At 38.7% G+C, this 216127-nt stretch overlaps 3 protein-coding genes and 1 pseudogene across 16 annotated transcripts; 3 read left to right on the forward strand and 1 right to left on the reverse strand.

Annotated features, from left to right (window-relative positions):
• The first annotated feature begins 65484 nt into the window (after positions 1-65484).
• EEIG2 (EEIG family member 2) lies at positions 65485-163576 on the forward strand. Of its 7 annotated transcripts, none has more exons than XM_079133144.1 (11): positions 65486-65996; positions 109104-109224; positions 115170-115199; positions 122843-122959; positions 128367-128413; positions 137626-137729; positions 142229-142324; positions 142463-142652; positions 142868-142995; positions 144140-144209; positions 150154-152331. In XM_079133144.1, the coding sequence occupies exons 1-11, from the start codon at positions 65860-65862 to the stop codon at positions 150218-150220; spliced, it is 1107 nt and encodes a 368-aa protein (XP_078989270.1). In that variant the 5' UTR covers positions 65486-65859; the 3' UTR covers positions 150221-152331. The 7 variants fall into 7 exon arrangements, with proteins under 7 accessions (XP_078989276.1, XP_078989274.1, XP_078989273.1 ...); XM_079133146.1 differs by lacking the exon at positions 150154-152331 and adding an exon at positions 149707-150146; XM_079133145.1 differs by having other exon boundaries at positions 65487-65996; positions 150178-152331.
• Positions 160871-198851, reverse strand: HENMT1 (HEN methyltransferase 1). Of its 3 annotated transcripts, XM_079133103.1 has the most exons (8): positions 198725-198851; positions 182703-183273; positions 177465-177593; positions 175099-175211; positions 174050-174184; positions 166090-166269; positions 165394-165571; positions 160871-163839 (listed from the first exon to the last, which is right to left on the reverse strand). In XM_079133103.1, the coding sequence occupies exons 2-8, from the start codon at positions 182901-182903 to the stop codon at positions 163414-163416; spliced, it is 1362 nt and encodes a 453-aa protein (XP_078989229.1). In that variant the 5' UTR covers positions 182904-183273; positions 198725-198851; the 3' UTR covers positions 160871-163413. The 3 variants fall into 3 exon arrangements, with proteins under 3 accessions (XP_078989229.1, XP_078989231.1, XP_078989230.1); XM_079133105.1 differs by lacking the exons at positions 182703-183273; positions 198725-198851 and adding an exon at positions 181619-181669; XM_079133104.1 differs by lacking the exons at positions 174050-174184; positions 198725-198851 and having other exon boundaries at positions 182703-183850.
• LOC306664934 lies at positions 193358-196692 on the forward strand (annotated as a pseudogene). Its single transcript has 2 exons — positions 193358-193422; positions 196177-196692. The product of its transcript is annotated as an uncharacterized misc_RNA (transcript).
• PRPF38B (pre-mRNA processing factor 38B) lies at positions 198745-206978 on the forward strand. Of its 5 annotated transcripts, XM_079132835.1 has the most exons (7): positions 199244-199329; positions 200038-200090; positions 202098-202166; positions 202437-202588; positions 202896-202956; positions 205212-205435; positions 205774-206978. In XM_079132835.1, exons 3-7 carry the CDS (start codon positions 202155-202157, stop codon positions 206627-206629), a joined length of 1305 nt encoding a protein of 434 aa, XP_078988961.1. In that variant the 5' UTR covers positions 199244-199329; positions 200038-200090; positions 202098-202154; the 3' UTR covers positions 206630-206978. The 5 variants fall into 5 exon arrangements, with proteins under 5 accessions (XP_078988960.1, XP_078988961.1, XP_078988962.1 ...); XM_079132834.1 differs by lacking the exon at positions 200038-200090 and having other exon boundaries at positions 198745-199329; XM_079132836.1 differs by lacking the exon at positions 199244-199329 and having other exon boundaries at positions 200075-200090; positions 202098-202176.
• Positions 206979-216127: the final 9149 nt, after the last annotated feature.

The following is a 216127-nucleotide window of genomic DNA, read 5'->3' on the forward strand; positions in this document are numbered from 1 at the left end:
GAGGCACCTTCTTTGACTAGTAAATGTCCAAACAAAAGGACCCATCAACCTGACTGATAGATTCATAACATAAAAGCATATGCTCTTACAAAAAGCAATAAACATATGCACTAAAGTTATACTAATGGGTTAATATTTGGGTAGTGTATTATGGTTATCTTGGGCAAGTTACCTCATCTCACTATTCATCTGTGATATGAGGAAAATAATAGACTGTGCCTCTTAAAGTCTTATGTAAAGATTAAATGAGATAATATAGGTAAAGCTCTTAGAAGAATGGTAGCAGACATGTTAATTGTAAGCTCATATCTCCTTTTTTTGTAGTTGTTGTAGATGGACAGTATACTTTTATTTTATTTATTTATTTTTTATGCAGTGCTAAGGATTGAACCCAGTGCCTCACATCTGCTAGGCAAGCACTCTGCCCCTGAGCTACAGCCCCAGCCCTACTCATAACCTTTTCAAGTTTCTATAGTTGTTACTTTTATTACTTAAAAGTCTAAAGTAAATAAATGGAAATGTACATACCTATGAGCCAACCTTTTAATAATTTTCACTGCATCTTTTTCAGAAATATTTATAGCTGTTGACTTGAAAGCCTCAATGACTTCTGCAGTATCAATCACTCCTTTAAAGAAATAAAGAAAATAAGGATCAACTGGAAAGTGTGAAAAGATACAAAGACAATAATATTTGGTGCATTATTGCAATAGTTCATAAAACATCAATATCTCAGTTATTTCTTCTATTTTCCAAGACAAAGATGAAACTAGAGAGCTTACATGATATTTCTTGTATCAATAAATACCACCACCCTCCCATGTTGCTCAAGCCAATCGTTCTAGCCTCTTTTCCTCATCCTCCACATTCAGTCATGAATATATTCTGTGCCTAGATATCTTTGCAATATCTCACAAATCATCATTTCCAGCACCACAGTTCCATTTTAACTCATATACAACTCCATGCTCCACACAAATCTAATGGTACTATTTCCCCTACTAAAAACTCTTCCATAGCTTCCCTCCTCATTATCCTTTAGGATCAAGTCAGGAAACCTTCTCAGGTCTCAAGGCCTTATAAAATCTTGCCTGTACTGCTTCACAGGCCTCGTCTTTGACTCTGCTTCCACTTGCTCTGGGTTTCTGACTCCCAGGTCTTCCCCTATTTCCTCAGATAGGACCAAAACCTCCCGGTGAGCTATTTCCTCTGCCTAGAATACACATAGCTCTTGAAACACAGTTTAGCCACCATTGCCATGTGGATCCTTATTCATGTAAAAACTTTACCAAAAGTTATAAATGTCCCTCAGATCCTTAGCTAAAGAATATAACATTCAAAGGGTACAGGTTTTCCTGGTGTTTTATGTTTTTGAAAGACAGTATTAAATAAAAACTACCATACTAAAAAATATTCCTTACAAGCATAACAGCAAAACAAATGACAGAATGAGATTTGTATAAGCTTTCCAGGAAGCAAAATATCTAATAATAAACTTTTATTAAAACATGATATATTCTTGGATATAGATGTTTACTAACTGTAGAAAACAAACCATCATCATTTGTATCCAAACTGTTAAAAGCCAATTTTAGTTTTCTCATAGTATCTCTAAGGTAGTCCATAAATGTGCAAAAGCTCAGCAGTCTGTGTGTGTCACTATCTACAGATTTTTAAATTACCTATAAGAAAGAAAAAATGATATTAGAGACAGATTTGGGCAAAGTAGATTATAATTACAGTGTTTAAACATTTGTACATTTACATCAGGTAAATTAGATATTCTACCACAATCACTAGTACCTTAGTTTTAGAATAAAATTTCTAAAACACACACAAAAATCAGAATCTTTTGAATATCAAAACTTTAAAGAATTATAGAAATTGAGGGGCTGGACATGTAACTCAGTGGTAGAGTGCTTGCTTAGCACACGAGGCACTGGGTTCAATCCCCAACCCTGCAAAAACAAAAAGAACAAAAAGAAATGAAATTGATTAGACTGCTCTTCTACCCAAGAATCATGTATTAATTCACTGTTATGGTTTAGTTACGAGATGTCCCCCAAAAGTTCATGTGTGAAACAATGCAAGGCTTTTCATAGGTGAAATGATTGAGAAGTGGAAACTAATCAGTGAATTAATCTCACTGATAGGGATTAACTGGGTGGTAACTATAGGAAGGTAGATTGTAGGAACAAGTTATGGGAGTATGCCTCTGGGGTTTATATTTTGTCCCCAGTAAGTGCATCTCTCTCTTTCTCACCCCTTCATGATTGTTCTGAGCTGCTTTCCCCCACCATACTTTCCCACCATGATGTTCTGCCTCACTCTGGACCCAGAACTATGGAACTGGCTGTCTATGAACTGAAACTGTGAGCCCAAATAAACTTTTCCTTCTTTATGTCATTCTTGTTGGGTTTTTTTGGTCATAGCAATAAAATTACTCAGTAAATGTCTAAAGCACTTCTCTAACTACTTGGAAAATAGAAATGAATCAGTCATAGTCCCTGCCCTTAAGAAGCTTATAGCTAATAAGGAAGATAGACATGTACACAAATATATAAGCAAATTGGTGAACTGATGTTCCAAAACCTCTAAGAAAACAGTGGAGAACAAAGATGTGAGTTGTAAACTCTAAAGGAGAGAGATGAATGAAGGAAATCTTCACAGGAGAGGTGACTCAAGTTAAATATTGAAAAGCAAATAACAAAAAGTGAGAAAACAAAGGTGTGTGGTATCAGAGATGTAAGAACACAGATACTAGTGTCTATTGAAATTCCTTCTCAACTTCCTTAGGCACCCATTTGTGCCTTCCTTGGAATTTCACGTCTCAGTCTCCCTTGCTGTTACGTATATATGTGTGAACAAGATCTCTTTCAGTGAAGTATGAATAAAACTAATGTGTGTCACTTCTGGGCCTGGCCAATGATATCCTCATGCTCCAGATATCCAGATTACCTCATGCTCAATTCACTTTCACCAGCTGAATGCAGAGAATGGCAGAGCCACAGGAGGGTAAAATAGTCTGGGTCCCCAAAGTATTGCAAGGTGGAAAACTTGCCCACCAAACCCAACACCCACCAAGAAGTCATGAAGAGTCTTGTATACAAAACTAAGGGGCTTATACTTTTCTTACTGATAATGTCAAACCCCTAAATAATTTCAGTCAGGAGCATGAAATAATCAAGTACTTTTCAGAAGTGTCATATGGTTGCAGTGCAGAAGTAAAGGCAAAAAGTAAGGGCAGAAAGATTTGTTATAAGATTATAACTTATTATGACTTAAGTGAGAAAGATGGTGGAGGCCAGGGCTTACTAGGATGAGATGAAGAGGGAGGAGCTAATATTATGAATCGTGCAGGACCCTGTGATTAACTGGATGTTAGGGTGAGGAAGAGGGAAGAGTCTAGAATGCCTGGGTGGTGGTACACTTCACCCATACTCCATCACAGAGGGAAGTGTAGAGACCCAGAAGATGAGGATAGCTGTCAATTTGTGAATCACTCATGCTAAAATGATAGTTTGAGCCTTGAAAAGTGATCTTGCAGGCAACTGGAGTAAGAGAAATCAGACAAAGTATAGGCCTTGCTCTGACAAAGACCTTGACTGAGAGTGGAGGAGAGAATAGGAAAAGGGAGAGGTGGGAAATCCAGGATCAAGGGAGTATCATTATTAGGAGAGAGGAAGAATTTGAAAATATAGGATAAGGAAAAGAAAGCTGGCCAGGCACCATAGAGCACACCGATAATCCCAGCAAGACTAAAGTAGGAAAATCAGCAGTTTGAAGTCAGCCTGGGGAACTTTAGTGAGACCCTGTCTCAAAATTAAAAAAAAAAAAAAGAAAGAAAGAAAAGGACTTGGAATGTAGCTCAGTGGTTGAGAGCCCCTAGGTGTAATCCTCAGCAGTGTTTAAAAAAGAGAAGAAGAGGTTTCAAGATGGCGGCCTAGAGGGTGGCTGCATTACGTGGTGCTCCAGAACTCAGGATTCAAGAGAGGAGATATTGAGACGCTTGGGACCAACTCAAAGTAGCCGGGTGACTCTCACCCCCTGGGGGGGCATCCCGGATGGGACGGGGGTCCCGGAACGCAGGAAACTTTGTGAAGTAGAACTGCCGGCGAGACGCCCCTCCCCCCGCTGGAGCGCCATAGAGGAGGCCGTTCGGCACAGCGCTGGGACTCGGAGCAGCCACTGGGGCTCCGGCGGCTGCCCGGGGGAGGAGTGGCGGGGAGAACTGTGTGGACTCAGGACACCGGGGCCTGCCCTGAGGAGGAGGAGAGGACCGTGGCCACTTGGATTCGGAGAGACTGCGCCAGAGCTGCAGGCGGTTGCCAGAGGAGAAGCTGCGCGGCGAGCTGTTTGGATTCAGAACGACGCTTCTGAACCCCGGGGCCTGCCCTGAGGACGAGGAGGAAGAGGAGCAGCCGCTTGGATTCGGGTGACTATACGGGAACTACAGGCGGTTGCCAGAGAAGGGGCTGCGTGGCGAGCTGTTTGGACCCGGACCACTTCTGAACCCCGGGGCCTGCCCGGAGGAGTAGGAGAAGGAGGAGAAGGAGCGCGGCGGGTCCTTTGGACTCGCAGTGACTGCATTAGTGCTCCAGGCGGCTGCTCAGAGGAGAAGGCGAGTGGTGAGTTGTTTGGTCTTAAAGTGACAGCTCCTGAACACAGGGGGGCTGCCTGGAGGAGAAGCGTGGTGGGACGCTTGGTCTTGAGGGGCCACACCAGAGCTCCGGGTGGTGCCCAGAGGACCCGTGCAGCGGGTCACGTGGATTCAGAGCCACTCAGAGGGACTGCTCCTGAACACCCGGGGGGTTATCTGGAGAAGGAGGAGGAACGGGGAGGGTCACTTCGACTCGGAGTGATTGATTGCCCCGGGCTACGGGTGGTTGGTGGGAGGAGGAGGCACGAAGTGAGTTTCTTGGACTCCTAGTGACCGCACCGGCATACTGGGCGGCTGTCTGGAGGAAGAGGCCTGTGGCGGGTCTCTGGGACTCAGAGCGATTGTTCGGGGCCACAGGTGGCTGCTCAGAGGAGGGGCCACGCAGCCAGGCGATTAGGTGCAGAGCAGGATCCCAGGATCTAGGAGGCTTCTGGGTGGAAGAGCCGCACAGAGACAGGCTTAGGGCGGAGCGAAGGTTCCAGGCCTGTGGGCAAATTCTCTGAGGAGGGGCAGCCTAAGGAGATTCATCTGCGAAGGGTGAGGCTCCCAGGCCCAGGAGGTAGGGCCGGGCCCCTGGAAACTTTGCAGAGGAAGGCAGCCCAGCCCAGGCAGTAGCTGTAAATTGAGGGGAACGTCTAGGAGGAAACTGACCAGCGAGACCTCCCCACCGGGTGAGTCTTCCCTGCTGGGTGAGGTTTCCCACAAGGACGGTAAAACCAGAGACTCAGGCCCAAACAGGCCTTGCCTCAGCCCACAGCCTAGGTCCCCTTTGGATGACCATTGGTCAACAAGTGGAGGCACCTCTGCCCACTAGCAGGGAATATACCCCACCTGAAGGCCACCACTCCTAGAGAGGCAGCTTCCTTGTGGAGCACCGCATTATCAACCTCCTCCAAGACTTCAGCCTACTGAAGGCTAAGAGGGGATATATATATAGAAATCTTCAGGGTAATTGTAAATCAACAGAGGAAATCTGCAATATCTCAGCGGTCCACTGATATCTGAACAACATGAGAAAACAAGGAAAGAAAATGCTGCAAACAAATCTAGATGTTACATCAATAAAACCCAATGACAGCATGGCAGAAGAAATGACAGAAAAGGAGTTCAGAATGTACATAATTAAAATGATCAGAGAAGCAAACGAGGAGATGAAAGAGCAAATGCAAGCATTGAATGATGAGATGAAAGAGCAAATGCAAGCATTGATTGATCGCACCAATCGACAGTTAAAAGAGCAAATACAGGAAGCAAAAGATCATTTCAATAAAGAGTTAGAGATATTGAAAAAAAACCAAACAGAAATCCTTGACATGAAGGAAACAATAAACCAAATTAAGAACTCCATAGAAAGCATATCCAATAGGATAGAACACCTGGAAGACAGAACCTCAGACATTGAAGACAAAATATTTAACCTTGAAAACAAAGCTGAACAAACAGAGAAGATGGTAAGAAATCATGAACAGAATCTACAAGAACTATGGGATATCATGAAAAGGCCAAATATAAGAATTATTGGGATTGAGGAAGGCCTAGAGAAACAAGCCAAAGGAATGAACAACCTATTCAATGAAATAATATCAGAAAATTTCCCAAATCTGAAGAATGAAATGGAAAATCAAGTTCAAGAGGCTTACAGGACTCCAAATACACAAAATTACAACAGACCCACACCAAGGCACATTATAATGAAAATACCTAACATACAAAATAAAGACAGAATTTTAAAGGCTGTGAGAGAAAAGAACCAAATTACATTCAGGGGGAAACCAATACGCATATCAGCAGATTTTTCAATCCAGACCCTAAAAGCTAGAAGGTCCTGGAACAACATTTTTCAAGCCCTGAAAGAAAATGGATGCCAACCAAGAATCTTATACCCAGCAAAACTTACCTTCAAATTTGACGATGAAATAAAATCCTTCCATGATAAACAAAAGCTAAAAGAATTTACAAAAAGAAAGCCAGCATTACAGAACATTCTCAACAAAATATTCCATGAGGAAGAGATGAAAAACAAAGAAGCAAATCAGCAAAGGGAGGAATTATCCTAAAGGAATTGTCAAATAAAGGAGGAAACAAGTTGTGTCAAACAAATAAATAAACAAAATTTTAAAAATGAACCAAATGACCGGGAAACCAAATCATTTCTCTATAATAACCCTGAACGTTAATGGTCTGAATTCATCAATCAAAAGACACAGACTGACAGACTGGATTAAAAAGAAAGATCCAACAATATGTTGCCTGCAAGAGACTCACCTCATAGAAAAAGATACCCATAGATTAAAGGTGAAAGGATGGGGAAAAACATACCATGCACATGGACTCAGCAAAAAAGCTGGAGTATCCATCCTCATTTCCGATAATGTGGACTTCAAGCCAAAGTTAGTCAGAAGGGATAAAGAAGGTCATTTCATACTGCTTAAGGGAAGCATAAATCAGCAAGATATAACAATCATAAACATCTATGCCCCAAACAGTGGCTCATCTATGTATGTCAAACAAATCCTTCTCAATTTCAGAAACCAAATAGACCACAACACAATAATACTAGGTGATTTTAACACGCCGCTCTCACCACTGGACAGATCTTCCAGACAAAAATTGAGCAAAGAAACCATAGATCTCAACAACACAATCAATAATTTAGACTTAACGGACATTTATAGAATATTCCATCCAACCAAGAGTGAATACACTTTCTTCTCAGCAGCACATGGATCCTTCTCTAAAATAGACCATATATTATGCCACAAAGCTAATGTTAGCAAATACAAGAAGATAGAGACACTAGCATGTATTCTATCAGATCATAATGGATTGAAGTTAGAAATAAATGAAAGAGTAAAACACAGAAACTATTCCAACATCTGGAGATTAAACAATATGCTATTATATGATGAATGGATAACAGAAGATATTAGGAAGGAAATTAAAAAATTCTTAGAGGTAAATGAGAACAAAGAAACATCATATCAAAACCTCTGGGACACTATGAAAGCAGTACTTAGAGGGAAATTTATTTCATGGAGCGCATTTAATAAAAGAAGTAAAACTCACCAAATAAACAACCTAACACTACAGCTCAAAGCCTTAGAAAAAGAAGAACAGAACAGCACCAAAAGTAGTAGAAGACAGGAAATTGTTAAACTCAGAGCTGAAATCAATGAAATTGAAACAAAAGAAACAATACAAAAAATTGACAAAATAAATAGTTGGTTCTTCGAAAAAATAAACAAAATTGATAAACCTTTAGCCACACTAACAAAGAGAAGACGAGAGAAAACCCAAATCACTAAAATTCGGAATGAACAAGGAATATCACTACAGACAGGATGGAAATACAAAACATAATTAGAAGCTATTTTGAAAATCTATACTCCAACAAAATAGAAAATTTCGAAGACATCAACAGGTTTCTAGAGACATATGAATTGCCTAAACTGAACGAGGAGGACATAAACAATTTAAATAGACCAATTTCAAGTACTGAAATAGAAGAAGTCATCAAAAGCCTACCAACAAAGAAAAGTCCGGGACCAGATGGGTTCTCAGCCGAGTTCTACAAAACCTTTAAGGAAGAGCTCATTCCAATACTTCTCAAAGTATTCCATAAAATAGAAGAGGAGGGAACCCTCCCAAACTCATTCTATGAAGCCAATATCACACTGATTCCTAAACCAGACAGAGACTCATCAAGGAAAGAAAATTTCAGACCAATATCCTTAATGAACATCGACGCAAAAATTCTCAACAAAATTTTAGCAAATCGCATACAAAAACATATTAAAAAGATAGTGCACCATGATCAAGTGGGTTTCATCCCAGGGATGCAAGGTTGGTTCAACATCAGGAAATCAATAAACGTAATTCACCATATTAATAGACTTAAAGTCAAGAATCACATGATTATTTCAATAGATGCAGAAAAAGCATTTGATAAAATACAGCACCCCTTCATGCTCAAAACACTAGAAAAAATAGGGATAGTGGGAACATTCCTTAATATTGTAAAGGCCATTTATGCTAAGCCCATGGCTAATATCATTCTAAATGGTGAAAAACTGAAAGCATTCCCCCTAAAAACTGGAACAAGGCAGGGATGCCCTCTTTCACCACTTCTATTCAACATCGTTCTTGAGACTCTGGCCAGAGCAATTAGACAAACCAAAGAAATTAAAGGGATACGAATTGGAAAAGAAGAACTCAAACTATCCCTGTTCGCTGATGACATGATTATATATTTAGAGGAACCTGGAAATTCCACCAGAAAACTCTTAGAACTCATAAGTGATTTCAGTAAAGTAGCAGGTTACAAGATCAATGCCCATAAATCCAACGCATTTTTATACATAAGTGATGAATCTTCAGAAAGAGAAATTAGGAAAACTACCCCATTCACAATAGCCTCGAAAAAAATAAAATACTTGGGAATCAATCTCACAAAAGAGGTGAAAGACCTCTACAATGAGAACTATACAACACTAAAGAAAGAAATTAAAGAACACCTTAGAAGATGGAAAGATCTTCCATGTTCTTGGATAGGAAGAATTAATATTGTCAAAATGGCCATACTACCTAAAGTGCTATACAAATTCAATGCAATTCCAATTAAAATCCCAATGACGTACCTTACAGAAATAGAGCAGGCAATTATGAAATTCATCTGGAAGAATAAGAAACCCAGAATAGCTAAAGCAATCCTTAGCAGGAAGAGTGAAACAGGGGGTATTGCAATACCAGATCTTCAACTCTACTACAAAGCAATAGTAACAAAAACGGCATGGTATTGGTACCAAAATAGAAAGGTAGATCAATGGTACAGAATAGAGGACACGGACACAAACCCAAATAAATACAATTTTCTCATACTAGACAAAGGGGCCAAAAATATGCAATGGAGAAAAGATAGCCTCTTCAACAAATGGTGCTGGGAGAATTGGAAATCCATATGCAACAGAATGAAACTAAACCCATATCTCTCACCATGCACGAAACTAAACTCAAAATGGATTAAGGACCTCGGAATCAGACCAGAGACCCTGCAGATTATAGAAGAAAAAGTAGGTCCAAATCTTCATCTTGTTGGTCTAGGACCAGACTTCCTTAACAGGACTCCCATAGCACAAGAAATAAAAGCTAGAATCAACCACTGGGATAGATTCAAACTAAAAAGCTTTCTCTCAGCAAAGGAAACTATCAGCAATGCGAAGAAAGAGCCTACAGAGTGGGAGAATATCTTTGCCAATCATACTTCAGATAGAGCACTAATCTCCAGAATCTATAAAGAACTCAAAAAACTCTACTCCAAGAATTCAAACAGTCCAGTCAACAAATGGGCTAAGGAAATGAATAGACACTTAGACACTTCACAGAAGAAGATCTACAAGCAATCAACAAACATATGGAAAAATGTTCAACATCTCTAGTAATAAGAGAAATGCAAATCAAAACCACCCTAAGGTTCCATCTCACCCCAATTAGAATGGCGATTATCAAGAATACAAGCAACAACAGGTGTTGGCGAGGATGTGGGGAGAAAGGTACACTCATACACTGCTGGTGGGGCTGCAAATTAGTGCAGCCACTATGGAAAGCAGTGTGGAGATTCCTTAGAAAACTTGGAATGGAACCACCATTTGACCCAGCTATCCCACTCCTTGGCCTATACCCAAAGGACTTAAAATCTGCATACTACAGAAATACAGCCACATCAATGTTCATAGCTGCTCAATTCACAATAGCCAGACTGTGGAACCAACCTAGATGCCCTTCAATTGATGAGTGGATAAAGAAACTGTGGTATATATATACTATGGAATATTACTCAGCCATAAAGAATGATAAAATTATGACATTTGCAGGCAAATGGATGAAATTGGAGAATATCATGCTAAGTGAGATAAGCCAATCTCAAAAAGCCAAAGGACGAATGATATCGCTAATAAGTGGAGGTTGACACATAATGGGGGGGAGGGAAGGGTTAGAGTTAGGGTTAGGGAGGGGGGCAAGTATGGAGGAAGGAACTACTGTATAGAGGGTAAAGAGGGGTGGGAGGGGTGGGGGGAAGGGGGAAAAAATAACAGAATGAATCAAACAACATTGCTCTATGTAAATTTATGATTACACAAATGGTATGCCTTTACGCCATGTACAAACAGAGAAACAACATGTATCCCATTTGTTTACAATTAAAAAAAAAAAAAAAAAAAAAAAAAGAGAAGAAGAAGAAGCATTTAAAAAGAAAGAAAGTTGTACCTTTCTTCTTTTAAAGAAGATAAGAGGACATGAGGTCAAGAAGAACCAACCTTGAAAAGGAGAAGAAACACTTCACGCCTGAGACTAAAGAAAAGAAAATGAGCATGGGCACAAATAAACGTAAGCTAATACTTGATATATTTAATATATTGAAGTTAATTGACTGCTTAAAGCTCAGTAGGCAATTTTAAGCATTTTCCATGTGTTTGCTCATTAATCATCAAAATAATCCTAAGAGGTAAGTACCATTATTGTTCCCATTTTACAACTGAGGAAACTATGAGAGGACCAAAATTTTATGTTGGCCACCTTCATTTAGCCAGTGAAGGAAGTGGCATGTTCATCTATTGGCAGGGAGGAGCAAGGAACACTAGAGGTTTGCAGTTGAGATATAAGTCCCGCTATCTCAACCTCAACACTATTAACATTTGGGATCAGGTAATTCTTTGTTGCTTTGTGCACTATGGCATATTTAGCAGCATTCCTGGCCCTTTGCACACACATGTACATGCACACACACAGGATCTTCAAAAATGTCAAAAAAATATGCCAAATGTCCCTGGGGAACCAAGTCATCCCTGAGGTAGAGGTACAGAAGACAACTGACTCTGGACAGTCTGTCAAAGATGAGAGGAACCATCTCTTACTGAAAAGAGAAATGATATCATAAGATTCTGGGGCTAAATTCAGATGAGAAGAATAATATCACCAGTTTGGGGGGGTTATATTACTATTGTTACTTGTTTGTTTTGATTTGTATAATGAAAGGTGAATGCAGAAAAAATTTTTAAAAACTTGGACACATAGAATCCAGTATAACCAATGCATACTATTATCAAGACTGCCATGTGTGGTTGGATAGACCTCATGGAACAAACCATCAATTTCCAGAACTAAAATGTGATATAGATTGTTCATACTATGTAATTATCTCATTTCTCTGGTGTGCACTTTGTAAATCCAAAGAATGATACATTTAAGATCTCCCATGTGCTTGGATAGGCAGAATAAATATTGTCAAAATGGCCATACTACCAAAAGTGCTATACAGATTCAATGCAATTCCAATTAAAATCCCAATGACGTACCTCACAGAAATAGAGCAAGCAATTATGAAATTCATCTGGAAGAATAAGAAACACAGAATAACTAAAGCAATCCTCAGCAGAAAGAGCGAAGCAGGGGGTATCGCAATACCAGATCTTCAACTCTACTACAAAGCAATAGTAACAAAAATGGCATGGTATTGGTACCAAAATAGGTAGATCAATGGTACAGAATAGAGGACATGGACATAAACCCAAATAAATACAATTTTCTCATACTAGACAAAAGTGCCAAAAATATGCAATGGAGAAATAGCCTCTTCAACAAATGGTGCTGGGAAAACTGGAAAACCATATACAACAGAATGAAACTAAACCCCTGTCTCTCACCCTGCACAAAACTCAACTCAAAATGGATCAAGGACCTTGAAATCAGACCAGAGACCCTACATCTTATAGAAGAAAAAGTAGGTCCAAATCTTCAACATGTCAGCTTAGGATCAGACTTCCTTAACAGGACTCCCATAGCACAAGAAATAAAAGCAAGAATCAACAACTGGGATAGATTCTAACTAAAAAGCTTTCTCTCAGCAAAGGAAACTATCAGCAATGCGAAGAGAGAGCCTACAGAGTGGGAGAAAATCTGCCACTCATACTACAGATAGAGCGCTAATTTCCAGAATATATAAAGAACTCAAAAAACTCTACACCAAGAATACAAATAATCCAATCAACAAATGGGCTAAGGAAATGAACAGACACTTCACAGAAGATGTACAAGCAATCAACAGATATATGAAAAAATGTTCAACATCTCCAGTAATAAGAGAAATGCAAATCAAAACTACCCTAAGATTCCATCTCACCCCAATTAGAATGGCGATTATCAAGAACACAAGCAACATAGGTGTTGGAGAGGATGTGGGGAGAAAGGTACACTCATACATTGCTGGTGGGGTTGCAAATTAGTGCAGCCACTCTGGAAAGCAGTATGGAGATTCCTCAGAAAGCTTGGAATGGACCCACCATTTGACCCAGTTATCCCACACCTTGGCCTATACCCAAAGGACTTAAAATCAGCATACTAGGGGCTGTGGTCGTGGTTCAGTGGTAGGATGCTTGCCTGGCATATGTGAGGCCCTGGGTTCGATCCTCAGCACCACATTAAAAAATAAATTTTAAAAAATCAGCATACTACAGAGATACAGCCACATCAATGTTCATTGCAGCTCAATTCACCATAGCCAGATTGTGGAACCAACCTAGATGTCCTTCAATTGATGAATGGATAAAGAAACTGTGGCATACATATATACAATGGAATAGTACTCCACCATAAAGAATGATAAAATTATGTCATTTGCAGGCAAGTGGATGAAATTGGAGAATATCATGCTAAGTGAGATAAGCCAATCTCAAAAAACCAAAGGACGAATGATCTCGCTGATAAGCGGATGATGACATAACATATAATGGGGGGTGGGAGGGGTTAGCGTTAGGGTTAGGTTTAGGCTTAGGGTTAGGGAGGGGGGCAAGAATGGAGGAAGGAAGGACTGTATAGAGGGAAAAGAGGGGTGAGTGGGGTAGGGGGTAAGGGGGAAAAAATGGCAGAATGAATCAAACAACATTGCCCTGTGTAAATTTATGATCACACGAATGGTACTCCTTTACTCCATGTACAGAGAATCAAAATGTATCCCATTTGTTTACAATAAAAATAAATAAAAATAAATAAATAAATAAAATTGACATTACCGTGCTAACATGTTTTTCTGGACTCAGAAACCCTTGCCTTCATAGCCATCCTTTAATTCAAGCCTGCCAGGTAGAAATTTATTAAACATTATTTCTTTTCTCTTTCTGAATTTGTTTCTTAACCAGAAAAAAAGATTTTTACAAAATCTATAGTCAGAGTCCTTTTTTAAACATATGTGCACCCCCACAAACCCTCCCATGCTGCTGATTGGGCCATGTAGTCTCTTAGATAAGCTTCAAGTAAAACAAAGTTTGGTTACTTCTTTTTTACTCTAGTGAGTCAATTGGTTAAATACTCAGCTATAGAAATGAGGAGCCTCTGAAAATACAGTAGTAATTGTCATTTGTTTATGCCAATTCTGTACCATAGTGTACAGTATAGTATTACAGTATATTAAAGTATAGATATGTCTTCAGTGTATGGTTGAGCTGAAAATTGTGGTTGTAATTAATGCCCCCTCCCTACATCAGCCAAATGGCGATTGCACACTGGAAAGCCCCAAGACTTGCAACTCCTGTGCAGGTGAGCAGGCCACATTTTCCAAGCTAGGATGCCCTTGAGAGCAGCTCTTGACTGAACCGTCATCAGCCGCCAAGGGGGACCCTCAACTGGCTTACTTGGTGAGGATGGGGAGGGGTGTTAATGTTGCCTTTTATATATTTGGGTGGTGTGGGCCCCACTCAGGTAAAACAATAGTTTACCATTTATTTCACCAAAGCAGCTTACTAATAGTAAATTAATTTGCACGGCCCAGTCATTTGAACAAAGCCACTCACACGGAAAGAATATCTGAGCCCCAGAGAAGAGCTGGGAAGGACTGAGGGACCTCAAGCTGCCTACCCCAGCCACCGCGGCCCACCTTGCTGTCCTGGATCAGAGACTCCCATGACTTGCAGGCCTTTCCGCAGTTCCACGATGTCCACCCTCTGGTACCAAAAACAGTCCAGCTTCAGGAAGAGTTCTTCAAAAACGGAGTCGGTTTCATCGTAGTCATGCCTGGACACAGCGGGCAGCCGAAAGCCCCATACCCAGTGCAGTATGGTGGCAGCGCACCAAAAAGCCTGAGAAAGTAGGAAAGCCCCAGGCGCAAAACTGGGTAGCCCGGGCCAGAGGGTCTCTGCAGCTCAGCACCAACCCGCAGTGCTGGCAGGGCAAGAGCCTGCGCCCCCGTCCATCCCGCATCCTCCAGTGATCCGATCTGCTTCTGCAGGTCTCAGCTGGGGATCACTTTTTCCCCCTGGTTATGTTTAGCTGGAGAGGCCCAGACAATTTCCATTCTGCCACTAAATTGGCTGAGGGTAGTCCCGTGGTCGTGAGTGTTTATGAGGTGGTTGTCTGTTTCAGTTGTGCTTAAAATCAAGGTTATTTGATCAGCTTCCCGGTGATCCTCCCTGGCCAAGGAAGAAATATATATATGCACATGTATATCAAAGTCCTAATGTTGTTTTCTCCCTTGGACAAATATATGTTACATATTACATACATATACATATATATGTGCATATATATGTATATAAAACAACGTCCTAATGTGGTGTGTGTGTGTGTGTGTAAGGGAGAAAATTAACTTCCTGATGTTTAACATGAATTGACAATTGTGGAGAATGGTGACAGAGGATGGGAAAGCAGTAACTGAGATTGGGGGTCTCTGATGACCTCATGGCTGTTGTAAGGAAAACTGCAGGTCAGCTCGGGACCGCAGCAGTTCCAGCCCTTCCAGCGGAACTGGCGCTCCATACGCTGTCTCAGTTGCGGCTCAATAATAGCTCCCAGAAATCCACAGACTGACACAGGGCCTCACGCAAGAGACTTTATTATGCAGACGACTAGCGTGTCTGCTCTGGGGTTGAAAAGAAGGGAAAAGAGAAAGATGGCGTGGATGCTTCTCCCAGATATTGGAATCTCCGGGCTGGAAGGAACCAATAGCGGAGGAGAATACTTGCAAGCTGACTGATGAACCAATAGCTAGCTAGCATGTTCAGACTGAAGAGCTAGGACATAACGTGGGAAGCAGGAAATGGCTATAGGGTAGGCGGAAATTCCTGTAATGTAAGAGGCGGGCAGAACATAGACTGACAAGTGGTTGGGAGGCGGGGAAAATTGCTGCACCTGAAAGGGCGGAGTATCGGCTTTGTATTATAGCTGTGGCATGCCTGGTGCCTGGGAATGTTTCTGTACAAGAACACAGGATGCTTAGCCGCTGTGGCAGTGCCCTGCATGAGGAGGCTCTGTGCAAGAATCCTATCAGCTCTGACTTTGATCTCAGGCATATAAGCTTCTGGGAAGGAATTCTTATGCTAGACAACTACAATGTTTTACCAACTCAGCTTCTGCGGTTCTTGCCCACTTTACAGTAACTTTTAATAATGGACTTTCTTGAGAGCTACACAAAGCTACTAACATTGCACTTTGCAACTGCGGAAAAGCTACATACATGTACTAGTTTCTGTAACTTTCCTGAATACAAAGAATAATGGTTGCATAGTCTTTAAACTGATAATGAGACATATATAAAGATTGCTGGCATAACTCGTTAGCTCTGCATCACAATCAGAGAGCAAAGCTCCACTTGATCCCAGCTTAATCTTCAAAATCTGTGTTTGTGGATCTTTATTTTCAAATCCCTCTTTACCCCCTCACCAGAACCAAGAGTTTGGCTGGCGATGGACGTGGCATTCAGATATGTTGATCACAATAATGAAAAGCTGACTAACACAGGGAAAAATTTAGAAATCTATAATCACAGCAGCCACAGGGAGCCAACAAAAGCTCTGTGTGAGCCAAAGAACAACTCAGCTACACATCCACACAAAGGAGACCAGCACCAAATACCAGGAACCTGCTGATCCAACCAGCATCCTCTAAGGATGTGCACAGGTCATTTGCCCCAATGCAACAAAAGTCACATCAGTTCTGAATGCTCTCTTAGGAACAGCATTAGCAAGCAATCATTTTCTAAGAGGAAGTAAATACTTTTCAAAGGGGCTAATTGGGTTGCTTATCTAAGTTTTCAAATTATTAATTTTCTTTTTTCTTTTCTTCCTTTTTGCCATTATTCAAAAGTTGGGACTTAGGAGAAAGGCCAGTTTATAAAAAACAAGTACATTTTCTGTACATGTCAAAATTTTAGTTTCTGCTAAAATTTAGGAGCATTTGTCCTATGAATATTATTCTGGGCCCATGTTTTAAATCCTCTCCCTGTGAACTGATATTGCTGAATATTTCCTTGTGATCTCTAGAGATATTGGGTCAACAAGACTGAAGGTTGTGGTAGCCAACCTTTTAATAGCAGAGCAGATGTATAAAAAAGAACCCCAGTTTGGAAGCTGGGTGCAGTGGCACACCTGTATACAAGCTACTCAGGAGTCTGAGGGAGGAGGATCCCAAGTCAAGTCCAGTCTATGCCACCTAATGAGACACTGTCTCAAAGAATAAAAAGGGCCCACCTGAGCACCACACCGGGGTCGGTCATCATCGTGCACCAAGCCAGCAGATGAATCAGCCTGCCTGCATCATGGAGCTAGCCAGAGGGTGAGCCAGCACGCCAGACCCCCACACCAAGGTAGGGTGCCATTGCTGAGCCTGCCTCCCTGCCCCGTCTACTGCTGAGGGACACTGCAATTGCCTCTGTGCTGACTCAGCACACCTCGCTGGGGCTCCCCAACCTCTTTATAGGCTGGTGCAGGCATTTTGAGTTATTCCTAAGGGCATGGCCATCATCATTGGAAGGGCAGCTCCCTTCCTCAGACACCTACAGGAGACTAAAGGACCTTTGACAGGACCCAGGAGTCAAGAAGGGGAGGTATTGAGAGACTCGGAACCAACTCAGAGCCACCAGGTGAGTCCCTCCCACTGGGCGGGCTCCCCGGATGGGGCAGTAGTCCTGAAACGCAGGGAACTTCGTGGAGTAGAGTGGCCCAGTGAGACTCCCCCACTGGAGCCGTGAACCCAGTCAACCAGGAGCATTGCAGAGGAGGGCCACACAGCGAGAGGCTTAAACGCAGAGTGAGGGTCCAAGGCCCAGGCGGTAGCTCCTGTCCTCAGGGAACGTAGCAGAGGAGGGCCATCAGCGAGGGAGTCCCTCGCAGGACCAGGCTCCCCAGCCCAGGTGGTAGGTCAGGACCCCTGGGAATGTCACATAGGAGGGCTGCCCAGTCCAGGTGGTAGTTCTGGACAGAAAGGAACTTCTCGGAGGAGAGCTGCCCAGCAAAACATCCCCATCAGTTAAGTCTTCCCCGCTGGGCAAGGCTTTCCCACCAGAGACACAAGCCCAGATCAGATGTGCCCCAGTCTGCAGTCTAGTCCCCCTTTGGCTGACCATCAGTCAAAAGTGGAGGTGCCTCTGCCCACTGACAGGGAATATACCCCACCTGAAGGCCATCACCCCTAGAGGGGCAGCTTCCTTGTGGAGTACTGCATTATCAAGTTCCTCCAAGACTTCAAAAATCATTAACCTATGTCTGTAGGATCAAAATTGTGAGCTCAAAAATACAGCATTTAAGAAAAACAAAGTCCTAGAAGAAAAATGATAATGGTTATTAATTAAAGCATGAGAAAACGAGAAGGAGAGAAAAGTTGAAAGCGAGAAAAGTATTCTGAGTTGTAGCCCAGGAGAAATTTAAAATGGACACTTTTTTTTTCTTGGGTTTGAAACTGGTCTCCTACTGCGCCTTTCTTCATTTACATTTCAATGTAACCCTTGACTGAGATCTGAATCTGAAAGGGGCTAATATGTTCTAGCAGAAACTTGATGCTTAAGTCCTTTTAATTTCTTGAGCCTGCAGGGAGAGCTAAGAATCGAGAAAGAAAAGATTTGAAAATAAGGAATCAGCCAAGAGAATGTGTTCAGGTTTTAGTTCCTCCGCGCCAGCCACCTCCCGTAAAGGAGCTAGAACGTGTGTAGGAGACCGCATGGTGGGGGGACTTGGTGGGCTGAATGGAGGAGCAGAAGGAGAAACAGAATGAGGCAAAGGAGAGGAATGAACAGGAGCTTCTGCAGTAGGAGACCTGTAAGGACGACTCATCAGCTGGATTAAACTCAGAAGAGAAAGGATTAAAAGGGGGAGGAGAAGCCAAGAGAATGTGTTAGGTTTAGCAAGAAAGAAAGGAAAAACACGAAGGGGAAAAGTCCCTTTCCATTCACCAGGTCACCCACATGTGTACTTAATTATAACTAGTATAATTAGGCATATAATTATACCTAGTACAAAGCTAGAATTTAGGGTGTCATAAATAGACCATTCTGACTTACTATCTAAAGGACAATTTAGCTCTAATTCAGGGAACAGGTAAAGGGGTTTGAGATGATTTAATAAACATCTCGGGGGTGAGTTTGCTGGGCTGGATGTCCTGGATCCCATGGTAAACTGAGACCCACCTGGCTAGTGATTAGTGGCGTCCCAAGAACCACAGTGCCAGGCAACAAGAGGTTAGTACAGAGGTTTGGTCGTCACCAATACCAGTGTCTAACCAGGCATTAGCCGAGAGAATTTGAAGACCTGGCCAGGATTTCAAGCGAGAGGAAAAAATGTAAAAGAGCCTCAAACCCTGAGAATCTCAGCACCATAAAATCAGGAATCCACCCAGCAACTAGGACCAGCTATGGGGACCAAGGAGGTACCCCCACACCTCGGCAGTCTTGAGAGCACCGGATTTACAGAGGGGGCCGCGGCGGCAGAGGCAACCACGGGACTGGCCGCTTCTCAGATCAGCGAGATGTGTTTAAGTGGTCAGGGGACTGCCTAAGGGGAACTCACCAATTTTGGAGTCCGGTGTTGTATGCAGAAAACTGGGCGTCCAGGTAAATGGAGGGTGAGCCTGTATTCGCAGGCACTGGGGTTATCGGATGGGATTCCACTTGCTTAGTCAGCGAAAAACCCATCCCGGGGTTTGGCACCAGATGTTAGGGGCAGTTGTGGCTCATCGATAGCTCCCAGAAAAACACTCCACAGACACGAGATCTCACACAAGGGACTTTATTTTATGCGGACGATTCATGTCCGCCCGGGGGAAAAGAGGGGAAGAAAAGAGCCCTCCAAGACTTCAGGCTACTGAAGGCTAAGAGGTGAGTTATTGGAAATCTACAGAGACAGTATTAGTCAATACAGGAAATCTGCAATATCTCAGAGTTTCACTACTAGAGGGGTAGATACCTGAGCAATATGAGAAAACAAGGGAAGAAAATGTCCCAAACAAACCTAGATGCTATATCAGTAAAATCCAATATCAGCATGGCAGAAGAAATGTCAGAAAAGGAATTCAGAATGTACATAATTAAAATGATCAGAGAAACAAACAATAGGATGAAAGAACAAATGCAGGCTTTGCATGATCACACCACTCAACAGTTAAAAGAGCAAATACGGGAAGCAAAAGATCATTTCAATAAAGAGTTAGAGAGACTGAAAAAAAAAAACAGACAGTAATCCTTGAAATGGAGGAAACAATAAACCAAATTAAGAACTCCATAGAAAGCATAACCAATAGGATAGAACACCTGGAAGACAGAACCTCAGACATTGAAGACAATATATTTAACCTTGAAACAAAGTTGACCAAACAGAGAAGATGGTAAGAAATCATGAACAGAATCTCAAAGAATTATGGAATATCATGAAAAAGCCAAATTTAAGGATTATTGGGATTAAGAAAGGCACAGAGAAACAAACCAAAGGAATGAATAATCTATTCAATGAAATAATATCAGAAAATTTCCCAAATCTGAAGAATGAAATGGAAAATCAAGTACAAGAGACTTATAGGACTCCAAATACACAAAATTACAATAGACCCACACCAAGGCACAGTATAATGAAAATACCTAACATACAAAATAAATACTGAATTAAAGGCTGCGAGAGAAAAAAATCAAATTACATTCAGGGGGAAACCAATATGCATATCAGCAGAGGTTTTTCAATCCAGACCCTAGAGCTAGAAGGGCCTGGAACAACATTTTTCAAGCTCTGAAAGAAAATGGATGCCAACCCAGAATCTTAAACACAGCAAAACTTACCTTCAGATTTGATGATGAAAAAAAATCCTTCCATGATAAACAAAAGCTAAAAGAATTTACAAAAAGAAAGCCGGTGCTACAGAACATTCTCAGGAAAATATTCCATGAGGAAGAGATAAAAACAACAATGTAAGTCAGCAAAGGGAGGAACTACTCTAAAGGGACAACCAAATAAGGAGAAACTAGGTCGTATAAAAAAAATGAGCCAAATGACTGGGAATACAAATCATATCTCGATAATAACCCTGAATGTTAATGGCCTGAACTCATAATCAAAAGACATAGACTGACAGATTGGATTAAAAAGAAAAATTCAACAATATGCTGCCTGCAAGAGACTCATCTCATAGAAAGAGACACCCACAGACTAAAGGTGAAAGGATGGGAAAAAACACACCATGCACATGGACTCAGCAAAAAAGCCGGAGTATCCATCCTCATATCAGATAATGTGGACTTCAAGCTAAAATTATACAGAAGGGATAAAGAAGGATATTTCATACTGCTTAAGGGAAGCATAAATCAGCAAGACATAACAATCATAAATATCTATGCCCCAAATAGTGGCTCATCCATATACATCAAACAAATCCTTCTCAATTTCAGAAATCAAATAGACCACAACACAATAATACTAGGCTATTTTAACACACCTCTCTCACCACTGGACAGATCCTCCAAAAAAACTTGAACAAAGAAACCATAGATCTCAATAACACAATCAATAATTTAGACTTAATGGACATTTATAGAATATACCATCCAACAAAGAGTGAATACACTTTCTTCTCAGCAGCACATGGATCCTTCTCTAAAATAGACCATATTTTATGCCACAAAGCTAATGTTAGCAAATAAAAGAAAATAGAAATACTACTTTGTATTCTATCAGATCATGATGGATTGAAATTAGAAATAAATGACAGAATAAAAAACAGAAACTACTCCAACACCTGGAGATTAAATAATATGCTATTGTATGATGAATGGATAACAAAAGACATCAGGAGGGAAATTAAAAAATTCTTAGAAGTAAACGAGAACAAAGACACATCATATCAAAATATCTGGGACACTATGAAAGCAGTACTTAGAGGAAGATTTATTTCATGGAGTGCATTCAATAAAAGAAGAAAAAATCAACAAATAAACAACCTAACACTACAGCTCAAAGCCCTAGAAAAAGAAGAGCAGACCAACACTAAAAGTAGTAGAAGACAGGAAATAGTTAAAATCAGAGCTGAAATCAATGAAATTGAAACAAAAGAAACAATCAGAAAAATTAACAAAATAAATAGTTGGTTCTTTGAAGAAAATAAACAAAATTGATAAGCCCTTAGCCACACTAACAAAGAGAAAGAGGGAGAAAACTCAAATTACTAAAATTCGGAATGAACAAGGAAATATCACAACAGACACGAGTGAAATACAAAACATAATTAGAAGCTATTTTGAAAATCTATACTCCCACAAAATAGAAAATCTCGAAGACATCAACAGGTTTCTAGAGACATATGAATTACCTAAACTGAACCAGGAGGACATACACAATTTAAAAGGATCGTCAAAAGCCTACCAACAAAGAAAAGTCTGGGACCAGATGGGTTCTCAGCCGAGTTCTACAAAACCTTTAAAGAAGAGCTCATTCCAATACTTCTCAAAGTATTTCATGAAACAGAAGAGTAGGGAACCCTCCCAAACTCATTCTATGAAGCCAATATCACCCCAATACCTAAACCAGACAGAGACACATCGAGAGAAGAAAATTTCAGACCAATATCCTTAATGAACATCAAAACAAAAATTCTCAACAAAATCTTAGCAAATCTCATACAAAAATATATTTAAAAAACAGTGCACCATGATCAAGTGGATTTTATCCCAAGGATGCAAAGTTGGTTCAACATTCAGAAATCAATAAATGCAATTCACCATATCAACAGACTTAAAGTCAAGAATCACATGATTATTGCGATAGATGTGGAAAAAGCATTTGATAAAATACAGCATCCCTTCATGCTCAAAACACTAGGAAAAATAAGGATAGTGGGAACATTCTTTAACATTGTAAAGGCCATCTATGCTCAGCCCATGGCCAATATCATTCTAAATGGTGAAAAACTGAAAGCATTCCCCCTAAAAACTGGAACAAGGCAGGGATGCCCTCTTTCACCACTTCTATTCAACATTGTCCTCGAAACTCTAGCCAGAGCAATTAGACAGACCAAGGAAATTAAAGGGATATGAATAGGAAAAGAAGAACTCAAACTATCCCTATTTGCTGATGACATGATTATATAGAGAGAGGAACCAGGAAATTCCACCAGAAAACTTTTAGAACTCATAAGTGAATTCAGTAAAGTAGCAGGATATAAGATCAATGCTCATAAAGCTAATGCATTTTTATACATAAGTGATCAATCTTCAGAAAGAGAAGTTAGGAAAACTACCCCATTCATAATAGCATCGAAAAAAATAAAATACTTGGGAATCAATCTCACAAAAGAGGTGAAAGACCTCTACAATGAGAACTACAGAACACTAAAGAAAGAAATTAAAGAAAACCTTAGAAGATGGAAAGATCTCCCATGTTCTTGGATAGGCAGAACTAATATTGTCAAAATGGCCATACTAGCAAAAGTGCTATACAGATTCAATGCAATTCCAATTAAAATCCCAATGATGTACCTTACAGAAATAGAGCAAGCAATCATGAAATTCATCTGGAAGAATAAGAAACCCAGGATAGCAAAGCAATCCTTAGCAGGAAGAGTGAAACAGGAGGTATTGCAATACCAGAACTTCAACTATACTACAAAGCAATAGTAACAAAAACAGCATGGTTTTGGCACCAAAAGAGACAGGTAGATCAATGGTACAGAATAAAGGACACGGACACAAACCCAAATAAATACAATTTTCTCATACTAGACAAAGGTGCCAAAAATATGCAATGGAGAAAAGATAGCCTCTTCAACAAATGGTGCTGGGAAAACTGGAAATCCATATGCAACAGAATGAAATTAAACCCCTATCTCTCACCCTGCACAAAACTCAACTCAAAATGGATCAAGGACCTCGGAATCAGACCAGAGACCCTTCATCTTATAGAAGAAAAAGTAGGTCCAAACCTTCAACATGTCAGCTTAGGATCAGACTTCCTTAACAGGACTCCCACAGCACAAGAAATAAAAGCAAGAATCAATAACTGGGATAGATTCAAACTAAAAAGCTTTCTCTCAGCAATAGAAACTATCAACAAAGTGAAGAGAGAGCCTACAGAGTGGGAGAATATCTTTGCCACTCAAACTACAGATAGAGCACTAATTTCCAGAATATATAAAGAACTCAAAAAACTCTACACTAAGAATACAAATACTCCAGACCTGCTTCCTCCCCCTATGGCTAGGTGCCTGCCTGGGTTTCCCCGCTGCCTCTGCCTGTCTCCTCCAACCCCCATACCCAGCATCTGCCCGAGGCATCTGGGCCGCTGGCTCACCTCAGGAGTAACTGGCATTTAGGGTATGGATGGCTTAATTGTTCTTCTGTCCCTTAGTCTAGGGCTGCCAAGGCCGGAGAGAGGATCCAAGACAGTGGACTGGAGGGAGGCTGCATTCCTTGTCGCTCCGTAACTCCGGTTTCAAGCAGAGGATATCTGTTTCTTGGTGAGGCAGTTTTTGCTGCTTATCAATTCCCTGGTGTTTACCCCATTTGTCTGCTGTGATCACCTGCAGTCTGCCAGCATATCGACGCCTTTTTTGAGTGCAGATTGCTCACTGTCAGGCACCTATCATCCGCCATTTGCCTGCCTCTGGCCGGTCCATCACTTGCCTTACACCTTTCCATCACCCAATGCACGAGGTTCACCTCCTGATCATCTGACAAGTCAGCAAACTGATCACTGACCGCCAGTGGAGTACCAGCTCCCTGCTGTTGCCTGGAAGTTCTCTGTCACAGTACCTGCAGGTTTGATTACACGTGGCTGCCGCCATTTTGAGACAACAGCCAGGCCCCATAGGACCCCTGGCCGGACTGACTCCTCAGTCCGACCAATCACTCACTGCCTCTGGGGCCCTCACATCGACTGACTGCTCCCTGCTGCCAGGACCCCCACACCAACTGACTGCGCCCTATCACCGGGACCCCAGACTGACTGATTGCACCCGGCCTCCAGAATCCCACAACCACACCAAACACACCCGACCTCCAGGACCCCTGCCTGACCAACCGCATCCCGCCTCCAGGACCTCCAGCTGACCATGTCCACAGCCTGAGCTGCAGCTCCCCATTTGCCAACTCATTTCGAAGCCAGAGTGGCCATCTTGGATAATCCTGGAAGCCATAGCTCCGATCTTTAGGTGGGGCAAATCCCATCCTGAGACGCCTGCTGGAGGCTTGAAGCTCATTGTCAGGTACTTCTCATGCATCAGGCTACTGAACACTGGGAGGTTTCATTACTATATGACTGTTATACTGTAGATTTTCTTTTTTCTCCTTATAGAAGAATACAAATAACCCAATCAACAAATGGGCTAAGGAAATGAACAGACACTTCACAGAAGAAGATCTACAAGCAATCAACAGATATATGAAAAAATGTTCAATATCTCTAGTAATAAGAGAAATGCAAATCAAAACTACCCTAAGATTCCATCTCACCCCAATTAGAATGGTGATTATCAAGAATACAAGTAACAACAGGTGTTGGTGAGGATGTGGGGGAAAAGGTACACTCATACATTGCTGGTGGGGCTGCAAATTAGTGCAGCCACTCTGGAAAGCAGTATGGAGATTCCTCAGAAAGCTTGGAATGGACCCACCATTTGACCCAGCTATTCCACTCCTTGTCCTATACCCAAAGGACTTAAAATCAGCATACTACAGAGATACAGCCACATCAATGTTCATAGCTGCTTAATTCATAATAGCCAGATTGTGGAACCAACCTAGATGCTCCTCAATTGATGAATGGATAAAGAAACTGTGGTATATATATACAATGGAATATTACTCCACCATGAAGAATGATAAAATTATGTCATTTTCAGGCAAATGGATGAAATTGGAGAATATCATGCTAAGTGAGATAAGCCAATCTCAAAAAACCAAGCGGATCTCACTGAAAAGCGGATGATGACACATAATGGGGGGGTGGAAGGGGGCAAGAATGGGAGAAGGAGGGGAGTGTATAGAGAGAAAAGAGGGGTGAAGGTGAGGCAAAGGAAAAAATAACAGAATTAATCAAAACTATTAACCTAGGTAAATGTATGATTACACAAATGGTATGCCCCTACTTGGTGTACAAACAGAGAAACAAAATGTATCCCATTTGTTTACAATAAAAATAAATTTTAAAAAATAAAAAATAAAAAGGGCTGGGGATGTAGTACACCAGTAAAGCACTTTCCTAGCATGAATAAGGCCTGGGTTCATTTCCAGCACCACAAAAGGAGAAAGAAGAAGAAGATGAAGCCCCAGTCCTTGATAGCATCACTGAGTCAGTGACCAATTCTGAAGTCAGCTTTCACTGGGCTTCTTCAGATAGGAGATAAATTCAACCTCTGTTATTTAAACCACTTTTTATTGGGAAATCTGTCACTCACAGCTGGCAACATAGAGAAAAAGCATACCTCTTAGAATAATTATATACTGAGTTGAGTGCAATTTCCCTTCAACACACTCATCTCTCTTTGCAAGTATTCTATAAGAACCTAACAGAAAGCCTAATATATAATGGGGAGTGATGGAAAAACTTTTTGAAATAGCTGATATGTAAGCTAAGCCCAGAAAAATAAAGTATTGGCTAGTAAAAAGTGGTTAAAATTGTATTCCTTGCACTTCTAACATTCCTGAGAAGAAAAAGAAATTTGGGAAGGTCAAAGACTAAAGGAAATCTTCATGACTGGAGAATAATAAATAGTAGGAAGAATGGCACAAGTTGAGGTTAGAAATGCAAACAGGGACCAGATCATGCAGAGCATGTTAAAGATCCCAAGAGAATCATAGAGCTTTATCATCCAGATAAACTAGGTTTTGCTGTAATAACAACCCTAGAATGTCAGTGACTTACAAAGATGAATATCTCATTCATACGTGTCCATCATAGTTTAGCAGTGAGCTCTGCTCTTGGGATGTCACTGTCTTTATTCTGGGACAAATGCATCCACTATGTGGAACACTGTTACTAGCAACAATAAAAGGAACAAGAAAATGGAGAAGCAAGTTCAGTTCTTAAAGCTTCTGTCTGTGGGTGGCATGTACAATTTCTGTGCACACTGTATTAGCTAAAGTAAGCGACAGGCCCAACTTCAAGTTCTCCTGCAGGAAAGGAAATAGTAGTGAAAAATAGACATATGCCATTTTTTCCAGCAACCATTTGAGAGTTTTTAGCAGCAAGCCAAGTGTGGTGGCACATACTGTAATCCCAGCTACACAAAAGGCTGAGGCAGGAGATCTCAAGTTCAAGGCCAGCCTAGGCAACTTAGCAAGACCCTGTCTAAAAATTAAAAACTGAAAAAAAATTAAAAATTAGAGGGCATAGTTCATTAGTAGAGTGATTTCCTAGCATGTGCCAGTCTCTGGATTCAATCGCCAGTGCCTCAAAAAGAGAAAGAGAGAGACAGAGACAGACAGAGAGAGAGACAGAGAATATGATTCAATCCACAGTGTAAAATATCCCACTAACTGCTAAATGGAAAATAGAAAAAATGCAAGAGCCAGAGAAGTGAGATTAGTTAGGAGAATCTAAGAGTGGTCAGCTTGAACTAGGATAGTGGCAGATAGGAAAGGATAGGAGAGGGAGAACCAGACAGATCATGATATATTTTAAAGGTAGTATTAAAAATTACTGTGAGGGATTGGATGAAGGGAGAACATGGTACCAAAAATAACTGTCAGGTTTCTGGCATGAGACACCATATAGGTGGAATTGCCAGTCTCTGAGATTGGGGATAATAAGATCAAGAGTCCAATTTTAGACATGTTGAGTTTGAGGTGCCTATGAGTCACACAAGTGGCAAAATGACATGCACACCTCAGGAAATAGGTCTGGGATGAAAATATAAATGTGCAAGTAATTGGTGAAATTTTTAAAGTTGTAAAAAAGAGGACCCTAGACCAAGCTATGACCAATCCAAAATGTAGATATTAGATTGGAGCAACAGTACTAGCACTGTAAAGCAGTTAAGAATTCAACCTCAAATTCAATCTGAATGGACTTGAAACTGGGGCAAGTTACATAAATTCTCTTAGCCTTAGTTTCCTCATCAGAACCACTTCTGATGGAGCAATCTGTTGTGAGGATTAAGTTGAAAAAATGTTTAAACATAGAGCCCAGCACATAGAAAAGTACTTCATAAATCATAGCTAGCGTAACTTCTATTAAAGGAGAAAGAACCTTCAAAGAAGTGAGAGAAAATAAGGAAGTGTATTATTAATGAGACCATATGGAAGATTGTTTTTAGGATGAGAGAGATGCCAAAAATGCCAAATGCTACTGAAAGATCAAATAAAATGAAAATCTAGACTTTTGAATTTGCCAAAAAAATATATCAGCATTTTTTAAGCATCTTTGATGAATTGATGGGGCAGAAATCAGTTAATGAGCATTAAGGACTGGATAGATATCTACTTCATACTGTACATAAAAATAAATTTCAGGTGAAGCCCTAAATGTAAAAGGTGAAACTTTAAAATCTAGGAGACTCTTAATCTCCTAGATTTAAATTAAACCTTTTAAACCTCAGTATAGAAAATGAGTTCCAAATTCAAACATAAAAAACATAAACCGCAAAATATAAATTTGGTAAAGTTGAAAACATCCATGCATCAAAATATATCATAAAAAGTGGGGGGAAAGCCCCAAATAGAATGAAAATACAAACCTTACAACCAATTAAAAAATGTTGCTGAGAACATATAAGGAATTCTATAAATCAATAAGACAAGTAAACTAGTAAATAGGTAAAGAATAAGGACCTCAGGACCTACAATTTATTGTTTCCATATTGTCACAGTTCTCACTTCATTATGTACTCATTTCTCTCTCTTTTTTTAAATACTTTTTAGTTGTTGATAGACCTTTATTTTATTTATTTATTTTTATGTGGTGCTGAGAATCAAACCCATTCTAGGCCAGTGTTCTACCACTGAGCTACAACGCCAGCCCGTCATTTCTCTTTCCTCCCACTTAGATTTCACGATCCATCATCTTAATCAGTACCTTACACATCACTTTATTGCCTGCTCCATCTTCCATTTCTCTTACTCATTTGACAAAACCATATCCTTGAGAAAATCCAATTCATTGTATTCACTGCAACTTCACACCTGTAGCTGACTTCGGCTCTAGATACTCTTCCTTCAGTGCAAAAAAAACAGGTGCAAATTCTATTGAGAGTATATAGATATACGGTGGGAAAAAAGATATGACCTTGGGGAGAAAGGGCCCATTCAGTAGCTTCATTTCTTAAATGAAAAATGAACAACTGTGGTGAAAATAAGGATGTAAGAATGTGAAGCAGAAAGCATCAGAAGGACAGGATGTGAGGACCAGAGGTTCGAGGAAATAAGAGGCTAAAGATCATTACTGTGAAGAATGAGAAGACTATGTTACAAAAGAAACAAGATGTTTGGGCACTATGAGTACTAATTTGGGGTTTTGAATTTATAGGATATCAATTTCTGAAACTTACAGGGCATCGTGTAGCTCCAAATTGAGCACACCAGCTCTGGCACATGCCTGTAATCCCAGCAGCTTGGGAGGCTGAGGCAGGAGGACACAAGTTCAAAGCCAGCCTCAGCAATTTAGTGAGGTCATAAAGCAACTTAAGGAGACTTGGTCTCTAAATAAAAAATTTAAAAAGGGATAGGGATGTTGCTCAGTGATTAAGCGCCCCTGGATTCAATCCCTTGTACCAAAAAAAAAAAAAAAAAAAAAAAAAAAAAAACCAGAAAAGAAAGAATTGAACCCACCAATCTTATACAGTTGTAATGGATCATTATATCAGCACCTTCTGTCAGAATATCCATATGCCAGCCTCCACTTTGTTGTGGCATATAGTCATCCTAATGCACTCTCACAGAGGCTCTGCACCTTCTGGCACCACATAGTATACATGGCTGATGTATGATGGGGCTATAAGACAGAAAGAGTCAGGATTCTGATGACTATAGAAGCTATGGTATACATAGATTCATATGTGACAGAAATAAACTCAGACCTTAAGTCACCAGTATTTCAGGTTTTCTGTCTCCTACAGTTGATCTTAATTCTAACCAGCAAAAATATTCAATTAACTATTCAGAATAACATATAACCACAAAAGTACCCATGTTAAACTACAGTCAAAATATCTAAATAAAGGGTTTGAAATGGTAAGTTATATCAAAGTTAAAATAACTTTAGTATTTTTATGGAATCAATATATTTGAAATATGTTTTACTAATTTTATAAATACATATGGTAATGATATTTATAATGAGTTTTATAAATATGACAAGTGAAGACATGTGTAATTGCACAGATTGCCTCAGCAATTCGTTTACCCAACATTTATTGAGTACTATACCATGCTAAGCAGTATGTTGGCTGCTCTGGATATGAAGATAAAACAAAGGGTCCCTAATCATTCAAGAGTTCACAGAGACATAAACAGATGATTTTAGGTCTGCTAATTTCCAGTATTATTTATTTTATTTCTGAATATACGTAGTAGATTAAGCAAATGGACAAAAATATTTTTAACCTGTAGGAAAGAAATCGACGTTGGTGGGAAAAGGGCTCACAGTAATTTCTCTCTCTGAGCAGTAGAGAGCAGTAGAACATCAGAATGACAGCTTGAGCCTGCTTCTGTGGACCATGTTGTAGGCCAAATGCGTTTCCCCAGGCTCAATGACATATTTAGCTATGAATATACAAATTGCATAAATTCAGTCTGAATAAAAATACATTCATGATTTTACAAGAAGTCAAATTTTTAAAAAAATAACAATTTTAATTTATTCCTGTGGCATTTATCATTTTTAATATTTTTTCTGCATGTTATAATATCATGAAAATTCATTAATCAAGCAAATACACTGCATCAGTTTTTTATCTCATAAGTATTGCAAATCACTTCTCTCTTATTGGTATCTTCCCAAGCTAAGTTAAAAAAACCCAATGTGGGTACCAGCCGTCGGTTTTGACAGAAGAATAAAATACTTCTTCATGTTACTACATGCATCTCTTTGCAGCACAAAATTTGATAACCCTCATTTATGTCATCTCCTTTGGCTATAATTCATATAAAAATATTTATATGATCAAAGCTTTTCAAATTGCACCAAAGCATTTTATATTAAACCACAATGTATTTTCTACCAAAAAGAAAAAAAGAGGAGAAAATGGCTTTTCTTCATCATAATGTTTTGTTTAAAATTACTGTGGAAATGCTCCTCTAGGTTACTAGTGAATTAGTTAACTCTCATTTGGAAAGTTATCAGTTGGCAGTTATTTGTGGAACTTCCACGAGATGCTCAACTTATATATATTCACAGGAGATTTTTTTGAAATTTGAGTTAGGTAGTTTCCTAGAATTTCTGTAACAAATTACCAGAAACCCCATGGCTTAAAACAACAGAAAATTACTCTCTCCTAGTTCAGGAGGTAGATCAAAATTAAGGTGTTGGCAAAGTGACTTCCTCCTAGAGGCTGAGAGATTCTGTTCCTAGACCCTTTTCTAATTTCTGGTATTTGCCAGAAATCCTTGGTTCTCCTTGACTTGTAGCTGCATCACTTTAATCCTTGCCTTTATTGTAAGAGGTATTCACCTTATGTGTCTCTGTGTCTTCACTTGACCTTTTTATAAGGTCACCAATCATTGAATTTGGGGGCCCATCCTAATCAGTATAGCCTCATCTTAACTAATTACATTTGCAGAGACCTTATTTCTAAACAAGATCACGTTCTGAGGTTCCAGTGGACGTGAATTTTGCAGACTCTTTTTTCAATTCACTATAAACAGTAAGGTTATTTTGTATGTCTTCAAAGAAATCTTTAAAAGGAAGAAAAATATTTTCTCTTATATAAATGAGCACCTACCAAATGTATTATATTTAAAACAGATACATCCCGAAGCATACTCAACTGAGTCTTTTTATTTATTTTTATATTCATGTTATTTATATGTTATCTTATACGGGCTTTTCATTTTTTTTTTTTTTTTTTTTTTTTTGCGGTGCTGGGGATTGAACCCAGGGCCTTGTGCTTGCAAGGCAAGCACTTTACCAACTGAGCTATATCCCCAGCCCTATACAGGGCTTTTGAAGTATATTATAAAATAACACATTCAATATACAATATGTATAACAAAATATATGCTGCTCATTGTCAACAAATGGTGTGCATATTTTATTAACCCTGTAGAACTGATAAAAAGTAGAATCCAAAAAGTTCTATCATGTAGAAATCATGACCACATTATTACAAGGTTGAAAAAAAAAAAAACTTCTCAATTAGCCTTCCACTTAGTGTGTATTTTAATTTATGTTTACATTTATAAGCTGTGTAAGAAATAGACCAATTACTATAAAATTGTACCATACATTAAATCAAGAAAACCTCAAATAATCGCAAAGCACTCATTTCCTGACTCTTTACCCTGCACATGGTAATACCTTTAGCCAGCCCCAATTTGAGAATTGCAGCCAGTTGATACATGGAGCCAAATCCCAATCCATTTCTACCTGAATTCACATTATCTTTTTTTTAAGTTGTAGATGGACACAATATCTTTATTTTATTTGTTTATTTTTATGTGGTGCTGAGGATCAAACCTAGTACCTCACATGTGCTAGGCAAGTGCTCTACTACTGAGCTACAACCCCAGTCCTGACTTCACATTATCTTAGAGACACTTTCAGAATTCTAAGATAGAATAAAGTCAAGACTAAATAACATTAAAAAGATGATAAAGGGAAATACCATCATGCTGCTTACTGACAGGGATGTGTTCTGAGAAATGCATCCTTAGACAATGTTGTTGCATGAACATCAGAGTGCACGTACACAAACCTAGGTGGCATAGCCCACTGCACTAGTCTGTATCTTACAGCTACCACATATGAGGTTTATCTTGTTGACCAAAGCATCTGTATGCAGAACATGACTCTATAATTAATTGCACAATTCTCATTATCAGAAAAGAGGGAATGCATCCGGGTCTTGGAAAAAGTCAAGTTTTGCAGCATGAGTTGTTTGAAAAATGTCTCTCTCAGAGACAAAGATAGCAGATAACGTCTCTTTAAAATTCCTAAAATAATTGCAATAACAGGCTTAATAAGGGTACTATGTTGTTTTGCTAAAATGAAGGCCATAATGCTTAACTACAACTCAACCAAGGCAGTTATGGCTAAGGCTAAGCCAATGATTGTTCCAACTTATTTCAAGAATAGAAGTTAAAGAATTGAAAAGAGTATTCTTCAAACACATTTCAAATATCACCCTCCTACCTAGCCTTTTGGTAGGTGCAGAATGACAGACTCTACCAGTCATCCCTGATGAAAAAAAAAAAAGTTGAGAGTCTGAGCTACTAGTTCTGAGCATGCTTTAAAACAATTGGGCAGTCAGAGAAGTTACATTTTAAAAATAATGTAACCAAATCCAACCCTGGGTGAATACATGAAAACTTCCTGCAAGGAAACTTCTGGGGGCTTCAAGACCCAGCACAAGGCTTCTCCTTCCTTACCTTCTGAGGCCTAATGATAACATGGGAATAAATTCAGAACACTAAGGAAAGCAGGAGGAGAGTTGCCAGTAGAGAATTTAAAGCAAGTTCATGGAAGATGAGAACAGACCATAAGCCATCGTTTTAAGTCAGAGAGACCCAGCAGCACAAAATATGCAGGAAGTCATTTTAGTGTAGAAGAGAGTCAGTCTCCATGGCAGAAACCCACGGAAACTTCAGGCTCAGACTGCAGGTGCCTCAAAGGGCAGGGAGCAGAGAGGCTAAAATGGAAGGATTGATTGAAAGTGTGCCTAGCACATGATGGCACCAGATATCTGCTTCCTGCCTTCCTCTGCCACTTTTGAATACATGGAATACCAGCTAGCATTTGATCCCTGGCAAAAATAAAATAAGGTTTCTTCTTCCAAAAAATAGAATAAACTGAGGAGAATTAGGAATGCTCAGGATGGATGTCAGTGTCCCAAGTGAAGCCCTGTCCCTTCTTTGGAGTTCCAAACCTCTCCCTGCAAAACTAAAAAACATCAACAGTCTAACCCCCAAAGTAAGGCAACCATGGGTAAATCTGTTTATTAAAGCTGTGGTTAGCTATGTACCAAGAACTTGGGTTTCTCATTCCTTAATCTGATGCTTTTTCTGGGAAGTGACTGCCAGACCAGGCACTTCATCTTCTAGCCTCCCTCATATCCAAATGTAGTCATCTAACTACATGGAATGTGAGTAGAAGTGGTGTGTGTCACTTGCAGACCAGGGCTTTTAAGAAGGCAACTGTAGGGCTGGGAGTATAGCGCAATGGTAGAGCACATGCTAAACATTTGTGAGGCCCTGGGTATGAGAGAGAGAGGAAGCAAGTGGGGAAGAAGGGAAGGAAAGGAAGAGGGAAGGAATAAAGAAAGAAAAAGTGCCTTTTCACCTTTTCATTTACCCTCTGCCAGCCAGAAGCAGAAGGCATTAAGATCAAAGAAGATACTTGTAGCATCGGTTGAAGGAGGCTGGGTCTCTGAATCACTACATGCAGGAAAGCCACCTGCCATCAGGAACATTTGAACTATGCTGCAGTTGAGAAATAAGCATCTCTCATACAAAACCAATGAAGTTTTGAGGCTTATTTAGGTAACTAGCATTGCCATAATCAATTATCCTTCCCATGTACAATAGTAAAAAACTCCAATAGCTATCTAGAACAGTCCCATTCTTAAATATGTTGGACAACTAAAGATCACAAAAAAGAAAACAAGCAAAAAAACAAACAAATCCAAGATATACTGTTCCAAAAAGAAGAACAGAGATTATCTGCTTCTGGAATAGAAAAAAAAAACTAAAATTATTAAATTAGTATTCTTAAAGAAATTTGAAAAGGTATTGATTGCTTCCACAAAACTAGCACTGGATAATTCTACCCCTCACCCTGCCCCTGCACATACACCAAAACAAAGATACAAAAGAAGAGTCTTGTAAATTAAGCATATGATTGCTGAAATTTCTTAAATCAACTGAAAGAGCCAGGCTTTGTGGGACACACCTGCAATCCCAGGGACTCAGGAGGCTGAGACAGGAGGATCACAAGTTCCAGGCCATCTCCAGCAACTTAGCAAGACCGTGTCTTAAAATCATAAAGAGGTCTGGGTATGTTACTTAGTGGTAAAGCACCCCTGGGTTCAATCCCTAGTACCCATCCCCCAACTGAAGGGTTGAAAGACAAAGTCTAGGACTCCTTCTAGAAGGTAAATCAAAGGATTAGAAAAAGAGTTTCAGAGAAACTCTGAATAAAAAGAATAAATCTAGAAGTTCCAACATCTAGCAAAGACAATAGAGTAGAAAAAGCAAAAATAAGGAAGAATGGTAAAAATTATAGAGAGATCTCCTCCAAAGTTAAAGACATAACTATTCCTACTAAAGAGGATAAAAGTGTACCAAAAAATGACCAGGCCACATCACCATGAAATTTTGGAACACCAAATGTAAAGAGAAGGTTTTTTTTGTTTTTTTTTTTTGTTTTTTGTTTTTTGTTTTTTTTTTAACCGTGGTAAGAACACATAAGTTGAGATCTACCTTCTTGACAACCTTTTAAGTTTATGGTACAGTGTGTTAATGTTGTACATCAGATCTGCAAATGTTGTACATCAGATCTCTAGAACTTTTTTTTTTTTTTTCTAGAACTTATTTATCCTGGTTAACTGAAACTCATTTCCTCCTCCCCCAGTCCCTGGCAGCCACCATTATATTTCTGCTTTTACAAACTTGACTATGTTAGTGGAATAATGCAGAATATGTCCTTCTGTCATGAACTTATTTCACTTAGCATAATGCCCTAAAGTCTCATCTCTGCTGTCACAAATGGCAGGATTTCCTTCCTTTTATGGTCGAATAAAATCCCCATTATGTACAAACCATACTTCCTTTATCCATTCACGTCTTGATGGACATTTAGGTTGATTCCAATCTAGGCTATTGTGCATAGTGCTGCAATAAACATAGGAAAAGTAGATTTTTTTAAAGTCCCTAGAGAAGAGAAAAACATCACTTACCAAGAAATAATAATAAACTGGCATCAAACTTCTTATTAGTAATACTCTGTGCTAAAAGAGAACAGAACAATGTCTTCACAGTTCTGAGGAGGGGAAAAAGTTTGATATAGAATTTTGTGCTCTGCCAAACTATAAATCAAGGCATACAAAAGACATTTTCAGATTTGCAAGTACTCAAAAATTTCATCTCCCTTCTTTTTGTTTGTTTGCTTCTGTTGAAAATAACTTTGGATATATTCCAGAGAAGTGAGGTACAAACCACAAAGAAGAACATGTAGAATATGAGGGAGTAGAACTAGGAGTGAATTTTAATCAAAAACAATTCCAGGGTGATAGTTGTACATGGAGTTTGTTAAACAATCTAAATCAGAATAGGAAGTCAGTTGATCCCAAATACAATGTCTTCACAAACAAAAATGGAATGTGGTCTACATTAAAGATAGAATAACCATGGAAACACGTGATATCCATGATATAGTGGAAAAATCGTGTGTTTCTTCTCTCAGTAAGAATAAAAGAAAGACAAATGGAAATTCCAGGAAAGACAAACAACAAAAATTGTGTAAAATAAGTCATGATACAAATACAAAGCCAGTTAAAATACAGCATCATTTTAAGCTATTTCTGAAATGATAAAACTGAATTTATTTAATTTGAACACGAGAACATTCTTCTCCAAGGAGTCTAGAGATCATGACCTTACACCTATTGGTGCCTTGCAGGAGGCAAGTGAGGCCTACCTGGTCAGCCTTATTGAAGACACCAACCTGTGTGCTATCCATGCCAAACATGTAACAATTATGCCAAAAGACATCCAACTAGAATGTGGCATATGTGGAGAATGTGCTTAAGAATTTAGTATGATGGGAAACATTCAATTCTCAAAACAAATTTTTTTTCTTTTCTTCCTGTTATTGGTAGTTCTGAACATTTTTGTCCAGGTGGGCAAAAGGTACCTAAGTATATGATTGTGAGTGGAAAAATGGGGGACAAAAATCAGGTATTAGACGTTTTTCCATTTTGATTTGTGTGTGAAATTTTAATATAAATACAGGTATGTAAAGCTCTGATGCAAGTCAAAATGTTTCAGTGAAGGGAAAAAATAACAGAATGAATCAAACAACATTACTGTATGTGGATTTATGATTACACAAATGGTATGCCTTTGCGCCATGTACAAACAGAGAGGCAACATGTATCCCATTTGTTTAAAAAAAAAAAAAAAAAAAAAAAAAAAAAAACAAAATGTTTCAGTGAACAGGTTTCAGCAGTTCAACTTTATAACAATTATAAATAAAACTTAAATTTTTCTGGGAAAAAAAGAAAACATGAAACCTCCTGATTCAACCTCCTGAATAGCTGGGATTACAGGCATGGGCCACAGTCCTCAGAAGATAGTAACTTTTAAATTAAGAAATAAAGAAATATATGAGCAAAAACACATAATTGAATGTCTGGAGGTCATTACTAGAATGCTAAAAAGGAAAAATAATTATTTTTGCAGTGCTAGGGATTAAAAAGTGACTGCTGTTTATACATATATACAGTCATGTAGTGTGGTCCATATACACAATGATTGTCCTATAAGATTATATCTAGGGCTGGGGATATAGTTCAGTTAGAAGAGTGCTTGCCTGCACAAGGTCCTGAGTTCAATCCCCAGTGCTACCAAAGAAAAAAGATTATATCTAGTGGTTAGTGACATGGTAGTTGTCTCAGTTCATGTAAATACATACTATGGTGTTCATACAATGACAAATTGCCTAAAGACAGATTTCTCAGAACATAGCCCAACCACAGGCAATATATGAACATATGTATATTTGTTATGAGCAGAGAAACAAATTCTCATAGGATATACACCAGATTACTTGAAGATGTAACTTTTCAGGGATCCGTTTAGAGCAATACAGGGGTAAAAATCAGTATTAAAATTTTTGACCCTTTTACCCCACCGAAAAGAGAGAGATTTGCTCTGGCAAGTGGGAGTAGGAAGAAGGCAGAAAACTTGTTTTTCTGTAGAAACACTTCAGTAGCATTTTATTTTTTACCACATAAATGTGTTACTTTGTTGGAAATTGAAGAAAATAAATTTTAAAAAAGAAAAATAATAAACAGTTCTAGGTTCCATCTAGCATACACAAAAATGTATACTAGATTCCCCAAAGTACCATCACAATTGAGATGATACTGGCTTTGGAAATTTTCAAAGTTTACCAGATGATCACTAATAAAGTAAGATAACAGTAAACATTTGTTTTTAAGCATTTTAACTTCTAGATATCAACCTATAAGTATAGGATTTCAGAATGTTCCTCTATGAACCAACATAACCACTGTATGAACTCCAGGGCCTCTTTTCTTATCCACCTGTCAGCTGGTCCAACATTGGTCCAGTATTTTAGCATTTGATCTTATTTTCTCCTTCTGGATCATGTGGTTGGCTTCTCCTCTTTATGAGAATGCCAAAAGCAAGTGTAACATGCCAAGCCAAACATCTGTCACTAGGCAGCAGGAAATTTATCGGTCTTACCTAAAAGAGTGTTTTCTACGCCAGGAACACTGTAGTCATTAAGCCAAGATGAGAACCCAGCCCTGGTGGATGGTGTGGCCAGACCTCAAGGTCTCAGGAAGAACCCAGTTTCACCCCATGCTCCCAGAGACCTGGAGGGCCCAGCCTCTCCTTGTGGAGTGATGTCAAGAAAGAGAACAGGGAGGAAATTCTGATGATGAAGCGATATGCAGGTCTACAAAGAGTTCTTTGAGTCACTTTTATAGTTTCTATAAAACTCAAGGACTAAGACTAAAAATGGCCTTCTGTTGCTTATTCATGGGTCAGCCTTGGCATCTGATGCAAATGCTCTTCCATACCCTAGCCAGCCCAGAGGAATAATAAAGACAGCTTTTGTCCAGACTACAGCAAAAGAGAAATTCTGATTCTCTACCCTGATTTTAGCCCATGCAAGAAGGGAAGAAAACAACAAAAGGTTCCTGTATCTCCACAGCAGCTCTTTAGCATGGGAATGAGTGTGTTGCCCTAGTTACGAAGATTGATTTACTACAACACAGGTAAGTAACAAACCAAACTGGCCTGTGGTGCCACCTGCCTGTAATCTCAGTGACTAGAGAGGCTGAGGCAGGAGGATAGCAAGTTGGAGACCAGCCTCAGCAACTTAGTGAGACCCTGTCTCAAAAGAGAAAATGAAAAGTGCTGAGAAGGATATAGCTCAGTGGTAGAGCACTTACCTAGTATGTGTGAGGCTCTGTGTTCAATTTCCAGCACCAGGAAAAGAAGAGATAAGGAGCAGGGTAGGGGGATGACAAGCCATTTGAGGTGTTTAAGACAAGGACCAAAAACTTTGTGCATTTATGTGTGAACTTTTTGGGGGGAAAAGGCCTGAGAGCTATATTGCAGTCCCCACTAGGTAAATTTATTATGTAGTTTATTAAGTTTATAAGACATCTAACAATTACATTTTGGAAGAGGATGTTTGGAGTGTAGCATGTTGTTAGAGTGCATGATTAGCATGTAAAAGTCACTAGGTTTAGTCTCCAGTGCCAAAAGATAAAATAAAATAAACTAAAATAAAATAAAATTGGGAGAAGTTATCAAATATGACATTCATTTTAGAATTATTAATATTATGTATTTTTTTCTGACAACATTATTACCCAAGGATTGTTTGTCCCTTAAGGTCATTCTTGGTTCTTGACAGAAAAACCCTATTATCACGTAATTACCTACTGCTCCCCACAATTCTCTAAAATAGTGAGGAAATAGGTTAGAAAGGGGACTTTGTTTTAGAGTATTTTTAAAAAGTATCTTTCCCCGCAGTACTGGGGACTGAACTAGGAGCACTCTACCACTGAACCACACCCCCCCCCCCTCATTATTTTATTTTGAGATAGGGTCTTACTAAGTTGCTGAGGCTGGCCTTGAACTTGCTGTCCCCCTGCCTTAGCCTCCCTAGTCACTGATTACAGACATATGCCACTGTGCCCAACTGTTTCAAAGTACTTTAAATGTCAGGAAAACTATTCCTGTGGTGCTTAAATCTGTCTGTGCTATTTCAAAGACTAGAAACCAGGAGTATATGAAGCTTATACATGATTCCTGTCCTCCTCAATCTCAGTTCCATCTAGATGTCCAAGCAGAAGTCTGCAAGCCATTCTTTCCCTCTCCTCTCCCTTACTCTCCACATCCACTCATCCTCTACAAAGTCTTTCATTCTATAATTCTAAAATACATCGTGAACTTTTTCCCATTCTCTGGTTAAAGAGAATGGGCTGCTACAATAGTAATTTTTTAAAAATAAAGTAGCATTTTTTAAAAATAATAAAGTAGCAAATGTCTTGTAATGCTTAGTGTGGTTCAGGTACTCTTCAAAGTGCTCTGCATAGATTCACGCATTTACTCCTGTGAACAACTCTGTAAGGCATTCTAGTACATTGCCACTTGAAAATGAAAAAACTGATGCACAGAGAAGTTAAGTGACTCCCAAAACCACACAGCTAGGAAGGGGAGGAGTCAGAAATCAGCTCCTAACTGACCCATTCATGCCTACCATGTTTTAATACAATTTCCACATGAGAGTCAGTTAAAACAAGTAACTTATACAGAACTGGAAACTCCCTTAAGGTGAAAACAGAAAATACCTTAATTCTTTGCAACAGCCCCTTTGAGCCAGCTCCACAAGTCAGGTTCTTTCCTAATGCCTAGGACAAGTCCCTTGCCTTTTGTTGGTACTCTTAGTTACAAAATTTATTTTAATCATGGAGTAGTCTCATTTCAATAATAAAAATGTGCAATCCCACATTGGTTAAAACCCTGAACTTCACTACAGTTAATGCTTTCTCCCCAGCTCCCACCCAGATCTGCCTGGGCTGCGGCCTTTGTGATGAGGGTCAACCCCTCTCCTCTGGCCCTCCTCCACTTCATTCTCTCAGCTGACCTTTGGCCAGCCAAGGGTGGAGGGGCCAGTAAAGGAAGGGAGATAAGGGACAAGAATGTTCTTGTGTGACAGGCATAGATGTAATGTAGTATTGATACGCCCTGGCCCTGATAGATGTTAAAGTTCACTCTGGCTCTCAGGGCCATTTTGTAAACACCTTGGACACTCCTTGGTGGGTTTTCCTGACCATAACTACCGAAGCAGGCAAACCCTCAAATTTAACTGGACACTTACATACCCATTCCACTCCATCTTCCTTCAGCTGCTCAGTCTTAGCACATGTTTTGCTAAGGTTGCCTGGGGTAGGCAGAACATCTCTTCCATGATCCCTGTTCAAATGACCTCAGGTATACTTTCTACCAATGATTCCATACTTTGGAGCTGCCAGTGAAGGATGACAGCTATTTCCAAATAGTTCCTTACCATGGTGCCAGCAAACTGTTTACCAGGTATGTCTGTGACAGATGTAATTCAAAGGATAAAAGTCAAACTCTCCATGTATTCTCAATGAAGCCTCCCTCACTGAGCCTGAGCCTTAAGGTACACAGTCTTAAGATGGGCAGGGGAGTAAGGACCCACAGAAGTGGTCCTTGGGTTTGTTTAGTTTTTGGTGCTGGGGCTTTAACACAGGGCTTTGCATGCTGGGCACGTGCTCCACCACTGGTTCCCAGTGCCACAGAACTAGTTTTAAGCACCTCTTTTGTAATTCTCCCACTGCCGATCTGACTTGAACACTTCACTGTGGAGTGTGGGGGTAATTGAGCCATCTGTTGAAAGTGAGCCAGAAAGAGTCCCAATATAACAACCTCTTGGAACACTGATCATATTGTCTTCCCATTGCTGTTAGGATTAAATGTTAATCTTTTAATATGTTCTGAAGAGCACTGTGTCATGTGGCCCTTACCTACCATCCAGCCTTGTCTCATATTCCACAGAGGATTATCCAAGGTTCTTTCCTGGGCCCAGCCACACTGGTCTTCTTGCAGGCCCCTGGGTTCCCTCAGCTCTTTCCTACCTCAGGACTTTTCTCTCACTGCTTTATTTTTGGGGGGAAGAGGAGGATCCAGGAATTGAACTCAGGGACAATTGACCACTGAGCCACATCCCCAGCCCTATTTTGTATTTTATTTAGAGGCAGGGTCTCACTGAGTTGTTTAGAACCTCGCTTCTGCTAAGGTTGGCTTTGAACTTCCTATTCTCCTGCCTCAGCCTCTCCAGCCCCTGGGATTACAGGTGTGTGTCACCGGGCCCAGCTCTTGCACTGCTTTTTGCTTTCTCATTTTTCAGACCTCTTAAGCATGATCCCAGGTATGCAGTACTACCAATAGTTTTTATGTTTACGGCATAAACAAGGACTTTCCTGAAATATCTCCCTTCCCCCACCCTATTATTCTCATCCAAATATATTATTTTACTTTACAGCATCTATCACAGGTTATATATAGTCATAAGTTATAAATATTTGCCAAAGTGTTTCCATTTTTCTCCTACAATTGAACTTCATTTCCCAGTCTCACTTGCAGTTGGGTGCAGCCAGGTGACTGTTCTAATCAATGGAATACAGACAGGAAAAGACTGCTTCTAGGTCCAGCCTACAGAGTTCTGCCACATGTGATTCTCCATTCTCTTTTTCCATTCTACAACTTCATAGATAAGATTCCAAAGACCCAGAGGAGTATAGAAATGCAAAGGAGTAGTGGGTTAATGCTAACTGAGTGTGGCCGGGATTGTGAGGACATCAGCAACAGCCTCACCAGAAGCAAACTTTTACTGGATTAATCCATTGAGTCCCCACCCCCCATCTCTCTCTCTTTCTCTCTCTCAACTGGACATTGAACTCAGGGCTCTTTACTAACTAAGCCATATCCCCAGCCTTTTTTATTTTGAGATAGAATCTCCCTAAGGATCTCACTAGATTGCTGAAGGTCTTGCTAGATTGCCGAAACTGGCCTTGAACTTTCATGCCTCCTGCCTCAACCTCCCAAGTCCCTGGAATTAAAGGTATGCACCATGGCACCCACATGAGTGTTCTCCTTATAGAAGATTCCAGTTAATAAATTGAAGAAAGAATGATAGAGTTAGGATACCGCCATTTTAAACACTAATGAATTAATGAATCTAGACAATGATCAACAATGACTGTTAACTTGTGATGGAAAGAGGGATCTTTGAGAATAGTCACATAATACCAAGAAGACTTCATTGAGTCCTAGGGCTCTCTTTTCTATTTACATTCACTGCTAGATGATCATAATCAATCCCAGGCTTTTAGTATATCTCTACATAGATAACTTCCAAAATTTTATCTCCACCTCTGCCAATCCAGTGAAGTTCTAGATTTCTATTTCGATTTGCCTTCTCAGAGTCTCTACTTGGCTGTTTAAAAGGAATCTAAAGCATAACATGTATACAACAGAACCCTTTATTTCTTTCAAAAAGTCTCTAGTCTTCCTCTTCTGAGTTAATGGGCCTAGGTTACCCAGTGACAACCTCTTAAGGTTCCCACGTAAGAAGTTCTTCACATAACATCCAAGGTCAGTTACCCTTTTAAAAACAAATCAGGATCCAAGATGGCGGATTAGAGGGTGACTGCATCTCCAGTCACTCCAGAACCCAGGATTCAAGAAGGGGAGGCATTGAGAGACTCGAACTAAAATACAGCCATGGGGTGAGTCTCCCCCACCAGGTGAAGCTCGGCCTGAGCGGCAGGCCTGGATAGGGGCGGCTTATCAGAGTAGGGCAGGGCACCTAGAGTCTTCCCGAGGCAGCCCTGCACACTCCGGCGGTGGGCTCCTCCCACACAGCCAGCTTCTCCAGCTTCTCAGAGCAGGACCCCCAGGGAGAGCCTTTCTGCACAGAACCAGCTCCAAGTCCCAGAGCCAGCCCCGCGAGCTCCGGCCCTCAGGCAGCTTCAGGGACCAGGACAGGGCAGCTAGGGACTTCCCCAAGCAGCCCGGCCCCCTCAGGCGGGAGGCACCTTTCAAGGTTAGCTTCTCGGAGAAGACCGCCCAGTGAGAGCCTTTCTCACAGAGTCAGCCACAAGTACCCAAGCCAGCAGAGAGCTCCAACCCACAAGCAGCCTCTGGGACCAGGGCAGGGCAGCCAGAGACTTCTCCAGGCGGCCCTGCCCCCTTCGGCCGCAGGCTCTTTCAACGGGGCGATCCAAGATGGCGGACTAGAGGGTGACTGCATCTCCTGTCGCTCCAGAACCCAGGATTCAAGAAGGGGAGGCATTGAGAGACTCGGACTAAAATAGAGCCATGGGGTGAGTCTCCCCCACCGGGTGAAGCTCGGCCTGGGTGGCAGGCCTCGATAGGGGCGGCTTATCAGAGCAGGGCAGGGCAGCTAGAGTCTTCCACAGGTAGCCCTGCTCACTCCAGTGGTGGGCTCCTCCCACAGACTAGCTTCTTGGAGCAGGCCCCCCAGTGAGAGCCTTTCCGCACAGAGCAAGCTCCAATCCCTGGAACCAGTAGCGGGCTAGGGGCAGCTTTGTTCGGAAGCACTGCTTTTTCAAGTTCCTCCAAGACTTCAGGCTTCTGAAGGCTGGGAGGTGATACACTGGAAATCTACAGGGACACTATAAGCCAATAGAGGAAATCTGCAATATCACAGAGTCCCACTGACATCTGACCAATATGAGAAAACAAGGGAAGAAAATGTCACAAACAAACCTAGATACTATATCAATAAAACCCAATGACAGCACAGCAGAAGAAATGTCAGAAAGGGAGTTCAGAATGTACATAAGTAAAATAATCAGGGAAGCAAACGAGGAGATGAAAGAGCAAATGCAGGCATTGAAGGAGGAGATGAAAGAGCAAATGCAGGCATTAAATGACTACACCAATCAACAGTTAAAAGAGCAAATCCGGGAAGCAAGAGATCATTTCAATAAAGAGTTAGAGATACTGAAAAAAAAAAAAAAAAACAACAGAATTCCTTGAAATGAAGGAAACAAAAAACCAAGTTAAAAACTCCATAGAAAGCATAACCAATAGGATAGAACACCTGGAAGACAGAACCTCAGACATTGAAGACAAAATATTTAATCTTGAAAACAAAGTTGACCAAACAGAAAAGATGGTAAGAAATCATGAACAGAATCTACAAGAATTATGGGATATCATGAAAAGGCCAAATTTAAGAATTATTGGGATTAAGGAAGGCACAGAGAAACAAACCAAAGGAATGAACAATCTATTCAATGAAATAATATCAGAAAATTTCCCAAATCTGAAGAATGAAATGGAAAACCAAGTACAAGAGGCTTATAGGACTCCAAATATACAAAATTACAACAGACCCACACCAAGGCACATTATTATGAAAATACCTAACATACAAAATAAAGAAAGAATTTTAAAGGCCGCGAGAGAAAAGAATCAAATTACATTCAGGGGGAAACCAATAAAAATATCAGCAGAATTCTCAGTCTAGACCCTAAAAGCTAGAAGGGCCTGGAACAACATTTACCAAGCCCTGAAAGAAAACGGATGCCAACCAAGAATCTTATACCCAGCAAAACTTCCTTTCAGATTTGACGACGAAATAAGATCCTTCCATGATAAACAAAAGCTAAAGGAATTTACAAAAAGAAAGCCGGCATTACAGAACATTCTCAGCAAAATATTCCATGAGGAAGAGATGAAAAACAACCATGCAAATCAGCAACAGGAGCAACTAGCCTAAAGGAACAGCCAAATAAAGAAGAAACCAAATCATGTCAAAAAACAAAAATGAGTCAAATGACTGGGAATACAAATCATATTCCAATAATAACCCTGAATGTTAATGGCCTGAACTCATCAATCAAAAGACATAGACTGGCAGATTGGATTAAAAAGAAAAAATCCAACAATATGCTGCCTGCAAGAGACTCATCTCATAGAAAGAGATGCCCATAGACTAAAGGTGAAAGGATGAGAAAAAACATACCATACACACGGACACAGCAAAAAAGCTGGAGTATCCATCCTCGTTTCAGAAAATGTGGACCTCAAGCCAAAACTAGTCAGAAGGGATAAAGAAGGACATTACACACTGCTTAAGGGAAGCATAAATCAGCAAGACATGACAATCATAAATGCCTATGCCCCAAACATTGGCTCATCCATGTACGTCAAACAAATCCTTCTCAATTCCAGAAATCAAATAGACCACAACACAATAATACTAGGTGATTTTAACTCACCTCTCTCACCACTGGATAGATCTTCCAAACAAAAATTGAATAAAGGAACCACAGATCTCAATAGCACAATCAACAATTTAGACTTAACCGACTTATATAGAATATACCATCCAACAAAGAATGAATACACTTTCTTCTCAGCAGCACATGGATCCTTCTCTAAAATAGACCATGTTTTATGCCACAAAGCTACGGTTAGCAAATACAAGAAGATAGAGATACTACCTTGTACTCTATCAGATCATAATGGATTGAAATTAGAAATAAATGACAGAATAAAAAACAGAAACTTCTCCAATACCTGGAGATTAAATAATACACTATTATATGATGAATGGATAACAGAAGACATAAGGAGGGAAATAAAAAATTCTTAGAAGTAAACGAGAACAAGGATACATCATATCAAAATCTCTGGGACACTATGAAAGTAGTACTTAGAAGAAGATTTATTTCATGGGACGCATTCAACAAAAGAAGTAGAAATCAACAATAAACGACTTAACACTACAGCTCAAAGCCCTAGAAAAAGAAGAGCAGACCAACACCAAAAGTAGTAGAAGACAGGAAATAGTTAAAATCAGAGCCGAAATCAACGAAATTGAAACAAAAGAAACAATCGGAAAAATTAAGAAAATAAATAGTTGGTTCTTCGAAAAACTAAACAAATTTGATAAACCCTTAGCCACACTAACAAAGAGAAAGAGGGAGAAAACTCAAATTATTAATTCAGAATGAACAAGGAAATAGCACAACAGACAAGTGAAATACAAAACATAATTAGAAGCTATTTTGAAAATCTATACTCCAACAAAACAGAAAATTTTGAAAACATCAACAAGTTCCTAGAGACTTATGAATTACCTAAACTGAACGAGGAGGACATACACAACTTAAATAAATCAATTTCAAGCAATGAAATAGAAGAGGTCATCAAAAGCCTACCAACAAAGAAAAGTCCAGGACCAGATGGGTTCTCAGCCGAGTTGTACAAAACCTTTAAAGCAGACCTCATTCCAATACTCCTCAAAGTATTCCATGAAACAGAAGAGGAGGGAACCCTCCCAAACTCATTCTATGAAGCCAATATCACCCCAACACCTAAACCAGACAGAGACACATCGAGGAAAGAAAATTTCAGACCAATATCCTTAATGAACATCGACGAAAAATTCTCAACAAAATTTTAGCAAATTGCATACAAAAATATATTTAAAAGCTAGTGCACCACGATCAAGTGGGTTTTATTCCAGGGATGCAAGGTTGGTTCAACATCCGGAAATCAATAAATGTAATTCACCATATCAAAAGACTTAAAGTTAAGAGTCACATGGTTATTTCAATAGATGCAGAAAAAGCATTCGATAAAATACAGCATCCCTTCATGCTCAAAACACTAGAAAAAAATTGGGGTAGTGGGAACATTCCTTAACATTGTAAAGGCCATCTACCCCAAGCCCATGGCCAATATCATTCTAAGTGGTGAAAAACTGAAAGCATTCCCCCTAAATACTGGAACAAGGCAGGGATGTCCTCTTTCACCACTTCTATTCAACATTGTCCTTGAGACTCTAGCCAGAGCAATTAGACAAACCAAAGAAATTAAAGGGATACGAATTGGAAAAGAGGAACTCAAACTATCCCTGTTCGCTGATGACATGATTATATATTTAGAGGAACCTGGAAATTCCACCAGAAAACTTTTAGAACTCATAAGTGAATTCAGTAAAGTAGCAGGTTACAAGATCAATGCTCATAAATCCAACGCATTTTTATACATAAGTGATGAATCTTCAGAAAGAGAAATTAGGAAAACTACCCCATTCACAATAGCATCGAAAAAAATAAAATACTTGGGAATCAATCTCACAAAAGAGGTGAAAGACCTCTACAATGAGAACTACAGAACACTAAAGAAAGAAATTAAAGAAAACCTTAGAAGATGGAAAGATGTCCCATGTTCTTGGATAGGCAGAACTAATATTGTCAAAATGGCCATACTATCTAAAGTGCTATACAGATTCAATGCAATTCCAATTAAAATCCCAATGATGTACCTTACAGAAATAGAGCAAGTAATTATGAAATTCATCTGGAAGAATAAAAAAACCAGAATAGCTAAAGCAATCCTCAGTAGAAAGAGCAAAGCAGGGGGTATCGCAATACCAGATCTTCAACTCTACTACAAAGCAATAGTAACAAAAATGGCATGGTATTGGTACCAAAATAGGCAGGTAGATCAGTGGTACAGAATAGAGGACATGGACACAAACCCAAATAAATACAATTTTCTCATACTAGACAAGGGGCCAAAAATATGCAATGGAGAAGATAGCCTCTTCAACAAATGGTGCTGGGAAAACTGGAAAACCATATGCAACAGAATGAAATTAAACCCCTGTCTCTCACCCTGCACAAAACTCAACTCAAAATGGATCAAGGACCTCAGAATCAGACCAGAGACCCTGCATCTTATAGAAGAAAAAGTAGGTCCAAACCTTCAACATGTCAGCTTAGGATCAGACTTCCTTAACAGGACTTCTATAGCACAAGAAATAAAAGCAAGAATCAACAACTGGGATAGATTCTAACTAAAAAGCTTTCTCTCAGCAAGGGAAACTATCAGTAATGTGAAGAGAGAGCCTACAGAGTGGGAGAATATCTTTGCCACTCACACTTCAGACAGAGCACTAATTTCCAAAATCTATAAGGAACTCAAAAAACTCTACACCAAGAATACAAATAATCCAATCAACAAATGGGCTAAGGAAATGAACAGACACTTCACAGAAGATGTACAAGCAATCAACAGATATATGAAAAAATGTTCAACATCTCTAGTAATAAGAGAAATGCAAATCAAAACTACCCTAAGATTCCATCTCACCCCAATTAGAATGGCAATTATTAAGAATACAAGCAACAATAGGTGTTGGCGAGGATGTGGGGAAAAAGGTACACTCATACATTGCTGGTGGGGTTGCAAATTAGTGCAGTGTGGAGATTCCTCAGAAAACTTGGAATGGAACCACCATTTGACCCAGCTATCCCACTCCTTGGCCTATACCCAAAGGACTTAAAATCAGCATACTACAGAGATACAGCCACATCAATGTTCATTGCTGCTCAATTCACCATAGCCAGATTGTGGAACCAACCTGGATGCCCTTCAGTTGATGAATGGATAAAGAAACTGTGGCATATATGTACAATGGAATATTACTGCACCATGAAGAATGATAAAATTATGGCATTTGCAGGCAAATGGATGAAATTGGAGAATATCTTGCTAAGTGAGATAAGCCAATCTCAAAAAACTAAAGGACGAATGATCTCCCTGATAAGCAGATGAGGACATATAATGGGGGGTGGGAGGGGTTAGTGTTAGGGTTAGGGTTAGGTTTAGGGTTAGGGATAAGGAGGGTGGTAAGAATGGAGGAAGGAAGGACTGTTTAGAGGGAAAAGAGGGGTGGGGATGGTGGGGGGGAAGGGAAAAATAACAGTATGAATCAAACAACATTACCCTATGTAAATTTATGATTACACAAATGGTATGCCTTGACTCCATGTACAAATAGAGAAACAACATGTATCCCATTTGTTTACAATAATAAAAAAAAATCAGATAATGCCACAGTCTTGTTCAGAATCCTTGTATAGTCTCCTTTCACACTCAATAACATTCAAACATTTTTTCATGGCTTCCTGCTTCCTGTGTATCTCTCTGACTTCATTTTCTACCACTCTCCTGATTCTTTACTCTCCTTCTTGTTCCTTGAAGACAATAGCTCCTTCCTGCCTCGGGACCTTTGCCTCTGCTATTCCTCTGCCTGGCACACTGTTCTACCACATCTGCTCATGTCTTCGTCACTCACTTCATTCAGACATCCTAGAGAAGAATAAATTGTCCTTTCTGGACAATCTATCAAAAAATAGCACTTTAGCAGGATGCAGTGGTGCACTCCTGTAACCCCAGCAGTTTGGGAGGCTGAGGCAGGAGAATCACAAGTTCAAAATCAGCCTCAGGAACTTAGTGAGACTCTGTCTATAATAAAAAACAAAACACAAAAGGGGCTAGGAATGTAACTCAGTGGTTAAGAACCCCTGGGTTCGATCCCTGCACCCCCCCCCCGCCCAAGAAAATAGCACCTTCCCTCTTCCCACGGCCCCCACCCACTTTGACCATCTCCTTTCCATTTTACTGTTCTTCCTTGTACCTATTACTACTTGATATTACATATTTGCTTGCATGTTATGTGTATGTTTAAGCCTGTGGAAGTTCATGGGTGCAGGAATTTTGTTTGCCTTGTCCACTGCTGTTTCTTCAGTGCATAGAAGTGCTATCAATGAGTGGGAATGCAATATATATATATATTGTGTTTTTTGGGGTGGGTACTGGGGATTGAACTCAGGGGCACTCAATCACTGAGCCACATCCTCAGCCCTATTTTATATTTTATTTAAAGACAGGGTCTCACTGAGTTGCATAGTGCCTTGCTGTTTCTGAAGCTGGCTTTGAATTCGCAGTCCTCCTGCTTCATCCTCCCAAGCTGCACCACCGCACCCAGCACGATATATATGTTTGAACAAACAAATTAATTAATGAATTCTAAACAAGTGTGCATGTTTGACTCAGTTAGAGTTGTAAATCTCATTTAGCAAACCCTATATATTTCTTACTGATTGGATAACCTTAGGAGAGTTGTTTAATCTCCCTGTGCCTCGGTTTATTCATCTGTAAAAATGGAAGAAAAATGTCACCTATTTCATTGAATATGAGGCTTAAACAAAAGAATAAATGAATACTTGAAGAGCTTATTCTGAAATAATACCTAATACATAATGAGTTGCTTGCTGATATTGTTATTGTTACAGAAATCTAGACTTTCAAGGTTTAAATTGAGGAAGTGGAAGAAAGGGCCATTTTTCACATTATAAAGGACATTTGAAAATCATAACAAATTTGGAGGATTTACAAGGCAAAGGTTAAAAAAATAGCAGAGAAACTTGAAATAAAAGTATTAGAAACCTCTGCCAGTTAAAAATCAATCAGAAATAAAGACAAAAGTCTGAAAATGTAATGTAGCCATTCAAATTTAATTAACAACCAAAAAAATCAGTTTATATACAACTTTTCAGGATGACAATTGCAGTATGAGTCAAAGCACATCTGTGTCTTTAAAACAAAATGCTACAGTATCAGCAAAGGTGATGGAGTCCTTTCTTACTGTCCTTGCACCTTCTACACCACATAACCTCCATGTCCCTCTTTTACTAACAGCTTCTGTCTGGAGGCAGCAGCGTTGTTTTTGCAGTAGCCCAGGCTCATCACATTAGTGCAAAGCCAATAAACTTGACTCACAAAACGGGTTCTACAAATGAAGGTGCTTGACTAGCTAAGTGTTAACACATCAATTTTGTGTTAAAAATAAGCCAAAAATTGAAGCCAAAAAAAGGAGGGGGGGATACTTTTGATGAAATTTGCTTTGAAGCCAGTTGCTTATGCATTTATCTCTGCTTTTCTCCCTACATGTCATTTTTCTTATCATCTGCATTATTCTGATGTTTTTGCTTTGTATTAAAACCATCAGGATTCTGCTATAATATCCTTTGGTCAAACTGACTTGCCAAGCATGTAGCAGTCTTCCTGTTCCCACAAAGCAACCTCCCATCTTTTCAAGTATTTCAAAGCATGCCAAAAAAAAAAAAAAAAAAAAAAAAAAAGGAAATTGTGCTGGGTGTCTCAACATACCTTGAGCCTCAGCCCTCCTGTCCCTCCAATAGCCAGACAAAAGAAGAGCTTCTTATAAAGACAGCTCTTAAGATTTAGAGGAGAATTAAAAATCAGTGAGATTAACTATGGCACTATAAGTATACTAGTTGGGCTTACTGCATATTACTACTGTGATTTCTGATTGGAAATGCAAAACCACAGACACAGAATAAAGTACTGCTTAGGACATTTTGTGTTATAAAATGACTCAGTTGTAACAACAGACCTTCCCTACTTACTTTGTACCTTGTAAAACAATTGTTAAGCGCTCAAAATATTTTTATCTTAACCAAGTTGGAAATCTGAATACTCCTTCTTAGAAAGATTTTCAACTGAATAATTGTATTTCATTTCATGACAGTAATTGTCTATGGGCTATTTATGTTAAATTTGTTAAGCATATCAGATTTAATCTAGAAAGTCCTTCAGGTTAAGTATTCAAAGAACATGTGAGCTGAAAGCTTAAATCAAGTCCTTCCAAGGATGGACACTTTTTGTTGTTGTTAACAATAAAGATCTTTTGTGCTATTTTAAGAATCTCCTTGGCTAAAGATTTTGAATGCAGTAAGAAAATCTATAGACCTCAGACACTTGGCTAATCAGGAAGGTCAGGTTAAGGTTATAAGAGGCATTTCTCCCGTCAGTCTGAGAGCATAAATACACTTAAGTAACAAAGGAAACAGTATTAATACAAGTAAACTGGACACTCGTCATCTCAGTGCAAAAATTCAAGACATCCCTGTGCCCTTGTCATTTTCATCCTTGGCATCAGTTAAAGTGAAAAATATATAGAGATGAATAGATATATATAGATAGATGTCTAAAAATTATGTATATACTTTTTTCCAGAATGTAGCTTAAATATGTTTCTTCCTTACAATGACATATTTTTCTAATGTCAACCTAAATCTGTTTTTCCTCCTGCATACCTTAAATTTTCTTCAAGTACCCCCATCCTCTCTATCAGGAAGACTTTTAATATTGGAATCATTTTTTGTAATTCTTCCCCTTATTCCATCACCATATGCAATCAGTTGCCAGGTCCTATTGATTCTAGTTTTGCAATAACCTCTCAAGTCCCCTCCTCTCCAATCCCCCTAACTCAGAGAGATTACCTGTCCTGCTGTGATAACTACTCCTATAATTTGTCCCTGCATTTAGCCTCTCCCTAACTTAAGGCAAACACTTCTGTCAGATCAATCTTCTTAAAGAACAGCTATGATTTTTCATTCCCTTCTCAAATGCCTTACAAACTACAAAACAAAATCTAGATGCCCCAGTCTATCACTTAAAACCAGAATATGACCATGGTCTACATTCCCAATCTGTTTTTCCTCTATTTTTTCACAACTAATTTTTTTCCTTTGTTTTTAACTCTGATTCCTCTCCTCTTTAACTTCATGTTTTCCTGCCTCAGAAATGGCCTTTCCTTCCTTCTCTGCCTTTATAGATCTTAAACTTCCTTCAAGGCTCAATGTCTAGTTCAATGCCACATCCTCCACAAAGCCTTCTTTTACTTTCTGGAAGCAATTGCTCCCACTTCCGATGCACTCTGAAGGTAGTTGTGTAAATGCCTTTTTCTCAACTTTCTTCTCATTATTTTCCTACTCTCAATTCCTTGAGAAGATCCAACTCTCATTTGTTTCTATATCCTCTAGTTGGATTGCATAGAAATACCTGCATACTGAACTAAATAAAGAATAGTTGAAGATATAAACATGTGTATATCTAACAAATAAGACGCAACATCACAGCAGATTAAAGAAGACATAATCTAATACAGAAAAATCCTGGACTTAATACTATAGCGAGACACCAGTGAAAAAGAAAAAAAGCACATTAAAAGGGAATAAATATTTATGTCCAGGTAATAATGTGAAAGAATCTTTTCTAAGAAATATTTCCTCAAAGTATTTACTCTAACTAATATATTCTACTACAAAACTTGTGCATAGTTTTTAATGGACATCTCATGGGAAAGCAGGGAGCTGATATGCCAAACCTCAGTTCTTGTGTTCCCTTGAAAGAAAATTTAAAGTCAGACACCAAAAGCCATGCAAGAGAACTTTATTATAAGTAAAAGTAAAGAGAAAGTGAGGTAAAAGTAAAGTGAGGCTTAAGCAGAGAGCATTCTCAAGAGAGAGGGGTCCGTCTCTGAGCAGAGAATGACAAAGGAGACAAAGCTGTCTCCAAGTTTATTGCTGTTTGATGTTCACCAGGAGAATGGGAACCAGCTTCTGCTCTTTGCCAGTCAGTTGTTCAACTCCTCCTTCACATCGGGCAATGAAGTTTTTGACCTTAGTTGGTCTTCCCCAGAACTGTCATGATGACCATCCTATTTAGGAGGGCTTCGTCTACAAGTCAATCCCATGTTAATGTAGGCACTGGGGTCAATAGCGGGTCAGAAATTACCTTAGTGCACCTGCGCTACTAAAGGACTCTTCCTAGACAGATGGAGACACATATAGCCATATTTCCTAGTTTCACACTAATCTTAATGGACCCTGTCAAAAGTTGGTCCCATTAATCCTTTCCTCTTGATGTGTTTTCCCATTAGCTCCTTTGCTTATGTTCATTTTCTACAAATTAACTAACCCTTTGGTTTCTCATCTACTTTGGAAGTCATTTAAAGAAGACCCTAAAGTAGTTTAAACACGTGTGCATTTCACTGCTCATTGTTAGCTACTACCTAACAGACAGATCTGCCTAATTATTTCTACTTTCTTTATTATTAGTATTAAGCAATATTCCTGATTTGACCCTAGCTAGTTCAAATAACATTCAAAACACCATCAATTCTAACTATGTCCCAAATGAATACAGCACCTGGTAACATTTCCTGAAAAATAAAGTCTGTGTTTCCCTATGAACTTTTCAGATCATCCTTAAGACATCATTTGTTACCTTGTTTTGTTTCATTTAGTTTTGTTTTTTCATTTGTGCCTAGCAAAGTCTTGGTACCAAAAACAAAACAGAACAAAACAAAATCTCTCTAATGAATGAATCAATCTATCAATCAATCAATCACACAATCAATCAACAAAATGAGAATGCCTTAGTACTTGTTTCCTACTATTTTCAGGTGATAATGCTATATTCAGAAATAGAACCAATAAAGAGCTGGACAGAGAGCAGGTGCTTAGTAAATACTTGCTGAATTTAATTCATGTAATTTTAGAGCCAAAGAGGATCTTAGAGATGATTCCAGTTATCACTCTCCCTTCTATGAGTACATAATGGTTTTGAATATGTATTAGCAAAAACATTTAGTTTTTCTCCCTCCTTGAGGGCCAAGACATTTAACAACCACCTTTCCTGCCTTCACCTCATCCCATGTTAATGTAGGCACTGGGGTCAATAGCGAGTCAGAAATTACCTTAGTGCACCTGCGCTACTAAAGGACTATCTGTTGCTTGGGGGATTATAGGCATTCAAAAGTTTGCTGAGTGGTGGAGTGAGAGTGTGTAGCCCTCTGTTGTCCAATAAGCAGCCATTAGCTATGTGAGGCTATTTAATTAATTAGAATTAAGTAAAATTTCAAATTCAGATGGGAAGGATGGTAGAATGAGACAGACATTATTACCTTTACATACATGTATCATTACACTACTGGTGTGACTCAGCACCATGTACAGCCAGAGGAATGAGAAGTTATGTTCCATTTGTGTACAAAGTGTCAAAATGCATGTTACTGTCATATATAACCAATTAGAACAAATAAAAAATTTAAAAAGAGTCAAAAATTTTAAATTCAGTTCCTTTGTCACACCAGCCACATTTCAAGCGTATAATCATCACATGTGGCTAGTGACTTACTGTGTTGGACAGAGCAGAGACCAATCCCATCATTGTAGAAAGTTCTATTACACAGTGCTGGTCTAGACTATTTCCCTCACTTTGCAGAACTGAATGAGCTCAGGGAAGTTGTCACTTGTTCAAAAACAAGCCATTAGAAGCAGAACTGGGAGTAAAACTAGGAACTCCTAAATCAAACCCATCCTTGTTAAGTTACAGCTGATTCATTTCAGAATTCTGATTATGTGTAACCTTAATTTAGAGCTCCAGGGATATTATAGGAAACATGGTCTTTGTCTTATGATTGTTATAGAAGTTATTTGCATTTTAGTTGATCAATTTGCATGTTTTATAAAAATATATAGCAGGTACAAAATGTGTCTAGGAGTTCTTGTACTTCTGGTATATGAGGAGAAAATGATGCTAACTTTCAAAATGCTTTCAATGTGTTTGGCAAAACAAAATATAATATTCTGGTTTTTGGGCCAATTTAATTAGAAAATTCATTCATAGAATGGTTTCTGGTTTTAAAGAATGTTTTTTGTTTTGGTTTCTTTTAATGTATTCCTAAGTTTACTAATTTGTAAAACTCGGCTGGATCTTAAACAACAAATGAATACAGTTTGTTATGACTTGAAATTCAAAGTTGGTTTGATTTTGAAAAGATTTTCTCGGCTTCTATGGAGAGCACCAGTTATTTTTTTAAACACTTTTAGAGAAAGAGTCTCATTTTCTACACCTTCCGTGATGTGTTTGTTTATGAAATTACTATTTAGTGTTCTCTGGAAAGACAAATCCAGTTCAGCCTGACAGGACAGGAAAAGATTATAGAGGTGACAAAGCAACTGTTCCTGATCATTCTTGCAGCTTCTCTAACATTAGACTATCAAGAAGGTTAGGAAAGGAAGGACCAAATAGGAGTTTGGGGATTTCCCACATGCTATCCACTTAGAACACACTTGTTCAGCTAAAGATCACTCTTGATCCACTCTAGTTATGTTCTAACTAGAAAGAAGTTCTTCAATAAATATTCTAGTTTCTTTTTCTTTTTTTAATTAGAGCTTTATGGTTATACATAGTAGTTGGGTTCATCCTGAAAAATTCACATGATTTTGTTTTGCTTTTTATTCTAGGAATTGAACCCAGAGGCACTTTACCACTGAGCTACATCCCCAGTCCTTTTTATTTTTTTATTTCACTCTCCCTAAGTTGCTTAGGGCCTTGCTAAATTTTCCAGGCTGACCTCAAACTTGTGATCCTCCTGCTTCAGCCTCCCGACTTGCTGGGATTACAGGTGTGCACCACCATATCTGACTAACATTGTAGTTTCTAATAGAAAATTATAGAATCTAGTATTTGGTTTTTTTTAAACTACAAAGGCAATTTTCCATCTTTCCATAGAAATTTGAACATAGGTTAAACAAAAAGAACTAATGATGCAAGAGATCAAGTATTAGCATTAAAAGATAACTCAGAAAGGTTCTTCACTTGAAAGCCTTTATTCTTCGATCAGTTAGACTGCTATTCAAGACAATTATGTGTCAGTACTTAGGGATCAATAACATCTATTCAGTCACAGACTGAAGAAAGATGTGTGTTTACCACCATATTTCTTGGGAAGTGAAATTTTTGAAAAAGTTTTTTCTTGTCTAGGAATGTAATTATTTCAAGCTCCTATGTGTTTTTTAAATCACACACAAAAAATTAAATGTTGTAGACTTCCAGTAGGGAACTAGGCTGATAGAGGCTTTTCCATCTACAACACTGGCTTCAAAGGTCATTCTTGACATATAGCCATCAGATGGGAAGAAGAATGAAAGGATCACACCCAGGAGTTTTTCATAGGCCAGACTTGGAAGTTGCACACATTCTGTTGACTGGAACTGTCTTGCAGCTACATCTAATTGCAGGGGAAGACTGGGAGAGATAGTTAAACTGTCTACTCCACAAGAAGAGAAAACAGGTTTGGTGATAACCTACAACTCTATGCTATAGTCCCTCCATTTGGTCACCAAATAGCTACTTCATCCTTTTTTTTTTTTTTTTTTTTTTTGGCAAACAATTAATATGCTCATTCCCTCACCAAGTAAGAGAAACTAAAATCCCACCTGGCCACTGCATTAAATTCAAAATACAGGATCCCCAGGTAATGCACAGGATTCTCCATCTGGTCCGGATATCACTCCATATTATCCTGTGGCCCAATAATTCTCAACTGGGGGTGGTAAAGTCCCCCAGGAGATATTAAACTGCTATGGAGTGCACGAGAATTACAAACCACCTTGCATATTGAGCCAGGTTGAAAAGGGGGGGAAGGTCCTTTAATGAGCATGCCAGGCAAGCAGCTGGGAGCAGGCTAATGCCTAAGAGAACTCCCAGCACCTGAATTTTGGAAGTACAGAGTTTATAAAGGCAAAAACCACAAGAACAGTTGAGGCACATGTAAGTCAGAAAGACCCTGTTGAGACAGATATTTTGATTACATGAGAGAATTGTTTTGATTATACATTAAAGAGTCATTTTGTTATACATCAGGGCCATAGTCAGGGATGAGGGAAGGTCCTACTGTTCTGTCAACATAGATACAGCTGTCAGGAGGCTGAAAAGAAAACATTTTAAGCAAACATGCAATAGTGTCAGGTCAGAACAAACTGCATTACTTTGGTTCTATTTCATTTCAAAACAATGTCTGAAAACGTTTATGACTGACACAACTAGGGGAGTGAGGTGGATACTACTGGCAACTAGTATGCAGAGGCCAGTAAGGCTGCTGAACATTGTACAATACACAGGACAGCCCCCACAACAAAGAACTGTCCAGTCCAACATATCAGTAGTACTGAGGGTGAAAAACTGTACTGCAACATGAACTAATATCTTTCCCATCCTGCGCCCAGTATGTAACAATGGAGTAAATTTACTGCAGTAAATACATCCAGGTAGGAAGGCAGGGAAAGGAAGACACTGGACTACGCAAAGATGAGATTCTGCTAGAAGGCATTGTGATGGCCCTAAACTTGCAGCATGGAAGTTCCTCCACTAGTCCCTGATTCCACTCGCAGTGGGGGGCACCCTAGTCCCTGGTCCTCTGTGGTCACTGGCTCTGCCCTCTGGAAGTTCTTTCTCTAAGCCTGCATTTGAAGTGGGTATAGAAGCATGAGTTCTCTGAGGAGACTACAGCTTTTAAAATGAGCTCTTAAATGATTTTCTTAGCAGTACGATTTCTCAAACACTAAAAAAACTTCCGATCAATTTGCTTCTCAGTTGGTTTCATATGCCAGTAACATGAAAGTTTCTTAGAGATATTCTTGATCCTCTTTCTTTGCTTCTTCACTCTTATGCCTCTCTTCCTCTCAATTTGAGGGGGCTACTTAAATACCATCAGACTTTAATGTAAGGCCACGCCAAAAGCTAATCTTTGCTGCATGACTGACTCTTAATGGGCCTTTGTTGCTCAAAACCTTTTTCAGATTTATTTCCTATTCTTTGAAGTACAGAACAGTCAGTTTTTCCAACCCCTCAAGGCTCCAAAGTTCTGAACTCTCTATATTCCTTTTTCATTCACATTTGGAAACCTGTTAATTATTGTATGAGCTCATCTTATTTTTCTAATATCTGTTAAATGCAGTCAGTAAATATATCCTACCAACATTTCACTTCCCAAACTCTTCTAGAGCTATGGTATTTGTAGGCATCTTATTTGCCTTCCAAGTTACTGCAGGCAATTCTTACCAAGTGTCTTGTACTATGATTTCAACATCCAAAATTTGTACTGAAATTGAGTCCATTATGAGATAGTAAAAGGTGGGACCTTTAAGAGGTGATTAGAGCCCTGCCCCCATGAATGGATTACTTCATTTATGTGATTGATCAATGAATGGATTAATAGGATAATGGGTTGAGACTGGATCTGCTACAAAATCCAGTTCTCATGTTCCCTGTCTCTTGCCATGTGATGCCGAGCAACACTTTGGGACTCTGCCAGCCAGAAGGCCATCATTAAATGCAGCCCTTTGATCCTGAAGCAGAACTATAAACCAAAATAAACCTCTTTTCTTTGTAACTTATCCCAATTGTGGTATTATGTTTTTAGTAGGAGAAAAGAGACCAAGACATTTTGCCATGGATTTCCATTTTCCAGCCTTCGGTAAATTTCCTTGTTGTCTACTGCCTGACTAGTTTGAGATTTTTACAATAGCACCCTGCTTCTGTAACAATTTTTGTATAAAGGCAGTTCTAGTTGTTGTGGCAAATAAACCTCAAAGGGTCACAATACATTTTTGTTTCTTGCTTACTTAATGGTTCAGTATAAGTGTTTCTGGCTAAGGGGGTGGTGGGAGGAGAGAACTAGCTTCATAATCACCTAGGGATCCAGGCTAATGGAGGCCCTGCCATCTTCAGTATGTGATTTCCAAAGTTTCCCTTGATGTCAAAATCTGACCAGCAGATGCCATAAATGAAGAGGATCACGTAAGGCAATCTGTATGGACCAGGTCTCAATTGGTACCATCACTTCCATTCACATTGCACTGACCAATGAGATTTAAATAAAAGAAGAGTGTACATCATCTAGGAAGTATTCTTGAAGGGAAGGAGCATGTTTTTCTTCCTACCATCTTCTTGCTGACTGAAATTGAGAAATGGTGGTTGAATCATAAGCAGCTATCTTCAACCATCTGGTGAAAATCACACATTAAAGATGATAGTACAACAGTGCATGAGTCCTGAGGGTCATGGAGCTCCCGTGCCATCTCCAGGCTGTTTACCCCCTGTCGTCAAGGAAGAAATGAAATGTTATATTTAACCCACTGCTGTTGTGAGTTTTATTTGCAGTTTAATCTAATTTAACTTACAATAGTATTCTCTCATTGTTTGGTATGGCTACTGTTTTTGGCCCACCTCCACACCTTTGTATTGGTAACTTCTGCCATTTCCTTCTCATAGTAGAGAGCACTTTAAGAACTCTCAAATCTTCAGCAGTGAGTAGTTTTAGCACTTGTTTTGCATCTCTATTATTTCACCCAACAGATAAAAAACTTAGGATTGGTCCATAAATACAGATCATTTCAAGAAATGATTTTTGATACCCACTAATGTCAGGTCCCAGAGTGGATATAAAACATACAAAGATGATTAGCAAACCACCCCTACTGTCGAAGAACTTGCATTACAGTTATCGGGATAGGTAATGACTCCTTCCAACTTCCATTCCACCATTCCATTTGAAGAAGTTGAAAAGTTAGAAATTTCATGTCTTAGACTCCCTTTCCACTTGAGTTTTAGGTACAAATAAGGCCTGCCAAACAGATATGCTTAGAAAAAAAATGCAAGTAAATGGAGTTTACCTTTCTGCATTTGTAGGTCATTTGTAAGCAAGGTGTGATGACATGTATGTGACATTCACATTCCCCTTATGGTCTTCATGGTGTGAGAGCCAGTAGTGCTGAGAGCAGCAATAGCAGTGTCTTATTGTTACCTTCCCATCCAAGGTACATTCTAATCAGAATAAGCCTGCCTTATGCCATAGTAACAAATAATTCCCCAAATCTTAGTGACCTAGTGCAATAAAAGTTTCTTTCTCACACCAAAATGTTTATTGCAGATGTGGACAATTGCTCCCCATGTTCTTAGAATCTGGGATGTTTCAACTTTGTGACTACTATATGTTAACCCAGGGTCTCCTACTTGACTCCTGTGGCAGGGAAGAAATGGTCCAGAGACTGCTCACAAGCTTGTGATGGTGTCATCCTGGAATTGACACATTGCTTCTTCTCACATATTATTGGCTAGAATTAGTCACATTCCACTATCTACATGTGAACTGGGAAATGTAAACTTCCATATTTGGAAGTAAAGGAGTCACAGCAAAGGAAGCAAACAAGAATGTGAAGAGAGAGCCTACAGAATGAGGGAAAATCTTTGCCACCTGCACCTAAATAGAGCATTAATCTCCAGGCTATATAAAGAACTCAAAAACTTAATGCCAAAAAAAAACCCCAAATAATCTGATTAATAAATGGGCAAAGGAATGGAACACAAACTTCACAGAGGAAGAAATACCATTGGTCAACAAATATATGAAAAACAATGTTCAGCATCTCTAGCAATTAGAGAAACGAAATTAAAACTACATTGAGATTTCATCTCACACCAGTCAGAATATCAATTAACAAGAATACAAGTAACAATAAATGTTGGTGAGGATGTGGGAATAAGGGTACACTCATATGTTTCTGTTGGCACTGCAAATTGGTGCAACCGCTATGGGAAGCAGTATGGAGATTCCTCAGAAAACTTGGAATGGAACCATCATTTGACCCAGTTATCTCACTTCTTGGCATATTCCCAAAGGATTTAAAGTCAGCATACTACTGTGACACAGCCACATCAATGTTGATACCAGTTCAATTCACAATCACTAAACTATGGAACCAACCTAGATGCCTTTCAACAGATGAATGAATAAAGAAAATGTGGTACATATACACAATGGAATATTACTCAGACATAAAGAATGAAATCATGGCATTTGCAAGTAAATGAATGGAACTGGAGATTATCATGCTAAGTGAAATAAGCCAATGCCAAAAAAAACAAAGGCCAAATGTTCTCTCTAATATGCAAATGCTGACTCACAATAGGGGGGGAGAAGGAGGGAAGGTTCATAATTGGATGGAGTGGGGGAGAAGATGAGAATGGGAAAAAGAGTAGAATGAATCGAACATAACTTTCCTATGTTCATATATGAGTACACAACCAGTGTAACTACATCATGAACAACCACAAGAATGGGAAGTTATACTCCATGTATGTATCATATGTCAAAATACATTCTACTTTCATATATAACTAAAGAGAACAAATAAAGAAATTTAAAAAGGAAGTAAAGGAGAACCAGACTAGTAATGTTTATCATAAGTTATGTGACTTTGAATTCACTATTCTGGGGATTTCCTTCTCCATCCCTTCCAAGGACTTCAGAAGCACTGAAATGCTGGATGAAATTGCTTTGTGTTTTGAAATATCTAGAGTGGTTGTGGATTCCTACAGTAAATGCTGGCTGAATGGGGTGTGTGCTGGTAGCTTGCTATCCTTGTACCACCACCCATCCTTACCATCTGTGCCTCCTAAGATTGTCCTTTATGAGCTGCACATTCCAGGCTCCTTTGTCCTCTGGCTTTGGTTGGTGGGGATCATGGGAGACTATATAGCAGGAGACAAGAAAATAAGAGTTGAGACAGATCAGGATATTTATCCCTGCCTCCTTTCAACTCCCCACCCGTTCCTGATTCTTCTCCCAACTCTGTCTTTTCATTAAATTTCCCTCATCTAAACACTGAGTATGATGTCTGTTTAGACCCCAACTCATAGCAGGTGTTTAATAAGCAAAATTTTATAGACTGTGAATCTAAAAAGAGTAGCAGACCATCTCCATCTTCCAGTTTTACTACAGCTGGAGGTCTTTATAAAATGCCAATCTGAATATATCATTCTGCTTTAAAATTTCAATGGCTCACAAGTATACCCCTATCACCACACCCCTCACTGTAAACTGCAGCCAGACAGAAGTAATTTCAGTTCCCTCTGCAACGTGTTCACTTCCTCTGAGTCTCTGCACATGCAAAGTAGACCAAATCTGCTCCCCACACCCACTATCATCAAAAAGTCACTTACCCCCCAAAGCTTCCCATAAACCTATTTAACCTGGTTAGATGGTATTATACTCTACCTCTGCAGTCCTCATGTACCATTATATAGAAAGAGCATTCACTGTTACATTGAACTACAACTGCCTACTTATCTGTGTCCTCCAACAGACTGTAAGATCTAGGATGGGGAATGAGTCTTTCCCTGTCTCTTTGTGTCTCTGTCACTCTTTCTCTGTCTCTCATTCATCTGTTTGCTTTTTGGTTTTTTTCCATTCATTTGTAAGACTCTGTGTGTCTTATTCATTTGTATCTAGATCCCAGCATAATGGCATTGCACCCAGTAGGTCTAAGTAACTACAAATGTTGAGTGGTTAAAACTCTCTTGGTTTCCAGGTCATCTCTCTTGATTTTTCTCTTTCTCTGGCTCTTTGTTCTTGGAAGCCTTTACAATTGACTCTTCCTTCATCTATCCATTAAATATTCTTCAGAGCAATATCCGCCTTTGGACTTCAGCCATTAGCAAATACCACAATCCCCATAAGCATATTTTTTATCTTAACCTTTCAAATGAGCTAAGGCTGCCCCTTTCTCCCTGCAAGCAGTTCATTATTTCTCCATTCCCAATTTGTCCTTCTTCTGCTTCCCGAACTCAGTCCATCCAGTTGTCCAAGTGACAAACTTCAAAAATCCCCCAACTCTTTACACTGTTTTCCCCCCTCTGTCCTGCTGGCCAACAAGTTTCATCCATTTTCACATTTCTACACTCTATCTCTGGATCTTTCTTTTTCCTATTTCTTTCACCAAGAATATTTTCCCTCACTTTAGCGCAAATCCTATCCATTCTTTGAAATTCAGAAAATTAGTCAAATTCAATTCATTTCTTTTTCCTCAGAGTTCTACATAAGTGGATTCTATGTTTGTCTGCTTGTGGGTTTTTTGTATGCTTTTGTGGTTCTGGAATTCCAACCCAGGACCTTAAAAGTGCTTGTTAAGCACTCTACCACTAAGCTATATATCCTTCACACTTTTTAAAATCTTATTTTGAGACAGGGTCTAAGTCACCCAGGTTGTCCTCCCACTTGTGATCCTTCTGCCTCAGCCTCAGAAGCAGCTGGGCTTGATGGGTAGCTGAGCTGAGTAGCCAGCCAGTGGACTTGGCTTGATGCCATAACAATGGATCTAAACATGTCTCCATCAGTAAAATTCTTAGTTTTTTTTTTTTTTTTTTAATCATTGGGTCTAGCCTGTGACTGACATTTTATGCAATTAAAATATTTTATATGAATGAATGAATTGATGAATGAACTGGGAAAGAGAATCTTTTCAATTACACCCTTTCAGATGTTACTGCAAGAGAACCTTTGAGATTAAAGAATAAAAATCTCAGTTTAAAAATCTGAACATTATGTAACCAAGTCAACATACACTTTAACAAGATACTCTATGTGCTTATCCACGACAGGTAATTGCTATGCATTAGAGAGTTTTGTTTTGTTTTGTTTTGTTTTGTTTTGTTTTGAAGCCTATCCTGCAGAATTTGATTTTAAGCATTTTCAGTTCCGGGTATGGACAAACTTTAAAAGGGAAGGTATGATTTTACCTCTTTCTAATGCTCTTTTTTACTCTGGGTGACAGGCATTAGATAAGGCAATAAATGGGGGGTGGGGGGGAGAAGGCCTATATCATTACAGGACCGGGCACTTGGTAGGCCCTCAACACGTTTTAATCCTTTTCCTAACTCTTCTTTATTTCATTTTTGAAGGTTCGCGAATTTAGAGTATCTAAAGAACGTTTTAGTTTTTGGATTTCAATTTAACTAAAACAACGTCGAATTTTGATTGTTCCTATTAACTCTAAAACCCAAGGGAAAGAAATCACTGGAAGGGGAGGGGAAGAAAAGAGGCGATGCAAAAACTGAAAGGAAAGGCGCAGAGGAAGCTGCAGAAGGAAGCTTTTTTGGCCGGGTTTGTCTTTTTTTAACCCCAGAGAGGCGTGACGCGCTAACTGTCGTCGCGGATTAGTCTCCCCCGCCAGGCGCCCGCCCGCCCCGAATTTCCCCGCCCTCCCGGTGCCTCCCGCTTCCGCCCAGCACTGCGCTGCAGATCGCGGCCGCTGGGGGCGCCCCGGGCCCCGATGCGCTGAGGCGGCGGCGGCGGCGGCGACCGCGACCGTTCTCCGAGCTTCGCCCCTCGCAGCTCTCAGACGGGCGGCGACAGCGGCGAGGTGCGCACAGAAAGGGTGCCCACTCCCTGGGCGAGCTGCAGCACAACCGCTCCCCGAGGGCGGCCGGGGTCCGTGCCGCAGCCGCCGCCGCGCTCCGGCCCGGGCTGCCGCGAGAGGCGGCGGCGGCGGTCCCGGCCCCGGCCGGCCCGCGGCGCCCCCCGGCCGCGCCCCCACGCGCAGCTCGCGGCCCGGGCCATGGGTCTGGGCGGATCCGGGGCTCAGCCGAGCTGAGGCGGCGGCGCCCGCCCGCGCAGCCCGCCCGCCGGCGCCTGGCTCTCACAATGATGAAGAAGAAGAAGTTTAAGTTCAAGGTGGACTTCGAGCTCGAGGAGCTCTCCTCGGTGCCCTTCGTCAATGGGGTCCTCTTCTGCAAGATGCGGCTGCTGGACGGCGGCAGCTTCACCGCGGAGTCCTCCAGGTAAGGCGCCTTCCGCGCCTCGCGCCCCTCCCGAGCCGCCGCGCCCCGCCTGCGCAGCATTGGCTTGTTGATGGACAGCATCCCTTCCCTTGGCCCCTTCGTCGAGCCAGGCGGCCAGCCTGGTGAGCTCGCTGTCCTCCAGGGACCGGTCTGAAATCAGTCAGGAATGTATTGATCAGCACAAAGTGCTTCGCAAATGGGGTTATCTGGGTTGGCCTGGGCTCCTGCGCTCCTGGCTCCAGATGGTTCCTGGTGTCAGCTCTTTACTCCCAGTTCTCTAGGAATGGGAGCGATGGCCAAAGGGAGAGGATGCTTCTTGTTTCCCTTAAGACATTTCCATATTTGTAAAATACAAAGTGGGACTTGAGGTGTTGTTAAAAACAAAAAATGACCCGAACCTTTCGAGTTCTAAGAGCGCCCGCGCTGAACAACCTGTGCTTGATGTGCCTCTTCTCTCTGGTGGGCTAGGCGGGGATTTGCGCTCCCAGAGCGAGGCTGAGGTAGGCCTGATTGGCCTTAGTTTGAGGCAAGTGTTCCTAACAGGTGAGGCACTGTAGACTGCTTCTCCAGCTACGTGCTAAGGCTCATTGAATTACCTGTCTTGAAGTAACCTCTGTGGGTCTTAATGTGGGGGACTTAAAACCAGGAGGGGAGTCCAAGCTCTGCCCTCATTTTGAAATGAGCCCCATCCTTGTGCGCCCTGTGCACTCTGTGGGAGACATTTAGCAGGTTACAGAATGCAACCAGGTGTGGCAGTGTTCCTTGAGTAACTTCAGGGCCATTCACAGATTGACAGATTTGTCCTAGGGTGTTTTTCTTTTCAAGAAAACAGAAAACAAAGAAGTTTATAACTGAATTTTTGAGTTCTTGAGGTCAAGGAGAAGTGTTCATAATATTTGTTTAGCCTACATATAGTGGTCATAGACTTTCTTTTTAAACTAAAAATATTCTACTTTTTTATGTCATCCCATTAATAATGTAAAGGAAATAATGTCAATGGATTGTGGAATTGGGGCCAGAAAATTGTCCACTGTGGCAGTACTGAAGCCTATGGGAGCCAGATAATGTCTGGTTGGCTAAACCAAAGGATGTTTAAAGCACTATTGATTCTCAAAATTAATAAATAGTCCACTGAGGATAATTTTTAAAATTAAATTGTGGTAACAAATCTGCACATATTCAGCTAATTAATTATAATACAATCAATTTTAGCACACCTGTAAGAAAGCAATGAATAATGCAAAGAATATATATAATACCAGCTCCCAAGGTACTGAAAAGCCTAAATGAGGGTGAAAGTGACAATCTATCCTAAGGCCTAGATTGTTTTGCAGCAGGGTTCCTTCCACCCACCTACCTGGAGCAGTTAGGTAAGTGCTCCTGGCCCAATGGTGACACCTGGTGGTCAGGACACTTGCCAGCTACCTCCTTAAGTCAGTTATTTAGTCATTGGAGGCAAACAGGTTCACTAGGCTTTTTAAATATACTATCTTATTTAATTCTCACAACAGGCCTAAGGATCCACATTTTGTGGATAAATGATTCAAGGCCCAGAAAGTATAACTAACTGGTCCCAACGTCCCCACAGATGATATGTATAACGCCAAGATTCTGATACAGGTGTAACTTCCAACAGGGTGATACCAGGTAAAGGGGAAAAGTGTGTTCTTGTGCTGAAGAGTTTCTGAACCATTAGGCAGCTTCCTAATGGTTTTAAAGTGCAGTGTATAATTTAATTTGTTCCTGAAGACTTGGAAATGAAGAACTATCCTGTGATACACTTAACTCTTTCTCTTCCAACTAAAATCTGGCTTTAATCAAGGTGAATACAGTTAAGAATAATGCTTGCAAAATTTTCTTACCTTTTAGACTGAGCAGGGGATGAGAAACTGATTCTTGGTTTCTCACCCTCCACTTCATCCTCAATTTTATTTATTTATTTATTTATTTATTTATTTATTTATTTATTTGGGTAGTTGTAGATGGGCAGAATGCCTTTGTTTATTTTTATGTGGTGCTAAGGATGGAACCCAGTGCCTCACAAATGCTAGGCAAGTGCTGTGCCACTGAGCTACAGCCCCAGCCCTCCTCCTCAGTTTTTATCATTATGAATTTGTATTTATGGAAAAAAAATAGTGTGTGGTACAGCCAAACAAACAAACAAACAAAATACATAGTTTGAGGGAAATGATTCAAAATAAGGACTATGTGCCTTTAAAGTTAGGTAGAGAGAGTTGGAATAAAGCTAAGAATAAGAGTTTAGAATGAGGAAGGTTTACTAAACCACAGTTCTACCATGGTAGATCTGGTGTGGTTATTTAGGCTCTCAAAATTAAATATCTGTAAAATTGAAACAACCACTGACACTGAGGTGATTTTGAGGATTTAGTAAGATGATATGCCTAAGATACCTAACAGTGCTTTGGCATCCAGTTGGCATTTAAAGAGGAGACAAGGAACTTTTTCAAGAAGGTCTGTTTGCTTTAGATGTTATACTTAATTCCTCTTTCCTGACAAATACAAAAAATGTTATCTAAGAAACAGATCTCATTTTGCAAGCGAAAAAAGAAACCCTGAAATACCAAAGTTAAATAATTATTTCAAAATTGCATAACTCCTAATAGTGGGTGCCAGCCTAAGAAGTGCAACTCTTATTAAATGATAGATTTTAAAATCAGTTTGGGGGACCCTTATAAATCAGAAACAGTTAACACTGTAACATTTCTCCTATAAAAATGTGAAATCAATAATATGTAAACATTATAACAAAGCACACTCAAGACTGTTGTCTTTAGAAAGGCCTGGTTACCACATTGCCCTTGACAAGCCTCTGGGAACCTGAGTGGTAAGTAGTACTACACATGACATAAAACTTCATCTAAAAGATACAAGCAAAATGATACTGTGCCTACACTGCACAAAATGTGATTCGTGATAAACATTTTCTGAGCGTCAGGAATTTGGGTCCTCATTAGGCAGAGGGTGCTTTAAGTAACAACCTAATAAAAACCTTAGGTACTGAGTCTCTAATGAGTTTTCCTAGTAGACAACACATGTCACAATTTGATGCTACAGAAATTGTGGCTGAATCTGCTTTGTATCCTATTGCTATAATAAATTATAGCCATAATACAACTGTACGCTGAGTCCTGTGAGTTCTCCTAAGGAATCACCAAACCCAGGGATGGTCTTAGGAACCCCCATACATGAATCAAATGATGAATCAATGTAAAATAACATTTATTTTGTTAGATAAAAGTCTTGGAAATATATAGAAAATTCACACACACACACACACACTCATGGACACACACAGCTTTGTACAAAAACTAAACATACATTGTTCACCAAATATTAATTGTGCATTTACCAGGTTTCTAGCTGTCAGGAGCTGTGAGAAGTATAATAAATATAAGGGTCCACAGAGAATTATCTCAACTTAAGGAAATTAATTATAATTATTTAACAGTAGGAGATAGTATAACTTGCTGCCCAATTGATGGGTCAGACAACATGTGAAGGTTGTTGAAATTCTTAAGGAAAAGAGTTCATTTTTACATGGTTACTGAAAATTGTATTAGCATTTTAGTTGAGCATGCTGGGAGGATGAATTTGCATTGACAAGAAAGTGAGGTGGGAGGACAGCTTGAGCAAGACATTAGTAGAGTTGGTGCTAGATATCCTGATTGCAGAGAGTTCGTGTTGAACAGAAGCAAAACATAAGATTAGAAAAAGGCTTTGAATGCCATTATAAAGAGTTTGCTTTCCACTGCTTATAGGATAAAATTCAAGCTAGGATTCTTGAACTGAGTTGTAATGTGATTGAAGTGGTATTTAAACTTGCTGGAAGGCTGATTATTCTTGGATTCAAGTGATAATAGATGAGAGATGAGACAAATTAGGAGGCTATTAAAATAATCCAGGCAGGAACTAATGAGATCCTGAATTCAAGTTTCTCATATAAGTGACTGATAAATGAAAATGCTGTGACAGATTCCTTGATGCCAGAAGAGAAATAAGGGAGTCCAGACAGTTCTTTGTTTTGTTTTGTTTTGGTTAAGGGGAATTTTGTATATGGTAGTATAAGATATGAAGAATTAAGTCATATATTTCACATGATACATTTAAAGTGACTGTCTTGATAAGCAGTTGAATTCATATTTATTGTGATATATGTGTTTCTTAGATTCTAGTCCATGGGAGCCATACAAGCCTGCTTATTTCTCATTTAGGTTTTCCTTATACTGTTTTGCCCTTTAGTAATTATTTGTGAAAATTAATTATAGAAGGATCCAGTTTCTCCCAGGAAGTTTGTTCAGTGAAGAGGTTAAAAAGAAATATAAAGACTAAAAGGTATTTATTTGTAATGAATGTTGTTATTATTATTTTGGTACTGGGAATTGAATCAGGGGTACTTAATCACTGAGCCACATCCCCAACCATTTTTATATTTATTTTGAGACAGGGTCTTACTAAGTTGCTTAGGTCCTCACTAAATGCTGAAGCTGGCTTTGAACTTGTGATCCTCCTGCCTCACCACCACCACTTCCAGTCACTGGGATTACAGTTGTGAGCCACCATACCTAGCTATAAATATTATTAAAACGGTCAGGGTGTTTGGTTAGATTTTCCACAACCACAATTATTAAAACATTTGGAAAATACCTTGTAGTGGTCTGTTCAACTGAAACCAAATTCTTGCCTAATAAATATTTTCAAAGATCTTTTACAAAGACAAATTATTGTGTTATTTGAATCTTTTTAGAGCACTTCCTTTGCAAACATTTAAATCACTTTTGATGCTTTTTTAAGACTGTCAGGATAGGTTTAATTCTGTTCTGCTTAAATAAAGGAAGAAATTTTCCCTACATATTTTAGGCCAGTTTCCCCTATTTCTTCATTTTTGTGTGTTGGGGTGTGCTATTAGCAAGTAATTTTCCAAGTTTCACATGAGCTTGTGGCAAAAACACATGTGAATTCAGGGAGTGTCCGGGAAGCTAATGAACACATCTGTGTATTGGATCTTTTACTTTGTAAACAAACTAAAAAGGTTTCTCTCTTTTTTTTGCCAGAGAACATCAAGATTTTAATTCACTGCATTGTTTACTTATTTTTACTAATTTTCCTGACTGCAAAAGTAATATAGATTCATGAGGAAAACTTAGAAAAGCAAAAGGGAAATAACAAAAATTGCTCATAAATGAACCACCAAGAGATAAACACTATTACTGATATTTTGGTATATGACTTAGGAGCCTCTATTGATCCCCACATATACTTATATATACAATACATATACCCACTTACCTTCTACAGCCATTGACTTTTAGAAATAAAATGAGATCATAATGTACTTAATACATTTTTTTATTTACTGAACTTTCACTTACTGAACTTTCTATATCATTAAATATTCAATTTTAAAGTGCTTTAAATCAACATACTATAGCGATATGTGCATATCAAAGTTTTTACCAGTGCAATGCACAATAGCTAAGTAATAGAACCAGCTTAGGTGCCTATCAACAGATGAATAAAGAAAATGTGGTATATATACACAACAGGTTTTTTCTCAGCCACAAAGAAGAATGATATTATGGCATTTGTGAAATAAACCAGACTTAAAGTCACAGGCAGATGTTTTCTCTCATATCCTGAAGCTAGAGCAAAACAAGGGGGAAGGGGAGGCATGCAAATAGAAGGGAGATCAGTATAGAAGAGGAGGATTGAAGGGGAAGGAGGAAGGACTGTAAAAGGGAGGACTGCAGAATGAAATTGATGAAATTATGATGTGTACATATATGATTATACCACAATGGATTCCACCTTTATGTATACCTATAAAGCACCAATTTAAAAAACAATAAGTAAATAGAAGGAAGATAAGTAAAATGGAGGAAGGGGAATAGAGGGAGGGAAGAGGGGAGGGAAATAGGAAGTATCTGGTACTGAAATGGAGCAGATTGCATTCCAGTCTTGTACAAATATGTCAGAATGAACTCCACTATTATGTATAATTATGTGCTAGTAAAAACATAGAAAACCAAAGTGCTTTAAATAGATTCATATCATTCTTTTGTATTGATTTCCATGATTGATTAAACCAACCCTTTTGTAGCAGTCAGGTTTGTTGTTGTTTTGGGATGCTAGGAATTGGACCTCTACCCCTGAGCTACATCCCCCGTTCTTGTTTTCTTTTTAATTGAGATTTTTATAAATAAACCACCATAAGTATCCATGTAGCCAAATTTGGTGCATGCCTATGATTATTTAGGATTAACAGAAATGGAAATATTGAGTCACACATACATGTTTTTAAAACCTTTGACATATATTACCAGTTTACCCTTTTGCATTAAATTGCATTTTTATGATGACAAAAATCACTGAGTATCAAATATCAAAAGTAACCAATATTAGAAAATGCTGTTTGACCATATGGCACATAATTATTTATACCCTGGTTCCAGCAATTGCACTTCTGGGTATATATCCAAAGGAAATTAAATCAGTATGCCAAAGAGAATTCTGCACTCCCACATTCATTGCAACATTACTCACAATAGCCAAGACACTGAAACAAGCTAAGTGTCTGTAAACAATTGAATGGATTTTTAAAATGTGGTATATTATCCAATGAAATAATATTCAGTCTTTAAAAAGAAAGAAATCCTAAAGTGGGTGTGGTGGCACTCGCATGTAATCCCAGCAGCTTGGGTGGCTGAGGCAGAAGTATCACGAGTTCAAAGCCAACCTCAGCAAAAGCAAGGCATTAAGCAACTGGGTGAGACCCTGTCTCTACATAAAACACAAAATAGGGCTGGGGATGTGGCTCAGTGGTTGAATGTCCCTGAATTCAATACTTGGTACCCATCTCCAAAAAAAAAAAAGGAAAGAAAAAGAAAGAAATCCTGTCATTTGTGACAAGGTAGATGAACCTGGAGGACATTATGCTAAATGAGGTAAACCAGGCATAGACAGTGCATATGTGGAACATGAAAAAGGCCAACTCACATAAAAATAAATAAATAAAACAAAGGTATTGTGTCCATCTACAACTAAGTAAAAGTTTAAAAAAAAAATCATAGCCTTTAAAAGAAAAAAAAAAAAAAGGCCAACTCGCAGAAGCAGTGAATAGAATGGTGGTGGCCAGAGCATAGTGGTGGAAGGTATGGGAAATTTCTAATTTCTTTTAGAATGAAAATGTTCCAGAGATACATTGTATACCATAATTATTATAGTTAATGTACATTTAGAAATTGCTGAGAGTGGATTGTAAATTTTCTGACAACAAAAAATAAGTGAATTGATGAATATTATTAACTTGATTGAACCATTTTACAATGTACACATATTTCAAAACATCATTGTATACCATGTGATGATACATTATGGAATATATAATTAAGTGCATGATTTTTGTGTATCAACTACCTGTTAATATAAATAAAGATTTAAATAGAATTCTTTATATCCTGGCTGGAAATGGAGTCATCTATTCACATTAGAATAGCTATGAGCTACTAGTAGCTAACATTTATTTGAGCACTTTCCTAATATATTTTTAAGTCTTTATATTAATCCTCAAAATATCCTATGAGGAAGTGCTATTATTTTGTCAATATCGTTACTATTATTACCATTATTGTTGTTGTTATTACTCTCATTTTATACCTGAGGAAATAGAAACACAAAGAAATGTTGAAAGTAAGTAAGCACAGAGCCAGGAGTCATACAGGCTCCCAAGGCTACTTTTAGTCACTACATTTTAATTTAATGCTGTTTATATCTTGAGTTTTATGCTTTCTCAGTTTTATGTTTCAGAAAAATGATACATAAATTTATGTAGTATGACTTTTCCTGAATGTTGCTCATAGGAAACTGGTTCCAATATGTGATACCACTAAATGGGTTAGTAGACCTGGACCTTTACATTTGCCTCAAGATAATTGTACATAAAAGATAAGAAACATAATACACATGCATATACTCTTTTTTTTTTCCGAGCCGTGACTTTCTACTTCTAAGTCTGCAAAATTCAACCTCATTACTAGGTATTCAAACCTTGTAAAAATGTTATGCCAGTTTTTATGCCAGTAAGTTAATGTGCACCATTATATCCATAAGCCATGCACACTAGGCATTTTATAAATTTATTGAAAAATATAAAGATATTTAGAGAAAGATATTTTGGGGAAAATATACAGATATGTTATAAATTTACTAAAACATGACAAATTCACAGAGATCTCCAGATTGTATGTACGGGAAGTCATATGAGGATTTATGCTGTCCTATGTACATAGTTTATAAAGAATTATGTTCATTTGGAGGTGTTGGCCTTCTATTATCAAATAGAGATCCAGTGATGGAACTGGATTCTGAGGAATCTCAAAGTATGTTAATAACAACACTGGGATTAGTCTTTTTCAAAGATAATGGTCTTCTGGGTATGGTGGCATATGCCTGTAATCCCAGCTACTCAGGAGAATCTCAAGTTCAAAGCCAAGATGGGTAACTTAGCAAGACCCCATCCCAAAATTTTAAAAAGGCTAGGATGTGGCTCAGTGATAGCATACTCCTGGGTTCAGCTCCCCAGTACAAAAGAGAGAGGGAGGGATGAAGGTGTTCAACTGCTAAAAATTGAATATACATAGCATGTATATATGCATATACATATATGCATGTATATTTTACATTTCTAATTTTACTTAATTCTTACAAAACTCCTTTAATAGAAGTGAAGAAACCATTGCTACTCTTCTTGAATTAGAAGATATGTCATAACACAATTTTTTTGAATGTTAAGGAAATTTATTACCAGAATAGGGGTTTAGAAAACAAAAGTATTGAGAAAAGACCTCATGCCCTATGACACGAAAAATAATTGAAGGACTGGAGTGTTTCAGATAATTGAGGAGCTGTCCCGTAGAAAATAAGTAGATCCAGCCTTACTCTCACAAGAGTATGAAATAAGGACCAATAGGTGGGAATTCAGCCTAAGGGAGCATTTCCCAGTGCTTGGTACTGACTGGACATAGAGTGGGTTTCTTTCAGAGGATGGTGGAGTCTTAAGCACTGACTGAATGACTGTTATGGGAAATATTGAAGAAAGGATCTTTGGAAGTTTGCTCAATATTCTGTTCCCCTTTCTCTGCAGTAGATTAAACATCTCTGAAACTTAGGAATGATCATCTGGCTTTCTCTGATCAATAAGATGTGAGCAGAAGTGATATCTGCCATTTAGGGGTAAAAGGTTTAAGAGATATGATGCAGTTTGCTGTGTCTCTTTTTCCTTTACCACAAACAGCTATGTGGTCCACCTGGTCACCAAATGAATATAGTATGGTCCTGACCTCAGCTGACCTGTACTAGACATTAGCATGAGCAGAAACAAACCCTTGACATTTTGCGAATCATTAGGATTTAGGGGTTGCATATTACTGCAGCATGACAGACCCTATCCTGACTGAAACAGACTCTTCTCGATTTAGGTGACCTCCAAAACCACTTATATACCTGAAGTTTTCAGGATGAGATGCCATCTGCAATATTTTTTAGTTGTTTACTTCTTTTATTTCTTCCTTGTAGATGAGTTGAATTGTAAACGAATTGTTGGATTGTAACTCAGTGGTAGAATGCTTGCCTAGTATGCATGAAACCCTGGATTTGATCCCCAATACACACACACACACACACAAACACACACACACACACACACACACACACACACACACGAGACACATGAATCATAAATTGTCAAAAGTTACCATTGAAAATAATGAAAAACACCCACAGAAACAAAACAGTAATGCAGTAATGTACACATAACTCTAAGTATTATATAATACATTTATAATGAGGTACTTGGATTATGTTTTTAAGGATCCTGTTGCATAATAATACATATCTTTAAATTCTAGAATTATACCTGTGTAGCAAGTGCACATGTTTTGATAGTTACCAGGAAACTGAGGCCAAAGCTGACTGAAGAAATTGAAATTGGTGTCTCCCATTTCATACTGATTGGGGGCTTGTACTGAGAAGGGTGGTGGTGGAGACCTTGTACTTTAACTAGTCTCTTTTTTTCCCCACTATGACCCTGGGTGTTAAGTTCAGCTCTCATGCCATAGTGCAGTTGTGCTGTATGCTTCTTTCTTATAGTGTGAGTATTAAACAGGAAGCTGAGGTCCTAAACCAAAATTTCAGGTGACCACAGATTGAGGGAGACCAGTAAATTTGAACAATATCCTTTGTGTCATAACACATTTATTTTTAAAAAGTAACAAGTAGCTTAAACAAAATAGAAGTTTATTTCTTTCTTATATGAAGTCCAAGCTGGTATGGTAGTTCTGCCCTGTTGTCAAGTTGTCAGAGTCCTGGACTCTTTTTTAATTTTTTTATAATTTTTTAATTTGTTCTAGTTTATTGCACATTATACTAGAATGCATTTATACATTTGGATAGATCATACATAAATGGAGGGTAATCTCTCATTTTTCTGATTATACATATTGTAAGATCACATCAGTCATGCAGTCATACATGTACATGATGTAATAATGTCTGTTTCACTCTACTGTCAGGGGCCTGGACTCTTTTTATCTTGTTGTTTTCAGGGTATTGTTCTTATCCACAGGAATTAACTTGACTCACCCTACATCCGAATTCCAGCCATTGGGAATGAGGAAAGGGGAACAGGAGGTCCCTTTTGCTCACAGGCTGTTGACCAGAACTTAAGCACAATGTCACATTCAGTTGTCAGGAAGGATAAGAAATGTAGTCTTTGCTGGGTTCCATATACCTAGAAAAAAAATCCAATTATAATAAATGGAGGGGTCAGCAGATATCAGGAGACAGCCTGTGCTATACCTCTCTTTTAAAGATGAGAAAGTTGATCCTCAAAATAATTTGTACAAGGCCACACATAACTTAAGATATTTGAATAACTGTCCCATAAAGAGGGCATAGAGTTATGCTGGGTGCATCAGAGGACAGAACCAGGACTAGTATGGGGATGTTAAAGGAGATATGTTTCTATTTAGTTAACATTAGAACAAATAACATTTAGAAGAGTACAATAACAAACAGGTTACCTCAGTACTGCTCCCAAGTTGAATGGCCTTGTCCATTTGTCAGGGATATCATTCTTAGCCAGGCACAGGGACTGTAATCCCAGCACCTTGCCTGAGGCAGGATTGCAAGTTTGAGGCCAGCCTCAGCAATTTAGCAAGACCCTATCTTAAAATTAAGAAAGAGAGAGAAATACATTCTTCATTAGGAAGCTGGGTCACTTAAGTGATTCTTAAGGTCCTTTCTAATTTCAAGATTCTGTGATTGAGATTTCAGTTTTGTCTCCTAATACCAGTCTTCCTAAACCTTCCTTTTAAATCCATGAATGGCCAGCTTATATTAGCCAAATATGTATGTGTTTCTGTTTCCTTGGTAACCTATCCTTTCCTCACCTCTCCTGCATGCTTCTTTTAAGTTGATCCACATTCCAACCATTCTTCAAGATCTAGAAATAATGTAATGTCTTTGTCTTGATTCCCACACCTGTCCCAACCTATAGTCCACCCACTTGTTTCTCTCCAACCCTTACTGTACATACTATGTTGTTAATGTTAGCTATTTGCTCATTGAATGGAGAACTTTCCTCACCATCCTGCTTTGACTTTCTCACTCAGTTCTTACCATTCTTGTTTCTACCAGTCACTTCACACCAAATACATTTTTAATTACCTTTTTGAAAAATTACCATGCAATGTAAAAATTACAGTAATGGAAACAAATACCAAAAAAATATAACAAAAGGTGGAGAGTAGGAAGTGTTCAACTGTGTTTGTTTGTTTGTTAGTTTTATTTTTGGTTTTTGTGGAGGGGAGTGAGGAGATAAGTCATGGGAGAGAATTCTTTAGCAAAGTGAGGGGGTTTTTTTTGTTGTTTTTTAAGTCTAAACCGGAGGAGGAAATAGAGTGGCAGAAGGAACAGTGTACGCAGCAGCACGAGAAGCATGGTCTGTTGAGGGCACAGTGAGGATAGTGGTATTTTACTGCTGCCAAAGAAAGAGAGGGAGAGGAAGTAGTTATTTCAAGGAGTCTAGACTTGTGTGCATTCTGTATCTAGGGAGCCAAAAACAGAAGAGTGACTTATGCAAAGTGGTAGGTTGGCTTTGGGCTGAAATTGAAGGAAATCCTCATTTGACAGACCACCTTAGCTTTCTCAGCAATCAAGAAATAAGAATAAAGAATAAATAAGAATAAAATATGATAAAATATCAGAAAAGCTTCTACAAGTGATGGAAGAGGAAGCGAACCAAAGGCAAGTCCAAAAGGCCCAACTGAAATTTTAAAATATGAATTTAGTACCACTAATATGCACATGTTTTCAGTTTTTTCCAGCAATGCTCATAAGTTAGGTGTAGGAGAAAATGGATGGTAGGATTGATTCAGGTTTAGAAGTTTATAGTTGGATGGAAAGATCAAAGGCAAGGGATTAAGAGTGTTGGTAATAAAGAAATTTAAGAAATCACTTATGGGGTTCAGATTTCATAAGGAAGGAAACCAGGCCAGCAAGATAAATCTGGAAAGTATTGGAGGATGAAGGCCTCAGTGTTGTAAAAGCGAGGTCTATATTTAAGCAGTAATGCTGTGGTGCTGGAGGAGGGGTAGGAGTTGGGGTTCAAGAGTAGGATATTAAAGCCTGAGATTACTTTAGTAAAGCAGCATAGAATTGGCAAGGTCAAGGGTGTGGGTGTTGCTGAAATGACATGAAGACTGGGGTAGGGCAAAGAACCCTGAGCCTGGGGTATTAGTTTATTTGCCTAGTGTTAAGATAGCCAGTATGGTTGCAGGTGTTGGGGTGAAGAAAGAAATATTGCAAAATAGATACTTCAACTGTGGTATCAGCTAGGAGAAGAGCGTGACATAACCAGACATCTTGTGCCTTGAGCTTTTATTTCGTAAGCTTAAAAACAGAGGGATGTCAACCTGCAAGAGACAAAGTGCTGCAGAGTGCTGGTGCTGCCTCTGAATCTGTGGGAGATAGAGGTGGAGAATAAACCTACCAGCAGGGTGTAATTCCGGTGTCATCCTATTGAAATAGCCAGATTTCAGTTAAGCAGTGAGTGGCAAGTTAGTGAAGGCACTGAGAATGTGAGAGTTGGTTGAACCCTAGAACAAGGGTTTCAGGTGGTGTGACAGAATGAGGGAAGAAGATTCACAACAGGAGAAAGAATCAAAGTGAGGAAAGAGCAGACTGGGAACTGAGGGGAAAAGGACTTCCATTTTCAGCTTTTCCTGTGGATTATGGAGATGAAAGGCATAGATAGAACTGACAGACCTGAAGATTTCCAGTATGGATATGAAATAGTTTATATCTAAGGCCACGGAGATACAAGGCAGTTTCTCAGCTGCTCCCTCTAGGAGTACAAGAATGAGATCACATTAGGTCTCATTATCCACTTCCTAGGAGGTCTTGCCTCCTTTCACTGTTTTTCTCTCTTACCCCTCTACCTACAGACTTAATCTTCATCACCACCTGCCTCTAAGCTCTCATTTCAGAAAAACAGTCTTTCTTCTGTTCCTTGCCTTCCCTATATTTTGACTCAATCCACATCTCATTTCCTTCTCCTTGTCTTGCTATGCCATTCTGATCCAAAGTTCATGAAAACATAATATACATTTCCTATCTCTTAAGCATTCCTTTTCTCCCATTTAACCCTTACTCTGAATCCTTTCCCACTGTTTGACTGAATTGTCTACTGATATCATCAGTCATCTCCAGTTGACATAACTAGTCAGTATTTTCTCATTTGTACCTTAGTGCTCTGCTCAGAACTCAATAATTACCCATTTCTTGAAACTATTTTGGTTTCCATGAACCATACTTTTCACTTTTATCTACCACTTCTTTATTTCCTTCACTGACTCCTCTGAGGGTGTTACTTCTCCCCATTTTTTAAAAATCAATTTTATTTTTAGAACAAGTACAGGATGCCCATATACCTCCTGTGCCCCCACTCACAGAGCCTCCCCTACTGCCATTATCCTACATTTGTCATAGCAGTATACTTATTACAGTCAACAGTCTATACTGACATTTCATTCTCCCCCAAAGTGCATAGTTTCCATTAAGGATCACTCTTAGTGTTAGGTAGTGTATGAGTTTTGACAAATGTATAATGACATGTATACACCATTATAGTATAATAGAGAATAATTTCACTGCCGTAAAAATCCTCTGTAGGTTTTCTATTTTCTTTCTCCAACCACTAATCTTTTTACTGTCTCCATAATTTTGCTTTTTTCAGAATATTATGGAGTTGGAATGGAACAGCATGGAGCCCTTCCAGATTGGTGTCTTTTGCTTAGTAATATGCATCTAAGTTTCCTCCATATCTTTTCATGGCTTCCTAACTTCTTTCCTTTTAGTGCTTAATAATATTCTATTATCTGAAATTCATTTGTTTGCATCACAACATCTTAATTGCTTCATATTTGGGCAGTTATGAATAAAGCTGCTATAAACATGTACATGTAGGATTTCATGTGGATATGTTTTCAATTCACTAGATTAAATACCCGGGAGCATAATTGCTGGACCACACGGTGAAAGTACTGTCCACCCTTTTTAAAGGCCAGTGGTTCACAGGATTTGTGAGGCAAAGAGGACAACTATTAGTATTCTGCTTTGTAAATATATAACTTAAAAAAGTTAAATGCCTTACCCAAGGATTATTACTAGTAATAAGTGAAGGTCTAAAATTTGAGATTTCTCCCTACTGTTCCAAGACTTTGAACTTTTTATTGTCATTTGTGGCTTCCTCATTACATAACAGAAAAATAGTTTAGATTTCTCACCCAGGGGTTTAAATCTAAAATTATCACATAGTTCTTCAAAAAAGACTGCAGTAATGTTGTTCCTAGAACTGGGTGAAGAAAAGGTATAAACTTGAAAAGTATAATATTTATTAAGGCCTTCAAGAGTGATGAGGATATTAAAGTTTCTAATAAACCCAGGAGTTTTATTTATATTTAAAATATGTTGGGTCAAGAGTGAAATGGCAACCTATAGGAGGGAAGAAAATCTTTGCAAATAATATCTCATAAAGGTTTTATATCCAGAGTAAATAAAGAACTCCTACAACTCAGCAACAATAAAACTTGATTAAAAAGTGGGCAAAGGACTTCTCCAAAGAAGTTACACAAATGGCCAATAAGCAAAAGATACACAGCATCATTTATCATTAGGGAAATGAAAATCAAAAGTACAATTGGGAACCACTTACACCCATTAGGATGGCTACTATTAAAAAAATACAGAAAATAAGAAGTGTTGACAAGGGTATGGAAAAATTGGAACCCTCTTGTGTTGTTGGTAGAGAAATGTAAAATGGTGCAGCCACTATGGAAAACAGTATGGAGGTTGCTGAAAAAACTTAAGATCATATGATCCAGCAATTCCACTTTTGGGTCACCCAAAAGAATTGATAGCAGGAATCAAACAAGTATTTTGGCACACCCATGCTTATAGCATTATTTGCAGTAGCCAAAAGGTGTAAGCAATCTAAATGTCCATCAGAGGTTGAATAGATAAACAAAATGTGGCATACGCATATATAGAATAGTATTCATCCTTAAAAAGGAAGGGAATTCTAATATATACTACATCATTTATGAAATTTGAGGATATTAGGCTATGTGAACTAAGGGCAAATATTGTATAATTCTACTTAATGTTAATTAATCTGACCCAGTGTAGTCAGATTCATAGAGACAAAGTTAAATTGGTGGTTGCCGGGGAATGGAAAGTTGCTTAATAGAATTGGAGTTTTGGTTTTGCAAGATAAAGAGTTCTGCAGATTGGGCACACAACAGTGTGACTGTACTGAACTTACTGAAATCAACTATACACTTAAAAATGGTTGTGGTGGGCTGGGGAGATAGCTCAGTTGGTAGAGTGCTTGCCTCGTAAGCACAAGGCCCTGGGTTCAATCCCCAGCACCAAAAAAAAAAAATGGTTGTGGTGGGGCTGGAGTTGTAGCTCATTGGTGGACCCCTTGCCTTGCATGGGTGAGGCACTGGGTTCATTCCTCAGCACCACATAAAAATAAATAAAATAAAGGTGTGTCCATCTACAACTAAAAATATTTTAAATGGTTGTGATGGTGAGCGAGTATGTGTGTTTTACCATAATTTTTAAAAATGAATAAATATTTGGACCAAGCCCAAAATTTTATATGACTAAGCTAATTATTTATATGTTAATATATTCAAGTAAAATACACTAGTGTTAAAAAGAATTTTTTGCAATACTCAACTCAATTTTTGATGAGTGTTGTCACTCATTCTGCCATTGTGATTTAGTAAAATATAGACATATAGGCTTATACACTAATTAATTTGGTGGGGGAGCTTCTGGGATTGAACTCAGGGGTACTGAACCACTGAGCCACAGCCAGCCATATTTTGTATTTTTAGAGACAGGGTCTCATTGAGTTGCTTAGCACCTTGCTTTTGTTGAGGCTGACTTTGAACTCTGTCCTCCTGCCTCAGCCTCCTGAACCACTGGGATTACAGGCATGACCAATAATTAATTTTTACTTGACAGTTTTTGAAAAGTCCCTCTATCATAGTATAACTGTTTAGCCTCTGAGGTATTGCCAGATTGCTTTTCAAAGTGGCTGTACTAGGAAATGCATGCAAGCAACCGTGTTTCAGGTTGGCTGGGTCCTGAGGGTACAGGGTTCTACAAAAATGAAGACTTAAATCCAAGGTCATGGTAATACATTTGAAGGTCAATGCCAGGACTGTGATGGCACAGGAAGGTGCCTATAGGACCCTCAACAGAATTCTCACCATGGATGGGCATTGAGGACATGAAGTGACAGCAGTGCTATGAGAAACCTTGCAGCAGGGAAGCCGTGAATCCTGCTGATGAATCTGTTATGTGGAAATGGCTCTAAAAATCAACTTCTTTTTTATCCCCCACCCCCACCCCACTCCAGTACAAGGAGTGGAACTCAGGAGCATTCTTCCTCTGAGCTACACCCCAGTCCTTTTTAAACTTTTCTTTTAAGACAGGGTCTTGCTAAGCTGTCCAGGCTGGCCTCAGACTTGCAAACCTCATGCCTCAGCTTCCTGAGTAGCTGGGATTACAGGAAGGTCAATTTCTTCACATGAAATAATCAGGCAGATCTATGGTAGGGCTGCTTACGCCGGTGAATAGAAGGCCCAGAAGTTCAGTTTGTGTCTCTGTCTCTTTTCTTTCTCCAACTGTATTTTCTGTTACTTGTCCTTAAAATAAACTCAATCATGTATGTAGAGCAAGGCCTACATATGTAGAAGCAATCCCATTAGTCCGTGGTGGACCTCTCTTACTAAGTGCAAGAGAAACTTAGTCCACAAGTAGTCTAGGAGTAGAATGGAGATTGCCAGGGACTGAGTTATTGTTTAATGGGTAAAGGGTTTCACTATAATGTACTAATAAAACATTTTAAAAGTAGGCGGACGTGGTGGCATGTGCCTGTGACTCGGGAGGCTGAGGCAGGAGGATTACGATTTCAAAGCCAGCCTCGGTAATTTAGCGAGGCCCTAAGCAACTCATTGAGACCTGTCTCAAAATATAAAAAAGGGCTGAGGATGTGGCTCAGTGGTTAAACACACCTGAGTTCAATCCCTGGTACCAAAATAAATAAATAATAACATTAAAAAGTAAAAATATGCTGTTTTGATTAAAATGTAGTACCGATATACCACTCTTTTAAATGCTTTTTAACAACAAACAAAAGTCAAAATGATATACTAGGGGTTCGAGTTGTGGCTCATTGATAATGTACCTTCTTAGCATGGGTTTGATCCTCAACACCACATAAAGATAAATAAAATAAAGGCATTGTGTCCATTTATAACTAAAAAATATTTTTTAAAAAATGTTTTATGAGTCAAAATGTCTGACATTCTGTCATCTCATTTTCCCTTTACTGGTTAAATCCTATATCACTCCTATTTCAAAACTTAGCTCATATACCACTTTTTCTAAGGAGTCTTCCCTAATTTCTTAGCAAGACTTAGCTCCATTCCTTCTCTGAACTTATAAAGATTAGTAGAACTTAACCAGTAAGGGGAAAGAGCATATGACTCAATAAGTCCCGTAGGTGTATATGCAAGAGGAATGAAGATAAAATGTCCACACAGAAGCTTGCACATGAATTTTCATACAGCATTATTCATAAGAGCCAAAAATATCTAAACAACCCCAATGTGTGTCAGCTGATGAATGAATTAATAAAATGTGGTGTGTCCATAAAATGGAATACATTTGGCAATAAAAAGAAATGAAGTACTGATTCGTGCTACACTGTAGATGAAACTTGAAAACATCATGTTAAGGAGCCAGTCACAAAAAGACCACATATGGTATGATTCAATTTATATGCAATATCTGGAAAAAGCAAAATATTAGAACCAAATGGTAGATTAATGATTGTTGGTTGAGTCTGAGGAATGGGAGGAAGGTATAGAATGACTACTAATGGGTAGAAAGTCATTTAAGCTTTCTTTGGAAGGTTATAAAAATGTTCTAAAATTGATTATTATGATTTCCCATAATAAATATACTCAAAACCACTAATTGAACACTTTTTAAATAGGTAAATTGAATAATACGTGAATTATATCAAGAAAGCCATTTTCTAAGTATTTTTCTGACTGATTCCCATCAGGCCCCCTCTAATTTCTTGGACAAGTACATTCTTTTATTTAACAAATATCTGTTGAGTGTCTACTAGATACTGCTGCAGGCAGTTGGACTACTTGCTATTTTTTTGCTCTTTTTTTTAATATTATGAAATTATTTTTCTTGGCGTTTATTCTGTCTGTACAATGTATAAAGATTTTATTCTAATTTATATCAATCTCCATAATTATATAGTGGCTATTATTTTTATTAAGTTTAGCTTTTTAGGATCAGATTATATACCTAAATTCTATTAAGAATTTTTAACTTTTGTGGCAGTTTATGGTCAAGGGCAAATATAATCACTTGTCAAGTTAGCCAGTGAGTTTTATGTTTATTATTACTACCAATAATATTCATTGTGGGTTGAATAAGACATAGAATTTCTTTTTTCTTAGGTCATTTTGAGCATTGCCCTCCAGCTCTGTATTAGGGTTTAGGGAATGGAGTTCTTCAGGCTTGACATTTCCTGCTTTTGACAGACTTGATAAGAAGACATGGACAGAACCATGAAGGAATGCATTATTGTAAACTGTCCACGAAGGGAGCAGAGAATGTTTTGGGATGTAGTGAAGGGTAAGACTGGAAATGTATTGAGGATTAGATTTTGCATGAATGCCAATGTAAAATTTGGGCTTACTTCTGTAGGTAATGTGTTCTTGAACTCACTTTTTTTCTGGTTCTAAAATTATAACAAGATCAGTATAGAAAATTTGGAAAATACATAAGATTACTAAGAAGGAAAAATATTACCCATCAGCAGTTATCACTATTAACATTTTGGAGTACAGCTTTCCAGTTTCTTCCCATTCATTTCTTTACAGAGTTGAAACCAAATTGCATACACATATTTTAACTTGTTTTGTTTAAAACTGTAAGCATTTTCCATGTTGTTAAGAACATGTATCATTTTAATAGTGCTATACATAATAATCTTGCATGAATATTAAGTAACAGTTCTTTGTTTTGGATATTTCTGTTGTTTCCCATTTATTTCCTTTGTTCTTTATACATATTTCTTTTGAACCTCTGAATGTAGGGTGCAAGCAAGGTAAATGACAGTGTGTAGGTGGTTGAGGGATATAGCAAATAGAAAAAAACCCAAGGGCCAGAGGATGGAACTTTGATAGAAAAAGACCTATTTCAGGAAAATAAGGGACATGCTGTATCACAGCAGTGACTCTGGCACTGTGTGTATACATGGGGTGGTGTTAGAGCTGCTCTCTTTATTTGACAAGTCATTAGCGAGCTCTGAGAGACACCTTCATTGAGTCCTAGGAGCAAAAACCAGGTTTCCAAGGTTGGGGGATTGAGCAGGTGGTGAAACTCAGAAGCATGGAGTGTAACTATTCTTTTGGGAGGTTTGTTAATGAAGAGGAGAAAAATGGAATTAGGTTAAAGGAGGGAAACAAGAACAAATAGCAATTTTTATTTATTTATTTTTAAATGTATTTTTTAGTTGTAGTTAGACAATATTTTATTTTTATGTGGTGCTGAGGATTGAACACAGGGCCTCACGTGTGCTAGGTGAGCATACTACCTCTGAAGTACAAACCCAACCCCCGTATTTACTTCTTAAGATAGAGACTGGAACCTTGTTATAGGTTAACACAAAGGCATAGTGTAAGAAAAATAGGGATACAGGGATTAAAAATAAACTGAGGATTGAAAGTCCATCTGCTATTTTACATTTTTTTTCTTTTCTGTCTTAAACCCTAGTAACTAGTTTCAGAAGAAATTTTCAGACTTTTCCTAATCAATTGTTACTTCCATGCATTGTGGCTTAAATCTGACTTACACTCAAAGACCTATTTAGCCTGATAAAATGAGGAACTACACATAGTGTTGATTTTAGACTTTGCATGTTTGCTTTTGTTTCATGTGAGTCATCAGTAGCATAGCATTACAATAAACTCATTTAGTAACATCTTCTCTCTAGTTAAAATTGTATATATTTCCATGTCCACGGACTGCAACCACATTTCAATAGCAATTTCTGGGAATTTTCTAGTACCAATATCTAAACATAAATTCTTAACATTTTATCATCTATAGTTAATCTTTTGTGACCTGTTCAGGTTCCCATTAAGTTTTGTATTTTTAAAATATCACCTCTGTGTCCCATCCTGCGCATTTTGGTCATTCCTTTTTGTTCATAATGACTTCTGGCAAGCTCACATTATTATCTTGCTTGGACTGTTCTGTGAACATTGCAATTTTTATGTACAAGATATGAGCAGTTTCAGACATAACAGTCCCAGCAAAGTCATTACAAGATTGTTCATAGCACTTGCAAAAGAAGGTAATTGGTTGTAAAGTTTTGCTTTGGGCTAAAGTATTAAAGAATCTTTTATAGTTAAGCAACTATAAATTACACTTATAATTTCTTCTAATGAAAAGATAATCATCAAGCTAGTTACACAGATACTATGTATTTGCAATTAAATATGTTGAGAATTATTCATTACACTAATAAAGTGTCAGGCTTCCTCCAGCAACTAGGAACTCAGTAATAAGTGCAATATTAGCACTTAGCATTTCCTCATTTGAGAAACTAAATTAGTACCAACTGGTAATAAGTCAAAATGAATTTGAAAACTGTTTTTTTTTGTTTTTGTTTTTGTTTTTGTTTTTGTTTTGCAGTGTTGGGGATTGAACCCAGGGCCTTGTGCTTGCGTGACCAGCACTCTATCCCCAGCCCTTGAAAACTGTTTTTGCTACTCTAACTCATGTAAAACCTAGCTGCCATATAATTCTCTGCTGTATTTTATTGCCTTCAAGGAAATGTCTGTTCAGCATTCAGAGTAATTAAGATGTTTTATTTATTTATTTTTTTGCAGTTTCTCTAACTCACCTGCTTTGCTCCCTCTGAGATTTCGTATATGTGAGGAGTAATGTCGGACAGGTCAAGTAATGCAGTGCGGATGCTTAAATATGAAGCTTATTTGTACTGATTGTGATCAATGTCAGCAGGAGATTCCACAGCAGAACTGTTCCACTATTACACCAGGAACAATGCAACTTCTCGAAGAAAATATAGGGTCAACACTTCAGCATATAGGCATAGGCAATGACTTTGTCAATAGAACCCTTAAAGCTCAGGAAATAATGCTAGAGTTAATAAATGTGATGGCATCAAATTAAAAAGCTTCTGCACAGCAAAAGCAACAATTAGATTTGTAAAGAGAGAACCTACAGAATGTGAGAACATCTTTCCTAGCTACTGTTTTGACAGAGGACTAATATCTAGAAATACATAAGGAATTCAGAAAACTTTACACCAAAAAATCAAATAACCCAATTATTAAATATAAACATGCAAATTAATTAAACAGACACTTAAAAGAAGAAATACAAATGGCCAACAAATATATGAAAAAAAGTTCAACATTATTAGCAGTTAGGGAAATGCAAATCAAAACTGTACTGAGATTTCATCTCATGCCCATCAGAATGGCAGCCATCAAGAATACAAATAATAATAAATGTTGGAGAGGATATAAAAAGAAAGGAATACTTTTACACTGTTGATGGGACTGTAAATTAGTACAACTATGGAAATTAGTATGGAGGTTCCTTAAAAGACTAGACATGGAACCACCATATGGCCCAGCTATTCCACTCCTCAGTATTTATCCTAAAGAATTAAAGTCATCATACCATGGTGATACATGTATGCCCATCTTTACAGCAGCACAATTCACGATAACTAATCTATAGAACCAGCCTTGGTGTTCATCAACAGATGAATGGATTAAGAAAATGTGGTGTATATACACAATGGAATTTTTTTTTTCCTAGCTCCTTTTCCCTAAATAATATAAAACTTGATCCTTGGCAAACTTCTGAAGTATGGATATCTTTTGTGCAATTATTCAGGTGCACATTTTATTCCCCCTACTGTTTTAGAAGGTGCTTGAAGACAAAAATTAATGTCTTCTATATTGTTTTATGTTTCATAAACCCAGGAGTGTCTAGCACTTACTGAGTTGTATATTGAATGTAGCCCTGTTAAACTAAACTGATAAACTTCTTGTGGTCCAAAAACGTAGTACTTTGGGCAGGAGGTGGGGCCCTGTATGTCAGCAAAAGGAACAGCTGAGACTTGTCTATGAAGGGAACTATAAGGGAGAGGTGCTTCTCTTTGGTATGCTCTGAAGAGCACACCAATGCAATGCCCTGTTGAAATGAAGTATTTTTCCCTTTGGGACTATGCACCTGCCAAGTGGCATACATAATTGTAAGAAAGAGATGACTGTTTTTAAACCATCCTGTTCTGAAGATTTCTCTTTTCTCTACTGAAGGGCATGGTGAGAGTCAAAGAGGAATGAAAGGAAATGAAAGAGGTAGAATGACTTTGGGGTCTGCCCTGTATCTGCCAATCAATTGTTCTTATTGGGGAAACAATTTGTTGGCCAGGATTTATTTACATAAACTTGCCATAAAATTCTAATTGCACTTAATAAGTAAGCAGGTGCATACATTAATATTAAAATTGGGATATTTTCAAAGAACTTTGTGTCACTACATCTGTCAATTTGGGTGCAAATGCTCCCTGGGATTTCCAGCCTTGGTTGGTATCCTCTGAGGGTAGAAGGCTGCCACAGTGAGAAAATTACCCTAGCCTTTCCATGGTGATCCTCTGGGAACCATTTCAGATGGCTTCCCTTAAGGGCAAAAGCTTAAATCCACCTTTACATCCTCACTCATATTGAATCCCTCTTCATTTTGACCTCTCTCTTGCCCTCCTTTCCTGTGTTTTACATATTTTCCACTTCCACTTCCATTCTTTTTATACACTCTAAAGTACACTCCTTTTTTTTTTAACTGTTTTTCCATTCCCACCCCCTCCCACCCCTTTATCCTCGACACCATCCAAAATTCCTTCATTCTTCTCTTCCTCCCACCACCTCCCATTGTTATATATTGTCATGCACTTATCAGAGAAAACATTCGGCCTTTGGGCTTTTTTGGGCTTGGTCTATTTCACTTAGTATGATATTTTCCAACTTCATCCATTTACCACCAAATGCCATAATTTTATCATTCTTTATGGCTGAGTAATACTCCATTGTGTATATATACCACAGTTTCTTCATCCATTCGTCAATTGAAGGGCATCTAAGTTGGTTCCACAAACTATCTATTTTGAATTGAGCTGCTATGAACATTGATGTGGCTGCATCACTGTAGTATGCTGATTTTAAGTCCTTTAGGTATAAACTGAGGAGTGGGATAGCGGGGTCAAATGGTGGGTCCATTCCAGGCTTTCTGAGGAATCTCCACACTGCTTCCCAGAGTAACTGCACCAGTTTGCAACTCCACCAGCCTTGTATGAGTGTGTCTTTTTCCCCGCATCCACGCCAACATAAATAAAAATAAAATTATGTCATTTTCAGGAAAATGAATGGAACTAGAGACTATTATGTTAAGCAAAATAAGCCAAACTCAGAAGGTCAAGAGTTGTTATGTTCTCTCTCAGATATGGAAGCTAGAGGGGGAAAAGAAAAACAAAAGTGGGGGTGGATCTCCTAAAAGTCAGTGGGAGATCAGTAGAGGAAAGGGACCAGGGGGTGAGAGGAGGGGAGGAAGGTGAAAGTGCTAAGGAGTGATATTGGTCAAATTATATTGTTGTAATCTGTGCATGTACAAATATGTAACAAAAAAATCACATCAATATGTACAACTATGATGCACCAATAAAAATATGGAAAGTAACGCCACAGAAAAGAAAAAAAAAAACTGTACCACGAAAGAAATACCCCAGCATGTGTGTATATGAAAAGTACAGGCTTTTCATATACAGCTTCCTTGGAATCTATCCTTTCAAAGATGTGTAGATCCCTTCCAGACTTCTCCCCAGACCTGCCTTCAAAGTAGAGTTACCTAGGTAGAGTTTCTGCTTCTTTGATTGTGATTTACTTCAACTGCCAGATATCATTATTATAATGATATCATATGTGATATCATTATCATAACAATAACCCAGACAGCTAGAGTGGACCTTCGCACTTAAGTTTTGCAGTATTATTTATGCTATGTTGTCATAGTCTAACTGTGTCATTAGCTCTTTCATTCTTGATCTCTTGAATGTAAATATTTTGCGTTCTTCTCCTTATCTGTATCTCCAAGTATGCCTTGGTGGCCTATACATGCTTTTCTGAATTCACTACTTAATATCCCTGTTCAAGAAAACCCTGATACATTTTACTCCTTCAGTATTATATATTTCTGTTTTGATGATAACTTTTGTGGTAATACTAGCAGAATACTTTCATAATACATATCAAGATTTCATTAAACTCTTATCTCCCTTGCTCTTCTATCTTTTCTTTACAAGGCAATTACTGCAGACCTACATGTAGAAGACTCCAGGAATTCACCAGAACAAGAGAAATATTTTAAGTAGGGACATAAGAAAAACTTTGGAGTGAAGTCTTAAATCATAACATTTTGTGGTTTATGTAATGCTTATGTATATCTATAAAAACCTGTAAATATTCCTTCTTAAAGCTTTATTTTTAATTAATAAACTAATCATATATTTATGTAATGTTTCAGGTAAATTAGCATATTCATCACCTCATTATTTGTCATTTCTTTGTGATGAGAGCATTTAAAATTCTCTCCTAGCTATTTTGAAATACACATTATTGTTAATTATAGTCACTGTGCTTTGCAATAGAGACCGGAACTTATTCCTCCTCCTATTTAACTTTAACCTTGTACCTGTTTACCAGGTCTCCCCTTTTCCCCATCTACCCTCCCAGCTGGCCTCCCCGCCACATACGTAAGACTTGGTAACCATCATTCTACTCTCCACTTTTATGAGTTTGACTCTTAGATTCCACATATAAATGAGATCATAGGCTTTTGTCTCCATCTCCCTGGCTTATTTCACTTAACATAATGTCCTCACTAACACAGTGTCATCCATGTTGTTGTAAATGACAGAATTTTCTGGTTTCTTAGGCTGAATAGTATTTCATTGTGGATATATACCACCATACCACCTTTTTAAAAATCTGTTCATCTGTTGAAGGACACTTAGGTTATTTCTGTATCTTGGCCATTGTGAGCAATGCCTCTGCATATTCCAGTGGCGCATACACTAAGGGGCCACAGGTTTCTTGATCTGGAAACTGGCCATAAAATATTTGATTATAGAAATTGTTGACAGCTATTATTTTCTACTGAGTTTTGAGAATATTCACAAAGGGCAAAAAGTCTTTTTGTTCACATATATAGTATTTTTTAAATAACAGATAACCTACTCAGTTTCTTTTTCTTAATTTTTAACATCTAACTTTTTATTTATTTTTCATGTTATTGTACATTTCTTTGTCTATTCAGAAAGGTTACCAAGATTTTTGCATCTCTGATAAATATCTTTTCCTCCTACTGCAAGGTATAGTTTGACTAGTTAGAAACTCCACAGTTCACATCAACTTCTGAGTTCTATAAAGTTATTCCCTTGTTCTTTTTTTTTTTTTAAATTGCAGTACTGTGATTGAACCCAGAGCTTCATTCACAGAGCTACATTCCCAACCCTTTTGATAAGATGTATCCATCATACAGTACCACATAGAATGTATCCATCACACAGTACAACTACTAGTACCACGTAGACTCGTAGAATTGTAGAATGGTTCCATTGCCCTAAAAATCCTGTGTACTACCTCTTCATCCTTTCTCCAACCCCTGATCCTTTCACTTTCTTTTTAGTTTTACCTTTTCAGAATGTCATAGTAATAAACTGATTTTAATTTTCTATATCCTCCCAGGATTTTTAGCTTATTGAAATTAGGGTGTTTTCTAGACTGTAGAGTGTGTTCTCAAAATTTCATTATGAGATTCTTCCTTGAATTAATCTAGGAATTTTTTTGTTTAATTCTTTTTCAGGTCTTCTGCACCTGTATTCTTTCTAGAAAATGTAGAAGTGATGAATTTATATAGCTATAGCCAAATAAATTGATTTTATTGAATGAGTTTGACTTTTAGACTCCATATATAAGTCAGATCAAGCAGTATTTGTCTGTGTCTGGGTTATTTCACTTGGCTTAATATTCTCCAGTTTATCTGCATTGTTGGAATGACAAAATTCCCTCTTTTTTAAGACTGAATACTATCCATTGTGTACATATACCAAATTTTCTTTCTTCATTCATGCTTTAACACAGTTTCCCTATTTGGGCTATTGCAAATAATGCTGAGGTGAACATGGAGGTGCAGCTGTCTCTTCAAAATGTTAATTTCATTTCCTTTGGATGAATACCCAGGGGTAGGATTGCTGGATAATATTATGGTTCTATTTTTAATTTTTTTTAGTGGTACTGGGAATTGAACCCAGGGGCACTTTACCACTGAGCTTTATCCCAAATCTTTTTATTTTTTATTTTGAGGCAGAGTCTCAATAAATTGCCCAAGGTGACCTCATCTTGTGATCCTCCTGTGTGAGCCTCCCAACTAGCTAGAATTACAGTTGTGCACCAACTGTGCCCAGCTCCTCCTCCTCCTCCTCTTCTTCCTCCTCCTCCTCTTCTTCTTCTTCTTCTTCTTCTTCTTCTTCTCCTCCTTCTCCTTCTCCTTCTCCTTCTCCTTCTCCTTCTTTCTTCTTTCTTCTTCTTTTTTTAAGAAACCTCTGTACTGTTTTCTTTAATGACTGCACCTGTTTACATTCCCACCAGTACTGTATAAGTGTTATCCTTCCTCCTCATCCTTGCCAGAACTTATTATCTTTTGTTTATTTATAATTGCTGCTTTAACTGTTGTGGAGTATTATTCCATTGTAGTTTTTATTTACATTTCACTGATTAATGATGTTAAGTACCTCTGCATATTCCAGTTGGTCATTTGTACGTTTTCTTTGAAAAATGTTTATTCAGATTTTTAACCTACTTTCTAATTGAGTTTTTGTCTTTTTTTTTTTTTTTTTTGCTATTGAGTTGTGTGAATTCCTTATGTATTTTGAATATTAATCCCTCATTAGATATTAACCCCTTCTCCCACTTCATACAAAGCATGCTATTTTAAAAATTTATATTTCTCATTTGGATTTCTATCACTGAATAGAAGTCTTATATGAAGCTACAAAGATTTTTGTAATATTGTAAACAAGTATTACACAAACATTTGAGGACCTGCTACATGCCAAGTAGTGCTATGCTGTTTCTATGAAATTTTTCATTAGAACAATTCAGGGCAATGAAAATTGATGATAAATTCGCCTGTATCACATCTCATTCTTTTCTTTTCTTTCTTCCTTGAAAAGAGGATACCTTCTGCCCAGCACCAGATCTCCCAACTATCATCTGAATCCCTTTCTTCTGAGATTCTCTGGGCTGGATCTCCTCCTTATTCAACTTCAGCTTTTTCCCATGCTGGTTCTTTCCCATTCATACTAAAGCACACTTTAAGTCTCTTGGATGTTAAAATGAAGTCCTCCCTTTATGTCACATCCCCATCTGACTGCCACCCTGAATTCTCTCCCCTTTATCACGAAAAGATTTCAAATCAGAGCGTCTGTGTTCCTGGTCTCCATTTCCCATGGTACCCTGGCTTCCATCTTTTCACCAAAACTACACTCACCAGTGTTGTCAGTGACTTCCTTGTTGCTAAATCCAGTGTGCCCTCTTTAGTTCTTAACTTGCCTGATCTCTCTGCCATATTTGATATTGTTGAGCAGTTCTTTCTTTAAAATCTTTTCCTTTGGTTCTGGTGATAGCCTAACCTTTGCTTCAGAACTCTGTTGACATTTTAGTTGCCTCTGCCTGCCCACCTTCTCCAATACCCTAAGTTTTGGTGTTCCTTAGAGTTCTAGGCTTTCTTTTCCATTTCTCCTCTGCCCACTGTCCCTGAATGGCCTCATCCATTCCCATGTCTTCAGTGACCATTTACATGATGAGGGCCTTCACATTTGTATTTTCAGTCCTGACCTCTCCTTTGAGTTCTACTCCTATGTCTATCTGCCTACTAAACATTTCCAAATGGGGGACTCCAAAATCAGATATTTTTATCTTATTCCCTAATCCCACTAGTAAAATGCATCAGTGAATAAATAAATAAAATATTCTTGTGTTCAATTTTTCCCAATGAATGAAACTACTTACTACCCACTCAAGCCAAATAAATACACCTCTGGGATTGACAGATTAAATTATCCTTAATGTTACAATTAAAAGCCACAATTTTGTTTTTGTCTCATTCCCAAAGGTTCCTACTGTTTTTTCTTTTTCAAGAAGCTACATCTCTTTAAACATAGATTAATGAAGATCTCTTCATTAATGTTGAGGAAGACAATCTCTTCTTACAAATTTTTAAAACATTTTTTACCATTTACGTATTTATTTATTTATTTATTTATTTATTTATTTATTTATTTTTACGTGGTGCTGAGAATTGAACCCAGTGCCCCATACATGCTAGGAAAGCGCTCTACCACTGAGTCACAGCCCCAGCCCTCTTCTTACAAATTTGATCATTGTTTTACTTTGATGGACAAATTTAAGTGGATTTAGAAGTACATATATTCTTGATAATAGCAACTTCTAGACATTTATTGTGGAGATACACTATAAGCCACATACTGTTATGAATACTGTGTAATAATTCATTTGGTTTCCCCAGATGCCTTCTTTGTTTCTCAGAGGAGAAAACTGAAATATGGGGCAGTTAGAGAATGTGTCCAGTGTGACAAACATCCTGCATTCCTCATAGCAGTTTTTTTTAATCACTCTTTTAAAAAGTTTAGTATACTTTGAATTACCCAAACATCATATAATTTTAAATATGTGCCAAGAGTACAAAAAACTTTCTAGATTTTCTTTGTTTTAAAGCATAAACAATGACCATAGCAACATTATCTTCTGAATTCTTTGCTTATTTTGCATCATGGTCAGCAGCTTTATCATTTTATCTTAGAAGTAATTGGCTTTCTGAGCTGCCTGTACCAGAAGTTTCTGGGAAACCACTTGAAGCATTGTTTCTGCATCTGCCATGGACAGCAAAGCTGCTGTGGTTTCCAAGCCAAGGGGATACCCATGAAGAAAATGGGGCATTTCCCTTAGGTTTGCATCCTGCCTTGATTATATTTTCTTGAAGAATTGTAAATCAGGATGTCCGTAGTCAGTGGAAGAAGATTCAACACTTACTCCAACTCCAGATGAAGAGGAAAAAATTCTGATGGTGAAGAGGGATCAAGTATTACCTGGAATTGTCTCCCTGACTTAAAGGTGTTTGTTTGTTTTTGGTATCAGGGATTGAACTCAAGGGCACTTGTCCACTGAGTCACATCCCCAGCCCTATTTTGTATTTTTAATTTAGAGACAGGGTCTCACTGAGTTGCTTAGGGACCCACTCAGTTGCTGAGGCTGGCTTTAAACTTGTGATCTCCTGCCTCAGCCTCCCAAGCTTGTGGAATTACAGGTGTGCGCCACCATGCCCAGCAGACCCAAAGATGGATTCGGGCAGTATGGATACCAGAATTCACCTGGTTCCCACGAGGCAGTGACCCAACTCTGAGAACTTCGCTAAGTGTGGCTTAGGCCAGAAAATGCACACAAAGGAAAAAATCTTGGGGCTGGTAATGCTGGAGCAGTTTTTGCCATCCTCCCAAGGAGCTACAGACTTGGATTCAAGAGTATCATCCAGAGAACAGAGAGGAGGCATTGACAGTGGTGGAGGAAATATTTGGGAGGTGAACTGAGTGACCACAGAGAGCTGGCTTCTCTTCATTGATGGGGAGTGCTAGTAGAGGAAGTAGTATCTCAAAGAGAAGCTGAAGGAGTATTGAGTTCTGAACTTGATACTGTGGAGGACCAGCTCACATGGGCATCCTGGGTACTCTGTTCCCTTACGTACTGTGATGATGACACTAGGCCTGAAAAGGAAGCACTGGTCCAAAACAGCTCCTTTGGCAGCACAATCCCATGAAGTTCCTGGCACTTGCAATACAGGTGTTTGTCCAGTTTTTAAATATAAAGGAACCTGTTTCCCAAAGGTCACATTTGAAAGAAAAAGAGATCCCTCTGGAAAGAAAGTGTTATGTGTGGTGAATGTGGAAAACCTTCAGCAGGGCTCAGTCTCTGTTCTTCATCACAGAACCCACAGTGGAGAGAAACCTTCTGGATGTGCTGATTGTGGGAAGGCATTCAGCAGAAGTTCCACCCTTGCACAACACCAGAGAAGAACATTACAAACATCTTGAATGTGGGAAAGCCTTTCTTCAGAATTTTGGGCTTATTAATCACCAGAGAACCCATACTTGGGAGAAACCTTATGAATGTGTGTTCAGTGTGGGAAATCTTAGTCAATACTCAAACTTTTTTAGACATCAGAGAGGATACAATGCAGAAAAACCTCTGAATATTGTGAAATTTAAGCCATTACCCAAAAAAAAGAGATATTTTGCTTCAGAAATGAAGATAAAATTAAAAACATGAAGTGATTAGAATAGCTTTTCCCTGTTTACTATCAGAAAAATCCACACTGGAATATATAAAAAAAAAGTCTTCACCCACCATTATCATTTTATCTTCAAAGAAGTGTGCCTAAAAGCTGAAATTTTAAAATTAGTTGAGGTATTAATGCCTATAATTTCCATGTGATATTTATATTCTCTATTTTTTCCAAATAATGAATTACCTGGTTCTTCATCCCTTTCTTAAAAGTTTCCTTTTTAGACAAATACCTTATTTCAGTGTTGATCATTGAAATGTTCTTTGTAAGGATACATTCCCTTCTTTAAAGGCAACACAGGAATTATAAAGTCTGAAAACCATCTTAAATCATTTTAAAACAATCTTTTAAAAAATTAACCTGTTTCCTTTTACCTAATTTGAATATACATTTGAGGAAATAGAAGATAAAGGAGTAGTGAAAGCCTCAGAGTAAAATGAGCCTTAAGATCCTTTGTAAGGTTCTTGTTTCAGCAGCACATATACTAAATTTGGACCAATGCAGAGATGAGCATGGCCCCTGTGCAAGGACAACACATAGATTCATGAAGCATTCCTTTTTTCCCCTGAAATAAAATTTTCTGCTGTTACTGGAGAAAAAAGATCTCAGATAGGAAGTAATGATTTTTTTTAAAAAATGAATGGGCCATCTAGATTGGAGAAAATATACATGTACTTTGATCCAAGCATTGAGGTGTATCAGTTTATCTAAATGCAGTCCATCCTCCTGTAGGGAAATTCAAAAGCTACTCACTCTATCTAATTGGGGTCATCTTACTAATGGAAATGAATGTTTCCCCATATATCATTTAAAAATAGCCTAAACAATAAAAGTTTAAAAAGTATGGAAGTAGAAATTATAATAGTATGAATTTTTGATGAATGACAGTGTTGAAAGGCAAATATAAGCATAAGAAAATACTCTATCTTGCCTTTTAGGAAAAAAGACTCCAAGATCAAATTCATCTTTATTTTACCTTCATTTTTGTTAAGAACAATATCCCCTGGCAAGTGAGCAACAAGTATCAGGTTTGCTGTTTTTATCCCTTTGGTACAAAAGTGTTAAACACAAGGCTAAAGTAGCCATGCACTTACGATTTAACACTTTCTAGCCAGACATGGTGGCAAACACCTGTAATCCCAGCAACTTGAACTTGGAAGGCTGAGGCAGGAGAATCACAAGTCCAGGGTCAGACTTAGCAACTTAGGGAGACCTTGTCTCAAAAACAAACAAACAAAAAAAAAAACAAAAAACCTACCAGTACACTTTGCAAGGTACTAAAATCATATGGGGTTTGATACAAAGCTGTTTTGTGTAGTTAGCCTCTTTCCCCTGCCAGCATACCCAAGGGTGGTCACCTCTGAGATTGCTAGAGCCATAGTTTTCCTACAATAGTGTTGTATTTGAAGAGCAGAAGAAGACAGCTCAAAGAGCTAGCCAGATCTACAACTTTCTTCCGAGGTGAGTCCAACATACATTATCATCAAGTTGGGAAGTTTATGAATCTTTTTTTGAAAAATTAATAAGTCTCACTAGCCTCAGCAACTTAGCAAGACCCTGTCTCAAAATAAATGAAAAGGCTGTGGGTGTAACTCAGTGGTAGAGTACTCCTGGGTTCAATCCTCAGTACAAATAACCCCCCAAAAAAACCCAAAAATAAACAACAAAAAAGCCTAATCAATATATAGTAGCATTGAGCTTTTACCTACACATTAGGTTGAATGAATTATTCTACTTTAAAAATAAATAAGTAGACTATTAATGACTACTGTATTAACTGTCAGAATTGTTTGAACTATTTTTAAAATTTTCAATCTTAACACATTTTTTAAAAAATATATGAAAGTAATACATTGTAGTAGTAGAATTATTTATTCCTTGACTGAGAATCCCAAGCACTGTGGTTCTACTTTCCAGTAAAAAACTCTGGAAGTCAAAATATTGAATACAAGAAAAGGCATCTTTGCATGGAAAATGATCCATGCAAATACAAATTTTTCCTTGTTCCAGAGATTTGGGTTGTATCTGGTGCTTGGATCAAATTTTAAAATGGAAAATGGGATTTGCATGAGCTTGTTTAAAAGCATAGTAATAAATGCCAGGCTTGCTGGTGAAGAAGTGAGGCAGAGGGGAGCCTGTTTGTAGATTTTTCCCATGACTATGATAAGAAATGTGCTTTATAGATTAAGATGTACTGAAGTATAAATATACAGTGAGTATATAACGTATTTAAATTACTCAAGAAAATGTAGGGACTTCCATTTGGGTCTTTTTGTGGCTGAGAAGAAACAAGTCAGTATCCAATAAAGCTATGAATTCCTCTGCTCTAAGATAAAGAAAGAGTTGGCTTTCCACTGTATCAACACTAATCATACTCTGTTGCTTTGTTTCTTGAAAGTGGTTAAGCAACCGTGTAAAACTCATAGGAAATTAATGACTCACATAACGGAAAGCATTTACTAATGTGACTTTTGTTTCAGTTGCCAAGTAGTCTGCGTGTGTTTCCATGGTAACCCATCAGTATAACAAACTCACAAACTAAATATGCCACTTTTTTGGTTTATTTAGTTTGGACAGCTCTCTCTCACAGCTCTGTGTGTGTGTGTGTGTGTGTGTGTGTGTGTGTGTATACATTAAAGGTTACACACAAAAAATTCTGAGTAGTTGCCTTAGGCACACAAACAAAATCTTTATTTCTAGATCTTATTTGATAATCCAGAGCTGCTATTTTGATGTTATAAAACTAAAAAAAAAAAATTATTTAATTTCAAATATATATTTATATATTTGAAGATGGTTAAGTAGGAATCTCAGGTTCCAAGGAAAAGGGCAGCATCCAGTAACCTGGGCATTCTTTTTTGTTTGTTTATTTTGTTTTATTTGTTCCTTTTAGTTATACATGACAGTAGAGTATATTTTGACATATTTTTACGTGGAGCGTATCTTATTCTAATTAGGATCCCATTCTTGTGGTTGTACATGATGTGGAGATTCACTGTAGTGTTTTTAAATATGTACATAGGAGAGTTAAGTCAGATTCATTCCACTGTCTTTCCAATTCCTGTTCTCCCTCCCTTCCCTTCATTCCCCTTTGTCTAATCTACTGAACTCCTATTCTTCCCCCCAACATATCTTTTCAATTTGAATTTCTATTAAGAAAGGACTTATCAGTTATTTTTTTAAGTTTATACATTTAAAAATTAATTTATAATATCTGTTCATTTGGAATGTGTGTAACAGGAGAGTCTGCCAGAAACAAGTCAGGGAAGAAGGAAACGAGGACCCTGTCCTGGGAGTTGAGGACTGAATAGAATGGTGGGGAAGCCAACTCAGCCAGCTCTTCCAGGCCTTCCCCCAGTGACCCTACTCCAAGATAAGGGGAAGGGAGGACGCTGGGGAATTAAGAGAACCAAAGAAGACTAGGTCACAAAGAACAGCAGGTTTTCACCTGAAGGTTGAGTTAGGGAAAGATTTCTAGAGGCGGTAATGACTAAACTAAATGACTTAAAAGTTGAAAGAGGGAGTAGATGGCATGCAAGAGGAAGAAAACATCACAAGAGAGGCACACAACTGAGAAACAATACCAAGTAAATAGGAACAATAAGCAGTATGAGGATAGACAGCATCAAGAGATAAGACTAAAGATAGCCAGAGCCTTATTCATAGAGATGCCCTTTTAAGGAGATTGGACTTCATCGTATAAAATATGAGGAAGGAGTGAAGAATTTTTAAACAGGAATGACATCATCACGTTTGTATTTTAAAAAGAGCTCTCTGGTTGCAGTGAGGAAGGTAGATTTGAGCAGGAACCATTAAGAAGGTTCTTGCCTTATTTCATGGAAGATAGAATGTCTAAATTATGACAGTGACAATAGACACAGAAAAGGACTTTTTCTGAAAGGAAGTAGCATAGATAAGAATTGATAACAAGGGAAGAATTTGTTCATTCAATTAGCAGGTGTTTATTGAATGTTCACTGTAGTTAGCAACTGTTTTCTGCCTTGATCATTGTTGGGTTTCTTCTTCAGTAAGGATTCTTCATTTTACACGCTGTGAAGTAATTGACAGGCAGGAATACTCTTTGTAGATCTAGGTCATCCCAGCTTGATCTCTTGGCTTATTGGACTTTCTTACTCACAATAGAACCTATTCCAGAGACCTAGCCAGTATGTCAGTCTGCTACTTTGGAGGCAGTATTCATGTGTCTGAATGGTGTATTAACCCACACAAGAGGTGGACCTGGGCTAATTTGTGGCTTATTTAGGTGGGTCTTTATAGGTCATGAAAAATTATATAATAGATTTCAAAGTATTTCATCCATACAATAACCTTAATTGAGGGAAGCAGGACTCTGAGATTCCTGGAGCACCTACCTCAAAGTGAATAACAGTTGAGCTCTCAGATTTCTTCATTCAGGAATGAATAAACCTACACTATATCAGCATTCAGTTCAGTTGCATATAACAAACCCAAAATAAACATTTTAAAAATTAACATTTATGAAGTTTGGATGGAGACAGTCCAGGGCTATATGTTTATCAGGAATCCACCTCCCTTCTTTCTTGCACCACCATCTTGCAGCTTTTCCTGAAGGTAACCTCGTGGTGCAAGATGACTGTTGATACTAATAACCATTATTGAGACAGTTTTCCAGGCAGAGGAAGGAAGAAAGGGTAAAAGGTAAAAGGATGCATCTCCACTATCCCTCTTTTACTGTGCCTTTCCAGAAGTCACATTCCGTTGCCTCCATTTATTTCTCATTGTTAATACTCAATTCCGTGCCTACCCCTAGCTGCTTGGGAGACTTATAAAATGTAGTCTTTTAAGTAGACACATAGCCATTCTGGATAAAATCAGGATTCTGTTAAGGAAAAGGAGAGACTGGATAGTGGATAAGCAACTGGCGATCTGCCACATGTGCTCCTAGGCAAACCATTTGACTATTTTAACTACATTGTCAAACTTTTGAGTAACTAGTCTGCTGGTGATCACCATGATGGACAGATAGATGTCATGGGCCTAAAGGGTTACCTAGAGGCCAGGAGTACCAGGTTAAATCACACATTAACAGGTAAATATAGAAAAAAAAAAACCTTAGCTTTATAAGTTCTCTGAATATGAATAATAGTTAAGGCCAAGAGAGTAAAAGCCAAGGATAGAAATTTGGTGAACATCAGCATTTTAAGGAACAAGAAACTGAGAAGAAATAGTCACAGAAATAGAAAGGGAGAAGAATATTTCATGAGTATATGAAAGGGCCAAGTATGATTATTTAAAAAGAGACAAAAAACAGAAACTTCTCCAATACCTGGAGATTAAATAATACGCTATTATATGATGAATGAATAACAGAAGACATAAGGAGGGAAGTTAAAAAATTCTTAGAAGTAAACGAGAACAGAGACACATCATATCAAAAACTCTGGGACACTATGAAAGCAGTCCTTAGAGGAAGATTTATTTCATGGAACGCATTCAACAAAAGAAGTAAAAATCAACAAATAAACGACTTAACACTACAGCTCAAAGCCCTAGAAAAAGAAGAGCAGACCAACACCAAAAGTAGTAGAAGACAGGAAATAGTTAAAATCAGAGCTGAAATCAACAAAATTGAAACAAAAGAAACAATCGAAAAAATTAACAAAATAAAGAGTTGGTTCTTTGAAAAAATAAACAAAATTGATAAACCCTTAGCCACACTAACAAAGAGAAAGAGAGAGAAAAAACTCAAATTACTAAAATTCCGAATGAACAAGGAAATATCACAACTGACACGAGTGAAATACAAAACATAATTAGAAGCTATTTTGAAAATCTATACTCCAACAAAACAGAAAACCTCGAAGACATCAACAAGTTTCTAGAGACATATGAATTACCTAAACTGAACGAGGAGGACATACACAACTTAAATAAATCAATTTCAAGCAGTGAAATAGAAGAGGTCATCAAAAGCCTACCAACAAAGAAAAGTCCAGGACCAGATGGGTTCTCAGCCGAGTTCTACAAAACCTTTAAAGAAGAGCACATTCCAATACTCTTCAAAGTATTCCATGAAATAGAAGAGGAGGGAACCCTCCCAAACTCATTCTATGAAGCCAATATCACCCTGATACCTAAACCAGACAGAGACACATCGAGGAAAGAAAATTTCAGACCAATATCCTTAATGAACATCAAAACAAAAATTCTCAACAAAATTTTAGCAAATCCATACAAAAATATATTAAAAAGATAGTGCACCACGATCAAGTGGGTTTTATTCCAGGGATGCAAGGTTGGTTCAACATCTGGAAATCAATAAATGTAATTCACCATATCAATAGACTTAAAGTCAAGAATCACATGATTATTTCAATAGATGCAGAAAAAGCATTTAATAAAATACAGCATCCCTTCATGCTCAAAGCACTAGGAAAAATAGGGATAATGGGAACATTCCTTAACATTGTAAAGGCCATCTATGCTCAGCCCAAGGCCAATATCATTCTAAATGGTAAAAAACTGAAAGCATTCCCCCTAAAAACTGGAACAAGGCAGGGATGCCCTCTTTCGCCACTTTCTATTCAACATCGCCCTTGATACTCTAGCCAGAGCAATTAGCCAAACCAAAGAAATTAAAAGGATACGAATAGGAAAAGAAGAACTCAAACTATCCCTGTTTGCTGATGACATGATTTTATATTTAGAGGAACCCAGAAATTCCACCAGAAAACTTTTAGAACTCATAAGTGAATTCAGTAAAGTAGCAGGTTACAAGATCAATGCTCATAAATCCAATGCATTGTTATACATAAGTGATGAATCTTCAGAAAGAGAAATTAGGAAAACTACCCCATTCACAATAGCCTCGAAAAAAATAAAATACTTGGGAATCAATCTCACAAAAGAGGTGAAAGACCTCTACAATGAGAACTACAGAACACTAAAGAAAGAAATTAAAGAAAACCTTAGAAGATGGAAAGATCTCCCATTTCTTGGATAGGCAGAACCAATATTGTCAAAATGGTCATACTACCAAAAGTGCTATACAGATTCAATGCAATTCCAATTAAAATCCCAAAGATGTACCTTACAAAAATAGAGCAAGCAATTGTGAAATTCATCTGGAAGAATAAAAAACCCATAATAGCTAAAGCAATCCTTAGCAGAAAGAGCAAAGCAGGGGGTATCGCAATACCAGATCTTCAACTCTACTACAAAGCAATAGTAACAAAAACGGCATGGTATTGGTACCAAAATAGACAGGTAGATCAGTGGTACAGAATAGAGGACACGGACATAAACCCAAATAAATATAATTTTCTCATACTAGACAAAGGTGCCAAAAATATGCAATGGAGAAAAGATAGCCTCTTCAACAAATGGTGCTGGGAAAACTTGAAAACCATATGCAACAGAATGAAATTAAACCCCTGTCTCTCACCCTGCACAAAAATCAACTCAAAATGCATCAAGGACCTCGGAATCAGACCAGAGACCCTTCATCTTATAGAAGAAAAAGTAGGTCCAAACCTTCAACATGTCAGCTTAGGATCAGAGTTCCCTAACAGGACTCCCATAGCACAAGAAATAAAAGCAAGAATCAACAACTGGGGTAGATTCAAACTAAAAAGCTTTCTCTCAGCAAGGGAAACTATCAGTAATGTGAAGATAGAGCCTATAGAGTGGGAGAAAATCTTTGCCACTCATACTTCAGATAGAGCACTAATTTCCAGAATCTATAAAGAACTCAAAAAACTCTACACCAAGAATACAAATAATCCAATCAACAAATGGGCTAAGGAAATGAACAGACACTTCACAAGAAGAAGATGTACAAGCAATCAACAGATATATGAAAAAATGTTCAACATCTCCAGTAATAAGAGAAATTCAAATCAAAACTACCCTAAGATTCCATCTCACCCCAATTAGAATGGCGATTATCAAGAACACAAGCAGCAGTAGGTGTTGGAGAGGATGTGGGGAAGAAGGTACACTCATACATTGCTGGTGGGGATGCAAATTAGTGCAGCCACTCTGGAAAGCAGTATGGAGATTCCTCAGAAAGCTTGAAATGGAACCACCATTTGACCCAGCTATCCCACTCCTCGGCCTATACCCAAAGGACTTAAAATCAGCATACTACAGAGATACAGCCACATCAATGTTCATAGCTGCTCAATTCACCATAGCCACATTGTGGAACCAACCTAGATGTCCTTCAATTGATGAATGGATAAAGAAACTGTGGTATATATATATATATATATATATACAATGGAATATTACTCCGCCATAAAGAATGATAAAATTATGGCATTTGCAGGCAAATGGATGAAATTGAAGAATATCATGCTATGTGAGATAAGCCAATCTCAAAAAACCAAAGGAGGAATGATCTCGGTGATAAGCGGATGATGACACATAATGGGGGGTGGGAGGGGTTAGGTTTAGGGTTAGGGTTAGGGAAGGTGGCAAGAATGGAGGAAGGAAGGACTGTATAGAGGGAAAAGAGGGGTGGGAGGGGTGGGGGGAAGGGAAAATATAACAGAATGAATCAAACAATATTACCCTATGTAAATTTATGATTACACAAATGGTATGCCTTTACTCCATGTAAAAACAGAGAAACAACATGTATCCCATTTGTTTACAATAAAAAAATTAACTAAAAATTAACTAGGCCTCAGTGAGATAACAAATTTCTAAAACTCTTAGAAGAAAATAAGAACTGTGCCCTTAAATTAAGCAATGGTTTCTTAGTTTATGCATGTGAATGAAATTTAATCAAAATTAATATTTTTTTGTTTCAAAAAACACTAAGAATCCAAAAATGCAGCCCAAATAATAATAGAATGTATTTGTATTTATAATTTCTGAAAATATCTAATTAGACTCTACTATACAGTTGAAGAATACTTACAACTTAATGATTTGATAAATCAACAATTTAATTTCTAAATATATAACTAAAAGAATGCAAAACATGTTTATATAAAAACCAGTACATATATTTTCATAGCATTTTTACTCATAATAACAATAGATTAATTAAAAATGTAAACAACCCAAATACCAATCAATGGATGAATGGGCAAATTAAATGTGTTATATAGAGATAATGGAGTGTTTCTTCTACCATAAAAATAAATATTTCTACACAAAAAAAAATTAAAATAAATAAATAAATAAATAAAAATACAAAGAGCCCATCGGATTTGGCTATTAGTTCCTCATTGGTAAGCAGTTTCAATGGAGTGGTGGTAGTAGAATCCTAATTAGGGGAATTGAAAAGTAACTGGGAGATGAGGAAATGGAAGATGTTTACACCGTAGGCATTTCTTCACATTCTAATTCTAAAGCTGCCTAGCTGAGTGACCCTGAACAAGCCACTTAATCTCTCTGTATCTTAGTTTTCCTTTATTTATAAAATGGAACCAACAGCATCTCCTCGTACAGTTGTGAGGATTGTGTTAATAGATGTGACATACTTATAGCCGTGTGTGGTGTGTAAAAACCACTCACTCGGTAAATGCTGTCACCATTGTCATTACTATCATCTTTAAGAAGCTTGAACCTAAAAAAAAAAAAAGAAAGAATCTTGAACCTGAAGGCAAGAGAGTGATAGTAAGTAGACAGTATTTAAGTACACAGGGACATAGGTTATGGAAGTATATTTTTTCCCCTTAAGACTTAATGTCATGTTCTTTGTTAAAACTTATTACCTCCCTTCTACACTATAATTTCAATTATTTGTCCATATTTCTAAAGCTGTGCTATAGTTTCTTAATCTCTTGTTTCTTCCCAGGCGTACCAGGCTTAATGTTGGCTTCCTCTGCTCTCTAGCTAGACTGGATAAGTATTTCTGTGAATACTTCTTTCCTGCTTATTTATTTGTAAAAAGAAATATCCACATACAGTTCACTTAATCTCTTTAATTTTTAAGTCAGAACTGCCCTCCATTTGTGCAAATGATGGCTTGTGCTGTTTAGTATTTGGAATGTACTACCTTTTAAGGATGTTTAAACTGGATAAAAACCTAAAATATATTTATATAATTATTATGGTTGAGGAATTACTGATATTTCACCAATAAATGAAAAGTGATAGAGCTTAAGGCAAGGTTTTAGGACTTTGCCATATTAATGGCTTCTTTTTTGTATATGAGTTAATTCCTAGAATAATTGATAACATTTTAAGATGTTGCTGTGGTTTGTGTCTTAAATTTGGGTCCAAAGGTCTATGTGATAAAGGCATGGTTTCCACTATGTTGGGAGGGAGTGGACTTTTAAGAGGTGGAGCCTAATGATGATGGGGGGGGCAGGTTGGAGGCTGACGCATGCTCTCAACCTGCGATCTTTAACTGAAAGTTTGTGTACAATTTTATAAGAAAAGTTAAATAGGAGGTTTTTTAAATGTTGTTTCTTGGGGCTGGGGCTGTAGCTCAGTGGCAGAGCACTTGCCTAGCATGTGTGAGGGACTGGGTTCAATCCTTAGCACCACATAAAAATAAACAAAATGTAGGCATGCTGTCTGTCTGTAACTACAAAAAAAAGTTTTTTAATGTTGTTTATTGATACTTGATTATGTATCACTGGTCTTTGTGACAGAAATAATTACATGCTCAGCATATTCCAGACAGGCCCAGGACAACAGTATATCTGCATACTTTTCGGTGGGGTCAGATGCGGGGGACTCAAGAGACCATGGCTGATGCCTTCAGTAAGTCTTAAGGAGTTTTTAGGGGGGAAGCAACAGTTTTTAAAAATATATATTTTTTTGAAAAAATTTTCTTATTTATTTTTTTCTTATTATTTTTATTATTTATTGATTTTTTTTTTTAAATTACCCATAAAACCAAACTGGTCTTGATACAAATTGATTTTATTCTCAGAGGCAGGTATGTGTTGACTCCCTATAACATTCACCACCAGGGTTTGTCCAGCTGTCCTCAAACGTTCATCTAAATTTTCAACTCACCTACCAGTCCCTCTCACTCCAGAGAAGTGACCATATTTACTACTTTAGTAAGAAAATCAAAACCATTCAACTTGTACTCTTTCCTGTGTTGATGGAATTGACAAGAAAATCAAGAGAAAGCCCTTTTGCTTTCTCCAGTTTTTTCCTTTATATTCATCATCCATTATTTCTCTTTTCTTCCTACATTAAAAACACAGTTATCCTTGCTTTCTGAGGCTTAGCACTCTGAACCTGCACAGGATAGTAGAAAGAACGACATGTGTAAAAGCCAGGAAACTTGAAAGAGAGAATTGTTGGAAAAAATAGATTTCATTTGTGGGCAAGGGAACTGTAGAGTTAAATGAGCCTGGTTTGCCAGTTCTGCTTTTGCTATCTAAATGACCTTGAGTTAACTTCCCTGTTCAGTTTTCCTGTCTATAAAGTGAGGGAAACAAAGCTACTTGCTAGGGTTTGGGTGAGATTAAGTAGCGAGTGGTAAGCTCTCCATAAATGGTAGCTCCCGTTACTGAAATAGTACTGTCATTCTCCATCTTACAGTAAATATTTTTATACTTCTAGTATTTGTGTTTATTTCTATCTCTTGCACTCACCATAAACATAAGCCATACACGTTAGAAACTCTGTCCTTCTCATCTTTTTTTTTTAAACATCCAACTCTTACCAACACATGTAAAATGAATGTGCACTGTGTGTTGAATGAATGAATAATGAAGCCTCAATTTATACTGACTGACTTGATAAGAAATTCACCTTTTTTCAGTTTCTTGTAAATAAATTAAAACTTTACAGATATTTTCAATCATTGTTAGGAATGTGTTTTCTTCTTGCTCTTGTATTTACAAATGATGGCTTTTAATATATCACTTTGTATTACAGCCTTGCATGAAAGTGTGGGTGTGCTTTTAACATGTTATCAGTAATAAGTTATTGCCCCCCTTTTTTTTTCAGGGAGGTAGTGCAAGCAAACTGCGTTCACTGGAGAAAGAAGTTCTCATTTATGTGCAAAATGAGTGCCAGTGCTACCACAGGAATCCTTGACCCATGTATCTACAGAGTGTCTGTGAGGAAGGTATAAAAACAACCTACTACTTCTCCCATTTCAGAAGCCATAATTCCATAAGTGCTGACTCACTTTATTTAACTCTGCTTTTTGCTTAGAACTGTGGTAATACATATGTGGTTTTACTTCATACTTGCAGCAATAATTTAAATTCCTATAACAAATATGATGAAGAATCGTTAAGTTATAAATTGAAATATTCCTGACCCCTCATCTATCACTGTACATGAATATTGACTTTATTTGCATTAGTTTGGGGACTGTGTATGTCTATGCCATTATTAAGTTCTTATTCTTTGATAGGCATTGTTCTAGGAACTTTATAAATATCATATCTAAGAACAACCCTGAAATTAGGGGTTATTTTCTTCATTTTTAGGAAAGCAGGTTCAAAGAAGTTACTTGCCCAAATTTACATTGTTAATAAATGGGGAAGGAAAGACTAACACAGATCTTTCTGATTACAAATCTGTTTTGTTTTTATATATTTCTTTTCTACATATTAAAGGTTGAAGGATATTACCAATAATCTACAAATGTGATAATGTCACTTTGTATGCCTGTACATATGTGTGATGCTGCCTTTCAAGGTAAAAAGGAGAAATCCATTAGTCACTAATAATACTGAATTAATAAGCTCTGGCTTTAAAATGTAAACTTTGGCCAGGCACAGTGGCACATGCCTTTAATCACAGCAACTTGGGAGGCTGAGGCAGAAGAACCACAAGTTTAAAGCCGACCTTAGCAACTTAGCAAGACCCTGTCTCAAACAAAAAAAAAAAAAAGTAAACTCTGTTTTATATTACACGTTTAAATTACCGAAGTAATGCACATACATGGGCAAAAATTAAATAAAGATTTAGAATGAAAAGCATGAGTCCTTGTCTTGCTTTTTGCCACTGTAGTCCTACAGCCTAGAAAAACAAAGCTATATATTTTTTTTATTTTTATTGTAAATAAACGCAAGACCTTTATTTTATTTATTTATTTGTGTGCAGTGCTGAGGATCGAACCCAGTGCTTCACACGTTAGGCAAGCACTCAACTGCTGAGCTACAACCCCAGCCCTTCTAATTGGAGTTTTGATCTTGATTTTTGAAAGATCATGTTGGTCTTTGAATTTTAAGAAAAATAAAACATGACCACTTTAGAATAAAGCATGACTTCAAATAGAGATACTCAAAGTCTGTTTTTGAAAGATAATAAGCAAGCTGGGTATGGTGGCAGGCAGCCATAATCCCAGTGCTTCAGAGACCGAGGCAGAAGGATCACAAGTTCAAAGCCAGCCTCAGCAGAAGTGAGGCATTAAGCAACTTAATGAGACTTTGTCTCCAAATAAAATACAAAATAGGGCTGGGGATGTGGCTCAGTGGTCGAGTGCCCCTGAGTTCAATCCTCAGTACCCACCCCATCAAAAAATAAAAATAAAAAAACAAGAACTAATAATGCTATTAATAATAGGAATTACTCATCCAGGGATTTCTGTAATGTTTGGCAAAATAAACCATTTTCTCAGATTATGAGGGTTTGGCATATTAGTTAGGACAATATAAGTAGCTTAAACAGACCCAAATAGGCAATGGCATAAACAAGGTAGACGTTTATGTATCCAGAGGGTAAGGATCCAGGACTGGTAGAGCAGCTTTGCCATTATCATTTTCACCATATGATCTCTTCTTTAGATATAAGGAAGCTGCTTTAATCTAGTTATCTCCCAACCAGTGGCATAAGAACAAATGCATCCTTTTTTAGGACATGACTCAAAAGTGATATGTGTATATTTTGTACATATCTTACCAGTTAGAACTTAGTCATGTTACCACACCAAACTGAAAGAAAAACTGTGGAATGTCATCTGTAGCTGGTGGCCAACAGGTTCTAACATTATAGAAGGGGAGAATGGGGATGGGGATATAGCTCAGTTGGTAGAGTGCTTGACTTGCAAGCACGAGGCCCTGGGTTCAATCCCTAGCATCCGGCAAAAAAAAAAAAAAAAAAAAAGTAGGGGAGAATGGATGTTGGTGAACCATTAACCTTCTGTGCTATGCTTTTGTGCATTGCAAAACAATACCATAAGTAAAATCATAAATTAGAGGAAAATATTAGCAAATCATATCAAAGACCTAATTTCTTAATATAGAAAGAGCACCTCCAAATAATAAGAAAAAATCTATAGCCCTTTAAAAATAGAGGCAAGGACAGAATATACATTCCACAGAGAGTGTAAGTAGCTTTTAAATATATAAAAATGTATCCACCCTCACACAAATTAAAACTACAAATAAGATACCATATTTTAATATATTTTTAATATGTAAAGTTGATAAAGATCAAAAATTTTGGTAGTATACTTTGTTGCCTAGACACAGGGATGCAGTCAGTCACTAATCAACAAATATGTAAGTACCTACAATGTGCCAGGTATCGTTCTAGGCACTGAAGGGACAGGTAAACTGGAATGGGTTCCTACCTTCAAAGACTTCATTTTCTGGTTGGAACTTGAGGAGTGATAGGAAAGAGAGAAAGTAAGCACATAACAAAATAAGTGGTAAGTGTTATGCATAAAATATCATGAGGCAATAGAGAATAACTTGGGGGAAATGGATTGGTTTAGAAAATTGGGGGAGGAGTCCATGAAGACTTCTTTAAAAGCTAACATTTGAAGGGAAACAGCCTTATAAAGATGTATGGAAGAGGTGAGGAGGTAAGCTCAATGGTAGAGCACTTGCCTGGCATTCACAAGACCCTGGGTTCAGTTCCTAGCACTATAAATAGATACATGAATGGATAGGAAGGAAGGAGGGACCTACCTAACACTTGACATTACTTTTATCCTCAAAGTGTTTGCTAATTTGCAAGCAGTAACTACTAAACTGAATTGAGACTGCAGCAGTCTTACAGGTCTAAATGGACAAAAATAGAGTCTGAAGCCCATCAAGGAAGAGATGCCTCTTAGGCTTGGTGAACATCTCAGACTTTGGGTTGGAATTCACTAAGAGTTTCAGCCTAGGCTCTAGAGAGCCTACAGAGTGGGGGAAAATCTTTTCCACATGCACTTCAGATAGAGCACTTTATAAATCTCCAAAATTTATAAAGAACTTACAAAACTTTACACCAAAAATACAAAGAACCCAAATCAATCAATGGGTCAGACACTTTACAGAAGAAGACATACAGGCAATTAATAAATATATGAAAAAGTGTTCAATATCTCTAGTAATTAAAGAAATGTAAATTAAAACAACTCTAAGATTTCATCTTACTCCAATTAGAATGGCTATTATCAAGAACACAGATGATAACAGATGTTGGCGTGGATGTGGGAAAAAGGCACACTTTTACATTGCTGGTGGAGTTGAAAATTGGTGCAGCCACTCTGGAAAGCAGTGTGGAGATTCCTCAGAAAGCTTGGAATGAACCCACCTTTTGACCCAGTTATCCCACTCCTCGGTTTATACCCAAAGGACTTAAAATCAGCATACTACGGTAACACAGCCACATCAGTGTTTATAGCAGCTCAATTCACAATTGAGCTAGATTGTGGAACCAACCTAGATGCCCTTCAACAGATGAATGGATAAAGAAACTGTGGTGTATATATATATATATATATAATGGAATATTATTCAACCATAAAGAATAATAATAATATGGCATTTGCAAACAAATGGATGGAATTGGAGAATATCATGCTAAGTGAAATAAGCTAATCCCAAAAAATCAAAGACTGAATGTTTTCCCTGATAAGTGGAGAATGATATATAGTGGGGGTGGGGATGTGGGGAGTGAGAGAAGAAGGGGGGAACTTTAGATTATGTAGAAGGAAATGGGGGGGAGGGTATGAAAAATGGAGGAATGAGACAGACATCATTACCCTATGTACATGTATGATTACATGAATGCTATGAATCTACATTGTGTAAAACCATAGAAACGAAATGATGTACCCCATTTGTATAAAATAAATCAAAACGCAGTCTGTAAAAAATTTTTTTAAAAATATTTTTTTTAAAAAAAAAGTTTCAACCTAAAAGGAGGAGTGTAGCCCTTACCAAACTGAAATCCCACTTCCAATCAGCCCTTACCAAACTGAAATCCCACTTCCAATCAGTTCAAGGGCTTGGTTGAAGGAGATTTGCCCTTAACTTACTACTTGCCAGAAGCAAATTTATTTCTTCTCTGAAAGGGCACTTTTAAGGAATATGACAGTGACTTAAAACAGAAGAATATTTTGATAATTCATGATGGGGTAGATCTAGCAACAGGGAAGGAGAGGAACCACACACATTTATAAATAATAAAGAGTTTCATATAGGTTACCTCTCAGTTTTTTTTATTTACTATATTAAAGAAAGAAATTAGTTGGTGAGATGGCACATACCTGTAACCCCAGATACTCAGGAGGCCGAGGCAGGAGGATCACAAGTTTGGGGATATAGGTCAATATATAAGGCCCTGGGTTCAGTCCCCAATACTACACAGACACACACACACACAAAAAGTCAGAAATTATAGATAATGTGTTTATGAAAGAAAAATAAGAGACAACTCCATTCAACAAACACTTTTTTAAAGGTGGAAGAAGAAGAATGTTTCAGTTAGCTTTTGGAAAGTGACTAAAGACCTGACAAGAACTTAAAGAAGGAAAAGTTTATTTTGGCTCATGATTTTAGAGGTTCAGTCCTTGACGGACTGACTCATAGCTCTGGGCCCAAGGTGAGGCAGAACATCATGGTGGAAGGGCACAACAGAGGAAAGTGGCTAAGGACATGATAGCCAGGAGGTAGAGCTCTGCTTACCAAGGACAAAATATAAACCTCAAAGGCACACCCCTAATTATTCCCCTCTTCTACCCACACCCTACCTGCCTACAGTTACTGTCCAGTTAATCCCTATTATTGGATCAGTCCACTGGGTTACACCTCTCGTAATCTAAATCATTTCATCTCTGAAAATTTTTGCATTGTCTTAACATATGAGCTTTGAGGGGATACCACATATCTAAATCATAACAGAGAATTTGGTTCTGATCATAAAGGCAAACCAAAAACAGAATATACTTGTCTGCTAGAAATTGTTTGCAGCTGTGGTGTCCTAAATGTAAACATTTGGCAGATTACCATACATATAAGTTAAAGTATTAAGACATCTATATATTATTATTTTTCCACTTTGTCAGTCTTGTTTACCTTAGGTAAGAGGGTTTATACTATACTGTCTATATGCTTTTACATGCACAGTATCTTAGGAATACTTTATAAGAATTGATAGCAATGGTTGTCTGGGTGATAAGGTTTCAACTTCAGTTGTCAAAATCTTTCTACAGTGTATGAGCGTGCTTAACTGAGTAAGTGATTTAACTTTTTTCAGGCTTTTGCAGTGGGCCTAGGGCATTTTTTGGCAATTCCTTCTTCAGCATATAAATAAAATACTACCTTATTGCCTCACCATTTGTCTTGTTCTTATTAAAGTTATGTGCTAGAGCCATATATGGCGGCTTGTGCCTGTAGTCCCAGCTACTCGGGCTTGCTTGAACTTAGGAGTTCAAAGCTAGCCAGGGCAACATAGTGAGATCCCATCTACATCATAATAATAGTGATATTAAAAAATAATAAAATTATATGTTAAGTAAACATTTCTGATCATTGGGGGAATTTTGAGGAGTCCACATAGTTGGATTTAAGATTATCAGATTTTTGGACTGGGGTTGTGGCTCAGTGGTAGAGCACTTGCCTAGCACATGTGAGGCACTGGGTTTGATCCTCAGCACTGCATATAAATAAATAAAATAAAGCTCTATCCACAACTGAAAAAAACTTTTTTAAAAAAGATTATCAAACTTTTACTGTTTTGCTAGCATATAAATATCTACTTTGGCATTGTTTGGCATTGTTTGACATTAATTTTAAACCCTTAATTATATGATGTCCTTATAGTGTTTTCTATGTTTGGCAGGAATTAAAAGGTGGAAAAGCTTATGCAAAGGTAAGTGGATGTTCTTTAACTCTTTTGGTCTGTGTAATATCATTCATCACTATCTACAGACTTAAAAATTCTAATTGTTCAAGTTTCACTTATTTTGAGTAAAGCAATGTGGAGATTGAACAGTTGGATCCAACCATCAGTTATAGGCATATTCTTTCTAAATGCTTATTATGGGATGTTATTTTTTAGCTGTAGCTTCCCTCTTAAGAGAATTACCTCTGGTTTTCTTGAAGCTATAGCTTACTGATAATTCGAACTGTCTTACCTGGGTGGTATTCCGAGGCCCACCTCTCACTAGGGAAATAGGATCTTCCTCTGTGCTGTCTTAGCACTCTGTACATATTCATCTATTGGTGTTCACTGAGGATTGTTTCCAAGTCCCTCCTCTTCCCCAGGATACAAAAAGTTAAGCCTGTTCAAATCCCTTATATAAAATGACATAGAATTTACTCAGGAGGCTGAGGCAGGAGGATTGCAAGTTCAAGGACAGCCTCAGCAACTGAGCAACTTAATGAGACTCTCTCAAAATATAAATCAAAAATGAATCAATAAATAGGACCCAGGATTTTTGCTCAGTGGTAGCAATGTGAGGACTGGATTTGATCCTCACCACCACATAAAAATAAATAAATAAATAAAATAAAGATTTTGTGTCCATCTACAACTGAAAACTTAAATAAATAAACAGGATTTGCATATAAATTACATGTATCCTCTCATATACTTTAAATCATGCCTAGATTCCCTTTAATGCCTAATACAATGTAAATGCTGTATATAAGGTTGTTTTACTATATTGTTTAGGAAATAATGACCAGTAAAAAGTCTATATTTGTTTAGTATAGGCACAATTTTAAAAAATATTTTCTATCTGAAATTGAATCTACAGATATAGAACTATCGCTGCAGAGGGCTAATTTATTTATATCACTACTGCCTGTTGATGATTTTACTAGCTATGTGAAATTACTAATGAATGTGCTCATTTTTTGCTGATTGAAGGAATGAGTAAAGCAACATACATGTTCCTTTTATTTCATGTCTCTGGTATTTTCATAATTCCAGACATATTAGCCAAGAACCTGGACACAAATTTTTTTTCCAGTACTGGGTATTGAATCCAGTGGTACTCAACCACTGAACTACATTTCAGCTCTTTTTTATTTTGAAAATGGGTCTCACTTAGTTGCTGTGACTGGCCTCACATTTTCCATCCTCCTGCTTCAGTCTCCTGAGTAGCTAGGATTACAGATATGCATCATTGCACCTAGTTATAACCACTAAATCTGTCTGACTCCCTAAATTTAGTTATTCACAATGTCAGCTAAGATGTTCTTTGCTACAAGTAACAGAAAAACCTCCTCAACTAGATATTTTTTTAATCTCATAAAACAAACATGTGAGACAGAGCTATTCCAAGATTGGTTAATCTACTGACTAAGGATCATCAAGACTCCAAATTTTTCTCTTTCCATTATCGTATTGTCTCTGTGATGGCTTTGCTCTTGGCTAGCTCCTCTCCTAAACACTAGGTGTGCCTGCTCAAATTTTAGTCAGCACATTCACTTGTGACAAAATCCAGGTGCTTCTCCATCTATTGCTTCTTTTTAGAGAGAAAACTTTCCCTACATGGCCCTTAGAGGATGTCCCATACTTTTAACTGACCAGAACAGGGTCACATGCTCACCACTATGCCCTCAGTGGCCATAGGAATGGATTGCCGTGGTTATCTTAGACTAACCACAGTTTAGTAATGAGCTAAGGCTGGGTTACCTTTGTGCACATGAATGATCTCAGGAGAGTGGACACCTGAATAAAATCAAGACTTTTCTAGCAAGGAATACTAGGGCACTGATTGTTGGACAGGCAGACAAGTTCTGTTATGGCTAATAAATCCTCTTTATTTTTTCCTTCTAAAAGCTTGAAACTAAACCTTCTATCTACTCCCTAGACCACTGCTTTGGGTTATGCCATCATTATGTCTTATTTGCAGCCTGTGTTGGCCTATCTGGTTTCTCGACTTCAAGTTATATCCCTGCATCCCCCAAACTACTGCCAAAGTGGTCTTTCTAAAATTAAAATATAATCATATTATTCTCCCACTTTCAATCCTTAAGCAAGTTATTCTTTGCCTCTAAAGGAAATTTAGAATTCTGTAACCTAGCATGTAAGACCCATTTTGGTTTGCAAATTATTTCTGCTACTTTGCTTCCTCCCCTACCACCCATCCTCATGAGACGTTCTGCCGTCATTAACTTCCTGGAGGGTCTTATGCTATTTTAGCTTCTTTGCCTTGTGACTTGATGTTTTCCCTGCTGTGCATGTATTTCTCCCTCCTCTTATCCTGTGAACTCATGTATCATTATAAACTCGGCTTAGTCATGCCTCTCCACTGAGAATTTTTCTTTCTTACCACTGTCTACCTCTATCACAGCACTTGTCAGACTTTATTATAGGAATTTATTCTCTTTTTCTGTTTTCCCACATTAATTTATGAGAACGAGAATGATTTTACAAAGGCTGAGAGTGTAGCTGAGAGGTAGAGCATGCATGACGCCCTGGGTTTGATCCTAGCACCAACCGGGGGAGAAAAAAAAAATCTGTATTCCCAATAACTAACATCACCTGGAATTTAAATGCTAAAAACTATTTTCTGAATAAATTAATATCTCCCACAGATACAGCTTGTGCATGTGTGTGTGTATGTGTGTGTATTATTCTCATGAGACAGTTATCTCGGTGAAACCAAAGAAAAAGTCATAAGAAAATATGGACTCTCGACCCTTACTAGAAAGCAGAGTATCTGTGCTATTCTCCACTTTTTTCCCGTGTCTAGAACAGGGCTGGGACATAAAAGGTGCTCAATAAATGTTGACCTATTCATTGGTAACCTTTAGCCTAAAACATCACATTAACATATTCCATCCTTCAACTTTTTTTAATAGGGAGTAGAATGTTAGTTTGGGATGCTATAACATATTACCATACATTGGGTGACTTAAACAATAGACATTCATTCTCATGTTTCTGGAGATTGGGAAGTTCAAGATCAAGATCCTTACAGAGCCAGGGGCAGTATCCCTTGCCTATAATCCCAGCAGCTCAGGAGACTGAGGCAGAAGGATCACAAGTTGGAGGCCAGCTCAGCAATTTAGTGAAATCCCATATCACACACACAAAAAAAGGACTGGGAATGTAGCTCAGAGGTAGAATGGTGCTCTACCATGCACAAAAAAAGACAAGAAATGCTGACGGATCTTGTGTCTTATAAGAGCCCACCTCCTAGTTTGCATATGGCTGGCTTCTCCTTAGATCCTATCATGGCAGAGTGCAAAGAGAAAGGAAGCAAACTCTTTCTTGTCCTTTTTTTTTTTTTTTTTGGTACTAGTTATTGAACCCAGAGGCCCTTTACCACTGAGCCACATCCCTAGCCCTTTTTACTTTTTAAGATTTTTGAGATAGGGTCTCACTAAGTTGCTTAGGGCCTTGCTAAATTAATCCTCCTGTCCCAGCCTCCTGAGTTACTGGGATTATAGGTGTGTGCCATGGTGCCCAGCTTTCCTGTCTTTAAAGGACATTAATTCAGGACTAGGGGTGTAGTTCAGTGGTAAAACACATGCTTAGCATGTGTAAGGCCCTAGGTTTGATCCCCAGCACCAAACGGGAAGGCAGGTACTAGTCAATTCACCTTCACAACCTAATTACTTCCCAGAGGCCCCACCACTTCATACCATCATATTAAGGTTTCAGTATATGAATTTCAGGGAAATAAAAACATGTAGTTCAAACTGATCAGATTTTTTTAAACTTAGTGACTATGTAGTACTAGTATTACTGTGGATGGTAAGCCAGTGAGCTTTCATTCAGTAAATATGTTATGTTGTTACGTGCCAGACATTTTTTCTGACACTAGTCTAAGTACTAGAGATAGAGCCATGAGCAAAACACACAAAAATCCCTGTCCTTAATAGAACTTATATCCTAATGGGAGGTGATGGAGATGGGGGAGGACAGACAACAAATATGAAATGTGTGTGGATATGATATAACAACTAAGGAGGAAACCAACCGATAAGGGGTCGAGGGTGATGACTTCAGAAGGGAGAAAAGAGGGGCATATTTTAGGATGGCCAGGGAAGGCTCCTTGAAAAGCTGACATTTGAACACTGAATGCAGTGAAAGAGAAAGCTTCAAGACCATATGACAGTGTCCCAGGCAAGAAAAAAAAAAAAAAAAAAAATTAAAGACCTTGAGGTGATCTTATTGTTTTCAGAGAACAGGACATTGTGACTAGCAGAGCGAATGACAAGGAGAGAAGGAGGAAGTAAAGTTGTCCAGAGGCACAGGAATCAGAGAATAATGTAGACAACTTTTCAGGGAGTTTCATAGTTGGTTGTTTTGGAGGAAGTAGAGACAGAAAAATCATCCAGTATTCTGGAAACAGAGATTTTGGTTTGTTTTGTTCATTAAGGTAGAAGAAAAACCAACTGAGTGTGGTGGCACACACCTGTAATCCCAGAGACTCGGAAGGCTGAAGCAGGAGGGTTGCAAGTTTGAGATCAGCCTTAGCAAGATCCTGTGTCAAAAAATAAAAAGGACTGGGGATGTAGCTCAGTGGTAGAGGGACCCTGGGTTCATTCCCTAGTACCACCCCCACACAAAGAAAAGATAGGAGAAAATCCAACGTAATTGTGTGCTGATGGGGATGACCTATTAGAGAAAGGAGATTTTAGAATGCCAAAGAGCATAAAGAACTGCTGAGATGATAAACTCGAGCAAGCAGGAGGAGAGCAGTTGACCTCAGGAACACAGCCAGTTCATCTCAGCACTGTAAGTGGGTAAGCCGATACAGGGCACAGGTGCAGGTAGGTGAGTGGATGTGGCTGGCAGTAAGAGCTTATGGAAGGTAAGTGCTCTTCTGATTGATTTTATTTTCTGAGTGAAATAGGAAGCAAGGCCATCTGCAGAGAGAAGACAGGGAAGAAGTATTGGAGGTTTAAAGAGAAAGGGTAATATGTGAAATAGGGTATGTTGATAATGCATGATCAAGTAAGTCACATGCATCTGCACATGCTCAGTTCAATAATGTTTTGTCCTGGATAAATCCAGACTTTTTCTACTGATCTGTCAGCCCCAAAAAGGCAGTAAGAACAGAGTACTTGTGTGTTACCTGTAACTTAATTGTGTGCCTAACTTACTGCATTCGGGCCATCAGCTGTACTCTAGGTTATTACTGCTTGGGTTTTGTTTTGTTTATTCAAGTTAAAAGCTACTGAAATAATGCTGTAGTCTTCAGTTAATATCTTCATTTCAGCCAGTTGCAGTGGCATATGCCTGTAATCCTGACAAGGCTAAGGCAGGAGGATTGCAAGTTTGAGGCCAGCCTCAGTAATTTTGTGAGATCCCATCTCAAAATAAAAAATAAAAATAGGGCTGGGGACATAGCTCAGTAGTAGAGCAGTCCTAGGTTCAATGCCCAATACCACTAAATTAATAAATGAATGAATTAATTAATTAATTTTCATCTTGAATGCCATTCATATGTGCCACTGTTTTAAAACCTTAAAGCAAACAATCTCAACAGTGTTTGAAATACATAGCGTACTTTATTATATGTTCACAGAGATGTACTTAATTAATTATAAGTTCAATTCATGTTTTTGTTAACAAGACTAAGCCAGGCATGGTGGCTGACATCCGTAATCCCAGCAACTTGGGAGGCTGAGGCAGGATGATTGCATGTTCACAGCCAGCCTCAATAACTTAGCAAGACTCTGTTTCAAAATAAAACATAGAAAGGGCTAGGGATGTGGGTTAGTGGTAAAGCACCCCTGGGTTCAATCCCCAGAATAATAATAATAATAATAATAGACTCTAAATACACACACACACACACGGTCATATAGGGCAAGACAGTGTATTCAAAAAATAATGACAGGGGCTAGAGTTGTGGCTCGGTGGTAGAGTACTTGTCTGACGTGTGTAGGCCTTGGATTCAATACTCAGCACCACATATAAATAAAATTTTTTAAAAAATCATAATAACAATGGGATTTATTTGTTTTACCTCTCAGAAATGGGATGGGATTGAGCAACATCAGAGGAAGGACTGTAGAGCAACCTTTGATAACTGCGAAAGAAATAGGCACCAAGCCTTGTGTGTTAGTCAGCTTTTCCTCACTGTGACCAAAATATCTGACAAGAATAACTAAGAGGAGGTAAAGTTCACTTTGGCTCATGATTTCAGAGGTTCATTACATCACTGACCAACTCTGTTGACCTAGGTGAGGCAGGATATCATGGCAGAAGGATATGGTAGCTAGGTGCATTGACGCATATAATCCCAGTGGCTCCAGGGTCTGAGGCAGGAGGATCACAAGTTCAAAACCAGCCTTAGCAATTTAGTGAGTCCTTAAGGAACTTAGCAAGACCCTGTCTCAAAATAAAAAGGACTGGGTGGTTAAGTGTCACTGGGTTCTATCCCCAGTACGAAAAAAGAAAAGAAGAAGAAGAGCATGGCAGAGGAAAGATGCCCGGCTCATGGGAGGCAGAGAACAGGGAGTGAGTGACAAGACATAATCCCCCTTTCCTCCAGCCACACCCCACCTGTAGTTACCACTCAGTAGTCCACTAGATCACTAATCCTTCAAATGAATTAATTCACTGATGAGGTTACACTTCCATAATTCAGTCATTTCATCTCTGCCCAACACATGAACCCTTTGGAGGACACCTCATATCCAAACCATAACACCTGTGTAGTAATAAAAAAGAGCAACAGGTTTGAACTGAACTTCTGGGTGAGTATGGGGGAAAACTTAAAGAAAGGGAGGGAAAAGTTTCCATAAGGAGATAGATTCTGCTTGGGCTGGGGCTGTAGCTCAGTGGCAGAGCACTTGCGTAGCATGTGCAAGGAGGCACTGGGTTCAATCCTTAGCACTGCACAAAAATAAATAAAATAAAAGCATGCTGTCCATCTACAATTACAAAAAAAAGTTTTTTAAAAAAGATTCAGCTTGAGGACAGTCAATAAGGCAAATGTTGTGAAAGGTTGGAGAATAAAAGAGATTTGTACCAAAGAAAGTATGTGGCTCATTTAAATCATCCTACTTGTTGCATGGAGAGTGAGAACTTAATAATCTGCAACAATCTGCAGTTACCAGTGGTTAGCTCTTACATAGAGAAAGAATCAGAATAGACAGGGGGTTCTCATCATTTTTCTATATGTATATGCAAATGATCATCGTTGCTGTGTTGGTATTTCCCAGTGTGGTGTGAGCGTCACTTCTACTTGCCATGTTTTTTCCTTGCTTGATGTGTACTAGTTTTACTACAACAGTAATGTGTTTAGTCTAATGCAAACAGAAAAAAATATTTAGCACATCAAGTCTGTGATATTGGAATTCCTGTTGCTTAAGGCAAGAATAGGTAATACATTTTGATTAAAAAGCCAACCAATTTAAGGGTAGGTATAAAGCAAATAATAGAATAGGTGTTGTTAAAATGACAAAAATTGTAGTGGACCAAATTTTGAGAAAGCTTGTGTAGAGCATGGACTAAATGTTTATTTTAAAGAGATTATGATAGAATGTGATGGAAGCCTACTAGATATTCTATTAATATAATTCTCTTTCTTTTCATAGCTGGGCTTTGCAGATCTAAACCTGGCGGAGTTTGCTGGATCAGGAAATACCACTCGTCGCTGTTTACTGGAAGGCTATGATACCAAAAATACAAGGCAGGATAATTCCATTCTTAAAGTAAGCACAACTTTTGAGTTTGACATGCCAACAAATGAGAGTCTCTGCCTTTAAATAAGCAAAGGTATATACTGTCAAAGACAAGAACGAAATCAGTACTGAAATCATAAACTGACCACACCACCGAAATACTCACCGTGAAGGGGAAAAGCTATCCAAATCACAGAAGCAGTGAAAAGTAACAAATGTTCACCTTTGCGATCCTAAGGTGCTTCTTGTCAGTGCTGCAAACATTCAGAGAACATGCACAGACCACTACAACATAAGTGCTCACTGGCAAGAAGTAGCTGATGAATGAATAGATACCTTAAAATGGTTTACAGCTCCCAAAAGGTGATTTCCAAAGCAGCTGTATGGATTTGTAAACATCACAGGGTTTCCTTGTAACTAGGAGAGTGACAGGAAAAACCCACTTCTGAGCATCTGCCCAGTTTTTTCCAAGTACTATCAGGAGCCACATGTTCTGGTGATCACTGAGAGAATATACACTTCACAGGGCTGAACAAAGTATCAAACGAGATCAGTTGAAAAGATATTTGGAAAGTATCTTGTGCCTAATAAAAGACACTGGCTAAACCTTTTGCTATATTTTAATTTGTTGCTTCATGATGTGGTAAATTACCTAATGAGAAGAAAGGAAATACTTTTGAATAGAAGCTGGATGCTTTTTATTCAGAAGTTAGAGCAAAGAATGACCTTATACCTACAGTTTTCTGACTTTGTTTTTAGTAAATGTTTGGCTCTAAAAATATAGAAATTCATGAAATGGTTGTGATAGCCAGTTCATCCCTCACATGAACTTAGCAGCTTTGAAGAAAGATGGGATGTAGATATTGTGGGGAGGAAATGGTAAAAGATAAGAAGAAATTAGAAAAGTGTCATGCTATAAGCTTTATGTTGGTTCTGTAGTTTTATGGTTAACTCTGAAATATCTCTCTGGGATAAACAGGACTGGGTAGACCTGGAAGATATCCCTTTTTATAGATGAAGACACTGAGACTCAGATTAAGCATCTCACAGAATTAGTCGGTGGCAGAGGCCCATATGCATGGCTTCTGATCCCTGCTCAGTGATCTTTTCCTGTTACCTGCCATCTAAGCACTATACTCAAAAGTAACAGACTGCACTGTTCATCCTTATACTCATCCCCAACTGCCACTAAATTCATTTTATTCATATATTTCATGTATCAGGTGTGAAATCTGTCTCTGAATTACTCTGTTTTCATTGGAGAGTGATAACTTTATAAATTCAGACCTTCGCATTCTTCAGTGCCAGCTCATAGAGTGGTTTCCTTCTGGCTCCCCAGTGATTCCTCTACACCATTTCTCCTGCTGTGTCTTAGAAAAACACCCTTTGTAAGGTTGTAACAGTCATGTGTAACTCTCCCTCCCTTGCTCATCTCTGTGGTCTACTGACCACCTCATCACTTTCTCTCCTATTCATTGGTGACATAGCTTCAGGCTCACAGGTTTTCTCTAACCCTCTCCTGTCATCATTTTTGGGTGACTTTACAACCTATGCAGGTGAGCTGTCTTTGTGGACTGTCTTCTATATGTATTCTCTCCTGATAGCTGATCTTAAATGTGCCTAAGAACTCTCCTTTCCTTAAACTGCCTATTTCCAGCAACATTTTTCTTCCTCCTCCCAAATTCCTACTCCCATGATCACTTTCTGGCCTTTTTTTTTCCCCCCACTGGGGGCATAGGGAATTGAACCCATGGGTGCTTTATCACTGAGCTATAACCCCATCCCTTTTTAAATTTTATTTTAAGATAGGGTCTCACTAAATTGCCTTGAACTTGGGATCCTTCAGCCTCGCCTCTTCAGTAGCTGGAATTAGAGGTGTGTGCCTGGCTCTTGGCTTTCTTATCACTTTACCACTTCTAAAATTTCATTTTGAAATTTTCTGCTCTCCTACCACTGTCTCCTATGGTTTACTCACTTAGCTATCTTTGGCATTACCACTTTCTCACTATTATCAGCTCCCATTTGCTTCCACTTCCCTCTTTATCCATTTTAGATTCCATAGTCCAAAAGTGTCATACTCTTCATATTCCTGGTACCTAAGTCTATCACACTCCCTTAAGTAGTCTTCACCCATAACTGAATTCAGCTGTCTTCCCCCACTTGCTGGAGAAGATCACACAACCAGGCTAGTAGCCATTGCTGAAGTCATGCTCACTGCCAACCAACAGTTGTATTCTACTTCCTTTCCCAATTTTTTTAAATGTATAATAAACTTGCTTTATTGAAATATGGTTATCAGCAAGAAAAAAGTAAACTGAATCATCACAATTATTAGTTATTAATGACCACTATATTTCAAAATCAGTACAGTGTTCTACTAATGGAAAGAACTCAATAATTTCTTTTGTATTCAGACTAGGTTTGTTTTGGTATATCATGTCTGTCTTTAAAGGATTTTTAGATCCTTTTCAGTTCGTAAGTATGATTGGGAGTTCATGCTGTTGTATGACATGTGCCTCCCTCTAACCCTTGTTGTGACATCAGCACATTACCAGTCTGTGTTTAAAAAAAAAGGATTTTATGATATAGTTATCTTATTGAAAAATTAGCTATCGTTAAAAACAAAGCCAGCCAGGCACAGTGGCACACACCTATAATGCCAGCGACTCAGGAAGCTGAGTCAGGAGAATTTCAAATTCAAAACCATCCTCAGCAACTTAAACTCTGTCTTAAAATTAAAAAAAAAAAAAAAAAAAGGACTGGGGATGTTGCTCAGTGGTTAAGCAACCCTAGGTTCAATCCCTGGTACCAGAAAAACAAAAAAGCACCAATTCTTATACATCCACATTAATCTCTTGTAATAGCAATAGCACCCACCTTTGATGCCTGAAATTTATGGAGAGGAGAAATGAATGACTGAATTTGATCCCAACTCTAGTATTTGCTCCTACTTCCAATAAGTCCTGGAGCAGCAGTAATCTAATTTGGGATTTGAAGGTAAATATACTGAAGCCATCTGAAGTGAGCTCTTAAGTATCCTCATCATTAACTCCAAAATCACTGAGCTAACTCCTTTCTTTCCTTCCTCCTTTCCTCTAATCAATCAATCCCTCTTCTTTTCAAAAATATTCTATAGTTCTGTGTTCTTGATTTTATGTGGTCTACATTCTGTTTATGGATTGCCTCCACCACTTCTTTCCTCTTTATTTAGCAGCATTGTCTTAGAATTATGATTTCTTTTTTTCCTTTTTTATTTATTAGTTCATTATAGATATACATAATATTAGGGTTCATTTTGATATAAATATACCAATGTGTAATATATATTGCTCAAATTCAACTCCTGAGTACTTTCCCTTCCCCTCCTCCCTCTTCTTCCTCTTTCTGTACTCCTATTTATTTATAGCTTTCTTAAAATTAGTGCATTATGGATATACATAAAGGTGAAATTCACTGTGGTATATTCATATATATATATATATATATGTAGGAAACATTGGTCAATTTATTCCACCAATCCTCCCTTTTCCCATCTTTCCTCCCTTCCCCTCAATCTCCTTCCTCTACTTCACTGATATCTATTTCATACCTTCTTTCTCTTCATATCTTTACACACCAATCTTCCCTCAGCTAATGCCCTTGTCTTATCCTTTATTGAGAAAATAGAAGTCATTACATTCAAATGCCCTCATTTTTCCATCACCAAATTTATAATTCTACTTATCTCTCCAACCTTCTATCCTTTTTGCCTCCAAATGTCAGAAGTTCATCCCTTCTCTGGGACTCTAGAATCCAAATCTTACCTAATCAAGGATTTTTCTCCTTGGATTACCCCCTCTCTTAATCATCTCTTCTAAAGACCCATTCTTATCAACATATAAAGAAACAATTCTGCTATCTCTTTGTGTGTGTGTGTAGTGCTGGGGATTGAACCCAGGGACTTGTGCTTGCTAGGCAAGTGCTCAACCACTGAGCTACATCCCGAGCCCTCCCATATTTTAAAAAGCAAACCAAAACCAGCTTCTCATCTCTTCCAGCTACTGTCTACTCTGTCCTCCTACACTGTGCAGTTTCTTAAAAGACATGTATCATCTCCATCTTCTTCCTGAGACATTCAGGATATTCAGGAGTGCTGTGTTGATGGAGTTATAAGAAAGAAGAGGTGATGAGGAAGGTTATGTTTGGCATTTAAGGAAAAGAGGAATAGTAATGGAGGCACTGGGGGAAAAGTTTTGAATGAAATAAGGTTATAAAAGATACATATTAGCCATTAACTGGAAAACATGCAGTAATGTATACATATCCTGTTTTCATTAAGACCTTGAATTTTGGTTATGCATTCCTTAGTTAAGATATCAGCTCTTCTCTTTGCTAGCTCTCTGATCTTGAAAATATAATCTCTTTGAGCTTAAAATGAGAGGATCACTTTCTCATGGAAGTATTGAAAATTAAATGAAATGATATATGTAAAACATTTAGCCTATGCCTGGCCCATAATAAATTCTCAAATCATGACCTTTTTTTAAATTTGTTCTAATTAGTTATACATGACAATGAATTTTGACATGTCATATATAAATGGAGTATAACTTCTCATTCTTTTGGTTGTACATGATGTAGAATCACACCAGTCATGTAATCATATATGTATATAGGGTAATAATGTCTGATTCATTCTACTGTCCATACCCCCTACCCTCCTTTCACTCCCCTCTGCCTAATCCAAAGTACCTCTATTTTTCTGTAGCCCCCCCCCAACACACTTATTGTGAATTAGCATTTGCATATCAGAGAAAACATTCAGCCTTTGGTTTTTTGGGATTGGCTTATTTTTTGTAGCATAATATTCTCCAGCTCCATCCATTTACCTGCAAATACTCATAACCATTTTTAACATCATTTTATCACCATTATTATTCCTGTAAGAACGTAAAATAATCCTATGGGTGTTTCTTAAAAAGTAGTCAGGAACCAAAGAAAAGCATTTCAAGAAAGACAAAAAGCTTTAAATCCTGACCTAAAACTGAAGCAGAGGCCAGAAGCTTTCTGAGAAGCCACCAGTAAGCATCTGCTGGAGAAAGCTTCAGCAGACTCAAGCAGCACAGGAGTCTGGGAGTAAAGACATGAACTAGATCAGCACAGTTATGCACTTACAAGAAGGATTATTACTAGAGAACCATTTACTTTTTGTTCTTATCTCTTACACTCTGATTTTTGCAAATATGATTTTGAGTGTTTAAAATTATTTTAATTTTATATCTATATAAAGCAGTAATTTAATATGGGATGCAACCCAATTTGACTATCATTTTATCTAATGCTCTATAAATAGAAAATAGTGGGCGTCATGCTGTGGGGAAAGAATAGATTTATTATACATAACTTCTGCTCTTGAGGAATTTTTTCTAATCATGATATTTCTTGGTCTGATGTTTAGGTTTTGATCAGCATGCAGCTGATGTCTGGTGACCCATGTTTTAAAACGTAAGTTGATGTCCAATAAATGAATTATTTATCTGATAGTATAATAGAGATTTGTTTAAATGTTTCCATTAATACTTTGTAGTTTTTACAGATAAAGTTCCTTTGTTGGAAGGCTGACCTGACCCCTCATGGAAGTTATTATTACCTATCACCAAATGACCTCTCCATACTTTAAATTTCTTAAATATAGGTCTTTTGCCATCTTTCAGTTTGGGGTGAAAATATACAAACTGGAATTTTTAATTTGGCTTCCATGAACCTGTTCATTTTTTTCAATTGATACCTATCATGCCTTATTATATGTAAGACCCTGTCTTATCCTCTACAGAAGCAGCATTGAACAAAATAGACTAAATCACTGCCTTTTTTTTTTTTTTTTTTTTTGGTACCAGGGATAGAACCCAAGGTTGCTTAAACACTGAGCCACATCCCCAGCCCTTTCAATTTTTTATTTTGAGACAGGATCTTAGTAAATTGTTTAGAGCCTCACTGACTTGTTGAGGCTGCCCTCCAACTTGTGATCCTCCTGCCTCAGCCTCCCGAGTCACTAGTATTATAGGCATGCACCACCACACCTGTCAGTCACTGCCATTTTGGAACTCATATATTAAGAGGAAAACAAATAATAAAACTTACAAGTAAATATATAATATATACATGATGACAGCTGCTTTGGTGAAAAATAAAGCCAGGTAGCAGGGCCATAGTGGAGGGAGATGCTGCTATTTTATACTGAGTAGTCAGGAACAGACTCCCTAGTCAGGATGATATTTGAGTAGAGACCTGAAGGAGATGGGAGGCAAGCCATGCAGATATTTAAGGAAAGAGCATTTGAGGTAGAGGGAACAAGGAGAAAAGCCATAAGAGAGAAGTGTTCTTGGCCTGTTTAAGTAACTGCCAGGAGACTAGTACATCTAGATCAGAGTGAATGAAGAGGAGGGTAATAGGAGATAAGGACAGATGATAGAATCTTGCAGGCCATTATATTAAGGACTCCACTTATACTCTGAGTGAGATAAAAAGCTAATGGAAGCCAGGTTGGTGGTGCACGCCTGTAATCCTGGTGACTCAGGAGACTGAGGCAGGAGGATCACAAGTTTAAGGCCAGCCTTAGCAACTTAGTGAGGCCGTTAACAATTTAATGAGACCCTGTCTCAAAAAATAAAAAGGGCTGAGGATGTAGTAGCTCAGTGGTAAAGCACCCCTGGGTTCAATCTCCAGTAGAAAAAAAAAAAAAAAAACTAATGGAAGTTAGACATGGTGGCAATGGTGGCATGTACCTGTAATCCCAGCTACATGGGAGGCTGAGGCAAGAAGATTGCAAATTCAAGGTCAGTTTGGGAAATTCAGGAAGACCTTTTCTCATAATTAAAAATAAAAAGGCTAGGGATATAACTCAGTGATAGAGCAGTTGCCTAGCACACACAGACTCTGGGTTTGATCCGCAGTGCTAGGAAAAAGTACTAGGTTTCAAGCAAGGAGTACTGACTTACGACTTAATCTGACTTACGACTGCTAGGTGGAGAACAATTTGAGGGAGCAATGAAGGGTACAAGAACAGAAACAGGTGGATTATGAGACTGATTCAGTAATCCAAGATTTGGGGACTGAATAACAGAAAGAATGTTTCATTTACTGCAAAGCCACAAGAGAAACATCTGGGAGCTTGGGTGTTTGACATGTTCAGTTTGAGAACCCTGTTTAACACTCAGCAGGACAAGTTAAATAGGCAGTTGGATATATCAGCTACAGGCTGCAGGTATGAATTGGAAATCACTGTATCATCAACATACAGATAGTAACTAAAGCGATGAAGCTTGATAAAATGATCTAAAAGGACTAAGTATAAATACAGAAAAGGAAAGGGCCACAGACTGAGGTATAAGACCCTCACTGAAGCATGTAGAGGTTGAGGAGATGGAAAGAACCAGAAAAGGAACAACCTGTGAGCCAAGAGGAAGAAAGCAAAGGAGGGCACTATCCTGAAAACCCAGTGAAGAAAGTGGTCAGAGGAGAGGAGGAGCCAGCTGGGTCACAGACTACAGCCGTGGGGCTCAAAATCTGAGGACTTAATTTTGCATATAGGGACAGTGGGTAACTTTGACAGGCACTCTGGAAGAATGATCTCAGACTAAAACCTTTTCAGAATGGGTTAAAGAATGTTTGTCAGAAAATTGGAGAGTGAGTATAAACAATACTTTGGGGAATTTTGCTGTTAAAAAAAAAAAAGGAATGAAAAGATGGGGTCATAATTAAAGAGAGGGTATGAGGTGGGGCATGTTTTGTTTATTTTCAAAAATGGGAGCTAGTACAGCATATTCATAAACCACTGGGATTGACCCAATAAAGCAGGAGAAACCAGTGATGGGAAAGAGAAAAGGGACAGTTGCTGGAACATATCCTTGGACTGTCAAGACTACTGAGGGCAGAGAACATGGCTGTTGACGCAGATATGTGAAAGCTTATGGAAGTTCCTTTCTAACTGCTCCTGGTTTCTTAGTGAAAGAGGAAACAGAATGATCAGTACAACAAGGACAGGGTGGGGGCTTGCAGAAAAAGGAAAACGAGTGTTAAAGTCAGAGTGTGAGGTGAACCGGGGGAACGCACTAGGATTGCCTGTCAGCATGCTTGAAGTCACTCATTAATTAAAGATGGACGTTCACTAGGTATTATTTAAACATCTAAGAAAAATATACTTAGAAAAGTAAACACTTACTTCCCTACATATCAAGTTTGTTTTTTAATGGCTCTTACTATAACTTAGAAAGTAACGACCATATAGTTCTCTAGTTTCACAGTTTGGTAAAGATGAAAATATGTATTTTAATACAAATCTATTCCTTTTTATTATTTTTATTATTTTTTGATACATTATACACAAATGGGGTACAACTTTCATTTCTCTGGTTGTACACGAAGTACAGTCACACCGTTTGTATAGTCATACATGTACATAGAGTAATGATGTTTGTCTTATTCCATTATCTTTGCTTCCCTGTCCCCTCCCCACCCCTCATTTCCCTCTACACAAACCATCCTTCCTCCATTCTTCCCTTGCCCCCCTCTCCCCCACCCCCTGTTATGTATCATCATCCACTTATCAGAGAAAACACTCGGCCTTTGGTTTTTTGGAATTGGCTTATTTCACTTAGCATGATAGTCTCCAGTTTCATCCATTTACCTGCAAGTGCCATAATTTTTTTCTTCTTTATGACTGAATAATATTCCATTGTGTATATATACCACAATTTCTTTATCCATTCATCTGTTGAAGGGCATCTAGGTTGGTTCCACAATCTAGCTATTGTGAATTGAGCTGCTATAAACATTGATGTGGCTGTTACTGTAGTATGCTGATTTTAAGTCCTTTGGGTATAAACTGAGGAGTGGGATAGCTGGGTTAAATAATGATTCCATTCCAAGTTTTCTAAGGAATTTCCATACTGTTTTCCAGAGCAGCTGCACCAATTTGCAACTCCACCAGCCCCACATCCTTACCAATGCCTATTATTGCTTGTATTCAATACAAATCTGTTCTTGATTATGTATTTTGAGCCAGGTGCAGTGGCACACTCCTGTAAACCCAGCTACTTGGAGGCTGAGGCAGGAGAATCACAAGTGCAAGGCCAGCTTCAGCGACTTAGCAAAACCCTGTCCCAAAATTTAAAAAGGACTGGGGAGATAGATCAGTGGTAAAGTATGCCTGGGTTCAATTCCCAGTACCAAAAAAAAAAAAAAAAAACACCCAGAAAACAAAAAGTATACATTTTGCTATAACTTCTGTTCTATTTTCTCACAAGCCATAATTTCCTGGCTCTATATTTGCTGTTCTCTTAGAATTAAATAGTTTTTGCTATACTATTTTTAATCTCTCAGATAACAATTTGTTTTTCTAGTGGAATCAGTTTAGGGTAAAATAAGAAAATCAACAACAAAACCTAATAGAAGAAAATACATTCTTTATTCCTTCCTGTGAACCTTTTATGAACCTTTATGGCCCTTTCTTTGCATTTTAGTTCTCTACTTATGAAACTCCCATATCAAAGAACTCAAACATAGATGCTCTGATAGTATTATCTTTACAGAAGTAATTCTGACAATCTAGAGTTTATAAAGACTTTGGTAACTCCTAAGAATAAGCAAAGGCTTGGGGGTAAAGCTTAATGGTAGAGCACTTGCCTAGAATGCGCAGGGCCCTGGGACCAATGCCCAGAACCTAGGGGAAAAAACAATCTGTTAAGTAGTCTCCCTTGCATATTCCCCAAAGTCTCTATTGGGAGCATCCTAAAGCCAGTTACCTGTAATCCCAGCAACTAGGGAGGATGAGGGAGGAGGATCACAAGTTTAAGACCACTTCAGCAACTTAGGAGACCCTGTCTCAAAATAAAAAGAGCTGGGGATGAGGCTCAGTGGTTAAGTGCCCCTGAGTTCAGACTCTGCTACCATAGATAGAGAGACAGACAGGCAGACAGACTAAGGGTATAGTTCAGTGGTAAAGCACAGCAGCGTTCATTTCCTACTTCTCGGGGGGAAAAATTTTGGTATATTTGACCCACTATTGGGTATATCCAAAGGGAATGAAATCATATAGCAAAGGTACCTACACACCTGTTTATTGCAGAGCTATTTACAATAGATGAGACAGAAAATCAGTTGAGGTGTTCATCAGTGAATGAATGGTTAAAAAAAAATTGTGGTACACATCCATAATGAAACATTATTCAGCCATAAAAAAAAGAATACAACCATGTTACTTGGGGCAACATGAATGGAATATGGAGGTGATTATGGAATAAGCTAGGTACAGAGAAATGCACATATCTCATTCATATGTAGAAGCTTAAATAGTACTTTCATAGAAGTAGAGAGTAGAAGAGCGATCATCTGAAGCTTAGGAAGAGTAAGTGGAAGGGGTGGTAGAGGACGGTCACATCAATGGGTACCAAAATACAGTTAGGATGAGTAAGTACCAGTGTTCTGCAGCATGTTAAGGTGAATATAGTTTACAAGAATTTATTATATCTTGTATGAAGAGCTAGAAAAGAGGAGTTCTGAAGTCCATAAGACAAATGATTAATGTTTAAGGAGGTAGAAATGATAATTACTCTGACTAGCTCATTATACATTGTATACATATACCAAATTACTGCACTGTGCCCCCCAAATATATACAATTTTTTTCAGCATATATATTTTTGGTTGTATGTGAACGCAATACCTTTATTTTATTTTTATGTGGTGCTAAGGATCCAACCCAGGGCCTCCTGCATGCTAGGTGAACACTCTACCACTGAGCCACAACCCCAGCCCCTATGATTTTTAAAAAATATTAGTGTACATCAGATTCTCATCCAACAGATGAGGAAACTAAGGCACAGAAGAATTGAGGGACTACCAACTACCTTTGTGTTATAAATAACTGCTGGAATGATATAAATAATGGCTGGAGTGATTCATTCAACTTTTCTCACTGCCTTTGTCTATCTTCAAGTTTTTCATGATGTAAAAATTTTAGCATATACTAGAGAAACTAATAAAGAGTACTGCAGGGCGGGAGGTATAGCTCAGTGGTAAAGCACTTGCATAGCATATGTGAGGTTCTAGGCTTGTTCTCTAGCACCACAAAAAAGAAAAAGAAAAAAAAAAAAAAAAAAAACAAGTCAAGCCTGGCATCCTCAGATTTAAATTCTAGTTTTAATATTTTATGAGCAGAAGATCTGTGACATACATTGTATGATTTTTCTGAAACCCAAAGGTTGTACCTTAAGACCAGTATTATGAAGAGGACAGCTGATCAGCCAACCTAACCACCTACCTCTAGACTCCCATTTTGTAGTTCCCAACAACTCAACAAATAGCCACCAACTCTTATGACAGGGTTAAACTGACTCTGAAAAGTGCTGATGAAGAAAAAGTATATTTTGAGTGAGAAATTGTACACTACACTGGAATAATCTGGTGATAAAGATGATTAGGAATGATGTAACTCGTGAACGGTTAAGATTCTGAAGCATTTGTTTTCTAGAAGGACGGGGCTTATCATTTGTCAAACTGATTTCACGAATGTTACAGTCTCTCGATTTAATTTTTGAAACAACTCTGATGTATGATGCATATTTTTGAGGGAGGACTTTGGGACTTAGGTTTAAGCAACTAATTTGTCTAGAATCCCAGGAACCACTCATTCATTGTATTGATTTCCTACCCTGTGCTAACATATCGGTCCTGCTATGATCGAATTCACTGCTGATGTAGAGACTTACACATAGCATATGATGTTATTGGGACATAGAGGATTGGGACCCTGACCACGGTTCCTTGAAAGCCTGGGACATCTTCACTGAGGGAGTGACACTGAGCCAAGTTTGGAAGGATGAATAGAAATTTACTGAGCACAGGAGGTGGTTAAAGACATTTCAGGAAGAGAAAGCAGTTTGCTTATAACATCATTATAGCACCTGGAATATTTATGGAATGTCTTGTGGATAGTATTGTCATTATAGGAGGTCATCCCCTACATAGTATCTCCTTTCCATATTCTTTATTTGGGTCAGAGGGAGGTACTAGGGACAGAACCCAGGGCCTTGCATATGCTAAGCAAACACTACCACTGGGCCATACTTATGGCCCCACGTATTATTTTTTTATTTTCATCTTTGTAACTGGGAATTGGACCTAGGGGTGTTTTATCAATGAACTATAAACCTAGCACTTTTTATTTTTTGTTTTGAGACAGTATCTTGCTAAATAACTGAGACTGGCCTCAAACTTGCAATCCTCCTGCCTCAGCCTCCCAAGTCACTAGGATTACAGGCATGCACTACCACACTCAGCAAGATTTTAGATTCCTAATTTGCTGTACTATCAATCTCCAGGGTCAGTGAATCTTCTCCATAATGCCTAATTGTCAGAGCAGTTAGTACAGATGACTGACATTGTCAAGAGTTAGGGTTCCTCAGGTTTTCTGAGGCAGCAGGAGTGCCAAATTGAGGTATTGATCAAAGTGCTGTGGCTGTGGAATTGAGCTGAACAGGGGAGAGTGGAGCCAGAGGAAACTGAGAGAGGGGGAAGAAGTCAAATATTGGGATTTCTGAAGGGTTGGAAACAGGTCCAAGAAGTAGAGGGATGGAGACACTGTAAACAGGCCGAAAGGAAAAATGAAGGAACTGGCATTAAAAAGATAAGAATTTCTACTGTCATGTATAACTAAAAAAAACGACAACAAAAAAGATAAGAATTTGGTCATGCCGGCATGAGTCAGCCATCAATGATTAATGACTGTGACTACAGAGTCCATTCTTTGTATGCATCTTTTACATATTAGTTTTTCTCATGGAAAATTGAATATAGAGTGTGGGGTTTTTTTTCACCAAGCTCTTGTACATAATAAAAAAATATATATAACTATTGTTAATTGAAGAGGTAGGTCTGGGTCCAACTGAAAAGGAACTTGTATGCCATTCTAAGGAGCTTGACCTTTATTCCTAAGGAGCCATTGAGAGGTTTAAAATCAGACAGTAACATGTTCAAAGGCCCATTTCAGAAAGCATGGAGTAGAGTTCTGAAGTAGTTAGAAGACTCTCAGAGTCACCCAGGAAAAAGGCACAAAGGTGGAGAAGAGATGATAACTGATAACTAGGAAAAATATTAAAATCTGGGGTTTAGAGATTGGTGGATATAGAAATATGAGTAGGAAGGAGACAGGCAATATCTAGGACTCTAGTTTTGGTGACTTTGTGGATTCTGATGGCATTCACAGAAATAGAGAACATAAGAAGACAGGTTTGGGGAAAGAAGAGTTTAGTTGGGCATATATTGAGTTTGATGTATTCCTTGAGCCAATCCTGGAAAACATCCCAATAGAGCATGTAAGTCTGTGATTTAGGAAATCCTCAGCTGGAAATAGTCTGTAAGTTAAATAGATTTGATGGCAATCACCCTGGTGTGATGGCACATGCCTGTAATTCCAGTGGCTCCAGAGGCTGAGGCAGGAGGAAAGGTTGAGACCAGCCTTAGCAACTTAGGGAGATCCTGTCTCAAAATAAAAGATAAAAAGGGCTGGGGATGTGGCTTAGTGATTGAGCACCCCTGCGTTCAATCCCCAGCACTAAAAAACAAAACAAACCAAAAAAAAAACCTTATATGTGTTAATCATACGGATTAACGAGGCTCTGTATGATGTATCAATATATGCATGAGCATACACTGATCAAATCCAGCCTTCCTTTATGATGGCAATCTTAAATCCATCCCCTGAATAACCTGAGAATTCCATTAAGATAATATAATAAGAATTTAAACATTTCCATAAAGTGGGCCAGCTTCACAGTCCCTTCCGTCACCTTCCAGTTTTCTTAGGATACCATGGGATAATTTCTAGGAAGTTGTGGTATTCCTCTGGAATATCAGCTTTAAAAGATTAGAGATGTTATTCTCCAATTTCATCCATTCGCCTGCAAATGCCATAATTTTATTATTTTTCTATGGCTGAGTAATATTCCATTGTATGTATCCCATTTGTTTACAATAAAAATAAATTTAAAAGATTGGGGATCTTATATAATAAAAATCCCTATTTAAAAGAAAATTGTTTGAACTCAAACCTGTCCCTCCTTGTTTCACCACTTCTACATAGAATAGGAGGAGACTTGAATTAGCAGAGAAAAATAGATTCATCACCTTCTACCAGAAACTCCAGTCCAAAAAGCAAAACAAACTACCGGGTCTCTCTACGAACTTTCCCTTGATCAAGTGAATTGTTTACAGAGAGGAAGGTAGAAGAAAAAAAAAAAAAAAGCAAGGACACTGTTTAGGAAGTTAGTGGGCAGGAAGCATGATGTAATCTTGCAGCCTCAGGTACAGAGGGGCTTGGTGCCTTTTTCACCAGCTCATAGGTGCTTCCCGCCTGCGTCATCAGTGCCGGGTGCACACTGTGGGAATCCTTCCTTTGCAGGACTTTTTGCAGCCAGTGCCCTTTTTGCTCTCACTATTTTGTTGTGTAAAATACCTTTTTCCCCCATGAGTTTTATTCAAGTTTGTAATATGATGCTTATATATTTGTTGATTTTTATTACCTCCACCCTCAAAAAAGTAACATTCCTAGTCAGCTTCCCAGGACTGTGTACTGGCTATGCAGCCATTCTTTAACTGTTTTCAGGTTTTCAGGCTCACCCATGATTCAAGCTCTGATCCTTAGAAATGTTTATTTACAGACCTCCCTCTACATCTATGTCTATACCAATTGCTGGTGAATCTGAGTCACTGGAAGAAGATAGGAAAGGTGGAGAAACTCTCAAAGTTCATCTTGGAATAGCAGGTATGTATGCCTAGCTTGCTGATTTTTTAATTTGTGAGAAATAGTATTACTTGATCTCCTAAAATATTCCCGAGATTCTTCCAGATTTAAATTTTTACTTTTAAGTATCAGTGGAGTTTTAATTATGCAATTCTTGGTAATCAGTGCTGTATTTTGTCTAAAGTGAGATGCCCTGACAAATTGAAAGCTAAATATTGAGTTGACATCCACCGCATCCCCATTGTGTACCTTTTCTCCCCACAAATGCAAAAGGAGACTACAGATTTTTCCCCACACACACATGTCCAGCAACTTCTGCCAGTTACCTCTCAAGATGGTGTTTCTCTTCCAGAAACCACTTTCCCTTATCAGTGGTTCCCAGCCCCTAGTGTATGTCAGAATCACCTAGAGGACTGGTTAACACAGATTGCTGGTGCCAGCAATATAAATCTAGGTTAGTCCCTGAAATTTTGCATTACAAGCAAATTCCCAGGTAATGCCTATGCTGCTGATCCCTGGTCCACACTTTGAGATCTTCTTTTATAGGCAAACTTCCAGCAAGTGAAAATCTGCTCTGTGAGTTAAAAACAGGGTGGGCAAGAAGTAAAGTTGGCTGGAGGAGGACTTAGGAATTTCTATCATCCAAGTTATATGAGCAGGATCTATTTATTGTTTGAAAGAATAGAGGACTGGAAATGTAGGTCAGTTGATAGAGCACCTGGCATGCTCAAGGGTTCCATCCCCAGTACTGCAAAAAAAGGAGAAAAAAAAATACACATACACAGAGACAGAGAAGAAAGAAAGAATGGAAAGAAAAGTGAAGTGATGATATTAACATTTTCACTACCTTTTCAAATATGCAATGATTTGGTTTCTTACAAATAATGTTGACTGAAATGATTGGCAGGTCTATTGACTACTTTTAAACCTTTTAATAAGCTCTTTCTCTTTAGCATTTAAATATTCTTAATTCTTTCTTACATTGAGAAAATAAACTTTAAAAAAACTCATTAGTCCTACATCCTTCTCTGTCTAGTCCTGTGCTCTAAACTCCAGCAGGCTTGTGCTCACCTTCTTAGAGATAGATATCTGTGTATATTTGGAGAAAAATAAAAATCATCAAGATATATAGGACTGGGATTGTGCCTCAGTGGTACAACACTTGCCTAGCATGCGTGAGGGCACTGGGTTTGATTCTCAGCACCACATATAAATAAAATAAAGTCCATTGACAACTAAAAAAAAATTTTTAAAAAGATTTATATGGAGAGATATATATCATAAATATACATTATATATATATATCACTCTTGATAGCCAAACTTCTAGGATTCCAGAAAGAATTTACTTCTCATTAATTTCTTTTCTTTTCTTTTTTTTTTTTCCTTTGTAATACTGGGTATTAAACCAAGGGGTGTGCTTTACCACTGAGCGACAGCCTCGGCCCTTTTTATTTTTTATTTTGAGACAGGGTCTCGACAAGTTGCCCAGACTGACCTCAAGATTGCCATCTGCCTGCCTCAGCTTCCCAAGTAGCTGGGATTACTGATGTGTGCCCCATATGCCCATTTATTCTTAAACATACTTGCAATCTGACTATTATCTTCCCTGTCTTGTTGATGTCTCCAGTTGTATGATTGTCAAATCCTATGGGCATTTTTTCTGTTCTCATCTGACTTGGACATTTATTCTTTCTTGAAACTTCCTCTTCCTTTGGCTCCTACCTCTCCGACCTTTCCTTTTATAACTTCTAAAGTCTTCTTTAACCTGTCTGTCTTCCTCTTAAATATTGGTGCTCTGTTGGGTTTGGTCTCCCCTACTTAACTTTCCTGTGCAGTGTCATCTACAGCCTTGGATTTAGTTATCACATAAATATAAATATGATCATGTAGATGTGAGTTAAATATTTTTGATTCACAAACTTGTGTTGCTTCTGAACTTTCCCCCCAAACTCCCTCCTGAACTTTCCAAATGAGTTTTAGAAAAGTTTACTTCATGCTACCTGTTACATTGAAATCCATCTGTTTATCTTTCACCCTATGCAGACTTTAGGTTTTTTATGATCAGATCTTGTGTTTGTATCCCAGCATAAGGCCAGGGACACGTCAGTCAAAATTTCATGGCTTTGATCTCACAGTCCTCCTGCCTCAGCTTTCTGGGTACCAAGGAGTAGAGGTGTGTACCACTGTGTCTAGCCCTGAGCATTCTCAGGGGTCTTGAGTTTCACGTCCAGCACAGTCTTCACTCTTTTCACTCTTCCTCCTACATTTTCTATCGAAGTTATCTTGACACAAATTTCTGCTTAGTAATTGAGTCCTGTCATTTGTGCCTGCTAAAAATTCTCTCTCTCTCTCTCTCTCTCTCTCTCTCTCTCTCTCTCTCTCTCTCTCTCAAATGGGTTAGTGTGAAAACCTTCACTTGTTTTTTTTTTTAATTTTTTTGCTTGTTCTTTTTAGTTATACATCACAGTTGATTATATTTTGACATATCATACATACATGGAGTATAACTTCCCATTCTTGTGCTTGTACATGATGTGGAGTTTCACTGGTCATGTACTCATATATGGACAAAGGAAAGTTATGTCTGCTTCATTCTACTGTCTCTCCCATTCCCATCCTCCCTCCCTTGTCTAATTGAGAACTTCCCTTCCTCCTTCTCCCCTGCCTATTGTGAGTCAGCATCTGTATATCAGAGAGAACATTTGGTCTTTGGTTTTTGGGGATTGACTTCTTCCACGTCTGATAGTCTCCAGTTCCATCCATTTACCTGCAAATGTCATAATTTCATTCTTCTTTATGACTAATATTCTGTTGTGTATATATATATATATATATATTTTCTTATCCATTCATCTATTGAAGGACACCTAGGTTAGTTCTATAACCTAGGTTATATAGTTCTATAACCTATAACCTTGTGAGTTGAGCTGCTATAAACATTGATGTGGCTGCATCACTGTAGTATGCTGATTTTAAGTCCTTTGGGTATATACTGAGGAGTGGGATAGCTGGGTCAAATGGTGGTTCCATTCCAAGGAAAGCCTTTACTTTTTAATCCCTTGCTCATTCTGTCACCAAAGCGATCTTCCCAGAATGTAGGTTGGTCATGTCACGTCTTTGCTTGCCTCTTTCCCCTTCAGTCCTCAACCCCTCTATGCTTTTCCAGCTTTACCAAGCCATTTGGTTCTCTACAAGCAAGGTATGCACTTGCTATGCCTTTCCCTCCTTTCAGCTACCTGAGGAATTTTGAGACATTGTTAAAGTCCTTGGTTAGCCTCCTCTGTGAGGTCTTTCCACCATAACCAGGTGGTGTTATATGCACCGTCCTTTAGAGCTCTTAACAGCTTCTTTTCTATTTTTGTGCTTTGCAGCATTGTTTTCTGTTTGCTTGTTCCTCTAAACTCTGAGCATGTATTTTGTCTTATTTATTTTATACCCTCCCCCATACCTTTGTACTTTCTATACCTTGGGCACCTGACTTGGTAAGAACAAATAAATATTTATTGAACAAATAATTTTTTTAAACCAGGAGATTAATGGATGAGTTAAGATCTGAGTAATTTGGGCTCTATATAATTCTCACTATAATTCTCACTATGAACCAACGTTTTGAATGTGTTTTGTTGGAAGTTAACCTTCGGAATTAGGACTGGTGTAGATAGATGCTCTTATAGTTGCTGTCTGTCCAGAAATGAGTACCCTTCACAGATGGCCAGGTCACTCCAGTAGCTTACTTATTTGGCAACATTTGTTGGTCCAACTGTGTACAATATCATTTATAGAACTGCTGCTATAATTACTATATTACTCAATTGTTTTCCTTCTGCTACTAATTTAAAAACAGTTCTACTTTCCAAATATTTCATCCTAATGAAAAATGATCACAGTTCTGCATTCTGGGGGAGAAGCCTGTTTCTGGAAGTACCTAATTGGCATCTGGAATATGCACATGATCAGGGAACTACTAGAAATAGCTTTGGCACTGCTTTTTTGTACATTTACTTTGAAACTGAGTACTATAATCAATTTTGTAAGAACTTTTATCCTTATTGCTACATTGCATGCTGCATTAAGCCGTAGATGTGATGCAAATTATAACCTAGCACTAGCAACACTAACATTAAAGTAATAAAGTGGTATGTACTTTAATGCCATGATGCATTTTTAAAGAAGCAAGATTTCCTCAAAAATACTCTTAAATATGGCAATTTGTGCGAATTTAAAGGAATAAACAACTCATTTTTATTAGAAAAGTGCTAAACACAAAAGCTATAATATTTCTAAGATAGCATGCTGTTAAATATTGTGAAAAATACTATAAACTAAGATTTTTTTCCTAAGATTTTTAAAAATTTCTTGCATTGTGATTGTACAATTTAAAGGAATCTCTGTCACTTTCTAACTTATTTTTCTTGATAATGAATTTGACGGCTTAGAAAATCTGAAGGTTGGTATACAGATTTACCATTAATTTGTTGGCAGTAATCAATCATAACATCATGTTATGACATATTGCAGATCTTTCAGCAAAAAGTGCCTCTGTTCCAGATGAACTTGGTGCCTGTGGACATTCCAGAACATCAAGCTATGCAAGCCAGCAGTCAAAAGTATCAGGTAGAGGCTAGCAGTGAAGTTGAATCCCTTATTCCTTATTTCCAAAAAGACTTAAAACTGCTATTGTATGGGAGAAGGGTGTTAGGTTACAGTATGTCTGATAGTAGTATTATATCCAAAGTGATTTTTCTCTGACAGGGTATAGCACTTGTCATTCCCGGTCATCTAGTTTTTCTGAGCTCTGCCACAGGAGAAATACCTCAGTGGGAAGTACATCAACAGGAATTGAAAGTATTCTAGAGCCATGTGATGAAATTGAGCAAAAAATAGCTGAACCAAATCTCGATGCAGCTGATAAAGAAGATGTAACCTCTGAAAAACTCAACAGGTATCCTTTTAGTTTAAAGATAAATTTAAATTAAAACAAACTTTGAGGCTGGGGATGTAGCTCAGTGGTAGAGCACTTGCCTAGCATGTGTGAGGCCCTGGGTTCATTCCCTAATACATCAAAAAGAAAAAAAATTTTTTGTTTTCATAAATAACTGACAAAAAGAAAGAAGGAAAAAAAAAAAAAAAACCAAAAACCTATAATTCTTTTCAAAGATGCTCCGTGAACCAGGATTCTGTAGAATCTCAGATGAAGCGAGTTGATGACACCAGAGTGGATGCAGATGATATTGTGGAAAAAATATTACAAAGTCAAGACTTCAGCCTAGATTCCAGTGCAGAAGGTGTGTAGAGTATAGATTTCTATAATCTGGGTTTGGTAATCCATGTGGTCAGCAGGAGTGGCAGTTCATCCTGCCACAGCTCGCATTTGTAAAAGAAATTTGATGACCATAAAATCTCAAGAAAACTTTGTAGCTCATTTATTTCTGAGGATGAATATTGAATTTGGGAAAGAAGCAAACTTCTGTTAAAAGAGATCAGTGTTAAGGCTGGGGCTATAGCTCAGTGGTAGAGCACTTGCCTTGAACATGTGAGGCATTGGGTTCAATCCTCAGCACCACTTAAAAAAATAAAGATATTGTGTCCATCTACAACTAAAACAATTAAAACAATATTTAAAAAAATAAAAAGATCGATTTTAGAGGGACCATAGTTCTGTGGTAGAGCAATTACTTAACCTGTGTGAGGTCCCAGGTTCAATCTTCAGCACCCAAAATAACAGACAAAAAGAAATCAATTTTAGGGCTGGGGTTGTGGCTCAGTGGTAGAGCACTTGCCTAGCAAGTGTGAGGCACTGGGTTCAATTCTCAGCACCACATATAAGTAAATGAATAAAATAAAGGTCTATCAACATCTAAAAAAATTTTTAAAAAAATCAATTTTAAAGAATGTTTAAATTATCTTTTAAAATTGTGCTTCAGTGTCTGCCATGTACCTTACAATAGAGATCTACATCTGTGTCTGTCATAGTACTTCAAGTCACAGGATTTGGAGAGTTGGGACAGTGGTCTTGAAACAATAGAGAATAACAGAGTTCTTCAAACCCTCCTTAGCATTTTCCCTAAACTGAAAATTTATTTGCCATAAATTTGAAAGGTCCAATTACTCATGCTGGTGTGTACAGAGCACTCTTAACAATGGACTTAGTTCCATTGTGTGACTGGTTGTAAAAAGAAATAATTAAACCTGGTGAAAATTTGTAGGAAGGACTATCTTCTTTACTCAGTTATAAGAAAAAGAGCTATAGGGAAGTTGATGAGAAATAACTGTTAGGATAACTTTTAAATTGCCATGTACATAATTTTGATTTTTGAGTTTTAGTTTCTTTTAATAAACAAATGTAAATTTTGAATTACTGCAATATGAGTATTATTTGACAGTAGCCTAATAAGTATACATTAACAAAATTTTAAATGTGTCTTGCAGAAGAAGGACTGAGGTTATTTGTGGGTCCTGGAGGAAGTACAACCTTTGGCAGTCATCATCTTCCAAATAGGTATGTAGTCCAAATAGTACCTTATTAAAATACAGACCTAACTTTTAAAAAAATTCTTGAGTGGAGGACAAAGGTTGCAAATTTTTTATTCGACTGAGGCTGTACAATGGCAATATTAGTGATTGCACAAGAAGAGTTAACAATTCTTGGTGTAGCTCTCACTTTTCCCTATTCAGGACATGTTTGACATTATATTTTATAAGTTTGGTAATTTCTTTAGATGTATTTTTAGAGTATATTAGTAAAGGGCTAATAGGACCCTAGGATAAGTTGTAATATAAAAAATTGTTTAGAAAAGAATCTTAGTCTAATATTTTATTTTTGTTTTGATTTCGTTTTCCTGTACTGGAGATTGGGTGGGTGCTTTACCACTGAACTACATCCTGAGTCCTTTCTCTTTCTCTCTTTCTGTCTCTCTCTCGTTGAGCATTTCTGAGGATCAAATCCAGAGCCTAGCACATGCTAGGCAAGCCCCATACCGCTAAGCTATACCCAAAGCCTGCAATCCTTTTTATTTCTTATCTTGAGATAGAGTCTCACTAAGTGACCTAGAATTCGGCAATTCTCATGCCTGAGCCTCCTGAGTAACTGGGTTTATAGGTGTTTGCCACTGTGTCCAGCTCTTGGTCAAGTATTTTAGACAGAGCAAAGTAAAACCATATTTCCAGTCAGTGACCTATCTTTTGTTTTATTTGTTCTTTTTAGTTATACATGGTAGTAAAATGTATTTCAACATATTATACATACATGGAGTATAACTTCCCATTCTTGTGGTTGTACATGATGTGGAGTTTCACTGGTCATGTATTCATATATGAACATAGGAAAGTTATGTCTGCTTCATTCTACTGTCTCTCCCATTCCCATCCTCCCTCCCTTCCCCCCACAGCCTCTGTCCAATCATGCACCTCCCTTCCTCCTTCCCCCCTGCCTGTTGTGAGTCAGCATCTGTATATCAGAGAAAACATTTGGCCTTTATTTTTTGGGATTGATTTACTTCCCTTAGCATGATAGTTTCCAGTTCCACCCATTTACCTGCAAATGTCATAATTTTAATCTTCTTTATGGCCGAATAATATTCCCTTGTGTATATAAACCACAGTTTCTTTATCCATTATCTGTTGAAGGGCATCTTGGTTAGTTCCATAGTTTAGCTAGTGTGAATTGAGCTGCTATAAACATATATGTGGCTGGGCCACTATAGTATGCTGATTTTAAGTCCTTTGGGAATATGCCGAGGAGTGGGATAGCTGGGTCAAAAGGTGCTTCTATACCAAGTTTTCTGAGGAATCTCCACACTGCTTTCCATAGTGATTGCACCAAATTGCGGTCCCACCAGCAACGTACGAGTGCACCCTTTTCCCCGTATCTTCGCCAACATTTATTGTTGCTTGTGGTCTTAATTGACATTCTGACAAGAGTGATGATGAACATTTTTTCATATATTTGTTGACCAGTTGTATTTTTTCTTCTGTGAAGTTCGTGTTCAGTTCCTTTGCCCATTTATTGATCAAGTTTTTGGGGTTTTTTGGCTTTAAGTTTTTTGAGTTCTTTATATAGCCTGGAGATTAATGTTCCATCTAGGTGCAGGTGGCAAAGATTTTCCCTCATTCTGTAGGCTCTCTCTTCACATTCTTGATTGCTTCCTTCGCTGTGACTCCTTTACTTCCAAATATGGAAGCTCACATTTCCCAGTTCACATGTAGATGAGGAATGTGACTAATGTTTATAGCAGCACAACTGGAACCATACGTGGTTACACATATACTGTCTTGTGACTTGATACTGTAACAGCAGAATTGCACAGTAGAACAGAGACCATGTGTCCCACAAAGCCTAAATTATTTACTATCTCACCCTTTATATCAAGTGAGATAGACAAACCAAAAATAGTAGAGGGAACTCTGAGAGAACAGCAAAGGGACTCAGGTGGAGAAACTCCCTGGAAGAGCTGACACTTGAAGAGGACCTTTGGGAGAATAAATACAAGTGGGGGTTTATCAGGCAAATTTAGGGAAGACAGATATTCCTGGTAACAGGAGCAAATTAAAGTAAATTTATAGGTATTATAATCATGTAATAATTATTATAGGTGAAATTGAGCATTTATTAGTTATGTGCCAGGCAGAAGCACATATATGTATCGTATTCATTTCTCACAGTATCTCTTTCAGTGCACAACACACTTTAATTAGTTATTTAAAACATGGAAATAGATGCACAATTGCAATCACAGCTGCTTGGGAGGCTGAGGCAGGAAGATGGCAAATTTAAGGTCAAACTGGACAACTTAGTGAGACCCTATCTCAAAATAAAATTGAAAAAACAAAGGAACTAAGGATGTAGCTCATTGCTTGCCCAGCTTGGGTTCCATCACCAGCACCACCACAAAAAAGGACCAAAGTTCAAGACCAGCCTCAAACAACTTAACAAGACCCTAACTCAAAATTTAAAGAAGGGCTGCAGGGGCTCAGTGGTAGAGTGTCACTAGATTCAATCCCCCTACAAAAAAATAGAATAAAATAAGGAGACAAAGATACAAGGAAGTAGAGATCATTTGCCTAAGGCCACAAACTGGTTAAGTGGTGAAACCAAGACTCAAGACTCATGTCTCTTTGAACCCAAAGCTCATCACACTTAACCACTTTGACCTTACCAGCTTCTAAATAATATGACCTAGTTGGAGAATTGCCAATAAACAGGTTCTTCCCAGAATGGGGCATGCGAAAGGAAGTTTTGGGACATACGGTTGATAGTATCTTTGAGCCCAGTTATAACGGGCCTCAATTGACATAATGAGTTTATCCTTCCACACATCTACAGTGGGGAGCCATTGGTGATTCTTGCATGGAAATGATGTATCAGAATGTCATTTTAGAAAAGTGATCATAATTTTGTCAGAGCAAAGAAAGGTACATAGAATACTTTCAATATGTGCTATTAGTATTGTTATTCAGAGAAAAGGAAGATTAATTTTTGTTGAGAGATCATCTAGAACCTAGGGTATAAAAACACTTATTAAGTAAAGAAGTTAATTCTGGTTCCCAGCTCCTTTTCAAATGAATGCTAGAATAATCATGTGGAGCCAGGGGTTGTAGCTCAGTAGTAGACTACTTACCTAGCATGTACAAAACCCTGGGTTTGATCCCCAGCACTGCTAATAATGAAACTATGAAAAAAAAATAGAATAATCATCCAATACTTGAAAGCCTGAACTGTTGTTTAGAGGTCAAAGTAAATGATTCATATGACATACTACAGAAAAGCCAAAGAACATCAGAGAGAATGTGTCTTGGTGAAAAGAGAATGGGCCACAGAAGCAGATAGACAATGAGTTTCATTCCTGGGTTAGCCAATATGACCCAGCTTAGCTATGATCTTGGCTAATCACATCTCTCACTTGCTAACAGAAAGAGCACTGCATCAGTAGGGTTAACAATACAGTCTCAGGAGTTGAGCTGCATAGTTTAGTACCAAGCTTCATCACTTACTAGCTGTATCTTTGATAAGTCATTTCTTTTTACCTCAATTTCCTCACCATAAAATGCTGTCAATGGAGACTATCTCATAATAATGTTTAAATTAAATGAGGTAAGATATGTACATGCTTATAACAATATCTGGCATGCAATAAGCATTCAAGCACTTTATATACACTACTTGACTATCTGTTGCAGAGTTAATTCTGGAGATTAAGCTATTTGAAGTGCCCAGCATGCTGCTTATACACATAGGCTCTCAATAGATAGTGAGTATTTATCAGAGAAGTTAATGTGTCAGCATCAGATCTGTTCTGTGAGATAAACTATGGTAGCACAGATGAAACCAGAATCATTTACCTAGGGACAGAAATGAATGGAGAGAACCCAGAAAAAGCCATCAAAATTTGGTGAGGCCTATCAGCAATAACCTATCTGCAATCTAGTGGATACTGCTTGCCTAAACAGGGTTTCTTACAGGGTCCTGTGGGCACCTGCTTGCTCATCTTTAGTAATATTTAATATTTTTTTTTCTTTTTGACAATGCTGAGGATTGAACCCAGGGCCTTGTGCTTGTGAGGCAAGCACTCTACCAACTGAGCTATATCCCCAGCCCAGTGATGTTTAATATTTTCTAAAAATAAGTCTGCTTTCATTTCATCTTTATTCCTCTGTATGTTGTCTTTTATCTCTGCTTTTAAGATATCTTCTTTTTATCACTGGTCTTAACAGTTTGATTTTGATGTGCCTTAGTGTCTTTCTCTCTGTATCTATTTTGCCTGAGATTCATTGAGCGTCTTGGATCTCTGGGTTTATACTTTTCATTAAATCTGAAAATTCTCCCCCCGCTTCCTTCTGGTATTTTGACCTTCAAATTCTAACCCCCAGCTCTTCTGAGCCCTGTTTCTCCATTCAAACCACCAAGTTGTTAGGTCCTCCCTTCCTGCAGGTTGGGGAGATCCTGAAGCACACTGTTCAGGGAGCAAGCTGGGGCCATCGTAGGACTTTCTTCATTGGTTTCCCTTTTCCTGGGACAACAGTCTTGCACTGCCTGTTATCCAGTGTGTGTAAACTGTTATTTTATATGTTCTATTGAGTTTATAATTATTTAAGACAGGAAAGAAAATTTGGTTCCTATTATTTCATTATGATCAGAGCAGAGCATACTTAAAAGGACATCTCAAAGCCACCGAGGTTCCTTCAAATTATGATTATCTGTAGCCTGTGAGAGTTTTTGTTTGCTCTTTAAGCAGTGCTGAGAATTGAACCAGGACCTCACACATGCTAAGCAAGCACTCTCCCACTGAGCTAGATCCCCAGCCCACAAATTCTGATTATCTGGGGCTGTGAATTGGTGTTTACTGGTACTGTTGAGGATGGTCCCATTTCTTCTGTGTAGTCAATCTGTTTTACTTCTTTTTTGGGGAAGTGATATTACTGGGATTGAATTTCAGGGACACTTGACCACTGAGCCACATCCCAGCCCTATTTTGTATTTTATTTAGAGACAGTGTCACTGAGTTGCTTAGCACCTCGCTTTTGCTGAGGCTAGGTGTGAACTTATGATCCTCCTGCCTCAGCCTCTGGAGCTGCTGGGATTACAGCATGCACCACCACACCTGACTGTGCAGTGAATCTGTAAGAACATTCAGCAATCAGCTTAGAAGTCCAACTCAGTTCATGGTGTACTAATAACCACTAACTTATTGCCATCTTTTAGACTTTCCTCTTAAAATGCTGTTAAGGATCCAGTGCCATGAACAACACCTAAAATCCCAGCTCTTTGCCAGGCTGAGGCAGGAGACAAGTTCAAGGCCAACTTAGCAACTTAACAAGACCCTGTATCAAAAATAAAAATTTTAAATGGCTAGGGCACATGTAGCTTATTGGTACAGTACTTGTTGAGCAAAAATGAGACCCTGAGTTCATTCCCCAGACCTTCAAAAAAAAAAAAAAAAATTATGAATTAACTAAAAGAATTCTCTAGGTGGCGCTGGGTCATTCATCTGTACTCCTAGCTACTTAGGAGGCTGAAGCAGGAGGACTGCTTGAGCCCAGAAGTTCAATGACATATTGAGATTTCGGCTCAATAAGATATCACACTACTATAACAACTAAAGACTGTCATCATTAGAGTGCAAGAGTGCAAGGCTTGATGCACTGCTGAGGTCACATGTACTCCTAGGTGACCCTGACTTTTAGCATTTGTATATAAACATGTTTGAAGAGAATATTCCTTGCAGCAGTTTGTTGATAGGTCAAGAATTGTAAAGTGTTACTAGGTTATTGTGGAAATAAGTAGGAGGATCAAGGCCTAGACTAACCCAATGTATTAATTATAAACATTTAATATTTCAAGTGTTCTCTATTTCTAATACCTTTAAACCCTGAGAAATTAAATCTAGTAGAAAACTGTTTTATGCATTCTCTGTCGATTTCAACCACTTCAGCTCAACATTTTGAAGGTTTTATTCCCCCTGCTGTTTTAGGGTGGGGTCTGGAGCTTATGAACAAGTTGTGATCAAACGTTAGCAGTCAAGCTGGAGATCTGAAGCTTCCCTGTGGATTTAAAGTGCGGGCAGTTGATGTATGGAGGCGTTTTAGACGAGCACTTGAGAAAAAGGAACCTCTGAACCTCACCTGTCGAGAAGAAAGCCAATGTTGATTTCATCTCCATAAGCGCCCACCTGACCCACCCAGTGAGAGGGAACATCTGAATGGTGCTCTCAAGGCAGTGTGCCGTGTGCCTTGGAGATGCACTGCCTCTGTGGCCACTGCACCTGACAGTGAAAACTCCTTCTTTCAAGACACCCCAGTGGGAAAATAGCACTAGACACGCCTGAGTATAATTTTAGTATTTGAGAGTAAAATCTGTGATATAGGTGCTCAATAGATTGGGCTGTATGTTTTTATTTTAATTTTACCTTTAAGATATAAGTGAATATAATTTAAATTAAATCCTATAAATTCTGTCAAGATAGTTATTAGGTCCTCCGAAGGAAATCTTCCATATAATACTACCAAAGGTATTATACTGTTTATTAATTCCTTTTGATGCAATTATTGATAAAAAGTGTGGGTGTTCATGCTTCGGGGAAATGTTTTACTACAATAACATATGAAATGCTTAAAAATTATTATAAATGTATTAGTCATAAATCAGATGACAGTGTTTAAGTGTGAGGTAGGTAAATGAATGTGATGCTGTTATTATGTGGTATGTATTGTTATTTGTCATTAACATTATATGAGCTGCAGATTCCCCACTAGCACTAATATATGAAGATTTGAAATAAGCTTAATAGTCAATGTGTTAGGCCACCATAAGGCACCCTAGCAGAAGAACTGTTTTAATTCACTGAATAGAGACCGGCTGGTTTCAACAGTCAAAATTTAGAACATGAGGAAAATTGTGATACGATCTAAAACAGAGCATCCTTTTCTATATAAATTCAGGTTTGTCTGAAACTGAAACTTACTCTGACATGGTAGTGGATAGAAAACAGGGAACAGCTACTTTATATTACTGAGCTGAAGGACTGATGGTTTCCATTGTAGCTCCCTATGATCAGATACTATGTATTCTTCTTTACTCTATCAGAAATTAATTGTTTAGAGGCAACAGTAGACTAATATATATCAAATATGGCTTTTAAAATATGGGTTCAGTTTCACAACACAGCAGATAAACCTTAGAGGTTTTCTGGTCTTACATGACAGTCTCCATATGGAAAGATCAAAACTTTCTTGGAATCAAATAAAAACTCGGTCCCTGAAGAGAAATAGATTCTATAGAAGCACTGATGCCCCAGCCCTTACTTTCAAAATCATGTTCAAGAAAGAAAATGTCAGAATAGAGGTGGTCTAGGTGTTTTCATGTTGGCAAAATATCCAAATTTAAGGTTTGGAAAAAAATGGAAATGTTCATGTTAGGACTTTTTTTTTTTCTTTCTTTTTTTTTTTTTAATATTTCAAGGATTCGGTATCCCACATTAAAATTTTTACAAATAGATTCTGAAATTTTTGAAAATATTTTGACTTCGAAAACTTTTTAGAATATTTTGAATGTTGAGAAGGTTTTCTGAGTCAGATATGCTTTTTATTTTTTAAGATGTATTTTGAAGGCCAGGTGTCTCCCAGCAATTTGGGAGACAAGCAGGAAGATCCCAAGTTCAAGGCCAGCCTCAGCAATTTAGCAAGGCCCTAAGCATCTTAGAGAACCTGTCTCAAAAAATAAAAAAGGCTGGGGATATAGCTCAGTGGTTAAGGACACCTGGGTTCAATCCCCAGTACCAAAAAAATAGAACTCCTATATTTTGAAGAAAAAACATTGGCCTGAAATTTTAGTAAAATTATGCTTGGTTAGTTCTCTTAGTTCAAATAAGGAAAATGTTTTATTATGAAGTAAAGACTCCACTCTTGGGCTAGAACTATAGCTCCATGGTAAAGCTCTTGCCTCACACATGCGAGGCACTGGGTTCGATGCTCAGCACCACATAAAAATAACAAATATGTCATATCCATCTACAACCAAAAAATTTTTTTAAAAAAGACTCCACTGTTGTAAACTACAATGCACTGTTTTTTTTAAAAATGTGGGAAGAAAAAAGAAAAATCCAAAGCAACGACGACTTGTAATCTAACATCTTCAAGGAACTGATTCATTCATTACATATTATTGAAAGAAGCAAAGTTTTAGAGATAGGAAGATAGAAGGTATTGTTTAAAGAGATATTTATTATGACATTTTTAAAACATATTTTTCTATTTTCAAAATATTGTTTCTAGGCTATATTTTTATTGAAATTTCTGCAGATGATTTTACAGTATTAAAAATGATAAAATGATAAAACTAGATTGTAAGTGTGGTTCAGTGAGGATACTCAGCAGACATGTTAAAGGTGCTTTAGTTAGGGCAGTGCCCCTGTCTTACTTATCCCTGGCTGCCCCTGGCCCTATTTCTTTATTCAAGATTAGTTCTTGATACTTAAAATGGTACAGAATGCTTTTATGAAAAACAAAATGTGAAGAGATTTTAAAAGCATGAAAATCATTCATTTATAATTTTTAGCAGCCACCAGACCCATCTTGATTTATATAATAGTAAACAAAAAAATAATAAGCAGAAACATTAGTTAAGAAGGAAAAAAAATACTTAATGGTCATGATGTCTGCAGTCAGTGAAAGTCTGAATTCATTTTATTCTCATATTCCATTGGAATACTTTGCATTCAAATTTCACTACAGTCCTATAAGAATATTTATAAAGGGTTGTTAAGAGTTAAGTGCCTTCCTTACTACTATAGTTTTTCTTTCCCTAAAACATGTATTGTTAATATCTTAATCATGTAGCTATTGAAAAAAAGCTGCTTATTAAATACAAAGTCCTGGGTTGGGGATGTAGCTCAGTGGTTCAGTGGTAGAGTATTTGCAAGACCCTGGGCTCAATCCCCAGTACTGGAGGGGGCGGGGGGTCTATATATAGAGAGAGACAGAGAGAAATTTATATAGTTCAGTTTTTAAGTTTAGATAATTAGACTTTGAAATTTGGGGTTCTATTTTAAGAAAATGAATTTTGAAAAGTAGATTCTTAATAAATTAATTTTTAAATATGAAAATCAAATTTGAAATAGCCCAATGTTAGAGAATTTGCAAATATGTAACACTTTTTTCTAATTCTGTCCTAGAGAAAAAGACTAATGGCATTTTAAAGATACACTTTGCCGTGAAATAACTAAGTCTTAAATACCTTGTTGGGAAGTATGCACAGGCCAATTAGAAGACCCTCTTCCTGTGACTTGAGCTGGTGACTGAGACAGTCAGGATATGAAGGAAGGGTGGTAGCACAGGGCAGAGAAGGCCCTGGGCCATCAGTGTACACTTTTTAATGGTTGACTCCCCTTTGTAGTGGTTTTGAAGGCGTCCATACATAAACAACTAGTGTGGATTAGTATTTATGATCTGAAAAAGTCTTGATCAATAATCCTAAACTATTCTTCCCCATTCCAGCATAAAATATCAGACTAACATCCAAATTAGATTCTTCTTTCTGAATATACTTTTGTGAACAAAACTGTGAGCCACAGAGGTTGACCACTTAACTCTTTTGTTGCCACAGGAAAACATAATCTTCAACTTGCCTCCATTCAAAATATATTCAAATTCAGGCAACAATGAGTTTTAAAAACTTCAAGATCCCAGAGTGATTTTAGACTTTCAGGCTTCCATGCTAACTAAACTGCTTTGCAAGCTATACAATGTTTGAATGTTCTGAAGTGCTCTGAAGTATTAGGCTTACTGTATCTATAACAAATCTCTGAGAGACAGACTGGGCTCATATGATGGGGTTGCACTGTTTTCTTAACAAGGCTTTAATTTGGGCAGTTCTGAAATTATGCTTGGTCAGTTCTCTTAGATGGTACGTCATGTGAATATAATCAAGTACAGTAGTTGAAATGATAAGCCGCCATTCATATGTTGGCTGAGGTACTATGCATAATGTTAATAGCTGAGATGTTATAAAATATAAAAGGTAAAATATTCCTGCATTAAGCCTATTTTAAGACTGCCCTGGAAATAAAGGCCTTGTTCCCTTAAATATGTGATTTTCATAAGATAATGTATACTTAGTGTATTTTAAATAGTCATGTGGGTGGTCTCCCCATGTGACAAAGCTGATAAAATTTTTAATTTACAGACAATCTATTCTGCATTTTCAGATGTTCATGTTTATTTATGTATATAACAGAAAGTTCTCTTGCTGATATTCATTGACCAAATCCCACACAAGGGAAGACATTGAGAGTATATACAGATTTTATTGTTTTTTGGAAATAGAGCTTATTTGGGAATCACCTGCCTCTTGTGTGTTATTTGATCCTTTGAAAGTTAATACAGGTTGTGGGTAATCAAGCAAATGTTTATGAAAAATGCTATCGGTGGCAGGGGACTAGCTCAGTGGTAGAGCACTTACCTAGTATGCACAAGGCCATGGGTTTAATCCCCAACACCACCAAAAAAAAAAGTTGTTGAAGTGATTCCATCAGTATTCTAATACTTGGAGAATGACCTTCATATTTATATATTTCCTTGTTTCAAACTGTGTAATGATAATCCAGGAAAAGTTTCTTTAACAAAAAAAAAATTTATTTGTAAAGTGTTTGTAAAGACAAATCTCATACATGTTCAATAAAATATATATCTTAAAAGTTTAGATGTTCTTTTTATTTTAAAATAAAGTTCTGTCATAAAACTGTGCCAGGGTAAGAAAACAATAGAAATCCAACTTTTGTGACTATGTAGTATCTGACTTGAACACCCCCAGTGGAGGCATCTCTGAGCCCTCGGGCCGCCCATGCAGGGGCGTGGGCTTTGGCGTGAGACAAACCTGAGTCTGAACACAAACTGCCTTCTGAACCTGTATCCTCATCTAAGATGGAGATAATACAATTGACTGTCAGGTTGTGATGAATAGTATGCATTAAGAGTATGACAAAATATGAAAAATTGAAAATAAATTTTCAAAGAAAAAAAAAATTCCACTTAGTAGGCACAAGGTGTTTATTTTGTTGTTTTTGGTACTGGGGATTGAGCCCAGGGGTATTCTACCACTGAGCTACATCCCTAGCCCTTTTTATTTTTTTAGTCAGGGTCTCACTGAGTTGCTCAGGCTGGCCTCAAACTTGCAATTCTCCTGCCTAAACCTCCCAAGTCGCTAGGATTACAGACATGTGCCACGAGGCCCAGCTCATTCAGTATTTTATCAAACCAAAAATAGCTTTTTAGTAGCATCTACATGCATACAGTGATTCTCATGTTGGGCACACAAATGATTATTGAATGTGCCACTAATAGGATTTAAGATGAACACTTAACAGATGAGGTTTGGTGTCACCCATATCTTATACAGGCTTTTCTTCCCTTTAATTACAGATTAGTGGTCTTTTGTGGATAGCACAGATTATGAAAGGTTGAATGACGAAGGCGGAAGCACCATGCTTATTGGCAGAAGGTGGTAGGGTGTGGCACTAGGGGAGATCTCCCAAACCCCTCCCCAGCACCCCTCCCCATACAGGATTGCCCAGGGTAACTTTGTAACAGATCACAGCAGAACCTGGCAGGACATCTGATCTGCCCTCAGACATCCTTGTCCACATCTCTAGCATGGGCTTCCCAGGCCATCTTGTTATGACTTAAACCACCTTACCTCAACACCTAGTGATTTTCCCCTTCTCCCTCTATCCCTCCTTCCCTTTCTCTTTCACCTATTTCCACCTCTTCCCTGTTTGTCCCTATGTATCATTTATCTAGTAGCAGCACTTAATGAAATCTGTCCATTTGTATAATAGGGTATCATGAATGGAGTTTATCCATCTGTTATATGACATATAACCAAAAAATTAGGAAACAAATAGGAAAGACTCAAATTTAGACATTCCCTGGGTCAGAGATTTCTACCCCATGTGAAAGATGACAGAGACCTTCCTGTATGGATCGGTTTAGACCCCCACTGCTCTGCAGTGCAATTTGGCTAGCCTGAGATACCTCCTCAAGTGGGCATGCCTCTGATTTTTTTGGTTTTTGTTTACATCTTAGATGGCAAGCGTGTGCAGTTACTTTAGGAAAAATGTGCCACCTTCTGGCATTGAACACCAGTGATTCAGGCACTCTACTTTCCCCAAGTGATCTGTGACTGCTTCTCTTTGACATATACTTCATGAAATTAAAATCAAAGGGAAAACATTTTTGTAGTTTTTTTAGTAAAAATTTAAAATAAATACTTGAAAAAAAGATTTTACAGCATTGTGCACTTTATTTTTTTTTTCCTTCAGTGTGGGGTTAAAGAAAGATTCTGGAATTGCATTTCCATGAGGATTTCTACCAGAAAAGACTAGAAGAGCAGCATGACTAAGTGCATGCAGACAGAGGTTTGGACACAGACATGGCAGCAGAAAAACACAGGACCCATTCAATGAAAGCCAGTGGTCCTGTGGGTCAAGGATGAGGTGTGGAAGCAGCAGCAGTGTTTCTGGGAAAGGCAATAATAAGTCCACAGCTTGATTTGACTAGTTCTAGCCAAAGTCACAGCATGTAGGATGAAGTGAAATAGGTAGAAACAAGATAATTACAGCAGAGGCGGCAAAAGGGATGGAGGCAGAGTTACATATGATTTGGCAAGATCATTAACAGGGCTTAAAGTATTAATTTTCAGAAGAAAACGAAGGTAGCTGACATGCCGGCTTCAAAAACTGTTTAACATTCACTGTACAAACTTCTATAACTTCCAGCTCCTTCCAGCTTATTTGTTAGATCTCACCAATATTCCCAAATATCCCCTTTTTCTGGATATCTCCAAAGATGTGTTTACAGTAGTTAACACTTAGCATCCATCACAAGGCAAAAATCTGTTGTTCTCAAAGTCTTTGAAAGATTCCACCCGAGCTAGGCATGGTGGCACACACCTGTAATCCTAGTGACTCAGGAGGCTGAGGCAGAAGTATTGCAAGTTCAAAGCCAGCCTCGGCAACTTAGTGAGGCCCTAACCAACTTAGGGAGAACTGTCTCAAAAAAATAAAAATGGCTGGGGATGAGGCTCAATGGCTAAGTGGTCCTGGGTTCAATCCCCGGTACAAAAAAAAAAAAAAAAAAGATTCTGTCTACACTGTGCTTGGTGTGGTGGTGCACATCTGTAATCCCAGCCATTTGGGAGGTCTGAGAAGGAAAATTGCAAGTTCATGGCCAGCCTGGGCAACTTATTGAGAGCCTGTCTCAAAAATGGCTAGGGAAGTAGCTCAGTGGCACCGGATTCAATCCCCAATATCACACAAACCCAAAAATACAAACCCCATTATTTCACATTGCACTGCAAATGGTGCTCAGTCCCTGACTTCCAGCCAACTACTTAATACAATTTCCACAGGACCAGGTGTGATCACTTTTTCATTTTTGTTGGCAGCAAAACACCAATGAAGGAAATTGCCTTCCTTTGGAATTATTCCTTGATAGCTATTAACAGGACTGAGGGGTATGAACACTTGTAGAAGCTAAACTGCTTACTAGGTTTGCTGTAAAGGGAAAGGTTAGAAATTAGAGCAGAGAGGAGAGAAATGGGCCAGGAGGAGTGAGAGAATCTAGGGGAGGATGTGAGCTGGGGGCTGTGCGGGGGGGAAAAGGGAAATGTACGTATGGGGAGTCTCATGAAAATGTTGGAGAGGCCAAGTTTCAGATCTCAGTGGTATGGAAACTGAACTTGAATGCAGGGAGTGCTGTGAAGACTTAAGCTGCTAGAAATTCACAGAAATCCCAAAAAGTTTTTACTATGGTTTGGATCTTTACTGTTCCCCGAGACCCAAGTTTTAAAGACTGATTTCCCAGAATGGTGCTATTGGGAAGTGGTAAGGCCTGGTGAAAGGTCTTCAGGTGATTTGCAGCATGCCTTTGAAGGAGTACCCTGTCTCTTTCACTTCCTGGCCCTGAGGTGAGTTGTTTTGTTCCTCCATGTGCTCCTATCATGGTGTGCAGCCTTGCCACAGGGCCAAAGCAACAGTCCAACCAGTCCTGGACCGGAACCTCCCAAACTAAGCCTAAATAAAACTTCTGACTATTCCAGGTATCTTTTTATAATAGTGGAAAAAAAACAGTTTTGAAACTGCCCAGACCTTTGGAAATAGAAGTTGGAGGCAAAACCTGGTAACACACATTTCACATTTAGTCTGAGAGTGTTGGTGTGCTGGCAGTGATGGAAACTCTGGAAGAAAAATCTGCAGATAAAATTCTGCCTCCTACCAAACCACATTCTTCATTTTCATACAGCAGTTTAATTGCTTGATGCAAAGACAAGTTACTGTGCTTGGACCCTCTGCCTTATACACTGCGTGGCCCAATAGTCATTCCCCTACAAAAAAAAGGAACCACCTGCCCCCCAAAGGGTCACCAGTTCTTGCAAAACTGGAACTGGGAAGAAACAAGAAATGTTTGCTGGTTGTCTTTCGCGGGTGAAAGCCATGGGGTGGGGGAGGGGTAAATGTGGAGACATTTAATTTCTTTGCATTCCTATGCACAATTTGAGGGTTATTTATTTATTCATACCAGAGATTGGACTCGGGAGCCTTTTACCAGAGCTACATCTCCAACCCTTTTTATTTTTTTGAGACAGGATCTTGATAAATTACTGGAGTTGGTCTCAAATTTGTGATTCCCCTACTTTGGCCTCTTGAGTTTCTGGAATTACAGGCATGCACCATCCCACCCAGTTAACAATTTGGGTATTTTTAAAGCATGAACTTTAATGCATTACTATTAATGTCTTGTAAAAGCATATGTAATTAAGAATGGAGAACATTTAGATGCATTTATAATGTAGATTTCTGAGCCAGGTATGGTGGCACACACCTGTAATCCCAACAACTTGGGAGACTGAAGTAGTGTAGTGCAAGTTCTAGGCCAACCTGGGCAATTTAATGAGATCCTGTCTCAAAAAAAAAAAAAAAAAAAGGAGGGGCTGGGGAATCTAGCTCAGTGGAACTGTGCCCCCCCCCCACACACACACAAAACACAAAGTATATATGTATTACTGAAGCTAAGGCAGGAGGATCACAAATTCTAGGCCAGCCTTAACAATTTAATCAAGACCCTGTCTCAAAAAATTCAAAGGGCTGGGGATGTGGCTCAGTGGTGGAGCACCCAAGGATTTAATTCCCAGTACTAGAGGGGGAAAAAAGCTGACGTAAAAATGTCACATAAGGTATTACAAAGTTTATTTTGAATTCTATATAGTCCTGAACTATCTTAGTCTTTTACTTTTGTAATATAAGTTTTAAGGTTACTTTTAAGTTTTCAATTCTTGCCAGTTGTGGTGGCACATGCCTGTAATCCCAATGAGAAGGCTGAGGCAGGAGGATTACAAATTCAAGGCCAGCCTCAGCAACCTAGCAAGACCCTGTCTCAAAATAAAAAGGGCTGGGGATGTAACTTAGTGGTAAACACTCAACCCCCGAGGTTCAATCCCCAGTATCCCCTAAATTTTTTCAGATAACTAGTAGCGTTTGGAGGGCTGGGATTGTGCAGTAGAGTTCTTGCCTAATATGCACAAGACCCTGGATTTGATTCTTAGTTCTGGGGAAGAAAAAAATTAAAAAAAAGGCATTTAGGGTTGCTTGCTTTTTCTGAAGAGGTACTGGAAGTAAAAGTAGCAACTATCTTCTCCACCAAGGTCCCAGACATCTTTAAGTTCACCCAGAACTTAGACTTCAGAGAAAATGTGTTTTTCCTCTCCTACAGCCCCTGCAACCAGAAGCTTCTCAGATCATATTGTCTAAAACCAGTACTGAGCACTAGGATTGTGACAGCAGTGAACATGCTTTATACACTATATAATGGATAATATATTATGGAAGTTCCCCAAACAAGCCAGGCACGTTGTACACACCTGTAATCCCAGCAACTCCAGGGGTTGAGGCAGGAGGATCACAAGTTCAAGGCCAGCCTGGGCAACTTAGTGAGACCCCCAGCAACTAGCAAGACCCCATCTTGAAATCCAAAAGAACTGGGGATGTAGCTCAGTAGTAAAGTGTTCTGGGGTTCAACCCCTAGTAATCCCACCCAAGAAAAAGTTCCCCAACAAGAACAAATGAAAGAAAACAAATTGCATTAAAAACCTGGCTGGGGATGTAGGTCAGTGGTGGAGTGCTTGCATAGCATTTTTAAGGCCCTGAGTTTGATCCTAGCACCACAATAAATAAAATAAAATCCAACCCTTCTGTAAGAAGCATCCCCACTACAAAAAAAAAAAAAAAAAAAAAAATCTGGCTGCGAATATAAATCAGCAGCACACGTATGCAAGGACTGGGGTTCGATCCTCATCACCCAAAAAGAGGAAAAACTTCTCCAGATAAGGGCCTAAAAATCCCACTTATAACAAAGCATAATTGTGAAATTCCAGATGTGCTGTTAGCATAAGACATTAAGAACTCAAGGAGCCAGGTATGGTAGTGCACACCTGTAATCCCAGCAGCTTGGGAGGCAGGAAACTCACAAATTCAAAGCCATCCTCAGCAACTTAGGAAGGCCCTAAGCAACTCAGTGAGATCCTATCTCAAAAAATAAAAAGGGCAGGGGATATAGCTCAGGAGTTGAGTACCTCTCAGTTCTGGGTTCAATCCCTGGTGTTTTAAAAAAAAAAAAAAAAAAAAAAAAAAAACAGGAATTCCCATCCTGTGTCTCAATTCTTTAGGAAGCTCCTAGGGTGTGGGGGTGGCAGTCTCAGAACCGAGTTAGGAAAACAGAGAAACCATTCATCATGGGGCAGGAAGGAATAGTTCAATGCCTTAGGAGGGGGGATGAAGGGACAGCTGGCAATGGGTTTAACATGAGCAAATCCTGAATGAGACCTCATTCAGTAGGTCCCCACTCTAGTGTCTTTCAGACAAACCAGGCTGCAAGCTATATGTGACTCACCCTCTAGAGAGCAGAGGGAGCTCCACACTTACATGTAGGGTGCCACTGCTTGTTTAAGCCTGTCGGGTTTGACTATCTGGTCTTAGAAACCATTCTGAAGAATGATAATGCTTGCCAGATGTGGTGCACATCTCTAATCCCAGTGACTCAGGAGGATCACAAGTTTGAGACCCACCTCCCCAACTTAGCAAGATCCTGTCTCAAAATAGAAAACAAAAAGGCTGGGGATGTGGCTCAACAGTAGAGCATCCCCAGGCTCAGTTCCCAGGCCTGCAAAAAATTATCCTCACTCTTTAGGTCTGCAGTATGCACTGCTATGAGACTAACACAGCCACATCAGATGACATACTTAACCAGGCCAAGCACTACACTGACAGTGTTTACAAGAACTTTGACGTGGAACTGCTACCCCATTTTACACATAAAATGGGGTAAAATTCCCTTAGAACTCCAGCCAGCTGCTTTCTGCATTTATAGGCATGATTTTAATCTATTACTTCCCCTTTACAAAGACCACCATTTCTATACTGCTCTAGGGGCAAAGGTGTGACTGTTTAGAACAATGGTCTGGGCTAGGGAGGTGGCTCAGTTTGAGTTTACCTGGCATAGATGAAGCCCTGGGTAGTGGGGCAGAATGTAGGTACAGGAGGTACAGAGATGGGGTATCCAGGAGAAAAAGTAGATCCACCCCCATGGCAGTCCTGAGCACTTAATTTTCTGGGTAAGCACCAGAAATGGTGGCAATGCCTGTAATCCCAGTGATTCCAGAGGCTAGGCAGAAAGATCACAAGTTCAATGCCAACTGCAGCCATTTAGTGAGACCCTAAGCAACTTAGTGAGATCCTGTCTCAAAACAATAAAAAATAAAGGGGTTGGGGATGTGGCTCAGTTGTTAAGAGCCCCTGGGTTCAACCCCAGTACCCCCATTTTCTGGATGAATTTTAGTCAATTTTGGAGAAAGATGAAAGGGCTGACCCTGGCTAGAAAATGTAGCCCTAGCAGAGTAAAGAAGGGAGCCCTATGGTGAAACTTGTGCAGAAGCCTAGAAAGGTGAAGACAGAGGGAGTTTGGGATGGGGTTGGAAAGGATGCAAATCTCTAAATCATGTGCACATCTGAACATAGGGGAAGTGGGTGGAGATTAGTTTATGAAATTTAAGGAGAAATCAGCTGGTTAGCAGTGGTTATGTGGTTAAGACTTTTCCAGAATCCCTCTTTGCTCCCCACTGTCACCAAATCCACTTTCCAGATTAACCCTCCAAAGTTTGAGGAGGACTACCCACAGGAGGATTTGCCCAGGGACCAACTCTGCACTGCCACAAGGCCCATCTTGGGGTAGTCAGGATATTCCAGGTGTGATACCATTTGCCACAGAGTACATTCTCCCCTTATTCCTGGAAAGACCACCAAGTATACCCATGGCCTCCCAGAACACAGACCACATACACTCCAGCTTCCTGGCCACTTCATTTTGGTCAACAAGAAGTGTGTTTCCCAACTTGCAGCAAACCATAGTAGGCCACTAGCACGCCACTTCTTCCCTTTTCTTCTTTTTTTGCTGGTATGGAAAATACAAGTGGTAGCTGGAGGTCAAACCTCTGTTTCTGTCGCTAAGGTAGCTAAGTAAACTACAATAACACCACAGACACTAGGGTCCCAGAGTGGCCACACCTAGTTGACTTACCACTGGATTCCTATGCCCCAGATAGAAAACTCATTTAAGGCACTGCTTCCTCATTAGGAAGTAGTGGACAGTGGTGACATCATGAAGAGACTTCTGCACCCTTCAAGCACCTGAATTCTTTTTTTTTTTTTTTTTTTGTATGACATTTTAGGCTGATTATAATGGGGAAGAATTTGGCCCAAAGAATCTTAGAAATATTTTAAAGCAACTCATAACCCCTGGGAAAAGGTTTTAAACAGTGTACTTAATCATTTAAAAACACTTTAATGCCACTTCAACACATGGCTCTAACACCAAAATATGGGTAAGTTCAAAATTAGTACATTACCATATCCAATTTCTTCATTCTTGAGAACACAAAGAAAAATTCCAACTTAAAAAGGAAAGCACACTGCTTTTAGTTAAACCCTAAAACCTTTCTCAGGTAGAGAGCAGTCTGGCCTACATGTCAGGCATCTATCCACCAGTTTAGGAATGTCTCGTGTTAAAACTTTTTAGAAGTTACTTGAATCATGACAACGCAAAGTTTAAATTCTAAGTCAGCCCAACTACCACGGAGTCCTTGAACTTCAGGAAATGTAGATGGATCAATAATCTTCAAACCGATAATCCCAAGATTTATACAGGTCGTCCACGACTGCAGAACCGTCGATGCTCAGCTGCACCGAGCCAGCAATGAGTGATCTCATCCTCTCTTCGTCCACACGTAAGCGATGCACTTTGGGATAAGCAAGGAGTCTTTGCAGGGGTACAAAAAACTTATCTCCTTCACAGAAGGGTTTTGGAGAATTCTCTATCCTGGCTTCTTCAGCCTCTGTGAAGACTGCTCCCAACACTATCTGGGGGGCCCCCAAAGAGTCAGTGCTGCCTGGGTTAGTGCCTGAGTCCTTCTGTTCTCGCAACACTCGCTGCTGTCTCAATCTCAGCCGTTCCACTAGTATCAACACTTCCCCAACCAATACAAATTTGAGCATCTTCTCCTGCTGTAAACTTGGGTAGGAGGTCTTATAAACCTGAAGAGAAAACAAGCCAGAATGTAGGAAATTTTTCAAAAGCCATCAGTAATTCTGTCACATGAGAATTAATTATATGTGTAAATGGGATGTATGTTAGATCCTCATTGTAAATGACTCAATTATAATGGGGTCAAACTACTTACACACTGACATTAACTATCTTGTTTACTTTCAATTCTAATGCCCAGTTGTCCCCTAGCCAGGTCCTACCAATTCATACTAACCCAATAATTCTACTTAGTATTACAAGGAAAAGGGTGAAAGAAATGGTTCAAATTAGTCATGGCAGCACACACCTGTAGTACTAGCTACTTGGGAGGCAGGAGGAGCTTGAGGCCATGCTGGGCAGGACAAGACCCTGACTTAAAAAAAAAAGAAAAAGAAAGGGTTCAGTAGAAAGAAGAGGAAAGAAAAAAAAGGGTTCAGTTAAAGTGAAAAAATGTGGGGTTTTTTTTTGGGAGGATCAGCTGTATTTTGTGTGCATGTGTGTGCTGGCAAGAGAACCCAGGGCTTTGCACAGGCAAGGCAAGTACTCTACCATTGAGTACACAGCCCAGAGGCTTTTTGTTTTGTTTTGTTTTGTGCAGTACTGGGGTTTACACCCAGGGACGCTTTACCACTGAGCTTTATTCCCAGCCCTTATATGTTCGATTTATATGTTTGATTTTGAGACAGTATATTCCTAATTTTCCTAGGCTGGCTTCAACCTTGCAGTTTTCCTACCTCAGCCTCCAAAATTGCTGGGATGACATGCGTGTGCCACAGTTATGCAGGTGCAATTATTATTTTTTTAAATATTTATATATATATATATTTATATTTATATATATATATATATATATTTTTTTTTTTTAAGTTATAAGTGGACACAATACCTTTATTTTGGTGGTGCTGGGGATCAAACCCAGGGTCTCACACGTGCTAAGTGAGCACTCTACAGCCTCTGTGAAGACTGCTCCCAACACAACCCCAACCCAAGGGAGGCTCAGTTCTAACAGTATCTCCTGATTGGAGAGAAGCTACTACTGCCTTTCTCTCTACTGCTGATAACCCTGAGAGATTACAAATGAGGCTTTTGAAGTATTCTAATAAGACTCCAGAAGAAGATTGTTCTCTGTAACATACTTTGAGAAAGGCTAAGAGGCTAGACAAGCCTTAGACCAACTCTACTAGCATTCGAGAGTCCTCAAGGATCTTTCTAGAGTGAGCCTCAAAATAAGGTCATAAGGGCTGGGGATATAACTCAGTGGCAAAGCACTTGCCTGGCATGTGCAAGGCTTTGGATTCTATCCTTAGTACCAGGAAAAAATAAGATCATGTACATTTATCTCTACTTTGGGGACACTTACCAAAATCAAAGTTCAACATCCTTTGTGTTGGGGGGAGCACTAAGGATTGAACCCACAGGTACTCTACCACTGAGCTACATCTCCAGCCCTATTTATTTTGAGACAGGGTCTCACTAAGTTGCTGAAGGTCCGAGTTACTGAGGTTGGCCTCTTACTTGCATCAATGTACTTCTTCCCTGATGGCTACCTCACAAATACTCACAGTTTCATAAACGTGTTGATCATGCTGCTCTGAAAAGCACAATTCTGTTGCCTTCCCACTATTTTTCTGGAAGACACCTATCTGGGTACAATATCCAACATGCTCAGCTCCAGCAGGTGGTTCCCCTACCCCAGTAAACTCCACAGAGTAATGATAACGATTTGCCACTTGTAAAGCCCTGAAATCAAAATAATAGAAATCATTATATTAAACATAAAGCTATTGCTAAATAGATTATTGCTAAGTTATTCTAGTCCATAGTATTATAGATGAATATATGAGTCAAAATACTTTGTTACACATCCCTACACTACCACACAATGCCACACTTTTTCTATGAAGCAGAAGCAGTGACATAGGGACAGTTTTCAAGTTACCACAAAAATATGGACAAGCAGGTATAGTGGTACAGCCTGTAATCCCAGCACGTTGGGAGGCTGAGACAGGAGGATCACAAGTTCAAAGCCAGCCTCAGCTGTTTAGCAAGGTACTACGCAATTTAGCAAGACTCTGTCTCAAATTAAAAACAAAAAGAGCTGGGAATGTATCTCAGTGGTTAACCACCCCTGGGTTCAATCCCTAATACCAAAGAAAGAAGAAAAAATTTAGGTATCAGGTTTTACCACCTAGGACTTTAAAAACCATTAGAATTTAAATTAAAAAAAAAAAAAAAAAAAAAACAACTGATGAACTTACCAGGACTGAAACTCCATTCTATTCCACTCAAATTTATGATCTGCATCTCTTAGGGTCACTGTGGGAAACAGGGGGTTGAATTCAGAGTTTGGTGTGCTGATGACAATCATGGCTGGAGATAGGTACCCAAATACCACTTCGGGAAATCTGGCCAGATCATCTGAATCCAAATGTTCTATTCTAAAATGGTTAATGGGAGAGATGATTAATGTAGCTTTACTTGTAAATGTTTTCCAAATTGATTTAGCCTAAACAGTGACCATCTGGAAAATCAATTTCTCCATTCTTTGACTATGTAATAATGCTGTGACCTAGGAACAAAACAATTATTCACATATCCTAATCCTTCCCCACCTACAACTCTACCCATGGTGCTCCCGTAACCAAGGTTCTTTGCTGTGCTCTGTGGGACTCTATCATACTCCTAAAAAGATGTTATCTGAGTTTGCACCTCCCTGATATAAATCACCAAGTACACATCACTTCAGAAATGAAGAGCAGGGCCAGAATTACTGGTGCATGCCACTAATCCCAGTAGCTCAGATGGCTGGGGCAAGGGGGGCTGATCTCAGATGGCAGACTAGAGGGAGGCTGCGTTCCTTGTCTCTCCGTAACACAGGTTTCAAGCAGAGGATGTCTGTTTCTTGGTGAGGCAGTTTTTGCTGCTTATTGATCTCCTGCTGTTTAGCCCATTTGTCTACTGTGATCACCTGCAGTCTGCCAGTACATCGACACCTTTTTGAGTGCAGATTGCTCACTGTTAGGTGCCTATCATTCGCTATTTGCCTGCCTCTTGCCTGTACTTTGCCTGCCTTTCACGTACCTATCACCCACAGCCCTAGGTTCACCAGCTGATTGTTTGACAGCAGCCAGCACACTGACCGCAGACCACCAGTGGAGTGCCAGCTGCCTGCTGTTGCCTGGAAGTTCACTGTCACAGTACCTGCAGGTTTGGTTACACGTGGCTGCCGCCATTTTGAGACAAAGGTCAGGCCCCGTAGGACCCCTGGCCGGACTGTCTGAGCCCTGTCTCTAGGATCCCTCAGCCTGACGGAACACTCCCTGCCTCTGGGGCCCTCACATTGACTGACTGCTCCTCACCACCACGACCCCCAGACCGACTGATTGCACCCCGCCTCCAGGATCCTGCAACCAGACTGACCACACCCCACCTCCAGGACCCCTGCCTGACCAACCACACCCTGCCTACAGGACCTCCAGCTACAACCACACCCCGAGCTGCAGCTCCCCATTTGCCAACACAGTTGGAAGCCAGGGCGGCCATCCTGGATAATCCTGGAAGCCCTAGCTCCAATCTTTAGGTGGGGCAAATCCCATCCTGACATGCCTGCTGAAGACTTGAAACTCATTGTCAAGTACCTCTCATACCTCAGGCTACTGAAGACTGGGAGATTTGAATACTATATGACTGTTATAGTATAGATTTTCTTTTTTCTCCTTATTGAAAATTTTTAAGTTTTTACTTCTTTACTTTTCTTGCTCTCTTTTCCTTTTGTTTACCTATTCCCTCAGAGTCTCTTTCTCCCTTTTCACATGCTAACAACCAACTTCTTTTGATTACACTCTTATCTAGAACTTCTATATAGTCTTTTCTTATCCCATTAACAGCTACATCCTACACCCCCTGCATCCTCTTTGTCCTCCATTAGAAACTGCAGACCTTATTGCAAATCTATTTATTATACTGAAGATAATAATTGAACTCATTCTGTTTATTATGACAGTATTGTTAACGTACTCATAGGGGCTATTTGGTCTAGGGTTGCATACTGTCTGAACTGGGCACTGCTAATATTGATCTCCCCCTTAAAGAAAAGGTTTTGGAAACCTATAGGGTCACTATAAGCCTATAGGGGGTAAACTGAAATGCCCCAGATCTGCACTGCTTGAGGGGAAGATACATGAACAACATGAAAAGACAAGGAAGAAAATGATCCAAACAAATCTAGATTCTATAGTAATAGAATCCAATGACAGTATGGTAGAAGAAATGTCAGAAAACGACTTCAGATTATACATGATTAAGATGATTCGGGAAGCAAAGGATGAGATAAGAGCAAATGCAGGCAATGAATGATCACACCAATAAGCACTTGAAAGAGCAACTGCAGGAAGCAAAAGACCATTTCAACAAAGACAGAGATTCTCAAAAAAAACCCAAACGGAAATCCTTGAAATGAAGGAAACAATAAACCAAATAAAATACTCAATGGAAAACATCACCAACAGATTAGACCACTTGGAAGACAGAACCTCAGATAATGAAGACAAAATATTTAATCTTGAAAATAAAGTGGCCCAAACAGAGAAGATGGTAAGAAATCATGAACAGAATCTCCAAGAACTATGGGACATCATGAAAAGACCAAATTTAAGAATTATCAGGACTGAGGAAGGCACAGAGATACAAACCAAAGGAATGAACAATCTATTCAATGAAATAATAGCAGAAAATTCCCAAGCCTGAAGAATGAAATGGAAAATCAAGTACAAGAGGCTTACAGAACACCAAATGCACAAAATCACAACAGGTCCACACCAAGGCACATTATAATGAAAATGCCCAACATGCAAAATAAAGATAGGATATTGATGGCTGTGAGAGAAAAGCATCAGATTACATATAGGGGGAAACCAATATGGATATCAGCACATTTCTCAGCCCAGATTCTAAAAGCTAGAAGGGCCTAAAACAACATATTTCAAGCTCTGAAAGAACATGGTTGCCAACCAAGAATCCTATACCCAGGAAAACTAACCTTCAGATTTGAAGATGAAATAAAATCCTTCCATGATAAACAAAAGTTAAAAGAATTTACAAATAAAAAGCCGGCACTACAGAATATTCTCAAAATATTCCAGGAGGAGGAAATGAAAAACAACAATGTAGGTCAGCAAAGGGAGGAACTACCTTAAAGAAAAATCCATTCAAGGAAGAAACCAAGCCAAGTTAAAAATCAAAACTGAGCCCAAATGATTGGAAATACAAATCATATCTCAATAATAACCCTGAACATTAATGGCCTAAACTCATCAATCAAAAGACATAGACTGGCAGAATGGATTAAAAAGAAAGACCCAACAATATGCTGAAGAGACTCACCTCATAGAAAAAGACATCCACATACTGAAGGTGAAAGGATGGGAAAAAACCTACCACGCATACAGACTCAGTAAAATAGTGGGGGTTTCCATCCTTATATCAGATAAAGTGGACTTCAAGCCAGAGTTAGTCAGAAGGAATAAAGAAGGACATTTCATACTGCTTAAGGGAACCATAAATCAGGAAGATAACGATCGTAAATATTTATGCACCAAACAACTGTGCATTCATGTACATCAAACAAATCCTTCTCAATTCCAGGAATCAAACAAACCAAAACAAAATAATTCTGGGTGACTTTAAACACACCACTGTCACCACTCAATAGATCTTCCAAACAAAAACTAAAAAAGAAACCATAGAACTCAATAACACAATCAATAACCTAGACTTAACAGACATATATAGAATATTCCATCAACAAGCAAATTCACTTTCTTCTCAGCAGCACATGGAACCTTCTCGAAAATAACCATGTTATGCCACAAACTAGCCCTTAGTAAATGCAAAAAAATAGAGATACTACCTTGTGTTCTATCAGATCATAATGGAATGAAATTAGAAATCAATCACAAAATAAAAAACACAAATTACTCCAACACCTGGAGACTAAATAATATGCTATTGAATGAAGCATGGATAACAGAAAACATCAGGGAGGAGATAAAAAAATTCTTAGAAATAAATGAGAATGATGATACAACATATCAAAATCTCTGGGACACTATGAAAGCAGCACTAAGGGGAAAATTCATTGCATGGAGTGCATTCAAAGAAAGAATAAAAAGTCAACAAGTAAATGACCTAACATTACAGCTCAAAGCCCTAGAAAAAGAAGAACAGAACAACACCAAAAGTATTAAAAGACAGGAAATAATTAAAATCAGAGCTGAACTCAATGAAAGTGAAACCAAAGAAACAATTCAAAAAATTAACAAAAAGTTGGTTCTTTGAAAAAGTAAACAAAATACACAAACCCTTAGCTACACTAACAAAGAGAAGAGAGGAAACTCAAATTACTAAAATTCATAATGAAAAAGGTAATATCACGACAGACACCACTGAAATACATAATGAGAAGCTACTTTGAAAATCTATATTCCAACAAAATAGAAAATACTGAAGACATCGACAAATTTCTAGAGACATATGTTCCTCCCAATCTGAACCAGGAGGACATACACAATTTAAACAGATCAATATCAAGCAATGAAAGAGAAGCCATCAAAAGCCTGCCATCCAAGCAAAGCCCAGGACTAGATGGATTCTCAGCTGAGTTCTACAAGACCTTCAAAGAAGAACTCATTCCACTACTTCTCAAAGTATTCCAGGAAATAGAAAAGGAGGGAACCCTACCAAACTCATTCTATGAAGCTAGTATCACCCTCATACCCAAAACAGACAAAGACACATCAAGGAAAGAAAATTTTAGACCAATATTCTTGATGAATATAGATGCTAAGATCCTTAACAAAATTCTGGCAAACCATATCCAAAAACATATTAAGAAAATCGTGCACCACGATCAAGTGGGGTTCATTCAGGGAATGCAAGAATGGTTTAACATCTGTAAATCAATAAATGTAATCCATCATGTCAATAGACTTAAGAATAAGAATCATATGGTTATTTCAATTGACAGAAAAAGCATTGGACAAAATACAACACCCCTTCATGCTCAAAACACTAGAAAAAATAGGGATAGTAGGAACACACCTCAATATTTTAAAGGCTATTCTAAGCCCACGGCCAATATCATTCTTAATGGAGAAAAACTGAAAGCATTCCCTTTAAAAACGGGAACAAGACAGGGATGCCCTCTTTCACCACTTGTATTCAACGTCGTCCTTGAAATACTAGCCAGAGCAATTAGACTAAAAAAATTAAAGGTATACGAATAGGAAAAGAGGAACTCAAGCTGTCACTATTTGATGATGACATGATTCTCTAGAGGATCCAAAAAACTCTTCCAGAAAACTTCTAGACCTCAAATGAATTCAGCAAAATAGCAGATTATAAAATCAACATGCATAAATCTAAAGCATTTTATACATAAGCGATGAAACATCTGAAAGGGAAATGAGGAAAACGACTCCATTCACAATAGTCTCAAAAAAACAAAATAAACTACTTGGGAATCAACCTAATCAAAGAGGTGAAAGATCTCTACAATGAAAACTACAAAACATTGAAGAAAGAAATTGAGGAAGACCTTAGAAGATGGAAAGATCTCCCATGTTCTTGGATAGGCAGAATTAATATTATCAAAATGGCCATACTTCCAAAGGTGCTATAAAGTTTTAATGCAATGCCAATTAAAATCCCTTATATTTACATTTCTCATAGAAACAGAAAAAGCAACCATGAAATTCATCTGGAAGAACAAAAGACCCAGAATAGTCAAAACAATCCTGGGCAGGAAGAGTGATGCAGGAGGTATCACTATACCAGAACTTAAACTCTACTATAGAGCAATAGTAAGAAAAACGGCATGGTATTGGCATCAAAATAGACAGGTAGATCACTGATACAGGATAGAAGACACGGAGACATACCCACATAAGGACAGTAACCTCATACTAGACGAGGGTGCCAAAAACTTACAATGGAGAAAAGATAGCCTCTTCAACAAATGGTGCTGGCAAAACTGAAAATCCATACACAGTAAAATGAAACTAAAACCCTATCTCTCACCCAGCACAAAATTCAACTCAAAATGGATCAAGGATCTTGGAAAAAAAAGTAGGCCTACATCTCCATCATGTTGGCTTAGGACCAGACTTTCTTAACAAGACCCCATAGTGCAAGAAATAAAAGCAAGAATCAATAAATAGGATAGATTCAAACTAAAAAGCTTTTTCTCAGCACAGGAAACAATCAATAATGTGAAAAGAGAGCCTACAGAGTGGGAGAAAATCTTTTCCACACACACTTCACAGAGCACTCATCTCCTAAATTTATAAAGAACTTAAAAAACTTTCTACCCAATACAAAGAACCCAGTTAATAAATGGGTTAAGGAAATGGGCAGACACTTCACAGAAGAAGATACACAGGTGATCAACAAATATATGAAAAAGTGCTCATCATCCCTAGTAATTAGAGAAATGCAAATTAAAACCACCCTAAGATTTCATCTAACTCTAATTAGAATGGCTGTTATCAAGAACACAACAATAATAAGTGTTGGCGTGGATGTAGGGAAAAAGGCACATTCATACATTGCTGGTGGAGTTGCAAATTGGTACAGCCACTCTGGAATGCAGTATGGAGATTCCTCAGAAAGCTTGGAATGGAACCACCATTTGACCCGGCTATTCCACTCCTTGGTTTATACCCAAAGGACTTAAAATCAGCATACTACAGTGACACAGCCACATCAGTGTTCATAGCAGCTCAATTCACAATAGCTAGATTGTGGAACCAACCTAGATGCCCTTCAATTGACGAATGGATAAAGAAAGTGTGGTATATATACACAATGGAATATTACTCAGCCATAAAGAAGAATAAAATTATGGCATTTGCTGGTAAATGGATGAAGTTGGAAAATATCATGCTAAGTAAATAGGGCAAGTCCAAAAAACCAAAGGCCCAATGTTTTCTCTGATAAGTGGATGACAATATATAACGATAAGGGATCATGGGGGGGAAGAGAAGAATGAAGGAACTTTGGATGGTGTAGAAGAAAAAGGGGTGGGAATGGGAAAACAGTAGAATTAAACAGACAGTATTACCCTATATATATGTACGATTACATGAATGGTGTGAACATACATTGTGTACAACCATAGAAATGAAAAGTTGTACCCCAATTGTGTACAATGAATCAAAATGTGTCTGTAAAAATAAATATTTTAATAAAATAAAAAGAAGGCTGAGGCAGGAGTATCACAAGTTTAAGGCCAGCCTCAGGAGCTCAGCAGTTTAGCAAGACCCTGTCTCAAAATAAAAAGGACTGAGAACGTGGCTAAATGGTAAAGTGCCCCTGGGTTCCATCCCTAGTAAAAAAAAAAAAAAAAAAAAAAAAAAAAAGACTAATTATAGACTACCCCTCATCTTATGTGTCTTAGAAATACAAACTAAATACAAACAAAACTAGTTTTTATCAAAGGCAAAGTGCCATGGTGTGTATAACCTACCCTTAATTAGTTCCACAAAAAACTGGATAGGTGGGGAGAGTATACAAGTTACAAAATGCAAACAAAAGGAGTAAAACGTTCATAGGTTAATCTAGATAAAGAGTATGTGCATGTTCTTGGTACTCTATTTTTTTGGAACTTTTCTGCACATTTGGAATTTCCAACTAAAATGCCGAATGAAAGTAAAAGATATTCCCAATTGATGAACATTTTTCTCTACAAATATTAAGGCCTAAGTATTTGAAACACCAGCCAGGAATGGTGGCACAGGCTCTTAATCCCAGAAGCTCAGGAGGGTGAGGCAGGAGTATTAAAAGTTCAAGGTCAGCGTGGGCAACTAAGCAAGATTCTGACTCAAATTAAGAAATAAAAAGAACTTGGGAATGTAGCTCAGTGGCAAAGCGTACCTAGGTTCAATCCCCAGTACAAAAAAAAAAAAAAAAATGAAACACACCAAGATTACTGAGCCGAGTTCTTTTTCTGACACTGGAGATTGAACTAAATGGCACTCTACCACTGAGCTACATCTCCAGCCCTTTTATTTTTTTGAGACAGGGTCTCACTAAGTTGTCCAGGCTGGCCTAGAACTTGTGATCTTCCTACCTCAACCTCTTAATTGGCTGAGATTACAGGCAAGCACCACCATGCCAGGCTTTCTTATTTTTTAAAAAATGAGTTAATAGTTTAAAACTTACAATTCAATGCATGTTATCAAGTCAAATCCAAGCAAACGAGAATCTCTCTCCACAACAGAGCCATGATACAAGATAACGGTCAAATCCAGATCTCGAGGCTTTACAAACTCCCCCAAATAGGGAGATAGCTGATGTCTGCAAAAGAATTGTCATGTAAGTAAGAAACATTCTAAACATGGTCTATTTGGAAACTCTTGGTCTGAGGATGTAGCTCAGTAGTAGAGTGTTTTCCCTGGGTTCCATTCCTAGCACCTGATTTAAAAAAAAAAAAAAAAAAAGTTCTCCCCAGGGAGAGAACTCAAATCCTCAGATAATCATCTTCTACCTATATTAATCTAAGTTTGACTCAGTCCATTTTCCTCATCTTCATGTACTAAACACTAGGTCACAGGGCAATTTTCTCTCATAGTGGGAAATTACTGGCCAATGAGAAAAAGATTTTGGCTAGGCATGGTAGCACACACTGTAATCCCTTTTGACTCCAAGGTTGAGGCAGGAGAATGCTAAATTCAAGGTCAGCCTTAGTAACTTAGCAAGACTCTATTTCAAAATAAAAAGGGGTAGGGATGTGGCTCAGAGGTAAAGCACCCTGGGTTCATTCCCCAGTAATCCCCACCCAAAAAAAGAGAACAGAATCTTGAATATTTAATATTATTCTCTCTCTTAATATGTTTGGTCTTCTGGATCATTTTAAATCAGTGATTTCTGTTCTTCAGAAGAAAAACATTCTCAAAACAATCTGTGAAAATCTAACAGAAATATAGGAGAAATGAAAAAGTAAATGGTGGCATAAAGGGGCAAGGTACAAGGACTGGCCTCAAAACTCATCGTCAGAACTAATTCAATCATGAGACATAGCCCACCCCCTGGGCAAGCAGACAGGCATTAATCCATTCATGAGAATGGAGCCCTCATGACTTAAATGAGTTCCATTAGGCCCCACTTGTTAATGGTTGTTCCACTTCAGCACCACCACCCCACAGACCAACCTTCCAGCACATGAAACTTTGGGGGACAAACCATATCCAAACCACAGCACTAAGTATTACCCATTCGACTGTAATTTTTCCTTATCAATATCTACTCCAACAAGCCGTTGAATACATGGGTAGATTTTTAGCAGCCTTAGGAGTTCTGTATCACCACATCCCAGGTCTGCAACCTATGGATGAGACAGAATGTCACTTCAAAGACATTTGTAACCGAAAAGTATGAACAAAAATACTGGGGGTGGGGGATTGTGTGTCAGTAATAAAACCACAATGAAACCATTATTCAGAACCTTTTTTTTTTTTTTGATAGAACAGTATTCACAAAGCCAGGTATGGTGGCACATGCTTATAATCCCTCCTACTCAGGAGGCAAGAAGATCCTAAATTTGATGCCAGCCTCAGCAACTTAGCAAGATCCTGTCTCAAAATAAAAAAATGAAAAGGGCTGGGTTTGTAGCTCAGTGGTAAAGTGACCCTGGGTTCAATCCCTAATACAGGGTGGCAGGTAGAGAGGAAAGAATAGAATTCACAAAAAAACAAAATAATCTGAATTTCATAAGCCTGTAGACAAATAAGTATTTCTAGTTATTTGTTTTGTGGTGCTGGGGTTCAAACCCAGGGTTCAATCATGCTAACTAAGCAAGTGCTACTCCCACTGAGTCACAGCCTCTACCACAAATAAGTATTTGTTTGATGAAAGTCAAATAGTGCCATTCCTACTCCAGAACGGTTGCAACTATCTTTGACTAATGAGAAAGGCAGAAAGATTAGGTACATTGTTTTCCCATTCAGAATCAAAACTTGGGATTTTAAAATATTCTTAGTATCCTGCTTCAGCAAACTAAGCTCTCTAAAACTTGCTTTCATTCATTTCTGAGTAGGACTTATTTGAGAGCTCACAAATCATATGAAATTCCAAACTGAACTCTGAGTTGCCATTTCAGATGCTTCAATTGAACACATGTGCTTACATAGCTACAAAGACATAATACCTGCACCTTTGTGTGCATGTGCAGAAACAGCTATAGTACAGTTAAAGTAAGGGCTTTTCTACTGTTTTCAACATCAAGCAGGAAAAAACAAAAACAAAAACAAAAACAACTTTCTTCTAGAAATTCACCTTACCAGCATCTAGACCATAGTCAGAACATCAAATTCATTAGGATGGTAACAGGTATATACGTTCTGAAATCATGAATTTCCTCTCAGGTTGATGAGCAAGCTGTTACCATCCTATTTGTTACTGTTTCTTTTTGTTGTTTTTTGGTTTTTGGTTTTTTTTGGGGGGGGAGGGGGGTTGTTTGTTTTTTTGAGTAAGGGTCTTGCTGTCCTTGTCTCTGCCTCCAGAATGACTGAACTAGAGGACTACACCATCACGGCTCACTTACTATCATCTAATTTAAAAGAACCACAATACTTATGGTCACAATACCAGTTTTCCTGATGTTCTAACTAAACATTCTAGAAATATGGAACTACAATTTCACTCCCAACTCAAAAGTCAAGATTTTCACTCAGTTCAGTGGTGTACATCTGTAACCCCATTGGCTTGGGAGGCTAAGGCAGGAGGGTGGCCAGTTCAAAGCCAGTTTTGGCAACTTAGCAAGATCCTGTCTCAAAAAATAAAAAGGGCTGGGGATGTGGTTCAGAAATTAAGCAACCCTGCATTCAATCATCCCCAGTACCAAAAACAACAACAACAGCAACAACAAAAAAAAACACAAGATTATCTTCCCATAATCAACCTGGTCTCAGGGTAAATTTTCTTTATTATCGTTATTATTATTTATTTTTTGCAGTTTAGGGACAGAACCCCAGACATTATACATGCTAGGTAAGTGCTCTACCACTGAGTCACATATGCAACCCTATTATCCTTTCTTACTACGAATTACTTCCCCACTTTGTAGCTTTCTTGATTCCCTTCCTGTAAAAGAAAAAAACACTTTTGCTTAACTCAGACATAGAATCTCTACGTCAAGGCATTTCCCTCCTGCAACAATCCCTTTGAAAAAGATCTGCCAGGTGTGGTGGTGCATATCTGTTAACCCAGCTACTGGGGAAGCTGGAACAGGATCAATATTTGAGACTAGACAGGGCAACTTAGTGAGACCCTGCCTCAAATAAATAAAAAGGCTGGGGGGTTAGCTCAGTGGTAGAATACCCCTGGGTTCAATCCCCATTACTGCAAGACAGAAAGAAAAAAAAAAAAAAAAAGGATTTACTAAGCACACCTGTAATCTCAATTTTTGGGAGGCTGAGGCAAGAGGATCACTTAAGCATACAAATTTAAAATAAGCCTGGGCAATACAGCAAGGCCCTTTTCTTACAAAAATTAAATTTAAAAAGTTTTTCCTTACTAGTGTAATTGGCAATACAATAGGACAGTCTTAATAGTTAAATGTTGGCAAAAAGATACCTACCTTCTTGGGTTTATGTTGATCCACAAAATCTCTAACAAACTGGTATCGTTGTTTGTATAATGGAGGTTTAAACTTAATTACTTTCTCAGGGCAAACTTCTTCAAAATTACCATCAACCACACTATTGCACTGAAAGTTTTTAAATAAAAAAGAAGAGTTCTTAATCATGCATGACTTCAGAAATTAAATCCAGGGAGAAATATCATTATGGAGAACAAACAAGCCATCCAAGTCCCCTGTCTTAAAATCATTAGGCAACACTCCACCTCCTCCATGGTTCCTCTCCTACCTTTTAGCAGGAAAGAATCAGGCTAGATTCTTCCCCTAGCTTAGTTTCAGCTGAAGGGAGCATTACTAAATTATGTGTTTAATAAAAACAACCTCCAAACCACAGGGGGCCTTTATGGAGTCAACTGCCAAAGCCTGTGGGTCCAATTTGAAGACTGGAAAATGTCTGTCAAGACTCTCTCCAGTAAACTTTATATCTAAGTACCTCTAAGACTACTTCTCTACCAAAATGGGATTGAACCCGGGAGCCTTGTGCTCGCAAGGCAGGCACTCTACCAACTGAGCTATATCTCCAGCCCTTCTCTACCAAATTTGACCCTTAGTCCCAGTTCAATCTTTAGCCTGCATAGCCCAGTTTTAGCAAGAATTCTGCTAAAATGGTTAAAAGAATCTCACCCACTGGATATCTAATCACCCTCACAATCAAGTTCTTCATTCCCCATCCTTAATATATGTCTAAGCCCTTGGCCTGCCCTCCGCAAGAATTTTGTCAAGTCTGTTTAGCAAGAACCCCCACCCCATCCTGATGTCTCCTTTCCATCCACTATCCTATCCTCTCACATTCTACTCCTTAGATACATATTTCCAGCTGCCTTTGGTGTACATATTCAGAGTTAAGCCTTGTCAGCAGTGCACTTATTACAAGAGTTCTAAATAACTTTTTTCTTTAACAGACCCCAAGGGGAAAAATAGAATTTATAAGATTAATCAGTAAAAGCTTTTACTGCTGTTCCTACATACCAATAAAGCATTAGACTGAAAGGTTCTTAATATCTGAAGATAAAATACAAGCAAGGCTAGGAATTTAGTATGGTGGTAGGACTCACCTAGGGCATATAAATCCCTGGTTCCATCCCCTGCACCACAACACAGGGACCCACACATGCCAGCTAGCAAGAGCTCTACCAGTGAGCTACAGCCCTAGCCCCAAATACCCTTAATACTTTAAGTTTAGGGCTGCAGAGAGATAGCTCAACTGGTAAAGTACTTGCCTCACAAGCACAAGGCCCTGGGTTCAATCCCTAGCACCGCAAAAAAAAAAAAAAAAAAAAAAAAAAAAAAAAAATTCACTATACTTTAAGTTTATCTTTTGTAAACTTAAATTCAGTTCCTTCCTCAGTTGCACTAGCCACACTTGCCATGTGTATAGATTGGACAGCAGGGATCTAAAGCCCAAGTACTGCAAGTGTAGACCCCAAAAAAGTGGCATCTCCACCTGGAAACAATAAAAATGCATATTCTTAGCAGGCAAGGTTCGTTCCTCAAATTTGTAATCCCAGCCATTCAGGAAGCAGGAGGATCAAAAATTCAGAGCCAGCCTGGGCAATATAGGAGACCCCATCTCAAAAAGAAAAGGGTTGGGCAAATAGCTTAGTGGTAGAGTATTTGCTTTGATGCTGTGGAAGGCCCTGGATTCAATCCCCAGTACTACAGTCAAAAAAAAAAAAAAAAAAAAAAAAAAAAAAAAAAAAAAAAAAACACTTTCTTGGACCTTATCTCAGATCTCCTCAAACAATCTGCTGTTTAAAATTCACAGGTGAGGGCTGGGGAGATAGCTCAGTCGGTAGAGTGCTTGCCTTGCGAGCACAAGGCCCTGGGTCTGATCCCCACCAATGCAAAAAAAAAAAAAAAAAAAAAAAAAAAAAAAAAAAATTACAGGTGATGGAGAAGGGACAAGCTGACAAGAGGGAGAGATTCTTAGGGAATTCAGGTGCCATCTCTTTTTGCCCATTAGGGTCCTTTCCAGTCATCCTTGTGGTAACTATTAACTATCAAGACACTCTGGGGTGTAGGGTGTCATTTAACATGCAGATGGTATGTTATGTTCATTCTTTTGTTTTTGCAGTACTGGGAATAAAACCCAGGGCATTCTAGTCCAGTGCTCTCCCACTGAGCTACATCTCCAGCACATGCAGATGGTATTATAATGAAGATATCTAGGAGTCAGTTACTCTGGCAGCCACCTTAGGTCCAACCAGTTTCATGTTAGAAATTTAGCTACATCACTTAGACCATGCAAGACTGGAGTAGGGAAACATAGTGAGATAGGGATTTAGGATTAAAAAAAAAAATACCGAGACTTAAAAGAAACCCCCAGGAAAAACTAAGATACAGAAAGCCCAGCTGTAAATTTTCAGTGGCATGCTACTGCCTGAGCCCTTGAAAAAGGAGGAAAATACACATGCTCAGGTGCAAAACTGTGCAGCTCCACTTTCAGTCCAGCTCCTAACTACAGTTCTTTTATAAACATTGAACCCCCCAACCCAAGGAGGAGCTTCTCACTCATGAGACAGTCTGCATTCTCCCTTGAATGTGTATCTACTTCCTAAATAAACCTCTATATCTTTGTCTGGTTGTGCTGAAATTCTTTTTCCATCACATATGCCAAGACACCCACTGGGAACCCCTTGGACCCTTGTCTAAAGGCATTTTTTCTCCCATAACAAGAATATAGCAGGGCACACACCTGTAATCCCAGCAGCTCCAGAGGCTGAAGCAGGAGGATCCCACGTTCAAAGCCAGCCTCAGCAAAAGTAAGGCACTAAGAAATTCAGTGAAACCCTACCTCTAAACAAAATAGGGCTGAGAATGTGGCTCAGCGGTCAGAGTTCAATCCCTGGTACCAAAAACAAACAAACAAAAAAAACCCTAGGATGTAACATCCTCAAAACCAGACAGTGGTCAATTCCAGCAATGGAAATGGAAGTTTGTTGTTTTGTTTTTGGTTTTGCATCAGGAATTAAACCCAGGGACACTTAACCACTGAGTCACATCCCCAGCCCTTTTAATTTTTTTATCTAGTGACAGGTTCTAAGTTGCTTAGGACCTCGCTAAATTGCTGAGGCTGGTTTTGAACTCCCCATTCTCCTGTCTCAGCCTCCCAATTCACAGGGATTATAGGTATATGCCACCACATCCGGCTTTTATAGTATTTCTGAATTACTTTTGTATTAAAAAAAAAAAAAAAGGCCCAAATTTTTAAATATTTATAGAAGGCCAGGGTGGTAGTACAACCTGGAGACCTAGCTGCTTGGGAAGCAGGGTAGAAGAATCATTTGAGCCCAGTGTTACTATATTAAGATCTTAAACATTTGGGTGGGGCTTCTCTTTAGAATTTAGAATACCAGGCAAAAGGGAGGGAATGAAAACCTTGGGAGAGGATTAGGGGAGAGGAAACAACTTTGGTGAAGGCAAAGGTAGGAAAGGCAAAAGTAATTAAGCCAAACCAAACCTGGTGACACACACCTGTAATCCCAGCAACTCTGGAGCCTGAGGTTGGACAATCAGAAATTAGAAGCCAGTCACAGCAATTTATCCAGGCCCTAAGCAATTTAGAGACCTTGTCTCAAATAAAAAGGGCTGGGGATATAGCTCAGTGGTAAAGCACGCCTGGGTTCAATCCCCAGCACAAAAACAAAACATCTCCAGGTGATCCATTCACACATTTACCCTAGAGATGGTGTTTGGGTTTGTTTTGCCCTCCCCCTGCACACACACACTTCAATACCAGAGATTAAACCCTAGGGAGTTTTAGCACTGAGCTACATCCCCATCCCCTCCCCCCCCCCTTTTTTTTATTCTAAAACAGGGTATCGTGAATTTGTGATTCTCTTGCCTCAGCTGGGATTACATGCTAGCACCAAGCTGAGGCAGTTTTTAAAAATAAGTAACAACTGATGATAAAAACACTTTTTTACTTTATATGCACCAACTGTGGACAATTCCATCGATGTATATCCTTGTTTAGTTTAAGACTCCTAGAAATGCTAGAGACTAAATGTGATGAATTTTGCATGCAATTGCCTCACAGCCCACCACTGCAAAAATTCTTAAGAATACTACAGGTAAGCAAGTGTGGCATTTACCTGTCCATTCATTTCTTCCATCTTGTTTCCAGGTTTTGTGGAAAGTTAAGTTCTGTATCTGAGGATCAGCAGCAACTCAGCTGTAAATACAAAATGTTTTCTTTTATTTATTCATTCATTTGTTTTTTCGGTACTGGGGATTGAACCCAAGGGTGCTCTCTACCACTGAGCTACATCCCTAACCTTTTGAGACGGGTCTTGCTAAATTGCCGAGTCCAGCCTGGAACTTGCGATTCTCCCATCTCAGGTAAGGAACTGGGATTACAGGTATGCGCCACCGCCCAGCCAAAACCCTTCAAAACAAAACAAAACAAAACAAAACAAAAAAAAAAAAAAAAAAAAAAAAAAAAAAAAAAAAAAGACCCCTGAAGGAAACAGCTGGCCCCAGATGTGAAGAAAGCAGATTTTTCTCCTTTGTGTTGCTATGTAGCCCACAAAATTTATCCAGGAAGTATTGTTTCAGTCATTAACAAACAAGTCAGGATATCCTAACTTCACTACATCAAACTCAGGTAATTACAATAACACCCATTCTTTCCTTTTTACTGCTATTTAATTTGATGCACACTGAAACAAACTCCTGAGTTCTACCTCTGCCTGTTTTCACTGCTAAGATCCTCACCCTTATTCAAATTGCTTTCGATAACTTCATCAAACATCGTTAAATGAAATGTTGAGAGGGGAAAAAGTGCCCTCAGTAAGTCAAAAAGATACTGCAACATCGATCCAGCTTACTACCGGATTTGAATTTAAACTTTTGGCTCTCTAAGCACTAGTCTCCATAAACTAGAACTTAGTCTGAAATTCAGTCACCATGTCAACAACTAGTCTTTAATAATTCCTTGACTCGTGTTACGAAAGCCTGTCCATGCGAGCCAAGGTTCTGTCTTTGTGGCGCCTCGGTCCCAGCATCTGTTACCTTCGAGTAGGAAGCACATCAAGCTGGAAAGCAAAGCGCAGAGGACTGAGCGGATTAAGCAGAGCCGCAGCCGTATTTAACTCCAGGCCCCGCCCCCGACGCCGCGCACGCGCAGCCTCGCTACGTGACGTTACCCGCCTGCGGCCACACCTGAGCACCTCACACCTGCGCCTCCGGTTCTCCGGTGGTGCTCGTCGGAGTTGTGTACTCTCGGTGTCTGTACTGGTTCTTGGGATCCGTCCCAGCGTCCGAAGCTCCACAGTGCGCCTGCCCCTTCCCACCATGCTCCCGATTCCCAGGCGTCGGTTTTGGGTCTTTTAACGGCCGCAGTGGCGCATGCCCCGAAGCTATTTTCGAGGACCTCATCCGAACCCTGCGGGGCACCTACGACCTCCGCCCCGCTGCATCCGGAGCTCGCGCAGCTGCGATCCGCCTCGGCCGGGTCCCGGGACTGTTGGATGGAGAGAGCGCTGCATTGAGCTCGTCCGCAGGCCGGAGTAAAGTGACCGACTTGGGCGGCTGTTCGGTTCGTGGCGCCCCCGGTGCTAGGCTCTCGGTGTGTCCCAAAGACCTGAAAACAGTCCTGGCCAATGGAAAGTGGCTACCGGAGCAGCCGGCCTCAGCGCGAGCCTGCCGGCATCCACTGGCAAAATGAGCCGCTGCTCTGATCCCAGAACAGTTATTTGCAGGACGGATTTAGGTGACTGCTAGGCTGGTAAAGTTGGTCAGAAAACATCTGAAATCAGAAAAATGTTCTTTCAACTCCCATCTCAACTCCCACCCACCCCACCCGCAACTTTACACACACACACACACACACACAGACTGTGGAAGGAACGTCTGGTCTCTTAGGAAACTATATTGTTTCTTCCTTTCTCTCGGACACTTAACTTGATGCTTTATATACAAATAAGTACAGCACTTACCTGTTGGTGATGAAAGAGGGTGGGGGGAAGGGAGCGACGGTGTCTTTGGAAGAAATTTTATTCCTATTTTAAAAGTCAGAAGTTGTTGGTGTCTACAATTAAATTAATAGTCTACTATTATACCATAACGGTCCAGCGGTGTAGCTCAGTGGTAGAGGGCTTGCATACCTGGCATGCGCCAGTCCCCTGTTCAATCCCCAGTACCATACACACACACGTTAGTATGTATATTTACACACCATAAATGACATTGAAACTGTGTTTTCTAATACTTAATGACTACTATATGCAGAAACATTGTGCTAACAGTTTGGGGGCAACACAAAGATAAATTACACAAATCTTCACTTTGGTAATTTGGAGTCTTATAGACAAAAATAGTGTATAACTCAAGGTAAGCTTCACAGATGCAGTGATGATGTCACATCACAGTTGAGAGACTCCTGTTGGCCCAGGGAAACTGCAGTTGAAAAAGACTGTTAAAGGAACAATTCCTAACTATAGGATATTTTTATCTGTTTGTTGGCTTTATTTATTGGTGCCAGGGATGTAACCCAGGGGTGCTTTAGCACTGAACCATATCCCCAGCCCTTTAAGTTTTTTTGAGACAGGATCTCACTAAATTGCTTAGGGTCTCCTGCCTGAGTCTTCCAAGATGCTGGGATTCCAGGCATGCACCACCTCGCCCAGCTCAGGATGTTTTTTAAATTAAATCTCTAAAAGTAAGTAATGGATGCATTTCTGGGTATCTACTAAAAAAGAACTGAAAAGAGGGAACAAACATATCTCTAACCAAAGTTCATAGTAGCATTATTCACAGAAGCCAAAAGGTGGGAACAACTCAGATGCCCATAAATGGCTGAATGGATAAACAAAATGTGGTATAGACACACAGTGGAATAAACTCTGTGATGCACACCTGTCATCCCAATGTCAGGGATTATATGTTTCTTAAAATATATAGCCATGCCCAGCTATGTATTTTTATATATACACACAGAAACACATGTACCGAGAAATATTTATTACAAGGAATTGACTCATTGAGCCATTTTTTTTTTTCCTTCTGTACATGTGATTGAACTCAGGGGTATTTTACCACTGAGCTACATCCCCAGCCCTATTTATTTGTTTATTTGTTTGTTTTTGAGTAGGGTCTCACTAAATTGCTCAGGACCTGGTTAAATTGTTCAGGCTGACTTTGAACTTTCAATCCTCCTGCATCAGTCTCCCAAGTCCCTGCATTTTTAGGAATGTGCCACTGTACCCAAGCTAAGGAAATTTTTTAAAACATTTTTAGCTGTAGATGGACACAATATCTTTATTATATTTATTTGTTTTATGTGGTGAGAATCAAACCCAGTACCTCACACGTGCTAGGCAGTGCTCTACCACTGAAACACAACCCCAGTCCAAGGAAATTTTAAAAGTTAATAAGTGAACTATACTGGAGTCCTGGGTCTAGAATTTCTTCCTCACTGGCTAGATGGCCCATTTATGAACTTGAATTCCTGATGATCAGTTTCCTCCAAATTTGTGTTTTTCACCATTCTCTTGATCTCCTTCCAGGCTCTGAGTCAGGTCGCAGAACCTAAAAATCATCCTTGGCTCTATTCACTTCTGCCCTTCCCACATTTGGACAATCACCAAACTTGACCTTTTCAAGCTGTCACATGCATCTGTTCTTTCCAACAGTCAGTACTTAAGTTTAGCCTTTGTCATCTAATTTGTGTCACCATAACTCATTTTATCTTCCACCATGTTGTAATTTCCACTGAGATACAGAGATGTATCGTCACAAGTTTGAAGTCACATAAAGCCTAAGTACTAATTTTAAGCACTGACACTACTCCTTAACATTTGGAAATTTACCTATTCCAAGTCCAGAATTTTGTTTTTTTTGTTGCTGTTGTTTGTTCAGTGAAAAATAAGAAATGAGATTACGAGTTTGGCAAATAGGTATATAGATCACCCATTATGGATCAAATATTGGTTTGAATTTAAAAAGACAGGACACCAGGCATGGTGGTGCATGCCTGTAATCCTGTAATCTCAGTGATTTGAGGCAGGAGGATAGAAGGTTCAAAACCAGCCTTAGCAACTTAGTGAGACCCTGTCTCTAAATTTTAAAAATGAAATAAAAGGGTTGGGGGTGTAGCTCAGTGGTAAAGCACCCCTGGGTACTATCCCCAGTATAATTAAAAAAAAAAAAAATAGTTATCCTGAGCCAGGCTCGGGATAGGCTTAGGACCTATAGTCCTAAACTGCTTGGGAGGTTGAGGCAGGAAGATCACTTGAGCCCAGAAATTGGAAGCCAGATTGGGCTGCCATGTCTTTAGAAAAACAAAAAAAAAAAAAGTTATCCTGATGTTAGCTTGAACATTATTCTCACTATAGGATGAGATGTTTGGGGGTCTTAGGAAAGAGTGATTGTATTTTTGCTTGTAAGAGAAATGTAAATAGTTTGATACCAGAGGAAAGACTGTGACAGATTAAGATCCATAAATTCTTTGACACTCCTATTGAGACCTGTGATCTATTTCTTATCCTTTTAAATCTATGAGTTGTTTTTGTTGTGTTGTTTTCATTTTTGTTTTTGTTTTTTTTTTTTTTTTTTGGGGGGGGGCGGGTACCTGGGGATTGAACCCAGGAGCACTTAACCACTGAGCCATATCATAAGCCCTTTGTATTTTTTTATTTTGAGACAGGGTCTCCCTAAGTTGCTTAGGGCCTCACTAAGTTGCTGAAGCTGACTTTGAACTTGCAATCTTCCTGCCTCAGCCTCCCAAGTCACTGGATTACAAGTGTGTGCTACCTTGCCCTGCTTAAAATAAGAAAATTTTTAAAAAGGTCTGGGGGTAATCAGGCACAGGGTCACATGCCTATAATTGTAATTTTATATGCATAATTTTTGTGCTTTTTCTGAAACACATTGTATAAGCTTCAGCCCTTAAAAAAACTGTCTGGGCAAGGTGGCACATGCTTATAATCCCAGAAGCTCTGGAGGCTAAAACTGGAGGATCACAAGTTCAAAGCCAGCCTCAGCAATGTAGTGAGGCCCTAAAAAAACTGCATCTGAACTGCCAAGATCAAGATGTGAAGGAAAGCTGCTTCCACAACAGCACAATTACTCTGATCAATCCTGTATGTATTAGAGTTCTCCAGAGAAACAGAACAAACAAGCTGGGTGCAATGGCACATGCCTGTAATCCCAGCTACTTGGGAGACTAAGACAGGAGGATTCCAAGTTGGAGGTCAACCTTGGCCTTTTAGTGAGCCTTGTTTCAAAATGAAAACAAAAGAACTGGAGATGTAGCTCAGTGGTAAAGCATCCCTGTGAAAACCTAGAACACCAAAAACAAACGAAAAATAAGAACCAACAGTACACACAGGGATTTTATACCAGGGATTGAACTCAGAGGTGCTTAACAACTGAGAAACCCGTCCCCAGCCCTTTTTATTTTTTGTTTTGAGACAGGGTCTTGCTAAGTTGCTTAAGGCCTAACTAAATTGCTGAGGCTGGCTTTGAACTTGCAATCCTCCTGCCTCAGCCTCCTAAGTCACTAGAATTACATGCATGCCTGGCTATATATTTTTATATATACCCACATAGTGAGAGATTTTTATTACAAGAAGTTGGCTCCTTGAGCCAATTTTTTTTCTTTGTACTTGTGATTGAACCCAGGATTATTTTTCCACTGTGCTATATACCCAGTCCTTTTATTTTCTGAGACAGGGTCTCCCTAAGTTGCTTAGGGCCTCCTAAATTGCTGAGATTGGCCTCAAACTTGCAATCCTCTTGCCTCAGTCTCCTGAGCCCCTGGGATTACAGGCATGCACCACCATGCAGGGCCTTGTGCCAATTCCCTGTAATATATTGGAAATAAGATTTAAGTTGTGAGCATCGTAGTGCATGCCTGTATTCCTAGCAGTTTGGGAGATGAGGCAAGAGAATCGCAAGTTCAAAGCCAGCCTCAGCAGTTTAGCAAGGTCCTGAGCAACTTGAGACCCTGTTTTAAAATTAAAATTAAAAGGGCTGGGAATGTAGATCAATGGTTAAGCACCCCTGGGTTCAATCCCCAGTACCAAAAAAAAAAAAAAAAAAAAGATTTAAGGATCCCCGTTTCAAAATAAAAAATAAAAAGGACTAGAAATGTAGTTCAGGGGTAAAGTACCCCGGGTTCAATCCCTAGCAACCATCAAACAAGAACGACAACAACAACAACAACAACAAAAAAAACAGATACAAGTACAAAATCTGCAGGACTGATAGGTAGTCTGCATCTGGAGAAGAGTTGCAGCTCAAATCCAATGTCAATCAGCTGAAGAATTCCCTTTTGCTGGGTGGAGGATGGATAGGGTGGGGAAGGAATTAGTATTTGTTCAATTAAGGATTTCAACTGATTATATTAGGCCCAGTCACATTATATAAGAATAGTTTGCTTTACTTAAATTCTACTGATTTAAACTTTAATCTCATCCAGAAAACATCTTCACAGGATTTTTCAGATTAATGTTGGACCAAATATTTGGGCAGATTGGTCCAGGTAAGTTAACACATAAAATCAGCCATCACGATTCTGTTTTCCCAGTGCGGTATGACAGTGCTTTGAGCTAATGATTTCCTCAGCCCTGGAGCTGCAACAGGGCTCAACTTCAGCAGATGTATTCTGTGTGTCCAGGTCCTACTTTTCAGGAAAGATAATCCAGTTAAGCCAATTTCGACCAAGTTTCCATTCCTCATTCAATCACACGTATAAGTGGAGGAGATGGTTGGGCTCACCAGGAGTGTATTGCTTTTTCTCTGATATTATGAGAGTGGGACATCTCAGAGGGATGATTGGAAATATGACAAGCACATTGGAGCCCCAAATTATTAAGCTTTCCCTTTTAGCATATTTAGTAGTTTTTTTGAACCTCAGTTTCTTTATCTGTAGAATGACAATAATAAATGTATTGGGCTCAGGGTATATAGTAGTAGAACATTACCTGGCATGTGGGAGGATCTGGGGTTTTTTCTATAGTGTTAGGGTTCAAACCCAGGGCTAAGCAAACACTCTACCACAGAGCCATAACCCAACCCTGGGACTTCCTGGGTTTGATCACCAACACCAGGAAAAAAAAAAAAAAAAAAAAGGTCAAGGCTGGGGTTGTGGCTTGGTAGAGCACTTGCCTAGCATGTGTAAGGCACTGGGTTTGACCCTCAGAACCATAAATAAAATAATGGTGTTGTGTTCACCTACAACTAAAAAAAATTTTTTTTAAATGTCAACATGACCCTATAACACCAATTTGGTGATCTGATCACAAAAATAAGGTAGGCAGAAGGAAAAGGTTTTCTAGAAATGTGTTCAGTCAGGGTTCTTAGTTGAAAACAATAGAATTCACTCACATTATTTTAAGCAGACAAGTGTTTTATAATAGGATATGCATACCTAATCTCTCAGTTAACTTTATTTTATTTTTTGGTACTGGGAATTTAACCCTGGGACACTTAACCACTGAGCCACATCCCCAGTCCTTTTTATTTTTTTATTTTGAGACAAGATCTTGCCAAGTTACACAGGGCCTTGCTAAATTGCTGAGTCTGGCTTTGAACTTGTGATCCTCCTGCCTCAGCCTCCCGAGTTGCTGGGATTATCGGTGTGTGCCACCATGTCCAGCACTAAGGAGATTTTTTTAACAAGAATACCTCCAACACAACAACTGGTCCTCCCAATGGACCCCAAGTGCTTGCTTGGCAGTTCTGGCAAAGGAACACAGCTACATGTATACCCTTGACCTATCAGTCCTACTTAAGGAAGGTTGTCTTTTTTCAGTAAGTGCACAGCTTCCGGAAAGATATACATGGATTAGTGAGGGAGGAAGGGGACACCCACCAACACAGCCAGATCAGCTGAGTAAACCTTGGTGGTCAATGAAGTGACAGATGTGGCCAGATCACCCTCACATCCTGGCCCTTCTGATCCTCCTATTTGAATGTTTGAAGCTCTACCATCTCCACAACTATGATTTAATTTCTGGATATGGGGCCACCTTCAAGCATTGCTCACTTCTGAATCTAATTCTCATATGCAAGTATCTAATGGATTGAGCCTAGCTTATTCCTCACTGCAAGCGTCTTGGGATTGTTCCTGGTGGTTTATGTTCTCAGCTCTTGTGACAGAGAAGATTCCAAGCAAGACACGAGGCATAATAAAAGTCTAGCAAAACTTATTAGAAAAGAAGAAGGGAGGAAGCACCCTCAAGGGTGCTCTTAGGAGAGTGACAATTTCCTTCTTTGTTTCCCATATTTTATTGTAGTTAAGGGGCAGTTTCCAGAGAGTCCCACACCAACACCACCTATTAGCCAAAGACTGACAGATCACATTTTTAAATCCCTATTGCCTATGTCTTACTCATGAGTGTCTAAGCAAAACCCACGAGGATGAAAATTTATAATAAGATTAAATAAAATGCCAAGGGCCTAAAGGCAACTTTGTTCACCCTTGCCTATATCAGGCGATTCTTATCTGGAACTTGACTTCACAGACCTTGAGACCATTGAGCTCTCTAGTCTCTGATCAAGGCAATCTTTTTGCTATCAAAGGAGGAGTCTTGTGCAAATAAGACTCAGTCCTATGAATAATATGCTATTCGGGCTATTATGTCAGTGTAGGACTGGGATGACTTTATATAATTTGTCTTTTTAAAAACATATTGAGAGGCAGGGTCTGAGTGGTGGTGCACACCTGTAACCCCAGTGACTTGGGAGGCTAAGGCAGGCAGATGGCAAGTTCAAAGCGGTCTTAACAACTTAACAAGGCTCTATGCAACTTAACGACACCCTGTCTCAAAATAAAAAATTTAAAGGGTTGGGGATGTTGCTCAGTAGTAAAACACCCCTGAGTAGTTCAATTCCCAGTACCAGAAAAAAAAAAAAAAAAATGGTTGTGGGACCTAAAATTTTTTTAGGGGATAGAGGTGGGAAGATGACTATCATTTGGAAAATTACAAAAATGTAAAGAGGGTCTTCAAAACTACAAAATGGCATGATTTCTACCTGGGCGTGTGGCTCAGTGGTGTAGCACTTGCCTAAAATGTGTTCAGATTAAACCCAGCACCACAAGAGAAAAAAAAAAAAAAAAAAAAGGAAGAAAACTATGCCTTTATGTCTCTGGCCTCAAAAGCCATAGGAAGAGTTAAGAGTCAGATAACAGTTAATTGAATTAAATAGTAACGAAACAACAATTAGTACTTCATTGTAACTAACTTTTGCTAAACAATACATTTCCCATATCACTCATTTAATCTTCATACAAATATGCAAGCTGATTAATTACATTTTACAGATGAGAAACGAATTTAATTACTCAGGATCATAATAAGTTCCAGAAGCAGCAGAACTGGGCTGTAAACCCCAGATCATTCTGGCTCTCATCATGCTCTGGTTGGAGCTGCTAGGGACTAAGATTTTCTTCCTTTGACAGGTACACACTATTTATGCGTGTGTATGTGTGTGTCAGGGGCCTGGGGAGTAATGGGCATTAATCTGAGGGTCTCACACAAGCGAGGCAAGTGCTCTAGCACTTGTTATTTTGAGACAGGGTTTTGCTGAGTCATCTAAGCTGACCTGTACTTTCCATCCTCCTGCCTCTGACTCCTGAATATCTGGTATTACAAGAGTATGCCACCACGCCTAGGTTCAAATTCCCCTCTGAATTAGCTTTATCATACTACTTTTTTAAAAAAATTTTTCAGTTGTAGATGGACACAATACCTTCATTTTCTTTATTTTTATGTGATGCTGAGGCTCGAACCCAGTACCTCACACATGCTAGGCAAGGGCTCTACCACTGAGCTACAACCACAGCCCCATATTATTTTTTCCTACAAGTAAGTTGAATAGTTGTGTGTTCATTCTCTATTTATATGAGTAACTTTTTTTTTTTTTTTTTTGTGGGGATGTTGGGGATTAAATCCAGGGCTTCACACATACTAAGCACTTGCTCTGTTGCTGAGATGCACCTTCAACTCCTGAGTTATGATTTTTAACTTCAAGTGGAAGTTGAAGTTAACAGACATGGCTTAACTTTTCAGCAAAAACAAACTTTTTTGTTTGCTTGTTGTGATACTATACATTGAACCCAGGGGTGCTCTACCACTGAGCTACATCTCCAGCCCTTTTAAAATTTTGAGACAGGGTCTCACTGAGTTGCTGATGCTGGCCTTGATCCTCCTGCTAGACCTGCTGGGATTACAGTTGTCTGCCACTGTACCCAATTAAAAGTGTATTTATTATTTTTACTTATTTATTTTTTGGTACTGGGAGTAAACCCAAGTGTGCTCAACAACTGAGCCACATCCGCAGCCCTTTTTATTTTCTATTTTGAGACAGGATCTTACTAGGTTGCTAAAGCTGGCTTTGAACTGTCAAGCCTCCTGATCCACTGAGATTATAGCGGTGTGTCACCCTGCCTGGCAAAAGTGCATTTTTTAAAACAACCAATTCTCCAGCATGTGTGGGGAAAATGATAAGAGGCCTGGGTTTGCATTAAAATGGGATGTGGCTTGGGGCTCAGTGGGTAGTTCCATCCCCAGCGCTGAGGGGGGAAAAAAACCCTGCAAAACAGAAAAACAACTATCTTCCAACCCCACCTGAAATTCCAGTATCTATCTCACTATAAGATCATGTCTGTGCCATTGGCTCATGCAAACTCCAAACAATCATTTTAGCCAGGGTCAGTGGTATCAACTGTAATACCAACTATTTGGGAGGCTGAGGCAGGAGGATCACTTGAACCCAGGAGTTAAAGATCAACCTAGGCAACAATGTGAGACTCCTGTCTCGGGGAAAAAAAGAAGGCAAACATTACAACCCCTCGAAATTGGCTACATTCCCCATTTTGCCCCTCCTCTATTAAAAAAAAAAAAAACGGAGTGTATAAGCTTGTGAATTATACTCAGTTAGTGGATCATGACACTATGTTATTGCTTCCTGTGTGTCTTTTCTCCAATTAATCTATCTTTGTCAGTTTATTCCAGTAAATCTTCAGAGGACCACCAGGTGTAGTACATGCCTATAATCCCAGTGACTAGGGACTCTGAAAAAGGAGGATCACAAGTTTAAGGCCAGCCTCAGCAATTTCATAAGATCTTATCCCAAAATAAAAAATAAAAAGGGCTGGGGTGTAGTTCAGTGCTATAGTGTTCCTGGATTTAATCCCCAGTACCACAAAATATAAATAAAGTGGCTGGGGATATAGCTCAGCTGGTAGAGTGCTTGCCTTGCAAGCACAAGGCCCTGGGTTCAATCCCCAGCACTGCAAAAAAAAAAAAAAAAAAAAAAAAAGTGTATATATATATATATATAAAGAGCACATTTGGTCTTTGTCCTAGGTTCCCACAAGATAACCTCCAAATCCCGCCCACTTGTTTAGCCCATTTTTAAATAGGCTAGTTAATTTTTGGGGGGGGACCAGGGAATTGAGCCAGGGGACACTTAACCACTGAGCCACATCCCCAGTCATTTGTATTTTTTATTTCGAGACAGGGTCTCGCTAAGTTACTTAGGACCTTGCTAAATGCTGAGGCTAGATTTAAACTTGCCATCTTTCTGCCTCAGCCTCCCAAATTGCTGGGATTACAGGCGTGAGCCACCAAGCCTGGCTAGAGGATAGAAGTTAGAGACTAGTTTATGCAATATATCTAGACCCCATCTCAAACAAAAAAGTTTAAGTAGTTGTAAAGGATGTACTTTGCTATGCATTACAAATATTGACATTTGAAAATAATACTTGCTCCTTTTTTTTTTTTTTGTAAGGAAAATTTATTTAACTCACAGTTTTGCAGGCTGAAAGATCACACAGAATGGCACAGGCTTTGTGAGACCCCTCTTGGCTGCATCAGGATTAAATGGGCCCACTGGTTCAGCTTCTGGTAGTGTTATTCATGCTGACAGAGTCCCAGCGTGGCCCAAGGTATAACATGGCAAGAGATGTATGTATGTATTTGTGTGTATCTGTCTACTCCACAATTTTGAAGGTATTCGGCAAAGGTTGTTTCTTCCTCTTTCAGAGGCGGCCTGCTCCACATTTCTCAGAGCATTTCCATTTCACTGAATAAACCCTTTGTGCTTTTTCATTTTTTTGTTTCTTTTTTGATACTAGCAATTGAACTCAGGGGCCCCAGACCTTTTTATTATTTTATTTTGAGACAGGGTCTTGCTAAATTGCTGAGGCTAGCTTTGAATTTTCAATCTCCCTGCCTTAGACTCCCAAATTGCTGGGATTACAGGCATGTGCCACCACACCCAGCCCCTTCACACTTTTTATAATTGTATCCTGACTGAAATCTTTTGGGAAGACAAAGGACCAAGGAACCTCCAGGGGTAACACATATGGTACCATGACTCATACCTGGCTCTGACTGCTGCAGGAACACTAAGCCACCAACCTCCAGATGTCCTTTTACTTACTGTGTACTATCAACCTATCGTGCCTGAGGCCCCGCTGCCATCAAATCCCTATTAGATCAAGTGGGACAAAGACTTCTCAGAGCTCACCTGCCATCAAGTGCCTCCTCTTTGGCTAAAGCTAGGAGTCTTAAAACTCTCTATCCAAACCCCTTGACAGTTAGCAAGGATCCGGACCCAGAAATCGTTGCCTATCCAGCAGGAAGCAGTCCAAGTGGTGATGTAACACCTCAAAGCTGTAGGGTTTCAGAGTTCCAACTCTTTGAGGGGGTAATGTTAGAGTAGGCAGCTAGATAAGCAGTCCAAGACGTGGGGAAAGGAAATTCAAGCTCTGCCCCTGGATGGCACCCAACTGGCTGTTAGAGGGATCGCCTTCTTGTCGTTGGATAGCTCTTAACAATCTGAAGAAAATGGATAGGATATGTTGTAAAAATATCCAACATGACAAAATTGGTGCAGGCACACTAATCTATGGCAGGAAAACACAAAAACTGCCCTGGATAAATAATTCATAGGATGCAAGGCAGGCCATAAAAGCCCACAACACGGAAGATACAAAGCCAGTTCCTCTTCTGGAAGCAGCTGCATCACATGCCTCTAAACATTATTTCCATTTCAGTAAATAAACCCTTTTCTTTTTGCTCTATTTTGGGGAGGGTGGTACTGGATTAAACACAGGTGCACTTTTCCACTGAGTTACATCCCCCAGCTTTTTTTTTTTTTTTTTATTTAATACCAGGGATTGAACCCAGTGGCTCTTAACCACTGAGCCATATAATCAACCCTTTTTATTTTGAGACCAGGTCTTGCTAAGTTGCTTTGGGCCTCACTATGTTGCTGAAGCTGGCTCTGAACTTCCAATCTTCCTGCCTCAGCCTCCCAAGCCTCTAGGATTACAGTCATGTGCCACCATGTCCAGCTCCAGACTGGTCTTGAACTTGCATTCCTCCTGCTTCAGCCTTCAAGATGCTGGGATTATAGGCATAGGCCATTGTGCCCAACCCCTACACATTCATTTTAAAAAACAAAACAAAAATATTTTTTGGATGCTGGGGAATCAAACCAAGGGCCAAGCAAAGAATATGCTCTTATCACTTGAGCTATACCCCCAGTTCAAAAGAGAAAATTCTGGCTAGTCTTCAGTCATTCACTTTCTGAACACCAATGCCAACACTTAGGAAATGGCATTTTGCCAGCATAGTGGCACATGCCTGTAATCCCAGGGTTCAGCAGGCATGAGACAGGAGGATCACAAGTTCAAGGCCAGTCTTGGCAATTTAGCAAGGGCCTAAGCAACTTAGTAAGACCCTGTCTCAAAAAGGGCTGGGGGACTGAGGTCGAGGCTCAGTGGTAGAGCTCTTGCCTAGCATGTGTGAGGCATTGGATTCAATCTTCAGCACCACATATAAATAAAGGTTTATCAAGAAATAATAAAAATATTTTTTAAAAAAAGGGCTAGGGATGTAGCTCAGTGGAAAGTTGCCCCTAGGTTAAACCCCAGTATGAAAAACAAAACAACAAAAAATTGCATGGTAAGATGTATACCTTTCTTTTGCACAGTGGGAGATCTATTGTGGAAGAGAAGGCAGGAACAGAGAGCTAGTATTATACCACTGATCTTAGGCAGATTGATTTTATTTATTGTATTTATTTATTTTTTACAGTGCTGGGGATCAAATTCAGGGTCTCAAAAATGCTAGGCAAGTGCAAATTATATGTAATGTTTCTTATATGCTACTTGAGGGACTTTTATTTTTGAGATGTGGGTCTTGTAGTGTTGCCCAGTCTAGTTTGGAACTTGTGAGCCCAAATGATCCTCTCACCTATCCTCCCAAGTAGTGGCATATACACACTATTTAAACAGACTTTTTTTTTTTTTTTTCATTTTTATGTTTTTGTAGTGCTAGGGATGGAGCCCAGTGCCTCACACATACTAGGCAAGTGCTCTAATGGCAAGAAATTTTATTTATTTATTGGTACTGGGGATTGAACCCAGGGTCTCATGCATACTAGGCAAGAACTAACACTGAGATACATGCCGTGCCCTTTTCACTTTTTAAAAAAGTTTTAATTTACTTTTTGTGATACTGGAGATTGAACCCATGGTACGTTCTCTATAACTAAGCCACACCCACAACCTTAATTTTTTTTTGAGACAGTGTGCTCCTATGCCTTGTTCCTCCTGTGTATATGTTGTTGAAATTTAAGATTGCCACTTTGAAATTTCCCAAGTCAAAAATTTCTAGTAAACGCTAAGAAGATCAAGAAGTAGAAGTCATCATCGTGAGGGCCATGGGTCTTCTAGTTTTGACAGAGAATTAGAAAGAGAGAAAGAGCGCCAACGACTAGAGCGTGAAGCCAAAAAGAGAAAAAGAAAGGCGAAGATCCCGAAGTATTGATCGGGGGTTAGATCGCAGGCGTAGCAGGAGTAGGGAAAGACACAGAAGTCGCAGTCGAAGTCGTGATAGGAAAGGGGATAGAAGGGACAGGGATAGGGAAAGAGAGAAAGAAAATGAGAGGGGTAGAAGATGAGATCGAGACTATGATAAAGAAAGAGGGAGTGACCGAGAAAAAGAGAGGGAAAGATCAAGAGAACGGTCCAAGGAACAGAGAAGTAGGGGTGAGGTAGAAGAGAAGAAGCATAAAGAAGACAAAGATGATAGGCGGCATAGAGATGACAAAAAAGAGTCCAAGAAAGAGAAAAAAACACAGTAGAAGCAGAGAAAGGAAACACAGAAGTAGAAGTAGCACACACCTGTTGTCCAAGGTACTCTAGAGGCTGAAGCAAGATCAAAAGTTTGAGGTCAGCCTAAGCAACTTACCAAGACCCTGCTCAAAATAAAATGAAAAGGGTTGGGGACATAGCTCAGTGGTAGAGTACTTGCCTAGCATGTTTGAGGCCCTGGGCTCCAACCCCATTACACAAACAACAAATAAGGGTCACTGGGTTTTGGCAATTAGGATTCCACAGTAAGTCATTCAAGGCTTTTGAGAAGGATGATGATGCATTTTTTGAATTATTCTGACAATCTGTGAAAATATGATTGAAGCCAGAAAATACTGGCAATATTAGTATCTTAAAATTAGATTTTGAGGTCATGGATATAATCATGTATATGAATTTTTTTTTTCAAGGCTGGGAATTAAATCCAGGGTCTCTTGCATGCTAGACAAGCGCACTAGCGCTGGGCTGTAGCCCCAGTCCCTGTTCAATAATGACATTTGAGGAGGTGTTGGGATTGAATCCAGGACTTTGCAAACGATAAGCACAAACTATATCATTGAGCTACACTGCGAGCCTGATTGTTCCTAAAGCATATACCAATCCCAACTGTTCTGTTTTATTGGAGACATGAAATAACCCTTAAATTTAAATGTCATGAATTCCTAATATTTCATCTTAGCATTCCAGACACTTCAAAGTCATTACTCCCCTATAAATATACCTCTCAGCTGATGTCAGTTGGACTATTTGCCACCTGTAAGTCTGATCTTTCCTGCTTCTGTATATATTCAGGCTGTTCTCTGCCATTTATAAAACCATCAGTGCTCTTTGTAGCCTTCTCATTTTTCTTTTTTTGCAAACTAAAAAAAAAAAAATTCACAATCTGTAGAGTTAAATTCTCCTTACCACCCCCACAACGTTGGGAATACCCAAGAAATAAATTTGATCAGTGTCCCTCAAATATCCATGTGGATTTTTTTTTTTATCATTTTCATTCTTCTTAATTTCTTATTTTTTAAAAATATTTGTTATAGTTGTCGATGGACCTTTATTTTTTCATATGTGATGCTGAGGATCGAAGCCAGTGCCTCACACAAGGTAAGCTAGTGCTCTACCTCTGAGCTACAATCCCAGCCACACCTCTAAGTTCTTAATAAAACATACTGTTTGAGGTAAATATATATATTCCACAACACATATCTGTATACTCGAAAGCATATAAGTGGGAGAGGTAATAAATGTAACTTGAAAAGGGTCTATTCATTCTTTTTTATCGGTAAAAATAAGACCCAAAGGTATTATTCTGTAACTTCCTCTTAGCTCTCAAACACCAGGAGTCTTCTGTTATCAGTGCCTTTTAAGGGCTGAAACTGATCATTTTTACACCCTTTTTTCACCTCTTCTACCTCACTCCCTGCCCCTGAAACAGGGCAAAGGACAGGTAGTCAGCGTAGACTAAATGATGGGGTCAGAAAGATGAGGGCTCATTTCGAGGACCCGATCCTCATCTCCAAGACCGGTATCACCGCTATGTCTAGCACAGGGCATCCGTTAAAATTAAAAGGTCTGGAGAAGAAAGCAATGGACTGAGCCAGATGCCTCAAACATTCTACTGGTAGCTACAAGCATATTAAGTAGTTCCTTTAATGGTCACAACAGCCCAGCAAAATGTTACCGCAGTCTTACAGATGAACATTCAGGCTCACACATTAAGACCTCAGGTCATTCACTACAGCCCAGCAAAGAACAGAAACCCTTTTTATCGGAAATACATGGGGATGTAGGGTCCTTAAAACCGTGAACTCGGAGGAGACCTCGGATACTTCGAGGGAGCCCATAGCGGCTATGCGAATCCTTTCTTTCCTGCCCGACTCTCGCGAGAAGAAACCAGGTTCCCCAGCCCAAACTAAAACCCGCAGATCGGGCCTAAAACGTCCTACCCCACGTCCCCAAATTCTCCCGGGAAATCTTAACAGTCGGGCAAAGGAGGCCACCTCAACGAGCCCAGCACCCAAAGAACGCGCGGAACCAGGAAGAGGAATAGCTAGCCCACCCAAGTGTTTCTGATTGGCCGCTGGCTTACCTTGGAACGCTGAGCGTATGACGTCACATCCGCCGAGCCCGCCATCTTGTTCCCAGGGGCAGTTGGCGGAAGAGATCGCGCTCCCTGGCCGCCGGCTTGCCTTCTTCCTGGAGTTCTCGCAGCCCGCGTCTCGGCGTCTGTCTCGTCCCGGGGTCCATTTTCGGGGTCCGGGTTGCCTTCCCTCGCCTGACTGGGGCACAGCGAGGCGGCCCCCTCTTCTGACGGCATTCCATGGAGTAGGGTCCCGGACCGTTGTCCCGAAGAGCGAGATCGAGCTTGGCCCCCTCCCCCCTCCCTTCTCCCTCCCTCCTTCCTTCCGTCGCAACATGGCTAACAACAGCCCCGCGCTGACAGGCAACTCGCAGCCGCAGCACCAGGCAGCCGCAGCCGCGGCCCAGCAGCAGCAGCAGTGCGGCGGTGGCGCCGGCGCCACCAAGCCGGCGGTCTCGGGCAAGCAGGGCAATGTGCTGCCTCTGTGGGGCAACGAGAAGACCATGAACCTCAACCCCATGATCCTGACCAACATCTTGTCGTCGCCTTACTTCAAAGTGCAGCTCTACGAGCTCAAGACCTACCACGAGGTGGTGGACGAGATCTACTTTAAGGTACGAAGCCTCTAGGCCTTGGGCTTGGGGGTAAGTTCGGAAGAGGTATGGAGGAAACTGGCGGAGGCGGCCCCCGAGATCTCAGGATTTGTGGGTGGGGGAAGGTTGGGAGGAAGGGGAGCTGTGGCCTGTAGCCTGTCAGGGAGGGGTCGGGCTGGGGCCGCCCTCTCGTTTCCTTTTCAGATTTTAGAGCCAGGAGAGCCCGCCACTTTCGATCTTTCTCTTTCCCCAACCTCTTGCCTACCCCTGGGGGATGTTGGGCAAGAGGGATAGGGGAAAGGAGAAATGAGTAACAGAAGCCTTTCCAGTTCACAGCTTTAAATTTGTTCCTTTTGACGTGGATCTACTAGGCGCCAACTTGGTGCTTCTCTCGCTCAACCGGGCCAGGGCATGTAGTGACTTCAATGTGGGCCTCGTGTTGTTGGTACTGTCCAATCCAGACAGGGACATGGTCAGTGCGTGTGTGTCGGGTGGGGTGGGAGGGATGAGGGTGGAGAAGTGCCAGTGCAAGATGTGTACAGAAGGCCTGGAAATTTTCCCAGCAGGAAGTCAGGAGTAAGCGGTCTCAGCCACCTGTGCATTGGGCATATTTAGAATTATCTGGGCCCTGGGCTTCTGCGGCAGGGTCGGTGCTGGCTTGGCTGTGCTGGGGAGCTCACCTGGCGCCTCCTCACTGCACTCTTGTCTCAGTTCTTGTTTCGTTAGCAGGATTGACTCAGTCTTGCAGCGAGGCTCGGAGCAGCCCAGGGTCGCAGGTAGAGGTATGCACTATTAATCATGCTCAATCGCCATAAATGCATTTCCCTGGTTAAATGAACAACTAATTAGTTTTTTTTTTTTTTTTTTTTTTTTTGGGCCATTGGTTTTGGTCTTCATCAGTAGATAGACTTTCTCCACTTCCCTGCAATTATGTAGTTTTAAAAATACCTTCCAGGCCTCCAAACATGTATTTTTATTTTAAACAATATTAATAATAGCCTCAGCTTTTTATAGACATTTTAGCTAGAGCATTTACAGCCTCTTGTCTGTAAACTTTGAGACAGACCACCTATTTTCTGTCATCTGAACACATGTGGAGATGTTAACAAAAGGATATTTCTCTATTTGTTTTGCTACCTTTCCCCCCAATTAATTGTTTAGGTTACTGAAAGATTTTGAGATATTAGTTGCTTTTTGTAGACAACATCTTGAGGAATACAGTTCAACTCTGGGCACATAAATTACAGAAGTAAATTTCTTATTCTCTTAAAACAGTCTTTAGTAGGTGTCATTGTGATATTGTGAACTAGTTTTTTTTTTTTTAACTAGCTTTTAAAAGGTAAGACCTTTTCAACATGGATGCAATGTCAAATAATATTTAACCCGATATTCTATGCAGTAAACTTTGAACAGCTGTAAATTGGATTCCTGCTCCATTTGTGGCAGGTTCTGTTTTAAAATCTAGGCAAATGTTAATATAGTAGGGGGAAAACTTATTTTAAGTTTCAAATGTTGTGTTTTGAAACAACTAATGATCTACCAGGAATTATTTTTAAATTAAGTTTTAAAACTAAAGTCCCAGATTTTGTTATTCATATATTTTTTTGTCAAATAATCATTGAACTATGTAGGCTTCTAATTTTGTACTTTAATTACTTATTTATTTATCTATTTATTTATTTATTTATTTTTGGTGCCAGGAATTGAACCACTTAACTACATAGCCACATCCCCAGCCCTTTTTTATTTTTTTGTTTTGGAGTACTTTGTTTTGCTTCTATCCCTTGACTAGTCTTTAAGGAATTGAAACACCATTAACACAGCAAGCTGGGAAAAGGAAAGAGTTAAGCACCCCAGGAGTTGAGCAAAGCAGTGTAGTACTTATATTTTAGTGCAGGTTTTTCTGTCTAACGTCTCTGAAAAGCAGTATAAAATAATACCGTGTGTGTGGAAATGTGTGTTTAGAAATACATAACAGAATGAAAGAGGTTTTTTTGTTTTGTTTTTTGGTTTTTAACAAAAAGTAAGATCTTTCCAAAAGACTTATTGACCTCTGTTTCAGAGTTAATATTCTTCTTGATAAAGCTGTTTTTGTAGGGTGGTCCTTTTAGCAAAGATGATATTGTATCATGTTTGATTATACTTAGTGTATATTAATGACTGTTCACACACCATTTCTGATACAGTTTATATTCTGGGGGGGAAAATGGATTGATTGACATAATTAGGCTGAAAATGAATTATAAGAATGATTTCTGTGTAAGTGTGGCTTTTGTGGTTTTGTCTTTAATCAGGAATAAATCTGATTCTGGTGAAAAAAAGTGCAAATGAAAGTTTCATTATTTTGCATTTTATTTTATTCACTAATACAGATTTTTAAATCACAAAATAGCAATATTGAGGGTATTTTAAAGATTTTTTTCAAATTTCATTTTACAATGAGATTTTAAGCAATTTGTAATTAAAAGACTGAATAATATCTAATATATTTTACAAATTTATGAAAACTCTAGACATTTCATGACTCCCACATAATGCAGATATTAGCTGTGCGTAAAGCTAGTTTAATGGGATTTCTGCTCTGCAAATACAGTGAGGTTTTGTTGAAGCCTAGTAGTTTTATTGGTATTCTTTAACTGTCTAAGAAGTTTTTCCAAAGATAATTTACACACTTAATGTGAGTAAACAGTATTTTTGGAAGAGCTGTTCTGTTATGGACTTGGGCTTACTCAGAATTTTTAAAAATTCAGGATATGAATGTTTGTTATGTTTCTCTTTTCTATTTTCAGGTCACACATGTTGAACCTTGGGAAAAAGGAAGCAGGAAAACAGCTGGCCAGACAGGGATGTGCGGAGGGGTAAGTAGAAGTACGTGCATTTTTCAGTTTTTCTGTGTCTGATAATTAAGTTTATTGGAAAACTACATTCAAGTGACAATTTGTTGGTGACTCTTAAAATATGTAAAAAAAAAAAAAAAAAGTCCAGTGAACTGGGCTACAAAAGTGTTAATGTTAATATCCCATTCTTAGTTCTGAATTATGTCTTGTTATCAATCCTAACAGGATTAGTTAGTGGGTGCTAGTCATCTGTTAATTATTTTACTTTTTTCTTAACTGTTTTCCCCAAAGGTTCGAGGTGTTGGAACAGGAGGAATTGTTTCTACAGCTTTTTGCCTGTTATACAAATTATTTACTCTAAAATTAACTCGCAAACAAGTGATGGGTCTTATAACACACACAGACTCTCCATATATCAGAGCCCTTGGATTTATGTATATAAGGTGAGCATGCATTTATCAGTGTTTTTAATAAATATTTCATTGTAGTTCACATAAGTTTTTTTGTTGCTGTTTTTTGTTTGTTTTTTGGGTACAGGGGATTGAACCCAGGGGTGTTTTATCACTGATGTAGCCCTACCCCTTTTTATTTTTCATTTAAGACCGGGTTTTGCTTAGTTGTGTCTTGCTAAGTCATTGAGGCTGGCTTTGTTTATAGTCCTCCTGCCTAACCTCCTGAATCACTGGGATTATACCATATACCACCTTGCCTGACTCACATAAGCTTAATAAATCTTACTTGTAATTCTAGGTATACACAGCCCCCTACAGATCTATGGGACTGGTTTGAATCCTTCCTTGATGATGAAGAGGTATGTCAGCAAGGGTAATAATTAGTTTTTTCTAATTACTCTTATTCTTAATATCTTTTATTAGAGGTTTAATGTCTTTGAGAATTTTCTGTAGTTATTTTACTTTCAGAATTAATGTCCTTTTACTAAGACTTGGTGGATTTTATATATCTTATGTTCAATTTAGTAAGTTTTAGTTTTGTTTTAAATTACTTAAATGTGTTTTTATGACTTATTTTCCTAATTAGTTTCTGTGTATTGTATTGATCCTAACTTGTACAGTTGATAGTGACTTTTTAAGGTGGGCTATGCTCCAGATTGAGGTGATAAAAGGATTGTACACAGAATACCAAATGTAATCTTTTTTTCTTGTGGAACTTTTGGTTCTTCACTCTAACCTCTTCCAAATACAAATATTCCCACTTGCATAGAAATACAGAATTGTAGAGCTAGGCTTGACTTAAATAGCCCGAGATTTTAGATGGTTTTTTAAAGGTGACAAAACAAGTACTTTTAATTGTGGATTTTTCCTTTTCGAGATGGGATCTTGCTATGTTTCCCAGGCTGGCCTCAGATTGCCCATTTTCCTTCTTCGGCATCTTAAAACAGGCATTTGCTATCACCATGCCCTGTTAAATCTAGCTTTTTGGCTTCTAGCACACCACACACCTAAAATAAAACAATACTTTTCTTTAAATTATTCTAGATTTTTAAAAATTCTAAATCCATTTTGCCATCTTGAGCCTGTTAGCATGTTTACAAGTTACTTTAGAAAACTTGACTGAGTCAGATTTAAATCCTACTTGTATTAATTTGCTTACATATTAAAGTCCAGGATATCAAAATGTACCCAAGTATTATCCCATATATCTCTTCTCCCTATACTATGTATTTTGAGGTTCATAAAGTAGATTCTCAATCAATAGTCCTATTTAAAAAGTTTAAAAGAATTTGTCAAATTAAAGGATGGTTCCAATGGAAATATTTTTGTTCGTTACTACATTCACCCCCCAAAAAAGTAACACTCATTTAGACATAAAGAATTTTAATTTTTCTCTACTTTTTTTTTTAACCTGTTTGCTGAGCTGCTTGATAATCAGAAGGCACAAAAAGTGTTTTAGGGAAACAATCACAATCTTTTTTTTTTTTTTTTTTTTTTTTTTTTTTTTTTTTAAATTGTAGATGGACACAATACCTTCATTTATTTATTTATTTTTATGTAGTGCTAAGGATCAAACCCAGTGCCCCACACTTGCTAGGCAAGAGTTCTACCACTGAGCCACAACCCCAGTCCTGTAAGAGCTTTTTTTTTTTAAGACCAAAATACTTCTCCCTTCTGTCTGTAAAAAAGCATGTCCCTCTTTTTGATTGTATTAGGTTTGTTTTTAGAATGCTTCTGTTTAATCTGTTTTTATTGTGCTTACACACCTGAGGTCCTCTGTTTAAGCTAACTTATGTTTTCTTCCTTAGATATCTGCAGCGATTATATTTGGAAATACTGTATAACTGAACACTTAAATGTGTGTGAGTGCAAGCAGTTTTACCTTTAGCTCTTGTTTTCCTGTTTAGATAACAAATCTCACTTTCCTTGTGTGCTTGCACTATAGGTTTGGGACTGACAATAGCTGACTAACATGTCCTGAGCTGTGAGAGGGCATAGCAAGAAGGCCTTCATGCGGTAATGACCCTTTTCAGAGACAATGGTCATCATGGATTATGCGTTTCCAATTATTTGTTCATTTATTTATTTTCTACATAACTAAATTAGAAACCTCACTGCTTCATGGCAGTTGGTTTGCTATTGCTTCCAGTTTTATTAGGGCTTCATTTTATATTACAGCTGTTAAAAGATAACCTTTAGACAGAAATTGTCTGACATAGTTCATATATAGCTAGGTTACAGTGCTAGGTATGATGTGTGCAAATGTATCCACAGAAATATATGTTTAGTAGGTATGTGGAATATAAATTTAAGTCCTTTGTTCCACATAGTTTAGTAGTGTAAGGTGCTTTTTCATATTATTGTTACCTGAGTGAGATCAGGTCCCTTTATGCCCATGAGGCTGCAGGATTTGTTCTCACCTGCATGTATACACTAAGCCCAAATACTTCTCAATGTCATTCATTACCAGGTTAGGATACAAAATTGAAAGTTTTCTGTTAGAATTTTTCGTACTTGATTCCAAAGATGGTAATGTGTTTTTTTAGTATTCATGTTTGTGTTGAGATACTTTTTTTTTTTTTTTGACCATTAGGGTATCTTTTATGTTTCATAGGACCTAGATGTGAAGGCTGGTGGAGGCTGTGTAATGACAATTGGAGAAATGCTGCGATCTTTTCTCACAAAACTGGAGTGGTTTTCTACCCTGTTTCCAAGAATTCCAGTTCCAGTTCAGAAGAATATTGATCAACAGATTAAAACTCGACCTAGAAAAATCAAGAAAGATGGAAAGGAAGGTGCCGAGGAAATAGACAGACATGTTGAACGCAGACGCTCAAGGTAAACATAACAAATTGTTAACTTATTCATTATTACTAGGGATTGAATCCAGGGATGCTCTACTACTAAACTACATCCCCAGCTCTTTGTATTTTGAGATGGTCTAAGTTGCCAAGACTGGCTTGAACTTGTGATTTTCCTACCTTAGCTTCCCAATTAGCTGGGATTGTTGTAGATATACATCACTGCACCCAGAGTTTTGTTTTATTTTGTTTTTATGCAGTCTTTCGAATTAAAACTAGGATCTTGACTGTGCTATAGAGTGCTGTTCCATTGAATTACATTCTCAGTCCTTATAATATGTTTTATTCATTGGAATTTCCTTCTCCATTTCTTAGATCTCCAAGGAGATCACTGAGTCCACGGAGGTCCCCAAGAAGATCAAGAAGTAGAAGTCATCATCGTGAGGGCCATGGGTCTTCTAGTTTTGACAGAGAATTAGAAAGAGAGAAAGAGCGCCAACGACTAGAGCGTGAAGCCAAAGAAAGAGAAAAAGAAAGGCGAAGATCCCGAAGTATTGATCGGGGGTTAGATCGCAGGCGTAGCAGGAGTAGGGAAAGACACAGAAGTCGCAGTCGAAGTCGTGATAGGAAAGGGGATAGAAGGGACAGGGATAGGGAAAGAGAGAAAGAAAATGAGAGGGGTAGAAGACGAGATCGAGACTATGATAAAGAAAGAGGGAATGACCGAGAAAAAGAGAGGGAAAGATCAAGAGAACGGTCCAAGGAACAGAGAAGTAGGGGTGAGGTAGAAGAGAAGAAGCATAAAGAAGACAAAGATGATAGGCGGCATAGAGATGACAAAAAAGAGTCCAAGAAAGAGAAAAAACACAGTAGAAGTAGAAGCAGAGAAAGAAAACACAGAAGTAGAAGTAGAAGTAGAAATGCAGGGAAAAGAAGTAGAAGCAGAAGCAAAGAGAAATCAAGTAAACATAAAAATGAAAGTAAAGAAAAATCAAACAAACGAAGTAGAAGTGGCAGTCAAGGAAGAACTGAAAGTGTTGAAAAATCAAAAAAACGGGAACATAGCCCCAGCAAAGAAAAATCTAGAAAACGTAGCAGAAGCAAAGAACGTTCCCACAAACGGGATCATGGTGATAGTAAGGACCAGTCAGACAAACATGATCGCCAGAGGAGCCAAAGCGTAGAACAAGAGAGCCAAGAAAAACAACATAAAAAAGATGAGACTGTGTGAAAAATTTTGTAAAAGTGGATCACATTGAATCCTATAAATGTTTGATTAAATCTGCTTTTTTTTCCGAGTTGAGATTGTGCAGTAGTTACGCACTCTTCAACCTCCCTGTAGGCTGCATTTTCATTTCTTCTTTTGTGTAGGGAAGTGCCTTTGTAATCCCATTTATTGCATTGATGTTTTCACCCAATTGTTGAGTTTGATACATGATGCACAAGATTGTTCTTGCATTTTTATTGTTTGTTTTTAAAATGTACAGTCTGTACATATGTCCTGAAAATGTTTTAATTCCTTTGGCATGGTTGCCATGTTGGTTAAATTTGTATAAGGCAATAAACTGCCACTAATTCTATTTTTGTTTTGTAGGTGTGGGATTATGGTTTGTGTACTGAAGTTAGCATGGCTGTGCTTTTCGTAATAGGATGCTAAAGACTTTGGGAATGGATCTTGGATATCTATAGGAGAATTGTGTGCTTTCAATGTACATGAAGGCAGCAGTTGTAGGATTAACATTCTTGTCCACTGTACATTATCTTGGAAGACTTGTTAATATGTTATACTTAATTATTCTCCACAGTTAACTCTAGAGAGAATTTATGAGAGGTTAGTTTCTGATGCAGAGGTTTAAATTAGGCTGTGATTTGATCAAAAGTCCTTTTAGCATTCTACCTCAAAGGGACACTGTTAGTATGCCTAAAATTTATTCATTTAGTTTTCCTTTTTTATTTGAAAAAAATACATGACATGTAATCTTTTTTCCTTGAATTCTTTCTCAGATTTTTAAAGTACTATATTAAAGAAAAAAATTAATGTCTAAAGCCTAGCATTCTTGCAGCAACCCTATACTAACTTGTAATTGGGAGAGGGTGGGGCAGATGAGTAGAGAAACAGATTCAAGCCTCAAGCTTCCAAAGCATTTTTATAAATGGAAAAATACTTAAATTATGAAACAGCTTGATATAGTGTCCTTTTTTTAAAATTTAAAACTTTTTTTATCAATAATGAAGATTGCTATTTGAGTTTTTAAACAATCTAGAACTGAGAAGTATTAAAAGTAATGCTGTGCTGCATTATTTAAGACTATCAGCAAATTATTTGATAGATTGTTCTTATGACTTGTATTCTGATTACAAAGAACATCATGAGTGGAATAAATACTGGATTAAATCCTTTTCCTGGGTGTTGGCTTTTCCCCCATTTATTAACATTTTTAAAAGGTATTTTTGTTGTGGAAATTGATAAAATGTCAGTAGAGTTATACTTTGCAGAGGAGTATCAGTGCCCAGGCAACAAGTGGATTTTAAACTCAAGAGGGGGATTAGACATGTGATCTAGTGATCCTCATTATTAATAATGGCAGTTCCCTCTCTGGATGTTATGTGTCACTGGGATGATCTCTTGATTAATTTGTTCCACATAAAGGGCGCTTATTGAGATAATTTCATTTGGATTCTAAGTATCAGTTCAGAATCTGAACTTAAAAGAAATTTTTATAAGATAGCCCTCTAGTTCTCCTTAGAACAGAAAATAGAGGCCCAAAGTGATAGGTTTCATCAGTGTTAGGACTAATAGTGTTCCTGTTCCTGACAGTTTGGTGATCTTTCTGTACACATGCCAACATTTGTTAAAATCCACTGATTATATTGGCTAACTGAAGGTTGCTCAGAAGTCACCTTTCAATAGTGTTAAATAGAACAAACAAGTCCACTAGGAAGAGGCTTCCCTATCTAAGCTTGCTGGCACACATGTAACCCCAGCTACATTGGGAGCAGAGGCAGGAGGAGCTCAAGTTCAAGGCCAGTTTTGGCAATACAAAGAAACCCTGTCTCAAAATTGACGAGATGTAACTCTGGTACATGTGCATGTTTTATATGGAGAGTGTCTTCCTAAGACTGGGAAGACAAGTGACAGGGATCTGGACCATTTCTTGCAACATGAGAAAGCTTGAAAGGATTTTATGGAGCTTAATATAACTAGAAGCCTCCATCAGTTTTACTGAAATGATTTCACATTTCTGTACATTAATCTTGGCACCTTTTTTAATGTTCTATTTGCAATTAAACCCTATATACAGGCTAGAATATTATCAATCTTAAAATTTTAATATAATGTCCATTTTAATGTTACTTATAACCATTTAAGTCTGGTTTAGTTTCTTTGTCATAAGGCAATGATTTGTGTATGTGTTGCTCGGGATCAAACACAGGGTCTTGCTTGCTAGGCCAGCACTTTACCACTGAGCTATAACGGCTCCAATTCCAGGACCTCTTAATTGGAGCTGATTTTATGGGGAAGGAAGGAAATGCTACCTGATAGTCACTTTCTGCAATTTCTCCTCTTGGCATTCCATCCTAAAAGATGCAACAGAGCTTTGTAAATACTTCCAAAATGACATTTTTCACTTTAGGATCATTGTCTAGCAACATTTGTTATTGTAAGGAACATGACAGTATGAATACGATCTACTGAAAAAATGTTAGCATCATAGTTAACTTAAAATCTGCTTCATTTCTCAGAGCATCTGTAGTCACATCATATGAGTGGGGGTTGGTACTAGGGGTTTGAACCTAGTGTCTTAGAAGAGGCAAAGCCTCTTCTACTAAGCCATATCCCCAGCTTTTTATTTTCTGGGATGGTCTTCCTAAATTTCCCAGGCTAGCCTTGAATTTGTGATCCTCCTGCCTCCTCGTGAGTACTGAGAATACAGGCATGCACCTCCACTCCTGGCAATTTCTAGTAAGTAACCATAACTATAGTGCACAGGGAAAATATATTCAGCCTATTGTAAAAGTTAGTTAAAAGCATTTTATATGGCATACAGGCTATGAGATTTTGTCTCAAAGATTGGGACACACACCTATAGGTGTATGTATGTATGTATTGCAAGGCAATTCTCACATAAAGTTCCTTATCTGCAGTTACCTCTAAATTTTACCAATCTTCAAGTTGATTCCTTGGTTCTTATTTTTTTTTTTTTTTTTTTTTTTTTTTACCCCCAGTACTGGGGTTTGAACCCAGGGGTGCTTTACACTGAGTTACTACATCCCCAACCCTTGATTTTTTACTTGAAGACTGTCTTGCTAAGTTGCTTAGGGCCTTACTAAATTGCTGAGGCTGGCTTTGAACTTGGAATCCTGCCTCAGCTTCCTGAGCCACTGGGATTACAGATATTTGCTGCTGCACTTGGCAGACCTGGTCATTCTAAAGCCGAATTATTTATTTCTTGGATCATTGGAATTAGTCATTTCTACCCCGCAAACACAAATTGCATCAGCTCTGACCCCTACTATCTGAAATATAACTAAATGAAAACAATGCTTGAAGTCACCAGTATCCTGAATTTTCAACTACTAATAGAAGATATTTCTGAAGTGCTGAACTTACCCAATTAGTCCAGATATGGGTTTGGTGAACTTTTTTTTTTTTTTTTTTTTTTTTCTGAAAGAAGTATTCCATATCTGATCCAAGTCCTGGGAATTGAGTTATGCCACACCTTGTGCAGGACAGTCACTGGTTTGTGCACAAGTGTTACTGTTTTATTTTTTATTTTCCTTAGTACTGGGGATTGAACCAAGGGCCTCAGATGTTGGACAAGCACTCTACCACTGAGCTATCAATTTTTATTTGCTTCACCAAACAAATGGATACCCTGCTTTGTGATTCTGGAACTGAGCCTTTTAAATATTTCTTTTTTGCTAGCTGGCATAATGGTAGGTTTATTGGCAGAGGATACCTGAGGAATGCTGCAAAAGGCAGGAGCTCTGGTTCCATGGTTTTCTTGCATCAGCATTGTGTAGTGGCCAGTATGACACCCAGTGGTACTCATCCAGCAAATTTCAGTGGCATTTCATTGAAGTAAGTACGGGGAGTCCTAGCAAATCTACAGGTTGCTCTGCCAGCTTCCCAGCAAGCCCTGCTGATGCTCCCACAAGTAACTTCCCAGTGAGTCTAAAGCAGCACTTCAGTGGGAAGTGTCATATCTAGTTTTAGCCTTCAGTATCTCAACAAATGGAAGGCCACAGCTGCACTCTCTCCAGAGTTCTCTTTACTCTTAGTAATAAATCCGTTACTGATTAAGAATTCATTGTGTCAAATGTTCCTTGTTGAAATCATTGTGTTTTCTGAATACTGATTGGACCCTGAATTATATTATTAAGATGATTGGTATTAAGATGATACCAATAATGAGAGCTGGATTGTGACCTCTGATTTAGTCTAATACAAAGGGATCAACCCATAAGTTTGCCGAGAATTATATAAGAGAATCGGTATGTTCCCTCCAATTTTTTTTTAAGAAATCATTTATTTAATATGGTGCTGAGGATGGAACGCAGTGCTTCACCCGTGCTAGGCAAGTGTTCTATCACTGAGCTATAATCCAAGCCCCTTCCCTTCAATTCTGATTAAGAATAAATAAGAATTGACCAGTCCTTAGAAGCCTCAACCAGATTTGCATAGTTGCGGTTTAAGGGTGACCATGTGAAAGAGATACCACAACGCTTAAGTCATTGTACCCTGACTTGAAGCTGCCTGGCTTCCTGATGGTTTTCTAGTTTTGTTTTTCCAGTCTGGTCAGAAAATATTCTTGCTATTTGTTTTCTTTCAGATGACCTGAGTTTCTCTTCCTTGGAACTAGAAGCCAAAATCTAATTTCTTTATTATAATCATCAGGAATATCTAATCGGTGAGATTCTTTCTGATATTTTCCTGAGGTTGAATTTTTTTTTTTTTTTTTTTTTTTTTTGAGACAGGCTTTCACTATGTTGACAAGGCTGGCTTCCTACTTGTGATCCTCCTGCCTCAGCCTCCCAAGTCACTATAATTATAAGCATGTACCACCATGCCTGGCTCTGATACTAAAATTTTATCTATCTTCAGCACCAGTATCATTCACTTGATTTGATTTAACAAGTCAAAAAATATATAGATACAATTCCTTTTCCTTGGTAGAAATGGTCTGCCACAGCAGAAAAGAGATGCAGGGGTATGATGGAAGATTAAAATATGAATCAGGGTCACTAAAAATCTTTACTTTCCTATTTTTTTCTTGGACAATCAGTCCTACTCCATATTCTTCCTGTATTTCTAAACCCCCAGCCCCCAGTACTGGGAATCAAATTCAGGGCCTCTAGCATGCAAGGTAAGCACTCAAGAAGGTAATCACTGAGCTACACCTCCGGTCCCTCTGCCATTTGGTGTGGAAGGGAAATACTAGGGCCTGAACCACATCCCTGGTTATTTTCACTTTGAAACCAGGTCTTGCTGAGTTGCTGAGACTGTCCTCAAACAGTGATCCTCCTGCCTCAGCCTCCCAAACTGCTAAGAATACAGGCATGTGCCACTGCACCCAGCTGCCATAATTTTTAAAGATTTAAATCTTTCCAACACTCGGGTCTCTCAAAAAAATTGTTTTCTGGTATCAGGAATTGAACCCAGGAGCACTCAACCTGAGTCACATCCCCCGTCCTCTTTATTTTTTATTTTGAGACAGGGTCTAACTAGGTTGCTTATAAGCTCACTAAGTTGCTGAGGCTGCCTTCAAACCTTCCAGCCTCCCAAGCTAGATTACAGGCGTGCGACACCATGCCCAAATGTCTCAATTTCTTGATCCTCTGACCTCCAGTGGTATTTTTTCCTCCACCAAACCTCAGCTGCCAATTCCTAGGGTATCATCATAGAACTGGCCATTATCAATAACTGAAACTTCTCCATATTTTCCATTTTAAACATCCTTTTATCATTAACTCCTATTTTTCCTGCTTAACAATATCCTGACCAACAATTCTTTGGGTCCTCCAGTCTATTGTCCCGGTCGCTCTCCACTACAGCCCCCTCGGCCTCCATTTACAAGCCACACGTAGTCCTTGCTTAGTTTGGTTTCCACTGTCCACTATTATAAGTGACTTCCTTGTAAATACTCTCAACCCTCATTGCATTCTCTCTCTAGCACACTTGTCTAATAATATCCCCATCCAACTTAAATACAGCTTTTAGTCTACTCTGTGCCTGCACACAAATGAACATGACTAGAGAAAGGACAATCGTGCAGACTGGCATCTCTTTAAATTCACGACCATAACCTCAACAGTGACCTGTTGAAGGTGCAGCAAAGGTAGCAATTGGAGAGAATACAATGAGTCTAGGGTTCCATCCTTCACGTCAGAGGATATACTGTAAGTCAATAAGCATTATGTTGTGCTGTCTCCCAAACAGGCCCTGGAACAAAGGGTGGCTGTGAATACAGAAGTGGCCCTGTTTACCATCACTCCCAATGACCCACTTGAGAGATTTGAGCTCCCCACCTCTGAAACTCGGCTCCTGTGAATGGAGAGTGAGTGCTTCCTTAAATCTTGTATTCTAAGTGTGTTTCTCCCATTACCCCTCATCTCAGCCCTAGTCGGTACCATGGTGCATCATCCAGATCTCTCTTCCAGAGTTGCCCTGAATTCAGGCAAGGAGCACTGGTATTCCTACATCCATTAGGTACAGGATGTGACTGCCCCTGAGGGGTGTGACTTTGAGCAAGGACACTCTCATCAGTCAAGGGCAAGTCAGAGAGAGACATTGTCGGTCATCAATTTTCCCTGCAGCTGGGGTGGTGAATACTCTCCTGCTCTAACCCAGCCCTCTCCTTCCTCCTGGCCTTTGCCCCTCGCCTTCCCTCTACCTATCATACTCCTTTCCTAGATTTTCCAAAGGACTCTGTCCCTCCCTTCCTTAGGGCCTATGATCAAGGAAGATCAGAGAGATCTTCCTTGCTGATGTATATAAATTAGCACTCTATCCCTCAATATTCTCTCCTGTCTCTCCTCTCTATTTTTCTTCATGACACTTAGCAACACCTGATAAATTTTATTACTGCAACTGCTTAGTTTGGTCTTCCTCTATTAAAGTTTATGCTCCATTGAGTGTAGGATTCTGATTTGTTCGTGTTCATATTCCAGTGTTCAGAATAGTTCTTGGAATGCAATACGTGCTCAATATGTATTTGCCCAAGTTAAAATGCCTGGAATTTATAGTAGTCAACTCAGAAGGTGGAATGGCTTAGTAGAAGGAGATGAGAGTTTTGAAGTTAGTCTGATTTTTTTAAAAACAACATTATTTAGGTATAACTGACGTACAATAAATCACACGTATTTAATGCATAATGCCAACATGTTTTGACATATGTATATACTCTTGAAACCAATACCACAATTGAGATAATGATCATATCCTCCATTCTTAAGAGTTTCCTCTTGTATTTTTTGCAATCCCTTCTTTCACCCTTTTCCGTTTCCAGGAAACCATTGATTTGCTTTCTGTTTTTGAGTAGTTTGCATTTTCTGGAAGAAATGTATGTAAGTAGATCAAGCCATCTGTAGTCTTTTCCTTTTTTTGCGGGGGGGGGGGAAGGTTGGCTCCTTTCATTCAGTATAATTATTTTGAGATTCATTCATGTGCTTGTGTACATAATAGTGCATTCCTTTTTCTTTTTTGGGGGAGGTGGGTAACAAGGATTGAACTCAGGGGTGCTTAACCACTGAGCAACATCCCAGTCCTATTTTGTATTTCATTTAGAGATAGGGTCTCACTGAGTTGCATATTGTCTTGCTTTTGCTGAGGCTGATTTTGAACTTGAGATTCTCCTGCCTCAGTCTCCCAAGCCACTGGGATTACAGGCGTGCAGCCATCATGCCTGTTTTTTTGTTTTTTTGTTTTTTTTTTTTTTTGTACTGGAGCTTGAACCTAGGGTCCTTTACCACTGAGCTGCATCCAGCCCTTTTTATTTTTTAAGACAAGGTCTCACTGCATTGCTTAGGGTTTTTGCTAAATTGCTGAGGCTGGCCTCGAATTTAGGACCTCCTGCCTCAGCCTCCCAAATTGCTGGGATTACAGGCATGTGCCATCACACCCAGTTCATTCCTTATTTTTTCTGAGAAATATTCCCTTTGTTGATCATTTATCTTGATTGTTGAACATTTGGTTTGGTTTGTTTGTAGTTTGAGATTATTAAAAATACTACCACGATGAATATTCATGGTTTTTCATTTTGTTATTTTTGCTGATTGAATCCAGGGTTTCACACATGCTAGGCAAGTGCTGTACCACTGCTCAGCCTTTTTTTTTTTTTTTTTTTTTTTTTTTTTTTTTTGTGGTGGTGGGGATTGAACCCAGGGCCTTGTGCTTGCAAGGCAAGCACTCTACCGACTGAGCTATCTCCCTAGCTGCTCAGCCCTTTTTATTTTTTTGCTTTTTTGAGTCAGGATTTCACTAAATTGTTCAGGCTAGTCTTGAATTTGTGATCCCCCTGCCTTAGCCTCCTGAGTCACTGACTTTACATGTGTGTACCACACCTGACTCAATTTATCAATTTTTAAAGCGGACCATGCTTTCAGTGTTGCATTTAGGAAATCACCGCTTAACCCAAGGTAACAAACATTTTCTTCTATATTTCCTTCACATTTCATAGTTTTAGTGTTATATTTAGGTTTATGATCCATTTTGATTAATTCTTTTTGAGACAGGGTTTTCCCTATGTTGTCCAGGCTGGCCTCAAACTCGTGGGCTCAAATGATCCTGCTCCAGCCTCCCTAGTAGCTGATACTCCAATATGTACCACCATGCTCAACATGAGTTAATTTTATAATTTGGGGCAATGTATGGATCAAAGTCCATGTTTTATTTTTGTTTTTGTTTTTGTTGCTGGTGATTGAACTCAGGTCCTCAAATATGGTTATCCAATTTTTTCCACCATCATTTGTAGAAATGTATATCTTTCTCCTTTAATTTTTGAGGTTAAACCAAAATAAACTCTCTAGTTTCTCTTGCTCTTTTTTGGGGTTGTGGTACTGGGAATTGAACGCAGGGACACTTTGCCACTGAGCTACATCCCCACCCCTTTTGATTTTTTATTTTAAGACCATGTCTCACTAAGTTGCTTAGAGCCTTGTTAAGTTGCTGAGGCTGGCCTCAAACTTGGAATCCTCCTGACTCAGTCTCTCAAGTCACTGTGATTATAGGCATTTGCCACTGTGCCCAGCTTCACTTGCTTTTTTTAAAAATGAATTTTTAGATGTTGATGGACCTTTGTTTTATTCATTTATTTATTCGTGGTACTGAGAATCAAATCCAGTGCCTCACACATGCGAGCAAGTGCTGTAGCACTGAGTTACAACCCCAGCCCCTTTACTTACTTTTAATTGCCTTAAAAATCAGTAACTTTGGAAGTCACATAGTTGGACTAATAACATAGTATGTTATTAGTCTCCCACTAACTCTGCTGTAGATAACCTCTCTGACATGAGTGTAGGTAATAACAGTTGCCTAGGTTACTCTCCAGGGACATGAGACTGCTTTTGCTGAAAACATCAACACTTCACTTGGGCCTACAGATATCCCATCAGTGACTGACATGAGATGAAAAGGCTTGGCATCTCGGTTTCTATATTGAGTCTGTCTTCTTTGTTGTCTAAACTTTGGGATCAGATTCTACTCAGTTCTGCATGTAGACCTATTGAA

The sequence above is a fragment of the Sciurus vulgaris genome (assembly GCF_902686455.1).
Source record: "Sciurus vulgaris genome assembly, chromosome: 1".
NCBI classification, from domain to species: Eukaryota; Metazoa; Chordata; class Mammalia; order Rodentia; family Sciuridae; genus Sciurus; species Sciurus vulgaris.

Coding starts and splice junctions, on each gene's coding strand:
- EEIG2 (XM_079133144.1), top strand. CDS start 65,860: ATGATGAAGAAGAAGAAGTTTAAGTTCAAGGTGGACTTCGAGCTCGAG. Junction 115,200..122,842: donor GTGGAAAAGCTTATGCAAAG/GTAAGTGGATGT, acceptor TTCTTTTCATAG/CTGGGCTTTGCAGATCTAAA. Junction 142,325..142,462: donor CCAGCAGTCAAAAGTATCAG/GTAGAGGCTAGC, acceptor TTTCTCTGACAG/GGTATAGCACTTGTCATTCC.
- HENMT1 (XM_079133103.1), bottom strand. CDS start 182,903: ATGAGGTCCTCGAAAATAGCTTCGGGGCATGCGCCACTGCGGCCGTTA. Junction 175,212..177,464: donor ATCAACATAAACCCAAGAAG/GTAGGTATCTTT, acceptor TCTCATCCATAG/GTTGCAGACCTGGGATGTGG. Junction 166,270..174,049: donor TTGATAACATGCATTGAATT/GTAAGTTTTAAA, acceptor TAACCATTTTAG/AATAGAACATTTGGATTCAG.
- PRPF38B (XM_079132834.1), top strand. CDS start 199,051: ATGGCTAACAACAGCCCCGCGCTGACAGGCAACTCGCAGCCGCAGCAC. Junction 202,167..202,436: donor AGACAGGGATGTGCGGAGGG/GTAAGTAGAAGT, acceptor TTTTCCCCAAAG/GTTCGAGGTGTTGGAACAGG. Junction 202,589..202,895: donor CTTGGATTTATGTATATAAG/GTGAGCATGCAT, acceptor TTGTAATTCTAG/GTATACACAGCCCCCTACAG.